This window comes from Stegostoma tigrinum, chromosome 35 (assembly GCF_030684315.1).
Source record: "Stegostoma tigrinum isolate sSteTig4 chromosome 35, sSteTig4.hap1, whole genome shotgun sequence".
Lineage (NCBI taxonomy): Eukaryota > Metazoa > Chordata > Chondrichthyes > Orectolobiformes > Stegostomatidae > Stegostoma > Stegostoma tigrinum.
In genome coordinates this window covers 6060561-6348918 of record NC_081388.1, presented here as the reverse complement: position 1 = coordinate 6348918, position 288358 = coordinate 6060561, and the positions used below count along the sequence as shown (strand labels likewise).

Below are 288358 nucleotides of genomic sequence, written 5' to 3'. Positions count from 1 at the left end.
TGTCATCTGCATTACTAACCATACCTCCTGTATTCACATCCAAATCATTTATATAAATGACTAAAAGCAGTAGACCCTGCAACAATCCTTGAGGCACACCGCTGGTCACAGGCCTCCAGTCTGAAAAACAAACACTCCACCACCCTCTGTCTCCTACCTTCAAGAAAATTTCGTATGCAAATGGCTAGGTCTCCGTGGATTCCATGTGATCTAACCTTATTAAACAGTCTACCATGCGGAGAGAGATAATGGGAACTGCAAATGCTGGAGAATCCACGATAACAAAGTGTGGAGCTGGATGAACACAGCAGGCCAAGCAGCATCTTAGGAGCACAAAAGCTGACATTTCGGGCCTAGACCCTTCATCAGAGAGGGGGATGGGGAGAGGGTTCTGAAATAAATAGGGAGTGATGGGGAGGTGGACCAAAGATGGACAGATGAGAAGATAGGTGGAGAGAAGAGTATAGGTGGGGAGGTGGGGAGGGGATAGGTCAGTCCGGGGAGGACGGACAGGTCAAGGAGGCGGGATGAGGTTGGTAGGTAGGAAATGGACGTGCGGCTTGAGGTGGGAGGAGGGGATAGATGAGAGGAAGACCAGCTCAGGGAGGCGGGGGTGAGCTGGGCTGGTTTTCGGATGCAGTGGGGGAAGGGAAGATTTTGAAGCTGGTGAAGTCCACATTGATACCATTGGGCTGCAGGGTTCCCAAGCGGAATATGAGTTGCTGTTCCTGCAACCTTCAGGTGGCATCATTATGGCACTGCAGGAGGCCCATGATGGACATGTCGTCTAAGGAATGGGAGGGGGAGTGGAAATGGTTCGCGACTGGGAGGTGCAGTTGTTTATTGCGAACCGAGCGGAGGTGTTCTGCAAAGCACATCTGCTAATGTGGTATACTGTATCCACTGTACCCAGTGTGGCTTCCTCTACATTGGGGAAACCAAGCGGAGACTTGGGGACCACTTTGCAGAACACCTCCACTCGGTTTGCAATAAACAACTGCACCTCCCAGTCGCAAACCATTTTAACTCCCCCTCCCATTCCTTAGATGGCATGTCGATCCTGGGCCTCCTACAGTGCCACAATGATGCCAGCCGAAGGTTGCAGGAACAGCAACTCATATTCCACTTGGGAACCCTGCAGCCCAATGGTATCAATGTGGACTTCACCAGCTTCAAAATCTCCTCTTTCCCCACTGCATCCCAAAACCAGCCAAGCTCATCCCCTCCCCCCACTGCATCCCAAAACCAGCCCAGCGCGTCCCTGCCTCCCTAACCTGTTCTTCCTCTCATCTATCCCCTCCTCCCACCTCAAGCCGTACCTCCATTTCCCACCTACTAACCTCATCCCGCCTCCTTGACCTGTCCGTCCTCCCCGGACTGACCTATCCCCTCCCTACCTCCCCAACCATACTCTCCTCTCCACCTATCTTCTCGTCTATCCATCTTCGGTCCGCCTCCCCCTCTCTCCCTATTTATTTCAGAACCCTCACCCCATCCCCCTCTCTGATGAAGGGTCTAGGCCGAAAATGTCAGCTTTTGTGCTCCCAAGATGCTGCTGGGCCTGCTGTGTTCAACCAGCTCCACACTTTGTTAATCTAGACTACCATGTGGAACCTTGTCGAATGCCTTACAGAAGACCATATTGATCACGTCCACCACTCTGCCCTCACCAATCCCCTTTGTCACTTCTTCAATAAACTCAACGAAGTTAGTGTGACACGATTTCCCACACACAAAGTCATGTTACTATCCCTAATTAGTCCTTAGCTTTCCGAATACATATAAATCCTGTCCCTCAGGATTCCCTCCAACAACTTACCCATCACTGATGTCAGGTTCACTAGTTGAGTGATTCCCTCAATCCCATCTGTCGACACCTGACCTATGCCTCCTTCTTTTCCTTGACCAGAGCCTCAATTTCCCTGGTCACCCAGCATTCCCTACACCTACCAGCCTTGCCCTTCATCCAGACAGGAACACACTGTTTCTGAACTCTTGTTATCTCATTGTTGAAGGTCTCCCAGATTCTAATCGTCCTTGTACCTGCAGGTAGCCTCTCCCAAACAACTTTTAAAAGTTATTACCTGATACTATCAAAATCGGCCTTGCCCAATTTAGAACTTTTAAATCTGGTCTATCCGTTTCCATCTATATTTTAAAACTAACAGAATTATGATCACCGGATCCAGAGTTCACCCCCAGTGACACCTCAGTCACCAGCCCTGCCTTACTTCCGAAAAGTAGGTCACGTTTTACTCCTTCTCTAGAACGCACATCCACATACTGAATCAGAAAATTTTCTTGTACACAGTTAAAAAATTCCTCTCTGTCTAACCCCTAAACATTATGTATTCCCAGTTTATATTTGGAAAGTTAAAATCCCCCACCATTACAATTCTATCATTCTTACAGATACCTGAGATCCCCTTACAAATTTGCTTCTCAATCTTTTGCTGACGATTGAGGGGCCTATAATACAATCCCAATGAGGTAGTCATCCCTTTCTTATTTCTCAGTTCCACCCAAATAACTTCATTGGACGTATTCCCCGGAAAATGCTCCCTTAGAACATGTATAATACTATCCCTGAGCAAAACACCACTCGTCCTCTTCTCTTGCCTTCCTCTCTATCCTTCCTATAGCATCGATTCCCTGGAACATAAAGCTGCCAGTGCTGCCCTTTCCTGAGCCACATCTCTGTAATAGCTACAATATCCCAGGTGCCATGTGCCCGTCCATGCCCTGAGTTTGTTTGCCTTACCTGTCAGGCCTCTTGAATTGGAATAAATGCTGTTTAATTTATCAATCCTACTCCATTCTCTGTTTTGCTCCTGCCTGCTTTGACTATGTGACTTGCTTCTTTCACCAACAGCACCAGCCTCAGACTGATCTCTTTTCCTACGATTCCACCCACCTTACTAGTTTAAAGCCTCCCAAGTAGCTTTAGCAAGTCTTCCCACCAGGATATTGATCCCCTTCCAATTCAGGTGCAAACTGTTCTTCTTATATAGTTGTGTGGGAATCTTAACAAGTTACTTTTGATGCAGAGACAGTAGGAACTGCCAATGCTGGAGAATCTGAGATAACATGGTGTGAAGCTGGATGAACACAGCAGGCCAAGCAGCTTCAGAGGAGCAGGAAAGTTGACGTTTCAGTTCGAGACCCTTCTTCAGAAAAAGGAGCTCGACCTGAAATGTCGACATTCCTGCTCCTCTGATGCTGCTTGGCCTGCTGTGTTCATCCAGCTTCACACCATGTTATCTCAGTTACTTTTGGGCTAGTTTGTGCTGAACCATACCCTTCAGTTAATGTGTGAGTGCTATCTAGTCAGTTTAGGACTGTAGCTGCTAGTTAGTCTTTGAGCCCTCTAATTACCAATTTTAGCTGGTTAATGTCAGACCTTGCTTACCAGTTAATGTGGGATTGCAATCTGCCTAAATTGCGGCACGGTGGCTCAGTGGTTAGCACTGCAGCCTCACAGCGCCAGGGACCCAGGTGCGAATCCAGCCTCAGGTAACTGCCTGTGCAGAGTTTTCACATTCTCCCCGTGTCTGCATGGGTTTCCTCCCACAGCCCAAAGATGCTAGGTGGATCGGCCATGCTAAATTGCCTGTAGTGTTCAGAGGTTTGTGGGTTATAAGGGGATGGGTCCGGGTGGGATGCTCCATGGGGCGGTGTGGACTTGTAGGGCCAAAGGGCCTGTTTCCACGCTGTAGGGAATCTAATCTAATCTAACATTGGGCATGCCAATAGCTTGTGGGAGTTAATGGCCACAAGTTAGTTTCAGCCAGTTGGTGTTGGGCTGTGCTAGTTTTGCGGAACTATGTTCACCTGGGTAGTGAGGGAATGTTCGCATCAGTTGGTGTAAGAGTGGCATTTAAGTGTCAGGCTGTGCCTAATGTTAGTGTCGTAGAGCCAATAGATAGCATGAGAACACACATATTTGTCTCATTCACGCCAACTGGTCAGAGTGCTGAATAATTAGTCAGTGTCATGCTCACCAATGTTGTACCAGCATCAGTCAGAGGTCACTAGTGAATCTTAGGTTTTTAGCTGGAATCACTCCAGGCATTGGAAACCACAGCAGCAGCACACATAGGCCTGTTGTGCCTGCAAAGTCCTCCCTACTACCGCGAAGGCTTGTGCCAAAAAAGGCGACTAATCTACCCAGCACTGTATTGGGTGGGAGAAGGTTGTGGCTCATTCCTGAATTATTGCCAGGCCACACAGTGGTGGCCAGGGAGTCACATGGTTTAACCTACCATTGACCTAGAACCTGGCCCCGTATCAGGCTTCACCTGAGGGAATGGCCCAAGGACTGAGCTCAGGGGCATTTCTGAGAAGGGCAAGGTGGAAGCTGAGGTATCACAGGAGGAGTACTGGCCAATGAACAGGCAATTAGGAGTGGGAAATACTCTGGATGCTGGAAAAGCGAAACAAAATCATAAAAAGCTTAGAGAAACTCAGTGGACAAGAGAAACTGACAATATTTTGAGTCTAATATCTTCCCCCTATTTGAGACTAATGTTTCTCTTATTTCGGTTCAATATTTGCAGTTAATGATCCTTCTTTCTGTAACTAATGTTTCTTCTATTCAGGGGTTACAATTTGGGCTTGGTGCCCCCTTTCAATGTTTCATGCACTAGTGGTTAATGTTCCCTCCTACTAGATACAGGGAGGGAGCTATGCCCCAGTTAGGGAGTCTAAAACCAGAGGACAGAGTCTCAGGATATGGGTGGGCCATTTAGGACTGAGAGGAGGCAACATCTTTTTCATTCAAAGGGCAGTGAACCTGAGGAATTCTCTACCGCAGAAGGCTGGGGATTCCGAGTCAATGAATATATTCAAGAAATATAAATAAATGTTTAGATTTTAAAGGCACAATGGCTGTGGAGAGAAAGTAAGTATAGGACAATAAGATGGAGAATCAAACATGATCATATTGAATGGTGAAATAGAGTTGAAGGGCTGAATGTCCTCCTCCTGTTCCTATTTGGGATTAATGTTTCTCTTATTTATGATCAATATCTGGGTTAAGGCCCTCCATTAATATTTCTCCTATTTGTCAATATTTGGGGTTAATGTTTATCTTATTTAGGGTCATAATTTGGGGTTAATATTTCTGCTATTTAGGGTCCCTATTTGGAGTTAATGTTTCTTCAATTTACAGTCAACATTTCAGTTTAATACTTCTCTGATTTAGAGTCAATTTTAGGGTTAATTTTTCTCCTATTCAGGGACACTATTTGGGGGTTAATGTTTCTCCTATTTAGAGTCATTAATTGGGGTTAATATTTCTCCTATTAGGCTCACTATTTGGGACTAATATTTCTCCTATTTAAAGTCAATATTTCAGGTTAATGTTTCTCCTATTTAGGGTTATTATTTGGGGTTAATATTTCTCTTAATTAGGGTGAATATTTGGTGTTAATATTTCTCCTATTTAGGGTCAACATTTGGTGTTAATATTTCTCCTACTTAGGGTCAATATTTGGGGTTACTGCCTAACAAGTTCAGGGTCAATACTTGCAGTGAATGTTTCTGCTATTTAGGGTCACTGTGTGGGGTAAATATGCCACCTGTTTGGGGTGAACACTGGTCCTGTGTTGGGAAAGGAGAGGTTGGCTGGGACAGGGTACAATCCGCGCTCTCTCTCTTTCAGTTCCCCTCCCACCTCCTCAGCCCGGGCTGTCCCATGTGGGGAGCTCCGCCCGCTCCAGCTCCGGGCGGGTCGGATCGCAGGGAGCGGTGCTTCCGCCTTTATGTAGCGGAGGCGGAGAGCCGGGGACACGGAGAGGAGGTAGCCTGCGTGTCCCCGGGGGGGGTGGGAATGTCGGAGGCCGAGTGCAAGCAGTGGATCCTGGAGACCATTGACTCTCTGCGGAGCCGCAAGGCACGGCCGGACCTGGAGCGGATCTGTAAGATGGTGCAGCGGAGACACGGGCTGGCTCCGAGCCGCACCCGGCGCCAGCTGGACCGGCTGCTCCGCTCCCGCACCGTGCTCAGGGTCAGCTACAAGGGCTCACACTCTTACCGGATCGCCGCCCAATGGCAACCCGGCACCGGGCACAGACAGGGGCGTGATCAGCCCCAGGAGCAGCCCCGTACCGTGCTGACCCGAGCCCGGCTCCAACAACAACAACGACAACAGCAGCAGCAGCTCCGCCGGCCCGGGGGCAGGAGGACGATGCCCCCGGAGGCAGGCACCAGCTCCGAGCGCAAGGCAAGTTAGTGACAAACCAGGGAGTGTCAGACAGTGTCTGCTGGTTACTGGGGGAGGGAGGTCATCACTAGTTAGGGAGGTCACCACTAGTTACTGGGGGAAGGTGGTCGTCACTAGTTAGTGAGGGAGATCATCATTAGTTAGTGGGGGAGGGTGGTCATCACTAGTTAGTGAGGGAGATCATCGCTAGTTAGGGAGGGAAGGTGGTCATCTCTAATTAATGTGGGAGGGTGGTCATCACTAGTTAGTGGGGGGAGGTCATCACTAGTTACTGTGGGAGGGAGTTAATCACCAGTTACTGAGGGCCTGACAATGAGTTAATCACTGTTTACCGTGAGAGAGAGTTAATCACTAGTTACTGTGGACCTGACAACCGGTTCATCACACTAATCACTGGTTACGGTGGGATGGAGGTAATCACTAGTTACTGACAGCCTGACAACTGGGTAATTGCAGTAATCACTGGTTCCTGGGAGAGTGAGTTAATCACTAGTTACTGTAGGCCTGACAACTGGTTCATCACAGTAATTACTAGTTACTGGGGGAGGGAGTTAAATACTTACTGTCAGAGTGACGAATGGTCAGTTATGGAATAATGACTGGTTACTGTGAGCTTGAGATTGGTTAATCATGGAATAGTGATTTGTTACTGTGGTCATAAGTGAGAACTGGTGATAACTAGTTACTTGACAAATGTCAGAATGTGCTCACTAGATAATGTGTAAATTACAACTTGTACATTAACAATTAGTTGATCAGGAAGTAATGATTCATTATTTTGGGTGTGACAGCTAGTTAATCAAAGACTAACAACTGGTTACTTTGGAAGTCACAAAATACAGTCAGACTATGCTCACTAGTACTGTAATGTATGATGTTTATTGTTAAACTTTAGCAATTAAAGTGGGAATACTAGCTAGTTGATTTTAGAACATGCCCTAAAGTTAGTCAAGGAGTAACTGGATAGTATTTGCCATGCCCATTAGCTAAAGCAGCAATGTTAGCTGGTTAGTACCATACATTAGTTAGAACGAGAGTGACCAGTTAGTTAGTGTCACTCTCTGATTGATTAACGGGCATGGTCTGAAGCTAAATAGATAGCTGTCTGAAAGTAACGTTGATATGTTCCTATACCAACAGTAACTAGAGAGGGAACAGTCCAACATCAACAATCCAAACTAGATATTAAACAGTGTCAGACTCTATCTAGTTTGTGTTGGACTGTGCCCACTAGTTAACCTTTGAGCCTTTTAAGTAGGTGAATTTGGTAATTAATGTCAGACCTCGCTCACTAGTTAATGTAGGATTGAAGTCTGTCTAATATTGGAACATGCCAATAGCTTGTGGGAGAGCTCACCAGTTAATGCCCATGAGTTAGTTTCAGCCAGTTAGTGCTGAGCTGTGCCAGTTCTGCAGAACTGTATTCACCTGGGTAGTGTGAGAATGGCAGTTAGTTAAGTGACAGATTGTGTCTAATGATTCACATTGCAGTGCCAGTATATAGCATCAGAGCCCACCTACTTGTCTCATACTCACCAGCTAGTCAACAAGTGCCAAATAGTTAGTGTCAGTGCCATGCTCATCAATGTCCTGCCAGGTCTGCTAGTGAGCATCAGTTAGAGGTTAATCTTGGAGTCCTAGCTGGACTGCTTCAGAGCTTATTACTCGATAGTGTTGAAGGTCCAGCTGGTTGGTGTCAGACATGCCCATAGGTTAGTCCATGCCAGTTTGTTAACATCAGACTATGCCCACTGCTTACTCTGGGAATGCCAGCTGGTTCAGGTCACATCGAGCCCACTTCCCTTTTTACGGGAATGCTGCCTGGCACATGTTGGGCTGTTCCTAGTCGTTTAGTGTAGGACCCCGTGCTAGTTAGTTTGGGAGTATGACTACTTTGTTTTGAACTGAGCCCTGTTGTTAGTGAGTGTTTTCTAGTCATTTTTGGAGCATGACTTGTTAGTCAGACCATGCCAACAAGTTAGAGTCAGACCTTACTCATTAACTTGTTGACAGTCCCTCACTACTAATGTCAGACAGTGCCTACCAATTAGAGTGACTCTTACTTAGATTAGGTTAGATTAGGCTGTTAGTTAGTCAGGGATTGTTCCGGCCATAACCATGAGTTAGTTAGAACTGTAACCTGTAATGTTAGAGTCTGGCCTCCAGTCGCTGTTTGAGTGGAGCCTGCTACTGGTTTGTGTGTGACTGGGTATTGGAGCATGTTTCCTGGTGGCTGTTGATGCACATCCACCAGTTGGACTTGTTTTAACTATTGGTGAGACTGGAACGTAGGTTCATACATTACAGAGCAAGCCATTCAGCCCATCGAGTCTGCACTGACATAACTACCACAAAAAGTACGCTAATATCCATTTCCTGCACTTGTACTAACTACTGTTCAGTTTTTAGACTGTGTTTAACAAATTGTTGGTTAATTTCTGGCTGTAAGTGCCTAATGGTTAGAGCAGTACTGCACCTAATCAATGGTTATAATGTGGAGGTACCTGTGTTGGACTGGGGTGAGGGTGAAGTGAGAGGAAAGCACACACATGGAATTTAAGGGCAAAGAGATTGAAAGATCATACAAATGGTGTGTGTGGAGTCATAGAATCCCTACAGTGTGGAAACAGGCCCTTTGGCCCAACGAGTCCACACTGAACCTCAGAGTATCCCACTCAGACCCATTCCCCCTATAACCCACCAAATCTACACATCCCTGAACAATACGGGCAGTTTAGCATGGCCAATCCACCCCAGCCTACACATCTTTGGACTGTGAGAGGAAACCAGAGCACCCGGAGGAAACCCACGCAGACACAGGGAGAATGTGCAAACTCTGCACAGAGTTGCCCGAGGCAGGAATTGAACCTGAGTCCCTGGTGCTGTGAGGCAGCAGTGCTTGCCACCGTGCCCCCCCCCCCCCCCCCCCCCCCCCCCCGGCTGCCCAGAGTGTTGAATAATAAGTCTCTGCGGGTGATCAGAAGTGTCAGATGGTGTGAGTAAAGTGTCAACAGCTGAATAACAAGCAAAGGAATGGCCTATAATCTGATTAATTGAGGCAGAGAGATAATTATAAAATATTTAAAGTAAGGTGGTGCTGGAAACAAACCAGATGGCTAGAATAACGTAAATATTAGAGATAACACAGTGTGGAGCTGGAGGAACGCAGCAGGTCAGGCAGCATCAGAGGAGCAGGAAAGCTTACATTTCGGGTCGGGACAAGAGTTGTATACTGCGGGTCTAACTAAAGTAAAAAGTAATCCCAAAACTGTCCTAACAAATTAAGGTAGAGAGATCATAACAGTTTATCAAGGTGAAGGTATCAAAAGGTGATGGAAGGTTTTACAGATACAGAGCGGTATGGTGGGGTTACATGTAGCCTGACATGAACCCAAGATCATGGTTGAGGTTGTCCTTGTGGGTACGGAATTTGGCCGTCACGTTCTGCATTGTTATGTATCTCAAAGGCCACCTCAGAGGATGCTTATCCAAAGATCGGAGGCTGAGCTGAAGTGTTCCCCGACTGGGAGGGAACATTCCATCTGACGATTGTTGCATGCTGCCCATTCATCTGTTGTCATAGTGTCTTCGTGGTCTCACCAATATACTGTGCTTCAGGGCATCCTTGCCTGCAGTGTATGAGATAGACAACGTTGGCTATGTCATATAAGCATCTGAGATAACACAGTGTGAAGCTGGATGAACACAGCAGGCCAAGCAGCATCAGAGGAGCAGGAAAGTTTGACGTTTCGAGTCGAGACTCTTCTTCAGACCCAAAGTGTCAAACTTTCCTGCTCCTCTGATGCTGCTTGGGCATGCTGTGTTCGTCCAGCTTCAAACCGTGTTATCTCAGATTCTCCAGCATCGGCAGTTCCTGCTATCTCATATAAGTATCTGCTGTGTGTGTGGTGGGAGCAGTTCCCAGGTGTGATGGTAGTACCCATGTCGATGATCTGACACATCTTGCAGAAGTTGCTGTGTCAGAGTTGTGTGGTGTTGTGACCAATGGTGCCCTGAAGGCTGAGCGGTGAACGATGGTCTGTTTAAGGTTGTTTTGACGGTGTAGGGATGACCTTGGCAAGATGCTCGTCATCATTGATGACATGTTGAAGGCTGTGAAGAACGTGGCATAGTCTCTCCACTCGGAAGTACTGGATGACAAAGGGTACTCTATCGGTTGTATCCTGTGTCTGGCTTCTGAGGAGATTGTTGTGGTTTTTCACTGTGGCTTAGTGTTGGGCTGTATTGTCCTTTGGACTCTGTCTAGCATTTGGTGAGAAACAGGGCCAGTAATAAGGAAGTGACCATTGGTTGGACCCGAAGGTGTCTGATTAGTGCCAGTACATGCCCAAATAATGGTTACTATCATCCCAGCTCAATAGTTAGTCTCAGACTTTGTCCATAGTTAGTGCCAGTCTGTATCCAAGTAATGTTTAGTGTGGGACTGTATCTACTCTATGGGTAGTGGTAAGACTATAACTAGTGGGTGGTTTGGATATTGCCCATTAGTTAGTGTCAAATTGTATCTAATTAATGTTTGGCATCAGAATGTACCAATTAATTGGTGTCAGACTACATATAACTAAAGGTTATTGTTGTATGTCACCAGATTGTTAGCATTTCACTGTGTCTGTCAACTAGTTAATGTCGGACTCTACCAGTTTGTATTGGACCATACTTTGCTAATGGTTAACATTCGATGCTACCCAAACATTGGTTCCAACTGGATTGTGGCACCAGTTAGTATCATGCTGCATCCGTTTGGAGCTTGGTGTTGCACTGGTCAGTGGTAGAGGGTACCTTGCTAATGATTAACGTCAAAGTGTTACATGCATTAATATCTGACTACGTCTAATGATTTGTGCCAGTCCATACCATCTAGTTAATGCAGGACTGTGTCTAACAGATGGCCAGTGCTGAATTTGACTATGAAAAGACTGTAAGACTCTGAGTAGCAGACTGTATTTAAATAATGGGACTCAACTAATGATTAGCGTTGGACTTTCTAGTGGAAGAACAATCCAGTTTGTCATGTTTTATCTGCCACCCCCCCTAACTCCGCCCATTCCCGGTAGTAGGGTGTTCTGAATGGCATGTCCTTACTGCACTTAAATTAAAGGGAACTTATCTCTTAAATGACCTCAAATCTGCATGTCCTGCAGTGGCAATGCATTTTTTTAACCCTAGCAAGCTAATGGTTGATGTCGGACCATGTAGAATGGATTTGATGTTGCTTAGAACATATTAGGTATTGCAGTTGAACTAACTAGCTAGGTCTCAGTAGATAGTGTCTCGCTTTAGCTAACTAAAGATTAGTGCCAGACAATGTTCACTAGGATGGTCAGGCTGTACCTAAGTAAAGATTTGGCTTCAAGTAGATCACGAGTAACTGCCAGAGTCCATTGAAGGTTGTGACAAACAATTATTTATTAATATCTCAGGAACATTGGTACAAATCCTGTCCATGGTAGAACTTTAAGTTTTAATTAATAAATTGGGAATGTAAAAGACAATATGGATAATGGTGACCATTGGGTAGCGATTGTTGTAAAAACCCATCTGGTTCACTAATCTCATTTAGAGCAGGGCATTTCCCATTTTTACCTGGGTCTGGGGTACGTGACTCCAGACTCTTACCAATGTTCCCTCTGAAACGGCCGAGTAGCCATTCAATTTAAGGGTATTGGAGGAAGGGTGGCAGTGACACCACCCACATCTGATGAAATAATTTTTAGAAATTGCCCTTGTCCAATGAAAAGTATTCCATTCAGTCCCTCCTAGTAACTACTTTGCTCTCCCTGGCTGTTGAAGCTGTATTGACAGCGTGAAAACTGGCATTCTGCCTTTGAGTTGAGCCTACAGTGACTTCACCACAAAGACCCAAAGCACTGCAGATGTAAGAACTCAGAAACAAAAACAGAAATTGCTGGAAGAAATCAGCAGGTCTGGCAGCATCTGTGGAGAGAAATCAGAGTTAATTTGGTTTTGGATCCAGCAACCCTTTCTCATACCTTCCTTGGATCACTGGACCCAAAACATTAACTCTGATTTCTCTCCACAGATGCTGCCAGACCTGTTGAGCTTTTCCAGCAATCATCACAGACTCGTGTCCACTTCAGAATCACTTCACTTCTCTTTTTACCTTTCAATGTGTTTTATTCAAATGCTGTTCTGGTCCAACCTGTTTCCCTGAATGCTTCATAAACTTGTACTCACCCATATCTCTGTTGTTTGTGCCCTCACTCTGGGCAACTTCCATCCACTGGTTGTCCCTGTGCACAGAAACTGGCGTTGGCTACAGGCTATCAATATCTCGATTTTAAAATGTTGGTCCTCGTTATCGAATTCCTTCCTAGTCTGGTCTTTCCCTGCCTTTGCAACCTCAGCCACTCATAATCCCCTGAGACCCCCTGCACTCATCTAAACCAGGCCTCTTGAACATTCTGTATCTTCTGTATATTCTGTAGCTGCTGTATCTCTCGCTATCCATGCTTTGGAATTGCTGCCCTAAAATCTTTTTGCCCTGTTCCGACCTCCTTTATGACTGTCCTTAAAAAATGATCTGTTTCATCAAGCTTTTCATTTGTTCCAGTATCATTGCACATGGCTCGGTGTTGAATTTTGTTTGATATTGGTTCTGAGGCCTCTTGATGTGCTGTACTTCCAGTTATTGATCAGGTGAGAAGATAAACTAGTGTGTCCCCTTGGGTGGATGTTGAAATAACCAAGGACGCTATAGCTGAACAAAGAGACCTTGGGGTGCAGGCTCGTAGTTCCTTGAAAGTGAGGTCACAGGTAGAACAGGGTGCTGAAGAAGGCGTTTGGTATGCTTGCCTTTATTGGTCAGTGTATTGAGTATAGGAATGGGGAGGTCATGTTGCGGCCGTACAGGACATTGGTAAGGCCATTTTTGGAATACTGCATTCGATTCTGGTCTCCCTGATATAGAAAAAATGTTGTGAAACTTGAAAGTATTCAGAAAAAAATTACAAAGATGTCACCAAGGTTGGGGGTTTGTGTTATGGGGAGACGTGTGTTGACGTCATCCTCTAATTTTAAGATTACGTCCTCTTATTCTGGACGCCTCCATTAGAGGAAGCTGTTTCACCCTGTCTAACCTATCAAATCCTTCAAACATCCCTCAAACCTCAGTTTAAATCACTCCTTAATCAACAGTAAGTAGATAGCTGATGTGGCTTCAGTGAGAAGTCCACAGCATCAAAGAGTGAATTGGATGTCCTCACTGAGTACTTGTTGCTTTGTGTCTTTACAGAAGACCAGGAAATCGAAAGAAGCTGATTCGACAGATGGTGAAGAGAGTGATGAAGATGCTTCCATCGAGGACCAGGACCTTGGGGGCCAAGCCTTTGATGAGGAACCCAACACGGTGCAGTTCATCACTGACTCTGTGAGTGATGACCATGATTCTGAAGAGAATCCTGTCAGGTCATCTAAAGGTTGTCCCACTGACGAGCTCGCCGAGGAACTGTCTGCTGGCAAACTGGCTGAAACCTCTTCTGATGTGGAGCAGAGCTCTTTACGTTATCCCACCGTCGAGTGCAAGGATGTTGTTGATGCTGAGATGAAGCTCAATGTTGATGATCTCAAGACTATTCAGGAGCAACTCTCTTCAAATAACGCGAGGGATGTTGGCTGCTCTGAAGAGCCTGCCCCATTGCAGGAAGACTGCAGTGAAGAATACTCCCAGGAAATTTGCACTAGTCAAGGTAACTTGGCCTTAAAGTTGTTCAGACACCATATAATAACATTATCTCCGAATAAGAGGCAGACCACTCAAGATTTTGAAGTTTGTGGATGTTTAAGAAGGCATTTAGCGCACCCGCCTTCATTGCTCAGACCTTTTTGAGTATAAGAGTTGGAACTTTATGTTGAGGTTGTCCAGGACGTTGGTGAGGCCTCTTCTGGAGCACTGTGTCCAGTTCTGGTCACCTTGCTATAGGAAGGGTACTATGAAGCTGGAGAGGGTTCAGGAGAGATTTACCAGGATGTTGCCGGGAATGAAGGGTTTAAGTTGTAAGGAGAGGCGAGATGGGCTGGGACTCTTTTCACTGGAGAATAGGAGTTGAGGGGCTAATCTTATAAATCATGAGGGGTATAAATAAGGTGAATGGCAGGTGTCTTTCCCTAGGGTGGGGGCATCTCAAGACTGGAGGGCATATTTTTAAGGTGAGAGGGGAAAGATTTTAAAATAGATATGAGGAGCAATTTTTCATTTTATGGAATGGTTAGTGTGTGGCATGAACTTCAGAGGAAGTGGTGGATGTGGGTCCAGTTACAACGTTTAAAAGACATTTGGATAAGTGCATGGATAAGAAACATTTGGAGGGGTATGGGACAAATGCAGGCAGGTGGGACAAGTTTAGTTTGGGATTATGGCCGGCATGGACTGGTTGGATGGAAGGGTCTGTTTCTGTGACAGTACCTAAGAGGAACTTCTTTGCTCAGTGTGCTCCACTGGGACGTGGGAACTCAGTCACTGAGCACTTTCTAAGATTGAAATCAATAGATTTCTAAATATTCAAAATGTAAAGAGAGTGGAAGATTAGCCACGACCTCATTGAAAGGTGGAACAGGTTTGAAGGGCTGAATGGCCTACTCATGCTCCTAATTCTTAGCTCAACCCACTACAAAGTTTATGTTCCATTCACAACCAATGATTTTTTTTAAAATTTGAGTGTTTATACCCATATGGAAAGAGCAGAGTTACATTGGACAAGACCCAACCAAGTGTAGAGTGAAAGCATGCCCATTTCCATGCTGGATCACAATGGACTGAGGTTGCTCCTGAATCAGATATGGCCTTTGTTTTTAAATTTCAAACATACATTTTTCATAAAAGTAATCTATAAATACATACAAATGTCCTAAATCATGTCTGTACAGTTTTTGCAGAGGAAAGAAAGATTGGACGTTTAACATTTCTCACTCCTCTACAGTTGCAAAAAACAAAGGCGTTTCCAATGCACGCAGTTAACATAACGATTGTATCAGAGATGGTAGGAACTGCAGATGCTGGACAATCCGTGGTAACAAGGTGTAGAGCTGGATGAACACAGCAGGCCAAGCAGCATCTTGGGAGCAGGAAAGCTGACGTTTCAGGCCTAGAACCTTCATCAGAAATGGGGGAGGGGAAAGGAGTTATGAAATAAAAAGGGAGAGGGGGGGGGGAGGCGGATTGAAGATGGAAAGAGGAGAAAATAAGTGGAGAGGAGACAGACAAGTCAAAGAGGCGGGATGGAGCCAGTAAACGTGAGTGTAGGTGGGGAGGTAGGGAGGAATTAGGTCAGTCCAGGGAGGATGGACAGGATGGGGTTGGTAGGTTGGTGGAGGGTGCGGCTTGTGGTGAGAGGATGGGATGGGGGGAGGAAGGACAGGTTAGGGAGGCAGGGATGAGCTGGGCTGGTTTTGGAATGCATTGGGAGGAGGGGAAATTTTGAAGCTTGTGAAATCCACATTGATACCATTGGGCTGCAGGGTTCCCAAGCGGAATATGAGGTGCTGTTCCATCCCCACCTCTTGGACTTGTCTGTCTCCACTTATCTTCTCCTCTACCCATCGTCGATCCGCCTCTCCCTCTGTCCCTACTTACTGCAGAATCCCCTTTCCCTCCCCCATTTCTGATGAAGGGTCTAGGCTCGAAACGCCAGCCTTCCTGCTCCTCTGATGCTGCTTGGCCTGCTGTGTTCATCCAGCTCTACACCTTGTTAACATAACGATGTTCATTTTGAGGCACCAAGAAGATATGACAACGGAATGGACCCCCATTATGCTTTGGGCAGAAAGACCTTTGCACAGTGGTCTTTCCCCACTGCACCTTGGCAGCAGCTTTAATGCATCCCTCAGCACATAGTCCTGGACCTTGGAATGTGCCAGTCTGCAACACTCGGTCAAGGTCAACTCCTTACAGTAGAAGATCACAATTTTCAGTCAGACCAAAGAGCATCTTTCACTGGGTTGATGGTGGTAGGATGAGGGTGGCATTGTGCGTGGTATCCATCTTTCACCTCCCAATGAAGTGGAAGATGACAGAGTGGCTGCCGAAGCACATGTTCAGGGTATGGGCCAGATTTGCAGCAGCACCAACAGTAACACCCTCCTAATGATCAGGTTTTTACCCACATTGGAGAGGGAGCAGTGCTCCCTTAAGCCCAGTTTCTGCCTCACTTTGAACATACACATTTCTCCTGGTTTTTGTGCACACCTTGGCCCCTCTGATCCAAGTACCCAGCACCTTCAGATAATCTGACTTGACGGTGAACAGGGTAAAGGATTGGTTGCCCCACTTCCCAAAGAACATAGCCTCGCTTTTGGCTCCCAAGCGCAGTTCAGACTGGTCATCAATGCTCATGCGACTGTGCACTGACAGCAGATCTGAGCAGAAAATGGCGACAGCATGTACAGGGAGGCTTTGACCTGCAGGCCTCAACGGCCTAGAAAAGCCACCCCTCTCGAGCTCACATCCTTCCTGATGTATGGAGCCTTTTGCTGAGGCCATCACTTAAACAAGGCAGGACAGAATGGGCAGCCTTGCCTGACTCAGGATCCAAGTGGAAATCTTTCTTATTTCTACCTGTTAATTGAGACTGCATTAACAATGTTGGTGCAGAGCAGTCTCATCCATTTTCTGATTTTTTTGTTATATTGCAAAAATATACTTTATAAATAAACTTTACAAACGCAGTTACTAAAGCAGACCTTAGACAGTGGTCTTTTCCATTACACCTCAGTGGTAACTGCCCTGAGCTTTACTGCATCCCTCAGCACGTAGTCCTGGACCCTAATTTCTGAAACTGTGGCGGGACGTTGTCTCAGTGGTTAGCACCGCTGCCTCTCAACACCACGGACCTGGATTTGATTCCACCTTCAGGCGACTGTCTGTGTGGAGTTTGCACATTCTCGCTGTGTCTGTGTGGGTGCTCCAGTTTCTTCCCAAAGTCCAAAGATGTGCAGGCTGGTTGGGTTGGCCATGCTAAATTGCCCGTAATGCCCAGGGTTGAGCAGGCTAGGTGGGTTAGCCTTGGGAGATGCACAGATGGGGTAGGGGTGGTGTTAACTCGATGGGGCAAATGGTCTGCTTCCACCCTGTAGGAATTCTGTGCATCTATGATTAGATCTTCTGTTCTCCCCTGAGCTCCTCCTTGGTGCCTGTGCAGCATTGGAGCTGTCTGCTGAAATCGAGTGGTACGAGGACCCCTATCAGCTATTATAATAGAGGTTACAACAGTTAAAGCCATGATGGCAGACAAAGTGAGTTTATACTGTCAAGCTTCAAAAACCAGACAAATAAATTTTTTTTAAATAAGGGAACAAAGATTTAAATCCTGTTGTTAAATAGGGTCTTCAGCTTACAACCTCCTAAAACTCCTGTTTCATGTAAAGGTCTTAAAGTGAGTGGATTGACAGCAGATTTTTTCAGGCCAGTAATTCTCACCGATTCCAGACCTGCCTGCATCAATCTGGGAAACAGTTGAAGTCAAGATTAATTATCCTGGAGTGAGAGGTAATTTTTCAGGACGGTCTTTTGAGTTTAAAGCTCAGTATTGAGGTTTTATAGTCTTATTTAAGTGGCATAGCAAGCTGAAGGAACTCTGTGTGACCTGCTCCTGTTTCTTACGGCAATACTCCCCATTATCCTGGCTGACATTTATCCCTCAAACAATAGTAAAGCCGACTTCTCATCGTAACTTGATGTTTGTGAGGTCTAGATGTCTGCAAATTGACTGCTGTTCGTCCCATATTAACGTATTTCAAACAAGTACTGACTGACTGTGCAAACAGTTTGTGGCATCCTGAGATCATAGGGGCAGCACAGTGGTTCAGTGGTTAGCGCTGCTGTCTCTCAGTGCCAGGAACCTGGGTTCGATTCCACTGCTGGGAGATTGTGTGGAGGTTACACATTCTCTTCATGGGTTTCTTCTAGTTTCTTCCCACAGTCCAAAGATGTGCAGGTTAGGTGGATTGACCTTGCTAAATTGCCTAGTGTGTTCAGGGATGCTAAGTGAATTAGCCATGGGAAATGTAGGGTGATGTTGATAAGGTAGGGGTTTAGGTCTGGGTGGGTGGCCTTTGAGGGTTGGTGTTGACTTGATGAGCTGAATGGTCTGCTTCCACCTTATAGGGATTCTATGATAAAGGACATTTTTTAAATGCAAGTTAGGGATAAATATTGGATAGGACACTGGGTCATCTCCTTTGCCCTGTAGTTAAAATTAGATTTGTATGTTCACTTAAATCAAAGATTTGTCTATCTGTTCAACGCTTCATCTGAAAGGTGGCTTCCCCTCAGTACCATCCTGTGAAAGTGCAGTGATCCCTCAGATATGCCATATCCCATGGTTTAGCAATTTCTTTTTTAAATTGCTGCACTATAGAAGCCACAAATTGCCCGTGATAATGAGCAACCTTTTCAGAGGATAGTTGGAAGCCTCTCACGTTGCTGTGGGTCTGGAGACTCACAGACCAGACCAGGTAAGGGTGGTGGATGGGTTTTACACTCTAGACCTGTGCTGTCAGAGTAGTCATTCCAAATCCAGACTCCAGGCTAGATGTTCTGTCTGTTGTGTGATGCCCACCTTGGAGACATAATGGCAATAAAAGGAACTATTCAGCACACTAAGCCCATGCTAGTTTTCTCTAAAGCATTCTGCTGAGTTCCCTATCCCTACTGTACCCTCACAGTCCTGAAACTGTGTTTCCCTCAATTCATCCACTGTCTCTGCTTACACCGCACTCATACGCAACAGGTTCTCAGCTGTGATAATGGGAACTGCAGATGCTGGAGAATCCAAGATAATAAAATGTGAGGCTGGATGAACACAGCAGGCCCAGCAGCATCTCAGGAGCACAAAAGCTGACCTTTCGGGCCTAGACCCTTCATCAGAGAAGTGGATGGGGTGAGGGTTCTGGAATAAATAGGGAGAGAGAGGGAGGCAGACCGAAGATGGAGAGAAAAGAAGATAGGTGGAGAGGAGAGTATAGGTAGGGAGGGGATAGGTCAGTCCAGGGAAGATGGACAGGTCAAGGAGGTGGGATGAGGTTAGTAGGTGGGAAATGGAGGTACGGCTTGAGGTGGGAGGAGGGGATAGATGAGAGGAAGAACAGGTTAGGGAGGCAGAGATGAGCTGGGCTGGTTTTGGGATGCAGTGGGTGGAGGGGAAGAGCTGGGCTGGTTGTGTGGTGCAGTGGGGGGAGGGGACGAACTGGGCTGGTTTTGGGATGCGGTGGGGGAAGGGGAGATTTTGAAGCTGGTGAAGTCCACATTGATACCATTGGGCTACAGGGTTCCCAAGCGGAATATGAGTTGCTGTTCCTGCAACCTTCGGGTGGCTTCATTGCGGCACTCCTGCAGTGCCACAATGATGCCACCCGAAGGTTGCAGGAACAGCACCTCATATTCCGCTTGGGAACCCTGCAGCCCAATGGTATCAAAGTGGATTTCACAAGCTTCAAAATCTCCCCTCCCCCTACTACGTCCCAAAACCAGTCCAGCTCGTCCCCCACTCCCTAACCTGTTCTTCCTCCCACCTATCCCCTCCTCCCACCTCAAGCCAGACATAGTCGGAATGGCAGATGCTGGAAAATCTGAGATAACAAGGTGTAGACCTGGATGAACACAGCAGGCCGAGCTGTAAAGCTGACGGGTCTAGACCCATCTTCACTCGATTTTCTCCTTTTTGCCACCACAGCTTCTTCAAACTAACCTTGAAGCCAAATTCCCACACCTCTGGTAAATCCTCTCCACACCTTCCAGGGTCTCTTGTTCCCTTCCAAAAGTAGGATGATCAGAATTGGATGCAATGCACCAGCTGGGGCCTAACCAGACCTTTTTAGACTGGTCCAGGTAAACTACTTCCTTACCTAATTAAATGGAGTGACATGACTGGAAATTGGGGGTGTGTTCCCCTCCCTTCAGTGGGACTGTCAGCTGCAGTTTCTTGTGCAACAATCTGATTTCATATCTCGGGTCAACTCAATGAAACATGATATCACACTGTGATGGTTCGGATGAATTGGGAGTTAACTTTCTTGGAGTATTTATTCGGAGGATGGGACAGCAGAATAGTGATGTTGCTGGCCTAGAGGTTAAAATCCAGGGGACATGGGTTCAAGTCCAACCACAGCACATAAAGGAATTTACATTTGATTTGTAATTCTGGAATTGAAAATTAGTCTCAATACTGGCGACCATGACAACCACCAGCAATTTATTGCAAAAAACTGATCTAGTTTGCTCATATCTCCTTGGGGAAGGAAATCTGCCCTCCTTTATGTGGTCTAGCCTACGTGTGACTGCAGACCCACAGTGATGTGATGGGACTATTAGATATGGAGCGGAATTAGGCCATTCGGCTGCTCCACCATTCAATCATGGCTGATGTGTTTCTCAACACCAATCTCCCGTGTTCTCCCTGTACTCTTTGATCCCTTTACCAAGCAAGAACGCATTTATCTCTTTCTTAAAGACACTCAGTGACTTGACCTCAAGTGCCCTCTGTGGTAATGAGTTCCACACATTCACCACCCCAGGGCTGAAGAAATTCCCACTTAACTCCGTTCTAAAGGGTTGGCCCTTCACTCTAACTGTAACCCTTGGGTCCTAGCCTCTCCTACCAGTGGAAGCATGTACATGTCTACTCAATGAAGTCCCCTTGGCATCCTATAAATCTCAATGAGGTGTTTCTCATCCTTCTAAAGTCCAAGTATAGACCCAGAGTCCTCAACCGCTCCTCGTATGACAAGCCCTTCTTCCTTAGGATCATTCTCATAAACCTCCTCTGGACTCCCCCCAATGCCAGCACCTTCTTCCTTAGGTACACGCCTCAAAACTGTCCACAATATTCCAAACTCAATTAGACCAGAGCCTTACATCTCTGCCCTTGTATTCTAGCCCTCTTGAAATGAATGCTAACAATGCATTTTCCTTCCTAACTGCCAACTAAACCTGTGTGTTACCCTGAAGAGAATCCTGAATTAAGACTCCTAAGGCCAGCAAGCTGCTCTGCTTAGGGATCGGCAACAGATGCTGGCCTTTCCAGTGAGGCCCAGATCCCAAGGAACCAGAATGGAAAAGCAAGTAAGAAGCTATTCCGTGGGAAATAAGAGCCTTAACGGGTGAGAAACAGAAGTTCTGGGGATGTAGAGACACATCACTACAAATAGCAACACAGACTCAAAAGACCTTAACTGCAAATAAAGCGCAGTGCTGCTGGAGAAGTAGAATTCCAAAAATGAAGAACTTAAACTTGTTTGACCACATTTGGGAGTTGTGATCACTGCTCTGATCACTCTATTACACAAAGTATACAGAGCACTGCAGATGGTGAAAACAAGATAGCAGGCCTGAGAGATCCTAACCATTTAGGAAGGATTGAACTGGAGGGGTGTTTCTCCTTTGGGAAAAGTGGAAACCAAGGGGCTACCTAGTAGAGATTTTTAGATTTCTAAATTTGCAAAGATGTTTGATAAGGTTAATGCGGAGAAGATGCTTCTACTTCTGGAGAGGTCCAAGCTAGGGACAATAAACACAAGATAGTCACTAATAAATCCGTTTGGGAATTCAGATAGTGATGACCATGGGTAATATGTTAACACAAGGAGTGTGCAAGGTGAATAGTATAGATGTCTGTAGGGGCAAACAGGTAAGCCACCTAGATGTGAAAAGTGTAGCAGATACAGGGGTTGACTGTCCCTGGATGGTGTGGTTAGCACTGTTGCCTCATAGCACCAGGAACCTGGCTTCGATTCCAGCCTCGGGTGACTCTGCAAACTCCAAACGGACATTCTCTGTGTCTGTGTGGATTTCCTCCGGGTGCTCCGGTTTCCTTCCTAGAAGATGTGCCGGTTGGGTGGATTGTCCTTGCTAAATTGCCCTGTAGTGCCCACGGATGTACAGGCTAAGTCGTTTAGCCCTGGACAATGCAGGGCTACGGGGATGGGATGGGGTCGGGGGTGGGGGGCCCGTGGGTCTGGGTGCGATGCTCTTTGACGGGTCGGTGCAGACTTGATGGGCCGAATAGACTCTTCCCACACTGTCAGGATTCTAAGTAAGTTCCCCTCCCAGCCCCACACCTTCCTGACCTGGAACTATATTGCTGATGTCAGTGTGCTGTGCGGACAGGCTCAGGGCTGTTGAGAATGGAATTCCAGGATTTTGACCCGATGACACTGAAAAAAACTCAGTTCAACACCACCCTCTCGACGGAAAAATAGGGATGGGTGATAAGTGATGCCTGCAACCCTTAATAATGTAAGGGGAGGTGAGGCAGTTTACGGTGGGAGAAGGCTCATGGGTATAAGCACCAGCGGTTAGGCTCAATAACCTGTATCTATTCTGGAAGTACAGGCCAATTGTGTTTTCTGGAACTCGCCTAGATTTTTGAATGAACAAACGCTCTGCAGTTTGAGCCCTATATGATCCACCTCCTTCCCCCAGGGCCTGAGGGGCCTGCATTGAATCAATCTGTGTATTCTTCACTGACCCTCCTGTGCCTGGAAATGTGCTGCCATTCTTCATTATTCCGTTGTGCTGTAAACCCCAGTTAAGAGGCGACTTAATTATGACATACAAGATGCTCAGAGGATTACATAGGCTGGACAGTGAGAGTCTTTTTCATTGATTGGAGATGGCTAGCACAAGGGGACATGGCTTTAGACTGAAGGGTGATAGATACTGGATAGATGTCAGAGGTGGGTTCTTTACTCAGAGTAGTAAGGGCGTGGAATGCCCTGCCTGCAACAGTAGACTCACCAAGTTTAAGGGCATTTAAATGGTCATTGGATAAACATATGGATGATAATGGAACAGTGTGGGTTACTTGGGCTTCAGATTGGTTTCACAGGTCGGCGTGACAACGAGGGCCAAAGGTCCTGTACTGTGCTGTAATGTTCTATGTTCTGTGTAAGATGCAGGACATGGACTCTAACTGGGGTTTACAGCACAACTGATTGCGTTTATTTTGTTTTTCTTTCTTTCACTTTGCAGGGGAGAGCGAACCTGAGCCAGTCACAAATGAACAGCAAGGACCTGAGCTCTCTGATTCCACTGAGGGATCAAAGCAGATGGAGGATGTGAGTGCTGGTTCACTGATTTGTGATTCTCCTGTAATGTTGGGAGGGAAAGGTGGTCTTTCTTTTTTCCCCTCTCCCTCTCTCTCTGATGTAATTCTGTTCCCCCTGCCCACTCCTGGGGGTAGTTCACTCAATGAGATGGACATTAGGGAAAAGCAACAAACAGGAACTGTTTGGGAGGAAGTTGAGGGAATGTATGGCATGGGAGAGGAGTGTTTGGGTCAGATGGTTAGAGCACAGGAGGGGCATGTGAATGGTACAGGAATTCGAGTGGATGGATGTTTTAGGAGGGTGAGATGGGAGATGAAGGCGTGGGCTTTTTGTGGGTGATTAGATACAGGTAAGGCGTAAGGATCAATCATTCTTTTCCTCTGAAACGTGATCATTCCCTCTCTCTACCTGTCCACCACCATCACCTTTTCAAACTGTGGCCTTAATTTTTGCCTCTCACCTCTTCGGGAGTGTCCCTGACCTGTAGACGGCCTGTGTGGGTCCAGGGGGGTGGGTGGGGGGCGCGGAGGGGGTTCAGATTCTAGACACCGAAGAGGATTGAAGTTAAGTTACGGTATGGGGAAAAGCCTCAGGGGTATCAGTTCTGTCTGTGCAGTGGCCGTGCTAAGCTGTTTTGACGCATTTCTCCTTTTTAGATACAAAATGATGAATGTGATCAACTGACCTGCCCGCAGGGAGTAGCCAAAATGGCCGAAGGTAGGGAACATTCCAAGCATATTCATTAATCTGCTCCGTCGTGAATCACTTTAACCCATGCTTTCACCCCCCTGAGGTGGAACTCCACAGATATTAGCCCATCATCCAGTCAGTCCGTCAACTAAGTCTCCAATATTCTAGGGGACACCTTTCACATTTTCCTAACAGCTCCTCATGGATATGAACAAAGAGCTGACCTCCTCCCCAGTTCCAGTAGGGCATTGACAAATCTCAATTTGGCTTGGATTGATTCTGGGACTCCCAGCCTTTGATCTCACCCCGGTGCTGTCTCATTCTGGTTAGCATGGTGAATTTGGTTCCATGGTCCCTGTCACCTATAGGATGCCTCCAATGTGTGCTGTTGTTGCCAAACATGCTGGCTCGACGTGTTGCCATTGGTCTCCACCTTTTGGTCAGCTTGGGACCCTAGGGCTCAGAATCATGGAATCCCTACAGCATACAAGCAAGCCATTTGGCCCATCAGGTCTTCCGAAAAGCATTCCGCCCCGACCCACCATCCTGCCCTCTCCCTGTAACCCTGCATTTCCCATGGCTAACCTGCCCAGCCTGCACATCCCTGGACACTGCGGGGAATTTAGCATGGCCAATGCACCCTAACCTGCACATCTTTATGATTGTGGGAGGAAACCACAGCACCCAGAGGGAACCCAAACAAGCGTGGGGAGAATATGCACACTCCGCACGGACAGTCGCCTGAAGCTGGAATCACACCTGGATCCCTGGCGCTGTGAGGCAGCTGTGCTAACCACTGGGTCACCATGCTGATTCCATGATTCCAATGAGGACTTGTAGCAGTATTAGTCTATCTGGCCCTTTGAACCTGCCACACTATTTGAGAAGATCACGAATGATCTAATTGGGGTCTCAACTGCACCTTCCTGTCTGACCCATCACCTTGTAACCCTCGCCTTTCTGTCTATAAAACATTAATCTAACTCTATCTTGAATATGTTCAATGACCCACTACTCCCGTTACTTTTTCGCAAAGAGAATGCCACAGGCTGACAACCCTCTAACCGAATTTTCCTCCTCCTGTTTATTTTCATCTTATTCGTAAACGGTGTCCCCTAGATCTAGTCACCCACACAAGGGGAAACTATCTTTCCTTCCCAGCTGCTGTGAAGTCCACTCAAAACCTTCTACATTTCAATAAGATTGTACCTCATTCTTCTAAACGCCAATGGATGTAGACCCAACATATCAATATTACCTCAAAGGATAACCTCCACCACCCCCCCACCATCCCAGGATGAATCAATTAAACTTTCTCAGAACTGCAGTTATATCCTCTTGCAACTATGAAGGCCAAAACTGAATTCAGTACTCTAACGCAATGTTACCAAGGCCCTGTACAACTACACTAAACTTTCCTGCATTTAATATTCCTATCCCTTCTGTTTGCCTTCAAAATCACTCTCTGGGCCTGCAGATTAACTTGTGAGGATTTATGTTCTGTGACACCCAGATCCTTCTGTACCTCAGAGTTCTACAGAGTCTTTCCTTTTAAAGGACATGTTGCTTTTCTATTCTTCCTGCCAAAGTTGACAAATTCACATTTTTCCACAATAAACTTTCATCTGCCAAATCCTTCATCTGGGCTAGCCATCGCTTTTGGTAATGTATGAGAATGGAAATCACAAAAGGGTTACCCCAAGACTGTTCCATTTGATCTAATGGTGTTTTAACCAGCTGACTATCTACCGAGATGAGGGATATCCCAACATTAACAACCCCAAAGCCCTCAACTTCATGAAAAGAGTCTCAGTTCCCAGCATGTCTTGCTACTTTTTTGAAGTAGATTTTGATCTTGATGTTCTAATGTGAGGCTCTCAAAGTATTGCATGTTGCATATTGACCTATTCAATACCAATCTGAACACTACAGGCAATGTCTGAGTATCTGAAGCAAGGGGTAACTATGACAACATTACATGCTCGGTTGCTACCCAAATGCTGGCTGTTTATTTTTAATCAATAGCTTCCATAGGAACGTTAGATGCATGACGCCTTCCACTGTCGTCTCCTTTATATGGACAGATCAATAAACTGGAGTCAATAACAAACCCTTTAATGATATAGTCTTGTAATCCTGAGTTCCTGTGATGTGTACGTACCTCTACCAGGCACAGATACTGTAGCTGTTGGCCATACTGTGTAGGAAGATCTTCTTCAACTTAAATCCTACCACTTGGCACCTTTATAAAATCATGAGGGGTATATATAAGGTGAATGACAGGTTTCTTTTCCCTAGAATGGGGCATTTCAAGACTAGGGGCATATTTTTAAGGTGAGAGGAGAAAGATTTAAGACAGATCTGAGGGGCATTTTGTTTTTTTTTAACACAGAGTGGTTCATGTAAGGCATGAACTTCCAGAGGAAGTGGTGGATGAGGGTACAGTTACAACATTTAAAAGATGTTTGGATAAATACATGAATGAGAAACATTTGGAGGGATATGGGCCAAGCGCAGGCAGGTGGGACTAGTTTAGTTTGGGATTACAGTTGGCATGGACTGGTGGGACTGAAGGGTCTGTTTCTGTGCTGTATGACTCTGTGCTCTGTGACTCTAAGCTGGTGTTGAGGGGCCGTCTCGAACCACTGCAGTCCACAGGCTGTAAGCGCCGTCTCAATTCTGTTACGGATGGAAGTTCAAGGATTTTGTCCCAGCAACCCTGAAGAGACAGCAATATATTTGAAGTAAGGATGGCGTAAGGCTGCAAGTGGGATCTTGCAGGTTCTGGTGGTCCCATGTATCTGCTGCCCTTGCCATTTTAGATGGTAGAGTTGGTGTGCTTGAAGATGCCTTTATCGAAGGAACTTTGGCATGTTTCTGCAGTGTATCTTGTAGATGGTTCAAAGATTCCAGGTTTCTATCATCTGTGTGCAGAGATATTTCCAAATTTAATTCGTAATTGTATCCAATTTTTAAATACTGCCCCCTAATTTTAAACACCCAACCAGCAAAAATAAGTTACCTCTATCTGCCATTAGGTCTCCGTCACTTCTTTTCCCATTTCATGCCCTTCCACTAATGGGAACACTTTTTTTCTCCCCCTATTTGTACTATCCAGCCCCCTCATGATTTTGAACAGCAATAAAATTTTCTGTGTCTTTTCCGAAGGAAAACTGTCGAAATTTATCTAAGTCCCCGAACTTCCTCTTCCCTATAACCATTCTCAAGAATCTTTCCACCTTCTACACTCATGGTGTCACCCTTCCTAGAGTGTAGTGGCCAAACTAGAATAAGCTTTCTGTGTTCTATACAATTTTGACCTAACGTCCTAGCTTTGATCCATCCTTATAATAGAAGATGCCGTTTACTTTATTAACTCTGCTCTCTATCTGTCCTGCTATCTTCAGTGATTTGTGTGCATGCTGTAGAATTGTGTAACTTTTATTTTCCGCTTTTGCACACTTTTCACCCAGGAGGTCATCCAAGAGGCTAACAGTGTGGGGTGTGGAGTATAGGTATAGGGATGTTTATAGAATCCCTACAGTGTGGAAGCAGGCCATTCAGCCCACTGCGTCCACACCAACCCTCCAAACAGCATATCAGCCAGACCTAGCCCCCTAGCCTATCCCTGTAACACCCCATACCTACCATGGCAAATCCACCTCACCTACATATCCCTGGACATTACGGGCAATTTAGCCAGACCGGTCCACATAAACTGGACTGTGGCAGGAAACCATGGCACCCAAAGGGAAACACACACAGACATGGGGAGAATGTGTAAGCTCCACACAGACAGTTGCCTGAAGCCAGAATCGAGCCCGAATCGCCAGCGCTGTAAGGCAGCAGATCCCTGAGCCACTGTGCCACCCTGTGCAACGGTACAAGGTGCTGGTGAGACCACATCTGGAGTACTGTGAGCAATTTTGTTCCCCTTATTTAAGGAAAGAAATCATTTCATTAAGACCATAAGATACAGGAGCAGAAATTAGGCCATTCAGCCCATTCAATCATGGCTATTAAGTTCCTTATCCCCATTCTTCTGCTTTCTCCCCATAATCCTTGATCCCCTTGATAATCAAGAACATATGTATCTCAGTCTTAAATGTACGCCATGACCTGGCTTCACAGCCTTCTGTGACAGTGAATTCCATAGATTCATCACTCTCTAGCTGAAAGAAGGATATTATTAAGCTGGAGAGTTCAGAAGAGATTTATCAGGATGTGGCTGGGAATTGAATGTTTGACTTATAAATTCATTACAGGCAGTTCAGAGAAGGTTCACGAGGATATGTAGGGACTGACTTACGAGCAAAGGGTAAACAGTTTGGGACTCCACTCACTGGAGTTTAGGAGAATGAGAGGTGATCTGATTGGAACGTAAAAGATTCTTAAAGCTCGAGACAGGATAAGTGCTGAGAGAATGTTACCCCTCGTGGGAAAGTCCAGGACTATAAGACCATAAGACACACAGCCTCAGAATAAAGGGGCACTAATTTAGGACTGAGATGTGGAGGAATGTCTTCTCTAATGGTTGTGAGTCTTTGGACTTCCTTGACACAGAGCTGTGGGGGCAGAATCTTGACTATATTAAAGGCTAGAGATAGCTTCTTGGTCAATTTGGGAATTGAGGATTACAGGGAAAGGACAGGAAAGTGAACATGAGTGTTAGATCAGCCGAGATCCTTTTTAATGGTGGAGCAGGCTCAAGAGGCTGGACAGCTTACTCCTGTTCCTATTTCTTATGGTTGTATTTTACAATTCTCTGCATCTAATTTTGTCTGCATGTATTTTTTAACATCCTATTCCACTAACCTGTGTGTTTTATTTTTATGAAGTCTAGCCTTCTCAAAATCACAATCGTTTCAGTTTTGTATCATCTGCAAATGTTGAAATTTTCCTATGTTTGTCATTGTACACATTAGGGAATAGCGGAGGGACTCCACTTGCTCAACTTCAATATGTATTAATAGTCATTTGGTTCTACAGAAATGAGTATTACAGTAAAGGAAGATTTTGTTGAAACTTTTCATCCTTGTTCTCTTCAGTATATTTTGCAAGAATATTAATTTAAGGAATAAACAAACATTTATACTGCTGAAGGTGCTGATTGGTTGGCACGTCAACTCTCATTGTTAGCAGCAATGGCATGAAGAATACACCCAAAATTTTAAACAAAGCGGTTGAACAATTGTCAATCAGCACTATTTAGTGCATTCTCCATAGCAACACTACTACTGGTCAAAGCCCATTTATCTACCAATCAGCTCTGTCCTCTCATGCAGTACAAATGTTGGCTCATCACTTCACTTTGTCGTCATGCAAAGTACCCTGATGAGTTTAACAAAAAATGCTTTGACAATATATGTGCAGTATTGCTGGAAAAAGGATTTTTTTTTTTCAAAAGTCCTAAAATTTCCAATTTAAGTATGTGAGGTCCTTGATGCACACTTTAGTTCTTCAAGAAAAAGGTCACAATGAAAACATCCGGGTGACCATTCTTGATTCCAAAGGAGCATCCATAACCCAGCTTGTGACCAGTCAGTTTTTGGATGGGGTAACAAATTGGTTGTGCATCTTTCTTGAGAGTGGCCTGGTCTTTAAGAACATCAGAGCAGTGGATGAGAAATTTGCCTCTTTGAATAGCCTCTTCCAGTCCAGAAATAGGAAAATAAGGCACAGAGGTAGGGACACTAAGCCCTTAAAAGTCATAAACTGGAAGTTATTGACTTCAGTCTGCACAGTATGCAAATGGAAGGAGACGAAGTTGATGCTGGGGAATTGAATCACTTTTTGCCTCCATACTCGTCTGATGCACTAATGTTACTTTAGGAAAGGAAACCTGACATCCTTGCCAAATCTGATGGTGGGGTGCTGGTGTTGTACTGGGACAGACAAAGATGTCGGTCACACAACAGTAGGTTAGAGTCCGATAGGTTTATGTGAAAACACAAGCTTTCACAGCGCTGCTCCTTCACCAGGTGAAGGCAGGTGCTGTTGTGTGATCTGGGTTACATGTGACTCCAAGCTCAAAGCAATTGGTTTGATTATTCTGGGCAGTCAGATATGGGTGATAAATGTTGGCCTGGCTAATGATACCAACATGACATAAATAATGACAAAAGTATTTCTCTTCCGTCAGTGTTTGTGTGTAATACCGTCTGCAATCTCTAGGGGGTACTAACGCCATCGCCTTGGGACATTGGTCTGCGCCGGCGCTTTGGAGTGCCACGCATGCGCACAAGGGCCGGCCGCAGAGGGTGCCGGGTAGCCAAGGAAGGGTGGGGGAGGGGAACCAAACGGTTGGGGGTGGGGGCGATGTCCTCCCCGGGCTGCAAGCGGGGACGCACTGACGCTGGAGGGTGACCGGGTGCCGTTCAGGTAAGGGTGAAAGGCTGGCGGTGGTCTGTCGATGGCTGCCGTTGAGCGATCGGGAAGCAGCTGAGAGCCGGGAACGGCTTGGGGCGGTGCTTGACGGTTCACAGGCCTCCCCTAATAAATTGATGGACAGCCCTGCAGGCCAATTGGGAGGGCGCTGTTCATTTGATTGACAGTGGAGGCTCCAATCCTGCACAGTGAATGGGGGGGACAATCTTCTGAAGGATAGTTCGAGCAACCAATCCGATTAACTGACAAGTTGATGGACAGTTCGGCTGGTCAATCAGGGGTCTGATCCCTGACAGCCTGCCTGACAAATCCAGGTGGGCGGACAGTGACTAATTCGCGGGGATAATAAATTGACACCACCCACGCCCTCCACCTCCTCCAGGACTTCCAATTCCCTGGCCCGCAACACCTCATCTTCACCATGGACGTCCAGTCCCTATACACCTGCATTCCGCATGCAGATGGCCTCAAGGCCCTCTGCTTCTTCCTGTACCGCAGGCCCGACCAGTCCCCCTCCACTGACACCCTCATCCGCCTAGCCGAACTCGTCCTCACCCTCAACAACTTCTCTTTCAATTCCTCCCACTTCCTACAGACTAAGGGGGTGGCCATGGGCACCCGCATGGGCCCCAGCTATGCCTGCCTCTTTGTAGGTTACGTGGAACAGTCCTCTTCCGCACCTTCACAGGCCCTAAACCCCACCTCTTCCTCCGTTACTTTGATGACTGTATCGGCGCCGCCTCTTGCTCCCCAGAGGAGCTCGGACAGTTCATCACTTCACCAACACATTCCACCCCAACCTTCAGTTCACCTGGGCCATCTCCAGCACATCCCTCACCTTCCTGGACCTCAGTCTCCATCTCAGGTAACCAGCTTGTAACTGATGTCCATTTCAAGCCCACCGACTCCCACAGCTACCTAGAATACACCTCCTCCCACCCACCCTCCTGCAAAAATTCCATCCCCTATTCCCAATTCCTCTGCCTCCGCCGCATCTGCTCCCACAATGAGGCATTCCACTTCCGCACATCCCAGATGTCCAAGTTCTTCAAGGACCGCAACTTTCCCCCCACAGTGGTCGAGAACGCCCTTGACCCTGTCTCCCGCATTTCCCGCAACACGTCCCTCACACCCCGCCCCCGCCACAACCGCCCAAAGAGGATCCCCCTCGTTCTCACACACCACCCCACCAACCTCCGTATACAACACATCATCCTCCAACACTTCCGCCATTTACAATCCGACCCCACCACCCAAGACATTTTTCCATCCCCACCCTTGTCTGCTTTCCAGAGAGACCACTCTGTCCGTGACTCCCTTGTTCGCTCCACACTGCCCTCCAACCCCACCACACCCGGCGCCTTCCCCTGCAACCGCAGGAAATGCTACACTTGCCCCCACACCACCTCCCTCACCCCTATCCCAGGCCCCAAGATGACTTTCCATATTAAGCAGAGGTTCACCTGCACGTCTGCCAATGTGGTATACTGCATCCATTGTACCCGGTGTGGCTACCTCTACATTGGGGAAACCAAGCGGAGGCTTGGGGACCGCTTTGCAGAACCCCGCTCGGTTCGCAATAAACAACTCCACCTCCCAGTCGCAAACCATTTCCACTCCCCCTACCATTCTTTAGATGACATGTCCATCATGAGCCTCCTGCAGTGCCACAATGATGCCACCCGAAGGTTGCAGGAACAGCAACTCATATTCCGCTTGGGAACCCTGCAACCCAATGGTATCAATGTGGACTTCACCAGCTTCAAAATCTCCCCTTCCCCCACTGCATCCCAAAACCAGCCCAGTTCGTCCCCTCCCCCCACTGCACCACACAACCAGCCCAGCTCTTCCCCTCTACCCACTGCATCCCAAAACCAGTCCAACCTGTTTCTGCCTCCCTAACCTGTTCTTCCTCTCACCCATACCTTCCTCCCACCCCAAGCCGCACCTCCATTTCCTACCTACTAACCTCATCCCACCTCCTTGACCTGTCCGTCTTCCCTGGACTGACCTATCCCCTCTCCACCTATCTTCTTTTCTCTCCATCTTCGGTCCACCTCTCCCTATTTATTCCAGAACCCTCACCCCATCCCCCTCTCTCCTGAAGGGTCTAGGCCCGAAACATCAGCTTTTGTGCTCCTGAGATGCTGCTGGGCCTTCTGTGTTCATCCAGCCTCACATTTTATTATCATCGATAATAATTTGATAGATGGCCTGCACAGCCCATGAAAGGGCGGACTGATGATTGGCAGCCAATAAGGGGTCAGTGGCTGGGGAACATGCCCAATCAGATGGGCATTCTCAGTAGGCGGGGTTACATGCTTTGCTGCATTTGGAGTATTGGGGACATTACCTGGTTAGTGTCAGACTTAAAGCAGAAGTACACATGCGCAGGAGGAAGCCATTCAGCCCATTAAACCAAGCCTGGTTTTGAAATATGTTTATGGCAGGTCTTTGACTCAGTACCTTTCCAGATAGATATTCAGGAGGCTGGAAAAACTCGCCACGCCAGGGACCGTCAGGAGGAAAGAAGCAGTCAACATTTCAGGTATAACCCTTTTTCAGGTTTCGGTAATACCCAAAACATTGAATGCTCCTTTCCTCCAGACACTGCCTGGCCTACTGTGTTCTTCTAGCCTCCTGTATGTCTGCCCTGGATTCCAGCATCTGCTGGGTTTTTTTCGTCTTGAGATCTTGTACTGCTAATTCTTGATTCCACGACCCTGCTGTACCTCCGTAAACCTTTTGGATTCCTTTACTGAGTAAAATTCAGTCAATCTCACCCTTGAATATTCTTCAGCACCCGGCCTGCAGCTTTCTGCGGTAATGAATTCCACAGATTCACTACTGTCTAAGTGAAGGCTTAAATGGGGGCGTCCTTTACTCTGATGGTGCCCTCTGGTCCTAGACATTTCCATGAGGGAAAACATGCTGCATATACCCTACCAAGTAGTGGGTACATGAGATGCCCTGCCAGCGATGGTAGTAGAGTCAGATACATTAAGGACATTTAAGCGACTCTTGGATAGGCACATGGATGATAGTAAGGTGAAGGGTATACAGGTTAGTGTTATCTTAGAGTAGGATAATAGGACAGCACAATATCGTCGGCCAAAGGTCCTGTACTGTGCTGTACTGTTCTGTTCCCCTAAAAATCCTGATTTGCATTACCAGCAATTTCTGTTTTTGTTTGCCCCTAAGAATCCTGCACGTTATAATAAGTTAAACATCATGAGTCAAGATGTGGAGGTGCTGGTGTTGGACTGATAGTTAGGCCGCTTTTGGAAGACTACTGGTCTCCCTGCTATGGGAAAGATGTTGTTAAGCTTGTAATGGTGCAGAAAAGATTTACAAGTGAGTTGCCAGGGTGGGAGGGTTTGAGCTATAATTGAGAGGCTGAATAGGCTTTAGTTGTTTTCCCTGGAGCATCGGAGGCTGAGGGGTGACTTTGTAGAAGTTCATAAAATCATGAGGGGCATGGATAGGGTGAATCGCTAAGGTCTTTTCCCTGGGGTAGGGGAGTCCAAAACTAGAGGGCATAAGCTAAAGGTGAGAAGGGAAAGATTTAAAAAAGACCTAAGGGGCAACTTTCTCATGCAGAGGGTGGTGTGTGCATGGAACATGCTGCTAGAGGAAGCGATGGAGGCTCGTACAATTACAACATTTAAAAGGCATCTGGGATGGATATATGAATAGGAAGAGTTTAGAAGGATAGGGGCCAAATGCTGACAAGTGGGACGAGATTAAATTAGGATATCTGATTGGTATGGACGAGTGGACTGAAGGGTCTATTTCCATGCTGGACAATTCTATGACAAGGTTAGAAATAACATGACACCTGGTTATAGGCCAACAGGTTTATTTGAAAATAAACTTTGTCAGGGGCTGTTCTCTGAAAACTTGTTTTCAAATAAACCTGTTGGACTATAACCTGGTATTGTGTGATTTCTGACCTCCTCACAAGTCATGGTAGACTAGTTGGTAAAGTTAGATCACATGGGATTCACAGTGAACTTGCCAGTTGGACACAAAATTGGCTTGGTGGTGTGTGACAAAGGGTGGTGGTGGAGGAGGCCTGCGACCAGCAATGTTTCATAGGGATCAGTTCTGAGATAACTTTTTTGTTTATTACCTATATAAATGATTTGGATGAGCATATAGGAGTCATGGTTAGCAAGTTTGCAGATGACACCAAAATTGGTGGTACAGTGGACAGTGAAGAAGGGTATCTAAGATCGCAAAGAGATTTTGATCAATTGGGTCAATGGGCTGAGGAGTGGCAGATGGAGTTTAATTTGGATAAATGCGAGATAAACAAGGGCAGGGCTTGTAAAATTAATGGTAGAGCCCTGGGAAGTGTTGTAGAATCAGAGAAACCTAGTGTTTCAACTACATGATTGTTTGAAATTTGCATCATAGATGGACAGGGTGATTAAGAAGGCATCTAGCATGCTTGTCTTCATTGCTCAGACCTTTGGGACATCATGTTGTGGTTGTGCACAGGCTTTGGTGAGTCTTCTTCTGGAGTACTATGTCTAGTTCTGGCCGCCCTGTTACAGGAAGGATCTTATTAAACTGGAGAGGGTTCAGAAATGACTTACCAGCATGTTGCAAGGAATGGACTGTTAGAGTTATAAAGATAGGATGGGAATTTTTTTACTGGTGTGTAGAAGGTTGAGTTGTTACCTTAGAGGTTTAAAAGGTGATAAGGTGAACAGCAAGGGTCTATTGCCTCGAGTGGGAAAGCTCAAAATAAGGGGGCATGTTTTTAGGGTGACAGGAGAAAGTTTTAACAAGGACATGAGGGGAAGTGTTTTTACGCAGAAAATAGTTTCTGTGTGGAATGAACTGCCAGAGGAAGTTATGGATATAGGTACGGTTACAACATTTAAAAGGCATTTGGATAAATACATGAATAGGAAAGGTTTGGAGAGATATAGGCCAAAAATAGGCAGGTGGGACTAGTTTAGTTTTGGTATATTGTCGGCTTTGACCAGTTGGACCGAAAGGTCTGTTTCTAGGCTCTGACTCTGAGTCTCTCATCTGTGGAGAGACACTCTTCACTATTGTGCTCTGTTGTCCCTGTCTGCCCGTAAATGCATAAGGGGTTTGTGCTGAAGAAACCAGGCACTGGAGGTTGGCCACACATTGCCCCAACCTGTTCTGATTCTAGAGTCACAATGGATTTGCCTCTTTTTTCCCCCCATTCGGTACATGGGCGCCGCAGGAGAAGTGAATAACACTGGTGGCAGACTCCATTCCAAATTGAATTACTCTATAATTTCCAAAACCAGTAAAGCGATTTAAATCCGCATTAGTCCGTGTTTCAGCAGCCAGTTTTTGCACAGCCAGTTACCCCCATATGACGGTGTGGCAACGATCAGCTTCTCTCTTATTGAGATCTGTATAATGGCCAGTCCACTAGGCAGTAGGCAACAGTTATGGATCTGAACCAGAAGGGTGCAGCTTCATTCCTGCGATGGACTTGTGCTCTGGGCTGATTTCCCCAATACTCCACTGGCACAGGAACTGGCCGTTTGGCCCACAATGTTGTGTGTATGTGACGCCAAGTTAAACTAAGCCCTTCTGTCTGCCCATAGTCCATATCCCTCCATTCCTTGCTTATGCGTGTGCTTAACTAAAAGGCTTTCCTTAAACACTGCTATCATACCTGCCTCCACCACTACCCCGGCAGCATGTTCCAGGCACCTACCACTCTGTTTTTAAAAAAAAAACCCTGCCCCTCACATTTTCTTTGAGCTTTAGCCCCTCAACGTAAATGCATGCTCCCTAAAATTAGACATTTCAACTCTGGGAGAAAGATTCTGATTGTCAACTCCATCCATGCCTCTCATAATTTTATAAACTTCTCTCAGGTCTCCCCTCAGCCTCCGAGAAAACAAGCCTAGTTTGTCCAGCTTCTCCTTACAGCTTATACTCTCTAATCCAGGCAGCATCCTGCTAAACCTCTTCTGCAGCCTCTCAAAAGTCTCCACATCCTTCCTGTAATGTGGTACTGAACCCAATGCACTTAAGTGCGACCTGACCAAACTTATAAATCTGCAACATCACTTCCTAACTCTTGTGCTCAGTGCCCCGACCAATAAAAACAAGCATATCATTCACCTTCTTTACAACTCTGTATACTTGTGTGGCCACGTTTATCCCACATCTGCTCATTATCAATTCACTGTTTCTGGGGCTTTATAGTATACAAATAGAACGATTGTTTTCCCTATGTTTTAACAGTGACTTTATTTCAACAAATTGAGATTTAATTGTTTGTAAAAAGCCCTGGGACAGCCTAAGGTGATAAAAGGTGTTTTATTAATGCAAGTCTTTATGACTGGTATTCCGTGGATAAGTTTTTTTTAGAGCTTGGAAACATTTACTTGACTGAGAATAAGCTTCCACTGGTGGTCTATCCAGCAAAGAATAACAGCACCCCATACAGATCTGAAGATTAAATACTTGGTCTGTGCCAAATTGATTCACCTCTGTGTTCAGAATGCCCCTATTAACCTTGCATTCTGTGGTTGGGAGTGGAAGATGAATCAGATGTTTCGTATCTAATTGAATGTTGCTGTCTGCCTGCTTGATGCTTATCTAGCTATTTCCACAGCTCAAAGATTGATTATCACTCACATCTCAGCTGAAATTGTTTGGCTCAATCTCTCGTAGTTGCAATAATGTCTTACATTCCAGACACTGATTGTTCTCCTCTAGGCTGTTAACAAGGGTTCTTGTGCATGCCAGAGAGGATCTTGAGGGCATTAGCTTGTATTGAATGTGCACAATCTCAAATAGCTACTGCACGTTTTATTGATGTGTTTCAAAGATTCCAGCTGGGGATGTTATAAATTGTAACACATAGGTCGCACTGGGGTATAAGGTGACCCTGTTTATCGGCCTTCAAAAAATGTTTACCTAAAAGGAAAAGCTAATAAAAGTTCAGTGTGACCAATACAGCACCAGCACTTCATTTTCAAGCTTTTATTTAAATTTGTTTTTTTTCCCTGGGATAGATTTGACGTGTAAGCTGAGTCTCTTTTCAGTCACAACATGCTATTTCCACATTAGAGGTCAGTATCGACTCTGCTCCTGCTAAATGGACATTTTATTTAGCAATACCTTAAAATTGTGTAAGGGATGAGGCAGCTGTTACAGGCTGTGATGCAAAGAGGTGTGTGAGTTAAGCACGCGCGCACACACACACACACACACACACACACACACACACACACACACACAGACTTGCAGTCTCTCTCTCTCGCGGTCCCCACAGTGTCTCATTGTCTCCCTCGCAGTCTGTCACACACTGCCGACACACGTGCACTCACACTCACGCACACATGCATGTGCTTGTTTCCACTCATGCAAGCATGCTGTCTCGCACGCATGCTCTCACTCACACACTAACTAACTCGTGCTCATGCATTCGCTAATGTGCTCACTTATGCATTTGCTCACGCTCACTCATGCACACGCAAGTATGCTCTCACTCACGCAATAATCCTCGTGCTCACTCACTAACTCGCACACTCAAATGCGCAGTCACGCATTTGCTCACGCGCTCACGCTCACATACTTGCTCACACACACATACACATGCACTCGCGCTCTCACTCATGCGTGCACGCATGTACTCGCGTCACACACGCTGGCAATGGTTAATCATGCACACTCTCTCTTACTCGCTTGCTCACCCTCTCGCTCGTTCGCTTGCTCGCTCGCTCACTCACTCTTCAGAATTCATCCACACCCACACCAGTCGGACATGCCAGATAGAGGGTGGTTTTGTCTCTGAAGAAATGCTCCATGGTGAGCCTTCTCTCAGCACAAGACCAACAGCTCTGTGCAGTAGGGGGATGTCAGTAAGCAAGACTGTTACTGTAGAGCCCATTTTAAGACTAAGAGGTCTCCCTTTTAAGATGGAGAGGAATTTTTTTTATTCTCTAATGGTGATTAGTCTGTGACACTTCCTTCACCAAAGAGCATTGCAGGCAAGGCCACTGAATTTATTCGAGGCTGAGTTAGACAGATTGTTGACAGAAGAGAGGTTCAAGGGTGATAGGGAAAGTGAAGCTGAGACCATGACCCAATCAACCACGATCATATGAAATGACCTCCTCCCATGTCCCGTGTTCTTAAGAATTCTCACACATCTTCTCCCTCCACTTCTATGTCCTAGTCTCCTCCATTTCGCCCTCCCCCCCACCCGGCTTTCCCTGCCACTTCTTGCATACCAAACCAGCCTGTGCCTTTCCCAAAACCCCCTGCACCAGTCCGACCTGTTTCGGCTGACTCCTCCAGGCCCCGGCCAATGGTGAAGTCGGTGGCCACAGTCTCTCTTGTTCTCGCAGACGTTGCCTCCATAAATGCCCAGACTGTGCCGTAGCCTGCAAACTGTTGGTTGCCCAGCTCTAGCCCCTGCTGGCACCTCAGCTCCTGCCCTCCAGATAAATGCTCCTGGTGACTTGTGTGATGCCAGCCCTGCCTTTCCTCACCGCACTTCCGACCACTGTTCCTCTCCCAGGTTTGCTGTTGACAGGCTCAGCAGCAAGTTCAGGAGCAAAGCAGCTTGTAACTCCTCGCTGCTTCTTCCATTCGATGTACAGGGGCGGTGTTTCTCTGGCGAGGGAGTTTCCCAGGCAAATTGGGACTCACAGAAGCGAATCCCGCCCCCCCCCCCCCCACACACACACACACACACACACACACACACACACACACACACACACACACACACACACACACACAACCACCAAGTTCCAGAGAGAGTTCGGCATTTCAGGTATCCTATAGGGTACATTTCCTCCCAATTAATATCACACAAAATAAACGATCTGGTCATGCGGTTTATGGGAATTTGTCAAGTAAAAGTTAGCTGTTGCAGTCCCTATATTAGAGTACCTCAAAAAGCACTTAATTGTTTGCAAAACCCTTTGTGATATCCAGTGGCTGAGAGGCTACATTAATGCAAATCTTTTTTTTCTTTCCTGTTAATTTCCCTTTTTGTCACATTAAAATGTTTGGACTCCTGGAGCCTACTTAGTTATTTAGTATTTCTGATCTTACAATAGTCTACAATGTGCTTTTGATCTCCTTGACACCCGCACCCCAATTATTTTGCCTCTGTCTTTTATGGGGAAAATGTAGTAGTGTCATTCTCTGGATTTAAATTCTACTTTGAGTCTGTTCAGAAGTGGTGCTATTTAAAGAATCAGTTAAAATATTATCCTCGTGTTGTGATGTGTCGTGTTGCATTAGAAAGTGGGCTCGTGTCCTGTTTGATGATGCCCTTCGAGAGCTGTAGACTGTCTGCCCTTCAAAACAGAACAATGACACCTTTAGCAGAAAGTGCACTTGTTGAGAGAGAGAATGACTTCTAAAGAGAACAAACTTTTCCAAAGAAACGTGCAAAGTAAACATTCCCAGTTATACCATTTGTACAAATCTCAGGGACATGACTTAGTGCCACCCAGCGCTTCAGTCAAAATCAAGAATTCACTGGGCCCCAGAAGCACAAGTTGCTGTAGTGCAGACACATACTCCAAAGTATGGGTAAGTGTTGTGGGACAGACCTAAGGGTTCAGGTACATAATTCTTTGAAGTTTGCGTAACATGTAGACAGGTTGGTTAAGCATGCTTGCCATCTTTGCTCAGTCCTTTGAGTATAGGAGTTGGCAAGTCATCTTGAGGTAGCAGAGGGTGTTGGTGAGTCCTCTTCTGGAGTACTTTGTGCAGTTCCAGTCGTCCTGTTTTAGGGAGGATATTATTAAGCTGGAGACGGTTCAGAAAAGATTTACCAGGATGTTGCCAGGAGAGGAGGGTTTGAGTTATAAAAATAAGCTAGAAAGGCTGTGACTTATTTTACTGGAGTGTAGGAGATTGAGGGGTGACCTTCGAGACGTTTATAAAATCATGAAGGATGTACATAAGGTGAATGTCAGATGTCTTTTCCCTAGGGGGTGGGGGCTTGCAAGACTAGGGGGCATATTTTTAAGGTAAGATGAGAAAGATTTTTAAAAAGGCATGAGGGGCAATTTTCTTACACCGAGAATGGTTCATGTGTTGAATGAACAGCCAGAGGAAGTGATAGATGTGGCTACAGTTACAACGTTTAAAAGACATTTAGATAAGTACATGGATAGGAAAGGTTTGGAGGGATATTCGCCAGAAGCAGGCAGGTAGGACTAGTTTAGTTGGGGATTATGGTCAGCATGAACTGGTTGGACCGAAGGGTCTGTTTCCATGCTGTATGATCCTATAAAGTTTCTGGATTTGGAAGGCTGCCTTTGCAGTTAAAGTGTTGGGATGAAGATTGGGACTAGCTGGTGCTGAAGTGTCACACCGGATGAAGGAGCACTCCACCCGCATGAAGCATCAAATAACCAGGTCCTTACAGCACGGTGAAATTCCATTCCACTTAATGCTCAGGAAGATATTCATTAACCAATAAGTGGGGTTCACAAAGTACCGTGGGAGTCAAAGTTCTTTATCATCTGCCAACACTACTGTTTGAGATTAAACACTTAGCTTCGTGAGATCCATAATTTATTTTTAATAGCAGTTGGGCCTTTAAATAATTCCATCACAGGGTATGGTGTCATTGGCTGGGCCAGCATGTGGGTCATTCCTAATCACCATTGAGAAGGTGGTGGTGGGGAACTGCTTTTTTAAACCATTTGGACAAGTACCTGGTGAACTGAATATCAGAAGGAGGTTGATGTAAGTTTCTGACAGTTTCTGATTCCAATCCCAGTCCAGTTGTCTGAACATTTTGCCTCCCCAATATACCCTGCTGCCACAGTGGAATTTGAACCCTTGTTTCCAAAGCCTTAGCTCGGCTCCCAGTCTAGTCGGGTGACATTATCACTGCTCCACCATCTCCCACAAATATGTTGAGTACGCAGCATAGAGTCAGCTGAGTCAAGCCACCAGATCTAGTGGTTTATCCTCCACGTATACCACCTCCAGTCCTACTTCATCTCACCCTATCCACATATACATCTAATTCTTTCAGCCTCTATTTCTTGTCAGACTTCCCCATAAACACTCAGCTGCTCTCTGTGGCAGCAAATTCCTCACTGTCTCTGATCGCTGGGTAATTAAGTTCCTTTTGACTTCCACATGGCAATTATTAATAACTGGCTTCACAATTATGGTCCCTTCTGGTTTCATTGTCAAGTGAAATAATAGGGTCCTAGGCTGACCCTGAAGCAGTTTCCTCTCAGACTTTCCCTTCATCATAAGGTCAGAAGTGGGGATGTTCGCCGATGATTGTGCAATGTTCAGCACCATTTGTGACTCCTCAGATACTGAAGCAGTCTGTGTTCAAATGCAACAAAATCTGGACAATATCCAGGCTTGGAGCTGACAAGTGGCAAGTAATATTTACACCACATAAATGCCAGGCTATGACTGTCTCAATAAGAGACAATCTAACCATCACCCCTCGAAATTCAATGGCTTTGCCATCACCAAGTCCTCCAGTAGCAACAATGGTTATCATTGACCAGAAACTGAACTGGGATAGCCACATAAATACAGTGGCTGCAAGAACAGGTCAGAAGCTAGGAATGCTGTGGCGAGTAACTCCCCTCCTGACTTCCCAAAGCCTGTCCACCATCTACAAGGCACAAGTCAGGAGTGTGATGCAGTACTGCAACTTGCCTGGATGGGTGCAGCTCCAACAACACTCAAGAAGCTTGACACCATCCAGGACAAAGCAGCCGCTTGATTATCACCACATCCACAAACATGCTGTCCCTCCACCACCGACACCTGGTAGCTGCAGAGCGTACCATCTACAAGATGCACTGCCAAAATTCACAAAGGTTCCTCAGGCAGCACCCTCCAAGCACCTGACGAGTACAGTCTAGAAGGACAAGAGCAGCAGATACATGGGGTCACCACCACTTGCAAGTTCCCTCCAAGCCATTCACCCTCCTGACTTGAAAATATATCACCATTCCCTCAGCGTCACTGGATCGAAATCCTGGAATTTCCTTTCTATTGGCATTGTGGATTTACCTACCGCTCATAGACTGTAGTGGTTCAAGAAGGCAGCTCACCACCTTCTTGAGCACGATGAGGGATGAGCAACAAGCCCAGTGACACCACGTCTCAGGAGTGAATAAAAAGCCATTGTTTATCTCATTGCTGTTTGTATTTGCATATTTCAAAAAGTACTTCATTGGCTCTGAAGCATTTTAGATCATGCTGAGGATGTGAAAGATATATTAAAATAGCTCTTTTCAATCGTTTATTCATTCACACATACATAACCTTGCTATAATCATAGGGCTTTGGTGAGGTGACACCTGTGGTAGTCTGCAGTTTTGATTTTTAGAACATTCAGAAAAATGCCCTAAAATCATTCCTGGCATGGGAGATCAGCCTATGATGAGGAGTTGAATACACAGATCTTATATTTCCTGGAGTTCAGTAATATGATATTGAATTATGTAAAATGCTGAAGAACTTGACAGGGTAGAGATCGAGAGTTTGTTTCCCCTGCCTGGGGAGTCTAGAACCAGGGGCGTAGCCTCAGGATAACAGGACTGATTATTGAGGGCTGAAATTAGAAATTGTTTCTTTACTCAGAGAGTTGTGGATCTTTGGAACCTCCTCGCCCCAGAAATGAATGCATAAACTCACTGTCTTTTGAAGCTTTCACATTTGTAAACTGCAAGAAATGATTTTTCTGATTTAGAATTATAGAGGTCTGCAACATCGAAATAGGCCCTTCGGCCCAACTTGCCCACGCCATCCAGTTTTTGCAATTTAAAATTAGTCCAGTTTGCCTGCATTTGGTCCTTTCCTATCCATGTGCCTATCTAAATGTTTCTTAAATGACAAAATTGTACTCGCCTCCACCACCACTTCTGAGAGTCCGCTCCAGGCTCTGTGTGAAAAAATTTACCCCTCTGTACCCTTTTGTTTCTGTCCCGTCTCACCTTAAACCTGTGCTGTCTAGCTGTAGACTCCCCTACTGTGGGGAGGAGCTGTCAGCCGCCTACCTTGTGATTTTATATAACTCCAAAAAGTCACCCTTTAGCCTCCTACATTCCAGCGCAAAAAGTCCCAGCCTATTCAACCTCTCCTTATGACTCAAACCTTCGAGTCCATGTAGCATCTTAGTAAATCTTATCTGCACTCTTTCTCCTTTAATAATATCCTTTCTGTAGTAGGGTGACCAGAGCTACATGTGGTATTCTGCACATGACCTCACCAACGTCTTTTACAGCTGCGATGAGATGTCCCAACTCCTATAGATACTGCTCTGACCAATGAAAGCAAGCATGCCGAAACCCGCCTTCACCACCCTGTCTACCATCCACTTTCAAGGAGCTATGAACCTGTACCCCTAGATCTCTTTGTTCTACAATGTTCACCAGGGCCCTACCATTGACTGTGTAATTTATTTTCAGTGTGCTTGTTCTTGATCGATTGAGTATATTCAAGGCAGGATTAAAGAGTTTTTGATTGCCCTAGAGATCTGAGGGAGAGGGCGAAGTGGATGAGAGAATGGAGTTGAGGCAGAGGATCAGTGTGATAGTACTGAATTGTAGAACAGACTAGAAGGAGCTACATGGTCTACTTCTCTTCAAAGCTGAGATAAGCTGAGCCACTTTTAGGGAGCTAGAGCTCCAAATATCTTGCATGCGTTGACTGACTTGTGGCTTATCTCTCTGAACAGATCCTCCGCTGTCCAAAGACTGCAGTTCCATCGATGCAGACAATTGCTTGGACACTATGCTGCTAGACCAGACTCCTGCAGTCAATCCAAACTCGAAACTTGAAGCAGTGGAGAAAGCGGCAGATTTAAGCACCGACCCCAGAGACTCAGGTAGATTTAAAAACTCCATCCTGACAGCGAATTAGTGGCTTTTACTTACGTAAAAGCAAAGTCTGCAGGTGCTGGGGTATCTGAGATAAGCACTGGAGAAACTCAGCAGACCGGGCAGTGCCCGTGGAGAGAGGAGAGTTGATGCCTCAAGTCTGATATGAGATTTCTTCAGAAGGTGTTTTGTTTGTGATCAATACCTCAGTTTTATGGACATTGGTAGTTAACATTGCAGTGCAGAACATCACAGGCATCTTCCTTGGCTTCTTGAAGCTGGAGATCTGAAATAATTTCAGAGAATACTGCAATATATAGGGACAAATGGAAAGCGTACTCAAAATGCGACCCAGACATTGGTTATTTAAGCCTTTTGCAAACAAACCAAGCACTGAACTTCACTTCTAGAGAGGTAGAGTCAAAAAGTAGAGAGATTATATTAAACTTGCATCAAAACCTTAGTTAATCTATGTTTGGGGTACCAGTGGCCATATTTCAAAAATAATATGGAGGTGTTGGAGTGGAGCATGTAAGATTTACAGGGCTGATGCCAGAACTGAGAAGCGGAAGTTGTACTTGTTTGGAAAACATGAACAAGCCGGAGCAGTTTTCTACAGAACAGACAAGGCCAATTGAAGTTGCTAAGAAGGATTTTGGTTGGAAACACATTACAGAAAATGCTTCCACCTGGCGTAATTCAAACTTAAGGTAATAACTCCAATTGTGAATTCCAGGAGAAAATCCTTCCCAGTCTGAGTGACAGTGGGGTGGCACGGTGGCTCAGTGGTTAACACTGCTGCTTCACAGCACCAGGGACCTGGGTTCGATTCTAGCCTCAGGCGACTGTCTTCCTGTGTCTGATTTCCTTTGGGTGTTCCGGTTTTGTCCCGCAGTCCGAAAACATTCACATTAGTGGACTGGCTGTGTTAAGTAGCCTATACTGTCCAGGGATGTGTAAGTTAGCCATGGGAAATGCATGATTGTAGGATATTGGGGTCATTCAGGGTAGGATGCTCTTTGGACAGCCAGTGTGGAGTTGTTGGGCTGAATTTCACGGTAATGTGAACCAGGATAGCGTAGTTAAAGTAAGTATATTTTAATGAGAAGCTGGATAAACACATTGGAGAGAAAGGAGTGCAGAATAAATTGATGGTGTTTGGTAAAGAAGGGAGGCTGGAGGTTTGTGTCAAATATCAGTGGTTTGTACATTAAAACACTGTGTGTATTACATTGAGTCTGCAATAAGCACCAGCATCGTGAGGTTATTGTCCAGAGGAAAGAAGGGAAAGGCTTGCATTTATATAGCACCTTTTCAAGAATGTCCACGACCACTTGACAGCCAATCAAATACTTTCTAGATGCAGTCATTATTGTGTTGTAGGAAACATGGCAGCTGGTTTGTGAACAGCTAGCTCCCGGCAACAGCAACGTGACATCAACTGGATAATCTGTGCCTTTAGTGTTTATTTTTGGATGACTATTTGGCCATGATACCAGGGAGAAATTGCCTGTTCGTCTTCAAAGTAGTGCCACAGGATCTTTTTACCTGCACCTCGTAAAGTAGACAAGGCCTTCACTTAGTTTCTCATCCAAAAGATAACACCTCCATCATTGGATCACTCAGTCCATACTGGAGTAGAATCGGGCTAAATTTTTGTTAGAGTCCTGAGGTGGAATGGAACCTATGACCTTTTGACTCGGCTGAGAATTTTACTGAAAGAGCCAGGGCTGAGAAACAAAAGCTGCCTTACCCCAAGATCAACCCAGGTTTATATGTTCAACTTGCACTTTAGCTGTAGAGTGAGGTTGATTGGCTTGAGAGGAAGATGTTCCACAATGTTATCTCCAGACTTCAAAGCACACAGCAAGACTGAATATTTTTCACTGTTATAGCATTTTCTGAAATTAAACTTTGTCTGTTACAAGTCAGAAACTGCACATTCTCCATTCCTGGTCTCTACTCTCTGATGAAGGGTCTAGGCCCGAAACGTCAGCTTTTGTGCTCCTGAGATGCTGCTTGGCCTGCTGTGTTCATCCAGCCTCACATTTTATTATCTAGAATTAACAGTTTTGTTTTAACTGTTTGGATTTGTTGCATCAAGGAATGAGATTACTCTCTTGTGTTTGTTTCAAAAACATAGAGATCTACCTCTTTACACCAATTTGTCATCTTAAAGAGTGAGATGGAATGTTACAGAGTTTTCCTAAAGTTACATCATTCATAATGCTTCGCAAAGCATGTTGTTCCTACCACATCGCTGATCTACTATAAACAATAACATGAGGGATTGGAGTGGAATTTATAAGAATGAGGGGGTATTTTGCAGGAACGTATAAAATTATGAAGGGAATAGATAAGGTAGAAGCAGGAGATTGTTTCCACTGGCAGGTGAAACTTGAGCTAGGGGGCATCGTCTCAAAATAAGACGATTTAGGGCTGAGTTGAAGAGAAACTTGTTCACCCAAAACTGTTGTGAAGCTGTGGAACTCCCTGCCTGGTGAAGCAATTGAGGCTACATCGTTGAATGATTTTGAAGGCAAAGATAGACAGATTTTCGAACAGTGAAGGAATGAAGGGCTATAGTGAGCGGGCGGGTAAATGAAGTCTATGAAAAGATCAGTCACGGTCTTACTGAGTGGCAGAGCGGGCTTGACAGGCCAGATGGCCTACTCCTATCTCTTATGTTCTTATGAGGGCATAATTGAGTACAGAACATAGTGGTTATCCTACTCAAAGCTACCAGCTTACACCATTAGGTATGTGTTCAAGTTCCACTGTGGAAGATGAGGAATATAAGTGCAATTAATCACACAAATTTGAAATAAAATGCTAGTCCCAGTGCCCATGATAGGTAGGTACACCCGCAATGTTGTTAGGAAGGGATTTCCAAGATTTTGACCAGTGACCGTGAACAAACGGTGATAGTTCAGGATGGTATGTGGCTTAGAGGAGAACTTGCAGTTAGTGGTGCATGAATCTGTTACCCTTCTACATGTTTGTGTGAATCTGCCAGTCTTCTAGATTGTGACATGTACTCAAGTACAGGAGTGCCACGAAAGGTTAGAGGTTGCGAATTTGGATAGTGCCATCGAAGTTGTATTTAGGCCATAATGGGTAATGGCAGATTTCCTTCCCTAAAGGACATCAGTAAACCAGATGGATTTTTACCACAATTGACAGTGGTTTTGTGGTCAATATTTAACGAGTTTTTAATTGCAGATTTTCAAAATGAATTGCGTTTAATTTCCACCAGCTGCTGTGGTGAGATTTGATCCTGTATTCCGAAGAGTATTAGTCTGGCCTTCAGGATTACTCATCATCTTACACAACTGCAAACTCCTCTATCTCTTCCAAAATCTTTTGGATGAGCCCTTGAACTCAATCTAATGTGCCTGTGTAGGTGCACATAAACATTCCAGGTGATAGGAAGAGAGTTTTCCAGGATTGTTGCCAATATTGCTACCTCATTCCTACAGCGAAGGTTCAGATCCATTGGTCTGCCAATTCAATTATTATTGTGGAACCTTGTCAATTACTGCAAGGAATCTGAAGTGCTATGATGGAGGCAGTCCAGGGAAGATTCACTAGATTGATCCCAGGTATAGAGGGTTTGTTTTATGCGGAGAGTTATCACAGAGGCCCTAGCATGTGGAAGCGGGCCATTCAGTCCATCGACTCCATACCAACCCTCCGAAAAGCATCTCACCCTGACCCACTCCCCTCTCCATGTAACCCTACCTTTCCCACGGCTAACCCACCTAGCCTGCACATCCCCTGACACTACATGCAATTTAACGTGGCCAATCCACCCTACCCTGCACATCTCTGGTCTGTGGGAGGAAACCGGGACACCTGGAGGCAATCTATGCAGACATGGGGAGATGTGCAAACTCCACACAGAGGCTGGAATTGAACTCGGGGGTACTGTGAGGCAGCAGAGCTAACCACTGAGCCATTGTGCTGCCCAGGGTGAATAAGGCCAGTATTAATTGGAGTTTAAGTGAATGAGAGGTGACCTCATTGATAATAAGGGGACTTGACAGGTCGATGCAGAAAGGGAACGTCTCAGACCAGAGGGTATAATCTCAGAGTAAAGTGCCACCCTGCTAGAACAGGGATGAGTCAAAAAAAAACTGCAGATGCCGGAATCGAAGGTAGACAAAACAGGAGGCTGGAAGAACACAGCAGGCTGGGCAGTGACTGGAGGAAAGGAGCTGTCAATGTTTCGGGTATAATCCTTCGTCAGGACTGAGGAGGCAGTTTCCTTTCAGAGTGTAATGAATCTGTGGAATTTTTTTTTACTGCAAGGGGTTGGGCCATTAAGTCAATGTTCAAAGCTGAGAAAGACAGATTTTTGATCAGTACGGGGATTAAGGGCTTGGGGAAAGGCAGCAAAGTGGATCTGAGGGTCAGCAGACTAGCTATGATTTCATTGAATGGTGAGTAAGGCCAGTATTTGCCGGGCTGAATGGCCTACATCTGTCCATACATGTTATGTATTTGAGAGCCCTTTTTCTCAAACAGTTTTTGTTTGATTGGGCTCCTGTGAAGTGCTTTGGGCCATTTTACTGTATTAAAGGTGCTGCATGAATATGGATTATGTGGTTATTGCATCAACTTAAAAGTTATTCTTCTGGCCAAACTATCCAACAGGTCTTGCAGGATTATAATGTAATCTCAGAATGCAGGATTTGATTCTTTATTTCTCTGAAAGTTAAGCATTTAAAGGGACTTTGCAGTCACTACATTCATAAATAAATGTATTTGGTTGAAATATCTGAATTACTGCATTTCTGTAAGTGTGGATCTCACCAAGTTTCACATGCAGGCAATCCCACTTGTTTTTTTTCTTTGCCAAGAATCATTTGGTCCACCTTTCTTAAGACAAATAGCTAATGTTTAACAAGACATTCACATTGGACAAAAGGCGACCCAAAATGATGTGGGTATTAGCAATGTGGATACATCAATCTGATCTATGACCAAAAGTGACTGTCTGCTAATTTTTTAAAATTACAAATGAAGCAGTAAATTCCACAGTTATGACACCCTATTTGATATGAGAATCCATTTCTTGTCTTTGTGATTCAGCTGGAATTGTGTTTCAGGATTGAGACACATTACTGATGAACTACTTATAGTGCTGCGTGTTAATTTTTTTCTGTGGGGTAAAAGAAAGATAACAGAAAGCAAGTGACATGCCCACTTGTGTCACCACCATCTCCTTGCCCAAATTGAGATTCAGGTGGTCTGCTGGTGGCTTTCTGGTGGGAAGGCAGCCAATTATGAAACAACATCCATGAACCTTCACTCCGTCAAGCACCGATGCTCCATAGCAGCAGTGTGGGCTATTTACAGGACGCACTGCAGAAATCTACCACGGTTCCTTAGAAAGTACCTGTCAAGCCCACAGACATTAGCATTTAGAAGGACGAGGACAGCAGATACATGGGAATGCAATTTTTGTCAGTTCCCCTCCAAGCCACTCACCGACCTGATTTGGAAATATGTCGCTGTTCCTTCGGTGATGCTGAGTCAAAATACTGGACCTTCCTCCCTAACCACATTATCGGTGTGCTAAAACAAATGAAATTTAGCTTTTCGAGAAGGCAGATCACCACCACCTTCTCAGGACAACTGGAGATGGGCAGTAAATGCTGGTGCCTCTAGCCCCCTCTCAAACTTTAACTTTAATTTTGATCTTGTTCTTTGGCACCCTCTCAGCAGCCATCTCATTTGTGTTCCTCGCCTGTTATCTCTTTGTGATGATATGTGGTATGATCTATCTTTACTGCACGCAAAACAGAACTTTTCACTGTACCTAGGTACATGTGACAATAATAAATCAAACCAAAGCCCACATCACATGAATGAGAAGAAAATGTTACTCAGAGCATTGGTAAGAGTACATCTCGAATACTGTGTGCTATTTTACTCCTTATTTAATGAAGGATGTAAATGCATAGGAGCTGGTTCAAGGGAAGTTTACTGGATGGATGCCTGGAATAAACTTGTTAACTTATGAGGGATGTTTGGATAAGCTGGCTTTGTTTTCACTTGAGTTCAGAAAAAGGAGGGACAATTCGGTTGAAGCTTTTAAGATCTTGAACGGTGTTGATAAGGTGAAAGATCAAAGGGTCACACCACTGATGAGGATGTGCTAAACAAATCTAAGATGCTGCTAAATCTTTAATCAGTTTCAGGGTTTTAATTGATTAATATGTATAGGTAAATCCCCAAATTCCTTTTAAGTCACTGCCTTGAGAGAATTAAAGGTTTTACCATTGTAAAGAAGCGGTGACATTTTAGGTCAGATTTTCGAGGATTTATACATTTCTGAAGATGGGTCCCAATCCGAAACATCAACTTGCCTGCTCTTCTTATGGTGCCTGGCCTGCTCTGCTCCTTCAGCTCTACACTGTGTTATCTCTGACTCCAGCATCTTGCTACCTCTGATGAATGGGAGGCTTTGCCTCTGCAACCTGTTCCAATTTATAAGGCAGTGTTTCCACTTGTACCTCTTCGGAGGACTTTGCTCAGAATCCCTCTGCATGCTAAACTTGAACGACTAAGGTCAAGAAATGTCTGTGAATTTTAATTTAGACCAGAAAGGAAGAAGCAATCGAATCGGTGCTTGACTATTCCATAGTGGCACAGAGCTGGAGGATGGATATTCTCCTAAATATTCAGAAGGTAGATCAAGTTCCCCAGACCTGTTGCATTTTTACCTGGTTCAGCTTACCCTGCATATTTGTGGTTCGTAAAGAAACAAACAGCCACTTGTGTGAGCCAGGGTACACCTTACCTTGATTGACCTACCTGTGGATGACTTTTCTGGTGACGGACCACGTAGCAAGGCCTACTGCAGGAGGTAAATCAGCCATTCCCTATTCCCAAGACAACCTATCGACCAACGGGTACTCTTAACATATTGTGCATCCCAGGTTTTGCTAACCTGCAACCCACAAGTCAGCATTGGAGTCTCAGACTATGGATCGGTCTGTACCAGGACTCCGGGGACTGGTATTGAGCAAGTTTGTGTCGGCAATCTTGCTCAGTGTTGTGCTTCAGTGGGATACACCTGACTTAACAGGCTGCTGAATTCACTTATCAGTTCATTTGATGATATAATATACTCGAAACTATTAATCCAAAGTCAGTTTGTTGCTGGGGGTGGAATAGATGCCTCAGGTATCTTTTCCTTGCTATCAAACTTCCTCCCGTACTCTCATCTCTTCCAGCTCTACAATGTTCCAAAATCAATGCACTCGCTCAATTCTGACCTTTTTCAATTCTCCTTGGCTACCATGCCTCCTACTGCCCTAGTCTTTGAAAACCCCTTTCCCATCCCTTCGACCTTTCATTTTTCCTTTAAGACACTCCCTAACACCCTAACATAGCATTTTGACCATGCTTTTGATCACCTGTAATAATATGTAGTCCGATGTCACATCCTGATAGAGCACCCTCTGAGAAGTGCCTTGCAATGTTTCAATGCATTAGAAGCACTGTGTAAGTGCAAGTTCCTTTTTGATTTGATTTATTATTGTTGCGTACCTAAGGACAGTGAAATGTTTTGTGAACAGTACAGGCAGATCATAACAAACAAGGGTGCTTAGACAGAGCAAGAGATACAAGGTTACAACTGCACAGGAGGTGCACAATAGCAAGGTCAACATTAAATTTGAAATTTGACAGATCAGTCCAGTAATGGCAGAAAAGAAGCTGCTCTTGAACCTGCTACTGTGTGTGTTCAAGCTTCTGTATCTTCTGCCTGACGGAAGAGGTTGAAACAGATTATATCTGGGATGGGAGGGGTGTTTCATGATGTTGGCTGCTTTTCCGAGGCAGTGAGAAGCGTAGATGGAGTCAGTGGATTGGTTTGTTTGATGGACTGGGCTGTGTTCATACTGTCTAGTTTCTCATGGTCCTGGGCAGAGCAGTTGCCGTACCATGCCATGATGCATCCAGATAGAATGCTTTCTATGGTCCATCTGTAAAAGTTGGTAAGAGTCCTTATGGGTATGCTGCATTTCCTTAGCCTCCTGAGGAAAAAGCAGCATTGCCGTGCCTTTTTGACCATTGCATCAACGTGGGTGGCCCAGGACAGATTGTTGGTGACCGTCACTGCCGGGAAGGTGATGCTCCCGACCCTCCCCACCTCAGCTCTGTTGATGTAGCTGGGGGTGTGTCGTCCTCCTTTCTTCCTGAAGCCAATGATCAGCTCTTTTGTTTTGCTGACATTGAGAGCGAGAGATTGTTATCTTTGTTGTTATATGTTCTGTAGTTTATTGTGCCTTTCTATTTAGCTGAGCTGGCTCCTGATCCCAGTATTTGATGATAATTGAATATGATGTACAATCAGCTGTGCACACAGCCTTCTTCAGTAAAGCTGCTCACCAGCTATCGTTAGAGGCTTCTGAATCGGTAACAGTGTTTGATCTTTTCTTCAGCTTCTGCGATGCTGGATCCGGAATGTTTGTTTCTGATTAATAATGACAGCTTTATAGCAGGTTAAAATAAAGCTGTGTTTCTGTAGCAGACTCCGTAAGTGACAAATTTTTCTCTTAAGTACTTTCCTTGCTAGTTTTGGACCTGGCCCAAATGGCGCCTCACCCTGTAGTGCAAGAGGTGATATGCTTATTGCACTGTTGCTGGCGAGCCTGTGCAGCAGGATAACTGGAAGGCTACTATTCAGCTGAAAGTGCTTGATTTTTCCGACATTTATGGTGCTGTCCAGGCCGAGTGGTACAAAACTGTGATTTGGTTGTCCGTGCAGTTTGGGAGCTTGAGCCCAGGTTGTTCAATTTGTCCACGTTTTTAATTACTGGCTTACCACTTTAGTCTGCCTTCACCTTCCTGAAAGCAGCACCGCGTTCTTGCCCAAAACAGTGCCGGAGTGACGTCTCCAATCTGACCAGCGGCCTGAGTATGATCTTCTTCTGATAGTTGCACAGGAACTAGTAAGGCCACTGTAGTGCTTATGTTACTAGCCTAGTGACCTGGGCTAGTGGATTGGGATCTGTGCATCCCAATCCCAACAGAGCAGCTCCACAATTTAAATGCAGTTAATTAAAGTAATCTGGAGTGTGAATATTTTTATTACTTGTTCACGGGATGAGGGTGTCACTGGCTTGATCAGCATTTATTGCCCATCCCAAACTGCACTGAGGTCAGTTAAGAGTCAACCATGTTGCTGTGGATCTGGAGTCACATGTAGGCCAGACCAGGTAAGGATGGCAGTTTCCTTCCCTAAGGAACATTAGTAAAACAAATGGGTTTTTCCCCAACAATCAACAGTGGATTCATGGTCATCATTAGACTTCTAACTCCAGATTTTTATTGAATTCACATTTCACCATCTGCTGTGGCAGGATTCGAACCTGGATCCCCAGAAAGTTTCCTGGGTCTCTGGATTAACAGTTGAGCAATAATACCACCCGGCCATCACCTACCTTTGGGGCCATTAGAAGTAGGTTGTTTGGCCTGTCAGATCTGCCCCACCAGTCAGGAAGTTCTTGGTGGATCTGACTGTGGCTTCAAGTCCACTTTCCCACCTGACACCCATTACCCATTGGCTCCTTCATTGGCCAAGAATCTGTCTGCCTCAGCCTTAAAAATCCTCCATGACCCTGTGTTCTGGGGTAAGGGAATTCCACACACTATCCCCTTAAGAGATAAAGAAGACTGACTTTCCATCTTAAGTAGAAGATCCCTTATGTTTAAGGGTTCTCCTGGTCTGGTCTCTCCCAGAAAGGGGAGACATCTTTTCAGCTTATACCTCGCCAAAGCTGGTATCTACAAAATTATCCAGATTGTCATAAAAACCTGGGTACTTCACTAATGCCTTTTGGGAAGGAAATCTGCCATCCCTGTCCATTGTGGCATGTCTGTAACAGCAGACCCACAGCAGTGCGGTTGGCACTTTGAGGGTAATTAGCAGTCGATATAAATGACATTGTTGGGAGCAATGACTCTGACTCGTGAACTACTATAAAAAAAACAGCCGCGCAGTTGAATTTTTTCATTGTTTCTGATTTAACTTCAGTATTTTGTTTGCCATTGGAGTATGGCTGAGATTAAAAACTAGCTTGGAGGCTGATACATGCCAGTTCTATCTACACTGTTCATACTTTGGGGATGTCAGCCTCGGCACAGGAGGTAGTGTGCTCTCTTCTGAAGATGTGGGTTCAATCTCACTTCATAGAAAGGAGCACAAAACCTAGGCTGACACTCCAGTGCGGTACTGAGGGAACACTGCACTGTCAGAAATGTCACCTTTCAATGAGATGTTAGGCTGAGAGCCCATTTCTCCTCTGGGTGGGTGTGGAAGATCCCATGGTACTGTTTGAAGAAGAGCAGGAGAATTCACTTTGGCCATTATATGGTCCTCACTCAATATCACCTTGTTAAAAACAAGCCATCTTTTAAAAAATAAGATACTGTGACCAGTTTCTTATTGCCGTTTCTAGAGGCTCACTGGCAGCAAATTGGTTGTCATGACCATGAAACTAGCATTGATTGTCATAAAACCCATCTTGTTCACTAATGCCCTTGATTCTTGATTGGTGAGGGGATGAAAAGTTACACAGAGAAGGCAGGAGAACAGGGTTGAGAAACATATCAACCATGATAGAATGGCAGAGCAGACTCAATGGGCCAAATAGCATAATACTGCCCCTGTACCTTAAGGAAAATAAATCTGCTGTCCTGTCCTTGTTAGGCCAACATGTGACTCCAGACCTACAGCAATGAGGTTGACTCTTACCCACCTTCTGAAATGGCCCAGTGAACCATCCACTTGTACCACACAGACTGCGTCGGTTCAAGAAAGTGGTCACCTCCAACCACCTTCAACAAATACTGGTTTTACCAGCGATGTTCATGCCTCATAATAAACAGTGTAAAAATCTACAGGAGAGAGCAGAGATTGGAAGTACTTTCCATCCTACCTAATCTGGTTTTATTGAAACCCAGTCCTATTTTTCTGAGGCTATGAAAAGCAACAGCAAAGAAAATAGCCATTCGGTCTAGCTCTTTGAATTAGTTGCATTCCCTCACTCTCCAGTCATGGCCCTGCATGTTTTTCATATTCCAGTTTTAATCCCATTTCCTCATATAAAAACATTTTTGAATGAGCTTCCACTTCTCTTTCGGGCAGTGTGATCCAGATCACCAGTTGCTGCCCAAAAAATGTGTAAGTTTTGTGTTTTATCGTTTCCCTATAATTGTTAAGCGTATGATATGTGTATTTTCCTCTTGCTGAACAGTTCCGGAGGTTGGCGGAGCCTCGTGTCTTCTAACACCATCAGCATCGCCAATAGACATGGTCCCTGAAGAACACAGCTCCACAGACAGACAGCTGTAAGTATCTGACTTGCTTTGTTCACAATGTCCAATCCCTCTATTTCTGTGCTCGATCTACCGTAATTTGGTCAGGATGTTCCTGTCCACTGCACCTCCTCCTTAAAGAGACGGTTCCAACACATCATTAACAAAAAATATACAGTGGCTGCAGATCTGTAATCTACATCAAATTTCAGAGTGAACCAAGCTGATTTCTTCTGACTCACAGTTAGGATTTTACAAGCAGCTTTCAAACTTGCTCCTTCAAAACCAATTAACATCTAAAGTTATGCTTGAAGGGATATGTCACATAAACATGCTGCACTGTAGTGGCACATCAAAACCATACATCTGTAAAATGCACTCGTTATAAAATAGTTTGACTTGCTGACTGTGTCCCGACACCTTAAGCTTGACCCTTTCAATTTAAATAAGTCCCCTAATTATAATGACTCTCCTGTTGTTTATCTCCTTTCCTGATTCCCTTGTTCTTAAGATTCTTATGTATTCCATTTCCTGAAGGTGCCCCTTCCCTAGACAGTAAAAGAGCTCTTCATTTTGGGCCAGGCATCTGATCCAGAGTCAGATAGAGACAGTAACCGAACGTCTGTGTGATCCAGACAGTGATTGTGATTGAACCTGAGCCTGACATTGAATGAATGTCTGGGGCCTGAACCCAGAACCAGAGGACACTGAGCCTGAACATGTGGGGCCCAACCCAGAGCCATACAGAGACTGTAACTCATTATTTGGGCCCTGACCCTGAACCACACAGAAACCGAGGCTGGTCGTCTATGCCCTGACCCTGAGCCAGATAGAAACCGAGAGTGGTTGTCTGGGCCCTGACCCTGAGCCGGACAGAGACCGAGAGTGGATGTCTGGGCCCTGACCCCGATCCGGACAGAGACCGGTAATGGTCATCTGGGCCCTGACCCTGAGCCGGACAGAGACTGAGAGTGGATGTCTGGGCCCTGACCCCGATCCGGACAGAGACCGAGAATGGTCATCTGGGCCCTGACCCCGAGCCGGACAGAGACCGAGAGTGGCCATGTAGGTCCTGACCCTGAGCCGGACAGAGACCGAGAGTGGATGTCTGGGCCCTGACCCCGAGCCGGACAGAGACCGAGAGTGGATGTCTGGGCCCTGACCCCGATCCGGACAGAGACCGAGCATGGTCATCTGGGCCCTGACCCCGAGCCGGACAGAGACCGAGAGTGGCCATGTAGGTCCTGACCCTGAGCCGGACAGAGACCGAGAGTGGATGTCTGGGCCCTGACCCCGAGCCGGACAGAGACCGAGAGTGGATGTCTGGGCCCTGACCCCGAGCCGGACAGAGACCGAGAGTGGCCATGTAGGTCCTGACCCTGAGCCGGACAGAGACCGAGAGTGGTCGTCTGGGCCCTGACCCTGAGCCGGATGGCGACTGAGAGTGGATGTCTGCAATCAAAAAATCCTTCAGCTTGTCCCAAACAGAGAGTGCGAGTCATAATCACCAGAAAGACAGTTGTAGGACCTTTTTGTTTTTGCTCTCTTCCCTGTCAATCCTTCTCTCTTACATTTTAACTGGCTGCCTAGTGGTGAAGGAAGTGCAGCCCACTATATTTCAGCATCTTGAGGAAGGGATAATGGTGTGTCTCTGTTAGCAGCATGGAAAAGAATGGGAAGCCTGTCGACCCGACTGAATGGAGCATTGCTGATGTGGTGAATTATTTTAAAGAGGCAGGATTCCCAGAGCAGGCTGCTGCTTTCGAGGATCAGGTGAGTGTGGAACCACTGTGTATTCCTGCACGTCATTTGATTCTAATTAAGCCACCGTTTCTGAATGCGCCCCTGTAATGTGGAAGAAAATGCTTTTAAAAATGTGTATTTCAAATAGCTTTAACAACAAAGCGCATGTCCCTCATTTGCCACTAGCTCCAGTGGGATAGTGGATGAGTGAGGAATGGAATACTGACTCCGTGTGGCAGTATTTGGAACAGTGATCTGCTGCAGCCCATGGTCTAGAAATACAGAAACATACATGACAGGGGCAGGTGGAGGCCATTCGGCCCTGCAAGCCTGCTCCACTATTCTTTGCAATCTTGGCTGATCGTCCAACTCAATAGCCTAATCCTGCTTTCTTCCCATAACCTTTGATCCCATTCACCCCAAGAGCTACATCTCATTGCTGCTTGAATACATTCAGTGCTTTGGCTTCAACTACTTCCTGTGGTAATGAATTCCACAGGCTCACCACTCTTTCTGTGAAGAAATGTCTCCTCATCTCTATCCTAAATGGTCTACCCGAATCCTCGTACTGTCAGCTGTGGTTGTGGACACACCCACCTATCAGGAACCTCTTCCCTGCATCAACCCTGTCCAGCCCTGTTAGAATTTTATAAGCCTCTATGAGATGCCTGTTATTTATCTGAACTCTAGCGAAAGCAATCCCAATCTTTGTCAGTCTCTCCACACATGTCAGACCCGCCATCCCTGGAATCAGCCTGGTAACACTTTGCTGCACTCCCTTGGGAGCAAGAGCATCCTTCCTCAGAAAAAGGGTTCCAGCTGTCAGTGATCTCAACTTCCAGGATTTTTGAGCCTGTGTCTCCTGATGGTGGATTCCCTAGAGCTGCATAAAATCCCAGGAGCCAACCTGCTGCATGCTCTAAAGACAGCATCCATAAAGACACAGTTAACAAAATACCTTTTCTTGGGAACTGGCTTCTGATAAATGTAGCCAGGATTTTATCCAGCACCCGCTGACTGAACTTGCCCATGGTGTTAATTAGTTTGCCCCTTATTGTCTCAACGCTGCCTCCCTTGGCCAAGGGGACATTTGTCAGAAACTAACAATTATTTTGCGGTAAATAAAAGGTACAAGTTGTCATAGTTCTGCTGGGCTGCTCTCTCATTAGAGATGGTGGGAGGGGCACTGGTGTGAGGATTGAACCCACACGATCCGTGTCATTCTGCATTGCAAGTTAGCTGTCCAACCAGCTGAGCTAACTGACCCCTTTGTGGTAAATAATACTTGCTGATTCAAACAGGAACAGAACAGCGTGTTGACCCTAGCTAAAGCTGACAGGATGGAATGATAGCTCAGTGTTCAGCACTGCAGCCTCACAGTGCCAGGGACCCTGGTTTAAATCCAGCCTCGGGCAGCTGTCTGTGTTGAGTTTGCACGTTCTCCCCATATCTGCTCGGGTTTCTTCCCACAGTCCAAAGATGTGTGACTTGGGTGGATTGGCCGTGGTAGTACAGTAAACTGACCTGGGCCACCATCTCAGCTCTAGAGACTGTCAGTAACTATCAGACTGCCCTTCCAGAGGGTTCTGATACCTCCATCAGTAAGTGTAGGCAAATAATAAAAATAAGACTTGTGAATGATGTATCCGATTTGCCATGTGTACCTCAAAATGATGGTCCAGAACGTTGAATTTCAAGTATGAAATTTTTTAATGGCTTTGCCTTTTGGGAAATCACAGGAATCCAGTACCCCAGCTGGACTTCCACAGAAAGCATCTCCTACCCCTCTGTGTGTGTAAATTTCAGGAATCCCAGAACAGTTTGATGCTGTAACTGAGGCCAACCGCATGCCGTGCCTGAGCAAGTTACGGAGCAGCTGATTTTGATCAACTAATAATGTCAGTTAATCAAAAATCTTTCATCTTCCTTGCTCCAGGAGATTGATGGCAAGTCCCTGCTCCTGATGAAGAGGAATGATGTTTTGACGGGACTGGCGATTAAACTAGGCCCTGCCCTGAAGATATATGAATATCACATCAAGGTGCTGCAGTTACATCATTTTAACAATGAGGCTCCTTCGTCCTGATGGGTGCCTGTCATTGGTAGCAGATTATGTGCCCTGAACACCCAGCTTCTATCTGCACACATTCCACTGCAGCCTCACTTTTAACATTTTCCCAAATTGAATTCATTTGATTTTGTCTTTTTTTTTAAATGAAAGGAGGACCGCCAGCAGGAATGAGATGTTTGTTTTAGAAATAAAAGTGCTGGTTTTGTATAAATTCGGGCTGGGAAGTGTTTGAAGCCTTTCTGTCACTGTCTGATGCACGCCGCACTGGAATCTCCCTTTTCCCATGGTGTAGCTGAGCTCTGAGTGTCGGGCTTATTCCAGGATCTTGCCACTTTGCCTGACAGGAAGCTCCCTGGCTGTGACCCGATGGGACTGAAGTTTTGCTCAAACAAAGGAAGGGGGCTCTCAGCAAAACCTGCCCTTAATCCTGTTTGACAGCGCACAAGAAGCACTGTGGTGCACACTGAGAGGAAACATTGAGCTTTCTTGTATGCATCCAGAGGATTGGAAACTGAGAAGCAAAGATTAAAAGAAAGCTCAAAAGAAGCAGGAAGAGATTAAGCAATAAGTACTGAAACAAAAATGAGCAACTCTCTGCGATCAGGTGGTAGCTGACAGTTCATTCGTAGCTTCCCAAGGTGACCAGGTCATCTTTCTGTTGGGCCCATAGTTTATGGTACAGTTAGATTGTTATAAATGCTGTCCCCATGCTCTATTGTTTTACAATTACACCCTCTTGAGTTAATTACTTGGGTATTTTGCTTTAAGCTGTGCAGTTGTTAATGGTGCTAGGATTGTGTCTTGTATATTTTTAAAGGTTTTATTAGACATTATTTGTATGTTTCGAGCTGCAACGAAAGCCTTAACTTGAAATCCTGTGAGCAGGAGTTCTGACTGCTTGCTCACACTTGCGGGACTTTGTATGTTGGCAAATGAACCTGCAGAACAAAAAAAGGACTATTGAATCCAGGACTTTGCACTTCGGGTCAGATCTTACCTTCCAAAATGCTTTTGTCCACGCTTTCAGGGAATTCTGGCTGTGTAAACTTGGCATTTTGTTAACCTGTGTGCAATTGTGTTACAGCATCACCACTGGCAGGGGGATGTAATTACAATGTGATGTGTTTACATTGTCAGTTTCCTTTGTAAATGTGGGCATAACAATTTATAAATCTGCAAAATACAGGAACGGGCCCTTCGGCCATCAGGCCTGTGCAAATTGCTAATTCTTATTTAGACCCACTACTTATTGCCCATGCACAGTATCTATCCCTCTGTTTCACCTCACGTTCAGTAAGGGAGATGTATTCCTCTGTAATAGGGACTGTCAACCCCCCAGACTCTAACCCTGCTGAATTTGAAACTAAAGTTGTCCTGACCCTCATCACAGAGCATCATGGGATGTTGGTTAGCACTAATAGCTCTTGTGTTAATTGGTGGATGAGCTTGAATGCAGTTTTGCTCAATGAAGGTAACAGATTTAGCCAATTCATTGTTTTTAGGGATTAATTTCTGGTAGAAATTTTTTGGGGTACGGGGAATTTTAAAATTTTAGACTATGCATTTTAGCAAAATTTGACTTCAAAATTGGCTTTGTTACCATGCAGGATATCTGCCCTGTGTTGAGATGTTCAGTTAAAAGTGCAACACTTTTTTTTTTTAAGACTTTTCTGTTTAGTAAACCTTGGAGTTAAACATGTTATCCTGTGACCTTGCATTGACTTCCCCATCAGTTTTTCCACACATTTCAGCTTACAGTTTAGTTTCTGCTTGCAGCAGGAGGCCTTTGACAGGTTGTTACCTGCGTCGGTAGTTCATTTGCGGGTCCGAGGACTGGAAAATAACGAAACCAGAAGGTGCCTTTGCTGGTTAGCACTTGTAAAAGCTGAAGATTACAGGGTATTTTGTTATATTTGATTTGACTGGATACCATTCATCGACTGTCTTGTGTGAGAATTGTTTCTTTAAAGCTACAAAAATGAGGAACCAATTTGTGGTGTGTTAGGGCCACAGATTACCTGGCAGTGCAGTTGCAAAATTCATGGAGTTGGGTTGAGGCAGGGAAGGTTGTGACTTAGGAGTAATCCAACTGGGTTCAGGCACGCACCATTCACCGTCCCTGAGGCAGCAAACACTTTATGCTTGTACAGCACATGAAGATCTAACACAACTTGTGGCTAATCTAGGAGACCATTTGTTGATGCCTTCATGGTACAGCTAACACCTCATTAACCAAATTGGCTTTGGAACAGGAGAAGGCTGTTCAACCAGATGACAGCGGATCAATATCCTGACCCCCATCTACCTGCCTTGGTTCCACATCACTTAATAGTTTTAGCCATCAAATCTTTCAGGCCTCAATGAGGCTCAACAGCTTTTTGAGGAGAGAGTTCCGGATTTACACCACCCTTTGTCTGAAGAAATGCTTCTCAACATCATCTCTCTAATGTCAGCAGAAGTCCCTTGTTCTGGACATTCCCCAGCAGAGAACGTAAGTTCCCATTTTATCAATGAGGGCAGTCTGACCTAAAGTTAGAACCCAGGCCGATGGTGGGGTTTTAAAAATAAGAGGCCAAGTTGAAAAACTGCACACATGTTTTAGGAATTGCTGAAAGTGATTAAAAATGTAAAGCCTCTCCACCAGTTTGGTGCATTTATTCCTGTGCGTTACGTCCTTGTTTAGCTGGAGAATGATGAGCTTTACTTTTGCACTCCCATTGTGTGCTGTGCTGTTTTCAGAAAAGTCTCTCTCAGCTGCCGTACTTGAATTCCTATGGTAGCACGGCTCTATCCCAGGTGCTCGGGCAAGTATGCTTTATTGTGCTGAACTTCACTGCTCAGGAGGGCTGCAGGCAGGCAGTAAGGTACGCATCTGCACCAGTGGACTTGCATGTAGTGGGAAATGTCCCTGGGACCTTTGTGTGCACCCCTCCATGGCTACTGTTCCCTATATGTTTGGAATGGCATTCCAGGCTGGTGCTGAGACCCTGAGCCCTGCAAACAGCAGCTGTCAATGCGCTTTACAGAATATTTTATGTTTTTAAATTGAGTAATTTTACAATAAAGGAGTAACTAAAAGCCATGTGTTTTGAATCAAATGCACAAAATGGATGATGTGGGATTTTAGAGCTTGTTCTTGCTAAATGAGATGCCATCCAGCAATAAATAACAATGTTGAAATGAAAATTGTTTAATAAACGTGTTGATTCAAGAAGATTTTTGTCAGTTTCTTGGTGTGACTTTGTATGTTCATCTCACAATGGATACAACCAACCGTATACTGGGGAGTGTAATGTTCCAAAATGCTTCAGAGAATCCCTTTAAAACTTCAACATTGAGCTATGTGAAATGAGACAGGCATTACTGGGAGGGCAGGAAATAAGCCATACAAGCAGCTGATGTCCATTTCAGTATTGCGCCTCTGACCTGGTGTCTCACCCACCATCCCTAACCGGGTGGAGAGTGTGGAAGTGACTCGTTACCACCTCCCAAGACGAGTGTGTGCAGCTAGGATAAGTGAGGCCAGGTCTTTGGAAGTAGTTCCCAACCTGTGAGCATATAACAAGTCTAGAAGATCCAACCAAAGATTCCTACAGTGCACAGAAGGCCATTCATCACTCCTTTTTGAAAGATTGAAATTAAAATTAGTTCTCCTCAAATACCTATCCTTTCAAAATTCTTACGGAACCAGATTCCCCATTTTTTCATTTGGTGTTTTTCAGACCCCTGTATGAAAATATTTACTCTTATTTCTGCACTAGTTCTCTTATTCCTCTTTTGTCTGGGCCCTACTCCTCATTTGGAATATGGCTGAGGTCTCCCTTTTAACCTGTTTCATACCAAGGAGAATGACCCCAACTTCCCTCATCTCTCCATGGAACCAAATTCCCTTGGTAAGTCCCTGGTATCACTCTTCTGTACTGTTCCCAATTGACATTTTTCCAAAAATCTGGAGCTCAATGTTTTGCAATGCTCAGGCTGAAGGTTTACGTAGAAGTTCGTAAGATATAAAGTACAGAATCAAGCCCTTTGGCCTGACTAATCCATTCTGTTGTTATGCCCCAGTTGAGTCTCCTCTTGTCATTTCTCAACTGGGTCTATGCTCACAGCCCTATGTCCCTTCTGTCTCGTGCTTGTTTTATTTCCCCTTAAATACATCTGGGTTATTCACTCCTGAGTTCCACATTTTTACTGCTGTTTGGATGAAGAGATTTCCCTTGAATAGTGAATTGTAAAGTTTTCACTTAGTTCCCTTCATTTTATGTTCACAGTCCCCATTTACAAAGCACATTAGATACACTTTTTTGATGGACCTATTAGCTTGATTTGATTTATTATTGTCACATGTATCTTGCATGAAGTACAATCAGATCATACCATACAATGTGAATTAGGGTAATAGAACAGAGCGAGGAATGCAATGATACAGCTGCAGAGAAGGTGCTCAAAAAGAAAGATAAACATTTGTGGTTTGAGAGGTCTGTTCAGCAGTCTAATAGAGTTCTGAGGGACGTGGCTGAGGAAATAGCGGAGGCGTTGGTTGTGATCTTTCAAAAGTCACTGGAGTCAGGGAAAGTCCCAGATGATTGGACAATTGCTGTTGTAACCCCCTTGTTTAAGAAAGGATCAAGGCAAAAGATGGAAAATTATAGGCTGATTAGCCTAACCTCGGTAGTTGGTAAAATTCTAGAATCCATTGTCAAGGATGAGATTTCTAAATTCCTGGAAGTGCAGGGTCAGATTAGAACAAGTCAGCATGGATTTAGTAAGGGGAAGTCGTGCCTGAGAAACCTGTTAGAATTCTTTGAAGAGGTAACAAGTAGATGTTATCTATCTAGACTTCCAAAAGGCCTTTGATACAGTGCCTCACAGGAGGCTGCTGAGCAAGGTGAGGGCCTATGGTGTTTGAGGTGGGCTACTGGCTTGGATTGAGAATTGGCTGTCTGACAGAAGGCAGAGAGTTGGGATAAAAGGCTCTTTTTTGGAATGGCAAACGGTGACGAGCGGTGTCCCGCACGGTTCAGTGTTGGGGCCGCAGCTGTTCACCTTATATATTAATGATCTGGATGAAGGGACGGGGCATTCTGGTGAAATTTGCCAATGATACAAAGATAGGTGGACAGGCAGGTAATACTGAGGAGGTGGGGAAGTTGCAGAAAGATTTAGACAGTTCAGGAGAGTGGTCCAGGAAATGGCTGATGAAATTCAATGTAAGTAAATGTGAGGTTTAGCACTTTGGAAAAAAGAATACAGGCATGGACTATTTTCTACATGGTGAGAAAATTCGTAAAGCAGAAGTACAAAGGGATCTGGGAGTGTTGGTCCAGGATTCTCTAACGGTTAACTTGCAGGTAGAGTCCGTAATTAAGAAAGAGAATGTAATGTTCTCGTTTATCTCAAGAGGGTTGGAATATAAAAGCAGCGATGTGTTTCTGAGGCTTTATAAGGCTCTAGTTAGGCCCATTTAGAATACTGTGTCCAATTTTGGGCCCCACACCTCAAGAAGGACATACTAGCCCTGGAGCACGTCCAGCGGAGATTCATACGGATGATCCCTGGAATGGTAGGTTTAACGTATGATGAACGGCTAAGGATCCTGGGATTGTACTCATTAGAGTTTAGAAGGTTGAGGGGCGACCTAATAGAAACTTACAAGATAATGTATGGTTTAGAAGGGGTGGACGCTGGGAAGTTGTTTCCGTTAGGCGGGGAGACCAGGACCCATGGGCACAGCCTTAAAATTAGAGGGGGTAAATTTAAAACTGAAATGAGACGACATTTCTTCTGCCAGAGAGTGGTGGGCGTGTGGAATTCATTGCCACGGAGTGCAGTGGAGGACGGGACGTTGGATGCCTTCAAGGCAGAGATCGACAAATTCTTGATCTCAGAAGGAATCAAGGGCTACAGGGAGAATGCAAGGAAGTGGAGTTGAAATGCCCATCAGCCATGATTTAAATGGCGGAATGGACTTGATGGGCCGAATGGCCTTACTTCCACTCCTATGTCTTCTGGTCTTATGGTCTAATAACAGCAGGGAAGGAGCTGTACTTGAACTTGCTGATACCTGTGTTTAAGATTTTGTATTTTCTGCCTGATGGAAGAGGTTCAAAGAGATTATAAATGTAGTGGGAGGGGTCTTTGACGATGTTGTCCCGAGGCATCAAGAAGTATAGATGGAGTCAATGGATGGAAGGTTGGCTTGTGTGATGGACTGGGCTGTATTCATAATTCTCTGCAGTTTCTTATGGTCCTGGGCAGAGCACTTGCCATACCAAGCCATGATCCATCTCGATGGAGTACTTTCTACGGTACGTCTATGAAAGTTGGTGAGAGTCCTTGCAGACTGGTTTATTTTGGGGCAATTTCCTTAGCCTCCTGAGGAAGGAGAGGTGTTGTTGTGCCTGCCTTACCATCTTCAAGCAGTTTGAATATGCACCTGCCCAACCCTGTCCCCATTTGTACTGCCTTTATCATTGATACTTAGTGTTGAAAAGAAGACATATTCTGTTGAAGTTTTTCATCTTGCACTCATCAGGATAATTTGCAAGGAATACCAGAGTAAAAGGAAAACAGTCCTCCTTTGTGTGTACCAGAACTGCATATGTTCATACACACGAACTCACTGATTGCAGACAAAAAGAAAGACACGTTGCAACTCCATACAATAGATGACAGCCATTCCTTGGTTTATTTTGGGGCAATTCCTTGACTAACCAATGTCAACCTTGCCGGTTTAAGATTTTAATAAGTTGGTACTTGTCAGCCATCATTACCTGGTGCACTTCAAAAGCTGCATCCCTACCTATCTGTCCTTTAGTCAACCAATCAGCACTCTCTTCTCATACAAGATAAGTATTGTTTTAGTTTGTTGTTTCTTGCATATAGTCCAGATGAGTGCATTGCCTAGACCATCCCCTCATCACTGTCCCAGACTCATGGAGTCATTTGTCATGTCCATTTCATCACCAAGATCATCTATTACACAACTTGGAGGAACCACTGAGGGTGACAAGGTCACAACAGAATGTAGTTTGGGTGGGGGATCTGCCTGAGCTAGTCAATTTCAACAGGACAATAACAGCTAGACTGGGTCTGCGGCAGGTGGGAAGGAAACAAGAGGGTAAAATATACTCGGTCTCATCCTCGCCAACCTGCCCTGTACAGGTACATCTATTCATGACAGTATCAGTAAGACTAATTGCCACACAATCCAACTGAAGACAAAGATCTGCCTTCACATTGAGAATACCCTCCATCATGTTGTGTGGATCTGTCATTGCGCTCAGTGACATAGGCTTAGAACAGATCTAGCGACTCAAGACTGCGTATCCATAGGTACAGTGGATCATCAGCAGCAGAATTATACTCCCAACACAATCTGTAATCTCATGGCCCAGCATATCCCGCAATCATCCATTTCGATCAAACCAGGGGATCAACCCCGATTCAATGGAGAGTTTGGGAAAGCCTCACAAGAGCAGTATCGGGCATACCTGAAGATGAGGTATCAACCTGGTGAAGCCACCAAACAGGACTATTTGCACACCAAACAGTGTAAGCAGCAAGTGATAGTGTTAAGTAATCTCACAACCAACAGACCAGATCTAAGCCTCAGTCTCGTCCAGTCATGAATGGTAGCGAACGATTAAACACCTTACTAGAGAAAAGATGCTCCACAAGTGTCCTCATCCTCAATAATTGAGGAGCTCAGAACATTGGTACAAAGATAAGGCTGAAGAACCTGCAATAATCTTCAGCCAGAAGACTTGGAGTCATATTGGGCACATAAGATGATGGCTGTGGTGTTGGAAGACAGTCATCTCAGCTACAAGAGTGCCTCACGGTAGTATCCTATGTCTAGGGCCATTCATGACTTGTTAGATTCGGACATGGTCCATGTCAGAATGCAGCAAGACCTGGACAAAACCAGACTTGGGATGACAAAGGATAAGTAACATTTGTGCCACAAAAGTACCAGGCAATGACCATATCCAAAAAGAAAGAATCTTAACTATCAGTCCTTAACATTCAATGCCATTATCATCCCTGAATTCCCAAGTGACAACATCCTGGGGATCATCATTGACTAGAAACTAAACTGGAGTAGCCATTTCATACAGTGGCTACCAGAACAAGTCAGAGACTGTGGGCTGAATCTTACTTTTTTTGGCTAAATATCAGTGTTTGTATGACTTAAAGCTGAAGGATGAAGCAATGTGTAATAGAGGGCGAGTTGCAATGGGATTAGGAATCTGTGCTTTGTCTTTGGCAGTTCAGAACACACTGAGAATTCATAAGAGAGAAAACAAACAAAAGCTGTCTTAATATGGAGCAGTTTTCTAACCGTTTTCAAACAATTCCTTTTGCAAAAGAGCAGAGAATGAGCAGAGAAAGGCCTGATTTGTGTCTTATTGGTGCTAGTCAAATTCGGGGGGGGGGGGGGTGCGCATCAGGGGGATGGTCAGGTGGTGAACTACTTCCACAGAACTCCCAGCATCTGATCTGCTCCAGCAACATATACTTAGATGGTGGTCCATTTTAGTTTCTGCTCAATGGTGAATCTCAAGACATCAATATTTATGGAGGCACTTAGTGATGGTAATGGGATTGAGTGTGAAGGGAGGATGATTTGATTTTCTCTGGTTGAAGATGGTCATTAGCTGGCATGTGTACAGCATGAATGTTTCTTTCTTTGGCGGGGTGGGTGGTGATGGCTGAATGGTATTATCGCTGGGACTGTTAACGCAGAGACCCAGGAAACATCCCGAGAACCCCGGGCTCGAATCCTGCCATGGCAGATGGTGGAATTTGAATTCAATTTTTTTAAAAAAGCTGGAATTACGAGTCTAATAGCATCCATGAATCCATTGTCGATTGTTGGGAAAACCCCGTCTGGTTCACTAATGCCCTTCAGGGAAGGAAACTGCCATCCTTACCTGGTCTGGCCTACAAGTGACTCCACACCCACAGCAATGTGGGTGATTCATAAACATCCTCTGGGCCATTAGGGATGGACAATAAATGAAGGGCCAGGCAGCAATGCCCTCATCCTATGAATGAATAAAAAAATGTAGCCCATCCCTGAATGCTGTCCAGGTCTTTCTGCATTTGAATCTTGTGCCAGGAATGTATGGCATCAGGTCCATCGCAAGCAAACAGCCTCATGCCTTAGATAAAATGAAAATGAAAGTCTGACAGTGAGGAATGTGGGAAAAGGAGAAGACCACTCAGCCTATTGAACTTGTCCTACTATTCAGGGGCTGAATTTGCAACTCAAAACCACTTTGCTCCATACTGACTTAGCCAGCAACAATAGCTAAAACCCTGCGTTGAAATTTTCAGTTGTTTGAAATCTTCCTCTTGGGAAAGAGGATCCCACATTACAAAATTTTTTTTTTTCTGTGCTAAGTGTCTCCAGCCTTAAGCTAAATGATGTAACTCTATTTTTAAATTTCTTCCCCCTCCTTCTGGTCCAACCACCAGAGGAAGCTGTCTCCATGTGCCTGTGTTACTTAAATCTCTATTATTTTAAAGACATCAATTAGATCACACTGCCCAGCCTTATAAACACATGCCTTGTTTATGCAATCATTTACTATTAAACCCTAATTATCGATTTACGCATACGTGCTCTACACCTTGTCAGCAGCAAAATGCAACAAGCTTTGTGGTTTTCTAGAGTCAGTCAAAACTTGAGCCTAAGCTGAAGAATGTGCAATGATTACCGGTGGGAATGGCACCCACAGACTTTACTATTGTTATCTCCCACACTTTTACATCCTCACACCCTGCTTCCTGTAAACTCCCCCAGTTTCTCCGTCTCCATCGCATCTTTTCTGATCAACCTTCCACGGGAAGCTGCTCAGTAACGTCCACCTTCCTCCTCACCAGGGGATTTCCCAGCATTGTGGTTGATAGGACCATCAGCCATGTCTGACCCTTCTCCCCTTCATCTGCCCTCACCCCTTGTCTTCTGTCCCACAACAGCGATAGTGCCCCCCGCCCAGTCCTCACCTACCATCCCACCAGCATCCACATCCAAAGCATCATTAACCACCATTTCCGCCACGTCCAGCGGGATTCCACCACCAGGCATCAAGACACATGTTCTCCTCACCTCCCTCATCTGCCTTCCACTGGGCCTGTTCCCTCCCCGGCACTCTAGTCCACTCCTCTTCCACCCACCACACCCCCACAGCCCCTCAGCACCTTCTGCAACCAGCGAAGGTGTAACACTTGTCCATTTACCTCCTCCCTCCCCAGTATCCAAGGGACCAAACACACCTTCCAGGTGAAGTATCACTTCACCTGCACTTCCCATGAACTAGCCCTACTGCATTCACTGGTCGCAAGATGGTCTCCTCTACACTGGGGAAATGAAGTGTAGACTGGGTGACTGCCTTGTAGAACATCTACGTTCTGCTCACAAAAAAGACCCTGAGCTTCCAGTTGCCTGCCACTTTAACAACCTGCTCCCTGGACAACATCTCTGTCTCAGGCTTGCTGCAGTGTTCTAGCGAAGCTCAGTGCTCTACTCGGGGACCCTGCTGACGTGCGGAACTCAATATCGAGTTCAACAACTTCAGGGCCTGAACACTTTCACCCAAGTCCTTTACTCAATCTCTGCACACCCTGTCATGACATAGGCTGCTTTCAGAACAGCCAATGTCCCCATTGGCAGACTTAGCTTTCTCTCCAGCTCACCACTGTTCCTTTATCTGCCCAAATGCCAGTCTTTCCCTCTCTCTCGCTCTCTCTATAGATTCCATCTCTACCAATTGTTCACTCCCTCCCACACTCACCCCACTTTCAGCATATACAACAACTCCTTCCCAACTACCATCCATTCTGAAGAAAGAGCAGACAACCTAAAATGTTAGCTCTGCTTTCTCGCCACAGAATGTTTCCAGACCTGCTGAGTTTCTCCAGCAGGGACTGTCTTATACATTACGGCAGCATTAACTCTAACCTTAACATCAAGTGCTTTGGCTTCATTCATTTATTAATCATTCTGCTGCTGGTGACTTTGCCTTCAACTAACAAGGCTCTAAACTCTCTTTCCCCCTCTTTAAGAACTCCATAAGTCCTATTTTATTTGATTCATAGGATCATAGAATCCCTACGGTGTGGAAGCAGGCCATTTAGCCCATCAAGTCCCCTCCAACCCTCTGAAGAGCATTTTGGCTCTTTTAGGTGGCCAATCCACCTAGCCTGCACATCTTTGGACTGTGGGAGGAAACCGGAGCACCTGGAGGAAACCCAGACAGACACGGGGAGAATGTGCATACTCCACACAGACAGTCGCCTGAGGCTGGAATCGAACCCCGGTCCCTGGCATTGATAACAACCGAGCCATCATGCTGCCCTAAATTCATTCACAGGAGGTGAGCAGCTTTGGCTACACGTCATGTATTGCCCCATTTCTAATTACCCTTGAGTAGGTGGTTGGGTGTAACCATTGCAGTCGATGGGGTTTAAACCCGGGGTCCACCAACCAAGGACCTGCTGTGCTTGAGTCAAGGGGGTAAGGGCCATTGCCTGCAGGTGGCGAGGACAAAGCCACTGAGCTGGGTGGGGAATGGAGTGCTGCTGCGCTGCGTGGGGAGGGGGGGGGGGCGCAGTGCCAAGATGTTTAGGGGCTAGGCTGGAGGTGTCAGGCCAGGAATGGCATCAGGGCCATGACTCCTGTGCCTGCCTCCAAGTAACCCATAATGCCTTTAGGGAGGGAGTTCCAGGATTTTGACCCAATTCCAGTGAAGGGATGGTGATATATTTCCAAATCAGGGTGGTGAGTGGCTCAGAGAGGAATCTGCAGGGCTTGGTGTTCCCAGGTGTCTGCTGCCCACGTCCTTCTACCTGGTCAAGGTCTCAGGTTTGGAAGGTCCTGACTAAGGAGCCTTGGTGACTTTCTGTAGTGCATCTTGTAGATGTTACACACTGCTGCTACTGAGCATCAGTGGCAGATTGAGTTGCTCTAATTCAGCAGTTTTGTCCTGGATGGTGTCAAGCTTCTTGAGCAGTTAAAGCTGCACTAATCCAGGCAAATGAGGAATATATTTTTATTCTTTCACGGGATGTAGTGTTGCTGGCTAGATCAAGATTTATCACCCATCCCTAATTGCCCAGAGGGCAATTTGAGAGTTAACCACATAGCTGTGGGTCTGGAGTCACGTGTAGGCCAGACCAGGTAAAGATGGCAGTTTCCATCCCTAAAGGACATTAGTGAATCAGATTTTGTTTTTCATGACAATTAGTAATGGGTTCATGGTCATCATTAGAATCTTAATTCTGGAATTTTGTTCTAATTGAAACTTCACCATCTGCCTTGCTGGGATTCAAACCCAGGTCCCCAGAACGTTACCTGGGTCTCTGGATTAATAGTTTAGCTAGGCTATCTCTTCACAGCACATTTTATCACACTCCTGGCCATGCTTTGTAGATGGTGGATCAGCTCTGGGGAGTCAGAAGTTGAGTTACTCGCTGCAGGCTCTGACCCACTGCTGTAGCTACAGTATATGTGTCCAGTTCAGTTTCTGATCAATGGTAACCCCCAGGATGTTGATAATGGGGGATTGGGTAATGATAATACCATTTGAATTTCTTTGACCAAGGTATTGATCAGCTATCCTGTTGGGTACCTAAGCGGGGACACAAGAGGGAGAGAAACATATTTGGGAATGAAAGAAAGGAAAGTCGAAAACAAAAGTGAAAGGTTGAGGAAACAAGTGCTAGTAGTGTAAAACAATGTGCCAAAATGTCAAAAAAGACAAGTCTAAAGATGCTATACCTGAATGCATGGATCTTTGCAATAAGGTAATCATTTTTGTATCCTTACCTATGAAAAGATACACTTTCCATGAACAGAGAGCAATGAATGTTCATCAGACTATTGCTGGGATAGCAGGTTTGTTGTATGAGGTGAGGTTGTGCTCATCTGGGTCTGGGGTTTACGAGAATGAGAGCATAGCTCATTGAAATGTATCAAACTCCAACAGGGCTAGACAAGCTGGATGCAGAGATGATGAGTCCCCTAGCCTTGGGGTTCCAGACCACGGGGGGCATGGCCTCAGGATGTGGGGCAGGCCTTTCTGACTGAGATGGATAGAAATTCCTTCAATCAAAGGCAGCTTAACCTCTCAAACTCTTCTATCACAGAACGCTGTGGAGGCTAAGACTATTTAAGAAAGAAATAGATGGGTGCCTAGGGATTAACGGTATTGGGCAAGAAGCATTGGGAGTGTATGTGAGCATGGTATTGAGATAGAGGATCAGCCAAGGCCATTTTACATGGTGCAGGAGGCTCAATGGGCTGAATAGTCTACTCCTGTTCCTGTGTTCCGCGTTTCCATGATGCATCCTGGGAGTTTAAAGGCACTGTGCAAATACAAGTTGTTGTTTCATGGATGTGTACATTCAAAACTTGCCAGTTCTCATCTATCCTAACAGGTGGACCTCAGAGAATATGAGGTCCCTGATTGTTAACCTGGAACAATCAGGGAGCCCCGGCTGACAGATGTAAGCAGGAGTGAACAGAGAGCTGGCCCTGAGGGAGCCAGATCAGTGTCGAGGACTCTCCATGTGTAAATAAAGGGTGGCTAGACAGTGGGATATCACACACAAATGCTCTTTCTCTCTCTCATAAACACATTAACCACCATGCCACACCTCCCCTGTGGAAACAGGCCATTCAATCTATCGAGTGAACACTGACCCTCTGAAGAGCATCCCCTCCCAGATCCATCACCCCATGCTATCCCTGTAACCCTGCATTTCCCATGGCTAAGCCATCCAGCCTGCACACTATGGGTAATTTAGCATGGCCAATCCACCTAACCTGCATGTCTTTGGACTATGGGAGGAAACTGGAGCACTCGGTGGAAACCCACACAGACACGGGGAGAATGTGCCAACTCTAACAGACAGTTACCGAGGCTGGGATCAAACGTCAGCTTTCCTGCTCCAAAGATGCTGCTTGGCCTGCTGTGCTCACCCAGCTCCGCACTTTGTCATCTCTGCTGTTTTTGTTGGAAACAGGGCAGCATCCTACAGAGCAAAGGGCCTGCGGTGTGTCAGCAAGAGCAAAAACCTCACTAAATTAAAAAATCAGCTGATGAAGGGGGTGGGGAGAATGTGAACCGGCCACATTCCAGCAGCAGGTGGACCAGCAGATTCCTCGAGGTGCCGATGTGGATCCCACTCCATTGCGATTTGGGATCCCGCAGCTGATTGGATTTGTGAAGATCCTCAGAAAGTAACTCCCTCCAACCCCCAGTCACTGTGGTCGACTTTAAAGCCGAGCCCTGCCCTCGCCAGAGGGAGCTCAGTTCAGTGCAGCCAGAGAGAGTGTGAAGTACACTTGGGGCACTGAGGGCAGGACAGAGAGGCTGTACCACTGAGGGGTGCCATCTCATGCCTCTCATCCCTGCCCTAAAACATCCGGAGGGGAGGATGGTGAACACGTTCAGTGCCCGCGGTAATGTGAGATGCTGTTACATTTTCGTGCCCTGACTCATTCTGACGGTGAGGGTTGCGCTGGGCGATGCTGGGCAAATACAGCTCCTCTGCCTCACCCTTCGGGAGACTCGGAATGAGACTCTGAGTGAGAATCACTCAGCAACCAGCTCGGAAGCAACGCCCCCACCCCACCCTCTAGTTTCCCCACTCCAGCCCTCTCAGCGAGTTGCACCTCTCTCCCTGGCAGCGATGGGTCTGAACTTTTCCACCCAGTTGGACCAACGGATGCACGAATACCTGAAAGGTGAGGAGTTTTAGTTCATGCACCGACTTGGGGAGGGGGTATCGGAGGCTGTTGTCACGAATGGAAGGGTAAAAGGTCGAGGGCGGGTGTGCACTGACCCATTTGCATCATTCCCCCACCTCCCCACCTGTTAAGCTGCTGTTTGCTGACAGCTTTCAGATAATAACCCTCAGCACAACGTCTTACTCTGAAACTAACCTGTAGCCGCTGGAAGTTAAAACTAAACAGCTAAAGCGTTGGTTGTAATTGAGAATGAAGTTCTGACAAGCCTTAGGGTAGACCTATTGTCAGTGGAACACCTGCTATAATAAGCTGCCTTTCTTCTCTTGCAGCGCTCAGACAGCATTGCCTGTGTTTAAATCCCATTTCTTGGCAAATTACCTCCATCTGTCTTACAGTTGCTAAAAGCTTAACTTTTAATGGCTTACCATGGCTTGTAGTGTGTGTTTTAACAATAAATATCAAATATCTCTGTGACAGGTGGATGTGTCAGGGTCACTGTGACACTTGTAGGTTCTGATGACACTGTCTCAGGGCCACACAGGTATCCATGCTAGAGCACCTGCAGATGTTGGATCTTTCTGTGTCAGTAAAAGGTAAATGGGGGTCCATTCAGTTATCAGACCCTGCTAGCGTCTCAAATGCATGTAAATGTAAGAGATGCCTTCAGTTTGTTTGGATAGAGTCAAACTCTAATGTTTGTTAGGGAACAAAATGGAAATTGTTGGAAAAGCTCAGCCCAGAACTGTTCTGAGGAAGGGTCACTAGACCCGAAATGTTAACTCTGTTTTCTCCTTCACAGATGCTGCCAGACCTGCTGAGCTTTTCCAGCAATTTCTGTTTTTGTTCCTGATTTACAGCATCTGCAGTTTATTTGTTTTCTAATGTTTGTTTGTTTTCTTGACATGCTACTGCACAGAACTGAGCTGTGTTTGTGTCATGTGTGTAGAAAGTTTTTTTTTAATGAATATAGCATATTTTCAAAATAATAAAGTAAAAGATAAAGGGATGTGGCAGAGATCTAGCCCAGAACCTGCACCATTTTGCAATCACCTGATCCATCTTTCACTTCATCTGGAGATCTAACATGGACAGTGTCTGCAGGAATACCATATACAAAACTCTGGATAAGGGGAGTGGGGGCAAGAACGTACCCAATGCTGCTCTCACCCAGTTGGCCACCTTTGTGTGTGCCAGCATCCAGCTGTGTGTAGACCCTCGGTACGCAAACAGGGTGTCACTCCGTACTGAGGTTCTCCCTGTCCCTGGTGGGACTGGCCTCATTGCCATGGAATGCTCCAAGTAGTTGGGCTGTCTGGTAATACCTCTCCTTCATGCAGAAATTCACAAAGAAATGGGCCTTTGACCACAAGCCCATCAGGCAGTGGTCAGCATATAGCGCCCTCGAGACCCTGAAAGAAAAGGACAGGATGGATCCTGTCGGGTGGTCCCCTGAGCAGACTGTCAAAGCCATTTGGCAGAATGCCACATCACCGGAACTTTCCAACAAGCACCAAGACATCACTTGGCTGGTGGCGAGCAGGGCCCTACCTGTGAGATCCTTCACGTAGACCCGGTCTGTCTACACCACACGCTGTCGTTGTGGTGGGGCAGGGGTTGGTGGTAGAGGCTGTCACACACCTCCTTCTAGACAGTGCCTTTGCAAAGACAGTTTGGAGAAAGGTGCAGTGGTTCTCGTTGAGGTTCGTCTGAAGCAGCACCACGTCATGAGCCTCCTTGCTCTACAGTCTGTTCCCCAGGACGCACACTGAGACAAACATCGACTGCACCTGGAGGGCCATCAGCTCGGTGAAAGATGCTGTTTGGTCTGCCAGAAACCTGTTGGTGTCCCAGAACGAGGAGTTGACCTCGACTGAGTGTTTCAGACAGGGCAATGTGCTGGGGGACTCACTAAATCTTGGGGCAGCTGTAGCAAGGTGCACTGGAGAAAGACCACTGGCTGAGGTCTTTCTGCCAAAGTTAAATGGGGGTCTGCTCAGTTATTAGATCATCTTGGTGCCTCAAATACATGAAAATATAATACTTTTATAAGTAAGGACTGCTTTGGGTTTGTTTGTTCTGCAAATGTGAATACTGTGTACAGAATCGAACTGCTCTAATGACCATGAATGTCATTAAGATCTTTATGAATAGAGTATATTTCTAAAATAAAATAGAAATAAAAGACAAAGTTGCCTTAGTTCTACCAGGCCAGAGGGCTGCTCTCCCATTAGAGAGAGAGAGAGAGAGAGACAACTGATGGTGGTTTAACCTGTGGGTCACCTTGTCTCTGGCAAGGGGGAGAGGTTGAGAAGGAGAGTCCTTCATGGTAACCTCAGCCAGTGATGGGAATTAAACCCACGCTGTTGGCATCACACTCCATCACAAACTAGCCATTCGGCCAACTGGCAGTGAGATACAAGTGCACTAAATCTCTGTGACAGTGAGATACAGATACAGTGTGTCTCTATGACTGTGAGATACAGATACAGTGTGTATCTGTGACAGTGAGATACAGATACAGTGTGTATCTGTGACAGTGAGATACAGATACAGTGAGCAAATTCTGAACAGCAAGCGTAGCTGTTGATGTGTTTTAAAAATTCCAGCCTGTGATTCCCAGTTACGAACTGCATACTTGAAATTGTTCTCATTGCCAAAACCGTAACCTTGGTTAGATTTGTCATTCTCGCATCGCATGATCTGACTCACAATTAAAATGTGCCTGGTTGATAACCACATAATTCAAACTGAAAAATGGGCAGGAGAGACCTGCTGCTTTCAGAGTTCCTTTGTACAAACCTCCCATGAGACAAGACAACCACAACTGTTATGCCTCTTTGGAGAATTGAGTGGGGCTGGGTTGGTTGTTGGGTTTGGCAGGCTTTCTGATGCTGATTTTGTTCCTAGGTTTATGATTCTGCTTAACAAAGAAACATAGGAGCGTGTTCCTACATGGAGCTAGGCCATGGTCAATTGTCTATCTTAATACTATCCCTTGTTACCTTTTGATACTGTTCTCCATCTTAAACCTGCTCTTCTGGAGTAGTGTGTCCAATTCTGATCACTCTGCTACAGCAAGGATATTATTGAGCTGGAGAGGGTTTAGGAGAGATTTATCAGGATGTTACCTGGAACGGAGGGTTTGAGTTACGGCTAGAGGCTGGATAGGCTGGGACTTTTTTCACTGGAACATAAAAGGCCGAAACCTTATAGAAGTTTATAAAATCATAAGGAGCATAGATAAGGTGAATGGCAGGTGTCATTTCCACAGTGAGGGGAGTTCAAGACAAGGGGGCTTTTTCTAAGGTGAGAGCAGAAAGATTTTAAAAAGACACAAGGGTCAATTTTTTTTGCACGGAGAGGCTTATGTGTGGAATGAACTTCCAGAGGAAATGATAGATTTGGGTCCAGTGACAGCGTTTAAAAGGCATTTAGATAAACACATGAATAGGAAATGTTTGGAGGGATATGGGCAGGCAGGTGGGACTAGTCTAGTTTGGAATTATGATCGATGAAGGGTCTGTGAGTGATTGAATATCCCTCTTTAAGAATCACTACTGTCTGCGTGAAGAAATATCTCCTCTGTTCAGTCCTGAATGGCTGATCCTTAATTCCGAGCCTGTGTGCCCTGGTTCTCAAGCCATCCCAGACACAGTGGGTTTAGAACCAGGGTTTCTGCATCCATCGTGTCACACTTTTTAAGAATATTGTCTGTTCCCACAGTATGTTATCGCCGCTCCCTCCTCTAAACTCTCGAGAATACAGGCCCAGTCTGCTCAATCTCTCTGTGTTGGATTGCCCCACCAGCCAAGGGCTCAGTTTAATAACAACTGCCTTCCAATACCAATGAACCTATTTGAAGCATATTTCTCCCATCAAAATTTGCAAAGCAAATTTACGGCATCGTAAACAATCAGGTGCAGACTGCAGCTTTCATCATAGTGGCAATACTCCATGGATGAATTTGGAATTTCACATTTTTGGGATTGAACTGACTGTTTTTGCTGGCAGTGTTACTCAGTAATAAGTGTCAAACTACAAAGGCTCTGTCCTTGACGCGGGCCAGTTATCAGTGCAGGGGACGTCATTTGAGCGAGTCAGGTTAACTCTAACGTTTATACAGCAAAGCTTCCACCCGCTGTGTCAGGACCTGATGCTGCTGTTTGTTCCAAAACAAACCAGGATCCAGTTGCCCTTCATTCTTACCTGTGTGACCTTCCTGATTTAAGCAGAGAGTCACTGACTACCTTCTTCATTTCATTAGCCTTTTTTATTTAGAATACAGTGTAACGTGAGTCAAGATGTGTTCCCTCAACCCAGTCATTTGCACCTCAGAGAGTTTTACAATGAGGGGTTTAGCTGGGGGATTTATTCAGATACAGCCTGGCTTTTACAGGGAGCTGTCTGCTGGGCTTATTGGGATTACAGTGGTGGGCTTCCGGGGGAACATTGTGGGTTAACTAGGTTATTTGAGGAGCTACCTGTTGGTTTACTGGAGAAGAGTCTGATTTACTGGGGCTGTCTGTTGGGTTTATTGGGATCACTGTGGTGGGTTCACTGGGGAACACTCTGGGTTTATTAGAACTGTCTTTGCCAGGAGGTTGGTGGGCTCACTGAGTGATTGGTGCCTTCATCGGGAGAAAGCTGCCAACTGGCGACCATTCCTTTGCATCGCAATGACTCTAACTGGCTGTAAGCTCTCTGTTGCCTCCGCAGGTCGAGCTGATATTCTGTTGAATGATATACGCCCTCACTGTCGGGCACAAAACACCGTGGCTATTCTCAACAAAGTCTGGAATGAGGTGGAGCCACGACCAAGCCAAGCTCCCCAGTTGCTGACAAACAAGGTAGGAGTCCCGCACGTGTCTGTCCAAGCCTTAAACTTGGCCGGCACTGCCCTGGGTCAGCTGATTGCCCCACAGTGCGAGGAGAGGGGTAACTAGATAGGGAGTGCAACTCACAAAAAGGTGGGACCCACCCTGAGGAGTGGCGGGGCTGAATAACCCGATTGCTGGGCCATTAATCCACGGCCCAAGCTAACACAGGTTCCAATCCCAGCAGGCAGCTGGTGTAATAATTTTTGTTTTTGTTAAATTATCGTCAACCGCTGAGAGGCTCGTGGTGCCATGGTAGCGTTCCTACCTCTGGCCTGGAACATTGGATTCAAGTCCCACACAATTGCAAGTTATGTCATAACAGGTCTGATTATAAAGTGTAATGGGGCCTCTTGTGGCACAGTGATAGTGTCTCTATCTCTAGGCCTGCCAGCCCAAGCCCCATCACTCATGGAGGGGTGTCCAAACACATCTTGTTCTTCCTTGTTTTAAAATGATGGCCAGTCATTGTGCAAACCCTTGTTGTTGACAGATGACCTTTGGGGAAAGAAATCTGACCTTTCTACCTGGCCTGCTTTTGATGTGGCTCCAGAATCTCAGCAATGAGGTTGACTCTTAACCACTCTCTCGGCCTAGTGAGAGTGGGAGGCCTATTTGGAACATTGGCCCTGTCAGTAATGCTCAGTTCGCAGCAAATAATTAAGAAAAACGCAAGTGATCACCCAAAATAAGTTCCCAGCACGGACTCTGCCCCAGGGGGAATGTTAGATTATACACCACAACTGATGTGTGAGAAAGCCTAGGCCTGACCATAATTACAAAGAGATCTTGGTCAATTGGCTCAATGGGCTGAGGAGTGGCAGATGGAGTTTAATTTGGATAAATGCAAGGTGTTGCGTTTTGGTAAAACAAACAAGCGCAGGACTTATCCAAATTAAAAGGCGGGCCTTGGGCTCAGGCACATTAATTCTTTGAAGTTTGCATCACATGTAGACTGGGTGGTTAAGGAGGCACTTAGCACATTTGCCTTCGTTGCTCAGACCTTTGAGTGTAGAAGTTGCAGGCATCATGTTGAGAACAGGACGTGGGTGAGGTCTCTTCGGGAATACTGTGTACAGTCCTGGTCGCCCTGTTATAGGAAGGATATTATTAATCTGCCAGGAATGGAGGATTTGAGTTATAACGAGAGGCAGGATGGGCTGGGACTTCCTTGGCTGGAACGTAGGAGGTTGAGAGGTGACCTTGTAGAGATTTATAAAGCCAAGAGGCATATAGAAAAGGCGAGTGACCGGCGTCTTTTCCGTAGGGTGGGGGCAGATTTAGAGACTTAGGGGATTTATTTTTAAGGCAAGAGGAGAAATATTTTAAAAAGTCGCAAGGGGCAATATTTTTAGGCAGACAGTGATTTGTTTGTGGAATGAACGTGCGGAGGAGGTGATGGATGTGGGTCCAGTTACAACATTTAAAAGACATTTGGACAAGTTCATGAATAGGAAATGTTTGGGAGGGATATGGCCCAGGACCAGGCAGCTGGGACTAGTTTAGTTTGGGATTATGGTCGGCATGGACTGGTTGGTCTGAAGGGTCTGTTTCCATGCTGTATGACTCTATGACCATAAAATGTAAAAAAAAGGTAAAGTCACCATAGTCCTGTTTGACCAGAGAGAGCGAGAGAGAGAGAGCGAGAGAGACGACCAGTGGTGGTTTAACCTAAGTGCCACAATTCCTCAGGCGAGCGGTGACCTTGAGAAGGGGTGTCCTTCATGGTGACCCTCGGTCAGTGCAAGAATTGAACCCACTCTGCTGCTATCACAAACCAGCTGTCCAGACTATAAAAATACTGAATCCCGAAGGTGCTGCTCGCTGGCCAATGTGAAAGAACTTAATCACAGGCAGCCCATGCATGAGGCTGAGCCAGAAACTATTGCTCGAAATGCTCCGCTGAAATAAAAATTGATTTTGTTCCCCATCTCCTTTAAACATTCCTCTTTACCCGGATAGAAAAAAATGGAAATGAGGAGATGAATGTGTACAGTAGGGAAATGAGATGTATTGCTTTCCAACCAGTGTGGGAAGGAAGGAAGGAAGAAGTGGTGGCCGTCTAGTGCCAGGACATGGGGGTTGGCTAGGTCACCTTCATTTCTGTGAGCATCACTAGCAAGGCCAATGTTTAATTGCCCCTTTTGTTACTGCCCTTTTGTAACTTGCCAAGTCTTACCAGAGGGCAGTTAAGAATTAAGTTGGACCAGGTAAGGAGAGCAGATATCCTTCCTTCAAGAGTATTGGTGAACCAGGTGGGTTGTTACAACAACTACCTAAATGGATTAACCTGCGAGATTTACTCACCGGCCCCCATTCTTTATTCATTCGTGGGATGAGGGTGTCACTAACTAGGCAGCATTTATTACCCATCCCTAATTACCCAGAGGGCAATGTGGTTGACTCTTAACTGCCCTCTGGGTAATTAGGGATGGGTAATAAATGCTGCCTAGTTAGTGACACCCTCATCCCACTAGGCCATCGCTTCCCACGTGATGGAATTTGAACTGAGACACGCCCCCCCCCCCCTCCCTCCCTGGTTCGTTGGGCTGGGTGTCAATGTTGGTAGCTCAATGACATTGCCATGAGACTGCCACCACCTCCCCCCCACCCAGTAGTGAAGTTTCCGAAATTGATTTCCTCTCCAGCTCCTCAGTCACCACTTTATCTTGTCAGGAATGCAGAGACAGTGAGGAGGTGATAGCTCAGGGCCACATGCTGCAACACGTGGACAGCAGGAGGAAGTGGAAACAGAGATATTTTGTGATGAAGGCCAGCTACCACTTGGAGTATTTTGAAACGAAAGAGGTGGGGAACTTTATTCATGCACCCTGAGTCTTCATTTTAATACTCGTCCTGGCAACCAGGCGTGTCTTTCTGCGGTGGAGGGGGGTACATTTCTGTCTGCAGTGGGGTAACATGTCTGGGAACAGTGGGGGAGTGTGGGTCTGGGAATAGTGGGGGAGTGTGTGCCTGGGAATGGTGGGGGAGTGTGTGCCTGGGAATGGTGGGGGAGTGTGTGCCTGGGAACGGTGGGGGAGTGTGTGCCTGGGAACGGTGGTGGAGTGTGTGCCTGGGAACGGTGGTGGAGTGTGTGCCTGGGAACGGTGGTGGAGTGTGTGCCTGGGAACGGTGGAGGAGTGTGGATCTGGGAATGGTGGAGGAGTGTGGATCTGGGAATGGTGGAGGAGTGTGGATCTGGGAATGGTGGAGGAGTGTGTGTCTGGGAACGGTGGGGGAGTGTGGATCTGGGAACGATGGGGGCGTGTGGGTCTGGGAACGGTGGGGAAGAATGGGTCTGGAAATGGTGGGGGAGTGTGTGTCTGGGAATGGTGGGGGAGTGTGAATTTGGGAATGATGGGGGCGTGTGGGTCTGGGAACAGAGGGGGAGAATGGGTCTGGAAAAGGTGGGGGCATGTGTGTCTAGGAGCGGTGGGGGAGAGTGAGTCTGAAAACGTTGGGGGAGTTTGTGTCTGGGAACGGTGAGGGTGTGTATGTCTGGGAACGGTGAGGGTGTGTGTGTCTGGGAACGGTGAGGGTGTGTGAGTCTGGGAACGGTGAGGGTATGTGGGTCTGGGAATGGTGGGTGAGTGCGGGTCTGGGAATGATGGGTGAGTGTGGGTCTGGGAATGGTGGGGTGTGTGTGTGTGTCGGGGAATGGTGGAAGAATTTGTGCCTGGGCTATTTGGGAGGGTCTGTCTGGGAATGAAGTGGGAGTGTGGGTCAGGGAATGGTGGGGGGCTGTGTACCTGGGAACAGAGGGGGGCTGTGTGCCTTGGAATGGAGGGGTGGCTGTATGTCTGGGAGTTGATGGGTTCTGTGTGCCTGGGAATGGATGGGGTCTGTGTGCCTGGGGATGGAGGGGGTCAGTGTGCCTGTGAATGGAGAGGGGCTGTGTGTTTAGGAATGGAGTGGCTCTGTGTGCCTAGGAATGCAGGGGGTCACAGACCTATTCCATTCCTAGACACGCAGCCCCGCTCCATTCCTAGGCACATGGACCCCCTGCATTCCCAGGCACACAGACCCACTCCATTCCTGGAATAGAGAGGATCTGTGTGCCTGGGAATGGAGAGGGGCTGTTTGTCTAGGAATGGAGTGGATTTGTGTGCCTGGGAATGCAGGGGGTCTGTGTGCCTGGGAATAGAGCGGGGCTGTGTGTCTGGAATGTTGATGAGAGTGTGGATATTGAGTGCCTGTGACAGAGCATTGCCTGGGGGTACTGTTGCTTTGTTGGAAGTGTGTTAATTTTTTCTAACCAGTATCCTGTTACAATATTTTCCAGGCTGAACAGAAAGGACTAAAACCAGAAGGCACCATGCTGCTGTCAGGCTTTGTGGTTCTGACTTCAGTGACAGAATATACTGAAATGCTCCACCGAACCTGGCCACACTTCAATGGTGAGGGGACACAATGGCTGGTGTGGGTCACAGAGCTGGTCATACCCTCCCACCTCAGTCCCTTCATCACTGGTATAATGTGAAGCCCACTCATTGTCCATCCCAGGATCCTTTGCTCAGTTTCCTCCCACTGACCAAAGATGTGCGGGTTAGGTGGACTGGTCATGGCAAATGCATGGTTACAGGAATGAGGTGGGGGTTGGATCTGGACGAGATGTTCTTCAGAGGGTCTGTGTGGACTTGAGGGATTGAATGGCCTGCTTCCACACTGTAGTGATTCAAAGAAGGCAACTCCAGCCCCTCCTCAAGGTCAATTAGAGATCAGACCAACATCCCACGAATATTTCTTCGCAAATGTGTTGGAGCTGTGATTACAACTGGCGGTTCACACTGTATGGTCCTCAGTGTAGGGGTCCTATATGCTCTGTGTTCCTCACGACTAGAGGGGGCAAGCCAAGAGTAGGTACTGCAGTCTGTGTAGGGTCGTGCTCTCAGTGTTTGCGTATATATAAGACACTTAGCCAGCAACAATGACTGTCAGAGATGTAATGGCTATGTCATTGCCTCAGTCACCAGTTTAAATCACACCCTTACAGGTTGGAATTCCAGTCCTAAAAAATAGGGTGGAAGTTAAAAAATTAATATGCTTGACCAAGTTGTTGTTAAGAAAGAGGATGTGCTAGAAATTTTGAAAAACATGAGAATAGACAAGTCCCCTGAGCCAGATGGGATATACCCAAGGTTCCTACAGGAAGGGAGAGAAGAGATTACTGCTCCTTTGACGATGATCTTTGCATCCTCACTGTCCACTAGACTAGATTAGATGGTGGCAGATGTTATTCCCTTGTTCAAGAAACTGAATAGGGATGATCCCGGGAATTATAGACCGGTCAGTCTTATCTCTGAGGTGGGCAAATTATTGGAGAGGATTCTGAGAGATAGCATTTTTGATTATTTAGAAAAACACAGTTTGAGTAGAAATAGACAGCATGGCTTTGTGAGGGGCAGGTCAAGCCTCAGAAACCTTGTTGAATTCTTTGAAGTTGTGACAAAACACATTGATGAAGGTAGTGGATGTGGTATATATGGATTTTAGCAAGGTATCCAATCAGGTTCCACATTCAGAAAGTAAGGAGGCAAGAGATTCAGGGAAATTTGGCTGTCTGGAAGCAAAACTGGCTGCCCAATAGATACAGAAGGTGATAGAAGATGGAAAGTGTTCAGCCTGGAGCTCAGTGACCAGTGGTGTTCGGCCGGGATCTGTTCTGGGACCTCTTCTGTTTGTGATCTTTATAAATGACCTGGATGAGGAAGTGTAAGGGTGGGTTAGAAAGATTGCCGATGACACGAAGGCCGGTGGAGTTGTGGACAGCCTGGAGGGCTGTTGTAGGTTGCAACGGGACATTGACAGGATGCAGAGCTGGGCAGGGAAGTGGCAGATGGAATTCAATCCAGAAAAGTGTGAGGTGATTCATTTTGGAAGGTCAAATTTGAATGCAGAATACAGGGTGAGCTGCAGGATTCTCGTCAGTGTCAAGGAACGGAGGGATCTTGGAGTCCACCTTCATAGATCACTCAAAGTTGATAGGGTTATAAAGAAGGCGTATGGTGTGTTGGCTTTCATTGGCAGGGGAATTGAGTTTAAGAGCCGTGAGGTTATGCTGCAGCTCTACAAAACTCTGGTTAGACCACACTTGGAATATTATGTTCAGTTCTGGTCACGTCATTATAGGAAAGATGTGAATGTTTTAGAGAGGGTGCAGAGGAGATTTACCAGGATGCTGCCAGGACTGGAGGGCAGGTCTTATGAGAAAAGTTTGAGAGAGTTAGGGCTTTTCTCACTGGAGCAAAGAAGGATGAGAGGTAACTTGATAGAGTGTACAAGATAATGAGAGCCATAGATAGAGTAGATAGCCAGAGACATTTTCCCAGGGCAGAAATGACTATTACAAGGTAATTTTAAGGTGATTGGAGGAAGGCATAAGGGAGATGTCAGAGGTAGGTTCTTCACACAGAGAGTATGGAATGTGCTGCCGATGGTGGTAGTGGATTCAGATACATTAGGGACATTTAAGCGACTTTTGGATAGGCACATGGATGATAGTAAAATGTAAAGTACGCAGGGTAGCTTGATCTTAGAGTAGGATAACAGATTAGTACAACATCGTGGGCTGAAGGGCCTGTACTATGCTGCACTGTTCCAAGTTCTTAAACAGCAAATCCTTAATAGACCTGGCAACATTGATGATTAGAAAAGTGGTGTTAAAGTTTCGGGTCGGTGACATTCCGAGAGAACCTGGCCAGTTAACTCACTGCATTTCTCTATCCCCCTGATCTGCTGGGTATTTGAAATGCCTCCAGCTTCGAGTGCAGGCTTCTGGCATCCGTAACATTGTGCTGGGATGGTCATTAAAATCTAACCGACCCAGCCTGAGTGAAGATAAACCCTCATCCAATAGTACAGACTGCTCCAGGGCTGCCCTTGAACGCTCAAAAGGAGCTTTGGGGGTGCCCTGAAGTCACAAGAGGCGCTATCTAAATGCAGACCTGTCTTTCTTTGCCTCTTCAGGTCCCGCTGATACTTGCTGGAATGAACAGTATACAAACTGCCCGACAGATCACCCTCTATTCCTGTGGCACCCCTACCGCCCACACCTTGTTCTCTGCTTCCACACGGCAGATGACCTTCACAACTGGAGCACGCTGCTCGCTGATGGAATCCGCCACCTCAACACCGGTACAAAACTTCGCAATGTCTGACACTTCTCCAACTCCTTACCCCAAACCTGTGTTTTACACTGCATCACTTGTGTCATGTGCCCAACAAAGCCCATGGGGAACCATTTGCTAACCTCCCTGTGGCGCTCAATGAGTTCCCTCAGTCACAGGCAACGACCTGCCCAACTGGAACTCATCACCTGAGCCTTTTCCGAAGTAGACACAGGAGGCCCCTCTTGCGGTGCAGCCCCTACCCCTGGACCAAAGCCCAAATTCGAGTTCCACCTGCTCCAGAAGTGTGCAATAGCAACTGAACAGTTGGATTAGAAAAATGGGTCAAATTTTTTAAAAAGGCAGACTCAGGGGTGGCTCAGTGGCTCACACTGCTGCCTCATAGTGCCAGGAACCCGGGTGCGATCCCACCCTTGGGCATCTGCCTATGTGGAGTGTCCATGTTCTCCCCATTTCCTCACCGGGTGCTCCAGTTTCCTCCCACAGTCCAAAGATATGCAGGCTAGGTGCATTAGCCATGGGAAATGTCAGGATAGGGTAGGGGGTAAGTCTGGGTAGGATGCTGTTCAGAGGGTCAGTGTGGACTCGATGGACCTAATGACCTGCTTCCACGCTGTAGGGTTTCTATGAATGGGTCTACAGAATTGCCTGTCCCAGGCTCCGATAGCTAATGTTGGCAGCTTTGTTTTGGTGTTCTGAATTGTTACAACATGGTAACACATTGTAGTTGTGCTTCCAGAACTGAAACAGGCCATTTGGCCCATTTACCCTGTACCAGTAATAATGATACACATCAGCTTCCTCCCTTTTTAGACCAGCTGACCCTGTCAGTGTAGCACCCTGACCTTCTCCCTCACATGCTCACTCTAATTTCCCCTCACGTGAGCATTGCGGCCAAGCAGCCTTCAGCCAGTGTGTATTGAACCCACAGCTTGCTCCCAATGACAAGGGCCGTATGGTTCAGTGGCACCTCAGGGTCTGTCCAGGTTTAAATCCAGGTCGCAGTGAGAGGGTGGGAAATGCACCTCCCTCAGCTCCTCAGAAACCCCCATCAATGGAGATGCAAGCACCAGCAGGACAAATGTCAATTTACCCAAACACAGTGATGGGGACAACTGAGAACACATCCTGGGAGTGTTTGATGGCGACAGTGCAGAGAGAACATTACTCTGTATCTAACCCCGTGCTGTCCTTGTGCTGGGAGTGTTTGATGGGAACAGTGTAGAGGGAGCTCCACTCTATATGTAACCCTGTACTGCCCCTGTTCTGGGCGTGTTTGATGGGGGACAGTGTAGAGGGTGCTTTACTCTGTATCTAACCCCGTGTTGTTCCTGCTCTGGGAATGTTTGATGGGGGGACAATGTTGAGGGAGCATTACTTTAACCTTGTGCTGTGCCTGTCCTGGGTGTGTTTGATGAGGACAGTGTAGAGGGAGCTTTATTCTGTATCTAACCCTGTACTGTCCCTGTCCTGGGAGTGTTTGATGGGGACAGTGTAGAGGGAGCTTTTTACTGTATCCAACCCCATGCTGTCCCTGTGCTGGGAGTGTTTGATGGGGAACAGTGTAGAGGGACCTTTATTCTGTATCTGACTCTGTGCTGTCCCTGTCCTGGGAGTAAAGTGGTCTGTGTTGAGGGACCTGCGATCAGGGTTTATGTGATATGTAGCAGTAGAAGTAGATGACAATTTGCAAAAGTTGATGGTGCTATTTTCCTCACAGTGCTCTTCAGAAGGGATTCTTTTGAAGTCCGGGCTTTCCTGGAGGCCGTGCGGGTGTGCAGGATGCAGAAAGGACAGTATGGAATCTGTGAATTGTATTTCGGTTCAGAAACCGAGGTAACGTTATCAAACATCTTTTAACTGTTTTCATGTTGGCTTCTGTGACTGCCGTGAGAGAAAGAAAATGTTTCACTTGCCTTGCACCTACATGGCCTTAGAATACCCAAAAGTATTTTTCAGTAAATTTGATACTTCACATTGTGGGAGCCAGTTCCCACCAACGGCAAAGTGATAAATTGTTGGAGTTTCTTTGTGAGACTAGCAGGAGGTGAGGCATTAGACTGAATTCCATGTTCTTCTTCAAAGGATGGCCAAGGCCAGGAGCCACACAATACCAGGTTATAGTCCAACAGGTTTATTTGAAAATACAAGCTTTCAGAGCGCTGCTCCCTTGGGGGATGACCAGGTCACCTGACAAGGGAGCAGCGCTCCGAAAGCTTGTGTTTTCAAATAAACCTGTTGGACTATAACCTGGTGTTATGTGACTCCTGACCTTGACCACCCCAGCCCAACACCGGCACCTCCACATCATGACATCTTCGAAGGGTGAATTGGGATCTTAGGTATCCAGCTGAGGGAGCAGGCGGGACTTCAGTCTTAATTTTGATTGGATGTTCCTGGCACAAATGATGACATCTACCGAGAGCTGCCAGTTTCTGCCTTGGGTTTGCACATGACTGAACAGATCGATTCTCATCCTGATAATCTATTCCTATGTCTTCCTCTAGAACACTGGCCATTTACGAATTCAGCCCCTTTGGCAGGGAGATGCTTTCTAGTCATTCCTTCACGGCCATACCAGTCCATTGAGGATGATTTTGCAGATTTCTTTTCTGGAATGCTTGTGGATTTTCTGACTTTAAAAGGAAGGCAGCACTTTGGACAATGACATTGGAGTCTCAGCCTGCAATATTTATTTCTCCAAACAATCTGTCCAGAGATGTTACTCCACACTTACACAGCAGATGGGGCTTGAACATGACCCTCCAACCTGCCTTCATTATGCACTGTGGCCTGGTCAATGGACTAAGATTTAAATAATCTTCTGACTCAGCAATGACCACTAACCACTGAACCATAGTTGACACCAAAAGGAGAAAGTGCACCTCCCGTGAAAACCGATACACAGCTTCTATGCAGAAGGGGAGAAAGATATAACTATTTCAAATAACTCTCTCTCCCAGTCCACCATTAAGGTCTGCTGCTGCTTCTTATCTAGCTTGACCAATATTTGTTGCTCACTTCTAACTGCCCATCGGAGGGAGGTGAAGAGTCACCCATATTGCTGAGGGGTGGAGTAGTCACATGTAACTCAGGCTTTGGGAAGGACAGCAGATTTCCTTCCCTAAGGGGCATTAGAGTTTTTAACGATGATGATGGTTAATGTGGTCCCCATTTATACTGAATTCAAGCTTCAACTATAGTGATTGTAACAAGGCCAGTGGGTGGCCCTCATAGAATATGAGCTCCCTGACTGAGGCTGTTAACCTGGTCCAATCAGGGAGCCCTAGCTGACAGATAGAAACAGGAGGATCAGAGGTTCTATTCACTCTGAGAGCTGGGTCAGTGTCAAAGAATCTCCATGTATAAATAAAGGGTGACTTAGTGATGGGATACTCACCTACGTGGAGTATTTCAGTGGTGACGAGAGAAAAGCACACTCCTGACAACATTTGCTCCCAACAGTCATCTTTGAGTTGGATTAAGCATTTCTGGCAACGTGCCATTATTTCGGAAGCTTGATTCATTTGACACTGCCATCAAAGACTGTGTCCAGAATGTGGAAAGAATCTCTTATTTTTTCCAGGCAAATCACATTAAGACAGATGAAAAACGAGTAATTCTCCTGATGGCTTGTGGACCTGCAGCTTTTTCGGTTATTAGGAGCCTGACTTTTCCTGAGGCACCAGATATTAAAACCTTTCCAGAGTTGATGGATTTTAATTAAGGAATATTACAACCCCAAGCCTCCTCTAATTCTGAAACAGTGCTGGTTTTGCCAGTTCGAGAACCAGGGAAATCCATATCGGAATTTTTGACTTGATTAAGAAGGCTGGCAGAGACATGTGACTTTGGTTTAACCCTTAATGAGATGCTGAGAGACCATTTGGTATATGGGATTAATGATGTAGCCATGCGAAAGCACCTATGAGCTGAAGCCCAACTGGACTTCAAACAGGCACTACAGCTGGCTTTATCATTGGAAATGCAGCAAGTTACAAGGTGTACCAATGAAAGTGGACTCCCTCACCTCTCTGACTGAGCTTGAGAAACACCACTGTTGTGTAGCCTCACTCAGGACATATCCTGAACAGAGGGACTCTAGGTCAGCCCCCAGCAAAACCCCAAAACAAAACCAAGCCTCGCCAAAACTTAAAATTTTCTGAAAGTCCAAACCGGCAAGCCGTTCTGGTTACTGTCGGTATGCAGACCTTAGACAGCTGGACCTGAATTGAGTAAGAGAACTGATGGGCTGGTATCCAAGAGGCTGCATACCCTGGAAAGCTCACTTCTGCCTGGCTTGGAACGGTTAAATTGCTCAGCAACATCCAAATCAGATAAACATCTGGTTAGATGGTCACCCAGCTCTAACAGAGGTTGATACCAGTACGGCTGTATGACTGACCGTAGAACCAGTCTTTAGCCCTGGTCTCCAACTATTAAGTTGGTGTAAGGCCTTGGCTACTCTGAGAACCTACACCAGGGAACCTTTGCAGATTAAGGACCCAACTCCTGTTCTTATGAGAAGCAGTCGGTGCAGTTGTAGTGTTTTACTCCACTGATTGCAGTAAAAGGCTCAGGCCTGAGCTAGATGGGGCAGAATTGGTTGAGAAAGATCGACCTTGATTGGATCAACATTTATGATTAGAAATTGGCTGCCTGAGTGCAGTCCTAATTAATTACCGGAAGTTTTTCAGGAAGGCCTAAGGACTTGCAAAGAAGCCAAGGCTACCTTACACATTTACCAGGAAGCAATCCCATGATTCTGCAAGGCCCACCGAGTGCCTTACGGAGTAAAAGCTGAGGCAGAAATCAGGGGCTGGAAGGCGAAGCAGATATCAAACCAGTGCAGTTTGTGGAACGGGCAGCACCAGTCATACCGATTGTGGGACCCAGCGGCTCAGTTCACTTTTGTGGGGGTTTTAAACAAAAGGTGAACTGCTTCTCGCAGCTGGATAAATACCCAATCCCTCGCACAAGAGGATTTATACACAAAGCTGGCAGGGGGATGCTGTCCTTCACAAAGCTGGACATGAGCCATGCGTACCTGTGATTGTGGTTAGATGAAGATTCCCAGCAGTGTGCTACAATTAATTACCTTCAAAAGGATTCGGACCAATGTACGACACTGTCATTTGGGGGATCATCAGCCTGTGCCATTTTCCAGTGAACGATGTACAAAGTTTTATAAGGTCTACCTCAGGTCATCATTTATCTGGATGATGTCTAACAACCGGGAAGACCAGTAGAGTGCAGGTAGAGAACTTGGACACAATCCTTAGAAGTTTCTTCCAGGTGGGCATACACCTTAGGAGGGAAAAGTGTTCCAGTCACCCCAAGTGATCTACTTGGACTACAGAGTTGACTGGACTAGGCTATACCTGTTGGTAGATAAAGTGAGGGTTATCAAAAGAGTTCCAGCTCCCATGTCCGTACCAGAGTTTACGTCTTTCTTTGGATTATTCGTATGTAACCTGGCTTCCATCCTTGCCCCCTTACATTTGCTATCGAACAAGGGTCAGCCTCAGAAATGGTCTCGTAGCCAAGATCTAGCTTTAGAGAAATCTGAGGTGTTGGCACACTATGATCCCAAGCGAAATGTGCTACTGATATGCGATGCCTCCCCCTATGGTATTGGTATAGTGTCGATTCTCTAGTAACCCAGCAGAGAGGAGCACCTGTTACCATATACTTCCCAGACTTTGTCAAATGCCGAGTGAAAACACACCCAGATAGAGAGGGATGGTTTGGTGGTCATCTTTGGTGTGAGGAAGTTGCACTAATACATTATGGAGATAAATTAATAAAAGTAACAGGAGGGTCAGAGGTTCTGTTCATTCTGAGAGCTGGCCCTGAGGGAGCTGGATCAGTGTCAAGGACTCTCCACACGTAAGTAAAGGGTGACTTGATGATGGGATACTGGTCCCTTCTGGTATTATTTTGTCAACCATCTGCCACGGTGGGATAGGAACCAATAAATCTAAAATGTTAGCCTGCAGTTCTTGATTACAAACCCAGTGACATTACCACAATGCCTTCATCTCCAGTTCACACAAAACAGCTCCAGTGAGTAGTGACCAAAGATCATCTGGACTTGAAATGTCAGCCTGCTCTCTCTCCATGGATGCTGCCTAACCTACTGTGATTTCCAGCTGTTTTTTTTTGTTTTCAGTGACCACAGAACAGGTTAAGTTCGCTGGCTCAATGCCCTGTGATGATATTTGTGTTCAATAGGTGGCACTCCACTGTCAACTCAATTCAGTAGGTCTTTACCTTTCTTTGGAGCCTACCTAAGAGAGAGAGTCTGTAAATATAAACTAAGCAGAAAATACATGATAATAAAATGTGAGGCTGGATGAACACAGCAGGCCAAGCAGCATCTCAGGAGCACAAAAGCTGACGTTTCGGGCCTAGACCCTTCATCAGAGAGGGGGATGGGGGGAGGGAACTGGAATAAATAGGGAGAGAGGGGGAGGCGGACCGAAGATGGAGAGTAAAGAAGATAGGTGGAGAAGGTGTGGGTGGGGAGGTAGGGAGGGGATAGGTCAGTCCAGGGAAGACGGACAGGTCAAGGAGGTGGGATGAGGTTAGTAGGTAGCTGGGGGTGCGGCTTGGGGTGGGAGGAAGGGATGGGTGAGAGGAAGAACCGGTTAGGGAGGCAGAGACATTTACAATCCGACCCCACCACCCAAGACATTTTTCCATCCCCACCCCGTCTGCTTTCCGGAGAGACCACTCTCTCCGTGACTCCCTTGTTCGCTCCACACTGCCCTCCAACCCCACCACACCCGGCACCTTCCCCTGCAACCGCAGGAAATGCTACACTTGTCCCCACACCTCCTCCCTCACCCCCATCCCAGGCCCCAAGATGACATTCCACATTAAGCAGAGGTTCACCTGCACATCTGCCAATGTGGTATACTGCATCCACTGTACCCGGTGCGGCTTTCTCTACATTGGGGAAACCAAGCGGAGGCTTGGGGACCGCTTTGCAGAACACCTCCGCTCAGTTCGCAACAAACAACTGCACCTCCCGGTCGCAAACCATTTCCACTCCCCCTCCCATTCTCTTGATGACATGTCCATCATGGGCCTCCTGCACTGCCACAATGATGCCACCCGAAGGTTGCAGGAACAGCAACTCATATTCCGCCTGGGAACCCTGCAGCCAATGTGGACTTCACCAGTTTCAAAATCTCCCCTTCCCCCACTGCATCCCTAAACCAGCCCAGTTCATCCCCTCCCCCCACTGCACCACACAACCAGCCCAGCTCTTCCCCCCCACCCACTGCATCCCAAAACCAGTCCAACCTGTCTCTGCCTCCCTAACCGGTTCTTCCTCTCACCCATCCCTTCCTCCCACCCCAAGCCGCACCCCCAGCTACCTACTAACCTCATCCCACCTCCTTGACCTGTCCGTCTTCCCTGGACTGACCTATCCCCTCCCTACCTCCCCACCCACACCTTCTCCACCTATCTTCTTTACTCTCCATCTTCGGTCCGCCTCCCCCTCTCTCCCTATTTATTCCAGTTCCCTCCCCCCATCCCCCTCTCTGATGAAGGGTCTAGGCCCGAAACGTCAGCTTTTGTGCTCCTGAGATGCTGCTTGGCCTGCTGTGTTCATCCAGCCTCACATTTTATTATCTTGGAATCTCCAGCATCTGCAGTTCCCATTATCTCAGAAAATACATGAGTTGTTTTGCCTTGCAGGGCCTTTTGTGTGAGGCCTCAGTTTAGCAATGTGCCACATGCATTGGTGCTGGGTCCACTGCTTTCTGTCAGTTATACAAATGATTAGGATATAAACATAGAAGGTATGGTTACTAAGTTCGCAAATAATATCAAAATTGGAGGTGCAGTGGACAACGAAGAAGGTTACCTCAGAGTACGACAGGACCTTGATCAGATGGGCCAATGGGCTGAGGAGTGGCAGATGGGGTTTAATTTGGATAAATGTGAGGTGCTGCATTTTGGAAAGGCAAACCAGGGCAAGACACTTAGTGGTAAGGTCTTAGGGAGTGTTGCATCACAAAAAGTGCAGGATCATAGTTCCTTGAAAGTGGAGTCCCAAGTAGATAGGATAGTAAAGAAGGCGTTTGGATATTTATTGGTCAGTGCAATGAGTACAGGAGCTGGGAGGTCATGTTGCAGCTGTATAGGACATTGGTCAGGCCACTTTTAGAATACTGCATCAAATCTGGTTGCTCTTCCATAAGAAGGATGTTGTTAAACCTGAAAGGGTACAGAAAGGATTTACAAGAATTGGAGGGTTTGAGCTCTAGGGAGAGGCTGAATAGGCTGGGGCTATTTTCCCTGGAATATTGGAGGCCAAGGGGTGACCTTATAGAAGTTTATAAAATCATGAGGGGCATGGATAGGGTGAAGAGACAAGGTCTTTTCCCCAGGGTGGGGTAGTCCAAAACTAGAGGACATAGGTTTAAGGTGAGAGGGGAAAGATTTAAGGACCTAAGAGGTTATCTTTTCATGCAGAGGGTTTTGCTTTGTATGGAATGAGCTGTTGTGCAGGTGGGTACAATTAAAAGGCATCTGGATGGGTATATGAATAGGAAGGGTTTAGAGGGCTATGGGCCAAATGCTGGCAAATGAAACTAGGTCAGTTTAGGATATGTGGTTGGCATGGTTTGAGTTGGGCTGAAGGGTCTGCTTCCATGCAGTATATCCCTATGAGTCTATGAACAATTTTGCAAGGCAGTCTCGAGCAGGCAAACTAATCCCAGAACACCTCATTGCGCCCTGCTCGGCATACCGTTACACCGAATGGTTTGTCCAACTTCAGTGTAGGGCAGCAGAGAGTAAGCTGACTCAACGTGACACTCATTCCATTTGTCAATTTGTTATTTCACCTCTCCCCAGATCCTGAGTAACATGGTGATGGAGGACTTGTGTCCCGTGTTGGAATCCCAGCTGCTTCCCCATATCCGAGGGCCAGAGAGTAAACGCAAACAGACTTGGCTGAAAGTGAGTACCGCCTCAGCGACAGGTGGAAGTAAAAGCTCTCAGCAGTTTTTAAAGCTCTGGGTTCTTCGTTAGCTCTGCATCCTCAAGTTTCTCTAACTGCCCAAACCTCCGTTTCCTATCTTCCTTTCACTCCAGGCTGTCATTTCCCCTCTCATTTCTGCTTCTGCCTGTCCCACATCTTTCTTTTTTAGCCCATGTGATGTTGGCATCACTGGCAAGGTCAGGATTTATTACCCATTCTTAGTACAGGTGAGAGACAAGCACATTGCTGTGGGTCCAGAGTCACATGTAGGCCAGACTAGGTAAGGATGGCTCATTTCCTTGTCTCAGGGGCATGGGAAACATTCAGGTCTTTACAACAATGGCTACATAGTTACCATTAAACTCCTTTCTCAATTCAGACTTTTTTTAAAATCAAATTTCACCATCGGCCACATTCAGACTCCAGATCATGAGTGGATTAGGAGTCTAAAATGCCACAGCCTGGCCATCTCTGCCACCCCTTCTCACTCATTTATTTTGTCATGGTCCTGTCTCTCTCTCTCTCTCTCTCTCTCTCTGTCTTTACCTCTATGTCTTTCTCATTTATTGTGTGTTTCTTTCTGTCCATCTGACTTTCAATAACTCTCTCCTTCAATGTATTTTTGTTTTTCTGTCTGTTCCCTGCTCCCCTCTCTCTCATCCACCACACGTCTTCAAGCCCTTTTGTGTCTCCATCCCTTTCCCTCTCCTTCTACATCCTTCATCACACAGCCCTGCGCTGCTCTCTCACACTAGCTATGCCCTTTCATCACTGTCTCTGTCCCTTCTTCTTTTAGAGCCCCATTCCCTCTCTACCTCCCTCTTGTTATGTGTTACTGTGCTTCCAACTCTCCATTGCCCCATATCTCCGTCTTTCTATCCCCCTGTGCCTCTCTCCCTACCTCCCTGTGAATCTCACTCTCCACCTCCCTGTGCCTCTCAATCTCTCCCTGTGCCTCTCAATCTCTCCCTGTGCCTCTCAATCTCTCCCTGTGCCTCTCACTCTCTCCCTGTGCCTCTCAATCTCTCCCTGTGCCACTCAATCTCTCCCTGTGCCTCTCTCTATACTTCCCTGTGCCTCTCAATCTCTCCCTGTGCCTCTCAATCTCTCCCTGTGCCTCTCACTCTCTCCCTGTGCCTCTCACTCTCTCCCTGTGCCTCTCAATCTCTCCCTGTGCCTCTCACTCTCTCCCTGTGCCTCTCACTCTCTCCCTGTGCCTCTCAATCTCTCCCTGTGCCTCTCGATCTCTCCCTGTGCCTCTCGATCTCTCCCTGTGCCTCTCAATTTCTCCCTGTGCCTCTCAATTTCTCCCTGTGCCTCTCAATCTCTCCCTGTGCCTCTCAATTTCTCCCTGTGCCTCTCAATCTCTCCCTGTGCCTCTCACCCTGCCTCCCTGTGTTTCTCACTCTCTACCTCCCTGTGCCTCTCTCTCTCGACCTCCCTGTGCCTCTCACTCTACCTCCCTGTGCCTCTCTCTCTCTACCTCCCTGTGCCTCTCTCTCTAACTCCCTGTGCCTCTCTCTCTACCTCCCTGTGCCTCTCTCTCTCTCTCTACCTCCCTGTGCCTCTCTCTCTCTCTCTACCTCCCTGTGCCTCTCTCTCTACCTCCCTGTGCCTCTCTCTCTAACTCCCTGTGCCTCTCTCTCTCTACCTCCCTGTGCCTCTCTCTCTAACTCCCTGTGCCTCTCTCTCTACCTCCCTGTGTCTCTCACTCTACCTCCCTGTGCCTCTCACTCTACCTCCCTGTGCCTCTCTCTCTCTACCTCCCTGTGCCTCTCACTCTACCTCCCTGTGCCTCTCTCTCTACCTCCCTGTGCCTCTCTCTCTCTACCTCCCTGTGCCTCTCTCTCTCTACCTCCCTGTGTCTCTCTCTCTACCTCCCTGTGCCTCTCTCTCTACCTCCCTGTGCCTCTCTCTCTCTACCTCCCTGTGCCTCTCTCTCTACCTCCCTGTGCCTCTCTCTCTCTACCTCCCTGTGCCTCTCTCTCTACCTCCCTGTGCCTCTCTCACTCTACCTCCCTGTGCCTCTCACTCTACCTCCCTGTGCCTCTCACTCTACCTCCCTGTGTCTCTCTCTCTACCTCCCTGTGCCTCTCACTCTACCTCCCTGTGCCTCTCACTCTACCTCCCTGTGTCTCTCTCTCTACCTCCCTGTGCCTCTCACTCTACCTCCCTGTGCCTCTCTCTCTCTACCTCCCTGTGTCTCTCTCTCTACCTCCCTGTGCCTCTCTCTCTACCTCCCTGTGCCTCTCTCTCCACCTCCCTGTGCCTCTCACTCTACCTCCCTGTGCCTCTCACTCTACCTCCCTGTGCCTCTCTCTCTCTACCTCCCTGTGTCTCTCTCTCTACCTCCCTGTGCCTCTCTCTCTACCTCCCTGTGCCTCTCTCTCTACCTCCCTGTGCCTCTCACTCTACCTCCCTGTGCCTCTCTCACTCTACCTCCCTGTGCCTCTCTCTCTCTACCTCCCTGTGCCTCTCTCTCTACCTCCCTGTGCCTCTCTCTCCACCTCCCTGTGCCTCTCTCTCCACCTCCCTGTGCCTCTCTCTCCACCTCCCTGTGTCTCTCTCTCTACCTCCCTGTGCCTCTCTCTCTCTACCTCCCTGTGCCTCTCACTCTACCTCCCTGTGCCTCTCACTCTACCTCCCTGTGCCTCTCACTCTACCTCCCTGTGCCTCTCACTCTACCTCCCTGTGCCTCTCACTCTACCTCCCTGTGCCTCTCTCTCTACCTCCCTGTGCCTCTCTCTCCACCTCCCTGTGCCTCTCACTCTACCTCCCTGTGTCTCTCTCTCTACCTCCCTGTGCCTCTCTCTCTCTACCTCCCTGTGCCTCTCACTCTACCTCCCTGTGCCTCTCACTCTACCTCCCTGTGCCTCTTACTCTACCTCCCTGTGCCTCTCACTCTCTCTACCTGTGCCTCTCACTCTCTCTCCCTGTGCCTCTCACTCTACCTCCCTGTGCCTCTCACTCTACCTCCCTGTGTCTCTCTCTCTCTACCTCCCTGTGCCTCTCTCTCTACCTCCCTGTGCCTCTCTCTCCACCTCCCTGTGCCTCTCTCTCCACCTCCCTGTGCCTCTCACTCTACCTCCCTGTGTCTCTCTCTCTACCTCCCTGTGCCTCTCTCTCTCTACCTCCCTGTGCCTCTCACTCTACCTCCCTGTGCCTCTCACTCTACCTCCCTGTGCCTCTCTCTCCACCTCCCTGTGCCTCTCTCTCCACCTCCCTGTGCCTCTCACTCTACCTCCCTGTGCCTCTTACTCTACCTCCCTGTGCCTCTCACTCTCTCTCCCTGTGCCTCTTACTCTACCTCCCTGTGCCTCTCACTCTCTCTCCCTGTGCCTCTCACTCTACCTCCCTGTGCCTCTCACTCTACCTCCCTGTGCCTCTCTCTCTACCTCCCTGTGCCTCTCTCTCCACCTCCCTGTGCCTCTCTCTCCACCTCCCTGTGCCTCTCTCTCCACCTCCCTGTGCCTCTCACTCTACCTCCCTGTGTCTCTCTCTCTACCTCCCTGTGCCTCTCTCTCTCTACCTCCCTGTGCCTCTCACTCTACCTCCCTGTGCCTCTCACTCTACCTCCCTGTGCCTCTTACTCTACCTCCCTGTGCCTCTCACTCTCTCTCCCTGTGCCTCTCACTCTACCTCCCTGTGCCTCTCACTCTACCTCCCTGTGTCTCTCTCTCTACCTCCCTGTGCCTCTCACTCTACCTCCCTGTGCCTCTCACTCTACCTCCCTGTGTCTCTCTCTCTACCTCCCTGTGCCTCTCACTCTACCTCCCTGTGCCTCTCACTCTACCTCCCTGTGTCTCTCTCTCTACCTCCCTGTGCCTCTCACTCTACCTCCCTGTGCCTCTCTCTCTCTACCTCCCTGTGCCTCTCTCTCTACCTCCCTGGGCCTCTCTCTCTACCTCCCTGTGCCTCTCACTCTACCTCCCTGTGCCTCTCACTCTCTCTCCCTGTGCCTCTCACTCTACCTCCCTGTGCCTCTCACTCTACCTCCCTGTGTCTCTCTCTCTACCTCCCTGTGCCTCTCACTCTACCTCCCTGTGCCTCTCACTCTACCTCCCTGTGTCTCTCTCTCTACCTCCCTGTGCCTCTCACTCTACCTCCCTGTGCCTCTCTCTCTCTACCTCCCTGTGCCTCTCACTCTACCTCCCTGTGCCTCTCACTCTACCTCCCTGTGCCTCTCTCTCTCTACCTCCCTGTGCCTCTGACTCTACCTCCCTGTGCCTCTCACTCTACCTCCCTGTGCCTCTTACTCTACCTCCCTGTGCCTCTCACTCTCTCTCCCTGTGCCTCTCTCTCTACCTCCCTGTGCCTCTCTCTCTACCTCCCTGTGCCTCTCTCTCTACCTCCCTGTGCCTCTCTCTCCACCTCCCTGTGCCTCTCTCTCCACCTCCCTGTGCCTCTCACTCTACCTCCCTGTGTCTCTCTCTCTACCTCCCTGTGCCTCTCTCTCTCTACCTCCCTGTGCCTCTCACTCTACCTCCCTGTGCCTCTCACTCTACCTCCCTGTGCCTCTCACTCTACCTCCCTGTGCCTCTCACTCTACCTCCCTGTGCCTCTCACTCTCTCTCCCTGTGCCTCTCACTCTACCTCCCTGTGCCTCTCACTCTACCTCCCTGTGCCTCTCTCTCTACCTCCCTGTGCCTCTCTCTCCACCTCCCTGTGCCTCTCTCTCCACCTCCCTGTGCCTCTCACTCTACCTCCCTGTGTCTCTCTCTCTACCTCCCTGTGCCTCTCTCTCTCTACCTCCCTGTGCCTCTCACTCTACCTCCCTGTGCCTCTCACTCTACCTCCCTGTGCCTCTTACTCTACCTCCCTGTGCCTCTCACTCTCTCTCCCTGTGCCTCTCACTCTACCTCCCTGTGCCTCTCACTCTACCTCCCTGTGTCTCTCTCTCTACCTCCCTGTGCCTCTCACTCTACCTCCCTGTGCCTCTCACTCTACCTCCCTGTGTCTCTCTCTCTACCTCCCTGTGCCTCTCACTCTACCTCCCTGTGCCTCTCACTCTACCTCCCTGTGTCTCTCTCTCTACCTCCCTGTGCCTCTCACTCTACCTCCCTGTGCCTCTCTCTCTCTACCTCCCTGTGCCTCTCTCTCTACCTCCCTGGGCCTCTCTCTCTACCTCCCTGTGCCTCTCACTCTACCTCCCTGTGCCTCTCACTCTCTCTCCCTGTGCCTCTCACTCTACCTCCCTGTGCCTCTCACTCTACCTCCCTGTGCCTCTCTCTCTACCTCCCTGTGCCTCTCACTCTACCTCCCTGTGCCTCTCACTCTACCTCCCTGTGTCTCTCTCTCTACCTCCCTGTGCCTCTCACTCTACCTCCCTGTGCCTCTCTCTCTCTACCTCCCTGTGCCTCTCACTCTACCTCCCTGTGCCTCTCACTCTACCTCCCTGTGCCTCTCACTCTACCTCCCTGTGTCTCTCTCTCTACCTCCCTGTGCCTCTCACTCTACCTCCCTGTGCCTCTCACTCTACCTCCCTGTGTCTCTCTCTCTACCTCCCTGTGCCTCTCACTCTACCTCCCTGTGCCTCTCACTCTACCTCCCTGTGTCTCTCTCTCTACCTCCCTGTGCCTCTCTCTCTACCTCCCTGTGCCTCTCTCTCTCTACCTCCCTGTGCCTCTCTCTCTACCTCCCTGGGCCTCTCTCTCTACCTCCCTGTGCCTCTCACTCTACCTCCCTGTGCCTCTCACTCTACCTCCCTGTGCCTCTCTCTCTCTACCTCCCTGTGCCTCTCTCTCTACCTCCCTGTGCCTCTCTCTCTCTACCTCCCTGTGCCTCTCTCTCTCTACCTCCCTGTGCCTCTCTCTCTACCTCCCTGTGCCTCTCTCTCTCTACCTCCCTGTGCCTCTCTCTCTCTACCTCCCTGTGCCTCTCTCTCTACCTCCCTGTGCCTCTCTCTCTCTACCTCCCTGTGCCTCTCTCTCTACCTCCCTGTGCCTCTCTCTCTCTACCTCCCTGTGTCTCTCTCTCTACCTCCCTGTGCCTCTCTCTCTCTACCTCCCTGTGCCTCTCTCTCTCTACCTCCCTGTGCCTCTCTCTCTCTACCTCCCTGTGCCTCTCTCTCTCTACCTCCCTGTGTCTCTCTCTCTACCTCCCTGTGCCTCTCTCTCTACCTCCCTGTATCTCTCACTCTACCTCCCTGTGCCTCTCTCTCTCTACCTCCCTGTGCCTCTCACTCTACCTCCCTGTGCCTCTCTCTCTACCTCCCTGTGCCTCTCACTCTACCTCCCTGTGCCTCTCTCTCTACCTCCCTGTGCCTCTCACTCTACCTCCCTGTGCCTCTCTCTCTACCTCCCTGTGCCTCTCTCTCTCTACCTCCCTGTGCCTCTCTCTCTGCCTCCCTGTGCCTCTCTCTCTCTACCTCCCTGTGCCTCTCTCTCTCTACCTCCCTGTGTCTCTCTCTCTCTCTACCTGCCTGTGCCTCTCACTCTACCTCACAGTGCCTCACTCTCTACTTCCCTGTGCCTCTCAGTCTACCTCCCTGTGCCTCTCTCTCTCTACCTCCCTGTATCTCTCACTCTACCTCCCTGTGCCTCTCTCTCTCTACCTCCCTGTGCCTCTCTCTCTACCTCCCTGTGCCTCTCTCTCTACCTCCCTGTGCCTCTCTCTCTACCTCCCTGTGCCTCTCACTCTACCTCCCTGTGCCTCTCTCTCTACCTCCCTGTGCCTCTCACTCTACCTCCCTGTGCCTCTCACTCTACCTCCCAGTGCCTCACTCTCTATCTCCCTGTGCCTCTCTTTTTATGTGCTTTTCTCTCTCTCTAGCTGCCAGTGATGCACTCTGTCTTTTTCTATCTCAAACAGCTCCCTCTTTGCTGTCTGCCTCTCGCTCACTCTGTGTCGCTCATTCTGTCCTAATCTCGTGTGTGCTCTCTCTCTCTCGCTTTGCCTCAGTGTATCTCTGTCACTCTCGGGTCTATCTCTTTCCGTTCCTGGGCCCCTTCTTTGCGTTTTTTCCCACTCTCCCCGGTTTTCCATGTCCCCATTTTGGTCTCTGTTGTGAAACTTGCTGATGAGTGGTTGAGACATCAGCCTGAAATCGCTTGACTTCTCTTCCATTGCCAACTCTTGACGGTCTTCTCTGATGTTTCCTGCAGCTGCTGTATTTTGCCACGTGTTCGGTTTATTTTCCCAAAAGGCTGAGGGACTGGGCTTCTGCTGCATTCCACATGGTTCACACAATTTCCTTTTCTCTTTGGCGATCATGTTTCAGAATTCTCATTCGACGTGTCCTCAGCCCCATGAAGCAGTTAACCCCTTCATCTCATGATTCAGTTAAAGTGTAAGAAAATATGGAATCCTGTCGGACAAAATCCCTTTCCTGTGATTCACTGAGATGTGCCAGAGTTCTGAGACACCTAATGCCTGGGATTGAATTCCGAATCCAATTCATGGGCTTTCAGAGAATCCACACAGTGTGGAAGCAGGCCATTCAGCCCATCAGGTCCACACCGACCTTCTGAAGAGCATCCCACTCGGACCCACCCCTCCCACCCTATATCCCTGTAACCCTGCATTTCCCATGGCCAATTCCCATTCCCATCCGCGTGAGGAAACTGGAGCACCCAGAGGAAATGCACACAGATATGGGGACAATGTATAGACTCCACACAGACAGTCCATAAGATACAGGAGCAGAAATTAGGCCATTCAGCCCATCAAGTCTGCTCTGCCATTCAAGTATTTATGCTGTGTTTTTCAACCCCGTTCTCCCACTTTCTTACCATAAGCCTTAATCCCCTTGCCAAACAAGAACCTATCTATCTCTGTCTTAAATATGCTCAATGACCTGGCCTCCACAGTCTTCTGTGGCAATGAGTTCCATAGACTCACCGCTCTCTGGCTGAAGAGGTTTCTGCTTCCCTTTACTCCAAGGCTGTGCCCTCAGGTCTCTCTACCTATGTCTCCCTACCAATGGGTACATCTTCCCCACACTCCCTCTGTCCATTCAGTATTCTGTAAGTTTCAGTTAGATCCCCCCTCATCCTTCTAAACTCCATCAAGTATAGACCCAGAGGCCTCAAATGGTCCTCATATGTTAAGACTTTTATTCCTGGGATCATTGTCATGAACCTCCTCAGGACCTGCTCCGAGGCCAGTACATCCTTCCTGAGATATATAGAATATAGAACATAGAACAGCACAGCACAGTTCAGGCCCTTCGGTCCACCATGTTGTGCCAACCTTTTACCCTAACCCTAAGGTCTATCTAACCTCCGCCCCTACCTTATACTACCACCCAGATGGGGCTGAAAATTGCTCACAATAGGCTAAATGTGGCCTGACCACAACTTTATAAAGCCTCAGAAGTACATCCCTCTTTTTATATTCTAGTCGTCTTGAAATATTCCAACCCTCTTAAGATAAATGCTGACATTCTATTTGCCTTCCTAACTACCCACTCAACCTGCAAAGTTACCTTCAGAGAAACCCAGACTAGGACTCCCAAGTCCCTTTACACTTCAGATTTCTGAGTTTTCTCCCCATTTAGAGAATAGTCTACACCTCTAATCTTCCTAACCAAAGTGCATGATCTCACACTTTCTCACGTTGTACTCCATCTGCCACTTCTTTGCCCACCTTCCTAAACTATCTAAATCCTTCTGCAGCCTCCCTGTCTCCTCAATCCTACCTGTCCCTCCACCTATCTTTGTATGATCTGCACACGTAGCCAGGATGCCCTCAGTTCCTTCCACTATATCATTAATGTATAAAGTGAAAAGTTGTGGTCCCAACGCTGACCCTTGTGGAACACCACTAGTTACCAGCTGCCATCATGAGAAGGACCCTTTTACTCCATGGTTTGCCGTCTGCCAGACAGCCAATCTTCTATCCATGCCAGCACCTTGCTTCTAACATCATGGGCCCTTATTTACTCAGCAGCTTCCTGTATGACACCTTATCAAAGGCCTTCAGGAAGTCCAGGTAGATAACATCCAATGGCTCTCCTTCGTCTATCCTGCTTGTTACCTCCTCAAAGAATTCTAACAGATTTTTCAGGCATGACCTCCCCTTGATGAAGCCATGCTGACTTTGCCCTATTTTAGCATGCACGTCCAAGTATTCAGAAATCTCATCCTTCACAATCGACTCCAAAATCTTATGATTGAGGTCAGGCTAATCAGCCTGTAATTTCCCATCATTTGCCTCACTCCCTTCTTAAAGATGAGCGATTTTCCAGTCCCCTGGGACCTTCCCTGACTCCAGTGATTCCTGAAAGAACACCACTAATGCCTCCACTATCTCTTCAGCTATCGCGTTCAGAACACTGGGGTGTGGTCCATCTCGTCCAGGTTATTTATCTACCTTCAGACCTTGCAGTTTTTCTAGAACCTTCTCCTTGGTGATGGCTGCCAGAGTCACCATTTCTCCCTCCTGACTCACTTGAATTTTTGGGATATTACTCTTGTCTTCCATCGTGAAGATGGACGCAAAGCACTTATTGATTTCCTCAGCTATTTCTTTGTTCCCTCATTACTACTTTTCCAGTGTCATTTTCCAGTGGCCCAATGTCCACTTTGGTCTCTCTTTCACTCTTTAGGTCACCCAAGGATGGAATTAATCCCTGGCACTGTGAGGCAGCAGTGCCTGTCATTGAGCCACTGCACCACGCCAATTCTGTGCCATCTTCCATGACTAGAGATTTTCCAAAGAGTTTTATGGCTGGTGAAGTACTTTTGAAGGGTACCCACTTGTTGTTATACAGGAATATCATCACCCAATTTGCACACTCCAACAAACAGCATTGAGGGAACAACTAGATCATCTGTTTCAGTGACAGCTGATGGATAAATATTGACCAGGACATCAGGGAGACTCCTGTGTGTCTCGTTAAATAGTTCCACGGGATCCTGGTTTGATTTGATTTATTATTGTCACCACATACTGAGATACAGTGAAGAAGGATCCTGACCCGAAACATCAAATTTCCTGCTTCTCTGACGCTGCTGTGCTCCTCCAGCTCCACACTGTGTTGTCAGTGAAAAGTGTTGTTTTTTTGCAAGCTACACCAGACAGATCATACCTTACATAAGTACATCAGGGTAATAGAACAGGATGCAGAATACGGTGTTACAGCAACAGAGAAGGTGCAACGTGTTTTCAAATTTTCATATACTTTGTACTTCCAGACTACAGTGTCCAGTTCTGGTCGCCTGGTTATACAAAGGATATTATTAAACTGCGGAGGGCTCAGAAAAGATTTGTCAGGATGTTGCCGGGAAGGGGAGGTTTGAGTTATTAAGGTAGGGTGGATAGGCTAGAGTGTAGGAGATTGAAACGTGACCTTATAGAGGTTTTTAAAATCAAGAGGGGCATAGATAAGGTGAAGAAGCAAGAGTATTTTCCCTAAAGTGGGGGGAATTCAAAACTAGGGGGCATATTTCTATGGTGAGAGGAGAAAGATTTAATCTTTTTCCCTGCACTGAGAGCGGTTTGTGTGTGGAATGAACTGCAGAGGAAGTGACGGATATAGGTGCAGTTACAACATTTAAAAGACCCTTTGGGTAAGTACATGAATAGGAAGGGTTTGAGGGGATAGGGGCCAGGTGCAGGCAGGTGAGACTAGTCTAGTTTGGGAACATGGTTGACTTGAAGTGATTGGACCAAACAGTCTGTTTCCATGTTGTACGACTCTATGAAACCATTAATAATCCAGCCCTGAAGTGTCCTCTAAATGTGAGACTAATTGTACCTCAAGCAAATGATCATTCAGCCACACAGTGTGCAAAATACAACTCTTAAAGCTCGCTTAACTTAGAGTCACAGTGATAGAGATGTACAGAGTGGAAACAGAGCCTTTCATTCAACTCATCCATGCTGACCAAATATCCTTAATCAATCTAGTCCCATTTGCCAGCATTTGGCCTATAAACCTCCAAACCCTACCTATTCATAAGCCCAACCAGGTGCCTTTTAATTCTATCAGCCCTACCACTTCCTCTAGCAGCTCATTCCATACCCGCACCACCGCCTGCCTGAAAATGCTACCCCTTAGGTCCCTTTTATATCTTGCCCCTCTCACCTTAAACCTATACCCTCTAGTTTTGGTCTCCCCAACCCTGGGGAATAGTCTTGGCTTTTCACTCTATCCATACCCCTCACAATTTTACATATCTCTGTAAGGCCACTCCTCAGCCTCTAACACTCCAGGGAAAATAGCCTCCCAGTCTGTTCGGCCTCTCCCTGTAACTAAAGCCCTCCAATCCCAGCAACATCCTTATAAATTTTTTCTGAACCCTTTCAAGTTTCTCAACATCTTTCCTATGGCAGGGAGACAAAAATTGCACATCAGATTCCAAAAGAGGTCTAACCATATGTCTTGTACAGCTGCAACATGACATTCCAACAGCTATACTCAATGCACTGTCCAATAAAGGCAAGCGTACCAAATACCTTCTTCACTATCCTACCTGGGACTCACTTTCAAGGAACTGTGTACATGCACTCCAAGGTCTCTTTGTTCAGCATCACTCCCCAACACCTAACCATTAAGAGTATAAGTCCTGCCCTGGTTTGCCTTTCCAAAATGCAGCACCTCACAGTTATCTAAATTAAACTCCATCTGCCACTTCTCAGCCCAGTGGCCCATCTGATCAAGGTACTGTTGCACTCTGAGGTAACTTTCTTCACTGCTCACTACACCTCCACTTGTTCATGAGATTGATCCCGTCCTACAGGTGCAATGTTTGTGACTCCATTTTCGACAATGCCCCCCCCCCCCCCCCCCACCCCCCGACCACCACCCCGGCCTTATGGTGTAACCCAGTAATCCTCCAATCAGCCCAGCCCAAAAATACCATCATGGCAGTTCGGTGTTTACAAGGACAGCTCTGTACTGCACTTGCACAAAAAATAAGGTCAAAAAGTATGTGCCAGGTAGTACCCTGGGGGACAAAGAGACATAAGCTAACCCCCTCAAATATGACGGTGGTCATATAATGTCCTGGATAGTTGGTCCCTGTACTGGGGGCTGGTGGCCTGCTGAGCCAGGATGAGGCACAAGTTGGAGAAACCTGGGGGAAAAGTATCTGGAGATACGTAATGGTTCATTGAGTGGTGTTACACCGTGGCCCAGTGGTCTATTGGGCCTGGGTCTAGGTTATAACCTTTCCAGAGATATAGCTTCAAATCCCACTGCTACATGAATTTCAGTTTCTTGATATAAATGCTGTGACCTGGTCAACGCAGAGATGGGAACTAAGTGAGGACATGTTTGGGGAAAGAAAATCCAGGAGCTGGATGGCACTGAGCCATGGTTTAAGGTCAGGAAATGATTTTAAAAGGTATGCGAGAAGCTCAGTATGTTTCACCAGACACCCAGTCCGGACCCGCATTGGGGTTAGCAAGCACACCAAAGTAATAATTATAGACAAGCTGGTTAGTTCAGCACTGAAATAGAGGAGTGTGGCAGATCACAGATTGGCCACAGGCCATCATGCTTGTGCTGGGTCTCCAAACCAGTGACTTATCTGGCTGCCCCTTTCCCCTCTAACCCTGCATCTACTCTTCCTTTTCAGCAAAAAGTCCAATTTCTTCCTAATGCTTCAGTTGAACCTGTCACATTCTCAGGCAGATCCCAAACACTTGCTACACGAGAAAGCTTCTCCTCGGGTCACCCTTAATTATTTGGCAAATGCCTTAAATCTGCATCTTCTCCTTCTCAATCCTTCCTCTGTTAGGGACAGTTGATCCCGAGATGCCTTCTCCAGTCCCCTCATAATTTTGGATACCTCTATCAAAACCACCTCTTCTCCAGGGAAAACAGTCCCAAGTTCTTCATTCAATCCGCATAACCGAAGCTCCTCATCGCTGGAGCTAGTTTCCCAAATCTTTTCTGTATTCTCTCTCTATATCATTCCTGAAGTGTGACACCCCAAAACTGAACTGCAATTCTCCAGCTAAGGTCAAACCATTGTCAATATAACATAAAATCAGTTCCTTGCTCTTGTATGCTATGCGGCTGTTTATAAAGTAGAGGATATTCTTGAACATAAGACTGTCAGAAATAGGAGCAGGAGTGGGCCATCTGGCCGCTCGAACCTGCTCCACCATTCAATAAGATCATGGCTGATATTTTTGTGACGCAGCTCCACTTACTTGCCTGCTCACCATCACCCTTAATTCCTTTATTGTTCAAAAATCTATCTTTTTTTTCCTTAAAACCATTCAACAAGGTAGCCTACTGTGTCACTGGGCAGGGAGTTACACAGATCCCTGATGGATGGCTCAATGGTTAGGACTGCTGCCTGGCAGTGCTAGGGACCTGGGTTCAGTTCCACCCTCAGGCATCTGTCTGTCTGGAGTCTGCACATTCTCCGCCTGTCTGCGTGGGTTTCCTCCAGGTGCTCTGGTTTCCTCCCACAGTCCAAAGATGTGCAGCCTAGGTGGATTGGCCATAATAAATTAGCCATAGTGTTCAGGGATGTGTAGATTAGGTGTGTTATAGGGGGATGGCTTTGGGTGGGATGATCCAAGGATCAGTCTGGACTTGTTGGGCCAAAGGGCCTGTTTCCACACTGTAGGGATTCTATGACGCCCCTTTTTGGTGAAGTTTCTCCTCAACTGAATCCTATATCTGCTTCCCCTTATTTTGGAACTGTGCCCCCTAGTTCCTTAGTAAGCATGCTGTCAGTCTCCCATGACTTATTCATATAGACACCCAGGCTGGTCTTAGCCTCTTCAGAATTGTACCTTTTATTTTATATCTTAATTTCACATTCTTCCGTCAAAATTAATTGCTTTGCATTTCTCTGCATTGAATGAACTCTGCCATTTGTCCACCTTTATCTCACAAGTTTTGTAGCATCTGAAAATTTTGAATTTGTATCCGCTGTATATGAGAACCTAGGTTAGCGAGTTTTGAGAAGATTTGTAGCTCAGGTTGAGGTTCTGGATGTGAGTTTGCTCGCTGAGCTGGAAGGTTCGTTTTCAGACGTTTCGTTACCATTCTAGGTAACATCATCAATGAGCCTCCGACGAAGCGCTGGTGTTATGTCCCGCTTTCTATTTATCTGGTTAGGTTTCCTTGGGTTGGTGATGTCATTTCCTGCGTTGGTGATGTCATTTCCTGTTCTTTTTCTCAGGAGATGGTAGATGGGCTCCAAGTCAATGTGTTTGTTGATGGAGTTCCGGTTGGAATGCCATGTTTCTAGGAATTCTCGTGCGTGTCTCTGCTTGGCTTGTCCTAGGATGGATGTGTTGTCCCAATCAAAGTGGTGTCCTTCCTCATCTGTATGTAAGGATACGAGTGATAGTGGGTCATGTCGTTTTGTGGCTAGTTGATGTTCATGTATCCTGGTGGCTAGCTTTCTGCCAGTATGTCCAATGAAGTGTTTGTCACAGTTCTTGCAAGGTATTTTGTAGATGACGTTCGTTTTATTTGTTGTCTGTATAGGGTCTTTTAAGTTCATTAGCTGCTGTTTTAGTGTGTTGGTGGGTTTGTGGGCTACCCTGATGCCAAGGTGTCCGAGTAGTCTGGCAGTCATTTTGGAAATGTCTTTGATGTAGGGGAGAGTGGTTATGGTTTCTGGGCCTGTTTTGTCTGTTTGTTTGGGTTTGTTGCTGAGAAATCGGCGGACTGTGTTCATTGGGTACCCATTCTTTTTGAATACGCTGTATAGGTGATTTTCCTCTGCTCTGCGTAGTTCCTTTGTGCTGCAGTGTGTGGTGGCTCGTTGGAATAATGTTCTAATGCAGCTTTGTTTGTGGGTGTTGGGATGGTTGCTCCTGTAGTTCAGTATTTGGTCCGTATGTGTTGTTTTCCTGTAGACGCTGGTTTGAAGTTCCTCAAAAGAGGAGGAAAATAATAACAAACTGCCGTTCATAGATGTCACAGTAGAGCGAACAGCCAATGGGGAACTTCAAACCAGCGTCTACAGGAAAACAACACATACGGACCAAATACTGAACTACAGGAGCAACCATCCCAACACCCACAAACGAAGCTGCATTAGAACATTATTCCAACGAGCCACCACACACTGCAGCACAAAGGAACTACGCAGAGCAGAGGAAAATCACCGATACAGCGTATTCAAAAAGAATGGGTACCCAATGAACACAGTCCGCCGATTTCTCAGCAACAAACCCAAACAAACAGACAAAACGGGCCCAGAAACCATAACCACTCTCCCCTACATCAAAGACATTTCCAAAATGACTGCCAGACTACTCGGACCCCTTGGCATCAGAGTAGCCCACAAACCCACCAACACACTAAAACAGCAGCTAATGAACTTAAAAGACCCTATACAGACAACAAATAAAACGAACGTCATCTACAAAATACCTTGCAAGAACTGTGACAAACACTACATTGGACATACTGGCAGAAAGCTAGCCACCAGGATACATGAACATCAACTAGCCACAAAACGACATGACCCACTATCACTCGTATCCTTACACACAGATGAGGAAGGACACCACTTTGATTGGGACAACACATCCATCCTAGGACAAGCCAAACAGAGACACGCACGAGAATTCCTAGAAGCATGGCATTCCAACCGGAACTCCATCAACAAACACATTGATTTGGAGCCCATCTACCATCCCCTGAGAAAAAGAACAGGAAATGACATCACCAACCCAAGGAAACCTAAACAGATAAATAGAAAGCGGGACATAACACCAGTGCTTCGTCGGAGGCTCACTGATGATGTTACCTAGAATGGTGATGAAACGTCTGAAAACGAACCTTCCAGCTCAGCGAGCAAACTCACATCCAGAACCTAGGTCATTAATCTACCCCAGGATGAGCAACGGTCCTAACGCCAACCACTAGGCAACTCTGCCACAACTTTCTCCCTCCCAAAATCAAAATACACTGATGACCATTCACTGACCCACCCTGATCTAGGCGCCTATATTTTGACATCTTTATCAGATATTGTTTCCCTGGCCTGTCTTGATTTCTGATTGTAGATCAGTTATGTAGATCAGAAATAATAAGGACCCCTGTAACAATTGCAGTTCCACAATACCAATCAAGGACATACTTGGACATTTTTCCACATTTTTGGGTAGATTCCAGTGTTCTAACTGTACTGGAACAGCTTGGCTAAGGGAGCGGCAAGTCATGGACCTCGAGTCTTCACTACTATTGCCAGAATGTTTTCAGGGCCTGTAGCCTTTGCATTACCCAGTGTCTCCAACTGTTTCTTGATTTCATGTGGAGTGAATCGAATTGGCTGAAGACTGGTATCTGTGATGCTGGGGACCACTGGAGGAGGTCGAGAGGGATCATCCACTCGGCACTTCTGGCTGAATGTTGCTGCGAATGCTTCAGCCTTATCTTTTGCACTGACGTGCTGGGCCCTTTCATCATTGAGGATGGGGATATTTGTGGAGCCTCCTCGTCCAATGAGTTGTTTAATTGTCCCCCACCATTCACAACTGGATGTGGCAGGACTGCAGAGCCTGGATCTGATCCATTGGTTGTAGGATCGCCTAGCTCTGCCTATCACTTACTGCTTTCGCTGTTTGGTGTGCAAGTAGTCCTGTTTGGTGGCTTCACCAGTTGATACCTCACCTTCAGGTATGCCTGGTGTTGCTTCTGGCATGCCCTCCTGCACTCTCCATTGAACCAGGGTTGATTCCTTGACGTGATGGTAATGGGTGAGTGGGGGATATGCTGGGTCATGAGGTTACAGATTGTGTTGGAGCATAATTCTGCTGCTGTTGATGGCCCACAGCGCCTCAAGGATGCCCAGTTTTGAATCGCTGGATCTGAGCGAAGTCTGTCTCATTTAGCACAGCGATAGTGCCATACAACACGATAGGGGTTGTTCTCAATGTGAAAGCGGGTCTTTGTCTCCAATGTGCGATGGTCACTTTTACTGATACTGTCATGGACAGATGCAACTGCAGCTGGCAGATTGGAAAGTTATCAAAAATTACAGGGGGATCTTGATCAGATGGGGAAGTGGGCTGGGGATTGGCAGATGCAGTTCAATACAGATAAGTGTAAGGTGTTGCATTTTGGAAAGTCAAACCAAGGTAGGAGTTATACAGTAAATGGTAAGGTCCTGAGGAGTGCTGTGGAACACAGGGAGCAAGGAGTACGTGTACATAGTTTGTTGAAAGCAGCATCACAGGTAGGCAGGGTAATGAGGAAGGTATTTAGCATGCTGGCCTTCATCAGTCGAGTCACTGAGATTAGGAGTTAGAACATTATGTTACAGTTATATAAGCCATTAGCGAGCCCGCAATTGGAGTATTGTGTACAGTTTTGGTCACCTTGTTATAGGAAAGGCATAGCTAAAGTGGAAAGTGTGGAAAGAAGATTTATGAGGATGTTGCCAGGACTAGTAGGCCTAAGTTAGAGAAAGAGCCACGATAAGATTTTATTCTTTGGAAGGTAGGAGAACGAGGGATGACCTTATTGAGGGATGTAAAATCATGAGGGGCATAGATAGGATGAATGCATATAGTCCTTTTCCCAGGGATGGGGAATTGAAAACTGAAAGGCATTGGTTTAAGGTGAGAGGGGGAAGATTTAAGAAGGACCTGAGGGGCAACTTCTTCACACAGAGAGTGGTGTCTATATGGAATGGGCTGCCAGAGAAAGTGATAGAGGCAGGTACAATAGCAACATTTAAAAAACATTTGAAGAAGTATGTGGGTGGGAAGGGCTTAGAGAGATGTGGACCAAATGTGGGCAATTAGAATTAGATCAATGGGCACCATGGTGAGCATGGACCAGTTTGGGCTGAAGGGCCTGTTTCCATGCTGTATTACCCCATGACTCTACTCTATGAGGTCAAATATGTTTCTCCCAATTGTTGGTTCCCTCACCACCTGCCACAGACCCAGTCTAGCCGCTATGCCCTTTCGGACCCGACCAGCTCGATCAGTAGTACTGCTGCTGAGCCATGCTTAGTGGTAGACTTGAAAACACCCACCCAGAGTACATTTTGTGTCCTTGCCATCCTCAGTGCTTCCGCCGAAGTGTTGCTCAGCGTGGGGGAGTACTGATTCATCAGCCATGGGAGGACGGTACTTAGTAATTAGTAAGTGATTTGTTTGCCCTTGTTTAACCTGAATCCATTAGACCTAATGAAGTCTGGGGTCAACGTTGAGGTCTCCCAGGGCAACTCACTTCCAACTGTGTAGCCCTGTGCTACAAGCTCTGCTGGGCCTGTCCTGCCAGTGGGACAGAACATATCTGGAGTGCTGGTTATGGTGTCTGGGTCACTGTCTGTGAGGTATAATTCACTGTGTCACGCTGTTCCTTGACTTAAGGTGAGAGTCAACCGTATTGCTCTGGAAGTCACATGTAGGCCAGACCAGGTGAGGAAGGAGGATTTTCTTCTCTGAAGGATTCAGTAGATTCTTAATTACAGATATAGGGATTGAATCACAAATTCCACCATCTGCCGTGATGGAATTCGAACCGAGGTCCCCAGAATATTAGCTGAATTTCCTGGTTTAATAATCTAATGATAACACCACTAGACCACTGCCTTCCCTGGAGTTCTCGATTACTGGTTCAGGTGGCATGGTAGCCCATTGGTCAGCACTGCTGTCTCACAGCAACAGGCACCAGGGTTCGATTCCACCCTCGGGCGACTGTCTGTGTGGAGTCTGCACGTTCTCCCTGCTTCTGTGTGGGTTTCCTCTGGGTGCTCCGGTTTCCTTCGGGTTGGGTGGATTGGCCATAGGAAAGTGGCTGTAGTGTTCAGGGATGTGTAGCTTAGGTGGTTTAAAGGGGGATGAGTCTGCGTGGGATGCCCCAAGGGTCAGTGTGGGCTTGTTGGGCCAAAGGACCCGTTCCACACTTGTAGGGATTCTATGATACTAACCAATAGCAGTAGTTCACTACCACCTTCTCAAGGGGCAACTAGGGATGGGCAATAAATGCTGGCTGAGCCGGTGATGCCCATGTCCCACAAATTATTTTTTAAGACATAAAGCTACACCACCATGCCACATGGCAGAGAAAGGAATAGAAGGAAATGCTAATGATTAGGTGAAGTAGGGTGATAGGAAGCATGTGTGGAGTACAAAGGCCAACACAGAAGAGTTGGGCCGAATGACCTAGTTTGTTGTATAAAATGGATCTGGTGAAATCAGTTGTATTTTCTTTCTCTGTAGATGATTGGGGAGATGTACACAGTGGTGGAAACCCACGTTTCCGAGGGATTCCAGGCTCTGCTCAGGGACATTGAGGAGCAAAACCTGCAACTGGAGAAGAAAATCCGCCCAGACTTCAATCAGATCCTCACCTCCAAGAAGCAGCTTGTGGCCAAACTCCAAGGTATGAGGCTGACTTTAACCTGTCTGTGGTTAGAGACCAAATAGATCTGAGACTCAACAGTGATTGCATCTTTGCAGACATGGACCTCCTGAATCCTAAAGTCCTGAAAGTTTCAAGATAATAAAATGTGAGGCTGGATGAACACAGCAGGCCAAGCAGCATCTCAGGAGCACAAAAGCTGACGTTTCGGGCCTAGACCCTTCATCAGAGAGGGGGATGGGGAGAGGGTTCTGGAATAAATAGGGAGAGAGGGGGAGGCAGACCGAAGATGGAGAGAAAAGAAGATAGGTGGAGAGAGTTTAGGTGGGGAGGTGGGGAGGGGATAGGTCAGTCCAGGGAAGACGGACAGGTCAAGGAGGTGGGATGAGGTTAGTAGGTAGATGGGGGTGCGGCTTGGGGTGGGAGGAAGGGATGGGTGAGAGGAAGAACAGGTTAGGGAGGCAGAGACAGGTTGGACTGGTTTTGGGATGCAGTGGGTGGAGGGGAAGAGCTGGGCTGGTTGTGTGGTGCAGTGGGGAGAGGGGACAAACTGGGCTGGTTTAGGGATGCGGTGGGGGAAGGGGAGATTTTGAAGCTGGTGAAGTCCAATTGATGCCATTAGGCTGCAGGGTTCCCAAGCGGAATATGAGTTGCTGTTCCTGCAACCTTCGGGTGGCATCGTTGTGGCACTGCAGGAGGCCCATGATGAACATGTCATCTAAAGAATGGGAGGGGGAGTGGAAATGGTTGGCGACTGGGAGGTGCAGTTGTTTGTTGCGAACTGAGCGGAGGTGTTCTGCAAAGCGGTCCCCAAGCCTCCGCTTGGTTTCCCCACTGTAGAGGGAACACTTCCTACAGACTAAGGGGGTGGCCATGGGCACCCGCATGGGCCCCAGCTATGCCTGCCTCTTTGTAGGTTACGTGGAACAGTCCCTCTTCCGCACCTTCACAGGCCCCAAACCCCACTTCTTCCTCCGTTACATTGATGACTGTATCGGCACCGCCTCTTGCTCCCCAGAGGAGCTCGAACAGTTCATCCACTTCACCAACACCTTCCACCCCAACCTTCAGTTCACCTGGGCCATCTCCAGCACATCCCTCACCTTCCTGGACCTCTCAGTCTCCATCTCAGGCAACCAGCTTGTAACTGATTTCCATTTCAAGCCCACCGACTCCCACAGCTACATAGAATACACCTCCTCCCACCCACCCTCCTGCAAAAATTCCATCCCCTATTCCAAATTCCTCTGCCTCCGCCGCATCTGCTCCCACGATAAGACATTCCACTCCCGCACATCCCAGATGTCCAAGTTCTTCCAGGACCGCAACTATCCACCCCACAGTGATCGAGAACGCCCTTGAACCTGTCTCCCGCATTTCCCGCAACACATCCCTCACACCCCGTCCCCGCCACAACCGCCCAAAGAGGATCCCCCTCGTTCTCACACACCACCCCACCAACCTCCGGATACAACGCATCATCCTCCGACACTTCCGCCATCTACAATCTGACCCCACCACCCAAGACATTTTTCCATCCCCACCCCTGTCTGCTTTCCGGAGAGACCACTCTCTCCATGACTCCCTTGTTCGCTCCACACTCCCCTCCAACCCCACCACACCCGGCGCCTTCCCAAAGAAAAAAAAACCAGTCACGATTAGACATAGAGCAGTTTTTCCGCTGCCTTCGCCTCCATGCCTACTTCTTCAACCGGGAGCCTAACCCTCCCTCCACTGACCCCTTCACCCGCTTCCAACACAAGTCCTCCTCCTGGAAACCACCCCCAGGCCTCCTACCCTCCCTCGACCTCTTCATCTCCAACTGCCGTCGAGACATTAACCGCCTCAACCTTTCCACCCCTCTCACCCACTCCAACCTCTCCCCTGCAGAACGGGCAGCCCTCCGCTCCCTCCGCTCCAACCACAACCTCACCATCAAACCCGCAGACAAGGGTGGCGCAGTGGTATTTAGCACACTGACCTCTACATCACCGAGGCCAGACGCCAACTCTCCGACACCACCTCCTACCGCCCCTTCGATCATGACCCCACACCCGAGCACCAAACCATCATCTCCAAAACCATCACCTCAGGGGACCTCCCACCCACAGCCTCCAAACTCATTGTTCCCCAACCCCGCACGGCCCGTTTCTATCTCCTTCCCAAAATCCACAAACCTGCCTACCCTGGTCGACCCATCATCTCAGCCTGCTCCTGCCCCACCGAACTCATCTCCACCTATCTGGACTCCATTTTCTCCCCTTTGGTCCAGGAACTCCCTACCTACGTCCGTGACACCACCCACGCCCTCCACCTCCTCCAGGACTTCCAATTCCCTGGCCCCCAACACCTCATATTCACCATGGACGTCCAGTCCCTATACACCTGCATTCCGCATGCAGATGGCCTCAAGGCCCTCCGCTTCTTCCTGTCCCGCAGGCCCGACCAGTCCCCTTCCACCGACACCCTCATCCGCCTAGCCGAACTGGTCCTCACCCTCAACAACTTCTCTTTTGACTCCTCCCACTTCCTACAGACTAAGGGGGTGGCCATGGGCACCCGCATGGGCCCCAGCTATGCCTGCCTCTTTGTAGGTTACGTGGAACAGTCCCTCTTCCGCACCTACACAGGCCCCAAACCCCACTTCTTCCTCCGGTGCATTGATGACTGTATCGGCGCCGCCTCTTGCTCCCCAGAGGAGCTCAAACAGTTCATCCACTTCACCAACACCTTCCACCCCAACCTTCAGTTCACCTGGGCCATCTCCAGCACATCCCTCACCTTCCTGGACCTCTCAGTCTCCATCTCAGGCAACCAGCTTGTAACTGATGTCCATTTCAAGCCCACCGACTCCCACAGTTACATAGAATACACCTCCTCCCACCCACCCTCCTGCAAAAATTCCATCCCCTATTCCCAATTCCTCCGCCTCCGCCCCACCTGCTCCCACGATAAGACATTCCACTCCCGCACATCCCAGATGTCCAAGTTCTTGCAGGACCGCAACTTTCCCCCCACAGTGATCGAGAACGCCCTTGACCGCGTCTCCCGTATTTCCCGCAACACATCCCTCACACCCCGCCCCCGCCACAACCGCCCAAAGAGGATCCCCCTCGTTCTCACACACCACCCCACCAACCTCCGGATACAACGCATCATCCTCCAACACTTCCGCCATCTACAATCTGACCTCACCACCCAAGACATTTTTCCATCCCCACCCCTGTCTGCTTTCCGGAGAGACCACTCTCTCCGTGACTCCCTTGTTCGCTCCACACTGCCCTCCAACCCCACCACACCCGGCACCTTCCCCTACAACCGCAGGAAATGCTACACTTGCCCCCACACCTCCTCCCTCACCCCTATCCCAGGTCCCAAGATGACATTCCACATTAAGCAGAGGTTCACCTGCACATCTGCCAATGTGGTATACTGTATCCACTGTACCCGGTGTGGCTCCCTCTACATTGGGGAAACCAAGCGGAGGCTTGGGGACCGCTTTGCAGAACACCTCCGCTCAGTTCGCAACAAACAACTGCACCTCCCAGTCGCAAGATGCCACCCGAAGGTTGCAGGAACAGCAACTCATATTCCGCTTGGGAACCCTGCAGCCTAATGGTATCAATGTGGACTTCACCAGCTTCAAAATCTCCCCTTCCCCCACCGCATCCCTAAACCAGCCCAGTTCGTCCCCTCCCCCCACTGCACCACACAACCAGCCCAGCTCTTCCCCTCCACCCACTGCATCCCAAAACCAGTCCAACCTGTCTCTGCCTCCCTAACCTGTTCTTCCTCTCACCCATCCCTTCCTCCCACCCCAAGCCGCACCCCCATCTACCTACTAACCTCATCCCACCTCCTTGACCTGTCCGTCTTCCCTGGACTGACCTATCCCCTCCCTACCTCCCCACCTATACTCTCTCCACCTATCTTCTTTTCTCTCCATCTTCGGTCCGCCTCCCCCTCTCTCCCTATTTATTCCAGAACCCTCTCCCCATCCCCCTCTCTGATGAAGGGTCTAGGCCCGAAACGTCAGCTTTTGTGCTCCTGAGATGCTGCTTGGCCTGCTGTGTTCATCCAGCCTCACATTTTATTATCTTGGATTCTCCAGCATCTGCAGTTCTCATTATCTCCTGAAAGTTTCAATTGGCTTCACCAAATCTCAGTCTTTTGTGGTGCAGAATCCACACGGCCATTTATGCTCACAGCTCTGCTTGCATTACCATATTTGTCCAGCAGAGGGAAATGGCAAGGTCAATTGATCAATTCATCCCACACCAGCCAGACATGGACCATCTGGCCATCCTTCACTCCTGTTTCATCCCCCTGTGTCCTGTAAGAGGCAGACAAACACAGGAATCAAATTGATGAATCTGTCCAAGACCATTACTCAGGGTTTTTCTGTGATGTGAGTCATTTTGTGCAGGATTATTCCTCTGGCAGTGGGATGGAGGGGAACCAGCAGGGAATGGGGTTGCATGTTGGTCAGAGATAGCCAGGGATGAAAATGGATGTGGGACAGAGATGGACATGGGATGGATTTGCTGAGGTGTGGAGAGGGACTTGGGATGGAGATGACCAAGGCATGGAGCTGTACCTGGAATGGAGATAGCCAGGGGATAGCGATGTCCAGGGAATGGAGATGGCCAGGGGATGGAGAAGGTCCTGGGGTGGACATGAATCTGGGATAGAGATGGCCAGGGGACAGAAATGGCCCTGGGATGGAGATGGCCAGGGGCTGGAAATGGCCCTGGGATAGAGATGGCCAGTGGATGATGATGGCCAGAGAATGGAAATGGCCCTGGGACAGAGATGGCTGGGGATGGAGATGGCCCTGGGATGGAGATGGCCAGGGGATGGAGATGGCCCTGGGATGGAGGTGGACCTGGGATGGAAAAGGCCAGGGGACAGAGATGGGCCTGCGACAGAGATGGCCAGGGGACGGAGATGGCCCTGGCATGGTGATGGACCTAGGACGGAAAAGGCCAGGAGATGGAGATGGACCTCGGACGGAGATTGCCAGGGGATGCAGATGGCCCTGGGATTGTGATGGACCTAGGACAGAAAAGGCCAGGGGCAGAGATGGGCCTGGGGTGGAGATGGCCAAGAGATAGAGATAGGCCTTGAACGGAGAGGGACCTGGAGCAGAGTTGGGCCTGGGACGGAGATGGCCACGGGACAGAGATGGACCTGGGACGAAGATGGCCAGGGGACTGAGACGGCCAAGAGACAGAGATGGGCCTGGGACGGAGATGGGCCTGGGACGGAGATGGGCCTGGGACAGAGATGGGCCTGGGACAGAGATGGCCTGGGATGGAGATGGCCAGGGGGGTGGAGTTGGCCAAGGGACAGTGTGGGCCAAGGGATGGGGCTGGCACTGGGATGGATGTTGCTGGTGAGGCTGAATCCTGACATGAGTTGTTTGCCCACAGAGTCACTGGGTGACCGGATACAATGGTGCTGTGAGGCACAGGTACAGCCCCACATGGAGTTAGCACGGGACAAGCTGGCCGATCCCATGAACGCTGGCCTTGGGGAAACTCGAAGACTGTTCTCTGAGGAAGTGAACCGAGTGATCAGTGTGGTGAAGAGCACAGAGCACAGCAGCAGCTCACTGGCTGAGGTACCAATCTATAATCTCTCCTTCATAACCATCATTCCTGCCTGGGAACAGAGGAATAGCAGCAAAGTGTTTGATACATAGACACGTACTGGCATGTGCATTAGAGGAGGAGTAGACCCTTCAGCCCCCCAAAACTACTTGCTATTTTAGAAGATCGTGGCTGATCTGATTGCAGCATCAACTCCCATTCCCATCCCTTGAACTTCTTTGCTCTGACCCAGTCTTAAAAAACATTCAATGGCCCTGCCTCCACTGGTCACAGAATTTCACAGAAAAGGAATGGTCCTTTTCTCCATGTTAAAAAGAAGTTCTCTTGTTTTTAAATTGCGCTCCATAGTCTCACTCTCTCCCACAAGGAAAACCGTCCTTTCAGCATCTACCTTATTAAGTTTTCCTGGGATTATGTAAGTTTCAATCACTTGTCCCTCTAAACTCCAGTGGATATAGGCCCACTTACTAAACCGTTCCTCAGGAGATAACCTGGATTGAATCTCCTCTCAGTGGCTATTAATGTCTTTCTCTAAAGGACAGCCAAAGGTGTACTACAGCCTGATTTGATAAGAGGAAGCCAATTCTCTGGATGACAAGGGCGCCATCATGGAATGGAAATACCAGTGCCACCAGGAGGTTGGGGGCAGCCACTGCACTGTAATCCAGATGAACTCTCAGCAGCATCCCTGACAATTATAGCAAAATATTCTTCATTTGTATTCCATTCCGCTTTCGTCAAATGACACCGCTCCACTTGCCTTTCTCTTCACTTGCTGTGCCTGCATAGTAACGTTTTGTGATTCATGACCAGATCCTTCTGTACTAAAGAGTAATACATCCAAAATGGTCAATAACATATTACACTTCATTTGAGGCAACAAGGTGTAGAGCCGGATGAACACAGCAGGCTTTTTCAGGTCCAGACCTGAAACGTCAGCCTTCCTGCTCCTCTGATGCTGCTTGGCTTGCTGTGTTCATCCAGCTTCATACGGTGTTATCTCAGATTCTCCGGAGTCGGCAGTTCCTACTATCTCTTACAGTCCATTTGTCAATTTTTTGACCACTCTCTTAACCTACTAGAATCCCTTTGTAGAATAAGTCCTCCTCATGACTTACTTTCTCACCAATCTTTGTGTAATTGGTAAACTGTGCAAGCTTCTTTCATGTGAATTATTTATACTGATTGTCAATAACTGAGTCTGAAGCACTGAGCCCTGTTTCACTCCATTAGGTCCAAGCTGACAATGAAACATTTATGTTCTTTGTTTCCGGTTAGTTAACCAAATCCTCAGCGTGTCCATGTCTGACATAATTAAAAATCTGTCTCCTTAAATCTACTCAATGTCCCAGTGTCCACTGCACTTTGGGAGGGGGCAGGGGTGAGTTCCGCCGATTTTTGATGCTTTGAGAGAAGTAATTCCTCCTCATTTCTGTTTTAAGTCTGCTCATCCTTATCCTCAAACTATGACCTCTTGTTCTAACTGCCCCACGAGGGGGAAACATTCGCTCTCGGGTCGTGGGGTGGCTGATGAAAAATGGGCACATAGTAGCTTGGTAGGGCAGTAGCCAGCTGGTGGTATTGCAGATGCCAAGAGGCTGGGCTCTGAGTTGCACATCATTGGCATCCAGTCTCTGGGTCATAAGTCACTGTAGGTTCTGGTTAATAGTTAGTGGAGATGTAACCTGACTTTGGGTGGATGTGACTGAGGGAGAAGCTTCAGTCTGATCCCAAAGTGGTCATCTGATTGTGTGGTTGCCCTGAATTTTGTTCTCAGTTAGTCCCGTTTGTCACTAGGTGCTGGAGGGGTATAGGCTCAAGGCTCCTTCCTCTGCCGTTCTCATTCGAGTTTCTCATCAACCTTTCTTTCAGGTTTTCGGCCAGCTCCAAGCCCTGCCGTATCAATCTGCCCAGCTGAATCACTGCTATGAGAAGATAGAAACACTGGAGCAGTCACTAAGCGAGCTGGCACCTCGATTCTCTTTCGCTGGCGTTCGACTTCTGACCCAGCGGGCACAGAATATCATCCAACAGGTGCCACACATCCAGTAGACTTTGAGAATTCACATACACACACACACACACACGCACACACACGTATGCACAGACTGATGTATAGACACACACGAATATGCGCACGCGCACACACACACACACACACACACACACACACACACACACACACACACACACACAGACATACACACATACAAACTGGCACACACATACACAGAAACACACACACACACACACACACACACACACACTGATGTACACACAGACTGACACACACACTTGCGTGCACAGACTGGCACACACACACACACACACACACACACACACTCACAGACACACACACAGACACATTCAGACAGACCGACACACACAGTGACACGTACACATACACGTACCACACAAAGAGACAGGCAAACATGTGGACCCCCCAGATGCAAACCTACATACACAGACACACGCAGACAAGAAGACAGAGATACACACAAACACATACACACAGACAGAAAAATACAGGCACACACAAACGTACAGATACAGTTGCTGACATACACACGTGCAAGATAGACAGCTTTACACACAGACAGAGAGATACACAGAGATTTAAATGGTCCTGCAGGCACGCAGACAGATACAGACACACACAGTCACACATAAACAATGAGACAGAATACACAGTCATATACAGACATGGGCACTGAAACACAGAGACAGTTGCAGAGTATGTACAGAGACTATCACACATCCACATTGACACACGTAAAGACACAGACATATAAAAAGACAGACACGTACACAGACATGTACAAATGCAAAAAGTTGTCCGCACACAGCTACACAGACACACAACCACACACACACATGTGCACTTATGTACGCAGACACACAAACACGTCAGTCACACATGCCTGCACACAAGGGACTGATGGGCTAATTGACACTCGCACACAGACAAATACATGTGCACAAATGTCATGTCAGAACACACGTGAGCCTGTTCGCAGATAGATAAACCTACACTTGCAGAGATAAAGCCACACAAATAGATTAACCTGCACACAACCATGCACACGCTGTTCCATAGTGGAAAACAGGATGTAATTAGATGAAACGAAGGAAGTTTGAAAAGACCTCATTGAATTACAAAGGCGAGCCAGCCATTGTTCTGGAGGTTACTGTAAATCATCAGCCTCCAAGGTGAAAGCCATGGAGCTCATTCCTGTTGGGGGACTGACTGGGTCAAAGTTAACAGTAGGTTCAGTTTCTTATTAGATTCATACAGCACGGAAACAGACCCTTCAGTTCACCTGTCCGTGCCGACCAGACACCCCAATCTGACCTGGTGCTATTTGCCAGCATTCGGCCCATCTCCCTCTAAAAGCTTCTTGTTCGTGTACCCACCCAGATGCCTTTTTAATATTGTAACTGGACCAGCCCCCACCACTTCCCGTGGCAGCTCATTCCATACACGCACCACCCTCTGTGTGAAAGAGTTGCCCCTTCCCGATTGACTCCTTTCTGCCAGATCAGGAGACTTACATTCACTGGATGCTTTACAGCCACTGGAAGTGTAGTCACTGTTATAATGAGGAGACATAGCAGCCCATTCACACAAGGCTAGCTCTCCTCAGCAGGGCCGTGGGAGCAAATTTGGTTTTGCCATGTCCTTTGAAGGCCACATAGTGGGCACAGCAGGAGGAATAACTCCCTCCCTCGTCCCCAGGAGTGCCAAGAATCTTCAACTTCAGGCCAAGTGGGAAGGTGGACCCTCAGTTTGACGTCGCCTGTGGAAGATAGCACCTCTGACAGTGCAGCACTTCCTCAGGATGGCATTGGGTGTCACCATGATTTTTCCACTCAACTGCTGGATCAGGACTTAAACTCTGAATCTTGTGACTCAGACATGAGAACACAATCAACTGAGGCAAAGAAAGCATCCCTCAGAATATGCCCTGCTATCAACTCTTGACAGCGCTTAGACATAACCTTTGGGTGAATATTGAGGGAGAAGCTGCATTTTCACAAGGGCACATCCAAACTTTGAGTTTGAAGGCAGCAGGGCAAGTTGATTTTGAAAAATGCAGGATTCTAATTTTTGTTCTGAGCCTTTGCAAAGCGAAAGATGTAACAAAAGCGCCATGAGGTTACAGTGAAACTTTCAAAATCATCGCTTAGACCTCAGCTGGAATATTGTGCCTATTTGACCGAGTGTGATGTCAAGGAGCCCTGGCAAAACTGGAATCAATAGATATCAGGGGGCAAATTCTCTGCTGGTTGCAGTCATAGCTGACACATAGGAAGATGGTCGCAGTTGTTACCGGTCAGTCATCTCAACTTCAGGACATCTCTGCAGGAGCTCCTCAGGGTAGTGTCCTAGGCCCAACCATCTTCAGCTGCTCCATCATAAGGTCAGAAGTGAGGATGCTCGCCAATGACTACACAATGTTCACCATTCGTGACTCCTCAGATACTGAAGCAGTGTGTGTTCAAATGCAACAAAATCTGGACAATATCCAGGCTTGGGCTGACAAGTGGCACATAGCAGTTGCACAACGCAAACGCCAGGCGATAACCATCTTCAACAAGAGAGACTAACCATTGTCCCTTGGTATTCAGTGGCATTATCATCACTGTCCTCATTACCAACATCCTGGGGATTGCCTTTGACCAGAAACTGAATTGAACCATCCAAATAAATGCTGTGGCTACAAGAGCAATTCAGAGATTTGGAATCCAATATCAAGTAACTCGCTTCCTGACCCTCCAAAACCTGTCCACGGCTTATGAGGCCTCAGTCAGAGTGAGATGAAATATTGACCACTTGCCTCATTGAGTATAGCCCCAACAACGCACAGGACACTCTCCAGGACAAAGCAGCCTGGTTGTCGTCACATCCACAAAAATTCACCCCCTCTGCCACCAATGCTAAGTAACAGCAGTTTGTCCCATTTCCAAGATGCACTGCAGAACTTCACAAATGCTCTCAAGACAGCACCTTCCAAACCCAGGACTATTACCATCCTAATGGACAAGGGGAATAGATACATGGCAACTCCATCATCTGCAAGTTCCCCTCCCCTCCAAACCACTCAACATCCTGAATTGGAAATATATTGCCTTGAGTATTACTGGATCAAAATGCTGGAACTCTCTCCCTAGTGGGTGCACCTACAGCACAAGGACTGCAGCAGCTCAAGAAGGCAGCTCGCCACCACCTTCTCAAGAGGAAACTAGGGATGACCATTAAATGCTGACCCAGCCAGTAATGCCCACATCCGATGATGGGATTTTTTAAAAAATTCTAAATACCAAACCTTAAACTTTGTAGGAAGATGCTGAGGAGATGGATTAGGATGTGAGTAGGGATGGAAAGTTTCACTTGTGGAGAAGGTGAGATTGTAAACATACGGACGATTAAGGGAAGATTTCACAGAAGCATGCAATAATTATTAAAGAAATTCTGTTTATTTGACAGTATGAATGAACCAAAAGTGTTTGTACCAGCAGAAGCGTTGTTGAAGCAGAGATTCAGAGATTGGGATCCATGATGAGTTTTTATTTGTTACAGGCAGCAAATCTCTGGACCCTGCTGCCAGAAAAGTTGGTGGACACATTTGTAACTTCCCGTGGAGAATTAGATAAAGGCTTGAAGAGCAAATATTGCAGAATGATGAAGAAAGAATGAGAGATTGTGGGTCTGACTGTTTGGCTGTTTCAGAGGGCCAGTTTCAACACGAGGGGCTGAATGTTCTGTGGACACGGGTCCGAATCTCAACATAGCAGTTAGTGAATTTTGAATTTAAAACAGACTCCAAAATAAAAAGCTAGTCTACTGCAACAATTGCTGTTAAAAATCCATCTGGTTCACTAATGCTCTTTAGGGAAGGAAATCTACCTTCCCCAATATAGCCTACATGTGACTCCAAACTCAGACCCTCTGAGCAATATGGGATTGGTGATAAATGATAGCCCAGCCAGATAGCCTGGCCTCATCCCATTAACAAATGGTAAACAACTCCCTACCTCATATCCACTGTGGGTGTATATACACAAGGACTATGCTGACTCATCGTCTCAAGCTCAGTTAAGGTTGGGCAATAATTGCTGGCCATGTCAGGGAGCCATCAATGAATGGAACCAAAAATCTGACAGTGTGAGTCTCACGGGGCCCATTTCATGCATTCTCTCTCTCGTTGTCTTCTGTTTGCAGCTGCTGGAAGATGCAGTTTATACCTTTCAGCACTTGTTAGTTTCTACACAGCCAGCCACTGGGCTCTCCGCTGAAGTTAGCCAACGTCTCGACAACACGCAAGTGCGAGTACTGAAGGTAGGTGCTGCCCAGCGTGAGTAGTGTGTGACTGATGATTGTACAGCTCACAGCGTGAGTGGATCCCATCTTAATATCTTCAAGACTCTGTGAACTGGAGGGAGTTCACAGTACAAGTAGGGGCAATGACACAAGTAGGGCTAAAGAGAATCGTTCTTCGTGAGCGAGACAACAGATATTATCCAATGTCCTGTTGTTCTGGCTTTTTGATGGCATGTTTCTTTATATTGTCAAGATACAGAGGTGAGTAGCATTGTTCAATAAAGTGCTCGGTTCGTTTATAAAGCTGTGTGGAATCACATGGCGTGTGTTGGAATGACTCAGGTCTTCCGAGACTCAACAGGAGTGAATGATCAGTCCCCCAGATCAAATTTCAGTTTAAGTGTTGTAACTCTCCTTTCGAATTACGTTTGGTTTCAGTGCCTCTCTGCAAAGCTGTCCCCTGCTTATTCAATCTGCTTTGGTTAAACTGGTTAATCAAAATGGTATGAAGGGATACTGTTTGGTTACGTCTGCACCAGGTTAGTCTTGGAGAGGGAGCAGGCTGTGTTCTGTGGTGCAGAAGAGACTGTCTGCAGTCAGTTAGTGCCAAGACGACTAGAGTGCATTATCAGCTTCCAGAATCACATTTTAGTTTGATCAAGCAAGTTTCCTAGAGTTTTATTTGCCCTTTAAAAGATTATCCCTTACTAGTTTGGCTTTATGAGCTCTTAAAATAATGTAAAAAGAGTTGTAGAGTCATACAGCACAGAAGCAGATGCTTGGGCCCAACCAGATCACGCCAACCACTAAAATAAACTTGTGGTAAGGTACTGAACTTGGGTAGGGAAAACTTTGTAAGTATTAGCTGGGAGTTCGGGAGTGTTAATTAGGAGGAGCTGTTACCAGGAAAATCCACATTTGACATATGGGAATTGTTTAAAAACCTGTTGATGAGAGTTCAGGACACATGTTCCAGTAAGGAGGAAGGACAAGGATGGCAAGGTAAGGGACCCTTGGGTAATAAGGGAGATTATGGACTTAGTCAAAAGGAAAAAGGGAAGGATAGGTAAGGTTTAGAAAGCTAAAATTGGACATGGCCCATGAGGAGTATAAAGAATGCAGGAAAGAACTCAAGCAGGGAATTAGGAGAACAAGTAGGGGCAATGACACAAGTAGGGCTAAAAAGAATCCCAAGGCATTCCATACATACATTAAAAACATGAGGATAACTATTGGAGAAGGTAGGACCAATCAAGGATAAAGAAGGGAACTTGTGCTTAGAGGCAGAGAGTGTGAGTGAGATCCTGTGTGAGTGTTTTGCCTTGGTTTTTACCCAGGAGAAGGATATGCAGGATGGTGAGATTTGTGTGGAGCAGGCTAATATGCTGGGGCATTTTGAAATCAAGGAAGAAGTGGTGTTGCATCTTTTGAAGAGCATTAAAGTTGATAAGACCCCAGGGCTGATGGTGTCTACCCCGGGTTATTGAGAGAGACAAGAGAGGAGATTGCTGGGGCCTTGACCAAGATCTTTGTATCCTTGCTCACCACAGGAGAGGTCCTGGAGGGCTGGTGAATAGCTAATGTTATTTCTCTATTCAAGCAGGGAAGTAAGGATAATTCAGGAAACTGCAGACCAGTGTATCTCACATTGGTGGTTGGGAAGCTGTTGGAGACAATTCTCAGGGATAGGATTTAGACCCATTTGGAAAAGCATGGCTGAATCAGGGGCAGTCAGCATGGTTTTGTGCAGGGCAGGCCATGCCTTACTAACTTGATTGAATTTTCCGAGGAGATATCGAAAGTGATTGATGAGGGTAGAGCAGTGGATGTTGTTTACCTGGATTTTTGTAAGGGGGGTTTTTGACAAGATCACTCGTGGTAGGCTTATCCAGAAGATTGAGATGCATGGGATCCACAGTGACTTGGCCACGTGGATTCAGTATTGGCTTGCCCATAGAAGCCAGAGGGTTGTGGTGGAAAGTTGTTTTTCAAGCTGGAGGTCCATGCATAGTGGTGTTCCACAGGGACCTCTGCCATTTGTGATATACATAAATGACTCTGATAAAAATGGAGATAGGTGAGGTAATAAGTTTGCAGACGATACAGAGATCAGTGGAGTTGTGGATAGCATAGAAGGTTGTCAAAGGATACAGCGGGATGTGGCTCAGATGCAGATAAGGGTGGAGAAATGGCAGGTGGGGTTTAACCCATGTAAGTGTGAGGTGTTTCACTTTGGCAGTTCAAAGGAAATGTCAGGGGCAGTTCTTACACAGAGAGTGGTAGGAATGTGGAATGAGCTGCCAGGAGAGGTGTTGGAGGCAGATACAACAGGGACGTTTAAGATACTTTTAGATGAGCACATGAATATGCAAGGAATGGAGGGATAAGGACCAAGGGTCTTTTTCCTAGGGTGGAGGTAGCTATTACGATGGGGCACAGTTTTAAAGTGAGTGGAGGTAGATATAGGGGAGACGTCAGACGTAGGTTGTTTACTCAGAGAGTGGTAGAGGCGTGGAATACATTGCTGGAGACGCTCGTGGAATCAGCCTCATTAGGGGCATTCAAGTGGCAATTAGATAGGCATATAGATGTTAGTATAAGATCGGGGTGGAGGTTAGATAGACCTTAGGATTAGGGTAAAAGTTTGGCACAACATTGGGGGCCGAAGGGCCTGTAATGTGCTGTTCTATGTTCTATCTTCTGTGTTGTATGTTCTATGTTCTAAGGGCAGGCAGAAAGGATTGGTTTAATTTGGCGTCATGTTCGGCACAACATTGTGGGCTGAAGGGCCCATTCCTGTGCTGTACAGTTCTAAACTAGTCCCACCTGCCTGCGTTTGGCCCATATCCCTCCAAACCTTTCCTATTCATGAACTTAACCAGATGTTTCTTAAATGTTGTATTTGTACCCGTATCCACCACTTCCTCTGGTAGATCATTCCACACATGAACCACTCTGTGTGTACAAAATTGTCCCACTGTCATTTTTAAATCTTTCCCCTCTCACCTTAAAGATATGTCCTCTAGTCTTGAAATCATTCACCCTAGGGAAAAGGATACCTACCATTTGCCTTATCTACACCCTCACGACTTATAAACCTCTATAAGATTATCTCTTAATGTCCCTATGCTCCAGTGAACAAAGTCCCAGCCTATCCACTCTTTCCTTATAACTCAAACCCACCATTCCCAGCAGCATCCTGGTAAATCTCTTCTGAACCCTCTCTAGCTTGATAATATCCTTCCCACAACAGGGCAACCCGAATTGGACACAGTACTCCACAAGAGCCTTCACCAACGTTGAGGTGATCTTGTGGCCACTGATAATGTCCCTACCTCTGAACCAGGAGGCCCTGGTTCATGTCCTACCTTTTCCAGTAGGCGGCTGAACAGGTTGATTGGGAAACTATCGAAAGAGCGATTGTGTGTGTGAGGCTGTAGTCTCCCTTTTGTTGTTTTGTTTTGGAAGGGTGTAAATCTGAAGTTTTATTTGCATTTCAACCCCACCTTCTGGATCGTTGGGCACCCAGTACAGAAGGGGATGGGCAGATTGGAAGGCTGCATCCTGGGTCTGATCCTGGGCTCGGCCAAGGTGGTCATTAACAGACCCAGGCAATGGGCACATGGAGGGGCACATGATACCTGATTAAGTGGCCCTCTTCCCCGGTTATGCCCAAGTCTAGGTGCCTTTAGAGACGGAGCACATCGTTTCAGTAGGGGTATAAAGAGATACCACTAGGACCTTCTGACCAGTTAGCAGGAGGCAGTCAGATGTAAGGCTGCCTTATGTAGATAAGCCAAACGTCACGGCAAGGATAAAAGCAGAATTCTGTAAATGCTGGCAATCTGAAATAAAAACATAAAGAGCCAGAGAAACTCAGCGAGGGTCTGGCAATAACTGTAGAGATAGAAACAGAGTTAATTTTTTGAGACTGATGTGACTCAGAAAATTGGAGCCATATTGAACTTGAATTGTTAACTCAATTCCTCTTTGTCTTTATAATGCGAAAAGGATTTGTGACCCAATTCTGATTGCTGGGATTGGTCAGTAACCAGCTTGTCATCTCTTCCTCTGTAGAAGTTTGACTCTGACAGCGCGGCAGCTGGGAGGCAGTTTGTTCGGGATTCTCTCCTGGAAATCTTTCTTCCATATGTGCTGAAGACAGTCGAGCCTATCTGCAAACCGGTGAGTGAGTAAGTGCCAGGCTTACAGCCCCTTGGCAGAGCTTCCCACCTGGGGGTCTGAGACCGCAACCGTGGGAATGCCCAGGCAGCAGTGGCTTAGTGAGTGCTATCGGCTGTTTCACAACAGTTCTTTCAAAATAGAGGCTGGAACATAGCTAGCCGCTGTTTCAGGCTTGATCATTGCCTTGCAAAACCCCGTGGAAAGGGACATGCATTTTGCCCACAAACTGAGTGGATTAAACAGTTCACCCGCTCTCCTGTTGTCACTGCTCTCTCATCACCCACCCACTCCCCTTCCTTAAGAAGTATCTCATATCGTCCCCTACCCCTGAAATCCCCCACCTCACACACCCCTCCCCTACCCCTGTCACCACCCGCCTCACACCCCTCCCCTACCCCTGTCATCCCCTGCCTCTCACACCCCTCCCCTACCCCTGTCATCCCTGGGCTCTCACCCCCTTCCCCTACCCATGGCATCCTCCAACTCTAATGCCCCTTTCCTACCCCTGTCACCACCTGCCTTTCACACCCCTCCCCTATTCCTGTCATCCCTGGTCTCTCACCTGCCCCCCCCCAACCCATGTCATCCCCCACCTCTCAGCCGCCTCCCCTCCCCCACCACCACCTGCCTTTCACACCCCTCCCCTATTCCTGTCATCCGTGGTCTCTCACCCCCTCCTGCACTGCCCCTTACATCCCTGGTCTCTCACCCCCTCCCCTACCAACGTCATCCTCCAACTCTCATCCTTGTCCCCTACCCCTGTCATCCCCTGTCTCTCATCCCTCTCCCCTACCCCTGTCATCCCCTGTCTGTCACCCTCTCCCCTGCCCCTGTCATCCCCTGTCTCTCACCCTCCTCCCCTGCCCCGGTCATCCCCTGTCTCTCAGCCCCCTCCCCTGCCCCGGTCATCCTCGGTCTGTAGGCCCCCTCCCCTGCCCCAGTCATCCTCGGTCTGTCAGCCCCCTACCCTGCCCCGATCATCCTCGGTCTGTTACCCTCCTCCCCTGCCCCGGTCATCCCCTGTCTCTCAGCCCCCTCCCCTGCCCCGGTCATCCTCGGTCTGTCAGTCCTCTCCCCTGCCCCGGTCATCCCCTGTCTCTCACCCCCCTCCCCTGCCCCTGTCATTGTAGATCTTTCACATCCCTAGCCCTATGTCGACTATAAATCCATTGTCAATTGTCGAAAAAGCCCATCTGGCTCACTGATGTCCTTTAGGGAAGGAAACTGCTATCCTTACCTGTTCTGGCCTCATGTGACTCCAGACCCACAGCAAAGTGGGTTGACACTTAGCTGCCCTCTGGGCATTGAGGGATAAGCAGTAAGTGCTAGCCTGGCCAGCAACTCCCACATCCTATGAATGAATAAACATTGACGCCAAAAATTGTTTATCTATCAGGTGGACTTTTCCCGGCTCTTCCTGTCACCTAACGTCTCTCCTTCCTTTGGCCTCTCTTCCTCTGTCTGTTTCACATATTTGTTTCTCTTCTACCTCCTTTCTCTCCCTCTTGCCCATTTTATTCCTGTACCTCATTGCTTTCTCTCCCAGGCCCTTCTCATCATTAGCTTTTTGCCATGAGTTTTGGTCTCTACCTTTCACCAGCTCCATTATCCATTTTCCCTCTCAGGACCTTGCTGCCAACCATGGTTTAATATTGCATAGCTTTCTTCCTTGATCCTTATTCCTCCTCTACGCCCAGTTTTCCTAACGGTTCCTCTCCTACCTTATTGCCCGCCTTGGCCACCTATTCGCTCCTTTTGCTTCGGCTGCATACCCTCCCGGAAGGTGCTACAATAGCACAGCTCTGTGTCTCTCGCTATTGCCTGACTGTCAACAGAACTGTGTCTTTGACCTAAAAGTTAAAAAACAGGCTTGCATTTATATCACACTTTTCACTGATGCAGCACATCTCAAAGTATTTTCAAAGCCAATTAAGTACTTCTGAAACATACAAAACACCTTCAGTACTGCAGAGATAGTGGGAACTGACGATACTGGAGTGTGAGATAACAAGGTGTAGAGCTGGATGAACACAGCAGGCCAAGCAGGATCAGAGGAGCAGGAAAGGCTGACGTTTCGGGTCTGGACCCTTGTTTAGAAATTAAGAAGTGGGGAGGGACAGCTCCACTAATAGCTGCCCATCAATGGCAATGTGGTGCCATGCTGTGCAAAGCAACACGTGACTAGCCTTGCCCCCTTCCCCACAGAGTGGCACTGCATTTCTGAACGGAAGCTCCACTGGGTGGCAGGGGGTGGGGGGGGGGGGGGGGGGGGGGTGGCGCACAGCCGTGCAGAGTGAGTCACATTGTGCAAACTGCCTTGCAGGAACTCCCGGTGTATGAAGGGTGTCTCTGCGCTGACGACGATGAGGGACTGATACAGATCGAAAGCACCTACAATGAGCTCGTCCTCCACATTGTGTCCGATGAAATTAACAAGGGTACGTTGCTTGTGTTGCGGGTTTGGAGTGAGACCCGAAAAATAAAAAGCTGATTTAGCATCCACGGAACTAATTAAATCAATGAATAGTTAAAATTGTGTCGAGTTTCCGGTGCACTGTGGTGTAGTGTTACAATGTGTGTGTACCTTTAAAGGGGCATATCTTTAATTGTTGCCAGTCATTACCACCGAATAGAATAGAGTGCCGAGCTGTATAGCCATGTGACTCTGTGACTCACTATAGGAATTGTGGCCTACATGGCCTCCCATACGATGTATGTATATCACAGAATTGTTACAGCACAGAAAAACACACAAACTCCACAGACAGTCACCGAGGATGAAATCAAACCCAGGTCCCTAGTGCTGTGAGGCAGCAGTGCTAGCCACTGAGCCACCATGTTGTCCCACGATGCATCTTCCATGACCATCAAGTCCCAAGGTGGGACTTGAATCTGGAACTTATGAGAGGTAGGGATCCTACACAAGACCTCTTCACGGAGGCAAATCATAGAACCCCTACCGTGTGGAAAGAGATTGTTTGGCCCATCAAGTCTGCACCGACCCTCCAAAAAGCATCCCACCCAGATCCATTCCTGCCTACCCCATCCCTGCATTTCCCATGACTATACCACCTAACCTGCACATCCCTGGGCACGAGAGAGCAATTTTTGCATCGCTAATCCACCCTATCCTGCATATCTTCGGAGTGTGGCGAGTGAGCAAGGGCAAGGAGATAGGTGAAGAAATAACAGGTAAGATTTTGGTGCCAGTGTGGGATGGGAACAGAGGTGAGCAAGACTGGGTAATTCTGGTAGTGGGTATGGAGATCGGCAAGAGTGGGCAATCCTGGTAGTGGACATGGAGGTGGGCAGGCGTGGGTAATCCTGGTGGTGGGCATGGAGGTGGCAGGCATGGGTAATCCTGGTGATGGGTATGGAGGTGGGCAGGCATGGGTAATTCTGGTGGTGGGTATGGAGGTGGGCAGGCGTGGGTAATCCTGGTAGTAGGCACGGAGGTGGGCAGGCATGGGTAATCCTGGTGGTGGGTATGGAGGTGGGCAGGCATGGGTAATCCTGGTGGTGGGTATGGAGGTGGGCAGGCGTGGGTAATCCTGGTGGTGGGTATGGAGGTGGGCAGGCGTGGGTAATCCTGGTGGTGGGTATGGAGGTGGGCAGGCGTAGGTAATCCTGGTAGTGGGTATGGAGTTGGGCAGGCGTGGGTAATCCTGGTAGTGGGTATGGAGGTGGGCAGGCGTGGGTAATCCTGGTAGTAGGTACGGAGGTGGGCAAGCATGGGTAGTCCCGACTGACATGCTGGTACTTTGCCATAGCCTCAGTCATTTTCACAAAGGCTGGATCAGGGGTGGAACAACCCCTCGCCTTCAAGTGGCAGGGCAATGTGTTAAACCATTGAAAAGGTGAATTAAAGATGTTGGTCAGAGGCACCCAATGCTTGAGATCGGTATGGAACATCCCCAGTATACACAGCAATTGCTGCAGGCTGCCCTCCCCATCCTGGCAGCCGTGACTAACTCCCTCCCTCAGTTTTGTGAACCGTGCTGAGTAAGGGGTACGCCGCAGGATGGAAATTCACGCCCTCCTCATCCTTACCCATGATGGCAGGTTGCATGTGTTTCCAAATGACTGGCTTCAAAAACAAAAAAACATCTTTCATTGGATGGCAAGGGTTGGGGGGAATTCTAGGGGCGGACACTTGGCCATGAACTCACCAATCAACCAACATCCCCTCAGCAGATCACTGCCAACATGCTGCAGGGGATGGACCCCCCCACCCCCAGTCTGAGTGTAACTTGGGGTCCTGAATCCCAGCAGGGAAGTCTTGCCCTGGGTGTGAGCAAACAAATGGAGGAGATCAACCATCATTGACAACGCATGGTGTATAGAAGGAGAAATAGGGCACATGGGATGGGATAGAAGGAACAATTTGCAAAGGGGGAAATCGAAGAATGGGGGGACATTTAGAGTCATAGAGATGTCCAGCATGGAAATAGTCCAACTCAGCTTTTCTGACCAGATATCCTAAATTAGTCCCATATGCCAGCACTTGGTCCATATCCTCTAAACCCTTCCTATTCATGTACCCATCCACATGCCTTTTAAATGTTGTAACTGTACCAGCCTCCAACACTTCCTCTGGCGGCTCATTCCATACACACACCACCCTCTGTATGAAAAAGTTAACACCTCAGGTCCCTTTTAAATCTTTACCCCCCCCTTTCACCTTAAACCTACATTCTCAACTTTTGGTCTCCCCTACCCTGGGGAAAAGGCCTTGTCCGTTCACTCTATCCATGCCCCGCATGGTTTTATAAACCTCTGTAAGGTCAACCCTCAGCCTCTGATGCTCCATGGAAAATAGCCCCAGCCTATTCAGCCTCTTCCTTTCGCACAAACTCTCCAATCCTAGCAACATCCTTGTAAATCTTTTCTGAACCCTTCAGAGATAGCAAGAGCTGCCGATGCTGGAGTCAGAGATAACACAGTGTGAAGCTGGAGGAACAAAGCAGGCCAGGCAGCATCAAGAAAGGTCCTGACCCGAAATGTCAACTTTGCTGCTCTTCTGATGCTGCCTGGCCTGCTGTGTTCCTTCAGCTGCACATTGGGTTCTCTTTTTTCTGCACTCGTTCAAGTTTCACAACAACTTTCCTAAAGCCAGGAGACCAGCATTGAACACAGTATTGAACGTTTATCTACAATGAACTCCATATTAATTTCATGATACACTTCACCTTATTAAGAATACTTTGACTAGTTTGCTTATGTTCATCCCTCTATAGGTTAAAAACCGAACCTACAAAATCTACTGGCTCCCTCTCATTCTGTATCTTTCCTTCACAGCTATGAAGGAGACCTCCACTCAGCCATGCTACAGCTTGTACAATGAAAGTATGGGTGGCCTTTGGAACAATAATGCCCAATTGGACATTGCTGAGGATCTGGGGACATCTCCGTCTAATGCCAGTCATCCAGCAAGTCCTGAGGAGTTGCCAGAGCCAACCTCAGGAATGGGATCGCTTGCAACTTTGGAAAGCAGCAAGTTGAGCGAGGTGGAGGATGGATGGCAGTGTCTACAAGGGAACTGGGATGGTGCCAATCAGTTTCTGGATGAGGGCAAGTCAACTGAATAGACAATGAACACCCACCGAAACCCACCGCTCAATCCGACTTGATGACCTGAAGGAGATCACGTAGAAACTGATGGTGGAGACTCTCTACATCTCATAGATAATTATAACCCTATATCAGACTAAATGGATAAAGCTGACGAGGACAATGGAAAAGTGTGGGGAACCTCTCCCATAAGAATTAGGATTTGGAATAGGCCACTTGGCCCCTCCAATCTCCTGTGTCATTTGATAAGATCTGATGCAGCCTCCACTTTCCTACTGACCCCATGGAGAAGCCATAAAGGGTAAAAGCAACATTTGGAAGTAAAGTCACTTATGTTATTAGCAAATTATGATGATAAATTATAAGATTTGTCCTGTTGCAATTTATTTTTAATTTATACATTTAATTTAATATTATGTTAGATGTTCTGGAACACAGATTTGAGGTTTTGGGGGAATGAATGTTGGGGTAATGAGAGGAAGAACATTTTTACACAGCGAGTGGTAACAACGTGGACCTCATTGCCCCTGAAGCTGGTACGAGTGGTGACTACAAATGATTTCAAAACAATATCAAATGGTCGCTTGAGGGTAATAAACTTGCTTCAGGCTTAGAGTGGGAGAATGGGACAGACTGGGTCACTCTACAGGGGGCTCACTGAGAATCAATGTGCAAAACGGCCTCCTTCTTAGAATTAGAATGAGCTTTATTGTCATATTTACTCCCATGAGCGCAGTGAAAAGTGTACAACTTGCCACTTACAATGCCATCTTAGGTACCTAGGTACAGATTCTTCGGGAAAAATATTTGAAAAATAAAGAAGTAAAGAGTCCAACAATAAATTAGAGGAGTAGAGAAATAAGAGTTCAGAATATCAGTCCTTCCATCTAGACTGTGCTGGGCTTCACCTTGAGGCCAGGAGTTCGAGTCCACCCTGAGGCCGGGAGTTCGAGTCCACCCTGAGGCCGGGAGTTCGAGTCCACCCTGAGGCCGGGAGCTCGAGTCCACCCTGAGGCCGGGAGTTCGAGTGTCTGTTACTTAAATGTTGCTTGGCTAAAGTTAAATGGGTTTTGGGATTACACCTCAGACATTTGACAGATTAATTACAACCAAAGGTTGACGTGTGGTTCTAGTAGCAAGAGTTGTGTTCAATGAGTGAATTCACTCAGTGTTGAAAATACAACTAACTGGGATGAATTATGTATAGACACACAAGTAACAACAAGTTGCACTAATTATTTATTCAACATCCTATAATGGGCTGTAGTTCTCAGTGTGTTTCAGAAGTCTGGCTTCCGGGAATGGATCTTTTCTTTATAAACCAGCTGTTCACAGCTCAGGGACAGGTGAGCCTTCTGAATATGATCACATTGAGGCTGATCACTCAATATCCTTATCTCGTTAACCCTTAATCTATATGATTCTTTTGTTGAAGACAACAAAAGCAGATTTGAAGGGTCACCGGACCTGAAATGTTAACTCTGATTTGTTTTTTTACAGATGCTGCCAGACCTGCTGAGCTTTTTCAGCAACTTCTGTTTTTGTTCCTGATTTACAGCATCTGCAGTTCTTTCGGTTTTTAAAAGGGGATTTGTGCCTGAGAAATATGAGCTTGTAGTAGAGCGAGCCCTCCTGGGAGACCTGTCAAATCATAACAGCTAAGTCAATCCAAGTGCATCTTTTACAGGCACTAATGACAAGCAATTTTAGCTGAAGGCACAGCACTTTAATACTTAACTGGACTTTCTGTAATAAAAACCATGTGTTCAGTCCTCATTGACTCCTCCTTAAGTCATAAGTAAATGCTCTGGCTCCAGTGGCCTATAAAATTTCATTGTTTTATTTATAATGGGAACATTAGCTGTGGCTCAATGGGTTGCACAGTTATTCTATGAGTAGACCAATAATCCCCACGGTCGTAGCTGGAGACTTCAGCTTCATTTAATTACATCTGAAGTTATAAAGCCTGTGTCAGCATTGGTGACTATGAAATGATCAGATTTTTAAAATATAGTTCATAAAACATTCTAGTTCAACTGTCCTTTAGACAAAGATAGTCAGAGACAGACGTGACTTAAAGCCCACATCATTGTGGGTGATTTTTGACTCTGAAATAGCCTAGTGAGTCACTCCATAAACCATTTGTAGTGTTTGGAATTGGTGGACCTTATTGACTATGAGATCCTTGATTGGTACTGCTAACTTGGTCTAATCAGGGAGCCCTAGCTGACGGATATAAACAGGAATCTCCAGGCTTAAGGAGCTGAGTCTGAGCTGGCTGGACACACATGCCCACATGTAAATAAGGGGTGAGTTGGTGAAGAGATGCCAGCCTCTGTCCAGTTATTTCACTATTGGACGTAGGATTGGGAGTATGTCACTCAGTCCATCGAGACTGCTCCACTATTCAACTCATTGAACTCATTCAACTGATTGAACATGTCAATGCCTTCCTCAGAATCACAGATTTGTTACAACATTGAAGGAAACCATTTGGCCCCTTGTACCTGCTCTGGTTCTATTACCTATCTCCTGCCTTTTCCCCACATTAACCCTATTCATCTTTATGGCATTGATAATCAAAAATACATTAAATATACTAAAAGTCTGATCTCCCTGGAGGAGAATTCCAAAGATTCACCACCTCTTAGAGTCATACAGCATGAAAACAGACCCTTTGGTCTAACCAGTCCATGATGAACATAATCCTAAAGTGAACTAGCCCTACCTGCCTGCTTCTGGGCCATATCCCTCCCAACCTTTCCTATTGATGAACTTATCCAAATGTCTTCTAAACGTTCAAACTGTACCCACATCTACCACTTCCTTTGGCAGTTCATTCCACACATGAACCACTCTCGGTGTAAAAACAATTGTCCCTCATGTCCTTTTTAACTCTTTTCCTCTCACCTTGAAAATATGCCTCATCTTAAAATCCCCCGAGTTATAAACCTCTGTAAGGTCACCCCTCAGCCTCTCATGTTCCAGTGGGAAAAAAATGTCCCACCTATCCAGCTTCTCCTTATAACTCAAACCCTCCATTCCCAACAACATCCTGCTAAATCTAATCTGAACCCTCCCCAGCTTGATAATATCCTTCCTATTACTGAGCGACCAGAACTGGACACAGTATTCCAGAAGAAGCCTTACCAATGTCTTGCGCAACCTCAACATGACTTCCCAACTCCTATACTCAAAGGTCTGAGCAATGAAGGCAAGTGCGCTAAACACCTTCTTAACATGTGTACATGTGATGCAACCTTCAAAGAATTATGTACCTGAACCCTTAGGTCTCTGTCCTACAACACTACCCAAAGCCCGACTTTCAATTTTTAAAAATCATATAAGTCTGTTTTACCAAAATTCAATGTCTCCCATTTATCTCCTTATCTCAACGGCAGCCTCCTTATTTTTAAGATAATAAAATGTGAGGCTGGATGAACACAGCAGGCCAAGCGGCATCTCAGGAGCACAAAAGCTGACGTTTCGGGCCCAGACCCTTCATCAGAGATGGGGATGGGGAGAGGGAACTGGAATAAATAGGGAGAGAGGGGGAGGCGGACCGAAAATGGAGAGTAAAGAAGATAGGTGGAGAGAGTGTAGGTGGGGAGGTAGGGAGGGGATAGGTCAGTCCAGGGAAGACGGACAGGTCAAGGAGGTGGGATGAGGTTAGTAGGTAGCGGGGGGTGCGGCTTGGGGTGGGAGGAAGGGATGGGTGAGAGGAAGAACCGGTTAGGGAGGCAGAGACAGGTTGGACTGGTTTTGGGATGCAGCGGGTGGGGGGGAAGAGCTGGGCTGGTTGTGCGGTGCAGTGGGGGGAGGGGACGAACTGGGCTGGTTTAGGGATGCAGTAGGGGAAGGGGAGATTTTGAAACTGGTGAAGTCCACATCGATACCATTAGGCTGCAGGGTTCCCAGGCGGAATATGAGTTGCTGTTACTGCAACCTTCGGGTGGCATCATTGTGGCAGTGCAGGAGGCTCATGATGGACATGTCATCTAGAGAATGGGAGGGGGAGTGGAAATGGTTTGCGACTGGGAGGTGCAGTTGTTTGTTGCGAACTGAGCGGAGGTGTTCTGCAAAGCGGTCCCCAAGCGTCCGCTTGGTTTCCCCAATGTAGAGGAAGCCGCACCGGGTACAGTGGATGCAGTATACTACATTGGCAGATGTGCAGGTGAACCTCTGCTTAATGTGGAATGTCATCTTGGGGCCTGGGATGGGGGTGAGGGAGGAGGTGTGGGGGCAAGTGTAGCATTTCCTGCGGTTGCAGGGGAAGGTGCCAGGTGTGGTGGGGTTGGAGGGCAGTGTGGAGCGAACAAGGGAGTCACGGAGAGAGTGGTCTCTCCGGAAAGCAGACAGGGGTGGGGATGGAAAAATGTCTTGGGTGGTGGGGTCGGATTGTAAATGGCGAAAGTGTCGGAGGATGATGCGTTGTATCCGGAGGTTGGTAGGGTGGTGTGTGAGAACGAGGGGGATCCTCTTAGGGCGGTTGTGGCGGCGGCGGGGTGTGAGGGATGTGTTGCGGGAAATACAGGAGACGCGGTCAAGGGCGTTCTTGATCACTGTGGGGGGAAAGTTGCGGTCCTTAAAGAACTTGGACATCTGGGATGTGCGGGAGTGGAATGTCTTATCGTGGGCGCAGGTGCGGCCGAGGTGGAGGAATTAGGAATAGGGGATGGAATTTTTGCAGGAGGGTGGGTGGGAGGAGGTGTATTCTAGGTAGCTGTGGGAGTCGGTGGGCTTGAAATGGACATCAGTTACAAGCTGGTTGCCTGAGATGGAGACTGAGAGGTCCAGGAACGTGAGGGATGACTGAGAGGTCCAGGAAGGCGAGGGATAGTCAGAGTCAACATGTGTTTGCAAAAGAATTATCATGTTTGATGGATCTTTTGAGATTATAACTAAAAACGTAAGGAGACACGGTACTTATGTTTAAATTTTCAAAAAATTCAGTATTGTGCCATACCAGATGTTTTGCAACAAGATTAAGAATTGGAAGTATCATAGAAACATAGAAGATAGGAACAGGAAGAGGCTATTCAGCCATTTGAGCCTGCCCCACTATTCTTCACAATCATGGCTGACTGTCCAACTCAGTAGCCTAATCCTGCTTGCTCCCCATAACCTTTGATCCCAAGTGCTATATCTAGCCGCCTCTTGAATACATTCAATGTTTTGGCATCAACTACTTTCTGTGGTAATGAATTCCACAGGTTCACCACTCTTTGGGTGAAGAAATGTCTCCTCATCTCTGTCCTAAATCATCCACCCCAAATGCTCAGACTATCGTATTGTCTTGATTGAGGATTAGTTAATAGATGGAATAAATGGATCATTTTCAGGATGGCAGGTAACTAGTGGAGTGGTGCAAGGATAATCAATTTAGAACCTGTAGCGATGTTTTAGATGGGATAATGGAATGCAATGTACCCAATTTTGCCAATGATACTAAACTAGGCAGGGAATTCTAGTGTCCCATTTTCAACCAGATCCTCCAAATCCTCCCCTCACCCCATTTCATCTCTCCATGCTCCATTCCTCCTGGGTTACCTCTCCACAACACTCCCTGCCCTTAATCCCTCCCAGCCATACTACCTCTTCTCTCCCCAACATTGACCCCAGCCCCTCCTTCTCTCCTTAATCCCTCCCCCCCCCACAGACATAGCACCCCTTTCCATTTCCCCATGCCACACCTTTTCCCAGCCCAACCCTATTTTCCCAGACACACCCCCTCACATAAGCCCCTATGCCTGCCCCTGGACCCACAGACCATACCCATACCCTAGACGCTGCCCTCTTCCCAGCCGCAACTCTTTCCTTGTGCCCATCCCACTTTCCACCCGAGTCCCTTCTTCCAGCACCTTCTCCTCTCCACCCTTGCCCAACTCAGACTTTTTCCTACTCCCACCCCATGCCCCTAAACCCACACACCATCTCCTCACCACTACCCAAGTGAATCCCCATCCCCAACCCTTCCCTGCCCCTAACCCCACACACCATTCCCTCTCCAATACCCAACAGAAGCCCCAGCCCCAACCCTTCTCTGCCGCTAAACCCACACACCATCCTCTCGCCACTACCCAACAGAACCCCCAATCCCAACCCTTCCCTGCCGCTAAACCCACACACCATCCCCTCTCCACTACCCAACAGAAACCCCATCCCCAACCCTTCCCTGCCCCAACCCCACACACCATCCCTTCGCCAATACCCAACAACACCCCCATCCCCAACCCTTCCCTGCCCCTAACCCCACACACCATCCCCTCGCCAAGACCCAACAAAACCCCCATCCCCAACCCATCCCTTCCCCTAACCCCACACACCATCCCCTCGCCAATACCCAACAACACCCCCATCCCCAACCCTTCCCTGCCCCTAACCCCACACACCATCCCCTCGCCAATACCCAACAAAAGCCCCAACCCCAACCCTTCCCTGCCGCTAAACCCACACACCATCCCCTCTCCACTACCCACCAGAACCCCATTCCCTAACTCAGCCCCTCAACCCCCCACATACCCTAGCCCCCTGTACACCCAGCCTTGCCCTCTATACATTCAGTCCCGCCCCCCTCCTTCCACCCTGCCCCTGCACGCAGCTCCGCCCCCTGTTCATTCGGTCCCGCCCCTATACACACAGTCTCGTCCATGTGCACCCAGCCCCGCCCCCTGTCCATTCAGTCCCGCCTCCTTCACGCCCGGCCCCGCCCCTGCATTCACAACCCCGCCCCCACCTTCATGTTCCACTCCGCTTTGCAGCCCAACACCGCCCCGGCGTTGACTCCCACCGATCACAGGCCAAGGTCCCGCCCCTATCGTTGCCGCACTGCACCCCGCAAAATCGCCTGCTCCCCAGCCCCACCTCCTCCGGGGCCCCGGCCTCACATCCTCACAAGCCCCGCCCTTCTCCAGCCCCGCCTCCTGCCGAGATCCGGCCCCACCCCCACCCCGCGCCACACACCAACCTGGCCCCGCCCCTCTCCAGCCCCGGACCCACCCCCTTCCCCAGCCCCGCCCCCTCCAGGCCATTTACCCCGACTCCCCGGTCCGTGATGGTATCTCTCGGTGTTTCTCCCCGTGTCTCCCGCCGCCTTCGGCCCTCTCGGCTGCTGCTGGCTGCCCTCCTCGCTTCTCTGGGTGGCCCGGGCTCCGGATATTTCCCGGAGGAGCGTTGGACCGAGGAGTCCCGGCTGCTCCGGCCCCGGGTCCAGATCAGCATCATCGCCCGGAACAGCGCGCACAGTCTGCCCGCTTTCCTCGGCCTCGTCGAGCGGCTCTCGTACCCCAAGGATAGGCTGTGTCTGTGGTAAGGCCGGGCATGGGGGCGAATTGTGGGTGAAGGGAAGAGTGAGAGTGAGAGTGAAGGTGAGGCGAATAGGGGCTTTCCGGCCCCGAGGACGGGGGTGTAAGGCCAGGAGGGAGAGGGCAACACGGGGGGCGAGGTGTGCTCTGCAAGCCCAAAGACAGGCTGTGTCTGCTGAGTCTAGTCGGGGGGGGGGGGGGTGAAATAAATGAGGAAGAGTGAGCGGAGGTTGGCAGTTGTGAGGTGGAGGGCAGTGAGAAATGGAAAATTGGGGACACTAGGGAGGGAATGAGGCAAAAGAAGGATAAAGCAGACGTGAGATGGATTTAAAAAGTCTGTATCAGTGCATTGGTAAAGGGAGAAAGCAGTGGGTGGTAAGGAGGGCTCTGAATGGGTAACAATGTAGTTCAGCATAGAGGGAAATTTGGAGAATAGCAGTAGCTGGGGCACAGGGATGAGGAAGGGGATCAGGGAGAGAGGGCAGCAGCTCATTTGGATGAGGAAAGAGAGGTAGATGAAGGAGGTGACTCATTTTAGACAAATGATGAGTGGAATGAAGAGAACTGGGACTGATGTTGGAACAGGGCAGAATTGAGAGAGATGGGATGGCAATGATTGAGTAAATACTTGTATAGGATTTATTTATTTATTTTATGCTTTCAGGCTAATCTGAATTGAACACTGTTTTTGGTCAGTTATGATGCAAGCTGATCAATGATGCTGTTCTCCTGTTCAGCCTGTGATTAGGATCAGGTAGTTTGAAACCTGAACTGAGCATGTTTTGGAGGTGTTCATGTATGGGCTCATTTGAGTTACTTCCAGAAAAGGTTGCAAAGGTGGATATAACTTAATTGACAGGTACAGAAACTGGAACATAGTGTGGACAGGGGTGTGAACTGTTGTTGCAGGATGATCAGGATAATAATTCCTGTGGTAATTTGCTTCTGCCCCCTCAAATTTGACTTTGTGGGGAAGAGAGGTGTTTCCAATGGACAGAGTGGGTGTCTCAGTATTACTGCCTTTAGCAACTTAAACTGCCTGGTCGAGCTCATGAACCTTTGGACTGTCCCCTGTCGATGTTGCAGAAGTCAGACTTGGGTAGGTTGAGGCTGTTGAGGGTTGATGAGGTATGTAGAGAGTCACTTGGTCTATGGTATAGGAGTAGGCTATTCAGCCCATTAAGCATGTTCTGCAATTCAGTTAGATCATGGCAATCTAAGTGTGTATGTTGTTAATTAGCATTAGCCAGTGAAGGATCATAGGCATTTTTTCATGAGCTGTTATGTAGCTTGAGGGTCTCCACATCTTGAGAGGCAAGATAAGGAGGCTGCACAAATTTACCAGAGTCAGCACATGATTTGAACCCACGCTGTTGTTATCTCATGACCTACGCTCAACAGCCAGAGTATTCTTGGCCCTCTCCTCTCTCGACCACACACCGCCTTTTGGAATATAATCTGCAGACTTGTGGTCAACCTCGCCATGTACGCTGATGATTTCCAACTCTCCTTCAACCCCTTCAATAGCCTGATTTTTTTTTTTGCTGGTGGATAGCTTCTTCCATTTCCCATCTTTGCTGAGTTACACCTACATTCAGTGAAACACAGGAAGATCAAAGCTGATGTTTCAGTTGCTGTTCTGCAGTTTTCATAGAACATAGAACATTACAGCGCAGTACAGGCCCTACGGTCCTTGATGTTGCACCGAACCGTGAAACCAATCTGAAGCCCATCTAACCTACACTATTCCATTATTATCCTTATGTTTATCCAAAGATTATTTAAAAGCACTTAAAGTTGGCGAGTCTATTACTGTTGCAGGCAGGGCTTTCCATGCCCTTCCTACTCTGAGGAAAGAACCTATCTCTGACATCTGACCTATATCTATCGCCCCTCAATTTAAAGCTGTGCCCCCTCGTGCTAGCCATCACCATCTGACAAAAAAGGCTCTCACTGTCCACCCTAATCCACTGATCATCTTGTATGTCTCTATTAAGTCACCTCTTAACCTCCTCTTCTCTCTAATGAAAACAGCCTCAAGTCCCTCAGCCTTTCCTCTTAAGATCTTCCCTCCATATCATGCAACATCCTGGTAAATCTCCTCTGCACCCTTTCCAATGCTTCCACATCCTTCTTATAATGCATTGACCAGAACTGTATGCAATACTCCAAGTGCAGCCGCACCAGAGTTTTGTACAGCTGCAGCATAACCTTGTGGCTCCGAAACTCACTCCCCCTCCCAATAAAACCTAACACACCGTACGCCAACTTAATAACCCTGTCAACCTGGGTGGCAACTTTCAGGGATCAATGCTTGTGGACATCGAGATCTCTCTGCTCTTCCACACTGTCAAGAATCTTACCATTAGCCCAATATTCTGTATTCCTGTTACTCCTTCCAAAGTGAATCACCTCACACTTTTCCATATTAAACTCCATTTGCCACCTCTCAGCCCAGCTCTGCAGCTTATCTATGCTCTGGAGTTCATTTTCCTCGTTGGTCGATGCCCTAGGATGATCCAGACTGTGTTTGAAACTTTGGAGCTTTATTCAAAACCGTTCTAGGTTCTTATATATATTCTTTCCATTAAAGGATCATCCACTTCCACTGTCCCACAGCCCCTCTGTTACAACTCTTATTTAGCCTCTCTCTTCCACAGTCTTAAACTCAATCAAAACTCTGTTGCGCATGCCCTATACTGCACAAGAATTATCATGCATAATATATTTTATTTTTTCTACTTCCTTGTAATGAATTTAGCTAATTTTAGCCTGAAGTTCATGGGCACACACTTCCATATCTTTCAAAGTGGGGAGCTTTCTGATGTTTAGTGTCATGGTATAAAGGATGACAATGTGGCAGCTGTGCCTTCTAAAGTGCATATAATGCAGGATTCAACTTGCAGTTTATTTGCGCCTTTGATGCTATCTGCATTTATAATTATTTTATATTTTTGTTGCTGCCTTGAGACCTTTGATAAAATACTCCACACAAGCGTGAGCATGTTAGTCCCCCTGAGGTCTGGCTCTATTTTTAAAATAGAAATTCCGTAATGCACAATTTAAGCAGTTAATTAGTTCAAAATGCATCTTATTATGGGAGATTCCACAAAATATCATTTTTGTATGTTTGTGCAAAAACTGTCTCTTGTTTATCAAACTATCTGTACACTGGACTGGCAAGTAATCTCTAAAACAAAAACAGCAGTTGCTGGAAATGCTTATCAGGTCTGGCAACATGTGTGGAGGGAAATCGGAGTTAATGTTTTGGGCCCAGTGACCCTTTCTCAAGTAATTTCTAAATCTGAGAGGCCTCAGAATAGGGTTGGGCTGGGGTCAGGCAATAAATGCTGTCCTAGCCTGCAGGGATGGAAAGCGCGTTACACAGCTGCTCAATGCTCCTTCAACTAAAATCTGGAAATTCAGCCATCCATCCATTAAATCATTGCGCTAAGTACATTTTTTAATTTCAGAAATATACTTTATTCATGAAATCACCCATAAGTACATACAAATCAGTTCTGTGCAGAGAGAAAAGTAAAACAAACAAAATGTTGGAATTTTGACATTTCTCAGAACTTCTTGCCAGTTGCACAAAAAAAACCTGACATCTTCGACATGCTGAAAAGGAAATTTACACAGCAAGGAATTCTCAACAGGTGAAACAAAGATCTGACTGGAAGAATTTTAAATTTTTATCAGCTGCCTTGCATTCCTTTTGCAGATGTGATGTGGAATTGGACTGGGGTGGACAAAATCAGATATGGCACGACACCAGATTATAGTCCAACAGGTTTATTTGAAATCACAAGTTTTTGTGGCGCTGCTCTGAAAGCTTATGATTTCACATAAATCTGTTGGACTATAACCTGGTGTCATGTGGCATCTGAATTTGTGAATGTGATTGTGCAAGATTTTTTTTGCAATAAATCAACTATATAGCTTCTTCCCACAATTAGATGTTTTTCCAAGAGCTAATTGGGATAGAAAGCATTTTAAACTGATAGTTAGTGGCATCAGCAAGTCAATGCTTATGTAAATTCCCAACATTCCTCCTTTGTACTGCAAGTAATCAGTTTCACTCCATCATCCTTACGGGATAAAATGATGCATTTGAATTATGTTAATCGGAACACTTGTGGGCTGGAGCCGCAGAATGTTCCAGATTGTGATCTCATCGAGCCTTACGAACAGTGCCTTTAATGCAGTGAAGGTGCAAGGCTGTGGCTCAACTTTTCCTGAACATAATTTGAGGCTGAGCGGCACAAGGAGATCTTAGGACGAATGGTGGAGGGAGAGGTTTTTAAAGATTTCTAGCCCAGGCAATTGAAGGCACAGTCATCCAATAGTGGAATGATTTGAATTGGGAATGTTTTGGAGGTGATCTTTGGAAAAGTGCAGAGATCTTAGAGGATTGTGGGGCTGAAAGTGATTAAGGAAAGGGAGGGTGAGGCCAGCTAGGAGATTTGAAAGCAAGGATGAAAATGTAACAGTGTTGTTGCCACACTAGGAGCTAACTGGATTATTGTGCACGGAGGAGTCGGTGAATGGGACTTGGCATACATTACACACCTCCCCTGCACTCCCGTGGGGATGTGGGGGCAGAAAAGCTGTCTGACATACATTCCAGAGTTTCCGGCTTTGAGTTGTTGATGTCAGACGTATTATTTAACCAAGTGTGACAAGTTTAGAGAAAGTTGGTGAGCTCTGTTGGCTGGACAGCTGGTTTGCATTGCAGAGTGGTGCCAATAGTGCAGGTTCAAATCTCAGGTTACAATTGGAGGTCCCAATCTTCTCGACCTGCTTTCTTGCCTGAGGCGTGGTGATCCCCAGGTTAAACCACCATCAGTCTCTCTCTTTAATGTGACCGTAACCCTTAGACAAGGTGAGCAATGATTCAGGAGTATCAGTAGTCTACATCATGTGGTTCCCAAGAGGCACAATAGATAGTGTCCATGCCTCTGAGACCAAGTCTCATCCCAGCACTTAACCAAGGAAATTCAGTTCATAACATGGCCAAACAGATTACCCACATTTGTAAATTGACAATGGTAAGTGCAGGAGAGATTCCTAGTTAGCTATAACTATGTAGTAGCTGCAGTGCAAGAGCCCTCCCATATTAAAATACTCCCTTTTAAGTTCTTGCCATGGTCTGTACTCTGTGACAAGCATCCTTCTCACTTCGAAGGATTACAGGAGGGACAGTCCTGTTCCCACTGCTTATTGACGTCAATGTCCACTAAATCTGGTGGCTGGTGTAACTTTAAGAGCATTTTACAAGTCCAGTCTCTCATCCCTCATAATCTGAGTTTATCAGCCCAATATTCTGCGACCTCCCAAATCTAAATTCCCGCATTCACCCCATTTTAATTGCTTCCACAAATGACAGCCCTGCTTTCAACTGTCCATGCTTGAAGTTCTGAAATTCCTTCTCCACACTGCTCCACATAGTGCTTCCTCTTTGCCAAAATGCTGCTTAAAACCTACACTTTTGATCATGCTTTTGGCTGACTGTCCTATTATCTTGCTGTGTAGCTCTAAGTCAGACTTGTCAGGCAAAATCCCTGAAGTGCTGTGGCACATTTTACTGTATTAAAGGTGCTGCATGAATGCAGGTTGCTAAAGTGGGGAATCAAGCAGCCTCCAAAGCCAACAGAGAAGTTCAGGAGTCCTTGGATGAGGACCGTAGACAGTGGAGCTGAACCGACTGACTGCCTCAAAATGCTTGTTGACAGTATCACTTCATCCATCAGCTTTTCATTCTGGTAGTTGAGTTTGTGCTGTATTGAGGGGGCGGTGGAGTCTTCAGGGGGCTCTGATCAGCTGATTTGTTTAATGGTAGACCCAGTCAACCTGGCACAAAGTGTTGGCTCTATTTAGTACTCCTTATGTCTGTTCCTCAGTGCCATGGAATCTTTCATACCGACTTGATCTAACTGAGGTATGTAAGATGATAAAGGGGGTCGACAAAGTAGTTGTGGAAAGGATGTTGCCTCGTGGGGCAATCTAAAACGAGTGTTCATAATTATAGGATTAGGGACGGCAGATTTAAGATAGCTTAGGGATTATTTCTCTCAAAAGGTTGTGAATCTGTGGTCGCAGGGCACTGAATAAATTTGAAGAGTTTTTTTGATCCGTAATGGATGAAAGGGTTAAGGGGAGTGGGCAGGAAAATAGAGTTGTCGCTGAACTAAGATCATCCATGATCGTGTTAAATGGCCAAACAGATTAGCGGGGCTTAATTGCCTATCCTACTCCTAGTTCTTATGTTCTAAACATGAATTGAGCCTTCTACAAGCCTCCGTTGTGAAGTTGACTGATTAGCCACCTCCCTCTGAGTGAAGGAATTCATCCTTGTTTCACTCTTAAATGGCTTGCCCTTAACCTGAGATTCTGTCCCTGGGTTTTAGACTGACTAGCCATGGGCTATGTCTTATCAGCACTTGCCCTGTGAGAATTTTAAGCTTTTTAATGATAAGAGTTCTCGTTCTCCAATACTGCAGAATTTAGACCCAGTTTCTCCTCGATTTCGCTTAAGACGAGCCTGCCATCCCACATATTAGTCTGGTGAGCCTTCATTTTCTCATAGGAATTCAGAAAAATGAGGGGAGATCTTATAGAAACACATATGATGAAGGGAATAGACAAGGTGGGGGCAGGGAGGTTGTTTCCACAAGCAGGTGAAGCTAGGATTAGAGGGCATCACCTCAAAATAAGGGGAAGCAGATGTAGGATTGAGGCCAGGAGGAACGTCTTCACCCAAAGGGTTGTGAATCTGTGAAATTCCCTGCCCAGTGAAGCAGTTGAAGCTACTTCGCTGAATGTTTTTGAGGCAAGACTAGATAAATTTTTGAACAGTATGGGAATTAAGGGTTATGGTGAGCAGGCAGGTAAGTGGAGCTGAGTCTCAAAAAGATCAGCCTTGATCTTATTAAATGCCGGGACAGACTCGAAGGGCCAGATGGCCTACTCCTGCTCCTAGTTCTTATGTTCATTTTACTCTACCTGGAGCAGTGTTTTGTGAAAGCCAGATGTAACATGCAGTGACATAAAGTTGACAGCACTGAAGGTGGCTGTTCAACCCATAGAATTTTTATTGGCTGTCTGCAAGAGCAACTCATCTGGTCCTGTTTGCCTGCTTTCTTTGCACAGTCTTATATATAGACAGGGACCTCCATTCTTTGGTATGATTAGATTAGATCCCCTACAGTGTGGCCCAACAAGTCCACACCGCCCCTTGATATATACCACCCACACCCAGCCGCCCTATAACCCACACACCCCTGAACACTATGGGCAATTTAGCATGGCCAATCCACCTAGCCTGCACATCTTTGGACTGTGGGAGGAAACCGGAGCACCCGGAGGAAACCCACGCAGACATGGGGAGAATGTGCAAACTCCGCACAGACAGGTGCCCGAGGCTGGAATCGAACCTGGGTCCCTGGCACTGTGAGGCTGCAGTGCTAACCACTGTGCCACCGTGCTGCCCCAAAGAGAGAGAGAGAGAGAGAGAGACGGATGACAGAGTTATTGGACTAAATCTTTTGAGCTCCTTTACATAATTTATGCATAGTTTCAGATGTGTTCCAGTCTGTGTCACAAAGATTCTTGAGGTTGGAATAAATTGTTTGTTCTCACTCACCCTCCTTCCCTCTGAATGTCAGAGTATAACAGCATGTCAGATACAAGATGGGAGAATTGGGTCTGGAAACTTCTCTTCGTAAGGCTTGCAGTCAGTTTCTTGTCCCATCAAACAGGGCAGTCATTTAAATAATTCTGCTCCTGCCTGCACATGTTTCTTACCCTGAAAAAGAATTCCTTATACCCCAAATTAGCAATGACTTTGACACCATTTGATACTGAGATACAGAATTAGTTCTGCTCATGTTCACACAAGTTCACGCTGCTTCATGGTACTGTTTCGAGGAATTACTGGGGGCCCCAGTTTAGGTGGAATATTCCTCTGAGGTTACATGTGGAGTAGTGACATCTGATCCAGAACGTGTTAGAAGTGAGTTAACTCATTCACTGCCAGTAGCAGGATCTGGGAGAGTTTGGAAACTGTGGCTGATGGACCATTATTCAGCCACTTGTTTTTGATGTCCCTCCCATGGAGGGTCAGTGCTGAGATATTTGTACTGGGGACAGCTGAGTTGCCAAGTTGGAATTGAGGCGATTTCAGAGTGTGGGGAGGAACAAGACTGGTGCAAGGTGTTACAGTAGATGCGTAGCTTGGATTGTGGGTGTTGTGGTCGGCTGGTTCGCCAAGCTGGTTTGTTTTTTTTTTTTTGCAGACTTTTCATCATCCTGCTGGGTAATATCAGTGCAGCCTCCGATGAAGTGCTGTCATGTTTTCTCGCCTGTTATTTAAAATCTGGTGTCTGTTGAGCTGGATTACCGCAGTTCTGGTTTTCCTGCGTAATAGGGTGTACGTGGGATCTAGCTGTGTGTTTGTTGAAGGCTTTCATAGTGGAGTACCAGGCGTCTAGGAATTCCCGTCATTATCTCTGCTTTACCTGTGTCAGGATCCTGGTGTTGCCCCAATTGAGCAGGTAATTTTCCTTGCCTATGTGGAGATGCGTGAGTATTGGTCGTGTTTTTTTGTTGCCAGTTAATGTTCATGTACCCTTGTGGTGAATTTCTTTTCTGTCTGTCCAATGTAATGTTTGTCATTGTCTTTGTGGGGAAACTTGTATAAGACATTGGTCCTGCCCTTAGTGGGTCTTTCATTCAGGTTAGCAGTTGACGTAGGTTTGATGTGGGTTTGTGTGCTACTGTGATATCCAGTGGCCATAGGAGTCCTGTGGTCAGTTCAGATGCGTTCCTGATGTAAGGTAGTGTGGTGAGTCTGTCAGGGCATGCAATATCTTCCTGGTGTTGTTTCTGTAATAGATATCTTCTGACCCAGTTTTTCGGGTATCCATTGTCCTTGAATACTTGGAAGAGGTACTCTTCTTTTTGGCGTAGTTCTGTGTTGCTGCAGTGTGTTGTTGCCAGTTTAAATAATGTTCTTGTGCAACTGCTTTGTTTGGGTTTTAGGGTGGTTGCTGATAAAATTTGGTACTTGATGGCTTTCCTGTGTACCTTTTTGTTAGGAATTTCCCCATTGCTGGAACGCAGGACCCTTCTTCAGTCCCGACCCAAAACATCAGCTCACCTGCTCGTCTGCAGTTCTTACTATTTCTGGAGTGGTGTAGGCAATTGTTTAAGAGCATGGAAAGAACAGTAGATTAAAAGTCTATGGATAAAAGTTTTTTAAAAATGGCTAATGCCACTGAAGGATCATTTGTTAGCAATGGATTGGCAGTCATCTGGAGGGGTGTGATTGGGCAATACTGATGACGGGTGGGTGTTGTAATCATACATTACAGATGGCCAGTTGTGCCCGTGTTGGCCTTTGAAAGAACTAGCCAGGGCTACACCTCTTCTTGTTTCTCATTTTTGTTTTCATTCTAGGATTTTATAGGATTTATGTTGTAAAAACAGGCCATTCAGCCCAACTAGTCCATGTCTATAACCCTCTCATGCCTCCACTTTTTTTCCTTATCTGAATCTAATACTGTGTCCCTTGATTCCTTTCTTGCTATGTGCTTGTCCAGTTTCCTCATAACCAATTCAGTGCCATTCACTTCAACCACTCCCCACCCTTTGGATAAGGAAGTTTCATTTGGAATTCTCTGTTAGATTTCTTGGTGACCATCTTATAATCGTGGCCTCTAGTTCTGCTCTCCACCAGAAGAGGAAGCATTCTTTCTGTGGATCAACTCTATCAAAATCTTTCAATGTTTTAATAACCCCTGTTGAGTCACGCCTCGACTGCCTTTTTCCAAGAAAAGTCGACGAAGCGTGTCAGTCTTTTCCTGATTTGTATATCTCCACAATTTTTTTCAACTTTATAAATCTTCTCTGCTCTGTCCCTAAAAGCCTTTTACATAATATGATGACCAGAGCAACACAGTAAGTATATTTACAATTTCCTTTTGAACATTATTAATTGTGTTGCCACTGCATTGACACACAGCACCTTCCTAACTCAACCGAATGTGCCCACAGACACGTTCTTCTTATCCTGCTGCATCATCTTAAAACTGTACCCAGCGGTGACCATCTCTTCTGCCACCTGAGATGTTGATGCTGGCTTACGCAACACAATGATCCCAGGAGACATTGGAGCATATGCTATGGTCCAAAATCACCCTGCTCACCCCCAAATCCCAACCGCTAGACAGTTTGCTAACACCTGGCGAATTGTTGGCAGGTAAAGGTCAGCAGGGAAGCTGTGACTGACATGCGGTGTTGGGTTGCGTGATGGCTAGAGAGGACGTGGCAAGGCCCTCTTTTAAGCAAAGATATTATTTCATCGGAGACAGTTCAGAGAAGGTTCACTTGGATGATCTCTAATATGGAGGGATTGACTTCTGAGCAAAGGCTAACACATAGGAGTATAGAGGAGTGAGAGGTGATCTCATTGACTCTGTCAAGCCACTTAAGAATCAATGCTGAGAGAAGATGTTTCCCCCTCATGGGGGAGTCTATAACCTGAGAGCATATTCTCAGAATTAAGGGATCCAAAATTAAGACCGAGATGAGGAGGAATTTATTCTGAAGTTTGAGAGTCTTTGTAACAGAGACGTGTGGGGCAGAATCCTTCTTGTGTGTTTAAAGCTGAGAGATTCTAGGTCAAGGATTATAGGGAACGGGCAGCAAGGTGGATGTGAGGAATGTCAAATCAGCCATGATCCTATTGAATGGTGGAACAGGGTACTGGGGCCAAACAGACACCACCTATCACTATTTCTTATGGTATAGCCACCTGCCAGGTGCCGCTGCTTTGACCTTGAAGCTGGTATGGTTCCTCTAGATGCTGTCTTTAAACTTGAGAGTTGTGTTGCATTCAAAGATGCTTTCCTTTTCACTCACATGAAGGATAATGGGAATCTGGAAACTTGGCTCTTCGTAAAGTCAATGCTGCACATCAATGTGAATTTTTAAGAGACGGATTGATAAATTTTTGTTGAGTGAGCAAATCCAAGCAATTGGGGTCAAAAATCGGGTGGATGGAGTTGGGCTATTACGATAATTTAATTCTTCACTCTTCACGGAATGTGAGCATTGCTGGTTACCCAATGTTTCTTGCCCATCCCTAAGTGCCTAGAGGACAGTTAAGTCATTCACAATGCTGTGGGTCTGGAGTCACCATGTAGGCCAGACCAGTTAAGGACATTAGTGAACCAGATGGGTTACTGGAACAAAGATAACAAGCTGGATGATCACAGCAGGCCAAGCAGCATCTTAGGAGCACAGATGCTGCTTGACCTGCTGTGTTCATCCAGCTCTACACTTTGTTATCTCGGATTCTCTAGCATCTGCAGTTCCCATTATCTCTGGTTACTGGAACAATCAGTGTTATGCATTCACTACTAAGTCATCTGTTAACTCCAGACTTTTATTGAATTCAGATTTCATCACCATCATAGTGGGATTCAAGCCCAGAATATTAACCTTGACTTCTAGATTGTTTTTATTCTTCAGAGGATGAGGAGATTACTGGCTAGGCCAGCATTTATTGCTCAGCCCTAATTACTCAGAGGGCATTTTAAAGGTCAACCACATTGCTGCAAGTCTGGAGTTACAAGTAGGGAAGGAGGGCACTTTCCTCCCCTAAAGGTCATTAGAGAACCAGATGGGTTTTTGTAACAATGGATTTATGGTTATTAGTAGACTCTTAATTCCAGTTTTATTTTGTGTTGGATTCAAATTCCTGCATCTGCTGTGATAAGAATTTGATCTGGATCATCACCTGGATCTCTGGATTAACATTTCAGCAAGAGTACTACTAGGCCATTGCGAGTTTGAGATTGCTAGAGATTGCCACTCCACCTCCCCACATGGAACATTTGAATAGACTGAATGGCCTGCTCCATTCTTATGCAGAGGCATTTGCAAACTAGAGCCAGCACTGGTGGGAAGGGTGAGATGGGGTATAGTGGTCGCGTCCCTGGACCAGTGGTGTTCTGGAAGTATGGTTTCATTATCTCACTGTGGCAGGTGGCAAAAATTTAATTCAATTCATAACATTTGGAATTGAAAGTTAGTGTTTAATGCTGGCAAAATCTTTGTGGGTTTCATTAGAAACAGAAGGTTTCTTGATGGTTATTGAAGGTCAGCAGGAATGTGGTAATGAGGTCACAGTAACATCAGCCAGGCTCCTATTGAATGGCAGAACAGGCTTAAGGAATGGAATGGTTTGTGCCTGCTCCATTTGATCTAATTGTATACAAAGGATCATTCTGAATGCAGTTTGGTTTTGTCATAGTGACTGCACTTTGTCATTGACATTTCAGTCATTTTAAGATCAGGAAACGTGCTTTATAAATGTAAGCCTTTGGACTTTTATTGCATTGTATAGCCATTCTATCCTATCTGGTCTGGCCTCTGTGACTCCAGTATCACTTTTTGGACGATTATTTCTGACCTCTGAATTGGTCCAGGAAGTTGCTGAGCCTCTACATTTTCTGAATAACTGGGAAGTAAGCAATAACCAGCATTTTCCCAATGGCGACAATATCCTGGAAATTTTTCTTTTTAAGAAGTTTGGAATCTTTTGATTAAGAAGTAACATTCCTGTTTATTTCAGGATATTAGTTTTCAGTTTGACTACAGTGAGGGATTCAATATGTTGGGCTAGTGTGAATCTCTAGCTTTATAATTCCTTTGTCTTCACCCTCTTCAATCCACATTCTTTAAAGGGAAATGTTTCAAAATCTAGGAACAAATATTCTGACTCGCTGGCAGTAGCAATAATTAGTTAACCTGAGACACTTTTTATGTCCCACCTTGTATTTAAAAAAGCTTCTTTATTTCTTGCTTTATGTCTTGCCTCTATAAATAGTTATTTATGTCATTGCTGTGTTGACAGGCAAGGCAAAGGGAGGTCTGAAAATACTTGGATTGTGAGTGTGTCTTTTGAGTTAGCTTATCTACATCTTTTGCTGTTTTGCAGTCCTTTCAGTATACGTCGTGGCTTAGATAAGTGGGACCTGAGTGTAAAAGTCAAAAGCTGACTCTCTAGTGCAGTACTGAGGGAGTTCTGCACTGTCGGAGTGGCTGCCTTTTCACTTGGGACCATAAACTGGGGCTCTGTCTTCTCTACCAAGTGGCCATGATGCCATTTCAAAGAAAAGCAAGGATGGGCTTTCCTCCCTATGCTGTAACTAATAGTTATCTCTCAACCAGTGTCACTAAAACAGATGATCTGGTGAATAACTTATTACTGTTGTGGAATGTCCCTATGCATAAATTACTGCATATCGTTGATGACAGCAGTGACTATATGCTTCCATCTGCATTTGGCAGGCTAAAACATACTATGGAATGTTCTGAAGTTGAGAGAATTGCTACATCGATGTTCTTATTTTAAACTTTGTCTCAAGGAATCCTGCCCACTCTCCCCCCTCAATTAATGTGAATTGTGTAGGAGAGTGAGGAGGGAAAGCTCAACACCAAGTCCCTAGTGTTTTAAGTTTGAGATCCAAAAACTACAAAGTGGATGGGAAGCGAGGATGATTTGTTTCTCCTTGGCTCCCTTTCCAGCAATCCAGCAAGCTAAAGTTAACCATTCACTAGAAACTATTTGGAACTAGTAATATCAATTCTCAGTCTACAAGGGCACGTCAGAGGCTTGGAAGTTTTACATTGAGTAAGCCTTCAGCCTTCATCTACAAATTAAGAGGATCATAGAGTCATTGAGATGTACAGCTTGGACACAGACCCTTCAGTCCAATTTGTGCACCGACAAAAATATCCTATATAAATCCAGTCCCATTTGGCCCATATCCCTCTAAACCCTACCTGTTCATATACCTATTCAGATACCTTTTAAACGTTGTAATTGTACTCACCTCTATCACCTCCTCTGGCAGCTCATTCCATACATGCACCACTCTCTGTGAAAAAAATTGTCCCTTGGATCCCTTTTAAATCTTTCTCCTTTCACCTTAAAATCTGTGCCCTCCAGTTTTGAATTCTCCTATCCTAGGTTTATTTACTCTATCCATGTCCCTCATGATTTTATAAACCTCTTTAAACTCACCCACAACCCCCAACACTCTGGAGAAAATAGCTCCAGCCTATTCAGCCTCTCTCTATAGATTAAACCCGCCAACCCTGGCAACATCCTTGTAAATCTTGTCTGAACCCTTTGGATTTTAACAACATCCTTCCTATAGCAGGGAGACCAAAATTGCACACAGTACTCCAGCAGTGATCTAACCAATGTCTTGTACAGCCACAACATGACACCCCGACCCTTGTACTCAATGCAGTGACCAATAAAGGCAAGCAGACAAAACGTCGTCTTCACTGTGATGGAATATTCGACATTTCCATGGATGGGTAGAGTTCAGTGCATTTTAAAGTAGTCCACTTGACTGGCACCACCTAGTGTTGTTTTATTTACTCCCTCCTCCACTGACATTCAGGAGCAGCACTGTGCACAACCTACAAGATGCATACTGCACAAATTCACCAAGGCTTCTTTAATCTGCAATGCCTTCCAAACCCAAACCTTTTTTAAGGAAGGGAGTTCCAAAGATCCTCAACTCTGAGAAGTTTAAGGGCTTTAATAACAATGTTATTGATACAGAACCTTTAATGTGGTCAAACATCTTGAGGCGTTTCACAGGAACATTATTTGACAAAGTAAGTGACTGGGTGCAAAAGGAGGAGTTACTTAAGAGCGGTAACTTGGTTATAGAGGCAGGCGGTACCTTAGAAGGAATAGTTCAAGGTTTAGGAACAATCACGAAGCCTAGGACCAATGTGGGGTGGAGTGAAATAACTGTGGTTGGGCAAGGAGCAGAACTGAAGATGCACGGAATCCTTGGTGTGTTAGGAGATAGGGAAGGGCGAGGAATCTGAAAGCCATTGGAAAGTTTTCTTGGCGTGTATGAGTCCAATGTTTAGTTTCATTGCATGTTTCTAAAGTTCTCTTTTTGCTCCCTTTGACAGGAAAGTAACATGGCTGTCGGATTGGCACTGTGTTCTTACAACCTTTACAGCATGTAATGAGCATGAAGGTAGTTTTTGTTTAAGCAGATTGGGAGTGTACACTTCTTTCCTGTTGGACTTGCTTGAAGGGTCTGCTGGCCACAAGCTCTTCAGATCCTGAAAATCGATACAGCTGGCGAAGCTGTACCTTGCTGTGGTGGCTGACCGCTCCCACAGGATATCCCACACACTGCCTCACCATCTGCAACTTTTGGGTAATGTTGGTTAAGGAATAAATGTTTGCTTAGGCTACTGAACAAACTTTGTGTACTGTAGCATCTTTTACATCCACCCAAGGGGACGATGAGGTGTCAGTTTAACTTAGTGTTCACCCATTTCAAACAAAATTGGCATCTTTGACAAGTTAACACTCGGTACTAGACTCATTCCATGCATGAGTGTCTGCAGTTTGCCTTGTACCCACAGCCTTCTGTCTAAGAAATGTAAGTGCTAACCATTGAACTGCAGCTGATTACTCACATGGTTAGAAATAATGTGGATCACAATACTTTCCCCGTTAGTAGTACACTGTGGTACAGGGCTAACAGCCCTCTCTAACCTCCTGTTGTCCAGTTCCCTGTAGCACTCCCCTTGCACATCAGTCAGAGGATCAAAGAGCAGCAATGAGTGCCACAGTGATCCCCTGTCTGCTAATCTTGTTAACCGAGCCCAAGATCTATTTGATAGTATGTTGCTAGTGGCAACAGAATCAAAATGGTTCTTTCCGTCATGTTTCAGATTTGCCGCAGCTCTGTTTAACTGTGCTCCAAGGAATCTGTCGGGGGAGTTGGTTTGAGTATGAGACTGCATTAAAGCTGCCTTTGTTTGCAGTGTGGTGTGATGTGGGCCAGGCACAGATCAGGACAGTGGTAGTACTGTGCCGTGACTTTGGTGGAAGTACACACCCATTCAGCACTTCCTCATCATCGGGACTGGGTCTCCTGACCTGCAGAAGCCTTTGTACCTGGATCAGTTGCTGTGTTCGGAAATTCTGAAGGCATTTCTGAGGATGAGGTGTTCTTAGTGGCCATTCATTCAACTGCCAAAATACTAAACTCTGAAATGAATTGAATCGTTATGGTGCAGAAGAAGGCCGTTTGGCCCATCGTGTCCTTTCTGGTTCTCTGCAACAGCCTTAATATCTTTATGCCTCTCTCTCCTCATTAAAGAATTCACTTAAATTCCAACACTTGACCAAGCTTTTGCATGCCACCTAATATCTCCTTTAGTGGCTCAACATTTATGCTTCTCTGAAGTGCTGTCGGAATTTTACTTTGTGGAAGGTGCTATATAAATTCAAGTGCTGTCAGTGGGAGTAGCCCTCCCAACAAATGTGTGCACTTCTTGATGACTGATCCTTTTCTTCCCTTACACTGCTTCCGATAATGGATAGGGTGGTGTTTCTGTAAATTCCAACTTCAAGTCTCTTCAGACACCCTCCCTCTGTCTGCTTTAATGCTGTAAACCTCCATCCTAATGTGAGGTAGAGGGAATACAGAGTTAAGGTCCCGCCTGATTCCTGAAACTACTTTGTTTAATTCCTCAACAGAGTGCGCAGTCATACAGCACAGAAACAGACCCTTTGGTACAATCGCAGTGACCGTAATCCCAAACTAAACTAGTCCCACCTGCCTGTGTTTGGTCAATATCCCTCCAAACCTTCCTTTTTCATGTACTTCTCTAAATGTCTTTTAAGCTTTGCAGCTATACCCTAATCCGCCTCTTCCTCTGGAATTAATTCCACACACAAACCATTGCGTGTAAAGAAGAAAAAAAACTGCCCTCATGTCTGTCTTAAATCTCTCTCCTCTCACTTTAAAAATATGCCCCTAGTCTTGAAATCTTTCCCACCCTAGGGAAAAGACACCTATTCACCTTAACTACACCCCACATGATTTTATATACTTCTGTAAGGTCACCCCTTAACCTATGCGCTAATGAAAAACATCCCAGCCTTTCTAAGCTCTCCTTGAAACTCAAACACTCCATTCCCAGCAACATCCTGATCTTCTGAACCCTCTCCAGTTTAATATTATTCCTCCTATGACAGGGCTACCAGAACTGGGAACGGTATTGCAGAAGAGGCCTCACCAGTGTCCTGTACAACCTCAACATGATGTCCCAACCTTTACACTCAAAGGTCTGAGAAATGAATGCCTTCTTAACCACCCTGTCCATGTGTGATGCAAACTTCGTCCCTAGGTCTGTCTGTTCTACACTTCCAAAGCCCTTCTTTTAATTGTATAAGTCCTTGTTTAACAAAATGTAATATCTTGCATTTATCCAAATTAATTTAGGGGCGGCACAGTGGCTCAGTGGTTAGCACTGCAGCCTCACAGCACTAGAGACCCAGGTTTGATTCCAGCCTCGGGTAACTGTCTGTGCGGAGTTTACACGTTCTCCCCGTGTCTGCGTGAGTTTCCTCTGGGTGCTCCGGTTTCCTCCCACAGTCTAAAGATGTGCAGGCTAGGTGGATCGGCTGTGCTAAATTGCCCATAGTGTTCAGGGGTGTGTGGGTTATAGGAGGATAGGCCTGGATGGGATGCTCCAAGGGGCAGTGTGGACTTTTTGGGCTGAAGGGCCTGTTTCCATACTGCCACTTTTCAGCCCATTGACCCAATTGATCATGATCTCTTTGTGATCTTAAGTAACCTTCTTCATTGTCTCCTATACTGCCAATTTTGGTGTCAACCGCAAACTTACTAACCATGCTTTGTGTGACTATACCCTTTGAGAACTCGCGGTAATCTGTTCTTTGATCATCAGAGGGCTGGCTTTTAGAGTCCTGAGTTTGGTTATAATAGTGTCCGTTAGCACTTCAGTGACTTATGGCCTTGAGCCAGGAGTGCCAGAGGAAGGTGGCCATTATATACCAGACCATATTTTTCACACTCCTTTGCAATCCCTGTTTCGCTAACGTGTTGAGTTTAATATGAGCAGTTCGGAGGCTCTGGTATGTGCACACTGGCGTATTGTGTCCAACCTTGGTTCCTGATGTTAGTGGCACTAGAAAATGCTGTAGAGGACACCCAAAAGGTCACTATCTGCTCCTCCAGCCTTTTTTTAAAATCACTGAAGCAAGACGATTATTCTGAAGCTTCATAAACTTCTGAGGCCTTGGCTAGAGCCCAGTTCTGGGCGTGTCATTTTAAGAAGGGCATCAAGGCTTTGGAGACAATGTAGAGGAGATTTATTGGAATGATACCAAGAGTGAGGATGACACTTACATGGATACTCATTCGCCAGAGGAACTGGCAATGTTCTACTTAAAGCAAATGCAGGTTTAATAAAGATGTTCAGAAATGTGGGATTTTTGACAGAGTCAGTGGAAGAGACTTGTTGCCTCTGATAGATGAGGAGGGAGATTTTAAGGAGATTGGGCAAAAGACCAAGTGTCTCCTTTTTAAAGCAGGATATGTTATGTTCTCAAATGCTTTGCCTGAACAGGCCGTGGAAGGACTTTCAATACAAAGTAGAAAAGTCAATTGGATATGTATTTGAAAAGGGTACATTTTCAGAATTGTGCACTGAGCGGAATAGGATGAATTGGAAAGAGCTTGTAAAGACATGATGGATCAAACTGCCATCAGAGATAATGTGAACTGCAGATGCTGGAGAATCCATGACAATGAAGTGTGAAGCTGGATGAACACAGCAGGCCAAGCAGCATCTCAGGAGCACAAAAGCTGACATTTCAGGCCTAGACCCTTCATCAGAGAGGCTCTCTGATGCCTAGACCCCCTCTGATGAAGGGTCTAGGCATGAAACGTCAGCTTTTGTGCTCCCGAGTTGCTGCTTGGCCTGCTGTGTTCATCCAGCTTCACACTTCGTTGTCATGGATCAAACTGTCTCCTGTTGCAGTGTAAACTGGCCAATTTGTTTTAAGGTCAGTGATCCACCGCATTGAGGAAAACAGCAGCCAAATGAAATAGCAACTCTGGCCGCTAACAGGATGAATGCAAGTCACGTGGCATTGAGATTCGCTGTTATTGTCAGGACACTGACGACTGTTCTGTCTTAATTAGCAGTTAATCACCTCCTTTGATTTAAGTCTGAGCAGACCAGGTAGATTAGATTCCCTACAGTGTGGAAACAGGCCCTTCGGCCCAACAAATCCGCACCGCCCCTTGCAGCATTCCACCCAGACCCATCCCCCTCTAATCCACACACCCCTGAACACTACAGGCAATTTAGCATGGCCAATCCACATAGCCTGCATATCTTTGGACTGTGGGTAGTAGCAATTAAATGAGTCATTTTTATCATCGTGACTTCACTTCCCCACAACTCTGAAGTCCAGAGCTTGTCTGGGATATGTTTACTGCGAGGTTGGTTTTGGCAAGTTTTGAGGGAACTCGCTTTCTCCCCACAACCCCTTTTTCTGAAGAAGGGCCTAGGCCCGAAACGCCAGCATTCCTGCTCCTCTCCTGCTTGGCCTGTTCTGTTCATCCAGATCTGTACCTTCTTACCCCAGGAACAAGAGCTGGCCTCTCTCCCTTCTCTTCCACAATTAGTGGATAAATTGATTCAGAAGGCATATGACGTGATATCCTTTAACTGAGGCAAAGGCTGTGGCAGTGGGAAGGCAATACTAGAACTGTGTGCATTACTTTCACTGCAGCTGGAGGAGTGCATTCAGCTCTGGTCACATGACAGCATCAATGTGATTGCACTGGACAGGATCTAGAGGAGATTTACAGAAATGTTGGCACAACTGGAAGATTTCGGCAGTGCAGAAAAATGTGGTCCACTGAGGAGTTTGAGAGGATGATTTAATGGAGATGTTTTAACTTATGAGAAACCTATAAGGAGTAAATAGAGACTTATTTGTTGTAACAGAGGGATAAAACTAGTGGATGTAGGTTCAAAGTCTCTGTTAGAATGAGAGGAGAGACCACGGCAGAAGTGATCTGCAGCTCAGTGCCTGAAAGGGCATTAGCACCAATGAGATAATCATTTCTGCTCCCACTTAGAGCCAAGGTTGTGAACCCAGTGCAGGGAGGTGGGTTCAGGCCGGGTAGCACTCTGATACAAAAAGTCAATGGTCTCTTGCATTGCACGCCTTCTGTGATACCATGCCTTTGTGTCTTTTTATGATGATGTGACCAGAACCGCAAACCTGAAATTGCGGGGGTGGGGGGGAGGGAGAGAAAAATAGAGGATGGATTCTAAAGACAGACTGCAGGAGGACTCTGCAGATTAATCGAATGGCCAGCTTTTGCAGCTAGTATCATTGCAATAGGTTTTACTGCTTACCCTGAACAAAGATACCTACCAGTTTTAACAGGCAGTAAAATAGAGTTGTTTTTCTTACAAGACATCAATTTCAATTTGGTGTCCATCACAGGAGACTTGTGGGCAAAATATGTTGAGGCTGGTCAGCCACAGAAGAATTCTCACGAGTGCAAATGCAAGATACACAGACTTTGGTTTCTGTACTAGACTTAAATATAGTAAAGATTGGAATATGTGCAGGAGACTAAGGGAGAAAAATAGATAATATTATATAAACATTAATACAATATCTGCAATGTTCTTCAGAAGTTTTGAGATTCTGCATTTGTAAGTTTTTTTTTCCATGCTAGAGGAGTCATTCAGAATTTCCAATTTAATGTGCTATTAAAAAAATCAGTTGCTACAGATTGAACAGTGTTGTTTCCACGGGGAATAGTGGTTGGTGTCCAATCAATGCCTCTTTGAATTTTTCACTGGGGACAACTGGAACTGCACCCAGTGTAGGTAACAAACCCAGACATCAACTTGCAGATCAAAACCGAAAGAACTGCGGATGCTGTAAATCAAGAACGAAAACGGCACTTGCTGGAAAAGCTCAGCAGATCTGGCAGCATCTGTGAAGGGAAAAAAAAAATCAGTTAACATTTTAGGTCTGGTGACCCTTCCTCAGAAATGATGGTAGCTCGGAAAATGTGGCTTTATAAGCAAAGGATGGGATGGGATGGGGGCAAGGAGTAAGGATAAATAGGGAGGGAGGGAGGGAGGGAGAGAGAGAGAGGAGAAGTTGGATAGACAAAGGAGTTGATAATGATCTAGCCAGGAGGGTGAATAGCTATTAATGGAGACTGTTAGTGACTAACAATATGTAGTGTGTAATGGCGGAGTGCGATAACAAGGCCTGGTGTGTGGGGTGCGGTCTAGGCCATGGAGAGTTTAGGCCCTAACATTATTGAGCTCAGTATGGAGTCTGGAGGGCTGCAGGGTCCCCAAGAGGATGTTGTGTTCTTCCAGCTTGCGCTGAGCTTCGGTAGAACGCTACAGCAAGCCTGAGACAGATGTTCAAGGAACAGGGTGGTGTGTTAAAGTGGCAGGCAACTGGGAAGCTCGGTCTTTTTTTGTGAGCAGAACATAGGTGTTCTACAAAGCAGTACCCCAGTCTAAGCTTCATTTCCTCAGTGAAGAGAAGACTACTCAATGTGAGCAGCAAATGCAATAGGCTAGTTTGTGGGAAGTGCGATTGAAGTGCTGCTTCAGCTGGAAAGTATGTTTGGGCCCTTGGATACTGGGGAGGGAGGGAGGTAAACAGGCAAGTGTTACACAGGTGGTTACAAGAGAAGATGCCGAAGTGAAGGAAGAGTGGACCAGAGTGTCCTGGAGGGAACGGTCCCTGTGGAGGGAGGGGAGAGGAATATTTCTGGTGGAGGCAACTCACTGGAGGTGGCAGAAACGGCGTCTGATGATCTTCTTGATATGGATGCTGGTGGGTAGATAGTAGGGACAATGGGAGCCCTATCGCTGTTGTGAGAGGGCAATGAGGTGGTGAGGGCAGAAGTATGGGAAATGGGATGGACCCTGTTGAGGGCTCTGTCGACAGTGGTGCCAGGGAATCCTCAGTTGTGGAAGAAAGTGGACATTCTGGAGGATCCCTTGTCAAAGTTGGTCTCATCTGAACATATATGACGGAGATGGTGGAACTGAGAATAGCATGGAGTCTTTACAGGAAGCAGAGGATGTACAGTCCAGGTAGCTGTGGGAGCCATTGGATTTACAGCGGACATAAGTGGCCAGTCTATCCCCAGAAATAAAAACAGATGTTGCGGAAGGGAAGGGAGGAGTCAGACTAGGTGAAAGTGAGGGCAGTGTAGACATTGGAAACAAAATCAATGAACTCTTCCAATTCTGGAAGTGAGAGGGAAGCGGCACCAATAATTGCGTGTGGGGGCCGGATTAGGACTGGAACAAGGAATATTCCCCAACCTGATGAAGGGACAGACATAACTGGGGCCATGCAGGTACCCATGGCTATCCCTCTGACCTGAAGAAAATGAAAGTAGTTAAAAGAGAAGTTGTTGAGGTTGTGGAGGAGGGTGATGACAGTCCAAGCTCAAGGAAGAAGCAGAGAGCCCCAAGACCACCTTGGTGGGGATGGATGTGTAAAGGGATTGCACATGCGTGGTGAAGAGGAGGCAGCTGGAGCCTGCAAACTGGAAAGTGCACAGAGTACGGTCGTTTGGAGAGATATGTTGGATTGGGTGAGGGGATCAGAGAAATTGAGGCGACCAATGATATGTCAACAGTTCTCAATGAACAGGCTGAGTGCAGGTAAAAGGTCAGAGGGAAGAAGGGTGTTGGAACTGGGCGAAGGGGTCTGTGGGATGTGGAGAGGGCTCTTGCCCAAAGAAATGGGCACAGAGGTGAAGATAGTGGAAGAAGAGTTTGATGTCTGTCATGCCCAAAATGCATGAAGGTGACGCAGAGGAATAAAGCTGAGATCTTTGAGTACAGAATGTTCAGCATCGGAGAGCAGAAGGTTAGGAGAGATGGCGAATACCCAACCGGAGGTAGTGTTGGGGGAGGGGATGGAGTCAGAGGGACAGCGAGGGGACGAAGGTTCCACAAGGCCATGGGTATCTCTGAGTTGTTGCGCCTTGTGAGCCTTGATGCCTGAAAGGAAAAGGAAAAGTTTCTTGTTAGCATGATGAATGAAGTGGAACTGTAGAGTGATGCAGTCCTGAGGCAGTGTGTTACAATGCTCCTGGAGAGAAATGTTGAGCGTGTGCACGTGATACCACATAGCACTGAGAGCAGATCTCAGGATGCGGCAGGAGCAGCTGGCTGTGGAACGTTGAACATCGCGGAAGTATCTGTGATCCTGGGAAGATTCAAAACATGAGGGATGAAACTTCATTTGGAATCCACGTGGGGTGACTGAGCCAGAGGCAGCCACTGAGGAATCTGACATGACTGTGGAAATGAGTTTTAGGAAATACCCAGTCAAACACCAGGAGTGACAGTAAAATTAACGTTGGTGGATAAGAAGCAAGATTAGAATGGAAATCCCGTCGGAGAGTGGAGCAGAACTTCAGGGTGGGCATGTCAAGATGAGATGTGGCAGAGAGTTAAATGTTAAGTATTGAATAAAAACCAAAAGAATGCAGATGCTGTAAATCATAACAAAAACAGAAGTTGCTGGAAAAACTCAGCGGGTCTGGCAGCATCTGAAGAAAAATCAGCCAACAGTTCAGGTCCAGTGACCCTTCCTCAGAACTGATTGTAGCTGGGAAAATGTTGGTTTATGTGCAGAAGAATTCTGGGCTGCGCAGGAGCGGAGTAAATGATAAAAAGGGGATACAGCCCAAAGAGAGAGAAGAGCAGTTGGATAGACAAAGGAGTTGATGATAATCTGGCTGGGAGGCTGAGTAACTGTTAATGGGGCCAGTTAGTGACAAACAATAGGTAGTGTGTAATGTCAGACTGTGACAACAGTGTGAGATAGGGGGCTAGGACGTGGGAGAGTTTAGGCCCTAAAATTATTGAATTATTGAACCTGATAAGTCCAGAAGGCTGCAGGGTCCAGTCTGGTTCCCCTCCCCTCCCTTGCCTGCCTTCTGCAGGGACCATTCCTTCTGGGACACCCTGGCCCACTCTTGCTTCACCCCCACCACACCCCATGGCACCTTTCTCTGTAGCTGCCAAAGTGACAAATCCATGAAGGGTTTTGAAAGAGTGAATAAAGAGAAAATTTGCTTCTGACAGTGAAGATGGAAATGGAGTGATCAGATTTGAGGTAATTGACAAAAGAACCAGAGGTAAGATGAGAAGAGAATTTTCTTCCTGCAGTGCGTTATGATCTGGAATGAGCTGTCTGAAAGCATGATGGCAAGCAGACTTGACATTTTGAAAAGGAATTGCGCAGATGCGAAGGGAATACTTTTGACAGGCTGCAGGCTAGAGTAAGGGCTTGGGTCGAATTGGATAGTCCTGCTAAAGAACTGGCACAGGTTGATGGGATGAATGGCCTCATTCAGAATCTGTGGATTCTTGCAGACAAAATCAATAATCTATTCAAGGAATTTCAGTTTGTAAAACAGTATCTGTTAGCATATGATAAAAATGTTGGCGGTGACAAAATAAACACATTCTTTTCGTCATTCACGTTTTGAAAAAAATAATGGAACAGAAATGTAAGTTTGTTTATATTAGTTTTCAGTTTTCTGATTTGCAAGTGCTATGTTCCAAATTAGTTTGCGCAAATCAAACTTAAGAGCAGTGAGGAATTCTGAGCAGTGGAGGGGCACTGTTCTTCAGCCAAAAGCCTTGTTTTTCTGGCCCTCTAAATTAAATTTAAATGTTGTACAGGGTTTGCTGTCTCTGGTGCAAGAAGCCCTTGTTATCCTGCTAGGCCAATGTGCCTTAGACAGAGTAGACTGTTGTTTAGGATTAACTTCTGATGGTATGGTGAAGGCTTCCATTGTATAATGCAGCTAGAATCATAGAGATGTAAAGTGTGGAAACAGATCCTTCAGCCCAGTTTGTCCAAATCGACCAGATATCCTAAATTACTGTAGTCCAATTTGCCAGCATTTGGCCCATGGGCGCCTCAACCCTTTCTTTTCAAGTACCATCCAGATGCGCCTCAAATGTTTTATTTGTACCTGCCTCCACCAATACCTTTGGCAGCTCATTTCATAACATGCACCATGCCCGGTGTGAAAAAGTTGCTCCAAGTTTTTTTGTATATCTTTTCCCTCTCCCCTTAAACCATGCCCTCTAGTTTTGGACTCCTCTACTACCAGGGGAAAAAGACCTCAGCTATTCACTCTATCCATGCCCCTCATGGTTTTATAAACCTCCTAAGGTCACTCCACAGCCCCCGACGCTCTGTGGGAAGTAGTCTCAGCCTCTCCTGAGAGGTCAAACCCTCCAATCCCAGCCACATCCTTGTAAATCTTTTCTGCAAGTTTCACAACATCTTTCTAAGAGCAGGGAGACCAGAATTGAACACAGTATTCCAAAAATGGTCTCACTGATGTCCTGCACAGCCGCAACCTTACACCCCAACGCCTGTACTCAATGCAGTGACCAATGAAGTTAGAGATTGTGTTTAAAACCTTTTATCACCTAAGTTCACTTGACATACCACCCATTTATGTTTTCAAGTGAACCAGGTGTGAGGCTGGATGAACACAGCAGGCCAAGCAGCATCTCAGGAGCACAAAAGCTGACGTTTTGGGCCTAGACCCTTCATGAAGGGTCATCCAGCTTCACACTTGGTTATCTTGGATTCTCCAGCATCTGCAGTTCCCATTATCTCTACGTTTTCAAGTGCTTTGCTTTTTGTTATTACAATCCTTCAACATTCATTCCCTCCACTACTAAATACACAGTAACAGCAGTTGTGTGCCATGTACAAGATGCACTGCAACAACTCACCAAGGCCCCTCCAATAGCACCTTTCAGACTCGACCTCTACCACCTAGTGGGATGAAGGCAGCAGATAAATAGGCACCCCAATGTCTACAAGTTCCCCTCCAACTCGCAAACTTGGAACTGCATCACCTTTGCTTTGCTGTCATCAGGTCGAAATCCTGGGACACCATCCGAAATAAAGTCTTTTGCTTCTAGACTTTAGTTTGACCAATTGACTTGCCTCTGAAATGCAATACTTTATACACCCAAAACAGCACTGTGAGTGAGTCTTCATCCCAATGCCTGCAACAGTTCAGGGAAGGCAGTTCATCTTCATTTTCTCCAGGGCAATTAGGGATAGCCAATAAATTTTGTGTCACTAAGCCAGGAATAAAAAAAAAATGGTTAGCGATTTTTCCACTTCTGAACTCCCTTTGAAATCATGTGGCATCCCACATTAATCATAAATTAATGATTCACAATTCTATAACTGCCTGCCTAGCAGCATCTTCACCACAGGGACTGTGATGAATCAAGAGGATGGTTCACCGCTATATTCTTGTGCAACTAGGGGTGAGAAAGAAATGCTAGCTTTGACAGCAACACCTGTGTCTTCAGAGTGACTTTAAACAAAACTGTGCATTTTGCCAGTCATGTAGCAGAATTCTTTTTTGAGCTAAAAAGCCATCTCACTGGAGTTGGGTGAGGGAAGGACAATTGTTGGCGCAGTTACTTGCTGTTTTATCGTGGCATCTCCCTTTACTACTTTTTGCTCTGTAGCCATGATATGGCATATATTTCAGGAAAGCCCACCTTACCCTGGAAGGGCCCACGTGCTCCTCTGAGTACTGTATCCATCACTCGATTATATGGTACCTCTTGCATGAAGATCCTCCGAAGATCATCGGATTATGCTTTGAAGAATAGAATTGGCATTGTTCAGTCAGAAACCAGAACTTGCTTAACAGTTACTCAAATCAAAATGTATTCTTTTCAGCCCTGGGAAACCTGGTAACACCTGTGTCTCTTGAAAGGTATTGTGCTACTTCATAAGCTTAGCACACACGCCAACTCAGCTCTCTTAGTGCGGTCCCAAAGGAGCCCTCCAATATCAGATGCTATCGTTCAGATGAAGCATTAACTGAGGTGCAGTCTGTTCATTTAGGTTTGATACAAATGATCCCTCAAGCTTGTGACCTCAGTGTCTTAATGACCATTGATTCCACAACACTGAAACACATCACCTGATCATCTGTCCCGTTGCTGTTTGCGTGCATGGTGGTGCATTGCTGCAATATCCTGGGGATGTGAAAAGGGACATTTTCTGGTAAATGGAAAGAGGGTCATTTTTCACTTGGTGAAGACTCCATACGCGGATCATGAGGTTGATTACATTTGTGTTCTTTCTTTTCTATAGGGTAGCGACAGACCACAATGTGGATAACACCACGGCAATACTAAGGGAATGGCTGGTGAACGTACAGGGACTGTACCATTCTGTTGAATGGAGACCTATGGATGAGCCCAAGTGAGTGCAGATGCTGACTACAGCCTAAGACATATTAACCCATTAGCTTCAAGCAGTTTCTTTCCATGAGTAGCTGCTCAGTCATGTCATTCTCAATGGGATAACAGCCCCATTTTCATCAGACATTAACTGAGTGACCATCTCCAGTGTGGACATTGAGCAGCTGACCAGTGAGAGCTTTTGACTCTCTTATGAGTGTGACAAAACTATGGCTTTTAAAAAGTTATTTTGCCCTGTTTACTTTTATGAAGAAAGGTTGGGACAGAGGTAGAGAGCAGTTTGCTGAAGCCAATAAAATAAACAACTTGTGAGGCCTTAAGTTTTTTTTTATTAAAGTTGAAACAAATAGAAGCAGCCTGAATGGGTGGGGTGAAGCTCCCGCAAACAGGGTTTTTTTAGTTTTAGCTTTCAGCAGCAGTCGCTGGGATCTTGAAGCTGGATGTGCAAGCTGTTTTTCCTCTCTCTGCTAAAGATGGGGGTTCTCTTCCTGCTGCTAGAATTGCATGTTAGACAGTCTGTTTTACTGAATTTGTCTTGTACCAAAGGGTGTGTTTATGGGATGTTACTATATTGGAACAGTTCTGGTTTAGTAGCAAAATAATGTATTTTACTGTTAAGCTTTGCAGTACAGTTAAATTATTTCAATTTCTTCTTTCTCCTGTTGTATTTTAACTGTGGTGTATGAATAAAGTCTTTTGCTTCTAGACTTTAATTTGACCAATCGATTTTCATTCCAGATGCAATACCTTAAACTTACTTAAGGGTTAAGTATATAGACTATCTTTGTATATTTGGGGGGGGTTCGGTCTGGTCCATAACTGAGCCACAGAGAGCCGGTTTGAGTAATTTCTTCTTCCGTTGAGTAGCAACTGCACAAAGAGATTCCCCTCACTTGATGAGGAAGTTCGTTCTTCACAGTGCCAAGCAGTCCCTATTCTTCATGGCAGCTACTGTTCAGCGTACCAACTCATCACAGCGTTCATGAGCCTGGAATGTTTGCATCGTAGTTGCTTCTAGTTGTATGTTAGATTGTGTCGTCTCAAGGGATTTTAAATAAAAAAAGTGGATTCAAGCATTTATTGTCAGTCTCTAATTATCTGGAGATCCCTTAAGAGTCAGCCTCATTGCTGTGGGCCTGAGTCACATATTGGCCAGACCAGGAAGGGCAGCAGATTTTCTTTTCGAATGGATGTTGCTGAACCAGATGGGTTTTTGCAGCTGTCGTTGCAATGCTGTCATTAAGCTAGTTTCTTTATTCCAGATTTTTATTGAATTCAAATTTCACCATCCATGATGGCAGGATTTGAACCTATATCCCCCAAAACATTAACCTGGCATGCTAGATTACTGATTGAGTGATGTTACTTCAATGCCACTGTCTCCCCTTTGAATTCTTTGGGTGCCGGGTGCTCAATTCGTAAAGCAAACTCCACTGCACTGAGATGTTAATAATTAAAATGGGAGGCCATAGAACTTACCAGGGACAGATCAGACTTGTTGAGGTGTGGAGATGTGTATGCAATGTCGGCTATTAGTGATGGTGATTTTTTTTTCTTCTTCTCACATGTGATGCTGTTATTGTGGTGCAAGATGTTGTATAGACCAATGTCTTTGTGCTTGAGTTTTTTTAAATTTGTGGTCAGTGCTGTCTAGGCAGAATTCATTTCTGCCTCTAGTGCCCATCCCACTTAGCTGCCTTGTTGAATGTTGACACTCATTGGGGCTCCCATGATGTGATTAGGTCAAGGAATTCCAGAGACAACAAAAGAACCGCAGGTACTTTGCCAAGTCTGAGTTATGACTTAGACAACATCTTGGGGTTGGCTGTTCTGTGGCATTGCTGCTGATGGCCTCCTTAGTGCCAAGCCTGTAACACCAGGAGAGGTGGAAATGGACGAAGTGGGTGAGAGAATTGTAAAAGCGCATTATATTGAGGGACCTCATTCAGAGAAAAACTATCTGATCAATAGGACTGCCTAATGGCCTGTTATGTCTTCCTGAGCGAAGTTGACGTGTTGAGAAAAATGTTCAGGAAAGGGAGTGGACTGCGCGGAAGTGTTGAGTGGCCAGAGTCGCAGAGATTAATAGGCAGCGCAGACAGGAATCAATGAACTGCTCTTCTTGGTATGGTACTGGGTACTAATCTCCTGTGTGTGCTTTTCAATGTCCGGTTTCAGATCATACTTTGATGAAATGGGGCCTAAGCATTGGTCTGACTCTCGCTATGAGCATGTGATGAAGCTGAGGCAAGCAGCACTGAATGCAGCCAAGGATCGATGGGCTGATTATGTTTTGGTAAGGCCAGCGATTTTGATTGGGCATTCTGTTTTCTGTTCCTGCATGTCAAGGAGCATGTGTCTGGCTGGAAAGAATACAAGTGATAGTCTAGTTTGAGCAAAATGGAATTTGTTCTGGGCCCCAAAACAAAGCGTCAGTCAAAACTTGGTGGGTAGTGCTCTCCCTCCAAGGCAGAGGGTCGAGGGCTCTTGGTCCACTGCAGTCACTGTCCAGTATTTACTGAGGTGACGCCTCTCAGTTGTCAGTATTTATCCTTCAACCAATATCATTAAAACAGACCATCTAGACATTCTGATCATATTGCTATATTGGGAGCTTGCTGTAAACATAAGACATAGGAGTGGAAGTAAGGCCATTCAGCCCATCGAGTCCATTCCGCCATTTAATCATGGCTGATGGGGCATTTCAACTCCACTTCCCTGCACTTTCCCTGTAGCCCTTGATTCTTTGTGAGATCAAGAATTTATTGATCTCGGCCTTGAAGACATTTAACGTCCCAGCCTCCATTGCGCTCCGTGGCAATGAATTCCACAAGCCCACCACTCTGGCTGAAGAAATGCCTCCTCACTTCCGTTTAAAATTTACCCTTCTAATTCTAAGGCTGTGCCCACGGGTCCTAGTCTCACCACCTAATGGAAACAACTTCCCAGCGTCCACCCTTCCTAAACCATGCATTATCTTGTGAGTTTCTATTAGATCTCCCCTCAACCTTCTAAACTCTAATGAATACAATCCCAGGATCCTTAGCCGTTCATCGTACATTAAACCTACCATTCCAGGGATCATCCGTGTGAATCTCAGCTGGACATGCTCCAGCGCCAGTATTTTCTTCCTGAGGTGTAGAGCCCAAAATTGGACACAGTATTCTAAATGGGGCCTAACTAGAACTTTATAAAGTCTCAGAAGCACATTGCTGCTTTTATATTCCAACCCTCTTGAGATAAACGACAATATTGCATTCGCTTTCTTAATCACAGACTCTACCTGCAAGTTAACCTTTAGAGAATCCTGGACCAGCACTCCCGGATCCCTTTGTACTTCTGCTTTAGGAATTTTCTCACCGTTTAGTCCATGCCTGTATTCTTTTTTTTTCAAAGTGCAAGACCTCGCATTTGCTCACGTTGAATTTCATCAGCCATTTCCTTGACCACTCTCCTAAACCATCTAAATCTTTCTGCAGCTTCCCCACCTCTTCAGTACTACCTGCCTGTCCACCTATCTTCGTATCATCGGCAAACTGCGCCAGAATGCCCCCAGTCCCTTCATCCAGATCATTAATATATAAAGTGAACAGCTGCGGCCCCAACAGTGAACCCTGCGGGACACCATTCCGAACATGTTGGTGACATGTTCCCTACATTACAGCAATGACTGCACTTAGTACCTCATTGGTGGCAAATGCTTTTGAATGTCCTGAAGTCATAAAAGGCACGACAGAAATGCAGGTTTATTCTTTCTGCTAGATGCAAGGTGATCCAAGGTAAATCCCAGTTACATGGAGACCTACATGTCAATACTTGCGTATATACAACATGGTATCCTTAAATGCACAGTGTCTTTTAACTTCTACTTCAATGTGGGATTTTCATTTCAAGTGTGCAATTAACAGTCTAAAGGATAACAATTCAAAGCTACATGGTGTTCCCCTCGGCTTGACAGGGAAGCAGCAGATAATTGGGCCAATGGCCTGTACTAGTTGATTCAGTGTAGGGTTAAAAGAATTAGCTCGCTGTCTGGTTGGATGCACAAGTGTTTGTGAGGTCATTAATAGCCCTCCTGATTTTTATTGAGGTGTACTGTTCCTTTAAAGTTGTGTGGAGCTGGATTAGAATCTCTGAGGGATGTGGCTGGAGAATCATGATCTAGCTGGGTCTGCAGCTGTTCCCCAGAATCTGTGAAGTCTGAGCCCAGGAGTATGACAGCTTACAGGCATAAAACAAGGTTTCTCCTGCACCTCTGGGAACAGTTCCAAGGAAATAATCCATCTGGATCATAGTACATCTCTCCATCCCACAGTTTAGCGGAAGAGATACTCTTTCTTCTGATTGGGAGGTGCCCAGAAAACTAAAACATCATCTTAAATTTAGAGCCGTGCTGCTCGGGGGTTATATCACAAAGCACTTTTTCGTGTATGAAAGTGGAAATCTGGAATAACCTCTCCTACTGAGTAGGCTATAGAACAATTGAAAATTTCAGCACTGAGAGTGAAAGACTTATATTAGACAAGGGAATTAATGATTCTGGAGCTGAGGTCAACAAACTGAGTTTGGACACCAGTTCGATATGAGTGGTAGGATTGTTTTGAGAGGCTTGAATGACCACCTTGTGTTCCTACTTGACAGCATGTCATTGAACTTTTAGACAATTGGCAACATTTCAATTCTTCATTTTCAGACACTTAGTCACAGGGCAATAAGTCATGCTTTGAGGATTTTCTTTTAGGGATTCAATGGCCTGTGTTGAGACCTTGCCTGACCTGACTATCTCTCTTGCTGGCAATCTGATTTCTGGCATTCTACACGCCAATGCTCTACTCCTTCTCCTTCTCAGTTTGTAGATGCAGACAACTTCCTGATCAACCCTGACATCTTAAACCTCCTCATAGCAGAGAACAAAACAGTCGTGGCTCCCATGTTGGACTCACGCTCTGCATATTCCAATTTCTGGTGTGGAATGACTGCCGAGGTAGGTCTAGAATAATTAACTTTGTTGTTCAACATCCATTTTTGTGAGTTTCTTAATTTTTTTAAGTTTGTTAACTTTCTCACCTGTGGCGACCTTGACTAATCTCAGCCACTTGGAGAGCCTCCGCCTTCCCCTCAACTCCTTTCCTTTGCCCTTCAGCTGGTGCCCAAGTCTTTGTCAGCCGTGAGATAGATCTCACTTTCCTGCTTTTCCACTCATGGCTGTGCCTTCTAAATTCAAACCCATCAGTAGAACCATTCTCAGTGTTTCCCTAGGTCAGTTCTGTCCCATTTTCCATTTTAAAATCTTTCTGCACCAAAACAGATAATTTGGCCAATCGTGCCTGTTGCTGTTCTTTAAGGAACTGACCGATTAGTCCCCCTCCTCACAACTGTAAATGATTCCCCTGCAAATAATATGCCCAAGTCACCTTTAAAAGTTGCTAATCCAATTGTTTAAGGTAATACAATCCAGTTCATTGTATTTCTCTTGTTAAACTTTCATTCTACATCTCAACTCTGGGTATTTTGCTCATATTCCTTAAATCTGTGTCCCCATCAATGGCAATGCTTTCTCACTAATTACTCTAATCAAAATTCCTTGAAATTGTATTCCTCACTGTCTCATCCTCCTTATCTCTGGTGTTTACTGTGATATCCCCTGCAGTGTGTATGTAAGTTGTTTGGTAAGGAGCCTGAGCTCAGATGATCTTGGAGAGGGTTTGCTCCCATGTCCTGGTTGAGTCGTCTCAGTGAGTCAGCACTGTATTCCACATCTGGATGGTGTTTCAGTGCATCATTAGTGAGAAATCTCTAAGCATGTTCTTCTAGAGGTGACACTTTCTGCTGTCTGACCCCAGACTGCCCCATTGCCAGTGTGTTGCCGTGCCCCAGCCCCAGCCCCCACGTTGCCATAGCCCAGTCAGTGTCGCCGTGGCTCCAAACCTGCACCAGCCTGAAAGTGCACCAAGCCTGGATTATCCCCTGGAACGCAACTGATACCTTCTGTGTGTGTCTCTGCTGCTGTTGGAAGCTGTGTTGTATATTTAATGAGTTCCTTCGCTTGGAAGGGTTATTACAAACGGACCCCGGCCTACGTGCCCATACGGAAACGGGACCGGCTGGGCTGCTTCCCAGTCGTCATGGTCCACTCCACGATGCTGATCGACCTTCGTAAAGAGGCCTCTAAGCAACTGGCATTTTACCCTCCACACCCAGACTACACCTGGTCATTTGACGACATCATTGTCTTTGCTTTCTCATGTCGACAAGCGGGTGAGTGACAACATGCTGTCTGTTGGGGGCATGTCTGAGTGCGTAGTGCTGTAGAGAGATGTAGCGTTTGAGCCTGGGTTTATGTTATGGCTTAATTCTTAGCTGTTTCTCCATCTACTCTATCAAATCCTTTTTAATATTCTTTGATCTCCTTTGTTAAGACCATAAGACATAGGAGCAGAAGTAGGCAGTTCAGCCCATCAAGTCATTTCTATCATTCAGTTTATCATGGCTGATATAATCTTCAACTCCATTGTCCTGTCTCATTCCCACAAGCATTGATTCCTATACTGATTAAAAGCCTGCCTATCTCAGCCATTACTAGCCTGCGTAGCCAACTGTGGTAAATGATTTCTCAGATTCACTGCAAACTGAGAGGAAAAAAGTCTTCTTCCCTATTTGTCTTATATGTCTCCTTACTCCTGAGATGTTGAGGTGAGAGTGACGGCCCTTGACATCAAGGCCACATTTGACAGTGTCAGCGAAGAGCCATAGCAAAATAGGAATCAGAGGGTAGCTCTCTATTGATCGGAGTCATACCTGCACGTAGGAAAATGGTTATGGGTATTGTAGGTCAGACAGCTCAGCTCCAAGACATCTCTGCAGGAGTTTCTCAGGGTAGTGTCCAAGGCCCAACCATCTTAAGTTGTTTATCAATGACCTTTCCCCCCGCCGCTATAAGGCTAGAATGGGGATGTTTGCTAATGATCGCACAATGTTTAGCACCATTCACAAGTCCTCAGATATTGAAGTAGTCCATGTTCAAATGTAACAAAACTGGACAATATCCATGCTGGGGCTGACCAGTGATAAGTAACATTTGTGCCCCACAGATGCCAGGCTATGACCATCACCAATAAGGGTCAATCTAACCACTGCCACTTGACATTTAACAATGTTACCATAACTGATAACCCAACTGTCAACATCCTGTAGGTTACTATTGACCAGAAACTCAACTGGACTCACCATATAAACACAGTGGCTACAAGAGTAGGTCAGAGACTAGGAATACTGCAGCAAATAATTCACCTCCTGACTCCCCAGAGCTGGTCCATCATCCACAAAGCACAAGTCAGGAGTGTGATGGAATACTCCCCACTAGCCTGGATGAGTGCAGCTCCAGCAACACTCAAGAAGTCTGACACCATCCGGGACAAGGCAGCCTGCATCTCATCCACAAGCCTCCATTCCCCCTATTCATCAACACTGGGAAGCAGCAGTGTGTACCAAGATGGACCGTAGAAATTCACCAAAAGATTCTCACAGACAGCACCTTCCAAGACCATGACCATTTCTTTTGATTAGATTAGATTGCCTACAGTGTGGAAACAGGCCCTTCGGCCCAACAAGTCCACACCGCCCCTTGAAGCATCCCACCCAGACCCATCCTCCCCCCCCCCCCCCCCCCCCCCATAACCCCCACGCCCCTGAACACTGGGCAATTTACATGGCCGATCCACCAAGCCTGCACATCTTTGGACTGTGGGAACAAACCAGAGCACCAGAAGGAAACCCTATTTAGAAGGACAAAAGCAGCAGATACATGGGAGCCCAAAGGAACTTGGGAGCCCAAGTTCAAAATTCTCTTATGCTTAACATGCAAGCTCCCCTCTAAGCTACTCCTCCTCTTGACTTAGAAATAGACCACTGTTATTGAGTCAAAATCCTGGAATTCTCACCTTTTATGGCATTGAGGATCTACCTATATCGCATGGACTGTAGCGGTTCAGGAAGACAGCTCACTATCGTGTTCTTAAGTGCAGCTGAAGATGAGTAATAAATACTGGGCCAGTCAACATTGCCCAGATACCGTGGGTAATTGTAAAAAGGATTCTGTTCTGATTTTAGACTGTCTCACAACACAAGGGGGGAAAAAAACTCTGCTTCTATCCTGTCAAATCTGCTAAGAATCTTGTACGTTTCAATAAGGTAACTTCACATTCCTCTAAAACTCCAATGAGTTCAAGCCCAACCTGCTCAACTGCTGAGTTTGATAGATGTTTGGTTGTTAAGCGGGATAGAGGTCAAGGAGGAAAGTGGAGTTGAGACCACAAATTGCTCAGCCTTGATCTTCTCAAACAGTGCAGCAGACTTGAAGGGCCAAACACACTGTGTGTTTCTGTCTAAATTTCTCTTTGCCTTCCATTCTCCATATCCTTCTTATCCTTGCCTTGCAAAAGTTGGTAACTGGCTGTGTTGGAGTTTTTATTTGAACCCATACCCCAACCCTCAGCTTCCTGGTTGAGAGCATGAAAGTTTGCTGTTCGCAAAGTGGCTACCATGTTTCCTTCAGGTGCTGAGACCTTTGAAGAACTTTATTGGCTACGATGTTCTTTGGAACTGCCTGAGATCATGAAAGGCTATATAAATGCAAGGCGCTGTTTTTGTAACACTGTCGCAGCTTAAATCACCAAAGTGACAATCTACGCTGACCGTCTTTGTATATTTTATACTACCCAAGTGTATAATGCCAACCAGTGTACTTTTCAGGATAGATGTAGCTTCAATGATGCAAATGCTGTGCTTTCTGTTTCAGAGGTGCAGATGTATATCTGTAATAAAGAGCAGTATGGGTTCCTGCAGGTGCCACTGAAATCGACCAGCACAATGCAGGATGAGGTGGATAGCTTCATTCACGTCCATTTGGAGGTTATGGGTAAGTGACACATTGATTTTTTTTTTCTGTCTGTTTAGTTTCCAATCCTAGAATCCCTACATTGTGGAAGCAGGCCATTTGACTCATCAAGTCTGCATTTGCCCTCTGAAGAGCACCCTATCTAGAACCACTCATTTCCCATGGCCAATCCATCTAACCTGCATATCTTTGGACTGTGGGAGAGGACCCGGAGGAAACCCACTCACATGGGGAGAACGTGCAAAGTCGACACAGGCAGTCACCCAAGGATGGAATCAAACCTGGGTCCTTGGTGCTGTGAGGCAGCATTGCTAGCTGCTGAGCCACCGTGCCACCCCAACATGGGTTTTGGTGCAACAAGGGTTAGTTTTTGGGTATTACTGGGCCTCTGTAGCCACACTGCGACTGACTTGAACGTTCCCAGCTACACATCAAATCAGGTGAACTTTGACATGCAGGCATCCAGGAACTGCAGTCAGACAATAAACATCCTCTATGGGTGACCCACTAAAGGTGAGAGAACCAGGGAGCTGGAGTGTACAGGGGGAGAGAAGGAGGATGTGATGTGGGAGGACTGGAATGTTGCAATTTGGAATGCCCTGCTTGAAAGGGCGGCAGAAGGAAATTCCTCCATCTTTTTTAAATACCTGATGGAGAAAAATGTTGCTGGCTTGTGAGGATGAAGTGGGACTAAGTGGAATGGCTGTTTCAAAGCGCCAGCATCAGCGAGATGCTCACCTCCTTTCACTGAGTAGGCAGTATGTATGTGCGCATGCTCCGTCTCGGAGATATCCAGTGGTGAACCCTCCCAAATCGGAGTACCATTTATGTTCCAGTGAACCACGCTCCCGTGGAGCCTTCCAGATACCTGTCTGTGGCACCAAAGTACCCGGATAAGATGGGCTTCGATGAGGTAAGATTGTTATTTAAGCTTGCTGCTAGAGTTTGGGCAGGTCAGTATTTTGCCCATTACTAATTGCTGCGGGTTGCTGGGCCATTTCAGATGGTAGTTAAGAATCAACAATGTTGTGCGTTTGGAGTCATGTGTACTCTAGCGTAAGTTACCCTCTCACTGAGGTCACCATGATAGAGCAGCTTTATTGCTTGAATTTAAATTCCAGCAGTTGCTGTGTGAGATTTTGTCCCTAAAGCTGTAGCTTGCAACTCTCGACTACTCATCCAGTGACATTGCCACTACACCACCCTCTTCCTCTAGGAATAGTTGGAAGGTTCAGGATTTTGACTTCTTTACAGGAATATTGATGTACTTTCATATCAGGAAGATGTGGAATGATGGTGATGCTACAACATTGCAGCTCTTGTACTCTGTTGATAGAGGTTTCAGAACAGCTTGAATCGCCTTCCGTTTCAGGTTCACCACCCTGCTGGATGAGGACCCTTTTTTGTTTTACAATGTAGACTCTATTGCTTAGCGCACTGCAGGGTCAGAGGGTCAGGGAGATAGTGTGCAGTGTTAATGTCACCGGTCTAATAATCCAGAGATCCAGGCTAGCGTCCTGGGACGTGGGGGTCACGTGCCATGATGAATTCATAATAGCTGGTATGAAAGCTAGTCTCAAATGTTGACTGTGAAACTGTCAAAAAAAAATCACCTAAAAACCCATCTGATTCACTAGTATCCTTTTTAAAGAAGGAAAGCTGCCATTTTTGCTTTGTCTAACCTATGTGACTCCAGCCCCAGCAATGTGGTTGACTCTTAACTGCCCTTTGAATTGGCCCAGCAAGCTATTCAGTTCAACAGGGCAACTAGGGATGGGGACAGATGCTGGCCTGGCCCGTGACAACGCATTCCATGAACGAACACTGACGTACATATATACTCATCTTATTGGAAGATACCTGAATTTAATGTTCGATTTTAAGCATTTTTTGCAATTTTTATCTCCTAGATTTTTCTGATCAACTTGAAGCGCCGCCCAGATAGGAGAATGCGAATGGTTGATTCTCTGTACGAGCAGGAGATTGCGTGCAAAGTGATTGATGCTGTTGATGGAAGGTAACTGAGTTACAAATCTGTATTCAGTGTGTAACTCTAGTCAAGGTTTCAGCCCTATCCTGTTTGTCTTCAATATGTATGACCCTCAAGAACAGTGTGCGCAACTTTGGTCTCCATATTGCAGGAACTGATACAGAGTGAGACTTGAGGAATTTCTTCTCTCTCTGTGGTGAATCTTTGGAATTCCTTCCCCAGAGAGCCTTGGAATCTCAAATGTAGAGTATAACTTGTAGATATTAAAGATGCCAAGTGATGTGCAAATAGTGGAGGACAATGGCATTGATGTAAAAAGATTGGCCATGATCTAATGAAGAAGCAGACTTTCTGGGCCTCCCTCTATTTCTGGGACCCACCTTCTATTTCCTGTTTTCCCATGCACTGCATTCTGTGAACACTACGGACAATTTAGCATGGCCGATCCACCTAAACTGCACATCTTTGGACAGTGGGAGGAAGCCGGAGGAAATGCACGCAGACACGGGGAGAATATGCAAACTCCACACAGACAGTCGCCCAAGGGTAGAATTGAACCCGGGTCCCTGGCGCTGTGAGGCTGCAGTGCTAACCACTGAGCCACCGTGCCTCCATGTTAAGGGGAAAAAAGAATCCTATTTTCCATGTAGGGTTTAAATAGCAAGTACTGAATCGTATGAATGAGCAGAAATTACACATCTTCCGTGCATTTACATCCCATTCTGATCACATTATTTCTATGTGGCTCCAAATTCTCCGCTCTTTTCTTGAGAACCAAATGGGGCTAGATAGGGGGATGGGTCTGGCTGGGATGCTTCAATGGGCGGTGCGGACTTGTTGGGCTGAAGGGCCTGTTTCTGCACTGTAGGGAATCTAATCTAATCAAATCTAATCCTCTATTATACCCCGACCATTATCACCTGACAATCACTTGCAGCTAATCAGTTTAAAATTTCTGAGCGATCCGATGGTGTTGCACACCCAGTGGTGCAACCATTGGGCCCCTGCAAATCCTTTTCTCCCTAATCAGTCTGGGTAGAATCATGGAATCCCTACATTGCAGAAGCAGGTCATTCAGCCCATCAAGTCCACCCTCCAAAGAGCAGCCTGCCTGATCTGACCCAACCCCTACCCTGTCCCTATAACCCTGCAATTCCATGGCCAATCCACCCAGCCTGCACATCCTTGGACTGTGGGAGGAAACTAGAGCGCCCGGAGGAAACCCACACAAATACAGGGTGAATGTGCAAACTCCACACAGACAACAACCCGAAGGTGGAATCAAACTTGGGTCCCTGCTAACTACTGAGCCACAGTGCTGTTACAGTGAGGTAAGTGAGCGATGTCTTGAGATAATGGCATAGCCCTGTCAAAACCTAAGCTTTTTCCCTTTTGTGAAATGAGTTCTCTTCTTCCATGCTGCTCGTTCTTCCGCTTTAACCTCCTCACATGGGAAAAGTGCGAAAAATTGGTGTTGGGTTAGAAAACGAGCCGTGATCACATCAGGTGGAGAGGCTGAATGGCCTGCACATGATTCTGTTTCTTGTATTAGCTGGTTTGTGGTGGCCTCCTGAAATGTGCTAATACTCTTCCCATCGATTATCCCTACAGAGCCTTCAACAACACCCAGGTAAAGGCCCTTGGCATCACCATGCTGCCAGATTATAAAGACCCTTACTCAGGCCGACCCTTGACCAAGGGGGAGATGGGCTGTTTTCTCAGTCACTACAATGTCTGGAATGAGGTAAGGAGCTGCAATGTTAGGTGAGAGTCTTGGGAGTTCAATCAGCTGGGACCGACCCATGTAACAATAGGGGTAGTAATGAAGGGATAGGAATGGAGGGCTTGAGTTATAAGGAGAGCCTGGATAGACTGGTACCATTTTGATTGGAGTACTGGAAGTTGAAGGGTGAATTCTAGAGATTTATGAAATCCTGAGGGGTACAATAGGGTGAATAGCAAAGGTCTTTTCCCTGGTGCAGGGGAGTTCAAAGCCAAGGGACTTGGTCTTATGACTCTATGACTCTATGACTTGAATATTACTAGAAAAAAGCAGACACATTTTATCAAGAGATAACACGGTGTGAAGCTGGATGAACACAGCAAGCCAAGCAGCTGCTATGTTCTCCCAGCTTCACACCATGTTATCTCAGGAACTGCTGATGCTAGAGAAATCTATCAGCTCTGTAACATTTTATCAAGGTTTTTTTCACCTTTACAGGACCTTTGAGAAGAAATTGTAAAGTAAAGGGAAGACTTTATACTGTCAAAAAGCAAAGTGTTGATTGATTGGCAGGTGGACACCATGGTACAAGTATTGCACTGGACAATGCTGCAGATGATTACATTGTAAATTTTGATTTTTCTTTCAAATTAGTACCCTTGTGAATTGTCCTAGTGCATGCAAGAAGAGATGTGCCTTTCCTCAGGGGTACTCAATAATAGACCAGGTGTAATGAGCCTTGATCTGAGCTCTGTACTGAGGGTAGGTGGTGGCCTATTGGTATTATCACTGGACTGTTAATGTTTTGGAGATCTGGGATCAAATCCCACCATGACAGATGGTGGAATTTGAATTCAATTACCATGAAATCATTGATTGTCAGAAAAACCCCATCTGGTTCATTAATGTCCTTCAGCGAAGGAAATCTGCCGTCCTCACCTACTCTGACCTACATGTGACTCCAGACCCGCAGCGATGTGGTTCACTTTTTCACTTGCCCTGTGAAATGGCCTAGCAAGCTATTCCGTTGTATCTAATCACTACAAAGTCTCAAAGAAATGAAACCAGATGGATCACCTGGCGTTGACCTAGGCACCAGATAAGGGCAATGACAGAAATAGCCCATTTGACCCTGCAAAGTCTCGTCACTAACCTCTGGGGGTTAGTGCCAAAAATTGGGAGAGCTGGCTCACGGACTAGCCTAGCAAAAACCCTGAAGTAGCCATAGTCTCGGAATCATAAGGCACCACCATTACCATCCCTGGATATGCCCTGTCCCACTGACAGGACAGACCCTGCAGAGGTGGCAGCACAGTGGTGCATATTTGGGAGGGTGTTGACCTCAGCATTGACTCTGGACCCCATGAAGTCTCATGGTTTCAAGTTAAACACAGGCAAGGAAACCTCCTGATTACCACACACCGTTCTCCCTCACCTGGTCAATCAGTACTCCTCAATGTTGAATAACACTTGGAGGAAGCACTGAGGATGGCAAGGGTACAAAATATACTCTGGGGGGGGATTTCAATGTCCACCACCAAGACTGACTCGGCAGCAGTACTACAGATCGAGCTGGTCGGGTCTGAAAGAGCATAGCTGCTAGACTGGGTCTACATCAGGTGTTGAGGGAACCAACAAGAGGGAAAAACAAACTTGATCTCATTCTTACCAATCTGCCAGCTGCAGATACATCTATCCATGACAGTATCATTAAGAGTGACCTCTGCAGTCCTTGTGGAGACAGAGTCCCACCTCCACACCTACTGGTTGGGTGAGCTCTTTATAAATTGCTGGCTAGTTTGAGATTTGCAGTTCATTCAGGGCACCTTACTGTAGGAAGGATGGTGTGGCCTTGGGTAGGGCCACTAGGGTAGAGTGGTACCATTGAGGACCGTCCATTATAAGGACAAGCTACAGCCATTCATAGTGTTTTCCCTTGACTAATGGGCCCTGGCATCTGCTTCCTGTGGAAACACAAGAGGATAGACTGTGTTGATTCTAACACTTAATGGGCAATGGCACTCCTTGGGATGCAATCCTATGGATGTGCCAACATTCCCTGCAGTGTGGGCATTCACTCTCCTAGGGGTAGAAAATACTCCAGCTCAACTTTCCCTGGGGCATAGCTACCCACTTTCCATATGTTAGCAGCAGTTATATTCTCCTGCAGGTACAGGCCTGCTCTCCGTGGCTTATGGGTGCTGACTTTCCCCAGGTTTAGGTCCCACACGTGCCCAGTCTTAGTAAGGTATGGGTCCTGTGGCATTAACCTGGGTCCACAAGGTAGAACCCTTGAAAGCTGAGCACCTGAGTTCTGCAGTGTTTAGTTCTGGCTGTTGTGGCCCTCACCTCGTTCCTTTGGTTCTCTGCAGATAGTCGAACGAGGATTGCAGACCTCTGTGGTCTTTGAAGATGATCTACGGTTTGAGATCTTCTTCAAGCGAAGACTGAAATATTTGATGAAGGAAGTGGAGAAGGCTGCACTTGATTGGGATCTGATGTGAGTGAGCAGAAAAAAATGCCCTGATCTGGTTTATCTTTAGCCCTACCTTTGTAACACTCTACACGCCATTGTCTGCGACGGACATCTCATAATCCTGCCAGAATGGCAGTGGTTGGTGGTTGAGGATACGCAGTTGGAAGATTAGGCTCTCAGTGCTACCAACAAGCATTCTGTGCTCTGGGGGCTGGGTAGCACCACTCTGTAAGCACCTATGCTTAACACTTTTTTTTTTATTTAAAAAAAAAATGAAAAGTAGAAGCCACAAACATCTGCTTAGGGTAATTAAGGATGACCAATAAATGCAGGTTTGATGGCGCTACCCAGGAACAGATCGTGGCCCATGTGCTATTTCTGACTTTGATTCCCAAATTGTAACTGGAACTGTCAGTTGTTACCAGTTCTGTTAATAACTATGTAGGAAGTTTGACATAATTAGAATGTGTTTTACTGGTTCTATAGCAGAATAAGCAGAAGTATATTTTTGGGCAATGATTTGAGGCCCTGGTAAAGCCACTAGTGATAGAACTGGGCTACACTGTCTAAGGTTACATTTAAAGTTGAGTAAAGTTTGCCTCTGCACAGAGATATGGACACTCGACAAGTGTTAAAATCTACACCCAGCACGATAACCATACATCACTGTCAAAGGTTCCAGCTGTGGTTCAGAATAGCACATTCTTCTCTGAGCCGGAAGGTCGTGGGTTCAGTTCCTAATCTATTTAAGACTGTAATCCTGATTGACACTGACACTGAGGATGAGAGATAGCAGGAACTGCAAATGCTGGAGAATCTGAGATAACAAGGTTTTGAGCTGGATGAACACAGCAGGCCAAGCAGCATGTTGAGGATTTAGACTTTAGATTCCCTACAGTGTGGAAACAGGCCCTTCGGCCCAACAAGTCTACACCGCCCCTTGATATATCCCACCCAGACCCATCCCCCTATATCCCACACACCCTGAACACTATGGGCAATTTAGCATGGCCGATCCGCCTCACCTGCATGTTTTTGGACTGTGGGAGGAAACCGGAGCACCCGGAGGAAACTCACGCTGACACGGGGAGAATGGGCACACTTCTCACGGACAGTCACCCGAGGGTGGAATCGAACCCGGGTCCCTGGCGCTGTGAGGCTGCAGTGCTAACCACTGAGCCACCGAGCCGCTCCTTTTCAGGTAGGCACCCACCTGCTCCCTAGGCTGGCCGTGAAAGATACTGCGGCGCTGTTTAAAGGACAGCAGTGAAGTTCTTCCTGATTTATCCCTCAATCATGACCCAGAAAAAACTATGTTTGTGTGAGTTTTTATCATCTCGTTGCTGTAATTGGGGCCATGTTGTGACCCCAGGCCTCCTGGCTCAGAGGTAGGGATGCAACGACTGCACCACAACAGCCCCGAGGCTTAAATATTATCCGAGATCCCAAGATGATTTACTTGGCTGTTCTTTGATATAAGGCAATGGGATCTTTTACAAACAGCTGAGAATGGCATCTCAAAGACACCACCTTCATCAATGCAGCACTGCACTGGAATGGCAGCCTGGATTTGCTGCCTGACTTGAATCCATGACCTTCTGATTCAGAGCAGTGTTGCTCTCTGTTGAGCTGAGACAAATGGACGAACCTTGCCCAGCTTCCTTTGCTGTTTATCTTTTTATGTGTTCAGTTCATCTTTCTGTTTCCATTTCTCTCCTTAAATGAAGGCAAAGGATTATGAATCCTGCTTTTTTTAAAAAAAAATCGTTCTGGGATGTGGGTGTGGCTAGATCAGCATTTATTGCCCGTTCTTCCTTCAGAGTCAACAACATTCCTGTGGGTGTGGAGTCACATGTAGTGCCAGATCAGGTAAGGATGGCAGCTTCCTTCCCTAAAGGACATCAGTGAACCAGATGGGTTTTTATGGAAATCAGCAGGAGTTACCTGGTTGCCATTAGGCTCTGCCCTGATTCCAAATTTCTCTTGAATTCAGATCTTACCACCTACCGTGTTGGAATTTGAGCCCAAGTCCCTGGACCATTGGCCTGGAATTCAGGGTCACTTGTCCAGTGATATTACCACTACCCCACTATCTCGCCTGCATATCTGAAATAAAAACCAAAAATGCTGGAGAAATTCGGCAGGTCTGGCAGCATCCATGGAGAGAAACAGTTAACTTTTTGAGCCCAATATGACTGTTCTTCAGAACATTATATTTGTTTCTCTGATGCTGGAACTGCCGAGTTTCTCCAGCTTCTGAGTTTTCTGTTTTTATTCCTTTTTTTTTAAATGCATTAACTTTTCTTTACAGTCGTTTCCTTCATTGGCAGCTGGGTCTCTATCTTCTGTAAGCTTTCTCGTTTAGCATCTTCCGAAGATCCTGCACCTTGTGGCATGTTTGCCCCGCAATATTTTGGAATTCACCCTCCCTTTTGCTTTCAGCTCCTGCGCCTCCTCTCCTTAACACATGTCCTCTCCTCCATTTCTGCTTCCTGCAGCTACATTGGCCGAAAGCGGATGCAAGTGGATCACCCAGAGAAGCCGGTGCCGGGGGTCCGGAATTTGGTGGAGGCGGATTACTCCTATTGGACTCTAGGTTATGTTCTCTCACTGCAAGGGGCACAGAAGCTCATCGATGCCAAGCCATTCAACAAGATGTTACCTGTGGATGAATTTCTGCCTGTGATGTATGACAAGCACCCAGTGTATGTACCATGAACTCTCAGACTGACCTATCGCTGAGCTGTCCATTGACTGAGGGCTGTGCGAAAGAGTTACTGGTGGTCCTGTGACATGTACAGGTCAAAGGTTAAGAAAGGGTTAGGCTCCTCCCTCTTACTTCTGGGGTAGATTGCTGCTTTTTAGCTTGAAGCTTGGTAGCCTGAGGGTGGGAGTTGACTGACCTTTTGTTCAGAGTCCTGCCAACAGTGTAGGTTTGATACCCACTCTAACTGAGGTAGACTTCTCATCTATCTTCCTTGTCTGCCCTGTGATTGATACCGAAGGTTTCCCTAGGCTGTATATAACTTTTTAAAGAAGTTATCCTTTCACGAACTGTGGGCATTACTGCTAATTCCTCTTGAGCTAAGGGGCTTGGACCATTTCAGAGGGCCGTTGAGTTAGCTACGTTCCTGTTTGTCAGTGTAGTTGAGAGCAGCAGATCTTCCGTAAGGTGAACAAGATACAAACTTATAAATTGGGAGCTGAAGTAGGCTGCTTAGGCCTGGGCTTTCCTAGTTGTCATGGTCATCAGGTAGTCCACAAGTTTGGGTTTGTCAGTTGGTTTCACAATGTGATGTCCAATGGAAGCAAGTGTTGCACGTAGTAATTAGTATTAATGGAAGCTACACGCATTAAAACACATGGCCCTGTGCTTTGCCGACTGACAGAAAGCACGTACTGCACCCTGTTCGATTCAACCTGTCTGGATTAAAATATAACAAAGCCTGGCTGTCAATGTCAAGCAACATTAATGGGTGCATTAGTACAACAATGTCCTCTTGACATACTATCAGAATACTTGCATTTGTAAAAAGTCTGTAAAGCTGACAAAATCAAGCAAAATAAATCTTAAATGTAAAACCCACCCTTGTCTAACCCACTGTGATAAAAGCTATCTGACAGCTTTGCAGAGATCTGGGTACGGTCAATATAGAATATTGCAGTCTGTTGAAGTCATTAAAGATGGATTCAGACATGGTGCTGTGTCAGCATGAGATCAGGGCAGAATAAGCTAAAATGAAGTCAGGCTGCTTTGGGCATAAAAAGTGAAAGAGCTGCAGATATTGGAAATCAGAAACAATTACTGAACTTGCTGGAAATGCTCAGCAGATCTGGTAGAATTTGTGGAGAGATATCACAGTTCACGTTTTGGGTCCAGTGGGAGGGTCACTGAACCTGAAATGTTAACTCTGATTTCTTTTTTTTTTCCAGAATTTTTTTTTGTTTCAGGCTACATAGACTTGGCTTGTATTCTCTTGAATTCAGATAATTGAGCCTATCCACTGGAAGACTTTAAGGTGATTAATGTTGTTGATAGATAAATGGAGGGGAGTCCAGAATGAAGGCCTTAAACATCAGAATTAGATGTAGACAGTCAGGGTGATGGGAAGCACTTTGGGGTGGCAGTCTGGAATTGTATCCCCTAAAATATAATTGAGGATGAGGGGAGTAGGCTGATTAGTTACAAAGCTGGATTTTGTTTGATGTGGCTGTGATCCCATGGTGGGGAAATGAAGCTTAGCATCAAATCAGCTAATGATCTACCTGGATAGACAGACCGGTTCAGTGGACTGAATGGGCCCCTCCTACACTGTCACAGAGCGTATCTGAATATTGTTTTCCTTTATTACTTTGAATCAGTTGCATTTAAAGTCTACCCTCTTTCCAACGGTATTCGTTCTTATTGTTGGCGCCTGCCGTGCATATTCTTGTGAACCGTGCTGCTTTCTGTTTCTCCATTAGGTCAGAGTACATGGATCACTTTGAGAACCGTGACCTGAGGGCTTTCTCTGTGGAGCCGCTCCTTATCTACCCCACGCATTACACTGGTGACCCAGGCTACGTGAGCGACACGGAGACCTCCACGGTCTGGGACAACGAGAACCTGAAGACGGACTGGGACCGTGCCAAGTCGCAGAAGACCAAGGAGCAGGCAAAAATCCGGGAAGCGGCACAGAATCTGGATGTGTCGCACTCTCCCATTGACTCCGCCTCTAGAGATGAGCTGTGACCCACTGGTTTGTAGCAGTTTTCAATGACAGATTGTGGGCGGGGTGTCTAAAATAAACGGAGACGGGGGTATGACCCATGCTTGAATGAGTTAAAATGACCTTTGGACCCCAGCTGCACTCAGTACAGTCCCTCACTCTGGTTTTCAGGGTGACTGGGGCTGAGCAGTCGTGCTGACTAACTGTTAACTGTTGATTAACTTTGCAATGTGTCTCAATGTATATTAATAGTTAGTACTACACCATCCACCTCAAAAGGACTGAATACCTCACAGGGGCCACTGCTACGAGCCAGTTGCATGTTTCCATGTGCTGTAATTTAGCAGGGTAGGTCTGCAATGTGGGCAGCAACGTCGTTTGTGTCAACAGCCTTTCGTACGCTCGGCCAACTATTCAGTTGTGTTAGGGGATGCCGATTAGGGAGTGTATCATGGGCTTCTGGCTCAATACCACCCTCTGTGCTGCTGGCCGTCAGGTGTGTTTCTTCTCTGCTATCTCGATATTCTGTTTAAACTCCAAATTTAATGCAATATCATAAAATGTAGTTTTTGTTACAGTTATTTCACCCTTTAATCTTGTCATTTGCAGGTGGATCTTCCTCTCCCTGAGTTTGACCTTTGGGTTTTCGCTCCTTACACCTTTGTAATTGCCTAGAGATCCCATTGTCCTCTATGAGAGTAACATGTTAGGTTACTGTAGCCCCAGGAGCAGGCATTCTGGGGAATGTGTTGATGAGGTCATTAGCCAGATATCTTGTTCTTTAAGCCACCACCTTCACCACGGTAGGCTTGGCCCAATTGTGGAGAATCTCACATGAAGGTTTTGTATGAATATGAACTCGGTGGCCTGATGCTGCGATTATGGCCTAAAATAAATGGAAGTGAGGTGCCAATCAGCTATTGTCTATTTTACTGATGATGTAACAGATTTAAGGGCCTGATGGTTTCCTCGAGATCCTTGGACATAACGAGGAACACAGCCCTGATGAAGGGTGCCGACCTGAAACGTTGACTTTCCAGCTCCTCTGTTGCCTGACCTGCTGTGTTCCTCCAGCTCCACATCTTGCTGACTCCTCCAGTTCCTTTGCTCTCCAGACTTGGTTCATCAACGTGGTTAGATGGTTATCAGCATGGCTTACAGTGGATAGAAATGCAGAGAATGCCCTTAACATTGTTCATAAACTGGGATTAGGCCCTGCTCAAAGATCTTGGATTCCACTTTGGTTTTCAGGTTCATTTTTGTATCCTGGATGAGAATAGAGAAAATGTATAACAAAAATGCAGAGAGGTGTTTGAGTCCTAGCCCATTCAGTATTTTACACTTCTAAAGTCAAAACCGCTACAGGAGGTTGTGTAGCCAACGGGTAGCTGCATATCCTTTCAACAACAGTGTCTGCTACATCTATTATAAATCTCTTGAATTTGTGCCAGGTGGAGATGCCAAGACTTTCAGATTCCTGGATCCAACTGCTGTTTAAGTTTAATGCACTTCCTTGTCACCATGGGGATAACAGATGGCCAGAGCATGAGTCAGTTTTACATCTGTTCCTCTTTTTCCGCCCATCCCAGATCTCCTAAATTAAGCATTTTCTTTTCCACTGGAACAGTCTAGACTATAGGCCCATAATTACTCAGCCATTGTGTCTCGGAAAGATTGACAGTCTCAGTCTAGGTAAAACACTACACGCTGCTTGAATATGACAAGTTACTGCCAGCTCAGGGAATGTCCCATGACCCCAGACCTGAAAGATCTGTTTGGGTCATTTAGCTAGTCATAAAGGTCAGGAAACCCATTCCACACTATTGCCCTCTTGTACTCCTCATTACCTTTTTTTGTAGCTGCGTAGCTCAGCGCATTTCTGAATTTTCTGTTGAGATTTGCCTTTCTTTTCTATCTCTTTCTCTCTTTCTTTCTCTGTGTCCCTCCCCCCTCTCCCCTCTCCTCTCTCCCCCCCTTCCCCCTTCTCTCCCCCCTCTTCCCCCCCCTCCCCTCCCCTCTCCCTCCCCCCCTGCCCCACTTTGATCTATTCTTTATATTTGCTTTGTACACTGTGAAGCATTTTAATCCCAACTGTTTATCTTTTACTTTCTCGGGTCTAGTCCATCTCCCCACCGCTCTCTGGTCAGTTGTAATGCTTTCGTATTATATTCCATCTCTTCTGGGTCATTGGAACAGTGCTTCCTTAGCCGCTTCCCACTGTGACCCCATTCCCATACTCAAATTATTTTGGTGCCCTCAGTGAAAACTGGGAGAGGAGCAGCCAGGCTTGGTCCACAGAGACATTTAGAATCTGGGTTGTTTGCTGCTCCAACATTTTAACTCTTAGCCCTACTCAGGGCCCCAAGCCCCACTTTGGGAAGCCCTGCCTTTAGACTCTCCCCCCACCCCATGTTTTCCCACAGTGTAACCCAGCAGTACCTGCTGAAGTCACAGAGTGGGAACTGAATCCAAAACCATCTGTCTCCAGGACGAAAGCCTGATCAACTGAACCAACGGTGAAGTCATTTGCAATAATGGATAAAGTTTAACATTTAGAATTTCCATGGGATATCCCATGGTTGAAGATGATCCTCTAAAACTCCCATTGTTATGATGGACTATGGATTACATTGGATTAGATGGTGCAGAAATAGGCCATTTGGCCCAACCAGCCCATGCTGAGAGAGTTCCTGTGGAAGTTCACCCTCCTGACCCATGAACACAGCGGCAGTCGATCTTTGTTGCAAAACTAAACAGTACAAGGTGCTGATAAGTGTTCGAACTCAGGCAGCTGATGAAATGAAAACAGAAATTTTTGGAAAAGCTGAGCAGGTCTGGCAGCATCTCTGAAGAAAAGTCGGTTAATGTTCTGGCTCTGGTGACCCTTCCTCAGAATGTTAACTCTGATTTTTCTTCACAGTTGCTGCCAGACCTTGTTGAGGTTTTCCAGCAACTTCTGCTTTTGTTCCTGATTCACTGCATCTGCTGTCCTTTTGGTTTTTACCTGATGGAATAACTCCAGAAGTTCCAGAAATGGGTGGTCTTTATCATGTCAGATGGGGTCTTGCTGCCCCCTAATCTCCCCCCCCCCCCCCCCCCCCCCCCGACATGTATAAAGCCTAGCGGACTGCACATCACCATGTGAGCTGAGCTGTACTGACAGGTACTCATGGTCACCTCCCTGCTATCCAACCCTCGGGGAACCCAGCACACGATGTATTGGAAGTGTGCTGGGAAGCAGCAGCACTCTCGGCTGACATTTCAAAAGAGAACCAGAACCAACAGCCTTCGTCCATTCCCTTCACCTTCTCAGACTTGAGCACGCACACAGTGAGATGAAGCAAGACTCTTGTTGAAGACATGGTATTTTGATCTGAGTCTTGGGGTTTTATTTTACTTTTCCATGCTCAGCCTCTGTCGCTGGAATGCCGTGTATCTCTAACTCTGACTGGGCATGCTATCTGAGGTGCATTCAAAACAGCAGTGTGGGGTTTGGAAAGCCATGTTGCACTCGTTAGGTGCCCTGGACCTTTTTCAACATCTTCTGTCATAGAACACGTGTTTGCAGTTGATTTTAATCTCCCTGTTTTTATCTACCTCAGAGCTCCTCCTTCTGAGTCCTCTGGCCCTTCTGTCTTGGTGCTGCAAACCTGCCTTAAGCTGTGTTGGATTTATGAGTATTGATTGTAATCAGAAACTCTGGTGCTGCCAGCCTGTGTCATTCCACTCTCATTCGCTTTCCCACACTGACATTCTTCCTTTTTTCTTTTGAGTCCTCTGCCCAAAGACACTTCCATTAGAAGGATAGAGATTCTGAATCTACCCCGAGTGGAACAGAGATCAAACCCCGTGCCATTGGCATCATTCAAATCTACAAAGAACATCAATCAACTGAACCCATCCTGTCCTACGTAGCCGGGCAACTGAGTTGTAGGATGGTAGGATGATGGTGGTGCTCCAAATTCTCTGCTTCCCTTACTGCCTTTTGGCTTGTGCCTGAAGAATTTTCAGTTCAATACTCCACCTGTTTAGCCACATCATGAGCTCCCCTTGCTTCACCGTCAACCCCTGGCCACTCTAACCTTGGTGGCAGGGACACGCTCAACTGCGACACCGGACCTCTTCCTCTGCTATCGCTTTTCCAAATAAAGTGCCTGTTGCTTCCTACTGTGCAGCAATGGGACTACAGCCCAGCGAGGGTCACTACTTTCAAGAGAGGAAGGGTGGGGGAGAACTGAGGAGTGACACTTTCTACAGCTGCCTTCCCTGACTGAGAGTCCACCAGTGCCTTCCCAAATCAACTCCTCTGCTCCCTGTTATTCTCCCATCTGTAACTTGATAAAAGTCAATCATTGATCAGCTTTGATGCTATAATATCAACGACATGTCTGAGGTTTCAAACTACCTGATGTTTAGTTGCAGCCAATTGTACAATAGAGAATTTTCAAAAATATTTTCTTGCACATGGAAAAAGGAAGGGTTTTTTATAAAATGGACAAGGCTGCCAGCGATGAACACCAGGTCTGACTATGTGATGGCAGATTTACCCCGACACTACCAGTATCCTAACAATGCCTAGGAAATTTTCAATTTTTTAATATTTCACAATTTACTTTTATAACTGTTTTCTTTGCAATTTACAATAAAGGTTTTATACAAACTTGGTTGCGTCACTTTGTGGATGTTTGCTCTCTCTGTTTAAGGGAAGGAGCAGGAGGTTTAGAAGGGATGCGAGGGGGGCGGGAAAATGTTTTTACCCAGAGGGTGGCAAGTGTCTGGAGCTCACTGCCTGTAAGAGTAGGACACTCAGAATCCATCATGACATTCAAAGTATTTAGATGTGCGCTTGACATGCCAAGGCATATAAGGCTATGGGCTAAATGCTAGAAATGAGAATAGTTGTGTGGTTTTTGACTGGCGCAAGGTGTGTTGTAGATCGCGATGACTCGAATTGAGGGCGTTATCCCAGAAAAAACCAAAATATTCATTTAGACAGGCCCGTGAAGCCTGTAGCGCCCTGTCATGCAATGTGTCCTTTCGCTCTTGACTAGTGGCTGCTTTTGCACTTGACCATATAGCAGTGGCCATTATAGCACTGGGCCAATGGAGTCTGTACCATTCAGTCATCCAGTGTCAGTACCGACTGGCATAAATTCTGGGCCAAATGACCTGAGTGTTGTACATTCCCCAGGTCATCAAAGATCTGGGCCAGATGTTGCTCAGTGGTACTTAAATACAATCACCATGGTAGGATAGGAGAATGATCCTAATTGGCCAAGCAACTAATGTTCAATTACTTTGAGTCAGCTGATGTCAGTATAGTCACTGATCAGAACAGGAGACCAAATTAAGATTGAATCTGTGGTTCATTGCTGTTACCTGCTACCTTTTCTAGGCTTTTTTGTGTAGAGTGCATCATTCTCTGTTAATTCTGTTCCAATTAACACACACACTCTGCTTTCACACTGTAAGACAGAATGAGTTAAGGGCAGTATTGATATCTCAAAACTCATTGCACTTAACCGCGGTCACAGTCCAGATATAGACACCTCTGCCTGCTACAGGTACAAGTTGGCTACTGCAATGACATTGGTTCCTGTGTCAATGGGACATTCAAAGAGAAGGGAGCATCAGTAAGAGCAGGTGGCTAACATATATCACCTGGGATTTTTGCTGTTATAATCATTCCCTAAAACCAGAGTGCAGGCTTGTGGTCAGACAGTGCCACAGCACAAGTACCAGAAGGTGAGACATCTGTATCTGACGAGGGAGGGAAGGCAGAGTGAAAGAAGTTAATGAAATCATAGAAGAATTTGTGTATTTTTTCCCCTTTATTCTCGGGATATTTTAAAATAATTTTGCCAGAGCCATTGAGAAGAGTGAGTGGTGAGATAGTAGTAAGTGTTCTTCGTTTCAGCTGTTTGACTCTGATCTCTGTGTAACATGTCTCCAGTTCCCAGCTTCCTGGCTGACAACCAAGATAAGGCCTATTTTAGTTCGCAAGGTGAAGATGCAGTCCAGCCCATGAGCCTGCATAAATGTTGGTCAAAATAATGGGCAGTGTTTCCACATCATAGACAGGTTCGCCTTCACAAGTGCACGGATGTAAATGCAAGTATTAATTATAGGAAGAAGGAAGTTAAAGCAGGTGAAAGATTTCTTTAAAAGGAAGAATGTTGTCCATATCTTGCTTTGGCTCGCTTTGTAATGAACATTAATGAGAGGATTTCCTTTGATAATCAAAGATGGTAACATGCACAGGCGCAGCAGAATGAATGGCTGTTGTCTTGTGGATGTATTCTGCAATTGCGGTTGGCAGGGACCCATATTACATATTGTAATATAAGATTGGAATCAGATGTTACTTGGCAGAATAATTATTATCTTGAAATCTAATTCAAATAAATTATTTTTGAAAGCATGCTTCCATGTAAGGGAGAAGCCATGTTGTATTCCTACATTTTCATTAGTTCCCTTTTCACTTTATCACTAATTGTACTAGGGGCTGGCAGTAGATCTCTCAAAATTTACCACCAGAACTTATTTTCCAAATACCTCTGTGGCAAGAAAGCCAGAGTAAGGATATATCAGTACCTTTATGAACTGATTATAATTCTATAGGATAAGTATTGTAGTGTTTAACATCTTGTTGCATTGTTATAATTTTATTTGTGAATAAATCTAATTTTGTAGTTTAGCCTGCTGGCAATAATGTAGTGATTCACCCCCCCCCCCCCCCCACCCACCCACATCTGAGACGACCGAGGATTACGAAAGGAATTTCTCTATGTTCCAATCCACAATTTAGTTTTGGAGTAGAGTTTTGCTAATGTGTGACAGGAGGGAATAATTAATTGTGGGGATGTGTCATGGAAAGCGTTTGAAAAGCATTGGGTGGAAGCTGGAGCTGTAACACACAACATTGCTCAGTCTATCTCATGGACTTTCTCCTCCCCAGTCTTCTTAATCTTGTACTTAAGCTGCCTTAAGGGATCGGTCATGCTCTTCCAGGTCCAGTCTTCGAAGTCTTCTGCCAGGAGAAAATTCCTATCGATGATCTCGGATGCTTCCCACCAGTTCTTGAAACAGCCCACCCCCAATGTGGAGATCTCTGCCACTCCATTTCTGGTGATGAGGTCTCCATTGGGCTTTAGAACAATGATGCTTGGGATGATGTTAATGTTGTACATTTTTTGTAACTTCCTAGAAAATAAAATACCAACATTCATTGCAGCCCGTGTTGCCGTTTCAAGTCCGCTGTTTAAAAGAAGTGAAATCTGCATAATGCCTTTTGACTCACTCATGCCATGGTTTATTCTTGGCCAGTAAAATATTTGGAATTGTAGTCACTGCTGATTAGTAGCCAACTGCAGCAGTCTGATTGAGCACAGCAAAATCATGAATTTCCTCTGCAGTGAACGTACAAGAATACACAGCAGGATTGTTTTCCCGCAGTGCCCCAACCAACATTCAATCCCCCTAGATAAAAATCTTACTAAAAGTATAGTGATGACATTGAGCTTTTTTGGCTGCTGCACTTCTTACTTCACAGCAGTGACTGCATTTCAGAAGTATCAGAGAACCCCTACAGGGTGGAAACAGGCCCTGAGGCCCAACAAGATCACACCAACCCACCCTCTAATCTAGATAGCCCTGGATGCTATGGGCAATTTAGCATGGCCAATCCACCTAACCTGCACGTCTCTGGAATGTGGGAGGAAACGCGTGTAGACATAGGGAGAATTTGCAAACTCCACACAGACTGTCATCTGAGGATGGAATTGAACCTGGGTCCCTGGTGTGGTAAGGCAGTAGTGTAATCACTGAGCCAACATGCCGTCCCACAATTTGTGGATTGTGAAGGGCTAGGTGATATGCTGTACGTGAAGAGGCTTGTTTGAGTGAGCAAAGAAGGGGGATACCTAGTTAATGTTCTCCAGAGTTTAGAAGAGTAAGGGGTGATCTCATTGGAATGTACAAAGGTCTTGATCGAGCAAAAGCAGCAAGGAATGTGGGTGAGGGTGGGCAGGTAGTTCTCTTATGACGTGATAGTTCTTGTGTGATCTCATGCTATAGAAAATTGTGTTATAGGGAAATCGTTATACTGTATGGTAGAAAGCTTGCATGGTCCAAACAACATCCACTATATTTCAATTGCATTACAGCCAATTTGCATTAACAATATATGCATTATATTAGCAGAAATACCCGTACAACCCAAGGTGCACAGTCTCAGAATAAAGGGCAAGTCACTTAGGGCTGGGATGAGGAAGAACATCTTCACTGAAAGGGTGGTGAATCTTTGGAATTCTCAACCTGAGAGGATTGTTCAGGATCAGGTATTGAGAATATTCAAGGCAGAGATTGATAGATTTCTAGATTTTAAAGCTATGAAGGGATATGGGGATATATCAAGAAAATGGCATTGTATTCGAGGATTACCTGTGATTTAGTTGAATGGCCAAACAGGACTGAATGGCCTCCTATTTCCTGTATCAAACCAAGTTGGTTCTTTCCAAATAAATATCATAGGATTAACACAATGGACAGATGGCACATTAGTCAGTGCAAAATAAGGGCACCAGAAAAATGTGGATGAGAGTGGGATTAGCACTGCTCCATCACACCACCAGGGACCCGGGTTCAATTCCACCCTCTGACAACTGTCTGTGGGGAGTTTGCACATTCTCCTCATGTCTGTGTGGGTTTCCTCCCACAGTCCAAAGATGCGCAGATAGGCGGATTGGCCATGCTAAATTGTACATAGCCTGTACAACCCTGGGCACTATGTGGGTTAGCTGTGGGAAATGCAGGGTTACAGGAATAGGTTATAGAGGTGGGTCTGCTCTTTGGAAAGTCAGTGCAGACTGGATGGGCCGAATGGCCTCTTTCTGCACTGTCGGGATTCTATAATCAATTTCCATCCGCTGTACTTCCGAATCTCCTACCTTAACAGTCAGGTATTTTGAACAATATTGATCACCTTACTGTTAGTATATTCCCAACATTTCTCACTGTTTGAATAAAGACCTTTCTTACAAGAGGATGTGCATGTGTATAATGGTAACTATATCTAGGGGTTCTTGCAGTCCATTTGACAGTGTTTTTACATAATTTAGAAACTCCTCAAGCTCAGTTCAGTTTCCCCTTCGTTGAGCTTACCTACTCAGCATTGTGAGTGGACGCTGCCCAGTACTTACTACTAGGTGACTCTCACCCTTTACAAAACAAGGAGGAGAGCAAAACCTGGTCTACATCAACAGAGCTGAGGTGGGGAGGGTCGGGAGCATCACGTTCCCAGCAGTGACGGTCACCAACAATCTGTCCTGGTCCATCCACGTTGATGTGACAGTCAAGAAGGCACGGCAACACCCCCTTAGGAGGCTAAGGAAATTCGGCAGGTCTGTAAAGACACTTATCATTTTTTTGTAGATGGACCATAGAAAGCATTCTATCTGGGTGCATCATGGTGTGGTACATCCTCTGCTCTGCCCAGGACTATAAGAAAGCACAGAGTTGTAAGCACAGCCCAATCCACCAGCAAGCCAACCTCCCATCCAGTGACTCCATCTATACTTGTTGCTGCCTTAGGAACGAAGCCCCCCTGACTAAGTTATAATTTCTTCCAACTACTTCTGTCAGCCAGAAGATACAGAAGCTTAAACACACACACACCAGTGGGTTCAAGATCAGCTTCTTCCCTGCTGTTCTGAATGGACATCTCAAATTTCACACTGAATGTTGATCTCGCTCTTTTTGCACCTTCTCTGCAGCTGTAACCTTGTATTCCTCACTGTTCTATTTACCATTTGGCACTTTGTATGAGAAGATCTGCCTGTACTGCCCACAAAACAAAACTTTTCACTGTCTCTAGGTACATGTGACAATAATAAATCAAATCAAATCAAAATGAGCTTGTGTTGGAGGAGGAAAGAAATAACTCGTGAATCTAGTGACAGATGAGTCAATGTTGCAAACATGCCAACCATCAAATCTAACTGAATAAAGGCCAGAAAAGAAAGAAATAAAAGCTCAGAGACCCAGGAGAGAAAAAAGATGATACAGAATAACCTATGAGGGACTTAGACATAAATACAACAACAACTTGCATTGCTGTAGCACCTTTCACATATCAAAAAATGCCTGAAGCTGATAGGCCAGGTTTGACACTGAGCTACCCAAGGAGACATCAAGATGGATGCTAGGGTCAAAGAGATTGGGTATCAGCGATGTCTTACGGGAGGAGAGAGGGGTAGAGAGGTTGAATGGAGAGACTTCCAGAGCCCAGGACCTGGGATGTCAAGATGCTGCCACCAATGGTAGGGCATTTAAAGTTGTAAATTTTCCCAAGGCTGGAATCTGAGGAGTGCAGACATCACGAAATGGTGTGTCACAGAGCAAGGGAGAGGTGAGGCATGGAGGAGTATTAAAATTGAGCGGATTGGGTCTATATTGATTGAAGTTTAGAAGAATGAGAGGTGACCATTTGAAACAAGATTTCTTCTCCCACACTTTTTGTCTTCAGCATATGTGCCACTCTTTCCTAGCTACTGTCAATTCTGAAGCAAGATCACTGGACTTTAAACATTAAATCGGTTTCTCTCTTCACAGATGCAGCCAGACCTGCTGAGTTTCTCCAGGGATTTCTGTTTTTGGTTAAGATCTTAAGCATCTGCAGTTCTTTGTTTTATTAAGATTCTTAAGGGAGGGCTCAACAACAATGCAGAGATAATAAAATGTGAGGCTGGATGAACACAGCAGGCCAAGCAGCATCTCAGGAGCACAAAAGCTGACGTTTCGGGCCTAGACCCTTCATCAGAGAGGGGGATGGGGGGAGGGAACTGGAATAAATAGGGAGAGAGGGGGAGGCGGACCGAAGATGGAGAGCAAAGAATATAGGTGGAGAGGGTGTAGGTGGGGAGGTAGGGAGGGGATAGGTCAGTCCAGGGAAGACGGACAGGTCAAGGAGGTGGGATGAGGTTAGTAGGTAGCTGGGGGTGCGGCTGGGGGTGGGAGGAAGGGATGGGTGAGAGGAAGAACCGGTTAGGGAGGCAGAGACAGGTTGGACTGGTTTTGGGATGCAGTGGGTGGGGGGGAAGAGCTGGGCTGGTTGTGTGGTGCAGTGGGGGGAGGGGATGAACTGGGCTGGTTTAGGGATGCAGTGGGGGAAGGGGAGATTTTGAAACTGGTGAAGTCCACATTGATACCATATGGCTGCAGGGTTCCCAGGCGGAATATGAGTTGCTGTTCCTGCAACCTTCGGGTGGCATCATTGTGGCAGTGCAGGAGGCCCATGATGGACATGTCATCAAGAGAATGGGAGGGGGAGTGGAAATGGTTTGCGACTGGGAGGTGCAGTTGTTTGTTGCGAACTGAGCGGAGGTGTTCTGCAAAGCGGTCCCCAAGCCTCCGCTTGGTTTCCCCAATGTAGAGAAAGCCGCACCGGGTACAGTGGATGCAGTATACCACATTGGCAGATGTGCAGGTGAACCTCTGCTTAATCCAGCCTTCAACAATGCAGAGAGGTTGTTTCCCCTTATAAGAGGGTCTAGGGCCAGAGGGCATCATTTCAGAGTAGGGGCTTGCCCTTTTAAACAGAGATGAGCAAGAATTCCTTTTCTCTAAGGGTGGTGAATCTGTGGAATTCTTTAGAGGCTGGTCTGTTAAGCACAGTCAAGGCTGATAGGCTGATTGTTAATCAGTAAAGGAATCAAGGGTTACAGGGAAGAGGCAGGAACGGCGCTGGGGAAAGCCAGATTAACCCTGATCTCAGTGAGTGGTGGAGCAGACTCGTGGCATTGTGCAGCATGGAAACAGACCCTTTAGCTCAACCAGCCCATGATGACTGTGTTCCCAAATTTAACTAGCCCCAACTGCCTGCACTTGGCACATATCCTTCCAAACATTTCTTACTCATGAACTTACCCAAATGTCTGTTAAACGTTGTAATTGAACCCATATCCACCACTTCCTCTGGAAGCTCATTCCACAAACGAACCACACTGTAAAAATGTTACCCCTTGTATCTTTCTTAAATCTTTCTCCTCCCCCTTTAAAAATATGCCCCCACCCTCATAATTTTATAAACCTCAATCTCCTGCACTACAGTGAAAAAAGACCCAGCCTATCTAGCCTCTCCTTATAACTCCAACTCTCCATTCCCGGCACCATCCTGATAAATCATTTTCTTCAACTTCATAAGATCCTTCCTATTGCAGGGCAACCAGAACTGGACACAGTAATCCAAAAGAGGCCTCACCAATGTCCTGTACGTGATGTCTAAAGCCCTGTACTCAAAAGTCTGAACTAGGAAGGCAAATGTATTAAATGCTTCCTTTATCCAATGGCTGAAGGGCCTACTTCTGCCCTTACATCTCTTACATTGGGCAGGTGATCTTTTCAAAACACCAGTTTCTAAAGATGTTTGGCAGGGCAGATGCTGAGGGAATGTTGCCTCTTGTCAGACGAATCTAGAATATAAAGACACAGTTCCAAATTATGGGATCTCCTGTTTAAGAGATGAGGAGAAATCTGTTCTGTCAGAGGTCATTAAGCTTTGGAATTTTTCCCACAGCGAGTTATGGAGGTCATTGAATATATTCAAGGTTGAATAAGAGAGGTTTGAGATCTACAAAGTAGTTAACATAGAACATAGAACAATACAGCGCAGAACAGGCCCTTCGGCCCTCGATGTTGCACCGACCTGTGAACTAATCTAAGCCCCTCCCCCTACACTATCCCATCATCATCCATATGCTTATCCAAGGACTGTTTAAATGCCCCTAATGTGGCTGAGTTAACTACATGGGAGGCAGGGCGTTCCACGCCCTTACCACTCTCTGAGTAAAGAACCTGCCTCTGACATCTGTCTTAAATCTATCACCCCTCAATTTGTAGCTATGTCCCCTTGTACAAGCTGAAGTCATCATCCTCAGAAAAAGACTCTCACTGTCCACCCTATCTAATCCTCTGATCATCTTGTATGTCTCTACTAAATCCTCTCTTAGTCTCCTTCTCTCCAATGAGAACAGACCCAATCCCTCAGCCTTTCTTCATAGGGCCTGCGCTCCAGACCAGGCAACGTCCTGGTAAATCTCCTCTGCACCTTTTCCAATGCTTTCACATCCTTCCTGTAATGTGGCGACCAGAACTACATGCAATATTCCAAGTGAGGCCGCACTAACGTTTTGTACAATTGCATCATGATATCACGGCTCCGGAACTCAATCCCTCTACCAATAAAACTTAACACACCGTAAGCCTTCTTAACAGCTCTTTCAACCTGGGTGGCAACTTTCAGGGATCTATGTACATGGACACCAAGATCCCTCTGCACGTCCACACTGCCAAGAATCTTTCCATTCACCCAGTATTCTGCCTTCCTATTATTCCTCCCAAAGTGAATCACCTCACATTTATCCGTATTAAACCCCATTTGCCACCTTCAGCCCAATTCTGCAGTTTATCCAAGTCTCCCTGCAACCTGCAACATTCTTCCACACTGTCCACCACTCCACCGACTTTAGTGTCATCTGCAAACTTACTAACCCATCCACCAATGCCTCCGTCCAAGTCATTTATAAAAATGACAAACAGCAGTGGTCCCAAAACAGATCCTTGAGGCACACCACTAGTGACCTGACTCCAGGCTGAATATTTTCCATCAACACCACTCGTTGCCTTCTTACAGAAAGCCAGTTTCTAATCCAAACTGCTAAATCTCCATCAATCCCGTGCCTCTGTATTTTCTCCTATAGCCTACCATGTGGAACCTTATCAAAGGCTTTACTGAAGTCCATGTACACCACGTCAACTACCCTTCCCTCATCCACATGCTTGGTCACCTTCTCAAAAAACTCAATGAGGTTTGTGAGACACGACCTGTCCTTGATGAATCTATGCTGAATATCTCCAATCAAATTGTTTCTTACTAGGTGATTATAAATCCTATCTCTTATAATCCTACCCAAAATTTTTCCTACAACAGACATAAGGCTCACAGGTCTATAATTACCTGGGTCATCTCTACTGCCCTTCTTGAACAAGTGCACAACATTTGCAATCCTCCAATCCTCTGGTACTAAACCTGTAGACAATGAGGACTGGAAGATCAAGACCAAAGGCTCTGCCACCTCCTCCCTAGCTTCCCAGACAATCCCCGGAAAAATCCCATCTGGCCCAGGGGACTTATCTACCTTCACCCCTTCTAGTATTGATAACACCTCCTCCTTACTAACCTTAATCCTTTCAATTCTAGTAGCCCATAACTCAGTCATCTCCTCTACAATATTTTCCTGTTCCTCAGTAAAACAGATGAGAAATATTCATTTAGCACCTCTCCAATCTCCACAGGGTCCACACACATCTTCTCACTTCTGTCTTTGACTGGCTCCCATTCCTACTCTAGTCATCCTCTTATTCCTCGGATACCTATAGAAAGCTTTAGGGTTCTCCTTTATTTACCTGCTAATGTCTGCTCATGTCCCCTCCTTGCTCTTCTTAACTCTCAGTTTAAATCCTTCCTAGCTAATCAGTAACTCTCCATCGCCTCATCTGAACCATCTCGTCTCATCATCACATAAGCCTCCCTCTTCCGCTTTACAAGAGATACAATTTCTTTAGTAAACCACCGTTCCTTTACCTTATCGCTTCCTCCCTGCCTGACAGGGACATACCTATCAAGGACACGCAATAGCTGTTCCTTAAACCAGCTCCAACTTCGATTGTCCCCATCCCCTGCATTTTGCTAACCCATTCTATGCCTCCTAAGTCTTGCATAATCATATTATAATTGCCCTTCCCCCATCTAAATCTCTTGCCCTGTGGCATGTTCCTATCCCTTTCCATTGCTAAAGTAAACATAACCGAATTGTGATCACTCTGTCCAAAGTGCTCACCTACCACTAAATCAAACACCTGGCCTGGTTCATTACCAAGTACCAGATCCACTGTGGCCTCCCCTCTTGTCGGCCCTTTGACATACTGTGTCAGGAAACCCTCCTGTACACATTGGACAAAAACTGATCCATCCGACGTACTAGAGTTATAGCATTTCCAGTCAATGTTAGGGAAGTTAAAGTCTCCCATAATGACCAACCTGTTCTTTTCACTTCTGCCCAGAATAATTTAGCCGATCCTCTCCTCCACATCCCTGGAACTTTGCGGAGGCCTATAAAAAACTCCCAGCAGTGTTACCTCTCCTCTCCTGTTTCTGACCTCAGCCCATACCACCTCAGTAGACAAGTCCTCATCAAAAGTTCTTTCAGCCACTGTTATACTGTCCTTGACTAACAAAGCCACACCTCCCCCTCTTTTACCACCTTCCCTGACCTTAATGAAAGATCTAAACCCTGGAACCTGCAACATCCATTCCTGACCCTGCTTTATCCATGTCTCCGAAATGGCCACAATATCGAAGTCCCAGGTAGCTATCCAAGCTGCAAGCTCACCTACCTTATTCCGGATACTCCTGATGTTGAAGTAGACACACTTCAATCCAGCTTGCTGTCTGCCAGCACACTCCTGTGACAGTGAGGTCCTGGCCAGGTCCTCCCTACGTTCATCCTCCTGTGTACTAGAACTACACCTCAGTTTCCCATCCCCCTTGCTAAGCTAGTTTAAACCCACCCGAACAGCACTAGCAAATTTTCCACCCAGGATATTAGTGCCCCTCTGGTTCAAGTGGAGACCGTCCTATTTGTAGAGGTCCCACCTTCCCCAGAATGATCCCCAATTGACCATGTACCTGAAGCCCACCCTCCTGCACCATCCCTGCAGCCACGTGTTCAGCTGAAATCTCTCCCTGTTCTTTGCCTCGCTATCACTTGGCACGGGTAACAAACCAGAGATAACCACTCCGTTTGTTTGAGCTCTCAGCTTCCAGCGGAGCTCCCTGAAATCCTGCCTGACATCCCTATCCCTCTTTCTCCGTATGTCGTTGGTGTCTATGTGGACCATGACTTGGGGCTGGTCACCCTCTCCCTTCAGGACCCCAAAGACACTATCCGAGACAACACGGACCCTGGCACCTGGGAGGCAACGCACCAACCATGAGTCTCTTTCGTTCCCGGCAAACCTTCTATCAGTCCCTCTAACTATTGAGTCCAATGACTATCACTCTCTTCCTATCCCCTCTTCCCTTCTGTGCAAGGGAGACAGACTCTGTGACAGAGACCTGCACCCTACTGCATGCCCCTGGTAAGTTGTCCCCCCCAACAGCATCCGAAACGCCTCTCTGATGAAGGGTCTAGGCCCGAAACGTCAGCTTTTGTGCTCCTGAGATGCTGCTTGGCCTGCTGTGTTCATCCAGCCTCACATTTTGTTGTTTTGGATTCTCCAGCATCTGCAGTTCCCATTATCTCCGAAATGGTATACTTGTTTTTCAGGGGAACGACCACAGGGGATCCCTGCACTGACTGCTTTTTCCCCCCTTCTAACAGTTACCCAGCTTTCTTCACGCTTAGGAGTAACTACTTCCCTGTAACTCTTGTCTATCACTGACTCTGCCTCCCGAATGATCCGAAGTTCATCCAACTCCCGCTCCAGATCCCTACCTGCACTGCCGTCCCTCCTAATCCCCTAAACAGAAAGTTAAAAAAAAGAGAAGCTTACCTTGATTTGTCCCTGGCGTATAAGGTTAGAGGAGATGGATGGGTGGGAGGCCCTACAAGGGTAGGGTCTCGGGTTTACACAACGACCACTTATATAGCTGAGGGATGAAAAAATACGTCCCTCCCTTCCCAGAAACCTCTGCTCCCGCTCGCGCTGCTGCTTCACAAAGAAATGGAAGGCTCCAACGCTCGAGGTAAGCTTTTTAAAGATTTAAAATCTCTGACTCACCGGCTTCCCGACAGGCCCCTGGTCCAAGCTCCCGCTCGCGCTGCTGCTTCAACCAGTTAAGGATGTTGGTGGGAGGTGGAGGGGACACAGACATGAAATTGGAGTTAAGGCCATCATTTGATTGGCCATGATCTTACTGATGGTGGAATGGACTTGAAGGGTTGAATGGCCTACTCCTAATTCATGTGTTCTTATTAAAATCAAGATGCCTGATTGGGAGATGTGTGTGATCGGCAAGCACAACAGAGATGGATGATTGCAACCTGGTGTGAGTTACATTATGTCAAGTCAAGTTAATACACTGTAAGCCTCCAAAGGGAGGTAATGGCCTAGTGGTGTAATTGCTAATCCAGAGATCTAGGCAATGATCAGGGGACCTGTGTTCAAATCCTACTGTGGTGGAAATTGAATTCAATAAAAATATGGAATTAGAAGTCTGATGATGACCATAAATTTAATGTTGATTGTTAGAAAGATCAATCTGATTCACTAATCCCCTACAGGGAGGGAAGTTTTGTCATCTCACCTGTTCTAGCCTACATGTGACTCCAGGCCCACAGCAATGTGGTTGACTCTTAACTGCCCCCTGGCCAATTAGGGATGGGTAGTAAATGCTGGCCTGGCCTCTGATGCTCTTATTGTATGAATGAATAAAAGAAATACATGGAATTCTTGCTTGTAATAGTTCTGCTGTGACTGCAGTTTAATTGGGCTCATCTTCTGTTTCTTCATTTGTCTCATTACTGCCCCCTTGTGTCTTGCACCTGCTTCTACTGCCATTTAAACTGCACACTTTTAAAAGAAGTTTTAACCTTCCCTGTTCCACTGCAACAATGCCTTTACCTCTTGTACCTGTCCTGGAAAGGTAGATAGAGCCACTTCTTGTGCAGTGTCCTAAGGTATTGCTGCTCCTTCTCCTCTGTTTGATCCTGGGAGACATACACGGGCACCAGCTGAGCTGCCCGTTCCACGTAGAACTCATCCAGCAGCTGGTTAGTGAACTCCTGCAGCACGGGGGTGAACTCCTGGCATTTCGGGCACTCCCTGGACCCAAAATAGAGCAGCACCAGCTTGTTACGCACTTTGTTCTCCAGCTGCTGGGGGGTGTCCAGCTGGTCCCGGTCTCTGTTGTTCACTATCAAAGTCACTCCTTCAAACAGGTCTGTCATAGCGAATGACCACCTCTGTAACAGCCGCTGTTCCAAAGTCAGATTTGTCCAGGGAGGATTACTATTAATCTTTAATTAATTCACGTTAATCCTCTGGCCCACCTGACTTCTCTTCCTCAGCCTCCTACACTGTTCCAGTGGAACTCAAGGAACTGCACTTAATGTGTCTACTAGGAATTTTCCAGCCTTAAACAGCTACAGATCATAAATGTTTCACCCATTTTCTCTGACGAAAAGTGCCATGCCGCTTACACCACCTATGTCCCATCTCCTGTTTCTTAGTGTGCCTGATTTACCATCCTCATTTGACTTCCACACATATTCCTTTTGTCATTTATAAAGCAGGTGGACTGCAGAGGAAGATAATTCACCTCAACAAGGTGTACTGGCACATAAGGTCCGTCGGAACCACTTTGTCTAACGCCATCAACATGATGTGGAGGTGCTGGTGTTGGGTTGGGATGGATAAAGTCAGAAATCATACGACACCAGGTCATAGCCCAGCAGGTTTATTTGAAATCGCAAGCTTTGCTGATCATCATACCCCAACTAATCCAGAAAACAAACCTTCTGCCCTCATTCAGCCCGTATCCCCCAGTCATGTAACCGTCCAGATGCCGCTTAAATGTCGCTAACATGCCTGCTTCCACCACTTCAGTGTGCTCCAGGCTCCTCTAAAAAACTTCCCTCACACATCTCTCTTAAACGTTCTTCATTTCACCTTGAACCTGTTCCCCCATGTAATTGAAACTTCAACCCTGGGAAAGAGCCTCTGACAGTCCACCCCACCTATGCTTTACATAATTTTGTGGACCCCTATCAGGTCTCCTCTCAGCTGCCGCCTTCCCAGGGAAAACAATCCTAGTCTTTTTAAGCTATCCTCATAGTCAGTGCCTTGGAGACCAGGCAACATCTTGGTGAACCTTCTCTGTACTGTCCCGAAAGGTTCCACATTCCTCTGGTAGCGTGGTGACCAAAACTGCACACAATACTCCTAATGCAGCCTAACAAGGGTTTTATATAGCTGCAACATATTTTAGCCAACTCTTGTACTCCCCGCCCTGGATGATGAAGGCAAGCATGCCGTATGCTTTCTTAACCACCTTGGCCACCTGTGTTGCCACTTTAAGGGAACTGTGGATCTACGCGTCCAGATCGATCTGAATGTTAGAATTCCTTAGTGTTCTGCCATTTATAATATAATTCATACCTAAATTTGACCCTCCACAATGCGTCACCTCACATTTTTCTGGATTAAACTCCGTCTGCCATTTCTGTGCCCAAATCGCCAATCTATCTATATCCTAATGTATACTTTCACAATCGTTGGCACTATCAGCAACTCCACTAATCTTCGTGTCATCAGTAAAGTTCAGAGATGGCACGGTGGCTCAGTGGTTGGCAATGCTGCCTCACAGCGCCAGGGACCCGGGTTCAATTCCACCTCAAAGTTTGCACCTTCTCCCTGTGACTGTGTGGGTTTCCTCCCACAGTCCAAAGATGTGCAGGCTGTATGGATAGGCCATGCCACATTGCCCATAGTGTTCAGGAATGTGTAGATTAGGGGGATGAGTCTGGGTGGGTACTCTGAGGGTTGGAGTGTACTTGTTGGGCTGAAAGGCCTGTTTCCACACTGGAGGAATTCCATGGTCTTGCTTATCAGACCACCCACATTTTCCTCCAAATTATTTATATATACTATAAACAACAAAGGACCTGTGGTCCCTGTGGAACACCACTAGTTATCAGTCTCCATTGTGAAAAATATCCTTCCACCACTACCCTCTGTCTTCTATGACAAAGCCAGTTTTCTATTCATCTAGCCAGGCCACCCAAATCCCTTGTGATTTTAGTTTTTGTACCAACTTTGTCAAATGCCTTACTAAAGTCCAGATAAACTGCATCCACAGCCCTTCCCCCATCAATTATCCTTGTTACTTCTTCAAAAAATTCAATCAGGTTGGTGAGACATGACCTTCCCTGGAGGAAAAAAAACATGCTGCCTGTCACTAGCTAGTCCATTTTCCTCCAAATACGCATGTAAATCGTCCCTCAATATCTTCCCCAAGAGCTTCTCACCATAGACATCAGGCTCACAAGCCTGTAGTTTCCTGGATTATCCCTGCTTCCTTTCTTAAACAAGGGAACAACATTGGCTAATCTCCAGGCCTTTGGAACTTCACCTGTGGTCAAGGAGGATGTGAAGATATCCGCTAATGCCCTAATTATTTCTCCCCTTGTCTCTTTCAGAAACCTGGGATAGATCCCATCTGGTCCTGGGGACTTGTCTACCTTAATGCAATTTAGGATACCCAATACTTCCGTTTTCAATGCATTTACATTCTCTAGAATATTCACACACTTATCCCTTGCCTCAACATCAGTCATGACCTTCTCTTTGGTGAAAACTGATACAAAGTACTCATTCCGGATCTCTCCCTCTTCCTGTGGCTCCATGTATACCTTCCCTCCTTTGTCCTTGAGGGAGCCTATTCTTTCCCTTGTTACCCTCTTTCTTCTAACATATACATAAAAAGCCTTGGGATTCACCTTGACCCTGTTTGCTAAAGATATTTCATTGCCCTTTTTTGCCTTCCTAATTCTACGTTTAAGTTCCTTCCTAATTTCTCTATACTCCTCACTGACTTTGTCAGTTTGTAGATGCCGAGACTTTTGTATACTTCCTTTGTCCTTTTGACTAGGCTCACAACTTCCCTTGACATCCATGGTTTCTGAATCCTGCCATTCCTATCTTTCTGTTTGCCCTACACTTTAATCAACTTGTCTTTAAAACCCCTCACATTCCAGATGTAGATGTGTCCTCAAATAACTGCTCCCAATCCACATTTCCCAGTTCTTGTCTAGTTCGGATGTAGGTGGCCCTTGCCCATTGAAACACCTTCACCCGAGGGCCCTTCTTGTCTTTGTCCATGATAACTCGAAATCCTCTGGAGTTTTGGAGTAAGCCCGAAATGCTCTCGTACTGAAACATCGATCACCCCGTCCTGGCTCATTCCCTAATACCAAGCCAAATATGGCCTCCTCTCTGGTTGGATTGTCAACATACTGTCTCAAAAAGCCTTCCTGGACACATCTAACAAATTGCTCTCCATCCGAGCCCCTGGCTCGAAGGAAAGTTGAAGTCACTCACCTTCCTTCTGTTATAACAAGGTGTGGAGCTAGATGAACACAGCAGGTCAAGCAGCATCAGAGGAGCAGGAAGGCTGACGTTTCAGGACTAGACCCTTCTTTGTGTTGTTGTGTTTTAACCTTAGTGGATGACTTAAGTACGTTTTGCCTTAAAACCCAGCAGTTTGACCATCTGGAACGCAACGCCTTGCATTTACCTTTAAAATAAGGAAAGGTTAGGGCCCACCCTATCTTCTGAATGTTTTGAGAGAGTTTAGTCTGTTCTATAACAGGCGATTGACACTTGCTGAATTAGCATTGAGTGAATAAACAGCAGGATGCAGCAGTTTGAGAAGGCAGCTCACCAGAGCCTGCAACTGTGGAGTGGGCAGTCAGTACCGACCCAGCCAGCGATGCCCAGATCCTGCTCGTGAATTAGGAAAAATCCAAACATGTCCAAAATGGAAAAGCCTTTAGAGGGCAGGTTGCCACTGTAAATGGAGTTTGAAAGGAGGAATTTGTACTTCTATAGCATTTGTCACAACTGCTGATATGCAAGGAATGGAGGGATATGGACCAATGGCAGGCAGAAGGAACTAGTTTGATTTTGGGTCATATTCAACACAACATTGTGGGCTGAAGGGCCCATTCCTGCTCTGTACAGTTCTATGTTCTATGTTAACCTCAAGAAGTCCAAAGCATTGTACAACCAGTGAAATTCAATGACTACTGTAATGTTGGGATATAATGCGCCAAATAGACCAGAGCAAAATTTTACGAACTGCACTGAGATAAACATAGAATCCCTTTAACATGGAAGCAGGCCATTCAGCCCATCAAGTTCACACCAACCCTCTGGAGAGCATCCCATCCAGACTCAGCCCTTGGCCTGTCCCTGTAACCCTGCATTTCCCATGGCTAACTCAGCTAGCCTGCACAATCCTGGACACTATGGGGCAATTTAGCATGGCCAATCCACCCAACGTACATATCATTGGGCTGCAGGAGGAAATCAGAGCGAACTCACACAGACAAGGTCAGAATGTGGAATTGAAGCCAGGTCCCTGGTGCTGTGAGACAGCTGTGCTAACCACAGAGCAATACCTGTGACAAGATAACCTTTCTAATTCCACAAGAGATGAATATTGACATGTGGAGTTATCTCATTTGTCCTTTGAATATTCCCATGGGATTATTTATATCCATCTGAAAGAGCAAACAGAGTCCTGTTTTAGCATCTCTTCCAAAAGATAGCACTTCAAACAGAGCCGTACCCCTCAGTACTGCCCTAAAATATCAACCCCAGTAACCATGCTTAACTCTCAGAAGTGGGATGAGAATGCACGAGAATAAAATCAAAATACAGTGAATTCTGGAGATCTGAAATAGGATGTTGGAGAAACTCAGTGGGTCTGGCAGCATCATGATGTGAAGGGCAAGGCTGACAGGAATAGAGACCACTGGATGACTAGCAATATTGAGGCTCTGGTCGAGAAAAAACGAAATACATCCCGGGTGAAGGCAACTGGGAATGAGTGAATCTCTAGATGGATATAAGGTCATTATGAGTACCCTTAAGAGGGAAATCAGGAGGATGAAAAGGTGACATGAAATAGATTTGACAAATAAGGTAAAGGAGAATTCAAAGAGATTCTGCAAGTACATTCAGGGCAAAAGAGTGACTAGGGAGAGAATGGGGCCTCTTAAAGGTTGTCCATGCATGGAGACACAGGAGATGGATAAGATCCTAAAAGAATATTTCTTGTCAGTATTACTGTGGAGAAAGACATGAAAGCTAGGGAACTCAGCAAAATAAATGGTGATGTCTTGAAAAGAGTCCGCATTACAGAGGAGGAGGTGCTGGAGGTCTTATAAAATGCATAGAGGTAGATAAATTCCTGGGACTTGATGAAGTGTATCCTAGGACAATGTGGGAAGTTAGGGAAGAAACTGCAGGCCTTTAGTGGAGATTGTTGTATCACCGATAGCCATGGGTGAGGTACCGGAAGAGTGGAGGGTGGCTAATGTTGTGCCATTATTAAAGAAAGGCTTCAAGGATAAGCCAGGGAGCTATAGACCAGTGAGCTTGATGCCAATGGTGAGTAAGGGAATTCTGAGAGGCAGGACCTACATACATTTGGAAAGGCCAGGACTATGGATTATGGAGAGTCAGCATGGCTTTGCGCATCAGAAATTGTGCCTCACAATTTCGATTGAATTTTTTGACGAGGTGACCAAGAGGATCATTGGATTTTAGTGAGGTGGTCTACAAGATTCCACATGGTAGACTGATTAATAAGGTTAGATCACACGGAATACAGGGCAGCTAGCCAATTGGATACAAAACTGGCTCGATGGTAGGAGACAGAGGGTAGTGGAAGTTTGCTTTTCGGACTGGAGGCCTGTGACCAGAGGTGTGCCGCAAGGATTAGATTAGATTAGATTACCTATAGTGTGGAAACAGGCCCTTCGGCCCAACAAGTCCACACCGCCCCTTGAAGCATCCCACCCAGACCCATTCCCCTATAACTCACACACCCCTGAACACTGGGCAATTTAGCATGGCCAATCCACCTAGCCTGCACATCTTTGGACAGTGCGAGGAAACCGGAGCACCCGGAGGAAACCCACACAGAGACGGATTAGAGCTGGCTCCACTCCTTTACGTCATTTATACAAACAATTTGAATGAGCACATAGGTATAGTTAGCAAGTTTGTGGATGACGCCGAAATTGGTGATATAGTGGATAGTGAAGAAGGCTAGCTAAGAATACAGCGGGATCTTGATCAACTAGGCCAGTGGGCTGAGGAATGGCAGATGGAGTTTAATTTAAGTAAATGTGAGGTGTTGCATTTTGGTAAGGCAAACCACGGCAGGACTTGTACAGTAGGGCCCAGGGGAGTGTTGTTGAACCGAGAGACCTATGGATGCAGGCACATAGTTCCATGAAAGAATTGTCACAGGTAGACAGGATGGTGAAGAAGGCATTTGCCTTTATCAGTCAGGGCATTGAGTACAGGAGTTGGGATGTCATATTGCAGCTGTACAAGGCATTGGTGAGGCTGCATTTGGAGTAGTGTGCACAGCTCTGGTCTCCCTGCTGTAGGAAGGCTGTTATTAAGCTGGAAGGGGCACAAAAAAGATTTACAAGGATTTTACTGAGACTGGAAGATTTGAGTTAAAAGAGGGGCTGGATTGGCTGGGGCTTTTTTTTTGGATCATAGGAGGTTGAGGGGTCACTATATCAAGGTTTATAAAATCATAAGAGGCATAGATAGGATGAACAGCCAAGGTCCTTTCTTCAGGGTAGGGGGTGTCCAAAGCTAGAGGGTACAGGTTTAAGGCGAGAGGGGAACGATTTAAAAAGTACCTGAGGGGCAATGTTTTCACACAGGGAGTGGTGCATATATGGAATGAGCTGCCAGAGAAGGTGATAGAGGCTGGTACAATTACAACATTTAAAGATATTTAGACAGGTACATGAATAGGCAGGACTTCAAGGGATATGGGCCAAACACAGGCAAATGGGGAACTTAGATAATAAAATGTGAGGCTGGATGAACACAGCAGGCCAAGCAGCATCTCAGGAGCACAAAAGCTGACATTTCGGGCCTAGACCCTTCATCAGAGTACGTCAGCTTTTGTGCTCCTGAGATGCTGCTGGGCCTGCTGTGTTCATCCAGCCTCACATTTTATTATCTTGGAATCTCCAGCATCTGCAGTTCCCATTATCTCAAATGGGGAACTTGTTGTGCATGGTCGAGTCAGGCCGAAGGCCTATCTGACTCTAACTGTCGAGACAGAAACAGCAGAAAGGGAGTTGAAGCTTTCTGAAGCAGCTACCTATCCAATGACAGCATTGCAGGATGTAAAACAAGATTGTCTGTAAGACACAATGAAAAGAGTTCGTTTTGTTTACCACAGTAGCCTCCTCCTCTGTCCCTTCCATCTGCAGCCTCCAAAAGCTGCCCCCCACCCCGGCCTTCTTGTCACTCCCAGGCAAAAACCTAAGGTAGCCCCTGGTGTGTAACACCCCCCAAACACTTCCAGAATCTCAGAATTGTTGCAATGCAGAAGAACAGCCATTGTGCCCACACTGGTTCATTATCTAGAGCCCACTTCCTGCCTTATCACTGCAGACCATTTTTATACCAATAATCATCCAATGCTCTCTTGAATGACTCAATTGAACCTGTTCCTCCCCATTTCCAGGCAGTACATTCCAGACTCTAATTCTTTGCTGAGTGAGAAAGGTTTTTCTCACATCACCCTTGCCTTGATAGCGCCTCACTTTAAATCTATTGTTGTTTGCCCTCTTCAATTTTTTCTTTCAAGAACAGGGACAGCTTCTCCCTCCCTGCTCTATCCAGTCCGCATGTTAAATTCTTAGCTGTCTTCTCTCCAATCTGTCCTCATCACTGAAGATTCTTATTCCTGGAACGGTTCAAGTAGATTTCTTCTGCCACTCTCTCAATTAATTCAAATTGTTCCTATAATGTGGCACCCTTAACTGGACACAATAGTCCAGCTGAGGTCTAACAAGTGTCTTAGACAAATTCAGCATCACTTCCTTGCCCTTGTACTCTATGTTCCTATTGATAAAACTGAGAATACTGTATTCGAGATAGTAGGAACTGCAGATGCTGGAGAATCCAAGATAACAAAGTGTGAAGCTGGATGAAGACAGCAGGACAAGCAGCATCTCAGGAGCACAAAAGCTGACGAAGGGTCTAGGCCCGAAACGTCAGTTTTCGTGCTCCTAAGGTTCTGCTTGGCCTGCTGTGTTCATCCAGCTTCACACTTTGTTATCTGAGAACACTGTATTCTTTATTTACTGCTCTCTCCACCTTCAATGATCTGTGCAAATGACACCCAGGTCTCTTGCACCCACTTTAGAATTGTACTGTCTGTTTGGTTGGTTCACTCATCAAGCTCTTTCACTAGTTTGCAGATATTTCATTACCATGCTGGGCAACATCATCAGTGCAGCCTCTGATGCAGCACTGTTTTCCTGTCTGTTTTTTACACTCTGGGGTCTGTTGGAGTTGTGACCTCATTTCCAGTATTTCTTCACAGTTGTGTATACACAGGGTCTAGTTCTACTTATTTATTGATGGCCTTCTTGGTGGAGAACCAGGCCTCTAGAAATTCCTGCTTGTCTCTGTTTGGACTGTCCTAGGATCTTGGCGTTGTCCCAATCAAACTGGTGGTTCTCCTTATCCGTGTGAATGGAAACAAGTGAGTATTGGTCATATCTTTTTGTTGCTAGTTGGTGTTCACATATTCTTGTGGCCAGTTTCCTTCCTGTCTGTCCAATGTAATGTTTGTCGCAGTCCTTGCATGGAATCTTGCATGTCAGTTGGTTCTGTCTGTAGTGGGTCTTTGGTTCGAGTTAGCCGTCGGTTTACCAAGAAAGCCAACAATAAACACATAGAATTAAACTCTCTCTGTATACATATACATATACACTGCAAAGATAAAATGAAAATTAGGTAATCGACTCCGATGGACCCCAGAGTGTAAATACCAGCGCTTCATCAGAGGATGATGTTACCCAGCAGGGTAATGAAACATTTTGCGAACTAATGAACCAGCTCAACAAGAGAACCAACCACAGCATCCATAACCAAAAGCTACAAATCTACTCAAAAATATTGTACCCTTTCTTTTATATTTCAATGTTTTTGCTACAAAAAGAATGGCCATGGTGGTTAGCACTGCTGCCTCACAGCACTGGGGACCTGGGTTTGATTCCAGCCTTGGATGACTGTCTGTGTGGAGTTTGCATGTTCTCCCTGTGTCTGGGTGCTCTGCTTTCCCTCCACAGTCCAAACATATATAGGGTTGGTGGATTGCCCGTGTTAAACTTCCCTGTGGTGTTGAGGGATGTGCAGGCTAGGTTGATTAGCCATTGGTTATGCAGGATAACAGAGATAGGGTAGGATGAACTTCACAGGGTGGTTCCTTTCTCGATGGGCCAAATTGCCTGCTTGCATGCTGTAGGGGTTCTATGATTCTTTTCTATAAAATGCATCATCTCACACATCTCTGTATTGAACATCATCTGCCACATTTTTGCCAATTTTTCAATGTCCTCTTGGAATTCCACACTGACAGTTCCTCCCCACAACTCTTCCAAGTTTAGTGTCATCTGCAAACTTTGAAATTGTCCCCTGTAAGCTACGATCCAGATCATTAACTACCACTAGCTCCCCCCTTCCCCAACAATCCCACTCCTACTGTTTGTCACTTCTGCAGGGGGCCGTATGTCTCCATCTCCTTCCCAGCAACCCCCACCGTGGGGATGTTTCTGCTGATGATGTAGTGCACGGGAGCTTGGTGATGTCACCAGTACATGTGCAGATGCTACCAGCTGCCTGTACTGTCACAGTCTGGTGACATCACTGACCACATCCACGTGGACATGGCCACTATGGTTCAGCAAAGTACTGCAGATGCTGGAAATCTGAAATGGAAACAATGAGTGCTGGAGAAATGCAGTGGGATAAAAAAAAGTAAGGTCTCACCAGAGAATTAGGGCTGATTCTCGATTAGAGAGAGTTAACTGATAGTGGTTTAACCCGAGGGTCACCATATCTCAGGCATGGGGAAAGGTTGAGAAGGAGAAGCAGCTAGTGTAGGAACTGAACCCATGCTGTAGGCATCACAGACCAGCTGTGCAAACTAACTGACCCTCAGAGAAGCAGTTAGTGTTTCAAGATAAATTACTTCTTCAGAACTGATCCTCATAACAGCACCTAATTAGAATCACTACTGTGTAGTAACAGGCCATTTCAGCCTATTTGAGTTCACACCAACCCTCTGAAGAGCATCCCACCCAGACCCATCCTCCCACCCTGTACCTGTATTTCCTTTGGCTAACCCATGTAATCCACACATCCATGGACACTGTGGGCATGGCCAGTTCACCTAAGTAGCCCATTGTTGGACTGCAGGAAGAAACTAGAGCACCTGGCGGGAAACCAGGCAGAATGTGCAAACTCCACACAGAAGCTGAATTCTGCTGAAGCTGGAATTGAACCTGGGTCCCTGGCATCATGAGGCAGCAGTGCTAACCACTGAGCTACTGTACCACCACTTTAGGGTGATGCTTTGATCCTTTACTATTACCATTACTACTATTTCTGCTTTTTCTTTCATACACCTTGAATCTTGAATCTCTCTCAACCTCAACCCTTTCCCCGATCTTCCTTTCTGTTCCACTTATTCCTTCCCAACTCCATCTATAGTATAAAAATTTTGTACTTCTCTCTTCAGTTACAAAGAGTTATATTGGACCTGAAACAATAACTCTGTTTCTCTCAGAACTGTGTCCTTATTTCAGTCCAAATTGGTACATGTAAATTGAAATAATGTTGGAGTGGGCAGTTAAGAAATTACTTTTGTTTAGGTGGTCCAAACACAAACAGAAAGTACTGGAGAAGCTCAGCAGGTCTGCCATACCTGTGGATGGAGAAACACAGTTAATGTTTCAAGATGAGTGCCCTTTCTTCAGAGGTTTAGGGCAGCACAGTGGCTCAGTGGTTAGCACTGCTACCTCTCAGCTCCAGGGACCCAGGCTCAAGTCCTCCCTTGTGTGGTGTAGTTTGCACATTCTCCCTGTGTCTGCGTGGGTTTCCTCCACATGCTCTGATTTCCTCCCACAGTCCAAACATGATGCACAGATTAGGTGAATTGCCCAGAGTGATCCAGGATGTGTAGGCTGTGTGCATTAGCCATGGGAAATGTGGGGTTACAGGGTAGGAGGATCGGTCTGGGTGGGATGCCCTTCAGAGGTTTGGTGTGGACTTGTTGGGCTGAATGGTCTGTTTCCACACTGTAGGGATTCTTTTCAGCAACTGATAGCAGCTAGCAAAAGTAGATATTTATACTGATGAGGGCAAAAAGTCTACTTTTTTCTGAAAAAACTCTGGTATCCCCATCACCAGGTCACCCTTTATTTACAATGTGGAGAGCCTACAACACTGATCCATTTCTCAGAGTGAGCAGAACCTCGGACGCTGTTATTTATATTTGTCAGCCAGGGCTCCCCTGATTGGACTAGGTTAACAGCCCCAATCAGGGAGGTCCTATTCTGTGAGGCCGACCTGCTGACCTTGTTGCAATCACTACACTTTCCTCTTTCCACTTATCCACTCACTCCTTCTCCCCACCATCAACTTCTCTTTCTGCTTATTTTAGGTCTCCAGGATTTGCAATGTTTTATTTTTCATGTGGTGCCTTATTTTTACTTTGGGGTGTTATGAAGTGCTTACAAAGTGCAGATATATGGTTCTAAACTGAGGAACAGCAACAGCCAACTTGCACTGAGCTAGGGTCATTGGAGCAGGAGTTGGCCATTCAGCCCATTGAATTTCCTCCACCATTCACTTAGATTTACGTCAATGCCACTTTCCTGCACCATCTCCACATTCTTCCACGTCATTAGTCTCTAGAAATCTATCAATTTTGTTTTGAACATTTGTCATTTCTATAGAATCCCTACAGTGTGAAAGCAGGCCATTTGGCTCATTGAGTCCACACTGATCCGCCGAAGAGCATCCCACTCAGACCCAGCCCCATTATCCTTACCCAATCCCTGAATATTTGTAGAATGCACAACCCTGGACACTACGGGACAACTTAGCACGTCCAATCCACCTTTGGACTGTGAGAGGAAACCAGAGCACCCAGAGGAAACATACATGACACGGGGAGAGTGAGGAGACTCCACACTGACAGTCGCCCGAGGCTGGATTCGAACCTGTGCCTCTGGCGCTGGGAGGCTGCAGTGCTAACCACCGAGCCACTGTGTTGAGCTTCCAAAGCCCCCTGGGGTATAGAATCCCACATGTTTACCACCCTCTGAGCCTTTTTATTCATTTTTGGGATGTGGGCATCACTGGCTGACCAGCATGTATTGCCTGTCCCTATTACCCTTGAGAAGGTGGTGGTGAGCTGCCTTCTTGAATCGCTGCAGTTCACCTGCAATGCCATTAGGGAGATATTTCCAGGATTTTGACCCAGCGACAGTGAAGGGTACAGCTGTGTACTAAGTGAAGAAATTCTTCCTCATCTCAATCTTAAATGGCTAATATCATGGGATTATTTCCCCTGATTCTAGACTTCCCTGTCTGGAAAAATACCTTGCTGCATCGAGCCTGTCAAGAATTCTGACAGTTTTGTAAGTTCCAATGTGATCACCTCTCATTCTTTGAAATTCTAAGAAGTGCAGACTCAGATTCCTCAATCCCTCCTCATTAAACAATTCAGTCACCCCAGGGATTAATCCATTGACCCTTTGCTGCTTTCCTTCTATGGCAATGATATTCATCCCTAGATAAGGAAATGATAACAGTACACAATACTCCAGGGGCAATCTCCCCAAGGCTCTAACCAACAGTAACAATGCAGCTTGATTCCTGTACTCGAACCCCTTGTGAAGGAAGCCAATATAAAGTTAGGCATTCAACTAGACAGCTACACCTGCATTCTAGCTTTTAGTGACTTGAGCTCAGCACCCAGGTCCCTTTGTACATGGAAACAGTAAGGACTGCAGATGCTAGAAGCTAGAGTTAATAAATGCAGATCTGGAAAAGCACAGCAGGTCAGACAGCATCCGAGGAGCTGGGAAGTCAATGTTTCAGGCTGAAACACTGATTTTCGTGCTCCTCACGTGCCGTCTGACCTGCTGTGTTTTTCCAGATCTGCATTTATTGACTCCCTTTGCACATGGATGTTTTCCAATCTGTCACAATTTAAGACATAGTTTGCCTTTCCAATAAAAGGGATGTGTGTATTTGTTAGCATCACATTTGCAATGTTCTTGCCTACTCACTCAACTTTTCCAAGTCAGTGTGAAGCCTTGTTGAACGTTCTACATGATTTACCTTCCCACCTATGTTTGTGTCATCAGCCCATTTGGAAATATTATGACTGGTCCCTGCATCCCGATAATTTTTATAAATTGTGGATGGCTGTGGGTCTAGCACTGACACGTGTGGTACCCCTTCAGTGACAGCCTGTCATCCTGAGAAAGATCTGCTTCTACTTCTTTCTTTTCTTTTAAACTTCTATCTTTTAAACAATTCTCAGTTCATACCAGTATATTCCGCCAATCCTGCGCACTCTCCTTTTCTTTGCCAACTTCCTGTAATGGACTTTATTAAACCTATTTGAACAATGCCCAGATAATAAGAATAATGGACAGCTCAAGAAGACAGCTCATCACTGCCTCCTACAGGACAACTAGTGCTCCAGCAAAGCTCAGTACAAGATGGAAGAGCAGCACCTCCGCTTGGAACTTTACAGCCTTCTGGTTTTAATAGTGAGTTCAACAATTTTAGGGCTTGAGGCACATGTCCTTACCCTAATCCTCACACACCAGGCATTGTTATCACATGATAGAGATAATGGGAACTGCAGATGCTGGAGAATCAAAGATAGCAAAGTGTGGAGCTGGATGAACATAACAGGCCAAGCAGCATCTTAAGAGCACAAAAGCTGATGTTTCAGGCCTAGACCCTTCATCAGAAAAGCTTTTCTTTCTGAAGAAGGGACTAGGGATGAAACGTCAGCTTTTGTACTCCTGAGATGCTGCTTGGCCTGTTGTGTTCATCCAGCTCCACACTTTGTTTATTGCTATCACATGAGATAGTAGGGACTGCAGATGCTGGAGAATTTGAGATAACAAGGTGTAGAACTGGATGAACACAGCAGGCCAAGCAGCGTCAGAGGAAAATGCTCCTCTGATGCTGCTTGGCCTGCTGTGTTCATCCAGTTCTACACCTTGTTGTCTCTATTGTTATCACATGGTCTGCTATTACACACAACCCATTGTCAACCACTGATTGTCCCCATTAGCAGCTACTCATTCTCCCAGGCCGGTCGCTATCCACTCCCTTGTCTGTCCAAGCATTCTTCCCTCTCATTGAGCTCTCTCTCCATCTATTGTTTGCAACTTACTGCCTCCCACCCTGTCTTCTGCATAAAAACCGATCTTTTCCTAGGTATCCTCAGTTCTGAGGAAGGGACTCTGGACCTGAAACATTAACTCGGATTTCTCTTCACACATGCTGCCAGACCTGCTGAGATTTTTCCAGCAACCTCTGCTTTTGGCCAGGATCCTTAGGGATGGGCAATAAATGCTGACCCAGCCAGCAACACCTGCATCTTATGAATGAGTACATTAAAAAAAACTTTGCCACAGATCTGAAGAAAAGGATGGACTAGATGTTAATATCAATTAAAACAGACTGGAGTCCAAAGGCAGTAATAGCAATCTGAAATGGCACAATAAACAGGAATGTGAACACGTGGTTCAATTTAAAACACAGCTGTAATGAGTTAATATTCTCTTCAACAACTGTTGTGAATAAGGTTTCTGAATGAATGGCTATATTAAGCTCTGGATTTAGGCTGGGACAACAGTTGGATCAGTACTGAAAGGGAAGAAGCATATTTCACTTGAACTGTGAGTTGGAATGTGTGGATGACAAGCAAGCAATGAGTAATTGATTTGAATCAAGACCACACAAAGACTTTTGTGAACATTGGATCGGAGAATATAGATTTGCAACTCTAAGCCAGTGTTGATGCCTCCAAGTGGCAAAACAAAAGGAAAGTGTTTAGCTCTGGCCAGACATCTGGGAGCCTACTCTTATCTTTCCCCATCTAGTAATTAATACAACCATGGATCCCCTTGTCTCTCGTACCCATCTAGCTTGCAGTTGGAATGAATTCTCATTGAATTCTTTCCTGAATTCTTTATTTCAGAACCATCTCCCAACCCCCACTCTGATGAAGGGTCCAGGCCCGAAACAGCAGCCTTCCTGCTCCTCTGATGCTGCTTGGCCTGCTGTGTTCATCCAGTTCTACACGTTGTTATCGCATAATGTGAGGCAGATTAACATTGGAATGTAGGAATTGTAATAAGCATACTGTATTCTAAAAAAAGCTTGGAGGTATTCTGTGGTAACCTAGACAAGCAAGTTTTACACTTCATGGTAACCAAGTGTGAAGCTGGATGAACACAGCAGGCCAAGCAGCATCTTAGGAGCAGAAAAGCTGACGTTTCGGGTCTAGACCCTTCATCAGAGAGGGGGATGGGGAGAGGGTTCTGAAATAAATAGGGAAAGAGGGGGAGGCAGACCGAAGATGGATAGAGGAGAAGATAGGTGGAGAGGAGAGTATAGGTGGGGAGGTAGGGAGAGGATAGGTCAGTCCAGGGAGGACGGACAGGTCGAGGAGGCGGGATGAGGTTAGTAGGTGGGAAATGGAGGTGCAGCTTGAGGTGGGAAGAGAGGATAGGTGAGAGGAAGAACAGGTTAGGGAGGCGGGGAGGTGCTGGGCTGGTTTTGGGATACAGTGGCGGGAGGGGACAAGCTGGGCTAGTTTTGGAATGCAGTGGGGGAAGGGGACATTTTGAAGCTTGTGAAGTCCACATTGATACCATTGGACTGCAGGGTTCCCAAGCGGAATATGAGTTGCTGTTCCAGCAACCTTTGGGTGGCATCATTGTGGCACTGCAGGAGGCCCAGGATGGACATGTCGTCTAAAGAATGGGAGGGGGAGTGGAAATGGTTCGCAACTGGGAGGTGCAGTTGTTTATTGCTGAACTGAGTGGAGTTGTTCTGCAAAGCGGTCCCCAAGCCTCTGCTTGGTTTCCCCAATATAGAGGAAGCCACAACGGGTACAGTGGATGCAGTATACCACATTGGCAGATGTGCAGGTGAACATCTGCTTGATATGGAAAGTCATCTTGGGACCTGGGGTGGGGATGAGGGAGGAGATGTGGGGTCAAGTGTATCACTTCCTGCGGTTGCAGGGGAAGGTGCCGGGTGTGGTGGGGCTGGAGGGGAGTGTGGAGCGGACAAGGAAGTCCCGGAGAGAGTGGTCTCTCCGGAAAAGGGTGGGGATGGAAAAATGTTTTGGGTGGTGGGGTCAGATTGTAGATGACGGAAGAGTCGGAGGGTGGTGCATTGTATCCGGAGGTTGGTGGGGTGGTATGTGAGGACTAGGGGGATTCTGCCCATCTCTCCCCATTTATTCCAGAACCCTCACCCCATCCCCCTCTCCGATGAAGGGTCTAGGCCTGAAACGTCAGCTTTTGTGCTCCTAAGATGCTGTTGGCCTGCTGTGTTCATCCAGCTCCACACTTTGTTATCTCGCATTCTCCAGCATCTGCAGTTCCCATTATCTCTTTACACTTCATTGTGTTTGGGTTTTCTGTCCATCCATATACATGGAATGAACAATTATTGTCTTTTTGTCATAAAGTCCTCTTTTCAATTGGTGAAGTTGACCCTACAACCAATGGAAGTTTATTGTTTTGTGAAATATTTCATTATTTTGTTGTGATTGTTAATGTCACCTTATTCGTTCCAAGCATTAGTTGAAATTTTCCAGAATGAAAGTACAAATGGACCGCTCCATCTTTCAGATCAGACGCCACCCGACCCATCCACTCAATACTAGTCCATTGTTCACCTTGGAACCACGTGCTCTACAACCCCGCCCATCCCCTCGGCCGGAAGCGTCCTCATTGGCTGATTGGCAGATAAGACACGCCCCAGCCCGCACAGCATCTCGCTCCGATTGGTCTGTACCCGAAGAGGCGGGATAGAGATGGGCTGCCTTCATAGTTCATTGGCTGTAAGTCAGGGCGCGTGGTCGGTATTGGCTCAACCCGGAACACAATCCCGCGAACACATAGGTTTAGACGACGGCGGGCCCCGCCCACTGTGATTACGTTGTGCCGAAGTCCATTGCTGTTAGCGCCAGAGAGGGAGCGTGGGCCGCCAACATGAAGCATTATGAGGTGAGTGAGGAGCTGGGTGGTGAGTGCACCTTGCACGGGGACCGGAAGCTGATCTACGGCTGTGTTCAATGGGCGACATAGAGATGTGGGGGTTAATACCTCGCTGCCGGATCGACATCATTAGCACAGCGCCTGCGCAACCCATCAACTGCGGGAACGGCGCAAGCGCTGAGTGGGGCCCAGCTGCATCTCCGCCAGTCACTACGCGTGCGCAAAACTGGCTGTCCGTCAGCACGCATGCGTTTAGCCGCTTGCTCCTCGCTACGCATGCGTTTGTCCTTGCTCTCCTCCAGCCACCCCCCCTCCCTATGTCCAAGGCGCATGCGGAGACGGGGGAATGGATAAGGTCCCTATTTAGGGCAGGAGGAGGGAGACCTCAATATCAATGTGTGGCCCTGACAGCAATGTGAATTCCACCATTAACATGCACTCAATGTAGCACATCAACATGAGCTAAGCTCATTCCATGCACTTACAACATGTTGAAACTTCTTCTTTTTCTCTTGTTGGCCAATTTCTCATCACTCACCCACGGTGCCCTTTATGCCAGAATCTTGATTGTGAAATATCAACTGGCAATTTGACAGTGCAAGGCCTCGCAGCTGGAGCTTGCCCCGTTGTTGCTCAACTGCCACACACATAATTGTTCCCTGAAAAACAAAGTCTCTGGTTATGAAATGCCTTTTACACTCAAGTACTTTTGTTTTACTGTTGCACTGCTTTGGAAGAAAACGTGGCTGCTAGTTTGTGCATAGCAGAATTCCCCAGACAGCAAGCAACTGACCAAAGAATGTGATGCAGGTAGATGGATAAATGTTTTTCAGAAAACTAGCGTAACTACCTGGCTGACAACTTATGTTCACATCAGAGGGGATTGGTAGCCTCTTTTTAATATTGCATCCAAAATATAGCACTTGAATTAAAGAATCTGCCTTGTGTCTAGATCTGCTGGTGGGATTGAATCAGTGATGTCTAACTGAACTGAGCCTAAGCTGATGCTGGATTAGTAGAGGATTGAAGGGTTTGCCTAGATTTCTCTAATTTAGGAGCTTTTAAGAACAGTTGTAACAGTCTGGGTAATGCAGTAATTAGAGGATGCTGCGTTGTCAGAGGACCTGTCTTTTTTCGTAAGCTATGGCATCAAAGCAGATTCAGTAGTTCATATTGCTCATTAGCCAAATGCTGGGTGTCTCAGCCAATATTCCTCCCTCAACTGATGTTGCCAAAATGATAATTGATTTCATTTTGGTATCTCTGGGATCTTGTGGTGAGTATGTGTAGTAGTGTAAACATTTTCAGAGTAACTTGCCAGTTACAAGATGCTGATGATTGAGTGAGATGTTGTAGGCTCTCTGTTTTGACTCTGATTCTGTCTTCGCTGGCCTCAGTGTATCCCAGCACCTTTTTGCATCTGTGCTTTGTACCAAAGAGGGGGAAAAAACCTACCAAACTGCAGAGGTATGCAACTACACGGGCTCCAGTTTTACCTGTCCTTGATGTATATCATATAATATCTGAACAAATTCATTTTAAAAAAATCTCCAAAGGATGTTGTTTTGTCTATCACGGTTTGTGGTATAAATGTTGTGAATGAGCACTTTCCAAGAATTTAGTATCATAAAGATAAAGCTGACATGGTCTTACCAGACCATAGGGCCATTCTCTCATTGGAGAGAGAGAGAACTGTTGGTTTGACATGAGGGTCACCACACCTCGGGTGAAGGGAGAAGTTGAGTTCATCATGACAACCTCTGCCAGTGCAGGAAATGAACCCAGACTGTTGGCATCTCTCTGCATCAAATCCACAATATCATTTGTACATTACCAAAGCCTTTTGACCAGCTACCGCATGGAATCTTTGAAAGATTCAAGTAGGTGCTTCCCTGCTTTATACATAGCCTGCACATCTCTTCAAGTAGACAGTCAATTCCATTTTGAATGCTGCTATTGGACCTGCATCTGCAGCTGTTGGGGAGTACCTTCTATATTGTAGCACCATCTGTTCTTTTTCTAAAAAAAACTTTTTCCAATTAACTTAAATCTGTTTTCTCTAATTACTAAAACAGTTTCTCCTTGCAGTATAAGTCTACTCAGCAATTGTAATGATCCAAATTTTCCAGACTTGAAAGTCATGTCTTTAGGAGTAGTCAGCAGATACGTTAACCACCATCCTGTCGACCGCTTCAGCTATAACATGTTGCGTTTGTAATCAGGCTCAATTTCTTGTGTCATAAATGTGCAGTTTATTTGCCTTCTATCTGGGTGAAAGGTGTCAAGCAGGCAGTGCCAACTGTGTGCTGTTCACATACCTGTGGCCTGAGAGACATCCACACAGGTCTGCTGTGCAGGGGAAACAGTGAAGAGAAGTGAGTGTTCCAACAGGCGAATGAAGTATGAAACTGGTTTCAAGACAATATTTGACAGGTTAGCAAACACATCTAATAACCATGTTGCAGCAAGAGCATTTTGTGTTGGGGAAAATCGTGGGGGAAGAAGCAGTTTGCATTGTAGATGATGTCTAAGACCAAACGTATCATGAGAACAGGGTCTAGCTACTGTCCTGAACTCGAGAAGAATGTATCAGATAGAGTCCTTGACGTATCAGAATGGTCACTTTGTTACCAGAAATACTGTGTGTACTTATACATATTTAAACAGGCCACAGGGAACCCTGAGTCCAGCAAAGATTTCGGAGGAACATCTAATTGGTGCAGCTGCTTTATGGAATGAAAACAGTCCAGTGTTGCAGGAAACTAAAGTCATTCAGATCTTAGTGTTAAAATTATCAGTTTCAAGCAATTCTTCATCATCGAGCAGCGTCAAAATCACTAGTATAGCATAGTCTGAATGTTTATGTGCTAGCCCTTTGCAAATTCAATTCTTCATGTCTGTTATTTTGCCAACTGCGAATCTAATGTTTGATTATCTACTGTTTTGAAGAATACAGTAGTTCCTGGAGTAAATATTTGCAGCTCATGTAGCGTGTGCCACCAATTTGAGACGTTTTCCAGGAATGTGACCTTGTGATTGGTGGGACTTTCGTGTTCCTGTTAAATCATTGTCAGCAACATGGATAAAACAGGCATAAATTTTGATTATTCCCATCAGCAGGACTGTGGAGTGGAAAGGTTCGAAAACTGTTTTAAGGAAATATCATAGAACGTGAAAAGCCATATGGCCTGTATGACCAACTGAACAACATTAAAACAGGTGCAAAAATCACATTCCCTGCAGGAGATCTCCTGCATGACCATGACGTGGTTTTGACAGGTAACAATGTGAAGTTATGGATTGATAAATTTTGAGAAGTAGGTGACCTACTTAAAGAATGCACTCCATTCATGTGAGACATATTCACATCCCACACTAATGAGATTAGGTATTATTTCTGAATATAAGCATCTTAAATTCCAGTTACCCCAAGGATCAAATGTTTGTAGTTGTAAATTTGTGTCTCAAGTCATTAGAGCATCATGTTTTTGCTGAATGGAATAGGTGAATGTTTGATGGAATAAGTTGAGGTATGCGTCTGTTCTAATTGATGTTTGTGTGAGTTTGTCATCAAATTGTGGGGTGCTGTTAGTGCACGTTTGGTCATCAAATCATTCACAATTTCAGTAAATGCCAATTCAGCAGATGGAGATGATGATTATTTGTTCAGATGGACAATTTTGAAGCTAAAGCGCCATATTTGCTCCAAAGGGGTATACTTCAGAGCAAATAGCCACAGGGATTTGATTAATTTGATATAGGGGTTGGGAGGTCATGATGTCGCTGTATAGGATATTGATTAGGCCAATTCTGGAATATGGCAAGCAATTCTGATCTCCCTTCTATAGCAAAGATGTTGTAAAACTTGAAAGGGTTCAGGAAAGAATTACAGTGATGTTGCCAGAGTTGGAGGGTTTCAGTTTTGCGAGAGGCTGAATAAACTGGGACTATTTTCCCTGGAGTGTTGGATGCTGAGGGGTGACCTTATGGAGGTTTATAAAATCATGAGTAGCATGGATAAAGTGAATAGGCAAGGCCTTTACCCCTAAGGTAGAGGAAGTCCAGCAGTAGAGGGCATAGGTTTAAGGTGAGAGGGGAAAGATTTAAAAGGGACCTAAGGGGCACTTTTTCACACAGCATGTGTGGAATATAAATGAAGAAATCCACCACCAAATTAACCAGTCACTCAATGAATAAATTTAAGTATGGCAATAACAAAAAATATAAGTGGGGAGACTAAATCAGAATAGTGTTGGATGGGGAAGATAATGCCCAGCCCCCAACTCTCCCTGAAAGATCAGAGGATACTGACAGAGACAGTGTGTAAATGGAATGAGCTGCCAGAGGACGTGGTGGTGGCTGGCACAGTTACAACATTTCAAAAGGCATCTGCCTGGGTACTTGAATAGGAGGGGTTTAGAGGCATTTGGCCAAATGCTGGTAAATGGGATGAGATTAATTTAGGAAATCTAGTTGGCGTGGACAAGTTGGACAGAAGGGTCTGTTTCCGTGTGTACGTCTCTGTGACTCTATACTTGTTATGTCAGATGTTGTCGACCAATGAAATTGGTAATTTTGAGAGAGCATTTTGTTGTGCTTAAGTGTTAAAATTAGATTTTTTAAAAAATGTAAGCCTGTTTTCAGGGCGAAATGGAACAACCCCGGGGTTGATTTAGAGCAGGTGATGTTTGTTGGCTTTTGTAGTTCAGGTTGGGTAAATAGAGGCTAAGGATGGGTTCAAAGGAATTTTGTGACTCATGGTGTCCCTATCTCCGAGCTAGGAGACTCGAGCTCAAGTTCCACCCGGTCCAGAGGTGTGCATAACATCTCTGAAAAGATTGATTTAAAAATATCTAAAAATCATGAGGCAAGTTACCTTTTAATTTTTAGTAAAACAAATTGGAGATGGGTTCAAGGGAATCATGTGGTGTGATAGTCATTAGTTAAATAGGTTACTTTGTGGTGAGCACCTCAATATTAAAGAGAGCTGATTTCTTCCCTCCTTTGTTCCTCCACTTTTTTATTTGTCATTGCTAGACTGCTTTTGGTGGGTAGTGTTAGTTGTTTGTTTCCAATGAAGTGAGTGAGAGTTTTGCTGGTGGATTTGCAAAAGCAAAAGGGTGGTGAGCCAAAGATAACCAAGTGTGAAGCTGGATGAACACAGCAGGCCAAGCAGCAGCTCAGGAGCATAAAAGCTGACGTTTCGGGCCTAGACCCTTCATCCTCCCTGAAGTTGGTCCAGTGGTGAGCCCTATCTGCAGAGAGGGCCAGGCGGGTCATAGGATCTCCTCATGGCATAAAGCAGCCATCAACCAGGCCCAGGCAGCGGGCTGTGGAGAGATCTGCCCCTCTTCCGAGGCTATGTTTGTGCCTGTGTGCCCTTGGAGAGGAAGCACACTGTGTCCGTCAGTATTCTCTGATGTATCAGAGAGAGTTGGAATCTGGGAATTATCTTCCCCCTTCAACACTATTTTAATTTGGTTTCACCCTCCCCACCCCCGCCATCGTTTTTATTTTGCTATTCTAACACTTCAGTTTATTCAGAGTGATTCATTAATTTGATGGTTGGATTTCTTTCAATTAAAATTAAGAGTTGGGTTCTTCGAGTTAGGAGTGGGCTGTTGGTCAGGGAAGGGTGGACAATGGGGTTTGTGTTCATCTAAAGATTGACAATGCCAGCTCTTATAAATCTCCAGAGTCTTTCCACTAGTTCGACAAGTGGGCACCATTGTGTTAAACAACATTTATCTTTATGTAGTCAGCTTAATTCAATGAATTATTCTGCATTAATATGGATTACTGCCATTGTGTTTTTTTTCTGGTTTCAAAGAGCTGCAGCAACTCAGCAGGTCTGGCAGCATCTGTGGTTTAAAAAAAAACAGTCAGTATTTCTCTCCACAGATGCTGCCAGACCTGCTGAGTTTCTCCAGCAATTTCTGTTCTGTTTACATTTTATATTTGTGCATGGATAGCCTCACTTTAACGTTCAGAGGCTTTGAATGTTGACTCGTACACTGTCATCGACAGTAATTATTCTTATTAAAATTTGGACAGTTTTGAACTTTGGAGAAAAGAGAGATCAAAACAACGATTCTTTATAAAGGAGGAAGACTGAGAAAGGTAGTGACCACGTGGGAAGTGATTCAAATGGAGTAGGAAACCTACACTACTGTCTTATCCAACAGTGATTATGCACAACTGTTGACTTGTTTCAAGTGTCTCTGGACATCTGAGTTGCTTCTGAGAAAAATAAACAAACGGTGAAATTCACAGCTAACCTTGGAGAAATCTGTGTGTGGGCACTCACAGCAGTGGAGAAGTTAAGTGGCTTTTTTAAAAGTGTAACCTTACTGTCTTTCCTTTGTAACTCTACAATAGTGAGTAGAATGGAGGTTTTTTTAAAAATCATGTTTCTATTGAGATCTGTCTCTTGATTAAGCTTTAAAAATATAAAAACATAGGTACCAAGTCAGCCTGTAGCACTGCTTTTAAAGCAGTAAGATTGTGCTATTTTCTGGGTTTGTAGATTTATGTGCAGAGATGGTCTTTAGTAGAGCTATGTGCTCTTCCTGTTGTATGTGGGAGATTAAGGAGCACTTCCATGTTACTGATGATGAAGTCTGCAGCAAGTGTGTTTGGTTGGGAATCAGTCAGATCGCACGGTTCGGTTGGAGTGCCAGTTAGAGACAGAGGAATTTACAGGGGCTGGGGGGTGTGATGGATGGTAGTGGGGTGCGGTGGGGGGTGGGGTGGTATCAAGAAAGGAGGGGCATGGCATTTTTGATTAGGGATAACATTACAGCTGTACTTAGGGAGGATATTCCTGGCAAGTTATTTGGGTAGAACTAAGAAATATGAAAAGCGTGATCACCTTTATTGGGATTGTACTGTAGACCCCCCCAAATCGTCAGTGGGAAATTGAGAATGAAATTTGTAAGGAGATCTCATTTATCTGTAAGGATAATAGAGTGGTAATGGTTGGGGGGGCGGGGTTTAACTTTCCAAACAGTCTGAGACTGCCATAGTATTAACGGCTTGGATGGTGAGGAGTTTGTGTCTGCGAAAGAATTTTCTTTTGCAGTACATGGATGTACCTACTGGAGAAGGTGCAGAACATGACCTACTGTTGGGAAATAAGGCAGGGCAGGTAACTGAGTGTCAGTGAGGGAGCATGTTGGGGCCAGTGATCATAATTCTGTTAGTTTTAAAATAGTGATGGAAGAGGATAGGCTGGATCTAAAAGTTGAAGCTCTAAATCGGAGTAGGGTCAATTTTGATGTTATTAGGCAAGAACTTTCAAAAGTTGGGGGCAGATGTTCACAGGTAAAGGAGTGGCTGGTAAAAACGAGATAACAAGAGTCTGTAGATAGCATGCTCCTGTTTGGGTAAGGGGCAAGGCTTGTAGATGTAGGGACTGCTCGATGATGAGAGAAATTGAGATTTTGTTCAAGAATATAAAGGAAGGATATTTCCAGTATAGGCAGTAGAAATTGAGTGACTCCCTAGAAGAGTAAAAGGGCAGTAGGGGTATATTTAAGAGGGAAATCAGAAGGGCAAAAAGGTGACATGAGATAGCTTTGGTAAATAGGGTTAAGAAGAATCCAAAGGGATTCTACAAATACAGTAAGGACAAAAGGGTAACAAGGAAGAGAATAGGGTCCCAGAAAGATCAGCAAGGCCACCTTTGTGTGGAATTGCAGGAGATGGGAGAGATAGTAAACAAGTATTTTGCATCAGTGTTTACTGTGGAGAAGAATGTGGAGAAATAATTAGGGAAATCTTGAAAAACGTGCATATTACGGTGGGGGAGGTGCTGGAGGTCTTAAAAAGTTGAACACCAAAAGGTGGATAAATCCCCAGGACCTGATCAGGTCTACCCTAGAACTCCAGGAAGCTAGGGGAGTGATCGCTAGGCCCCTTGCTGAGGTATTTATCACTGATAGCCACCGGTGAGGTGCCAGAAGACTGGAGGATGGCTGATGTGGTGCCACTATTTAAGAAAGAGGGTATGGAAAAGCCAGGTTTCTAAAGACCAGTGAGCCTGACATCGGTAGTGGGTTGGTTATTGGAGGGAATCCTGAGGGGCAGGATTGGTATGTATTTTGAAAACTAAGGACTGATTAGTGATAGTCATCATGGTTTTGTGTGTGGGAAATTGTGTCTCACTAACTTGATTGAGGTTTTTGAACAAATAATGAACAGGATTGATGAGGTCAGAGCGATGGATGTGATCTATATGGATGTCAGTAAGGTGTTCAACAATGTTCCTCAGTAGATTGGTTAATAAGTTTTTAGATCACACGGAATACAGGAAGAACTAGCTATTTGGATAGAGAATTGTCTTGAAGGTAGAAGACAGAGGGTGGTGGAGAATTGCTTTTTAGACTGGAGATCTCTGACCAATGGTGTACCACAAGGATCGGTCCTGGGTTCCGCTGCTTTATGTCATTTATATAAAATGATTTGGATGTTAGCATAGGAGGTATGGTTGATAAGTTTGCAGATGGCACCAAAATTGGAGGTGTAGTGGGCAGTGAAGGTTACCTCAGTACAATGAGAACTTGATCATATGGTCCAATGAGCTGAGGAGTGGCAGATGGAGTTTAATTTGGATAAATGTGAGGTGCTGCATAATGGAAAGGCAAATCAGGGCAGGACTCACACACTGAATGTAAGGTCCTGGGGAGCGTTGCTGAACAAAGAGACTTTGAGGTGCAAGTTCATAGTTCCTTGAAAGTGGAGCTGCAGGTAGACAGGATAGTGAAGAGGGCATTTGGTACACTTGCCTTTATTGGTCAGTGCATTGAGCACAGGAGTTGGGAGGGTCATGTTGTGGCTGTAGAGGATATTGTTTAGGCTACTATTGGAATGCTGCATGCAATTCTCATCTTGCTATAGGAAGGATGTTGTGAAACTTGAAAGGGATCAGAAAAGATTTACAGGGATGTTCTTAGAATTGGAGGGTTTCAGCTGTAGGTAGCGGCTGAATAGGCTGGGGCTATTTTCCTTGAAGTGTCGAAGGCTGACAGGTGATCTTTATAGAGGTTTATAAAATCATGAGGGGCAAAACTAGAGGGCATAGGTTTAAGCTGAGAGAAGAAAGATTTAAAAGGGACCTAACGGGCAACTTTTTCGCGCACACACACACACACACACACACACACACACACACACACACACACACAACGTGTGTGTGTAGAATGAACTGCTTGAGTAAGTGGTGGAAGCTGATACAATTACAACATTTAGAAGACATCTGGATGAGTACATGAATGGGAATAGTTTACAGGGAATTGGACCAAATGCTGGCAGGTAGCACTAGAATATCTGGACGAGTTGGATCAAAGAGTCTATTTATGTGCAGTTAAGTCTAAGATTTGCCTTTCCATTAAAGATCCCATTAAGATCTGTACTGTACTGCTTGTCTTGGCTGTAGCTCAGGGTTAGTGTTGGCCTCGGGTTCAAGTTTCGCTCCTGAAACCTGAGCTCACAATATAAGCCAGCAGTCCTATACTGAAGGAAATGGTACTTTTGAGATGAAATGATGATTCTCCTGCCCTGTCTCTGGATAATGTAAACTGTGCCAATATACTCTTCAAAGGAGAACGAGATGTACTTCTGTCAATCTGTAGATCGTTCTGCCATTTTCCTGCTTTTGCGTTTGTGCAGAGCAGGCTCTGATAAATAGAACCTTGCAGAACACCACTGTATCCCCATGGTGTTTCACCTGTCTGGTAATTGCCTGTGATGACTGGTTGGAACAGGGAGGAAGCGATGCCTGAAAATACGCACCCACTGTGACCATTCATGTTGGAGAGACAATTAACATAGCAAAATGCTGAGTTCCATATTACGAAGGTAGTGATGTATCTGATCTGTGAAATAAATAGGCTGCTACCATGCAAATCATCATGAAGCTGCCGGAATGCCATGAAGACCAGGTGATCCAATTATATCCCTTTTTAGGGAGGGAAAACTGACATTATTATCTGGTAAGGGCCCCAAGCCTAAACGCAGTTGGCACTTAAACTGCCCTGTAAAGTGGTCAAGTCAGCCAGCAGCTAAAGATGGTTTGTCATCATCTCCACTTGCAGCTGGGGGTGGACAAGGAGTGTTGGATATAGCACGTGACTAATAGTGAGCAGCTGCCCAGTGCAACAGCTTGTACTTCAGTACCTGTGACTCTGCACTGTTGGGCTGCACCTTGAGTAATGTGCCCAGTTTCTACTGCGCAGAGGCTTTGGTGTTCATGCCTGGCCTGCATAAGAAATAGAAGCAGGAGCAGGAGCAGGCCACTCACTCCTTGGCATCTGCTCCACCATTCAATCGGGTCATGGCTGATCCAACATTCCTGACTATCCTCAAACTTGATAACAAAGTGTGGAGCTGGATGAACGCAGCAGGCCAAGCAGCATCTCAGGAGCACAAAAGCTGACGTTTCGGGCCTAGACCCTTCATCAGAGAGGGGGATGGGGAGAGGGAACTGGAATAAATAGGGAGAGAGGGGGAGGCGGACCCAAGATGGAGAGTGTATCTTCTTTACTCTCCATCTTCGGCCCGCCTCCCCCTCTCTCCCTATTTATTCCAGAACCCTCTCCCCATCCCCCTTTTCTGATGAAGGGTCTAGGCCCGAAACGTCAGCTTTTGTGCTCCTGAGATGCTGCTTGGCCTGCTGTGTTCATCCAGCTCCACACTTTGTTATCTTGGATTCTCCAGCATCTGCAGTTCCTATTGTCACTGATACAATTTTATCCTCAAACATGCCTGTGTTTTCCCACAACCCTTGATTTTCCCAACTGATAAAGAATCCATCCACCTCCATCTTAAATATCTTCTGGCACCAGCTCTCTGGCAATTAGTTCCAAGGACACTCAACCCTCAGAAGAAATTCCTCCACTTTTCAGTCTGAAAGTGGTATCTCTTTATTCTCAGACCATGCCCTTTGGTCTGAGGATCTATCATGAGGGGAAGCAAGCTCTCAGCACTTACCCTGTCAAGCCCCTTAAGAAATCTACATGTTTCAATGAGATCATCTCTCATTCTTCTAAAATCCAGTGAGTAAAGTCCCAACCTGTTTATCCTTTGCTCATAAGACAGTCCCTCCATACCAGGGATGATCATGATGAACCTTCTCTGAACTACCTCCAATAAAATGATACCTTTCCTTAAATAAGAGAACCAAAACTGCTCTCAGCTTTCCAGTTGTGGTCTCACCAGCCCCTTGTACAGTTGCAGTAAGAATTCCCTACTGTTATACTCCAACCTCTTTTTAAATCAGGGCCAACATTCCATTCATTTTCCTGATTCCCTGCTGCCCTGTGTGCTAGCTTTTTGTGTTTTTTTTTGTGTTTCATGCACAAGCCCTTCTGTGTTGCAACGTTCTGCAGTGTTTCTACACTTAAATAAAACTGTTCCTTTATTCTCTCTCCCAAAATGAGCAACTGCACATTTTCCCACATTATGCTCGATTTGCCAACTCTTTGCCCACTTAACCTTTTTTGATATCTCACCGTAAATCACTTTTCTGCAAGCAGTTTACAATCAGGCAACAAAGATCTGGGAATGAGCTGGGAGGGAAAAAAAAACTTTCTTCCTTTTTGAAAGGGAAGTGAAGGAGATGGGATCTCTTGTTTTAAATGGAGTTTTTATTGCTTGGTGGGCAGTACTGTTGCCAAGCTGTGGGCTCAGGCCACACGATTGCAAATTAAAGTGTGTCATCCAGGCTGACAGTTGCAGTGCAGTCAGGAGGATGTGCAGCAATGTCAGTGGTGCTAGATTCTGAAGATGTTAAACCAAGAGACCTGCCTGCCCTTCAGTGGATGATGGGTGAAGAGGATGTGAGAAGAGGAGTTACAGAAATCCTAGCCTCTGCCTGATTTTATAGCCACAGTATCTGTATTTACTGACATTCCATAGAAAAGGTAATTGCGAAAAGGAGGAGCTCCCAGTGTAGTGGGTATGGACTGAAGGTTGTTTTCTGCCAGCCAGCCTAGGCCTGTTTCTGATTGATAATTGGGGTTCTGCATGGCTCTACATTGAGCCCTCGATTTGTTACAATTCATATCAATGATTTAGATTGAAGGCATGGTGACTAAACTTGCAGATGACAAAGGTAGATGGGAAAGCATGTTGAGGGTGATACAGCCAAGATGTGGACTGACATCGATGTGTTCAGTGAGTGGGCAGAAGTCTGGCTAATGAAGTTTGATGTAGAAAATTGAGAACTTTTCATTCTTGGCAGGAAGAATAAAAATGTATTTAATAGGGCATGGCTTCATAATCTGAAGTGCAGAGGGATCTAGGTGCACTAGTGGATTAATCACAAGAAGCTTGTAGGCAGCGACAGCAAATTGATTCAGAAAGTACCTGGCATGTAATCCTTTATTATCCAAGAAATTGGATATAAAAGAATGATGATTGACTTCAGCCATAGAAGGCCTCCTCTTACACGTTGTGTACAATGTTCATCTCTAATTAAGGAAGAATGGAAGTGCATTGAAGGCAGTTCAGAGCAAGTTGCTGAGCGGGGAAAGATTGGGCAGACTGGGCTTGTTTTCACTGGAGTTTAGAAAAGGGAGGGATGATTTGATTGAAATTTATAAGATCCTAAATGGCCTTGACAAGATGGACCTGGAAAAGATACTCTCTCTTCTGTGTCAGTCCAAAGCTGGGAGACGCTGGCCTCAAAGGGAAACTCCCAATTTTAAAACTGTGACGAGGACTGTTAATCCAGAGACCCAGATAATGTTCTGGGGACCTGGGTTCAAATCCTGCCATGGCAGATGATGGAATTTGAATTCAATAAATATGTGGAATTAAGAGTCTAACAATGACCATGGGTCCATTGTCAGCTGTTCGAAAAACCCATCTTGTTTAGGGAAGGAAACTGCCATCCTTACTGGGTCTGGCCTACATGTGACTCCAGACCCACTGCAATGTGGTTGACTCTTAACTGCCCTCTGGGCAATTAAGGATGGGCAATAAATGCTGCCTAGCCAGCGCCTCCATCATGTGAATGAATAAATGAACTTGAGAGTACCTCTCTTTGTGCAGATGTAAAAACTGTTGGCTTATCACCAATATTCTCTTTCTTTCGTAAGAAGAAAAATAACACGGGACCATCTGGTTATGAGGGAGGATTGGAGAAATGTGCATGTTTCGGCTTTGAAAGGAGTTGGTTCTGAGATAACAAACTGTGCAGAACTCGGTGTTCCTTTAGCCCTGGCCTCTTGCATAACTCCCACTCCTTTTTGCCCTGCCTCTGCAGCTGTAACTTCAGGTATCTAATTCTGAAATTCTTTCCTAAAAAACCTGCCTCTTTGACCAGAGCATCATACAGCACAGAAACAGACCTTTTGGTCCAACTCGTCCATGCTGACTGCGTTTCCAAAACTAAACTAGTCCCATTGCCTGCATTTGGCCCATATCCATCTAAACTCCTCCCAATCATGTACCTGTCCTAATGGCTTTTAAATGTTGTAACTGTGCCTGTATCTACCGCTTTTTCTGGCAGTTCATTCCACACATGCATCACCCTCACTGTGGAAGAAGTTGCCCCTCTTTAAATCTCTCTCTTCTCACCTTAAAATTACACCCTTTAATTTTGAGCTCTCCTACCTCAGGAAAAGGACCTCTTGCTATCCAACTTATCCATGCCCATGATGATTTTATAAACCCCTATAATGTCACCCCTCAACCTCCTATGCTCCAACCAATGCCATTGGGATATTGCTTTTATTTCATGCTCTGTCTTTTATGGATGGTACTTGTATGGATGTAGCTGAAGAACTTCACTCAGCAACCCATCAGGGAGGTGACTGACATAAATATTGCAGACAAGAAATAAGAACTTGCACAACAGCTTGCCTCCCAGAGCAGTGTTGTCCAAGATAGCCGCCCATGTGTAATTTTGCTACACTCATTCCCTTGCTTGCGGTATCTTGATTTTCCACTAGGTGGGAGTGCGGGCTCAATCCCATTCATTCATTGCTGACACGAGAAACTTTTCAGTAGCTGTTAGGAAAAGAGTGCAGAGTCGAGTTACTCAAAAGTGAAAACAACCATCTGTGCTTCCTCGCTGAAAAGATATGAAATCGTCCCGCTTGATTAATGTTTCAAAAGTGTAATGTAAATTCTGTTCACTGTTGTGACTGGGTAGTGAGCCCATGCTATAACTTGGTTTTGTTTTTAAAAAAACATGCAAGCTACTGGGCTCTGATCTCTGAGGGTGAACAGAGGAAGGTGCCTGGGGAGAACTGGGTGCAAAGGATATAAAGTACAACCCACATGCTACTACTAAACTTTGCCAGATACCAGTTGTATGTGAGACCAGACGGCTCCTATATGGTACCTCGCTATAATGTACTCTAGCTCAGGTGTAGTTCTTGACATCTCCCACACGCCTCATCCCAGGTGTTTCAGTCTGAAGTAGTCTTGTGTTTGTAATACAGCAAAGTGTGAATGGAGCTCTGCTTGCGCAGGACATCGGTGAGACCACTTTTGGAATATGGTGTTCAGTTTTGGGTCTCCCTGCTTTAGGAAAGATGCAGTTAAACTTGAAAGGGTTCAGAAAAGATTTACAAGGATGTAGCCAGGGTTCAAAGGTTTGAGCTACAGGGAGAAGCTGACTAGGCTGGGGCTATTTTCCCTGGAGCATCGCAGCCTGAGGGGCTGGTTTATAAAATCATGACTGGCATGGATAGGGTAAATTGCTAAAGTAACTTTTTTTTCTCCCCAGGATAGGGGAGTTCAAAACTAGAGGGCGTAGCTTTAAGACGAGAGGGGAAAGATTTAAAAGGGACCTGAGGGGCAACATTTTCAAACAGAGGGTGGTGCATGTATGGAATGAGTTACCAGAAGAAGTGGTGGAGGCTGGTACAGTTACAACATTTAAAAAAGGTATCTGGATGGGTATATGGACAGGAAGAGTTTCATGGGATATGGACCAAATGGGACGAAATTAATTTAGGGTAACTGGTCCGCGTGGGCGAGTTGTACTGTAAGGCCTATTTCTGTGCGGTACATATCTATGCTTGCAAGCTTCAGCCATTCATTTAAACCTCGTGTAGTTGGTCCAGCAAGCCTCCATTGGCAGGTTTTGCAGGCTATTCCAGGGCATTTTAGGAGTGATTACCGTCATAATCAGCAAATTGATAATGTACCAGGTAACCTGCACTCTGCACTCTGGCACTTTACCAGAAGTATCAGTGTTACTCATTTATAAGAAACATAACAAGATTGTTGGGCGACTTGACAGGGTTGACGCAGTGTGTTTGTTTTTCCCCTGTGCAAGGGTCTAGGACCAGGAGACACCATCTCTCAGTAAGGGGTTGTATATACAAGATGGATGATGAAATATCTCTCTCTCTCTCTCTCTCTCTCTGTCACAAAAGGGAGTGCATCTGTGGCATTCTTTACACAGAGGTTTCTGAAGGCTGTTGCATTAAGTATGTTCTAGGCTGAGGCCCATTTTCTAGTCAGGAAGGGAATCAGTGGCTTATGGGGATAAGGCAGCAAAGTGGAATTGAGAATTATCAGGTCAGCCATGATCCCATTTAATAGTGGAATGGATCTGATGGGCCAAATGGTGTATTTGTCCTCTTAGGTCTTATGGTCTTAGGGTAACAAGCCTCTAGAGCAAACATTAGAACCAGAACATCACCAGTGAGCCACAGCTGATCTTCAAGAATTGTCTCCCTGGCACAGTCACCCAGGCAATCCAGGGCCAGTCATGATGGTCTCTTTGAGGAAGGTGACGGCCTAGTGATATTATCACTGGACTTTTAATCCAGTGACCAAAATAATGGTCTGGAGACCGAGGTTTTAATCCCACCATGGCAAATGGTGGAATTAAGGGCCTAATGATGACTGCAAGTCCATTGTCGATTTTTGTGGTAAAACCCATTTGTCTCACTAATGTCTTTTAGGGAAGGAAACTGCCATCCTCACCTGGTCTGACCGACGTGTGACTCCAGACCCACAGCAATGTGGTTGACTTTCAACTGCCCTATGGGCAATTAGGGGTGGGTAATAAATGCTATCTTGACCTGTGACGCCCTCAGCCCATGTATGAATAAAACAAAAAAATCAAAACAAGCCATGCTTTCAAAATGTGTTTCTGTAGAATATGCCCCATGGTGGGCTTTGTGGCAGACGAGAGCAGTTTGTCCATTAAGACCAAAAGACATAGGAGTGGAAGTAAGGCCATTCGGCCCATCGAGTCCACTCCGCCATTTAATCATGGCTGATGGGCATTTCACCTCCACTTCCCTGCACTCTCCCCGTAGCCCTTAATTCCTTGCGAGATCAAGAATTTATCAATCTCTGCCTTGAAGACATTTAACGTCCCGGCCTCCACTGCTCTCTGTAGCAATGAATTCCACGGGCCCACCACTCTCAGGCTGAAGAAATACCTCCTCATTTCTATTCTAAATTTATCCCCTCTAATTTTAAGGCTGTGCCCACGGGTCCTAGTCTCACCACCTAACGGAAACAACTTCCCAGCGTCCACCCTTCCTAAACCATGCATTATCTTGTGAGTTTCTATTAGATCTCCCCTCAACCTTCTAAACTCTAATGAATGCAATCCCAGGATCCTCAACCGTTCATTGAATCCCATGTGACTCTGCCTGAGGCTGACTCTATCGAGAGACCTACCCTCTCCAACGAGCATTAGTAAGGGAAAAGGAGTCAGTTAATGCAGCACGTACCCAGGCTGTACAGTACTTATGTGAATGCTTAATCTGAACCATTACGCTGCAAATTATGCACCACTCAGCCAGGCTGTGTTATAACTTGACCTGTCCAACCCTCCTGAATGTTGCTCCATAATTTGCAAGTTGGAGGAGTGAGTGGTCTGTGCTGAGTATTCCCTGAAGCTGCCAGCTTGTACAAACTGTGACATTGGATTACCCGACAGTGTTCTGTTTACTCAGGCCTACGTCTAGCCCTCAATGGGGAGCTTAGCATGAATTCACAGCAATGCGTGAGGGATGCTTCAAGCAGCTTCTGCAGCACGAGGGTGCTAATTCGCAGGGAGGATTTGTTTGAGGCTGGTAGAAGTAAAGTTCTGAGCTGAATTCCATCTGTCTGTGCAGAGGTATAAACCTGATATCCTGAATTCATCCACATCAAACAGCATGTTACTGTGCCAGGCTAAATATACACTGGCATGGTTTCAGGCATTCGCTGTCTTGGGATATGCTCTGGGAACGATGACTTTCGAGCAGAGGCAAATTTGATGACCCCCTGGTTCTTTCCATAGAATCCCTAGAGTGTGGAAACAGGCCCTTCAGCCCAGCAAGTCCACACTGACCCTCAGAGCATCCCACTTAGACCCATCCACCTAAGATACACAACGGCTGAACACCACGGGCTCTTTAGCACGGCCAATCCACCTAGTCTGCACATCTTTTAGACTGCGCGAGGAAACCCACTCGGACACAGGGAGAATGTGCAAACTCTACGCAGACAGTTGCCTGAGGGTGGAATTGTACCCGGGTCCCTGGTGCTGTGAGGCAGCAGTGTTAACCACTGAGCCACTGTTCTTGCGGTACATCAGGTGTGGGTTAGCTCTCCTGCTTCTGATTCAGAAGGTCAATTTGTTATAATCTCGTGCCAAAGACTTGAGCACAAACATCCAGGCTGACCGCATTGCAGCTTTGGAAGTACCCCACTATCAGCAGTGCTGTGACTTTTCTCTCTCTGGCTTCCCTGCCAATGTTCATTGAACATCACTGAAATAACTGGCTGTTTATCAGTTTGTGTGGGACCTTGCTCTGTACACACTGGCTGCTTTTCCCGACAGTAGGAACATTACTACAGTTCCTACATTGTAGTAACGATTGCACGTGCCTCTGAACTGCCACTAGATACTGTCAGCTTGTATGATGGGGCTTGAACCCATGATCTGCCAACTTGAGTGAGACCACTAAGCATCGAATCACGAGAGTGGCTTTACGGAAGTAGCACTCATCAAAAAGAATCCTGCATCATGTTTGGTGAGGCTGAGGGGAGAAACACATCGGATCTTGTTGGAAAGATTTAAACTGAGTCACAAGTGGAGATGTTGAGCAGGACCTCAAGAAGCTACAGAGAGGTGTGAACTCAGCCCAGTCCATCATGCAAGCCAGCCTTCCATCCATTGACTCCATCTACGCTTCTCACTGCCTCAGGAAGGCAGCCAACATCGTCAAAGATCCCTCACAGCTGGGTTATAAATTCCTCCAACCTCTTCCATTGGACAAAAGATACAGAAGCTTAAACACACATAGCAACAGGTTCAGGAACAGCTTCTTCCCCTCTGTTATTAGACTGCTGAATGGACCTCTCAAATGTTAATTTTAAATACTGACCTCACTCTTTTGTGCACCTTTTTCTGCAGCTGTAACATTGTATTCCTCACCTTAATGCACTTTGTCTGGGATGATCTGCTTGTACTGCACACAAAACAAACAGTTCACTGTCCCTAGGTACACGTGACCCAAATCAAATGAAGGCTGTGTAATAGAGGACCATCTTCCACAGAATGGTGTGAATGAAAACATTTCCCTGTTCCAAACTACATAATGCCAGAGGAGTAAATATAAACTACAAGTTGGGCAGGAACACCGATATGCCTGAAACCACACTTTGAGCTGGAGAGTAAGCACACCGAATATTATATGTAAGGGGCCAAGTTCGTGTTGTGAATTGTTTCAGGGCAGACGAGTGACATTTTAGTTAAGAATGGAACCCTGTGGGCTGTGTTTCGGTTCTGGAGGAAGAGAGAATTGACACTGAAGAGTGCAGAATATCTTTTTCCAACTCCAGTCCTGAAGTAACAGCTGTTAGTTAACGGCAAGATTTGGTAGCCTACAGAATCCAACAGATCTGCTCAAACTCTGGCCCAGTCACTGGACTTCTCCTGGTTTGCAGCCCTCCAGTTTGGCAGTGGGTGGTGTAACTGAAGAAGGGAAAGGGCCTGTTATTCAGTTCCACTAAATCTGCTAGCCCACCCAAATACACAGTTGAGACTTGAGGCCAGGCTTTGGTGGGGATCCCTTGCTAGAAAATTTGTGAGGCTCTGTATTTTTGTTTTAAACAGCTGGGTCTTGTTGTACAAGAAACTAGAGTCATAGAGTCGTATAGCACAGAAACAGACCCTTCAGACCAACCATGGAGACTAGATATCCTAAATTAGTCTACTTCCATTTGCCAGCATTTGGCCCATATCGCTCTGAAACCCTTCCCATTCACATACCCATCCAGATGCTTTTTAAATATTGTAATTGTATCAGGCTCCACCACTTCCTCTGGCAACTCATTCTATACACGCACCACCCTCTGTGTGAAAAGGTTACCCCTTAAGTCCCTTCTAAATCTTTCCTCTCTCACTTTAAACCTATGACCTCTAGTTTTGGATTCACCCTCTCCATGCCCCTCATGATTTTATAAACCTGTATAATGTCACCTGTCAGTCTTCAACACTCCAGGGAAAATAGCCCCAGCCTATTCAAGAGAACACACAAAGATCGGGGGAGTTGTGAATGGTATAAAAGGTTGTCCAAAGGATATAGTAGCATATAGATTAGTTGCAGATATGGGTGGAGAAATGGTAGATGGAGTTTAATCTGGGCAAGTGTGGAAGATCAAATGTTTAGGGGAAGTACAGTTAATGGCAGGACCCTTTATTAACGTTTAATGTGTAGAGGGATCTTGAGTTCTAGTTCATAGCTCTTTGAAAGTGGCCACCCTAGTAACTAGAGTGGTAAGGAAGGCACATGACATGCTTCCATTTTCTGGTCAGGGAATTTAGCTACAAGAGTTGGGAAGTAATGTTGCAGCTTTATAAACTTTGGTTAGGCCGCACTTAGAGGTAGTGCATTCAATTCTGGTCACCACATTACAGGAAGGATGTGGAGGCTTTGGAGAGGATGCAGGAGAGTTTTACCAGGATGCTGCCTGGATTAGAAGGTATGAGCTCTAAGGAGAGGCTGGACAAACTAAGGTTGTTTTCTCTGGAGCAGCAGAGGCTGAGGGGAGACTTGATAGAAGTCTAGATGAGAGGCATAGATAGGGTTGACACTCAGAATCTTTTTTTCTCCCCAGAGTTGAAACGTCTAATATTAAGGGGCATGCATTTAAGGTGAGAGGGGGAAGGTTCAAAGGGGACGTGAAGGGCAAGTGTTTTAGAGTGATAGGAGTCTGGAACACTCTGCCGGGGTAGTGGTGGGGGCAGATACAGTAGGGGCATTTGAAGGTGCTTTTAGATAAGCACATGGATATGTAAGGGATGGAGGGATATGGGCCATGGGCAGGATGAAGGGGTTAGTTTAATTTGGCGTCATGTTTGGCACAACATCATGTGTCGAAAGGCCTGGTTCTTTGTATTCTGACTCTCCCTACAGCTGAAATCCAGGTAACATTCTTGTAAGTCTTTTCTGAACTCGCGCAAGTTTAATAATAGCTTTCCTATAGAAGGGAGACCTGAATTGAATGCAGTATTCCAAAAGTGGCCTCACCAATGTCCTGTATAGCCTCAACATGACCTCCCAACTCCTGCAGTCAGTGTACTCACCAGTAAAGACAAGCATACCAAACGCCATCTTCACCACCCTGTCTACCTGGGACTCCACTTTCAAGGAACCATGAACCTGCACTCCAAGATCTCTTTGTTCAGCCACACTTCCCCAGGACCCTACCATTAAGTGTATGTACAAGTTCTGCCCTGATTTGCCTTTCCAAAATGCATCGCCTCACATCTATCTGAATTAAACTCCGCGTGCCGCCCGTTGGCCCATCTTATGAAGATCCTGTTGTGCTCTGAGGTAATCTCCTTGGTTGTCCACTACACCTCCAATTTTGGTGTCATTTGCAAACTCAGTAACCATACCTCCTACATTTGCTTCCTAATCATTTATGTAAATGACAAAAAGACAGTGGACCCAGCACCAATCATTGAGGCACACCACTGGTCACAGGCCTCAATTCTGATTTTAAAAACCCTCCACCACCACCCTGTGTCTTCTACCTTCCAGCTAATTTTGAATCCAAATGGCTAGTTCTCCCTATATTCCCTGTGATCTAACCTTGTTAACCAATCTACCATGAGGAGCCTTGTTGAAGGCCTTACTGAAGCTCTGATAGACAGCATCCACTGCTCTGACTTTATCAGTCCTCTTTGTCACTTCAAAAATCTCAGCCGAGTTAGTGAGACATGATTTCCCACACGCAAAGCCGTGTTGACTATCCCTGATCAGTCCTTGCCCTCCAAATACATGTCAATTCTGTCCCTCAGGATTCCCTCCAACACCCTAGCTGCCACTGATATCGGGTTCACTGGCCCCTGCTCAGCTGCTCCCTGAACGGCAGCACCTCCCATTTTCCAATTTTCTCCTGGGCTTTCAAATTCCTCCTTATTACTGTAATCTGCTAGGAGCCTCTGCATTAGAGCTGAGGAGGGAGAGCAGGGAGTGGGTCCAATTGAGAGCTCTGCTAAACAGCCACAATGGGCAAAACAAAACAGCTTTATGGCTCACTGCATTGTTCTCTCTCTTGTACGTTCTTGATTTCACCATTTAGTGGCCATGCCTTCGTCTGTCTAGACATAAACTCAGAGATTCCTTCCTAATTTGGATTGAGAAAACAGTTAACAAAGCATCGCAGTTTTTAATAAGGGTATAGAGTACACACTCACTACCACCTTTTGCGAAGGCCGTCAAGATGGGCAATAAATACAGGCCTTACGACCAGCCTGTGAACAAAAATGTTTAAAGCGCGGGAGATTACATTGAATTTGTGTAAGACAATAGTTTGGCCTCAGCAGAATTATTATGTACAATTCTGGGCACTACAGTTTAGGAAGGCATTGGACAAACAGTGCAGAAAAGACCTACATGAATGAAATTCCTCATCCTTGGAACTGCTGAAGAAGAAATTGGAGAAGCTGGGACTGGTTTTTCTTGGAGCAAGCTGAGAAGAGGTTTGATAGAAGTGTTCAAAGATCACGAGGGGGTCTGGACTGAGTAGAAACAAACATTCCCAATTGTGAAAGGATCAAGAATGAGCGTGTATCAAGTTCAAAGAAATTGACGAAAGCAGCAAAGATTTAAAAAAAGTAATGGGAGGGATGGTTATTCCCCACAATGAGTAATCGGGGTCTGAAATTCACTGCCTTAGAGCGTGTGTTGGCTCAGTTCAATAGAGGCTTTCTAAAGGAAATTGGACTGTTATTTCAAGGGAATTAAAGTGTAGGGTATAAGGGGAGAACGTATCAGATCGATAATAAGTAAGTCATTCCTTTAGAGAACCAACGTAGACACAAAAGGCCAAATAGCCTCCCTCTGATCTCTTGTAAAAGTCTCAGCCTCTTCCTCCCTTAAAACTTACATTTCTGAGGAGGTTTTGAAACATTTGCTCTAGTTTCTGTGTGCTGCTCAGGGTCAAATGCTTTTGACAACGTTTCTCAAAAGTGTCTTGCTATATTTTACTTTGTCAACACAAAAAAGTGGTACACAAAGCTTATTCACTTATGGAATGTGGATGTTGCCCACCCCTAATTGCTTTTCAGTGGAGTGGATCACTCAGCCATTTCAGAGGGTGGTGAAGAGTTAACCACACAGCCATTCAGGGAGCAGCTATAGAACCGAGTTTGAGGGTTATGAGTGGGACAGGTCAGGATGGTGCGGGAGTTAGAAGGAAGAGGAAGTATAGTTTTGGCTGAGCTCAAATTTACAGAGCTTCTGTTATGTCACCAATTCCGCAGCTATGTTTAAAAGAGTAATCTATGATTCTATAAGTGGATGGCCAGTGATATGTGTGTTTCTGAAAGTATAATCTTGCTATTCTAAAGATCGAGTATTTTTTCCCTCTGCCATTTCTGCTGAAATTCTCATCATGCTTTTATTACCCGTACACTTGGCTGTTCCAGCTCATTCCTGCCTGACACACACTCCAAAATCCTAGCCTTCAATAGCCATGCTTGTCAAAATCCTGCTACCATTTGTGGCTCACTGACCTACATTAGCTCCCAGTTAAACATCATCTTTATTTTAAAACTGTTGGTCTTGTCTTCGAGATCATTCAGGCCCTCTCTAAATGTGAAATTCCACTCAGATGACTGCCTGCAATATCTACACTCTTGAGTAGGGTCTGAACCATAAGCTCCAGAATGTTCTCCTTTTAAATCTCTCTGACTTTTCCTTTCTTTAAGCCGATTCTTAAAAACCCTACCTCCTTAACTGAGCTTTTGGAATCCGGACCTTGTATCACCTGTGCGCTTCCAGAAAAATTCATTTTCTGTTTACTGTGAAAGACTTCAAAGTTTTGTGTTAGAAGTGCCACATAAAAGCAAGCTGCTTGTTTTCAGCAATATTGATTGAAGGACTCCTTCCAGATTATTGTGGCCTCTTCCTACTTGCCTGTACTTCCTCAAATCTCTTGTTCCCTGTGTCTTGTTCTCCGCTTTCCATCTGTATTCCAAAAGCGGAAAATGTTCCCAATGACCGAACCCAGCTTTTTCTCTCTTGTTGCTTCATCAGGGTCTAGGCCCGAAAAGTCAGCTTTTGTGCTCCTAAGATGCTGCTTGGCCTGCTGTGTTCATCCAGCCTCACATTTTATTATCTTGGATTCTCCAGCATCTGCAGTTCCCATTATCACTGATCACAATTACGTCCTCCCTGAGCTTGCTTTTGGGCACCTTTTGTTAGTGTGATAGATGAACTACTCTTTTGTGTGCTTAATTTTCAGTTACCCCAATGAAATTGCAATGTTCCACTCTACTTGGAGTGATCTATGTGATTTAAAAGTCTGTTGCATTTCCACAAAAGGCATTGGTAACTGCTTAATCCTCTCAAATTATCTGAAATTGAGTTCATTACAGTAACTATTGGTTGAATCTCCAGTGGTGTCATGTAGCCCAGTGACTACTAGGACCTAGTGCACTAGGAGGCAGGAAGCTCAATATCTCAGTTAGTCCTCCCATTTATGATTGTCCTATATACCTCTTAGGTCTTCAATGTGGGGTTTCCTGTGCAAACAGCTTATGGTTACCTCCTTTCTAGAAATACATAACACCTTGGCTTATGAGGCAAGGTATGTTGTTGCTTTCCTCAGTCTGCCAACCTTTTATATTTGCAAGCATATAAATCATGCTGCTTTCCAAGGTAGTAGATTTTTCACACCACTGATTGATAGTTTAGGCTGGTTGTCCCTCTTCCCCGCACCCCCCCCCCCCCAAAAACAAAGAGAATCTGTCTTTGTGGATGTTTTGCAGCTGACTAAAACACTCCCAATGGCTGGAACTTTTGCAAAGTCATCCTTTTAACTTGCACTATCCTGACTACCCTAAAGTCATATTTGAGGCCTGACAGAGTCCATCTTCAGATGCTACATCAGAATTACTTAGAGATTAGGAGCAAGAATAGGCCATTCGGCCCTTTTGAGCCTGCAGTACCATTCAATAGGGTCATGGCTGATAATCCAACTCTGTCCTCTGTTCCTACTTGCTCCTTCTATTCCTTGATCCCTTTAGCAGTAAGAACTATATCGAGTTCCACCTTGAAACATTTCAATGTTTCAGACCCTAACCACTTTTTCTGAGGCTGAAAATTTCACAGGTTTACCACTGTCTGGGTGAAGAAATTTCTCCTCCGTTCAGTCCTTAAATGCACTACCTCATATCCTTAGACAGTTGCCTCGCAGCTTCTGGACTCCCTGATCATTGGGAACATCTTTCCTGCAATTACTCCATCCCATTCTATTAGAATGGTATTGGTTTCTATGAGATTGCTTCTCATGTTTCTGAACTTCACATTTACCCACATTTATACTTCATCTGCCACGCATTCGCCCACTCAGTCGAATGGTACAAATCGTACTGAAACATCTGTGCATCTTCCTCACAGCTCACCTTCCCATTCAGCTTTGCGTTGTCTGCAAACACAGGCATTTTACTCAAAAAAAGTCAAATTTCGACTTGTTCACTTTCAACCACCTGTTATGTCTAGAATAGTGGACTCTACTTGTAGTGGAGTCATGCACTGGCTGATCACCAGCGATCAGTACTGTACGCAGCGATCATTACCATACCTGGTGATGATTACGGCACACAGCAACATTACTGTATAGCAAATGTGCACGTGACTCGTCAAAAGTTTTAGGGGTGCAGAGTTTTGGGAATCAAAGATCTTACAGCACCTATTTCCCCCTGAATGTATTGGTTTCCAAACATTGCTCAGACTGCTCACATTTTATAGAACACTTTTTTTTTTGTTGCTTGACTACTATTCATCGTGTGGAGGTGCCGGTGTTGGAAGGAGCTGGACAAAGTCAAAAGTCACATGACACCAGGTTAAGGTCCAACGGGTTTATTTGAAATTGCTGCTCCTTGGTCACCTGTGGAAGGAGCATTGCTTTGAAAGCTTATGATTTCAGATAAACCTGTTGGACTATAAACTATGCATGAAGCTGGAACTTAATTTGAAAACAGTCATGGCATTTATGTTGCTCAGTCTGAGGAGCACTTGGCAGTTGGCAGAATGAGAACATTTGTATACAGCTGCCTTATGTCTTTCCCGACCTGATACTGCCTGGGTTTAAGTGACTGGAAATGTTTTGGACAGCTTATAATTTGATAAATTACCAAGTATGCTGTTTAAGTGCACCAGTTTTTTTTTTCTGTTTTGTCACACCCCTACATCAGGGCAGTCAATGTGAAAATGACCCAGTTGTAGCCACTTAAACCCAGCTGTCTCTGTTGGAGAAAGTTTCTGTGGAACACCAGTGGCAGCTCCTTATGGCCACGATTGTTCTTCCTTCTCTTCCAGTCCCACACTGTCTCCTCCTTGAGTTTCTATATAAAACACCAGTTAGTTTAGGTCTGACCATGTGTCAAGAGTTTTGTGTTCTGACTCACTGCAGAAAACTCAGTGACGTCTGTCTCCAAAAGGTTTTCATTCTTGAAGAGTCTGTTTTATTTATTCTTAACTTTGTCACAAGTCCAGCCCAGAGCCAAACTGTTGAAAAGCAGTGAAAGAATTGTGCTTGCAGAATTTTACTTCTAGGACCCCAATTACAGTCTGTATCTGCTGAAACTTTTCTCCCAAACCATCTACAGCATTTTAAAAACAATAGCATGATCTGTTCTATTTGACAGATTAAAGCATTGGATAGCTTACTGTTTGTGGAATGATTATGGAGCCGCGGTTCCCAGTAAAAATCCATTTCGGCTACCGGTTTGGCCTCCTTGTGAAGTACGGGTGTGTGATGGTCGTTTTGTTCTCCTGTGCGCTGCCCACTGTGTTTGTCCTGCCTGTGGCTTCTATTAATATGACTGACACAAGCTGAGCTCAGTGTTCTGTTTTAACAGCTGCACATAAGGTGCTGCCATTAGCGCATTAACGCAGGCCTCTGCTTGCTTTCACAGGCCTGTGATTGCAAAGCTCTCCAGAGGCCTGTCTGCAGTGAAACTTGCTCATCAGCCATATCGGGGCATGAAATAAGAATCTCTTCCTAGTGAGGAATTAGTTCATTTCACCACATAGGATGTTTAAAACTGTTCTCGCTGTCACTTGTAAGAGTCCCAAAAAGCTGACGCTGGCAAAGCTGAGTTTGAGAGTCAGGATATGATGCAACACTGTCAAGAATAGCCGTATTCAAATCTCCAGGACCACACAATTCCTGCGAGGTAGAGATATCCCAGTACTGCCTGGCTGTGTGTACATGCAGGCTGTGCTGTGGGGTTACTCATTGTCTTCACCCACACCTGCATGCACAGAGAGACATACGGACCCCTTTTCCCCAACACACCATTGCACTCTCATTTAATTAGTGCTAAAGAAAACTGTCAAAGTCTGCTGTCTTTATAGTCTTGTGTACAGTAAAATACTCAATTTAAGACCATTCAATTATCGCATTTTTGTCAGAATAGTCCAGAACAATAACTTCAATACAATTTAGAATGCAGCTGACGAAAATTATATAGATGCTGTAATTTCCCTATTTTCTGTAGCTCTGCATCAAGGGATCTTCTTTCCCAGACTCTCAAGTTAAGGAGGGGCCAAAGCATTCTATCCTCCTCCAGCCCTACGAAGCTGAAATATCTGCTTTTCCCCCATATCCTGGCCTGTTGTGTGTATCCAGTTTTAATTTCTACTTTATTGACTGTGTGCCTTCAGCTGCCAAGGCCCCGAGCTCCAGAATTCCCTTCTCCCTCTTCCTCCTTGCTTTAAAGCCTACTTTTTCTGACCAACCTTTCGAGGTTTGGCTCAACATCAGTTTTTTGTTTGATAACACCTTTGTAAAGCACCTTGGAATGTTTGTGATACTGCCTTGGGTGTGATTATATGGGAAGTTGCAGCAGCCACAGAGATCTCAGTGCAGTCAGGTGACGGGCGGCCCATGCTTATGGAATCTGATAATTTATTGGGTGGGGAGAAGGGAAAGAGGATAGTCTATTTGAAAGAAGATCATGAGCGTTGCTACTTTAGAAATGTGTGTGGATTCTGAATTTTAAAGGAACTGTATTTGTCATTTTATGCAGCTGAGCTCCTGACCTGATTTTTGTTGTATTTTTTTTTGATTGCCCCGGCCAGGTTCTGTTTACTCTGTCATCATCCTTCCGTGGCCAGTAGAGTGCAAGCGTTCTTCATTTGTGAACCTTGACATTCATGATCCTTAACGCTGAGTGTCAGCTGGCATTCAGACAACAGGAGGCATCTCTGACATGTATGAAACAACTTGGCAGTGAAAACTGGCTGCTCCATTAAACCTTTCCTAGACCACAGTGGCTGACCTGTCTTAAACAAATACCCCTGTTCCCCCTCAGCCCTGCATTCACTTGGCTGAAAAACCCCAGGGCCACTGCAGAGGCAGGGTAAATAAAAGTATGTGTAAACTTCCTGTCTGGTCCTCTTGGGTGAAAGTAACACCCCCGGACATCATGTGAAGCAAATGCTCATTGGCAAAGACGTTTGCGTCCTGTCGGGATAAGCAGACATGGGGATAGCAGAGTGTGCAGTATAAACACCAGCATAAATTGGTTGGATGAAGTTTGTCCTGTGGTCTGGTCGTTGCCTGGGATTATGGACATCCTGCTGACCCATGCCAATACCATATTCAGGTGAAAATGCTCCTGGCTCATCGATTATGCCAGTACCTGGTGCCCCTGGCGAGGACTGCACTCTTCTGTCACAGTCTGTCCCATTCTGGGACACAGCAGGGATGCTTACCCCTGACCATGTGGGGTCTCTCAGGCGCACTGACTGCTTGCACTACCAGTTGGTTTGATTCCCAAATAAAATCTGAGTACATTTCTCCAATTCACTCAACCCTTGGAGTCCCAGATGTTCTGCTGCTGTTTAATTGGATTATATTTAGTTGGAGTTGTCAGGAGCTCACATTCCAAGGCTATCAGGTTACCTCCGCTCAGGCAGTCTCCTTTTTAGAGCTGTCCTGTCTAGAAGCTGCAGATGACCGGATTTTATCGTGGCTCACTGTACCTCGGGCAGCAGAACTTTGTTTTTCTGTTCTCCTTATTTTATTTTCAATTCGAGAATCTCCTCTTTTTGGAAAGAGAGGAGGAAAGGTTAAACTTTTAGAGTGGGACTGATTGGAATTGCAATGAATATGAGTGTGATGCTGCCGGAGCCAAACTTCTTGTTGGCTAATGGTCTGATTCTACCCAGCCGTCCCCACAAATCGCAGAAGAAATCTAAAAAAGCTTGTGTTTTCTTTGAGGTGGAGATCTTGGACGCAAGGACTAAGCAGAAGCTCACCTTTCTGGACAAGGTAAGTGCAATTATATGTATGTTTGGGCAGCAAAGTACATATCAACAAAGTGTTAATTGCTGGGGCTGTATGTTTGTGGACAGGTTCCTGTGCTTGTCGAAAACAGTCTAGGTGCATTGGGAAAATCTGTGCTTGAGCCCACAATTACCTTGTTAATTGGAAGTGATGAATCAACATCATAGACCAAGGCATCCCCTGATACCTATACAAACTCCTTGAAATGGAGACAGCACCAGGAGCAATTTGAGGGTGTATCTGTTCTATCAGGAACATTGGGAGAAACTGTGTTCATTCTTGGGAGGGTCATAACTGAAAGGCACAGTGTGTGTCCCCTCCCCTCCAGGTGGTGGGGGAGAGGTTGACAAGGAGAGTCCTGCATAGTAACCTCAGCCTGTGTTGGGGCTTGAACCCACACTGTTGGCATTAAAACTGCTTTGCAAACCAACCATCCAGTGAACTGAGCTAAACTGACCCCCTGTGATGAGGGGATATCACCTCTGGTTATTATATGGAAGCCAGTTTGTACAGTGAGTTGCTCTGGTCTAGCATGGGCTTTAAAGGGTTTTGGAGGGGTAGGTGTCACTGATGTGTGAGTGGAAAAAACATTCATTGGTAATTTTCAAAAGGAAGTTGGACAAAAGCTTGAATCCACAAACACTGCAGGCTCTCGGGAAAGAGCAGAGCATCTGAGACTCTCTGCACTCTTCCAAACAGGATTTGGGGCACTCATGACGAGCAGAATGGGCTCTTTTTTTTCTGGTAGTGTATTATTCAAGGATTAGATCTAGATTCGTATTTCTCTCCTTTTTTGTTTCTTGGTCCATTTGTTGATATATTCCACCCCACAAGATAACCACTTTCCACTTGGACTTTGGTCTCTAGGCTATCTGCTGTTTAAAAGCTTCTGGCTTTCACAGTGATAGAGTGGAGTGTTGTTTAGTAGCTGGCAAATGGCAACCCAGCCAGGAGCCTTGGTGAAGCTGCAACAAGTGGCTTTACCTTGTGGACATCTCCAGTTATTCACAGGGCTTCAAATGTCATACCCATATGCAAGGTTATCAGAGGTCACGGGTTGCAGGGGAGGTGGTACATATCTGGAGGAGTCAGCACAGGCGTCGGCTGTCTGTGTTGCTCCCCGGAGGCTGGTCCCATACTTGCTCACCTTGCCAAGTGGGCATCTGTCATCACTTCTGATTGTTACCAACGGCTCTCTACTGCTAACAACCTTGGTCTTCTGTGCCCAGTCTAGAGGGCACCAGCCCCATTCCATTCTTGATGTTGTGCCTGGATAGGAGTCACTGGAGGAAACATATCTGTGTGTGGTACCATGGACATGGAAGTTGCTACCAGACCTAACCTGATGGAGCAATATTTGTGGGAGTGAACTGTAGGAAATTAAAGTACCCTAGTTCAGAACAGTTCCCTTTTTTTGTTTTAGCTAGGTTGCAGCTGATCAGTGGGGTAAGGACAAAGTTGGCCACATTCCAACTGATCACATCCCTGTAGCGATTTCTCTTCGTGATAGAGGCAGTTAGTGCTGTGTGGTCAATGTATCTAGCAGAAAGGGGACAGTTGAGCTGGATTCTCATCTCTTCCAGCCAGAAGTAAGAGAGTTTCCTCTTAGCTTTTATATGATTTGAAATGGAATGCTCATTGGATCAGAGGAATGTCAAATACCCATTGATAGGCTTGGGGACTCTCTTTTTGACTTGGCAACCATTTCCGTTGTTAACTGTGGAATCAATCTTCAGCTTGGCAGAGCAGGAGGCTGTCCTATCTGTATGGCAGCCACTTTAGGACCAGTGGGTTTAGATGTTTCTGGAGTGATCTAATTTCTTTTCATAGGCTTCGTCCCACCCCAGCACTCATCAGCCATAGAGTTGTGCAGCATGGAAAGGGTTGGTTTCTTTGGGAAGGGTTGGTGTGGACATTTGAGGCAGAATGGCCTGCTTCCACACTGCAGGGATCCTGTGATTCTATGAGACAATGTACAGATCAGCTGGAATTTAATTGAAAAGCAGAACTGACTCAAGGGGCTGAAAACCCATCAGTTCTGAGAAGGGTCACGCAACCCGAAATGTAAACCTTTGATTTCTCTCACAGGGCAGTCAGACCTACTGAACTTGTCCAGCTGTTGCTATTTTTGTTTCTGGTTTCCAGCATCCCCAGTTATGGAGTTGTACAGCATTGAAACAAGCCCTTCTGTCCAACTTGTCCATGCTGACCAGGTATTCTAAACGGATCTAGTCCCATTGCTAGCATTTGGCCCATTTCCCTCTTAAACCCTTCCTATCCATATACCCATCCTGATGCCTTTTAAATGTTGTAATTGTATCAGAGTCCACCACTTCCTCTGGCAGCTTGTTCCATACACGCGCCACCTTCTGTGTGGAAAAAGTTGTCCCACAGGTCCCTTTTTAAACTTTCCCTGCTCATCTTAAACCTGTGCCATCTAGTTTTGGACCCCCCTGCCATGGGAAAAATACATTGGCTATTCACTTTATCCATGTTGCTCATGATTTTTATAAACCTCAAAAGGTCACATCTCAGCCTCCAACTCTCCAGGGAAAGTAGCTCCTGCCTAGTCAACCTCTCCATATAGCTCAAACCCTCCAATCCCTCCAAACCAAATCTTTTTTGAACCCCTTTTGAGTTTAACAACAACTTTTCTATAGTAGGGGGACCAGAATTGTAGGCAGTATTTTAAAAGTGACCACGTTGTTGTCGTCGTCGTCGTCATCCTCAGGAGCTGAAGCATGACATCCCAAGTCTGATATACAGTTTACTGACCAATGAAGGCAAGTGTGCCAAACTCTGCCTTCACCACCCCGTCTGCTTGGGACTCCACTTACAAGGAACTGTGTAGCTGCCCCCCTCAGCCTCTTTGTTGAGGAACACTCCCTAGGCCCATCCATTTAGTGTTTAATTCGTTAGAAATTTTTGAAAATGTGCTGATGTGTGTGGATGAGGGAAGTTCAGTTGATATTGTTTGAATAGATTTTAGCAAAGCTTTTGACAAGGTCCCATGGGGTGGCTGAGAAGGTTAAAGCACATGGAATTAGGGAAAGCTTGGCAAGATGATCAGGAAATTGGCTTCGTCATAGGATACAAAGGGTAGTGGTAGAAGCTGGTTGAGTGATTAGAGGCTGGTGTCCATTAATGTACCACAAGGATCAGCACTGGGGACCCTTATTGTCTGTTGTGTACATAAATGATATAAATTAATGTGGGGGGAATGTTAAGCAAGTTTGCAGTTGACATGCAGACTGGTAGAGTGGTTACCAGCAAAGAAGATGTTTGTAGGTTACAGGAAGATATAGATGGGTTGGTCAGATGGTATTTAACCTTGATAGTACAAGGTCATCCACTTCGGAAGATGAAATAGGAAGCGGGATTATTTAATGAATGGTAGGAGACTGGGAGGCTTAGAGAAATAGAGGGATCCTGGGATAATTATTCACAGATCCCTGAAGTTGGCAGAACACTGGGTAGGTGATGGCCTAGTTGTGTTATCTCTAGACTATTAATCTAGCTGATGTTCTGGGGCCCCAGGTTTAAATACCACCACGCTGGATGGAATTCAAATTCCAGTCATTTTTATACAATAAGTGGCAGAACTCTTAAGAGTACTGATGGGCAGAGGGAGCTGGGTGTACAGGTACACAGGTCACTGAAAGTGGCAACGCAGGTGGGGAAGATAGTCAACAAGGCATATAGCATAAGACTTAGGAGTGGAAGAAAGGCCATTCGGCCCCTCGGGTCCACTCCACCATTCAAATCATGGCTGATGGCCATTTCAACTCCACTTCCCTGCACTCTCCCCGTAGCCCTTGATTACTTCTGAGATCAAGAATTTGTCGATCTCTGCCTTGAAGGCATCCAACATCCCGGCCTCCACTGCATTCCATGGCAATGAATTCCACATGCTTGCCTTCATCAGCCGGGGCATTGAGTTTAAAAATTAAACAGGTAATGTTGCAGCTTTATAGAACCTTAGTTAAGCCACATTTGGAATATTGTATTCAGTTCTGGTCGCCAGATCACCAGAAGGATGTGGTGGCTTTAGAGACGGTACAGAAAAGATTTACCAGGATGTTGTCTGGTGTGGTGGACATTTAGCTATGAGGAGAGGTTGGAGAAACTTGGGTTGTTCTCATTGGAGGTTGACGGGTGACCTGATAGAGGCCTACAAGATTATGAAGGGCGTGGACAGAGTGGACAGTCGGAAGCTTTCTCCCCAGGGTAGAAGAGTCAATTACCAGGGGCCATTATTTAAGGTGTGAGGGGCAAGGTTTAAAGATGACATACGAGGCAAGCTGTTTTTTACACAGAGGGTAGTGGGTGCCTGGAAATTGCTGCTGGTGGAGGTAGTGGAAGCAGATACTGTAGTGACTTTTAAAGGGCATCTTGACAAATACATGAAAAGGATGGGACTAGAGGGATACAGTCCCCGGAAGTGTAGGGAGTTTTAGTTGTGGCAGGCAGCATGTGGCTACAGGCTTGGAGGGCCAAAGGCACTGTTCCTGTGCTGTTTTTTTTTGTTCTTTGCTTTCTTTGTAGCACATGAATAGGAAAGCGTGTGGACAACTGCTTTTGTCAGTTGTGGCATAGAGTATAAGAGCAAGGCGATAATGTTGGAGTTGTACAGAGCATTGGTCAGGCCGCAGCTGGAGTGCTGTGTGCAGTTCTGGTCACCTCACTACAGGACGGATGTGATAGCACTAGAGGGGGTACAGAGGACGTTCATGGGCATGGTGCCTGGGATGGCAAAATTGAGATACAAGGAGAGACTAGATAGGCTTGGATTGTTTTCTCTCGAGCAGAGAAAACTGAGGGAGTATGTGATTGAGGTGTATACGATTTGAGGGAAATAGACAGGGTGAACACGGAACAGCTGTGCCCCTTTGGGGGTTGAGGTGTCAGTCACGAAGGGGCACTGTTTTAGGGTACGAGGCAGGAAATTCCGAGGGATTCTGGGGGGGGAAAAGACATTTTTGACTGAGCGGGTGGTGAGAAACTGGAATGCACTGCTTGGGAAGGTGGTGGAGGCTGGAAACCTTGCGTTAAATATTTTGATGAGTACTTCCCATATCACAACATTCAAGGATATGGGACAAGTGCAGGAAATTGAAATTAGTGCACTTTCATGGTGAAGACTCAATGGGCCAAAAGGCCTTTTACTACACTGTTTGAACCTATTATCAGGCCCCAGGGATTTATCCACCTTTTTGATTTAAGATGTTGAGCACCTCCTTTTCTGTATTTTGGACGCTTTTTCAAGTCATCACTATTTATTTCCCAAGTTCCCTAGCTCCCTAGTCCTTCTCTGCTGTAAATACCGAAACAAAATACTTATGTGATATCTCCCCCATCTCCTGTGGTTTCAAACATCGATGGTTTTGTTGATCTTTGGGGGAGCCCTACTTTCTCCCTAGTTACACTTATGCTCTTAATTTATTTGTAGGATCAAAAACTGAAGGTGAGCTGGGTTGTGTTCTTTGGTCTGATGTGCTAAGTACTCGTAGCACTTGAGCCCTCTCACAGTTTGGGGCAGATACTCAGAGAAGGAGAAGGTTGCTACCTTTGACACCTGTGAGATGTCCCTTGGTGCTTCACCTGAAAGGAAGTCCTTTTAGAGCAGTTACTGTTGTAGTGTGGGATTCATGCCAGGCACTTTGTCCATAGCAAACTGCCACCAAGAACAATGCCCCCATGGTGAAATTACCCATTGAGGGTATTGCCGGAGGATAAATGTTGGCCTGGACCTGGTTAATTGTCACTATTCCAAACCTTGCCTGTGTCAGTCAGTCAAGACGCTGGTCTGATTTCATAGGTGTAGCATTCATTGGCATTAGTTGCTGTGTGCATGCTCAGTGCTTGGGAGCAGATACTGGCAGAAGCAGAGTTTGCTTTTCATCTCTCTCCTTACAAGTATGTACCTGCATCTGTGCCAACCTCTAAAGTGAACTCCCTTGATCTATGATTCATACTGATGTGAAGATTGATGGCATGAGGGTTGCAGACTCAATCTTATTGCGTCAAGATGTTAATTTTAAAACGGCTCTCAGCTTTTTGGGTCCTGGTCCTCATTCTAGCTCACATGGCCAGATCTGGATTGGGTTCATACCCCTGACTGCCCATGTTGCCTGCATTGTTGACCAATAACCTCACTGACTTTACCTTGTGTTAACTATTGTCCTATTTGGAAGAAAGGTTTGAGATGTTAGCTGACGTGTCGAGGAGGTAGGGTGGAGTGTTTGGTTGTGTATTTCAACTGTGGCAGTCTCCGAGGTTGCTGAACTTAAAAAAACTTTCTGGCCCAGACTGTTGTCTGTCACCTGTTGGAAAGTGCCAACTTTGTGAAATACAGGCAGTTGTGATACTCCCCTGGGTTAAATAGCTGATTTCAAAAATATGATCTGAAGCACCATGCCTAATTTAGTTTAATAGGTACATGACAGACTCTGAAGTGTGTCTGTTAGTGTGGAAGTTGAGTTTGATTTGAGACTTTTTGTTTTACCTTAACTCTGGGCTGTGTTTCTTTATAAAAACAGGTGGAACCAAATGCAACAATTGGAGAGATCAAGGTTATGTTCCACAAGAACCGTAAGTATGCAGCCAGAGTCTTGGGAAAATTGTTTATGCTTTTTGCTTTTGGTCTAATTTCTCCCTTGATGTTGCTTTCCTTTTGATTCTTGCCAGATCCTCCAAAATGCCCTTTAACCTTGCACCCAGTTTAGCTGTATAATTAAACTCTCGCCTATAGTTGCAGGTTCTAGTTTAGAAATTGGATTAAAGTGCTGTGGTTCCAGTCCCATTTGCGGGATTGATGGCCTTTTTATCGTGAAAATCAAAGTTCTGGTTAGTATCATTAGGAACTGGAAAATAACGTGATACTGTTTTGACACAGTCCAGTTTCTTCACTTCTTTGATTTGATTTTATTATTGTCACATGAACCTGGTACAGTGAAGAGTTTTGTTTGCGTGCAGTGTAGGCAGATCATAACATACAAAGATCATAGAGTAATAGAACGAGGAAGGCAAAGTAACAGCTGCTGCGAAGGTGCACAAAGAGCAAGATCAACATTAGATTTGAAATTTGAGAGGCCCATTTGGAAGTCTAATAACAGTGGGGAAGAAGCTGTTCTTGAACCTGTTAATATGTGTGTTTTAAACTTTTCTATCTTCTACCTGATGGAAGAGATTGTAACTAGGGTGGGAGGGATCTTTGATGTTGGCTGCTCTTCTGTGGCAACAAGAAGTGTGGATGGAGCGAATGGATGGAAGGTTGGCTTGCATGGTGGTCTGGCTTGTGTTCTTTGAGTTATAGTTGTATAAGTACTGAGCGTCTCCAGGACAATGCTTTGTTGACCATTTGATGGGTGATATTAAATAGGATTTATAATAATTGCACTCACTTTCATGGAATGTGGGTGTTACTGGCAAGGCCAGTATTTGCCCCCCACCACCAATTGCCTGTTGAACTGAGTGACTTGCCAGGGCCATTTCCAAGGGTGATTAAGAGCCAATTATATTTGAATGGAGTCTGGCATCACAAATAAGCCAGACCAAGTAAGGACTGCAGATCTCCTTCCCTAAAGGACGTTAGTGAACCACATTGGTTTGGCCTGGTTTTTATTTTGCAACAATGGATGATGGGTTCACTGCCAGTATTACTGTGACTGGATTTATATTCCACCATTTATTCATTTACTTTGCCATGATGGGGTTTGAACCCACATTCCCAGAGCATCCACCTGGGTTTATATATTGCTACTGCAAGGACATTACCACTATGCAACATCTTCAATTCTGTCCATTCCTTTTGAGGTGGGAGTTACCAAGCTTAGTTGCTGGTTGCTCCCTGACTTAGACCAATCAAATTGGCCGAGTCAAGTGTAGCCATTTGTATGGATGGGTGCACTTTCTGCTATAATTGGGTGACAGTTGAGAGCTAGACTCTTGGCAAGGGGTGAATGGTCTGGGGCAATAGGAATAGCTTACTGTCTCAGAACATAGATTTACTAGGATGTTGCTGGGTATGGAAGATTTGAGTTATAAAGAAAGTCTGGTACTTTTTTCACTGGCCTGTGGGAGGTTGAGGGCTGACCTTTTTATAGAGGTTTATAAAGTCATAAAGGGGTATAGATAGGCTTAATAGTTGGTGTCTTTCCCTAAGATGTAGGATTTCAAGACCAGGGGGCACATTTTATAAGGTGAGAGGACAGAGGTTTTTAAAAAAAGGTATGAGGGACAAATTTTTCACAGAGGGTAGAATGAATTTCCTGAGAAAGTGGTGGATGTGGGCACAATTACGGTGTTTAAAAGACATTTAATTAAATATATGAATAGGAAAGGTGTTGGAGGGATATGGGTCAGGAGCAGGCAAGTGGGACTAATTTAGTTTGGGATTATGTTCAGCTTGGACTGATGGGTCTGTCTCTGTGCTGGAGGACTGTGACTCCATAAGCATCAAACTTCAGGTTATCACACCTTGGTGCCATGGGGCAGAAAATATTTTCTAGATAAATTTGTGATGGAGGCATCACTCATCCTTCAGTGCGAACCAGAACTCCTCTTGAGATTCTTTTGGGGGTTTTTCTATTTTTTTTAGGGGCTCCTTTTTCATTCTCACTAACCATTAATTTGCTGATATAGTCATATCTTCCATACTTGTATTGACAAATAGGGTATTCGAGCTCTCAGAATTGGAAGAATTCATCAAGAATCCTCAATAATGATCACTGTCCATTTGAACCACAGCACAAGAAAATAATTAATTTCCTACATACTGCAGTTTTTACATTGGTAGAAGAAAGGATAAGTTAGCAATAAAAAATATTTTTCAAAATGATAAAATACTTCTACAGTCAAAAAACCACTACCTCAAGCACAACATCTGTACACTGGTGAGGTCATAGCTAGTATGTTCTGTCACATATGTAGAAAGCTGGAATATTTTAACCAGGCAGTTACTATGTATTAGCTGCCACTCTTCCCAACTGCCTCTCCCCCCAACTTTACAGGGGAGACAATGGGTTAGTGATATTATCACAATATTATTAATCCAGAGACCCAGGTAATGTTTTGAGGACCCAGGTTTAAATCATACCACAACAAAGTCAATAAATAAATCTGTAAAATAAAGATAGTCTCAGTCTCAGTCATGCTCAGGTGTTTGTATTTAATAAAAACTGAAATTGTGTCCAATGATGACCATGAATCCATTGATTGCTGGAAAAACCCATCTGGTTTACTAATACCCTTCAGGGAAGGAAGCTGCCATCTTTACCTAGTCTGGCCTACATGTGACTCCAGACCCACAGCCAATATGGTTGACTTTTACCTGCCCCAGGCAATTATGGATGGGTAATAAATGGAAGCTACAGATGCCCACATCCTGAGAATGAATTTTTAAAATCCAGTTTAAGTGTAACCATTAACACGCTGTTCAGTATAGTACTATCCCCAGCATCTTTTCCCAAGTATATTAGCTCCTGACCTTCCTTTTAAACTAGTGATTCCAAATTAGTTTGAATGGAATTCATTACCTCAGTCATACAGTACAGAAGAGGCCCTTCAGCCCATCGAGTCTACAATGACAGACTACTCTAAACACATGCACAGCCCATATCCTTGAATGTCACAATGTTTCAAGTGCTCATCCAAGTACTTGTTTAAAGATTGTGAGGTTTCCTGCCTCAACTACCCTCCCAAGCAGTGCATTCCAGGTTCCCACCACCATCTGGGTCAATATATTTCTCCTTACATAACTTCTAAACCTCCTGCCTTATACCTTTTGAAATTCTGTCCCCTTGTTATTGACCCTTCAAATTGGGAGACAGCTGTTCTCTTTATTATCTGTGTCATGACCCCTCTTGATTTTTGAATATCCCTAGGCCTTTGCTTCAACAAGAACAGTCTCAGCTTCTACAGTCTATCTAAGTAACTGAAGTTCTCATCCCCAAATCAATCCCAGTAATGTCTTCACACCCATCCTAAAGTGATTACCGAGCACAAGGCGCAAGAGTCCAGTTGAGGCGGAATCATTTTTGCCTTTAAACAGTTTAATCATAATTTCATTGTTTTCATCCTCTATGCGCCTACTTAACTGAATTTTTATTTTCAGAACCCAAATAACTAGGAATTCCTTCTGTTGACGGGTTTAAAACTGTTCTGTCACCATTGCATCCCCATAGTCTCTTCATCCTACCACAACCACATTGCCAACATCCCGCCGCATCCCGTAACACTTATGTAACCCCCTCCCCTCCACAGCTGTCTTGCAGCTGCCACCAACTCTCAGATTGTGTACTTCCAGTGTCAACAAGTGACGACCCTGCATCTCCTTCACTGCCGGCATAACCTTACATAACTGCACACCACTGCTTCACCCACAGGTGGTTTGTCTCCTGTCTTTGCTACTGTAGGCTTGTCCAGGAACTGAGCAGCAGCAGCAGCAAGGACAAAAGAGAACCAGCTTGTGAACTGAGGAGCAGCTTCTCACCATCTCCTTACGTTTGTTATGGACCAGATCAGACCCCTCAAAATATATGAAGAAGGTCACCTGGACCCTAACTTCTTTTTTCTTATTTTAAAAGAAAAATGTAAGGTGCTCTGCTCCAGATGCAATTCGATGGGGCCAACTACTCAACATTAAACAAAACACAATTTATTCAAATAGTATATTAAAACATAGCAAAATAAAGAAGAACTTGGAATAACAACAGGATAACAGATGATTTTACTACTGTACAGTAACTGTTCCAATATAGTAACATCCCATGGCAAAAGACGATCAGAAAACAGATTATGTCTCATGTGCAATTCTCTAATCCAGGAGGAAAAGTTCTGAGAGAGTGCGAACTCCAGTTTTCAGCTGTAGCGAAGAGAGACGTGGCAGCTTTTTCACGACCCAGCTGCTTCTGCTCAAAGCTAAATCTAAAATCCCTGGTTCTGTGGGTCGGAGCTTGACTACACCCGCCAAGGCTGCTTCTATTGTTCCAACTTCTGTAAAAAAAACCCAAGGATTCGGAAATTGCTCACATATTACTCAGAGCTTGTCTTCAATCCCTCGCTCCCTCACCTTGCGCTCTAAGACCCACACACAAAACACTGTTCCTTAAAGCCACAGCATTGTCATGTATTCCACTTATGAGCATAACTTTTCCCACAAGTGAAGTTTGCAGGAGGACTTGAGGATTTTTGGGTGCAGATTCATGTAAGATTTAGACTGCTTAACAGTGTGGATGCTGAGGGGGTCCAGGACTGGAAGGCATAATCTCAAAATAAGGAGATGCCCATTTAGTACAGAGATGAGGAGGAATTTCTTCTTTCATGGGTAGTCAGTTTGTCGGATTCATCACAGAAGACCGTCAAGGCTAATCCATTTTTAATCAGTAAGGGAATCAAGGATCATGGAGAAAAGGCAGGAAAGTGGCGTTGAGGATTGAGATCAATCATGATCTCATTTGAATGGCAATGTAGACCTGGGCTGAATGGCCTACTTCTCTTATCACTTGGATTAGGTTACCTACAGTGTGGAAACAGGCCCTTCAGCCCAACAAGTCCACACCACACCTTGGAGCATCCCACCCAGACCCAGCCCCCTATAACCCACACACCCCTGAACACAATGGACAATTTAGCATGGCCAATCCACCCTAGCCTGCACATCTTTGGACCGTGGGAGGAAACCGGAGCACCCGGAGGAATCCCACGCAGACACGAGGAGAACGTGCAAACTCCGCACGGACAGTTGCCTGAGGCTGGAATCGAACCCGGGTCCCTGGTGCTGTGAGGCTGCAGTGCTAACCGCTGACCTTTTCATGAAAATGGTCTTTCCAATAAATACTTTGCCAGAACCATCATTACTAAATTTGTTCAAAGGGGCCATCATTTGTTGACCACCCCTAATTGCCCTGGAGAACTCACCTGTTACCTTGAACCACTGCAGTCCATGTGGTATAGGGATACTCACAGCAATGTTAAGAAGGGAATCCCAGGATTTTGACCCAGTGCCTCTATAGATTGAAGTCAGCTGGTTTGGAGGGAAATGTCCAAACGATGGTGTTAACTGCTCTAACCCTTCTAAACACATGACCACTTCCATCTAGAAAGTACAGTCTCAGGAGCCTTGGTGAGTCACTTCCATGCATCTTAAAACTGGTATACACAGCTGCCTCTGTGCACTTTTGAATGTTGAGGGGTGAAAGACGTAGTTGAAGCTGGTGGACTTGATGCCAGCCAAACCTGCTTTGCTCTGGATGGTATCGAGCTTGCTCCCTGCTGGAGCTGCGCTCATCCAGACAAGTGGAAATTATTCTATCATACCATTTGTGTCTTAGACACTCAGTAAGTTACTGTCTGCAAAATTTAAGCCTCTCGCCTGCATAAAGATTAAGGATAGCAGTCACAGCATTTAGATGAGGAAAGCTGATGTATCGGGCCTAGACACTTTCTGATGAAGGGTCTAGGCCTGTAGTGTCAGCTTTCCTGCTCCTAAGATGCTGCTTGGCCTGCTGTGTTCATCCAGCTCTACACCTTGTTATCCTGGATTCTCCAGCATCTACAGTTCCCATTATCTCTCACAGCATTTAGATGGTTGGTCCAGTTCACCTCTCTTTCTCCATGTGAGCTACCCAAACCCTTTCTTTTTTAACAGCTCAGCTGATGAACAGTGTTATGAGCCTTGCCTGGCCTAAGTTGCAGATTCAGCTGCTTTATACTTAAGTTCTGTCAGCTGTCCCCTGCACATCACCCTGCCCTCCCACCCTGGTTTCAAGGCATTCATAACATTTGTTGCTTTGATCAGAAGAAAACTGAACACTGCCAAATAATATGCACAGAGATGGAGCAAATTTCCTGGAACTTGCTCACTGTTTCTGCTGAAAATAAACAGAGTGCTTACATCATTGTAACTGGCACCTTTGGAATAACGACTTGGGCCCAGTTAGATGTACCATAGTAGAATTTTCTGGGGAGGGGGGTGTTCCAAAAACTGTCACAACAGCTGGTGGAATTTACATTCAATTGAGTAGTCATTCTGCAACTGAAAGTTACTGTTGGTAATAATGACCTTTCATCTGTTAGGGAAGGAAATCTCCCATCTCACAGTGACATGTATATCCCCTGAAGGAATGTAAAAATAAATGTGAATGGGTCATGGTCATTGTGTTTTAACTTTATAAGCCCTTCATTTATTTGTGGATGTTTGAAATGGTATAATGATTCTCCAGTATTCACATTGCTCCTATTTACGGCTAGGATATGAACCTGTACTGTGATGTGGAGATGAGTGTTAATTTACTGTACTTGCTCTTCTGTTTCAGATGCTCAGTGGTATCCTGCCAGGCAATCCATTAGGCTGGATCCAAGTAAGTGATAGATCAGTTCCACCTTTGGGAAGGACTTGTGCTGTTTGGACTTTGCCTGCCCTAATACCCTGATACCAGTGGTGTGTGGTTACACTCTGATATCAACCCTTTAACTTGGCTGTGCCACCTCTTCCCAAGCTTCATGCATTTCCCATGTGCGTACTCCATGTCGGTCAAATGAACTCCTTGTCACTTGTTGGGTTTGGAATCTTTTGCCTGTGCTCACAGATTTTTTTACAGTTTTCAGTCATCCAACTGACTCTAACAAAGTCACTCCAGTGAACGCTTTCCTGTTGCCCTGGGCTGGCCCATTAATGTTTTGTTGTGGTATGGTGGTATGTAGCTTTGTGTAGTACAGTTCTTGCTCTCATAGGAGATTTTCTTTAAGAGGATGCAGCACAGATTCTGCTGAACAAATTGAGATGGTTAAGATGATTAAAAGAATGAATAGGAAAGAGAGGCTTTTATAAAGAGTGAGGGATGATGTTATTGAAATACAAGAAGACCGGGTAGATACTGAAAAGATGTTTCTCCCCATGTGGGAGATATTTGAACTAGGCGATACAGTTTAAACATCAAAGTTCTCCCATTTTAGATGGAAGTGAGGAGAAAGTGTTTCTTTGTCTCTGAGGGTCATGAGTCTGTGGAATTCTCTCTCCAGAAAGCAGTGGAGGTGGCTCATTAAATATTTTTAAGCCAGAGATAGATTCTTGATTGAAAAGGCCATCAAAGGTTATGGGGTACGGAAAGAGACCAGGAAGGTGGATTTGAGGCAGCAATCCGATCAACCATGAGCTTATTAAATAAGGGAAAGTGGTTGTGGGGGTCATATTGCTTTCTGCTTGTGAATGGATCAGAACAAAGGAACATCCTCTTAAAATAAATGCTGGCTTGTCAGAGACATGTCAAGAAACACTTCACACACACAGGATAGTGGAAATCTGGTACTCTTGTGTCCCCTAAAATGATAACCCTGGGGGGTTAATTGAAAGTTTCAAGACTGAGGTTAGTAGATTGTGTGTAAGGGTTTTTATCGATATTGAGCAAAGGCTTGGAACGTACAGTGTCTCATTGGTTAGCCCAGCTGCCCCGGTGTCAGGGACCCGGCTGCGATTCCAGCCTCAGGCACCTGTCTGTTTGGAGTTTGCACGTTCTCCGTGTTTCTGTGGGCTTCCTCTGGGACCTCTGTTTTCCTCCCACTGTCCAAAGATGTGCGGGTTAGGTGGATTGGGCAATTTAGCATGGCCATAGTGTCCAGAGATGTGCAGGCTATGTGGGTTAGCCTTGGGAAATGCAGGGTTATGGGGATATGGTAGGGAGCAGTGGGTCTGTGTGGGATTCTATTTGGAGGCTCGATGTGGACGTTTGGGGAATAATCTGCTTCCACAGTGTAGAGATTATGTGATTCTAAGAGGCAACTTACAAATCAGCTGGAATCTAATTGAATAGTGGAACTGACTCAAGTGACTGAAAAGACATCTGTTCTGAGGAAGGGTCGCTCAACCTGAGAAACATAAACTCTGACTTCTCTCGACAGATGCTGTCAGACCTTCTGCGTTTATCCAGTAATTTCTGTTTTTGTTTGATTTCCAGCATCTGTAGTTATAGACCTGTACAGCATGGACACTGACCCTTCAGTCCAACTCTTCCACACTGACCAGACGTCCTAAATTGACCTAGTCCCATTTGCCAGTATTTGACCATTTCCCTCTTATACCCATTCTGTTCATAAATCCATCCAGATGCCTTTTAAATGTTGTAATTGTACCAGCCTCCACCACTTCCTCTGGCAACTCGCTCCATACTGCACCACAATCTGTTTGAAAATGTTCCCCCTCAGGTCCGTTTTTAAATATTTCCCTCTCGCCCTGAACCAATGCCCTCTAGTTTGGACACCCCTTCCTTGTGAAAAATACATTGGCTATTCATTGTATCCATGCCCCCATGATTTTATAAACCTGCATAATGTCACCCCTCAGCCTCTGACACCCCAGAGAAAATAGCTCCTACCTATTCAGCCTCTCTCTGTATCCCTAACTCTCCCCAACCCTGGCAACATCCTTTTAAATCTTTTCTGAACCCTTTCAGGTTTAACAACATCTTTCCTATAACAGGGAGACCAAAACTGTCAGTAGTATTCTAAAAGTGACCTCACCATTGTCTCACATGATATCCCAACTCCGATACTCCCTGTACTGACCAACGAAGGCAAGCATGCTAAATGCCACTTCCACCATCCTGTCTACCTGTGCCTCTGCTTTCAAAGAACTATATGTACCTGTACCCCTAGCCACTTTGTTCAGAAACACTCCTCAGGTCCTGCTGTTAACTGTATAAAGCCCTGCCCTGGTTTTCTGTACCAAAATGCAACACCTCACATTTATCTAAATTCAACTCCATTTGGAACTCGTTGGCCCATTTCGCCCATTTGATCAAGGTCCCTCTCAGTTTTGTTTTTGTTGCTGAGAAGACTGATAGTGTGTGGAAAATTAAGAAGGAACTGCCTTTCTCTGGGATAGACCTTTGTAAAATATCTCTTTCTTCGCTCTGTTTTTGCAGAGGGCAAGTCACTAAGGGATGAGGAAATTTTGCAGAACCTCCCTGTTGGTACCACAGCCACTCTTTACTTCAAAGACCTTGGTGCTCAGATTGGATGGGTTACAGTAAGTTGTAAATGCCGTCACTAGTTCAGCCATGACTGAAACCATTTGCTGTATGTTCTTGAGTACTTTATACTGTGGAAAAATTTGCCTTTTTGAGCTTTAATGGTCCCTTGTCATACATGAATGGTGTCAGGGTCAGTCTTTAGTTTATAGGTGTCCTTTTTAAGATCATTTAGACTCTGAAATCCTAATTTTTTTTAACCAAATCATTTGCAGTTAAACACTGTCAACCTCTGGTATCCCAACCACTTAGCTCCCGTTAAAGTACTTTTGAAGGAAAAGCAACTGCCAGTCTACACACAGAAACCTCCCTCAAACGGCGATGTGGTAATGAACGGCTAATCTGTTTCTACAATGTTGGGTAAGGGACACTGGAGAAAGAACTTTCACTCTGTCTGAGACAGCTTTGGTTCAGTGTCTCGTGTAAAGACATGCACTACAGCAGCGTAGCATTCCCTCCAAACTGCACAGCCAGTCTTTATTCTGTGCTGAGGCCTGTGCAAGTGGACTTGAATCTGCAATCATTGTGACTCAGACAGCATTGCTACCATTAACTCACCCAGTACTAGAGAGAGTCTTGATTTTATCACCTTACCTTAAACTTCAAGGCAGCTTTGGTACAATGGAGTGTGGTGCACACAGAGAGGTTGAGTTAGTTTTGTTTCAATAGTGCTGACTGAGGGAAGAATGTCCTCCAGGGTACCAGGAGCTCCCTATGGTAGAGGTTTGTTGGATCAAATGGTCTCCATCTGGGCCATCCTGGATTCATGTGCATCTTGTTACTAACCAAATTACAGCCTGAATTTACTAATTAGACCAAAAAGGAAATGCCCTGCCATCAAACCCTGGGCTCCCAATGGGGTGAATGTCTGGATTACATCTTGAATCCATCTGGATTTAGGAGTTGAACCCCAGCTTTCCGAATCAAAGGCTGAATGCTACAGAGTTAAACTGGTATAAATGGGGTGTGTGCTTCATGAGAAGAGTCCCGTGATGTCTGAAGGCAAGAAATTGCATTCTTATGTGTTAAAAGTAGACTTTGATAAAAGGTTTGCTGTGTTACAACTTAAGTTCACATCACATTTGTTCTTCAGATGATTTGTTGGAAGAATTTGGTTTGCAAGTCCGTTATGGAATTTTGTATGTCACTGAAACAGAAACAAGAGTTGGAGGATGGCTTATGTGCGCACATGTGTATGCATGCGTCAGTCAGCAATTCTCTGGTGCATCGGGATTAGCACTAGAATGACAGCACTTGCAAGTGGGTCTCTGAATTAGCAGAAAGAAATGAGCCATTGCTTTCTAAACAGTGTTGGAAATACTCAGCAGGCAGGGTTAAACAGAGTTTCAGGCTGGTGACCTTTTTGTCGGAACAAGAGAAAGCCATGGATGTGGCTGGTTGTGAGAGAATAAAGAGGCAGAGTTTTAAGTAGGTGTTCCTGAGTAAAGTGGTATGCCTATTTGTAAAAAAAGAACTTAACGATAAAGGAAACTGGGCAAGCTAAATAATTGCCTGTTCTATCATGCACTCAATTTCCTCTTTGTGCCAATATCCGTGTTGTCTACAGAGCCAGAGCCACTGGATGAGTCCTTGATTGTGGACAAGTGACAGGCAATATAACCTCATCCACCCTTGGACCTGTCTGCATTGCTGCTTGGCCAGAAATAAATCTATTAAAAGTTCCTCTGGTTTTACTCCCTATCCTCCTGCTATTCCTGCAGTCACCCCACTCAGTAGTCAGAGTTTGGGAATGTGGGAGTATATGGAAGTAAACAAGATTTCACACACCACCCCCCCCCCCCCCCCCCCCCCCCCCCCCCCACCACCTTCCAACTGCTGCCCAACATCCACAACAGAAAGTGACAAAGTTGAAATACTGTGTGTGATACACACTTTTTTTCTCTTTCTTTACCCGTAGGTGTTTCTCACAGAGTACGCTGGGCCGTTGCTGATTTACCTGCTCTTCTATTTCCGACTGCCGTTTATCTATGGCCCTAAGCACGCTTTCACCACGAGTCCCCATTCAGTCGTGCAGTAAGTTGAATATTGTCTTGACTCGTGGAGATAACCTTTTTGCTAATGGTCCAAAAGTAAAAATTGTAAACCTGGGTGGACAGAAGTGACTTGGGAAGAAGGCCACCACCATCTTCTCAAAGGCAATGGCAGGGAGCAAGAACAGGAACAGGCCCTTCAGCCCACCGAGGGACTGCACCTAAACACACGCTGCCTTTTTAAACTGAAAACCTTTTACTTCTATGCAGCCTGGATCCCTCTATTCCCTACCTGTTCATATATCTGTCAAGATGCTCATAAATATTGCTGTTGTATCCACTACCTCCTTTGCCAGCGCATTCTAGACACTTACCACCCTTTATAAAATAAATTTGTCTCTCTAGTCTCTTCTAAACCTTCTCCCTTTTACCTTAAACCTATGTCCACTAGTAATTGACATTTTCACCTTGGGAGAAAGCTCCCTGACTATCCATTCTATCCATGCCTCTTGTAATTGTGTAAAGTTCTATCAGGTGCCTCTCATCCTTCAACATTCAAGTGAAAACAAATGGAGTTTGTTCAATCTCTCCTGAATAGCTAATGCGCTCCAAGCCAGACACAGTCCAGGTGAACCTTTTTCTCTACCCCTTCCAAGGCCTCTGTTTCCCGCTGGCATTGCGTATGCAGTAAATGCCAGAAACAAAAACAGAAATTGCGGAAAAAGCCCTGCAGGTCTGGCAGCATCTGTGGAGAGAAGTCAGTCAACGAGGGAGGCCTAGTGACCCTTCCTCAGAACCCTGGGCAGTAGATGCTAGCCTTGCTAGTAACACCTGCATTCCAAAAATGAATAAATGGTTTTCCTCAATGTTCGTTTGAAAACTACATAGGGGTTCCTTGTCCTTCCATCTACTCTGTGCTGCTCTATATTTTACTCATGTCCTAGTTATGCGATTTTATCTCACAGAATGGATTCTTCGCTGGGGTACAGCTCAATAGATACTGGTTTATTTCTGATATGAGCACTGGCATTAGAGGTTGGCAAGCTATGGATCTTGAATGAGGTTATTTGATTGCAGTGAGTCTAAGGACTCGGGAGTTGATCCCAAGATCAACTGGTTGATGTGTTTCCGGCAATGCTGGCTAAGGCAAGAATCCCCAGCTCTTTAAGCAAGTCACGGGAATACCTGCCGGTGTAAGTGTGCAGTATTCTTTCAGATCCGAGGTTATGGTGCTTAGCATGTGATTGACAAATGAAATGTAGTGAGCAATTGAGAATATCGTGGAGGCAGGTTCAGCCGTGGCTTCCAGTCGGGAATTTGCTAAGTACCTGAAGGGAAAAGAATTGCAAGGTGAAGAGGTGATGGCGGGAAGCAACAGCGACGTGGTGGGCAGAATAGTCTGCTGTGTTGTAACCATTCCCTGATTCTGTATCTGTGCTGATATTGTCACTGCTCTCATTTATTATCCAACCGTAATAAGACTGGATGCTTTTTGCAGAGAATAAAGAGCTTTGATTCTGGGCTATCAATGGGATAGGGTAGACTCTGGGAAAGTGGGATGGAGCTTGGCCTTTGAAGGGCATTTTTATGATTGTTTAATCTTGTCAGTAACTCCACAGGGTGACAGTGATAATTTTACAATGCTTGATATTATTGTAGTGCTGGTTAACAGTACTGTCACTCTCTCTCTCTTTCCTTCCTGTAGCCTTGCCTGCATTTGTCACTCCTTCCACTACATCAAGAGGCTGCTGGAGACACTGTTTGTCCACCGGTTTTCCCACGGCACTATGCCATTCCGAAACATCTTCAAGGTAACAGTGTTTGCTCAGTATGGCTATCTGTGGAGTTTAATCTTTGTCTGTGTAGAGTTCTTAACCTGCCCAACTTTGTTACAAACCCCACAGTGCTCCAGAACGCAGTACATTGAAAAGGAAGAAGCTTGCAGCTCCTCAATATTAGATTATAATTTATCTTTTATCTGTCTTCTCTCCAACTGTTAGATTTTTGATTCTGAATGTTTCAGTTACTCAACCTTCAAAGGGCCAATTGGGCTCCAGTAAATCCCACTCTCACCTAAATCATAAGATATAGGAGTAGAATTAGGCCATTCAGCCCATTCTTTTTACCATCTTTTCCCCTTTTGACTCTGATTGCTGCTGTGATTTCTATGCTTGCACACATTGCCCCTTTCTGTTCCACTTTGTGTGCCATCATCAAAATAGCTACCCTACAGTGCTGCCATATCCTTTTGTTTTTTAACCCCATGTATTCGCCCTCTAATTAGTTTGAAGCCCTCTGAATAGCCCCAGTTATTTGACACTGATCTCAACTCAGCTTTCAATTCCTTTTCATTCCTTCCACCTCTTTGCTGATGACGTGAGGATGTGGAGATGCTAATTCCCTCGATCTTTCATTCTCTTTTCAGGATGTGCCATTTCAGCTGAAGATTAAAAGGGGATTTGCAAAATGAACACCCAGGTTGGGGGGGAGGGGGGAGGGGGGAGCAGTGTGGAATGAGAGAAAGAGAGAGAGAGACACACAAGCTGATGATGCTAATTTGAAAAGCCTAAAAAACATCTCTCTCTGGGCAGAACTAACCTGAACACCCCCACACATGCTGTCTATCTGGAATTCCTCCTCTTACTGCTTCAAAAAGGCAACATTGTACGAACAATTCACAGTGCTCTCCAGTAACTTTGTTCTTAAAACTGTAGATATAGAACATAGAACATAGAACATTACAGCACAGTACAGGCCCTTCGGCCCTCGATGTTGTGCCGACCTGTCATACCGATCTCAAGCCCATCTAACCTACACTATTCCATGTACGTCCATATGCTTATCCAGTGACGACTTCAATGTACCTAAAGTTGGCGAATCTACTACCGTTGCAGGCAAAGCGTTCTATTCCCTTACTACTCTCTGAGTAAAGAAACTACCTCTGACATCTGTCCTATATCTTTCACCCCTCAATTTAAAGCTATGCCCCCTCGTGCTCGCCATCACCATCCTAGGAAAAAGGCTCTCCCTATCCACCCTATCTAACCCTCTGATTATTTTATATGTTTCAATTAATTCACCTCTCAACCTTCTTCTCTCTAATAAAAACAGCCTCAAGTCTCTCAGCCTTTCCTCGTAAGACCTTCTCTCCATACCAGGCAACATCCTAGTAAATCTCCTCTGCACCCTTTCCAAAACTTCCACATCCTTCTTATAATGCGGTGACCAGAACTGTACACAATACTCCAAGTGAGCCACACCAGAGTTTCGTACAGCTTCAGCATAACCTCATGGGTCCAGAACTCGATCCCTCTATTAATAAAAGCTAAAACACTGTATGCCTTCTTAACAGCCCTGTCAACCTGGGTGGCAACTTTCAAGGATCTGTGGACATGGACACTGAGATCTCTCTGCTCATCTACACTACCAAGAATCTTACCATTAGCTCTGTACTTTGCCTTCTGGTTACTCCTACCAAAGTGCATCACCTCACACTTGTCTGCATTAAACTCCATTTGCCACCTCTCAGCCCAGCTCTGCAGCTTATCTATGTCTCTCTGCACCCTACAGCATCCTTCGTCACTATCCACAACCCCACCGACCTTAGTGTCGTCTGCAAATTTACTAACACGTCCTTCTACGCCCTCTTCCAGGTCATTTATAAAAATGACAAACAGCAGTGGACCCAACACTGACCCTTGTGGTACACCACTAGTAACTGGTCTCCAGGATGAACATTTCCCATCAACTACCACCCTCTGTCTTCTTTCAGCAAGCCAATTTCCGATCCAAACTGCTATATCTCCCACAATCCATTCCTCCGCATTTTGTACAATAGCCTACTGTGGGGAACCTTATCGAACGCCTTGCTGAAATCCATATATACCACATCAACCGGTTTACTCTCATCTACCTGTTTGGTCACCTTCTCAAAGAACTCAATAAGGTTTGTGAAGCACGACCTTCCCTTCACAAAACCGTGCTGACTATCCCGAATCAATTTATTCTTTTCTAGATGATTATAAATCCTATCTCTTATAACCTTTTCCAACACTTTACCAACAACTGAGGTAAGGCTCACTGGTCTATACTTACCAGGGTTGTCTCTACTCCCCTTCTTGAACAAGGGGAACCACATTTGCTATCCTCCAGTCATCTGGCGCTATTCCTGGGGGGTTGGTAGCTCTTATGACACTTTCGTTAGTTTCAAGCAGTGTCTTCCTATTTTTAGTCCAGAGACAAAAACAGTGATATTTTCATCTGCATCAACCCTGTTGAGCCCTGTAAGAATTTCGTATGTTTCAAAGGTGTGGTGACTCAGTAGTTAGCACTTCTGCCTCCCAACAGCAGGGACCCACGTTTGATCCCAGCTTCGGTTGTTTTAGTGGGGAGTGTGTCTGGGTGGGCCGCTCTTCAGAGGGTTGGTGCAAATTCGATGGGCTGAATGGCCTCTTTCACACTGTAGGGATCCTGTGATTCGATGGATTACCCTTCATTCTTCAAAACAGAGAATAAAGACTCCGCCTCTTCCATAATCTCTTTAAGCCTGGTAGCAACCTGAGGAAGCCATTCAACACCTCCGGTCTGTTCCACCATTCGATTTAGATTATTTCTGATCTGTACCTCAGCTCCTTTTTACCTGTGTTAGCTCTGTCACTCTGAATACCCTTCCATAACAACTCTATTATTCCTGGTTCTGGGATTTTGGTGTGAGGAACTGTTTCTGGACTCGAACCCTCCCCAAGTACCCTGGCTGTCATTTTAAGGTTATATCCTTCCAGTAGAAATAGCTTCTTTCTGCCTATCCTATCAAATCCTTCAACAATTTGTGTAACTCCAGTAGATCACTCCTGAAATTTCTGTATTCAAATGGAACTCTTGCCTATATTATGGAATCTATCCTCATTATGTACAACTTGGAGCTGAAGGGAACGGCACTGCCTGTAAAAACTGTAAGACGGTCAGTAACTTTAACCAAAGAGCATGCCTGTGATGTCCCTCAGCAGAAAGCAGACCATGCGTTCCTCTGGCACTAGGAGGTCATGACCAGTTCAGATTTGTTGATCTGCACTGAATTTGATCGGCCCCCTTTGGTACATCCTCTCAATGGGATCATGTTGCTTGCAGAATACGTGCTGCAATGCAGTCAGGGTGAACAGAATGACAGGAGCCCTCTGCCTATTTGACAAGCTGCTCAATTATAAATCAATATACTTGGGGGCGGGTTATGAGTTCTGCTGTATAAGGGTTGCAGTGGTTAGGCACTTCTAACTTGTGTTTTTTTTAGTAAATTCTGTGCTGTTCCCTTTTCCTGTCTCTCCACCCACCTCCAGCTCATACAGCCCCCAACCCAATGAGTTGTTCTTTATTAGCTTAAACAGACTGTTTGCTTGACTGTGAGGCCATCATGACTGAGTTATGTGGATGGAATTTTGAGTAGAGGCTATCGCAAGTACCAATGCTTTGAATTGCTTGTTTCTTTCTCCTCCTCCTCTGGAGCTGACTAATGATTATCCAGGACTGGATTGCTGCGTCAAATTCCTGGAATTCCCTCCTTAAATCGCATTGTGGGTTAACCCACAGCAGGTCAACTGCAGGGGTTCAAGAAGGCAGCTCACCACCACTTTCTCAAGGGGCAACTATAGACAATAGACAGTAGACAATCGGTGCTGGAGTAGGCCATTTGGCCCTTCGAGCCAGCACCACCATTCATTATGATCATGGCTGATCATCCACAATCAGTATCCTGTTCCTGTCTTATCCCCATAACCCTAGGGACAGGCAATAAATGCTGGACCCAGCCAATGATACCTACATCCCACGAATGAATATTAAAAGAAACTTTAGAAGACCTAGACAGTAAGAAGCTCACAGTGGTGTCAACAGCATAGTCGTCACTGTCTGGTTAGGGATGGCACTTTGGCACCTTCATCTGAAGCTTGATGGGACCAAACCTGGCCACAAGAGAGGGCATGGTATTGTTACTGGGCATTGAGTGACTCCTACTGTACCAACAGAATCAAAACTTTGTGAATTTGTGATGATTGTTGAGCATTGCTGAGGGGCGATGGTTTAGTACTTCAGGTAGCAAGATGAATCTCAACCAGGTTGGTGTGTTGTTCTAGTCATTTGGTGCTGTCAGTTTGATCTGTGTCTTCACTCATTCTGTAACTACTTTGACACTGTGTTCTTGTTTTGAGTTCTGATTAATCTGAAGTTCCCTTCCTCTTTTAGAATTGCACCTATTACTGGGGTTTCGCAGCCTGGCTGGCATATCACATCAACCACCCACTGTATACACCGCCTGGTAAGTCACAGCCCATGTTAACATTAGTGTGAATCAGGGTGGCTGGTGTAAACAGTATCCCATCTACCCTACACTGAGGCATGGGAGGAATTGTTACACCACACGTGACCATGGTGCCTGATTTGGCACGGCGAGGGCACACTGCGTCAGCTCGCCGTGCGATAGAAAGTACAGCTGTTTCTCAGCAGCTTGATGCGTAGATGCCCCCATTATTGAAAGGCTTCAATTGGTGCTCACCCCTGCCCTTCCTACCCACGCCCCCCTGCAACCCCACCATAGCTGCAGTGCGGCAACTAACTAGGGTTTCTTTGACACTCCCTCCTACCACTCTTGTCAAGAATGACCAGGACGGCAGTACTGGGAGGAATGTTATAATCTCGGGGATCTCTTTCCAGTCAGACCGTGTTCTAACGAGGACCTGTACTGGTGTTCTCTCTCACTGTCTTTGTTGATTCTTGGTCATTCTTCCCTAGCACTGCCTTTTCCCAATGGGGGCAGTAAATGATGTGCCCGTGTCATCATCCACATCCCGAGATAGAATTAACTGTTTTGGCGTGACATCGGCAACACCCGATTGCATTTGCAAAGCGCCCTTCTTTTTTCATAGTATGGAAGCATCCCTAGGGGTTCTCACAGGAGCACTATCAAATAAAATTTGACATTAAGTCCATATTTTAGAGGAGGTGATCTGTGAGGAAAGTTTTAAGGTGCAAGAACTGCAGTGACCCACCCTTATGGGGTCTCACACTAGGTTTGGCCTTGCCAGATTTGGCCATATCTTGAGACGAAGAGAAACCAGATCTCTCTCTCTTTTTGGGGTGGGGACAACTGTAGATATTTGAGGTTACACCTCCCTTGTTTGCTTTCCCAACGTGCTGTAACCCTCCACTATGTATGTTTGTGTGGGTCACAGGATCAGGCTGATTGGGATGCCTTCTGTGGCCAACACTCCCTGGGTTCCAGTGGGGAGTTAACCCTCTGTGAGACAGAAGGGGTTGGGCTACTTTACCTGTAAAACCCCGGAGTCCTCTTGTGAGTCCCCTACTCTGTTCACTCGCTTTAATCTACTCAAACCATACCATCTGGAATTCCGAGATAGTAGGAACTGCAGATGCTGGACAATCCGTGATAACAAGGTGTGAAGCTGGATGAACACAGCAGGCCAAGCAGCATCTTAGGAGCACAAAAGCTGATGTTTCGGGCCTAGACCCTTCATCAGAAATGGGGGAGGAGAAGAGGGTTCTGAAATAAATAGGGAGAGAGGGGGAGGTGGATAGAGGAGAAGTAGCTGGAGAGGGGACAGACAAGTTAAAGAGGCTGGGGTGGAGCCAGTAAAGGTGAGTGTAGGTAGGGAGGGGATAAGTCGGTCCAGGGAGCACGGACAGGTCAAGGGGGAGGGATGAAGCTTGTAGGTAAGAGATGGGGGTGGGGCTTGAGGTGGGAGGAGGGGGATAGGTGAGTGGAAGAGCAGGTTAGGGAGGTGGGGACGAGCTGGGCTGATTTTGGGATGCACTGGGGGAAGGGGAGATTTTGAAGTTTGTGAAATCCACATTGATACCATTTGGCTGCAGGGTTTCCAAGCAGAAAATGAGTTGCTATTCCTGCAACGCTCTTTGAAGGGTACATGGAACAATCCCTCTTCCATACCTACACTGGCCCTAAACCCTGCCTCTTCCTCCATTAAATTGATGACTGTGTCGGCGCCGCCTCATGCTCCCATGAGGAGCTCGAACAGCTCATCCACTTCACCAACACCTTCCACCCCAACCTTAAGTTCACCTGGACCATCTCCAACACATCCCTCACCTTCCTGGACCTCTCTGTCTCCATCTCTGGCAACCACGTAGAAATCAATGTCCATTTCAAGCCCACTGACACCTACAGCTACCTAAAATACGCCTCCTCCCACCCACCTTCCTGCAAAAATGCCATCCCCTATTCCCAACTTCTTTGCCACCGCCACATCTGCTCCCAAGATGAGGCATTCCACTCCCGTACATCTCAGATGTCCTCCTTTCTCAAGGACCGTAACGTTCCCCCCCAGAATGCCCCCGACCGCGTCGCCTGCATTTGCTCATCCCTCACACATCCTTCCCCTACAACTACAGGAAGTGCTACACCTGCCCCCACACCTCCTCCCTCACCCCCATCCCAGGCCCCAAGAGGACTTCCCACATCAAGCAGATGTTCACCTGCACATCTGCTAATGTGGTATACTGCACCCGCCGTACCCATTGTGGCCTCCTGTACATCGGGGAAACCAAGTGGAGGCTTGGGGACCGCTTTGCAGAACATCTACACTCAGTTCACACTAAACAACTGCACCTCCCAGTCGTGAACCATTTCTCCTGCCCCTCCCATTCCTCAGACAACGTGTCCATCCTTGGCCCGCTGCAGTGCCAGGATGATGCCACCCGAAGGTTGCAGGAACAGCAACTCATATTCTGCTTGGAAACCCTGCAGCCCAATGGTATCAATGTGCATTTCACAAGCTTCAAAATCTCCCCTCCCGCTAATGAATTCCAAAACCAGTCCAGCTCATCCCTGCCTCCCTAACCTGTCCTTCCTCTCACCTATTCCCTCCTCCCACCTCAAGCCACACGCCCATTTCCTACCCACTAACCTCATCCCACCCCCTTGACCTGTCCATCCTCCCTGAACTGAGCTATCTCCTCCCTACCTCCCCACCTACACTCGCCTCTACTGGCTCCATCTATGCTTCTTTGACCGGTCTGTCTCCTCTGCACCTATCTTCTCTATCCATCTTCAATCCGCCTCCCCCTCTCTCCCTATTTATTTCAGAACTCTCTTCCCCCTCCCCCATTTCCAATGGAGGGCCTCAGCCCGAAATATCAGCTTTCCTGCTCCTCTGATGCTGCTTGGACTGCTGTGTTCATTCAGCTCCGCACCTTGCCATCTGGAATTCCTGCCATTAATATCTTACACATGTGCTCTCACACACCATTAAAATTGACAAAGCTTTTTGTTCATCCCCATCTAACGTTTTCTTCTCCAATTCATTGTCAGTTTCTGTCTGATTCTTTTACTGTCAAGCCCCGTGGGATGTCTTAACATGTAAAGAGCAAGTTAGGTTTGCTGTTAAGCACAGGTCCTGTCTCATTAGTTCGCTGTGTTGCGAAAGTGCATATCTCAAGATATGTGTTAAACTAGGTACTCTGAGCGAAACCGCAAAGGTTTCTATGCCTGAGAGTCTCTTGTCAAGTAGCATCTGCACTGCTGGTGTTTGTAATGGCGATATATACCCCAGTACTGAAGAATGATTACAAACATCAATGTTATCACGAGAGCGCCATCATCCTGTGCAGTCAATATATAGGACATTTGTCAGCTGAGTGCATGGAAGCTCATTTTTTGGGTAACTCCTTTCCAGGTAACTACTGCTTTATACCAAGCTTTGAACTTTCTGTGGAGAACGCTTTGTTGGTGGGTGAATTGGAATGGAGTGGAGGGGTGATGGCTGATAATGATCTTGCATTTTGCCGAGGTGTATATTTCTTTTCCTTCCCTGCCGTGAGAATGCTGCCAGTATATTGAGGAAGAGGTAGTTTCCCTGCATGAAGCACCCCTCTATGTTTGCCCCACACCACGTTGGCACTCAATAGGTTAACATGGGACACTCAGAATTCCCCGTTCACTCCTCCTGTGACCTCCAGCTGCTTCTGGTCCATGTAGAGACCTCTTGCAGCTGTTTGGACCAGGAACGGCCTTTGAGGTCTTTTTGATGATGTTTTTTTTGTTTACTCTTTGGAATGCAGGAGTCCCCGGCAAGATCAGCATTTATTTGCTGTCTAGTTGCCCTAATGTGCCTTGCAGGATCATTTCGGATAGCAGTTTAAAAAATTAGCCATGCTACTGTGAGTGTGGAGTCACATATAGGCCAGACTGGGTGGGGACAGGAGATTTCCTTCCCTAAAAGGGCATTAGTGAACCTGATTGGGGTTTTTAAAACAATAATTGATTTCAGAATCACCATTAGACCAGCTAGATTTAGAATTCCAGATTTATGAATGACATTTGGATTATATCATGGGGATTTGAGCTGGTGCCCAGGCATTCGTCTATGCTAATAAAACAGAAAGTGCTGGAGGAACTTGGCAGGAGTGGCAGCATCTGTGGTGAGAGAAGCAGAATTAATATTTCGAATCTTTTTTGGAACTCATTTGTCTGTGTCTCTGAATTACCACATTTATAGTGCACCACAACCTCCAACCAACCCGTAACATTTATGGGTAAGGATGTTTTGAGACCAGGATCTTTTTAGAGATCTTTCTGGTTTTGTGGATAATTGACTGATTTTTTTTCTGTTTCAGCTTATGGGGAGAAACAAGTGAAAATTGCTCTAGCTATATTCCTGGTGAGTTTCTCTTTCCCTAATGTCTACAAACAAATTTTAAATATGTGAGTAATACTGCTCTGGAGTTTATCAATTGCAAGATCATGAAAGTATTTAATTCCATCAAAAAATAATGCAAAGGTAAAGTTTATGTTCTCAGTAATGAAGTTACCAGCATATGTAGCTATTGCTCATTGGTATTCATAATCTGTGTTGGCGATGACCCTATAATAATAGAGAATGCATATACATGTGAATTGACAGTAATGATAATCTGTGACTCCTCCCTCAAATAACTAAGGAGGAATAAGTTGGAGAGAATTTCCTCCGAATACTCTTCCAAGCTTCCTTGTGACTGGGTTTCAGTTTGAATTGAATTGGCTTTATTGTCACATATACCTGAATGAGTACAGTGACAAGCTTACAATTCACCATTTACAGCACCATCTTAAGTACCAAGTTACCTAGGTACAGATTCTTCAGTACAAGTTATTAGGAAAGGAAAGTTCGGAAAATATAGAAATAAAAAGTCCAGCATTACAGATTGTAGGAATGAATTAGAAAATAGGGAAATAAAAAGTTCAGAGTACGGTCCTTCAAACCCAGTCCCCACTGGCAGTTTGCCTCCAGACTGCGCCAGGCTTCACCTCAAGGCTGTTGAGGACAGGAGACGGCTTTCTGAAATCCTCTTGAGGTTGGATGTCCATGCTGAGGTCACACCAGGCCAAAAGACCACTACGGACTGCTGAAAGACCTCCACAGCGGGCCAGGGGATCGCCATGCCGGGTGTGTGCTGAGGTTGAGAGTTCAGGATTTCACAAAGAAGAAAAAAATGGGGGTTTTTAAAAAGGACAAAGAAACTGACTGAGCGAACGAGCTCTGACTGAGGGCATCTCACTCTGCCGCCATCTTGGACTTTATTATTGGAGTGGGTGTGAAGTGATGCGAGAGGATGTTTTAGCAACAGATTTGTCAGATTCCTGAATGGAGGGGGACTTGTGATCCAGTACTGTAGTTTGTGTAACTGTAACATGAAATACACAACTGGCTGGGAGTAAAGAATCATGACCTGATGACCCATCTAAGTGTCAGTGGGCCAAGTTCCAGGATGCTGTTTGCCTGCCGTATCTCTGAATTATATTAAAATGTGAAGCAAAGACTGTCAGGAAACCAAAATTATTGCTTGATTTTAAACAATATCTTAAGTGTTTCTGAAAGAAAAACAATCCTTGCCTTGTACTCCTCAATACAGATGCAAGAATTCCAAATCTCGGAGTCAGCAATTTATACTGCATGAGACAAGAGGGCTGATTGGTTGGCAAGGTGACCCTGATTGGTTGAGGTGTTGCCATGATGAATACACCAGAGAACAATTGTTATCCCATGCTTTCATTTAATTTTTAAAACGTACAGTTTTGAGAAGATTTGTAGCTCGGGTTGAGTTTCTGGATGTGAGTTTGCTCGCTGAGCTGGAAGGTTAGTTTTCAGACGTTTCGTCACCATTCTAGGTGTTACCTAGAATGGTGACGAAACGTCTGAAAACTAACCTTCCAGCTCAGCGAGCAAACTCACATCCAAAAGTACAGTGCCTGGACATTTATGTCTACGTGTAGAAGACGGGCCTGCATCTGAAAATATGTGCTTTTTTAGCAAATATAAATGAGCCAGGTTGCAAACCTAACTGATGGTGCTAAGCTGGTCACCAGTGTAATTCTTTCTTTTATTCAGGATTGCCCAGCAAGTATTGACAGCTGGTAAATCAGCCTGACTTCAGACACTGGCTTAACTTTAGCAAGCGTGGGCTTTCATCTGAGATTGCAGAGAAACTTAAAGCACAGCAGCGAGCCATTGGCTCCAGGCTGGGTATCATCGGACCATATTTATCCCCCACCTCGTTCCATCAAGCTCTATCCACAAGTCCTCTGAGAGCATCCTGACTGTAATGAGGGGCCTTAGCAACAACACAATGTGATGCTCATCTGGGAAATGTTGCTGGTGGAGCTGACTGGCTCTCAGCAGCCTCCGCTCGGTCAGTTTTTGCCTGTCATTTACTTTCTTGTTTTCTCTCTCCTGCAGTTCTGCCAGCTGGGTAACTTTTCAATTCACGTGGCATTGAGGAATCTTCGGCCGCCAGGTAGGGCTGTGTATGTGACTTGCGAGCAAAGCCCAATGGCATTAATGTGGGTTTAATGGTCTCATTGAGATAACAAGGTGTAGAGCTGGATGAACACAGCAGGCCAAGCAGCATCAGAGGAGCAGGAAAGCTGACGTTTCGGGTCTAGACCCTCCTTCAGAAAGAAGGGTCCAGGCCCGAAACATCAGCCTTCCTGCTGCTCTGATGCTACTTGGCCTGCTGTGTTCATCCAGCTCTACACCTTGTTATCTCAGATTCTCCAGCATCTGCAGTTCCTGCTGTCTCTTGATGGTCTCATTGTTGTGCTTAAAAACCCAGAAAACAGCTCTTTGTAATCATTTCCTGCTGCCAGTTTGTGAATTGACGTTTAAAGAAATCGAAGATGTGTGACCATCAAGCCCTGTTCCCCGACGTTTGTGGGGAAGAGACCTGCTACTTCATCTAGTTTGGATCTGTATACGACTCCAACCCTGCCCACCATCTACAAGACACAAGTCAGGAGTGTGATGGAATATTCCTCACTCGTTTGGATGGGTAGAACTCCAACAACCATCAAAACTTTGATTCCACCCAGGACAAACTTGTGGGCATCGCATCCACAAAAATTCATTCCCCTCATCACCAATGCACAATGACAGACGTAACCAGCCATAGGATTACTGCCAAAGCTCACTAACCCTCCTTAGTTGGCACTATCCAAACCTGGGACCTCTACCATCCAGAAGATCAAGGGAAGCAGATAAATGGGAACACCAACCCCTCCAAATCACTCTCCATCCTGACTCTGAATCATGTCGCCATTCATTTAGAGTCACTGGGTCAAAATCCCAGAACACTCTCGCTAACAGCATTGCAGGCGTGCCCATTGGGCAGCGGGTATAGAGTCATAGTGTTATACAGCACGGAAACAGACCCTTCCGTCCAACCAGTCCATGCCAACCATAATCCCAAATTAAACTGGCTCCACCTGTCTGCGCTTGGCCCATATCCCCCTAAACATTTTTAATCCCTCCATGTTTTTATCCAAATGAGTTTTAAACATTGTGACTGTACCCATATCTGTCACTTTCTCTGGAAGTTCATTCCACGTTCAAATCACTGTCTGCATAAAAACAAAAAATTGCCCCTCATGTCTTCTTAAATTTTCTCCTCTCCCCTTAAAAATGTGCCCCCCCCCCACCACTTGCAACTCCCAGTCTTGAAATCCTCCATCCTGGTGGGGAAAAGCCAACTAGCATTAACTCTGTCTATCCCCCTCGTGATTTTATAAACCTCTATAAGATTGTCTCTCAATCTCCCTAAGCTGTAGTGGGAAAACATCCCAGCCTATCCAGCCTCTCCTTTATAAATCAAACCCTCCATTCTTAATTCAGGAAAGCAGTCCAGCATCACTTCGCAAGGTCAGTTAGGGGTGGTCAATACCTTGGGGCCTGGGCAGCTAAAGACATAGACTCCACTGATGGTGAAGGTGCTTCTACTGCAAGAACGATACAGATCTCATAGAGTTTTCATATTAAAGGAAGGTATGAGGATAAGAAGGGGAGTGCCTGTGGAAGGACCTTTTTAAATGCAAGGGCATACCAATCAAGTGACCTGCACTGATTGAAGTCGCCATGTGTCAGGAAAGCTGGCCCTGGTTTTGTGTTGGTTTTCAAAGATCTGAAAGATGAGGTACGTTAGTCTGGTTTCTGTGGAGGATTAAATAGAGGTGTTGTAGCATGGGCAGGCCCAACACAAACAGGCTTACGGATAGTGAGTGAGCTCCGGGCAAATAGCAAAGGGAAGGAGGAGCACTATCTCCTTTTGGAAGCATTTTGCCATCTTTTAAGCATGTAGTTCTGATAAGGCATAAAGCAGACAGGAAAAGCATAGAAGGGAGAGTCTGCTGTCTCACGAAGCAAAGATCCACTCTGCAGAATTTAGTGTCAACTTTAACCTCTGACAGCTCTGGTAACTCTATCTCCAGCTCTAACTAAAGATAATTTGTTTATAATTAATCCCTGGTCTGATTGAGTGTCACGGACTCTATTGCCAAGGATTCTGGAGTATTTAGCTTATCCAAACGGGTGTGCTATACGTATGGACAGGTGGCTTGTTGACAACCCATTAACAGCAGGCAGTACACAAGGCTGGAAGAGTAACTCTTTAGCTGCTGGCAACTCTTCTCACAGTGACAGGTGGATATTGGCAGAAGATAGTTTGCCACTAAAGGACTTCTGTGGACAGTTTGTGAAACATTTGCTGTCTGAGTTTATAGCTGTTAACATCTTTTTGTAAAGCAATGAACAATTTCTTTCAGACACAATCAGTTGAAAGACAAAGATATCCATTGGGCTAATTTCCTCCCTTCATCCCCTCTCCAAGGCACCTTACTGATTCCCCTAACCCCCTATAAGGAAGACATGGGAGCAGGAGGCCATTCAGTAGCTGATCTGAGAATCCTCAGCACCGTTCTCCTGCCTTTACCCCATAACCCTCTTTTTTTTTTTCCCTTGCTGATTTAAAAATGTCTGTTTCTGCCTTTAATACACTTAATGATCCAGCCCCGACAGCCCTCTGCAGTAAAGAGTGCCACCCATTCACTCCCCTCAGAGTGATAAATTCCTTCTCATCTCTGCCTCAAATGAGCAAACCTTTTATTCTGAAATCATGCCGTCTGATCCCAGACTCTCCCGTAGAGGGGACTGGCCCAGTCATCGCAGTAAGATCCCAGGCTGCATTGTGCTGTTGGCACATCCTTGCCTTGTGAGAACCACAGGCTTTCCCAGCCACAGTCAGTGCTGCAGGGCAAATGTCGCAGTTTCCTCCTGTGCCTTCTCTCAGACGGTTGGAGTTATGTTTGGGCCCTTCCCAAATCGTTGATCTTGTAGACCACTTGGAAGTGAATGGGCTATTCTGGTGTTTTAGCCCAGAGAACAATGTCTTTCTGTAACTAAATGATGCAGTGAAATCGAGAGCTGAACACCTCACCACAGATACTGCTACTCTCCTCTCTCTACCCTTAACCCACCCCATGGTCCCACTGTTCAGAGCCTCTCATCAGTTGCAAGTTTAGCTCTTTCCATGTCCTGCTGTGATCCCTCCTTCCACCTCACTGGGTTGGAGATGTCTTACATAAACGTGTTGGAGAGGAGGTGGAGACCAGTTTCAGCTTTTCTGATGATCTCCCATTAAACCAGTCGTGGATCGCCTGGAAGTTGGAACATTTGTTTTAAATTTTTGTTTTAAAAACTGCTTTGTAATTTAAAGTAATTTACTAAGTCCTTACAGTACAGAAACAGGCCATTCAGCCCAGTTGGTGTGTGACAGTGTTCATGTCCCATACAAGCCTCCTCCCACCCCTCTTTATCTCACCAGCAAACCCTTCTATCTCCCTCACTTCCTCGTGTGGCTTCTCCATAAATTTATCTGTATTACTTCTTT

At 45.9% G+C, this 288358-nt stretch overlaps 5 protein-coding genes across 8 annotated transcripts in view; 4 read left to right on the top strand and 1 right to left on the bottom strand.

The window, feature by feature from the left end:
* The first annotated feature begins 5719 nt into the window (after positions 1-5719).
* Positions 5720-62565, top strand: LOC125447483 (lethal(3)malignant brain tumor-like protein 3). 2 transcript variants are annotated; one of them, XM_048521881.2, is made up of 8 exons: positions 5720-6223; positions 13497-13950; positions 23226-23311; positions 23959-24019; positions 44085-44234; positions 55500-55593; positions 57222-57333; positions 59240-62565. In XM_048521881.2, the coding sequence occupies exons 1-8, from the start codon at positions 5831-5833 to the stop codon at positions 59387-59389; spliced, it is 1500 nt and encodes a 499-aa protein (XP_048377838.1). In that variant the 5' UTR covers positions 5720-5830; the 3' UTR covers positions 59390-62565. The 2 variants fall into 2 exon arrangements, with proteins under 2 accessions (XP_048377838.1, XP_048377837.1); XM_048521880.2 differs by having other exon boundaries at positions 57219-57333.
* A 10993-nt stretch (positions 62566-73558) lies between these two features.
* LOC125447549 (protein Niban 1-like) lies at positions 73559-137810 on the top strand. 2 transcript variants are annotated; one of them, XM_059639917.1, is made up of 14 exons: positions 73559-74132; positions 78852-78982; positions 81686-81817; positions 83292-83406; positions 85976-86143; positions 87857-87972; positions 95011-95115; positions 114242-114404; positions 119816-120006; positions 121868-122029; positions 126219-126335; positions 130395-130502; positions 132826-132940; positions 135801-137810. In XM_059639917.1, exons 1-14 carry the CDS (start codon positions 74078-74080, stop codon positions 136088-136090), a joined length of 1968 nt encoding a protein of 655 aa, XP_059495900.1. In that variant the 5' UTR covers positions 73559-74077; the 3' UTR covers positions 136091-137810. The 2 variants fall into 2 exon arrangements, with proteins under 2 accessions (XP_059495900.1, XP_059495901.1); XM_059639918.1 differs by lacking the exon at positions 85976-86143.
* A 5298-nt stretch (positions 137811-143108) lies between these two features.
* On the top strand, positions 143109-195053 carry colgalt1b (collagen beta(1-O)galactosyltransferase 1b). Its single transcript, XM_048522070.2, has 12 exons — positions 143109-143381; positions 170490-170600; positions 172778-172895; positions 175449-175583; positions 176653-176857; positions 179397-179516; positions 180332-180408; positions 181406-181512; positions 183097-183229; positions 185581-185708; positions 188183-188389; positions 190149-195053. Exons 1-12 carry the CDS (start codon positions 143128-143130, stop codon positions 190414-190416), a joined length of 1863 nt encoding a protein of 620 aa, XP_048378027.1. The 5' UTR covers positions 143109-143127; the 3' UTR covers positions 190417-195053.
* Positions 195054-197145: 2092 nt separating this feature from the next.
* nxnl1 (nucleoredoxin like 1) lies at positions 197146-208424 on the bottom strand. Of its 2 annotated transcripts, none has more exons than XM_048522108.2 (2): positions 208076-208424; positions 197146-197596 (listed from the first exon to the last, which is right to left on the bottom strand). In XM_048522108.2, exons 1-2 carry the CDS (start codon positions 208399-208401, stop codon positions 197320-197322), a joined length of 603 nt encoding a protein of 200 aa, XP_048378065.1. In that variant the 5' UTR covers positions 208402-208424; the 3' UTR covers positions 197146-197319. The 2 variants fall into 2 exon arrangements, with proteins under 2 accessions (XP_048378065.1, XP_048378066.1); XM_048522109.2 differs by having other exon boundaries at positions 208085-208424.
* A 16797-nt stretch (positions 208425-225221) lies between these two features.
* The window catches only part of tecrb (trans-2,3-enoyl-CoA reductase b), a 74370-nt gene continuing 11233 nt past the window's right edge, over positions 225222-288358 (top strand). The window contains exons 1-10 of the mRNA XM_048522041.2: positions 225222-225351; positions 254059-254109; positions 260664-260715; positions 267441-267485; positions 270045-270148; positions 272068-272183; positions 273846-273951; positions 278375-278447; positions 282779-282822; positions 284878-284935. Of these exons, the coding sequence (XP_048377998.1) occupies positions 225337-225351; positions 254059-254109; positions 260664-260715; positions 267441-267485; positions 270045-270148; positions 272068-272183; positions 273846-273951; positions 278375-278447; positions 282779-282822; positions 284878-284935 (664 nt within the window). The 5' untranslated portion in view covers positions 225222-225336. The remainder of the gene's footprint in view (positions 225352-254058; positions 254110-260663; positions 260716-267440; positions 267486-270044; positions 270149-272067; positions 272184-273845; positions 273952-278374; positions 278448-282778; positions 282823-284877; positions 284936-288358) is intronic.

Coding starts and splice junctions, on each gene's coding strand:
- colgalt1b (XM_048522070.2), top strand. CDS start 143,128: ATGGTATCTCTCGGTGTTTCTCCCCGTGTCTCCCGCCGCCTTCGGCCC. Junction 176,858..179,396: donor TTTCTCATGTCGACAAGCGG/GTGAGTGACAAC, acceptor TTTCTGTTTCAG/AGGTGCAGATGTATATCTGT. Junction 181,513..183,096: donor ATTGATGCTGTTGATGGAAG/GTAACTGAGTTA, acceptor TTATCCCTACAG/AGCCTTCAACAACACCCAGG.
- nxnl1 (XM_048522108.2), bottom strand. CDS start 208,401: ATGACAGACCTGTTTGAAGGAGTGACTTTGATAGTGAACAACAGAGAC. Junction 197,597..208,075: donor TTCCAGGACAGGTACAAGAG/GTAAAGGCATTG, acceptor TTTATTTTCTAG/GAAGTTACAAAAAATGTACA.
- LOC125447483 (XM_048521880.2), top strand. CDS start 5,831: ATGTCGGAGGCCGAGTGCAAGCAGTGGATCCTGGAGACCATTGACTCT. Junction 6,224..13,496: donor GCACCAGCTCCGAGCGCAAG/GCAAGTTAGTGA, acceptor GTGTCTTTACAG/AAGACCAGGAAATCGAAAGA. Junction 13,951..23,225: donor GGAAATTTGCACTAGTCAAG/GTAACTTGGCCT, acceptor TTCACTTTGCAG/GGGAGAGCGAACCTGAGCCA.
- LOC125447549 (XM_059639917.1), top strand. CDS start 74,078: ATGGGTCTGAACTTTTCCACCCAGTTGGACCAACGGATGCACGAATAC. Junction 87,973..95,010: donor ATTTCGGTTCAGAAACCGAG/GTAACGTTATCA, acceptor ACCTCTCCCCAG/ATCCTGAGTAACATGGTGAT. Junction 126,336..130,394: donor CGCAAGTGCGAGTACTGAAG/GTAGGTGCTGCC, acceptor CTTCCTCTGTAG/AAGTTTGACTCTGACAGCGC.